The 288,358-nt window shown below is 40.7% G+C and overlaps 1 protein-coding gene and 2 long non-coding RNA genes across 7 annotated transcripts; 2 read left to right on the top strand and 1 right to left on the bottom strand.

Moving 5' to 3' along the window:
- The first annotated feature begins 103,251 nt into the window (after positions 1–103,251).
- On the top strand, positions 103,252–223,855 carry TLL1 (tolloid like 1). Its single transcript, XM_077144152.1, has 20 exons — positions 103,252–103,343; positions 107,157–107,237; positions 108,169–108,321; positions 108,818–108,935; positions 117,917–118,095; positions 123,330–123,435; positions 127,572–127,696; positions 151,411–151,526; positions 166,735–166,837; positions 168,445–168,561; positions 169,718–169,863; positions 178,313–178,508; positions 180,204–180,329; positions 182,379–182,539; positions 185,549–185,729; positions 197,204–197,329; positions 199,956–200,083; positions 213,527–213,740; positions 219,779–220,029; positions 221,080–223,855. The coding sequence occupies exons 2-20, from the start codon at positions 107,177–107,179 to the stop codon at positions 221,212–221,214; spliced, it is 2,742 nt and encodes a 913-aa protein (XP_077000267.1). The 5' UTR covers positions 103,252–103,343; positions 107,157–107,176; the 3' UTR covers positions 221,215–223,855.
- A 638-nt stretch (positions 223,856–224,493) lies between these two features.
- Positions 224,494–271,217, bottom strand: LOC143669998 (uncharacterized). 5 transcript variants are annotated; one of them, XR_013169200.1, is made up of 7 exons: positions 270,673–271,217; positions 260,123–260,242; positions 259,851–259,942; positions 256,732–256,835; positions 255,648–256,110; positions 229,722–229,872; positions 224,494–224,719 (listed from the first exon to the last, which is right to left on the bottom strand). It is a non-coding gene; the product is annotated as an uncharacterized LOC143669998 (long non-coding RNA). The 5 variants fall into 5 exon arrangements; XR_013169199.1 differs by lacking the exons at positions 224,494–224,719; positions 229,722–229,872 and adding an exon at positions 253,117–254,431; XR_013169201.1 differs by lacking the exons at positions 224,494–224,719; positions 229,722–229,872 and adding an exon at positions 253,117–254,431 and having other exon boundaries at positions 259,851–259,935.
- A 14,880-nt stretch (positions 271,218–286,097) lies between these two features.
- LOC143669718 (uncharacterized) lies at positions 286,098–288,356 on the top strand. The gene is made up of 3 exons (XR_013169015.1): positions 286,098–286,304; positions 286,615–286,715; positions 287,709–288,356. It is a non-coding gene; the product is annotated as an uncharacterized LOC143669718 (long non-coding RNA).
- The last annotated feature ends 2 nt before the right edge of the window (positions 288,357–288,358 follow it).

Genomic DNA, 288,358 nt, shown 5'->3' with positions numbered 1-288,358 from the left:
AACTTGTATTAACTTTCAGTTCACAGTTTACATTAGGTTTCACTATTTCTATTTTACATTTCTGTTTTTTTTTAAAATTTTTATTCTAGTTACATATATACAACTTAAAGTGTCCCATTTTAAGCACTTTCAAACACACAATTCAGTGGTGTAAATCACATTCACAATTCTGCACTACCATCACCACATCTACCACAAAACCTTTCCCTTGCTGCAAACAGAAGCTCTGGACCATGAAGCGTTATCTCCCCATTCCTATAACCGACCACTCCTGCCCACATGCAAATTGTAGTCTAGTTCTGGATTCATGAATTTGAGCATTCTAGCTATTTCATATGAGTTCTTATAGGATCTGTCCTTTTGTGTCTGGCTTATGTCGCTCAGCATGATGTCTTCAAGGTGCCACTACATCGTGGCATGTATCAGCGCATCGCCCATCCATGCTGAGTAAAATCCCTCTGTATGCATCTTCCTCCTTCTGTCCCCCAGTCGCCTTCGATGGACACTTAGGTTGCTTCACTATTGATAATTGTGAGTAATGCCGCTGTGAACATCAGAGGATGCACATCTTTTCAAGTTCCTGCTTTCCATTCTTAGGGGTACATCCCTAAAAGTGGGATTGACAGGGCATATGATAATTCTATATTTAAGAAGTAAGCTCTTCTTTCATTTATTTTGGCAATGTTTTATAGATATCCATGTACTCGTTCCTTCTGAGAAACTACCTAACTGTACTCCATAGTTCCACTTTACATTCCCCACAAGGAATGAGTGCTGCTGTATCTCCACATCCTCTCCAACACTTATTTTCTTTTTTAATAGTAGCCATTCTAGTGGGTGTGAAACAGTATCTCGTGGTTTTGATATGCATTTCACCAATGGTTAATGATGTTGAGCATCTTTTCCTGTGATTTTAGCCTTTTGTATATCGTCTTTGGAGAAATGTCTCCTCATATCTTTCATACATTATTAAAATTGGGTTGTCTTTTTTTTTTAATTGAATTGTAGGATTTATTCGTATATTCTGGATATTAAACCTTTATCAGATATACGGTTTCCAAATATTTTCTCCCATTTTCTAGGATGTCTTTTTACTTTCATGATGAAGTCCTCTGGTGCACAAAAGTTTTAATTTTGATGAGGTACCATTTACCTGCTTTTTCTTTTGTTGTTCATGCTTTGGGTGTACGATCTCAGAAACCACAGCTTAACCCAAGGTCCAGGAGATGGTTCCCTATGTTTTCTTCAGGAGTTTTTATAGTTTTGGTTCTTACGTTTAGGTCTAAGATCCATTCTGACTTAGTTTTTGTATTTGGTCTGAAGAAGGCATCTGTTTTTACTCTTCCGCATATGGGTGATCAGTTCTCCCAGCACCGTTTGTTGAAGAGACTGTTATTAAATATGTTTGAAATATGGGAAAAAATATACGATTGCTTTTCAAGGTAGGATCTAAATATAATGTATTCTGTACTTGTGTTTCCGAGTAAGTGAACTCTTAGCATCCCCTAGGTCTGAACAGGATGGATGGAATTGGGAGGTCATCAAGGAATCCACAGGGGTTTGTTTCTCTTTCCTTCCCCCTTCCAACCCCTCCTGGGACCTTCCCCCATGGCACCTCTTATCAGAACTCTGGCTGCTTCAAAAGGTGATCATTTCACATTAAACAGCAAATAATTCTTCTATGCTGGCCATGTGAGGCGCTCACTATGACCTGCCCAGGGACGCCTGTGAGCTACGGCCAGTCAGAGGGGCGGCACGAGTAGAGTTGGGGGACAGGAGCCGGGGGCATGAGATGAGTAGGGGGCAGGAGTCGGGGGGCACGAGATGAGTGGAGGGCAGGAGTCGGGGGGCATGAGTAGGGGGCAGGAGTCGGGGGGCATGAGATGAGTGGGGGCAGGAGTCGGGGGGCATGAGTAGGGGGCAGGAGTCGGGGGGCATGAGATGAGTGGGGGGCAGGAGTCGGGGCATGAGTAGGGGGCAGGAGTCGGGGGGCACGAGATGAGTGGAGGGCAGGAGTCGGGGGGCATGAGTAGGGGGCAGGAGTCGGGGGGCACGAGATGAGTGGAGGGCAGGAGTCGTGGGGCATGAGTAGGAGGCAGGAGTCGGGGGGCACAAGATGAGTGGAGGGCAGGAGTCGAGGGGCATGAGTAGGGGGCAGGAGTCGGGGGGCACGAGATGAGTGGAGGGCAGGAGTCGGGGGGCACGAGATGAGTGGGGGGCAGGAGTCGGGGCATGAGTAGGGGGCAGGAGTTGGGGGGCACGAGATGAGTGGAGGGCAGGAGTCGGGGGGCATGAGTAGGGGGCAGGAGTCGGGGGGCACGAGATGAGTGGAGGGCAGGAGTCAGGGGGCATGAGTAGGGGGCAGGAGTCAGGGGGCATGAGATGAGTGGAGGGCAGGAGTCGGGGGGCATGAGTAGGGGGCAGGAGTCGGGGGGCACGAGATGAGTGGAGGGCAGGAGTTGGGGACACGAGATGAGTGGGGGCAGGATCATTTGCTGCATTTTAAATGCAGATCATAAATACACGAATTAGCACACAAAGACACGCGAGGCGTCATCTCTGCTCAGCGTGTCCCACACCCCGTGGACCCGCGTCACTGAAAAGTCACAGTCGCTACAAGGAATCTTCCAGCACCTTGCGGGTGGAGGTCGCATATTCTCGCGCGTGCTTCGTGTGCTAATTTGTGTATTTATGGTCTGCATGTAAAATGCAGCAAATGATTCCATACCGTAATTTCATGGAATAACACAACACCTCATAACATTAATCAAAATATAATTGTTCAGTTTTACAAATCGAGTATGTAACTGTAAAAAATACTGTAAAACAAAAGTCAAAGATTGCGCCCTTTTTATTATCTGTAATGTTTAAGAAGGGGCACACGATCTTATATTTTCCTCTGAAACCTCATTTGTCATCGCACAGCTGAACGCTCTTCCTTTCTCAGTCCGGATGCGTCCAACTTCCTTGGTGCGGTGCCGCCTGGCTCTGTAACCACCTGAGTTCTTAGAGTTTGCGGGAGACGTTCTTAGGGAATTGGGTCTGGGCACCGCCACCCCGCAGACACGAATTCCTGAGGCACGTGGGAAGGGAGAGCGTGGCAGAGCCCTCGCGGCAAGGTTTGGTTTCCCCTCAGTTCCCGGGGGTGGGGGTGGGTGTCGGTCTGGACCGCACAGTCACGCCCCCGCCCCGACAGCCTGCGGCCTCCGAGGGGCCCCGCCCCCAGCCCCCCCCGCCCTGCCCCTCCTTGACCTGCTTTAGGATTATCTGATAAATTAGTTTATCATTGTTTTCCCCTTTTTCCGAAGTGTTGCCGATATTTGTATCACAATCAATATTATAAATTCAACACACGATAATTTACAAAATCAATATTTCTTTATGATTTTTACTTCATCATATTGTTAATAAAGGAGGTAATGACGTCCTGTCCCTTATATTTAACTTTAATACGCTTAAGACAACTTTAATACACTCAATACAATAAGCTCCATGTGCAAATATTAGCATTCCTTTGTTAGTACCGACATCAGCTTTCATCATATACATCAAATACTTTCAGTTCTAGTACTCTGATGTGGCGCTCGTGCTTACACATTGTTTTGCCTGTCATATTAACTGGAATATTAATAAAACAAAACAATGCTTAAAGCACATGCAAAACATCTCTCATAATTTATCGGACAAAGCTGCTAACTGTAATTCCGAAGGAAAACTTTAAAGGAAAAAATCATTTCCCTGATGCAAGTGACTAGGTTTAAGAGTAACTCATGGAGAAATATATTATGACAACCAGAGGGGAAAAACGGGTTTCCGTCTTTGATAGAAATCAAAACCCGCAGATAATTTACAGACTCCACCAAACAGTCTTCATTTCAGCCTATCACAATTGACATACACAAGGAGAAACAATGAATTTTGTAATAAAAGTGGTATTTACTTAGATGTACTTTATTTTGGGAGATAGCTTATGAAAATGACTGAGGTTCTGAGGTTAAAGCAATAAATGTCAATTTAGTTAGGGGCAAGTTCACTTTCAAGGCTAGGAGGGGCTGAGAAACCCAAGTCCTTCCACCCGGTACTGCGTGTCAACCCGCCCTGTTCTATTATTAAGAGCTTCGTATTTCATGGTAATTTTATATGCCCTTTGGGAGCACGTCTTGTGAACTGAGGCACTTAGATAATGGGTTATGAGACTAACATGGCCAAATAAGAGGCCTGCCTACCTATTGAATTAATTGCTCTAATAATTGTTTTCCTGTTTTACTAGTAATTAAAAGTGAATACCTTCAGGTTCTCTGCATGTGCTCTGATGATTTCAAAGGAGCAGGCTATAAACCTTGATTTTATTAAAAAAAAAATCAAAGGGCAACTTCCATTTCTCATAGCAATTATTATAGATCAAGAAAACTCTTACAGGTCCTCTAGAAACGTGTAAGCCTTTGTCATTCCTTTTTGAATTTATTAATGTGTTTCATTTTTAAAAGGGTGCTGTTCTTAGAATTTGTTCCGGCCAAAGGATTTATTGACTTTTTATGCGGATGTTGGACCCACAATCAATAAGTGGACTTTTTTAAACCTTACTTTAAGGTGCGAGGGAGAGAATTCCAGGGCAGCCCTCTGCAGCTTGTGTCCGGCCAGGCCGGCGACCCGGAGCGGTGAGCAGGGAGGCGCCGCCCACCGCGGCTGGGGCGCTGCGCGCAGAGGCGGATCCGGGAACCCTGGGTATAGGCGTCTTTTAGACACGTGTAAACTAAAGTAGAGGGCTAAAGACCCAGAAATGACAGCGCTTTCCCTCGGAAAAGAGCCGGAGAACACATGGCCATGCTCACCTGAAATAGCCGGTTGACTGGAGAGGAGGGCTGCTTTCCAAGCCTTGCTGAGCGCTGAGCTTATGCCCAGCAGACCCAGGCTATCGGAGAGCCCTGCGGTGCTGCGGCATGGGGTGTCCACGTTAGGACACGGGCAGCCAGGCCGGCAGGTGCTCTGCTCTCTTCACAGTTGTTTATGGTTTCGCTTGTTTGCTTTCTTGGTTGTCAGACAGAGTAAATCTGAAGGAAAGATTTCCCCAGGAGGTGAGGGAGAAGAAAAACACAAAGGAAATTGCCCCCTATGAGCTATGGCAACTTCAGCTCAGGTTTTTGAAGTTGGTTTTGCTAGCCTAGAGTGAACCATACTCACCTATTTTGGGGACCATTAGTTCATGTTGCTAAAAAGTTTTGAAGCTGAAAAACTTTATATACACTTTATACACACACAATTCAGATGTTTTGTATTGATTGGAGGTTGGTTTTACAGTGCAACCGATTGCTTTAGTCGGGGAAAAATGACCCAGAGTGACTTGTAATGCCTGAGATTAAGTCCAAGGTCATTAATTATTGCCACCTGAAAGCCTAGCCCAGAATTCAAAATAAATTTGCCTGCCCCTGGAACCAGGTAGATGGCAAAATGGAGAGTTTGGAAAGACTCACCAAAAAACTGGGGTTCAATGGCAGCTGAATAATTTGAATAGAGTCAAAGAAGTTATAAAATAACTTGGTGATTTTAGAATGCATTCATAAAAATGAAGTCACACAAGTTTTAAATATGCATCACCCAATGCTCAACAATTTATGGAAGAGGTTACTTAAAAATATTACCTTTTAAAATATTACCCATTTTAGTACATTGTGTTTTATTTAATAATTAGTAAAAGATGTTTGACAAATCTAGACTTTCAGAAATTTGCCTTGAGAAGATAAATTAATAAAGTTAGTAATGGGGTTTTACTACTATTTGGACATTGAGTTGTTCACAGGCAGGGATAGAAAGGAGAGATGGAACTCTGAAGTGAGTGTCCCATTATTAACACAGCGTTCTTTTCCAAGTCTCCTTTCACATTCCCTGTTTCCCGGGGAAGGAAAATTCCTGTTTTTTTTTATCAATCATTTAATAAAAAAAAGCTTTTCACAAGTTTTCTTTCTAAGCTTCTGGCTTGCCAGTCCATGCCCCTGTAGGGACAAGTTATTAGAAGGGGTGAGAACTTCACGGCCACTAGCCTTGACCTGTACTAGGCTCCACGCTAAGTGACTTAAGTACTTGATGAGTTCGCATTGCGCAATAACCATATGAGGGGAACGTTTCATTTTAAACTTGAAAAAAATTGAGCTAAGAAAGGTTAAGTGTTGAAAGACATCTTACAATAGAGCACACAGTGTTCAAACACATTTTCAGACCCTCAGCCGTTCTATAAATTATGTACAATTTTAGATGCAGTGGAATATTATGCAGCAATAAGAAGAAATGACGTCCTGAAGCACATGACAAGATGGATGAGCCTTGAGGACACAATGCTGAGTGAAATTAGCCAAACACAAATGGATAAATACTGTATGACCCCACTTTTATGACCAGCATAAAGCTATAATCAGAGGCTTATAATAGAGAATATAGGTGACTTAGAGATACATAGAAGCTAGCCGTTAGCTAATGAGATTGAACTCCAATGTAAGGGAATAGATAGGAGTGAAGGTGATTCTGTAGTGGGTCTAGAAGTAATATTACCAAACTGATGGTGAACATAATTGAAAGGGGTTGTGTAGACCCATGTGTCCCACTGATTAAGATTAGAAATATAAGTAAGTTCTTGCATGAAGTATTGCAGAGGTATGAATCTCATACAAAGAATCAGTAATAGAGGGGTAGAGGGGAAAGTGCTATTGCATACTATGGCTGTGTTTAACAGGAAAACATCAGCACCACCACAGCAACACCCGGGGTACAAAATGGGGGGAGGGACAAGAGTTAAGGGTAAGGGGAGCAGCTAGGAGGAAACTTCTAAAATGTCGAACTGTAACCCATACCAACTCTGAAATCTGTTCTATAACTACTTGTTACAATGGACTTTGAAATTTATTGCTTTTTTATATTGCACAATAAAAATGTTTGAAAAGTAGGTAGAATATTAGAATTAATTTTCCTTATTATTTTAGTAAACGTTTCCAGTGACAGAATGTTAGCATAGTACTTAAATTACTAAAATATACTCAATGATTTTTTTGGCAGTTAAAAACTTATTTTGCACCTGGTGTGTGCGGAGCGTTTTGTGGGATTCACGCACGGAGAATTCATGGCCTCTGTCCCTCTGAGACACATGATTGAAATGCAGAGCAGAGGAAGGAACACGCGTTGGGGTATAGCCTGGGGAGGCAGGAAGGGCGCAACAACGGGCGGGACTTCCCAACCCTTGAAGGACCTGTGGACTTGAGCTGTGGCTGGAGGCTCCTGCTGACCGTCGAGCACGAGGATGCCCCTCACCCAGTGCTGGTCAGCAGCTTGGCAGTAGGCCCCAGAGAGCCCAGCTGACAGGGCAAGTGGTGGGTCAGAGGTCAGGGAGCGCCAGCAACATGTCCACGGATGACCCACGGGTCCCAGCTGCTTTTCCCCACCTGCAGAGCAGAGCAGACCGAACACTCTTTGGCCAGCGTCCAGCCTGGGCAGACTCCTTCTGGAGCTCTGCCAATGCTTTCTCACAAGAAGCTGGACTGCTTCATGTTTTATTTTGTAGATTAAGCCATTCTCTTTGCATTGGAAATATATAGAATGTTTTGCAGTGTCAATTTTCAATCTTCATGAAGTAGAACAAGTGAAATGCGCATTTCGTTTTGTAGGGAAGATGCATAAGGAAACTTGGGAAACCTATCTAATGACCAAAATAGGAACATAGCACTAAGTTAGGTCGGTTAGGGTTAGAAAATGACCACCTGAGAGGCATCCAGAGGTCAGTAACTAAGGTAAGTTATTGGCCAATTTATCAGTGACTGCAGCAATGTCACCAAAAACTTTATTTCAACTGAATAGTTTTTGTGTTAGTAAATTTTAAAAATAAAACTGTTTGGATTTTACTTAATCCATGGCCAGGTATGCCTGTGTGTGTTTGTGTGTATGTTCTGAGTTTCCTTCCTGACAGTGAAACACTCATAATGTAAAGGTTTTCCCACAGAACACTGGGAAGATATCAGTTAATAATACTAATCCCTTCTATAGGTGCTCACACCTCCCAGGAAGTGCGTTACACCCATTCTCTTACTGGATGCTCATTTCACCTCTACTAAGGGTGTATTCCACTGCTGTTTCAAAATCAGGAAAGTGAAGTAATTTGCACAAGGCGAATCAGCTGCTGAAGGATGGAGCCGGGATTGAAACTGTTCTTCCTGAGCTCCTGACAGGTGTGTCCGAGGTTTCCCCAGCAGTGAGAGGTGGTGGGCTGCTCTGACACCACCCACGTGAGACTGAGGTAGGAGAAGCCACCCTCTGAGTCCTATATTCAGACACACCAGCAATGGTGTGTTTTCTCAGAACTCTAAGATGATAATAGTCAACAAAAGTTCGCTATGTACGAGGCACTATTCTAAGCATATTGCATATATTAACTAATTTCTTCTGATAACTCTGAGAAGTGTTATTACCCCTAAATTATCCCTGTTTCACGGATGAAGAAACTGAGGACACAGGACATTAATAAAAGTGAGTCCCAAATCACCAAACTGGTAAGTAGAGAGCTGGGACTGGAGTCAGGAGCTCTTCCCAAGCCCACGCTCTGTGCCTCGGTGGGCAAGTCTGGGCCAGAACGTACAATTGGTAGAGGAGCAGCAGTCACCTGGCTGGGTGTCTATTAGCAGACTTGGACCTACGTGTCCACCAGCTTGGAAATTCCCTTCCATTCCCCTCACTTCACTTTGGCAAACCTGATACCTGAATGCAGAATGCAATCATCTCCAGATGTCCTTAGGCAACCATATGTGGTTTCTGAACAAACAAGTCAGTGGCTCTTCTGGAAACATATAGCAGGTGACCCTTTAAGAAGGAAACACATCGACAGTGCTAACAGTAGATGCAACTTCTATGTCCAAACTTTCTGTTATTTGAGCTGGAAATGAGACTGAGTGGTATGTAGTCACAGAAGGAATAGATCGTGGCATAGGTGTGATGGAAGTACAAAAAGGGCAGGTGACCACAGATGGTGGGGGGGGGGACATAGAAATTGAATGAGATGGATATTTATCAAACACCAGTCAACAGAATATCACCTTTATGGGGCACTTTTATTATTTACTTCATTTTGTAATGCAAGTAACTTATTTTTTAACCTAAGCATCATTTTAAGATATATATATATATGATACTGCAAATGTGTTGACAATTTATTTTTATATATATAACTATTAACAACTTAAAAAAGTTTATCATTGTATCACCTAAAATTATCTTGTGTACTATCCCAGTGAGTGGTTAAGTGCTGTGCTTGGGCAGCGAACTAGAATTAGAAGGTGCTACGTGGGATTGGTCAGGGCTGAGCCAGAGCCGAAGGTGGAAAGAGGCTGAATAAAACCACACCAAGCCTGTAGAGAGTCCTGCCAGGATGAGGCGACAGGGGAGCTAAGGGGTCTGGAATAGTAAAAGTCATAAAGTAAAGGTGCCACCCAGTGAGGGCAGAGCAGAGACAGGGGTTAGTGCTGTAACCGCCAGGGAATACCAGAAACTCAGCTCAGTAACCCCTACTGGGGCCAGCACCCACTGCCGAAGGAAAACTGCCCCTTCCCTCCCACGCCCCCACCCGCAGGCAGTCTCTCTCTAAACAAACAAATAAAAAGCCCTCTTCATTAACACCTGTGCTATGAAGCAAATATTGTTCTTTGCTCACCTTTTCTCATTCTGTTTCTGACACTATATTTGTTACTTGGGAAAGCACTAAGGACAGATTTTGATGGAATGTATTGCTATTCAGTATCTTGCAGTGGTGATATATATAAAATCGTAATGTCATAGAAATATTATAGAATGTAAGATTTACAAAAAAAAAAAAAAGAAAGGAAGATGTGGAAGTTAGTTATGGTTGCTCAGAGAATCATCTCTTCATTTACAAGTATTTGACCCACCTGCGTGCAGGTGAATTGGGAGGAACTACAGCATGGATGGAAAGCAGGGTTTTTAAATCTTGAAGTAATAGGGGAACCACATGAAATGGCCACATCTGTCTGACACAGCGCTAAGAGAATTTCATATGAATCCATCTATATGCACACTATTTGGCTAATAGTTTAACAGTTTTTACTTTGAGAGAAGGGTGAGACTACGGGAGAGAATAAAAGGAAGACACCTTTTATTCCAAATATTTCTGAATTATTACTATTTTTACAAGGATGAGGAGAAAATATTCATATATGACCTAATATCAGTACAAAATTAAATCTAGCTTATTACAAAATGATTAAGTTAAATAGAGGTTTCTAATTGGTATTCTATTTCTGGTTTATTTCACCCAACATACTATGTTAATCATTATAACTCACTGGATTGCAACTTTATAATGACAGACTTCCAAAGCAAAACATAATCGGTGCCGTTGTAGAGCGAGTGGATGCACCTATGCGGACCTTTCTCCTTGGGACAAAGGAATGAAGCATATCCATTCCTGCAAAGTATATGTGATGTTTCAGAAAACTCTAGGTACAAACTCTTGCAAACTGACATTTAATAAAATAGTCTAAGCTGATGTTTGCAGGCATTTAGATTAAGGAGAGGCCCTTTAAACGCCTGGAGTGGGCTGCGGGGAACTCAGGGGTCCTCTGAAGGCATCTGCTTTTTCTGGGCTCTCCAAAGAGGACCCGTGCTGGGTTAGCCCTGCACTAGGCAGAGCAGCACTGTGTTAATTGGCAGTGCAGCACTGTGTTAATTAGGCAAGCTTTTGTTTTTTTAATGGGTGAAAGGATTTGAGAATGACTCAGCAAAAAGATTTCAAAATCAAATGTCTCTACCTGTTTATTGAACATATTCTTTTTTTTACTCTGCTTCAAGCTCCCTGCCTAGAAGGCTGAGTCCCATGGGCATCTGAGAAGGGCATCTGAGAAGGCCTCGGGTCTGCCAGGACAGTGAGTCCGTTCTGTCCTGCCAGTCCTGCCCTCCTACCTGTATTTAAGTTGGAAACACTTGGTCCTTCTCCAAGAGCAGCTTCTCACTTTTCTTTTTAGAAACATCATACAATCTGGTCAAATTTCCTAACCACAGACCGGCTCTTCCTTTCCAGGTGTGTGTGCATGTTTATTCCTTCAGTTCCTCTCAGCTTCATACTTCCTTCTAGCAGAAGCTGTGTGTTGAGGAGCATTTAAATGTCAAATAAAGAAGTTAAGGCAACAGGAATTTTTTTTTACCGGTCCCTGCTTCAGTGACAGTTAAAGATTAGTTGGAAAAGGCAAGGCGCAGAATTGCCAGTCTCTTGGAAGTTTGGGGGAGAGGTCAAGTCTCACCTATTCTGGAAACCACTTGCAGATGTGGGAAAATCTCTCAATTGCTCACAACAGGGGTTTTGCAGGGATTTCCTTTGCTCTTTTTTTTTTTTTCCCCCTCCCCAGTTTCCCACAGCCTGTGTTTGCTGGGTAGCCCAGCTTCCCCGCTGCCGGCTTTCAGCACCGCTGGAGCCCATGGACAGACCAGCTCCGGGCAGGGACACCAGATCTGCGGCAGAAAATGTGCTTCCTGAGTGTTCCTTCCAACTTCCCTTCCTGCGCCCACGTGAGCCCCAGCGCCAGCCCATCAGCAAGGTCTTAGCGTTTCCTGCTGCTGCAATCTGTAACTTGATTTTGGATTTTTTTCTTTAATTGCAGCTCTGAGGATCTTGGTTCCTGGCAGAACTTTGCTGGTTAGGAGACTTTTAACTCGTCTGCTTCCTCACCTGATTTAGGAGGCTCGGGCACTTTTCTCCCCGCCTGGGTTGCTCTAAGGTTAAACTGCAGCAAAGGAAAGAAACACACACTCGCTGTTTCTTGGGGGTAGGGTGGGGGTAAGAGATTTGCAGCTCAATTGTCACGATCCCCACGCCACCCCCGGACTGGCACGATCCAGGGACACGCACATCATCTATTCACTGGCGTTCGTGGACGCAGACCCGAGCACATTGGCTTTTAAAACAGAAATGGAGTTGTCAGCGCACTGGGTGTGTTTGTTTGCGTAAGGCCATCCAAGGCGGCCGGATCCGGACCCTGATTGTGTGAATAAGAAAGCAGGATGCTAGTGATTGGGTTAGATGCTGCGAAGGGCTTTTTTTTTTTTTTCAAGTTAGGAAGCGGGTAAAAGACAGCGGTGGGGGTGGGGGACACAGTGTCTCCCCAAGTCCGCACACTTCTGCTCTGCTTGCAGTTGGGCGCGCTGCTCGCTTCTGCAGGCGTTCGAAGGACTCGCGGCGCAGAAATGCCGGCCGCCCACCCGCGGGCACGGCCGCCCCTTTCGGTTCGGGGGCGCTGAGGTGCAGAGCAGATTCGCCCTCGGCGGGCGCGCGCCGGGCTACGGGGTCCCTGCAGGCCGAGCTGGAAGGCCGAGCGCCAGGCTGAGGGCGCCCCGAGCCCACCGCGCTTCAGCTGCCCCGCGCCCACCCGCGTCCACCCCTGCCGCCCCGGAGGCGCCTGCATGTCTCCGGACACCTGAACGCCGGTCCCGCTCCGCAGCCAGCCCGCACCGCGGCTCCCCGCGTCGAGGCCGGACGGGTCGGAGATGGGGCCGCAGCCGCTGTCCCCGAGGGTGCTCGTGTGGCTCCTGGCCGCGGGGGTCCTCCTGCCGTGGCAGCCGGGCGCCCGCGCTGGCCTCGAGTCCGACTCGCCTTGGGGCGGCGGCGCGGAGGACGCGGCGGAGACGCTGGAGTACCGGGACCCGTGCAAGGCCGGTAAGGGGCGCTCCAGGCTGCGGCGCGGCCGCAGGACCCCCAGCGGGAGGTGGGCACTCACCTGCTCCCCTCGCCGCGCCCTCCCCTTCCCCCCCGCGCCCCCCGCACCCGCAGCCCAAGGGGCGGCGGCGGCCCGAGCGGTGCAGCTGCGTGCAGTGGGTGCGACGCCAGCCGCGTCCTCAGCCGGCCAACGGCCTGGAGCTCGGGCCTCGCTCGGCCTCCCCGACCAGGCTGAGCAAGTGGAGAACAGCTGCCGCCGCTGCCCAAGTCCTGCCCGCGAAGGACTCCCCGCGCCTGCGGGAGGCACCTCGCGCCTGTTCTGTGCGGCTCCTCGGCAGCCGTTGGAGCCCGCTCACAGAGCGGGGTGCAGGGGCTGCCCCGGACCTTGGCCCCCTCCCCTGCCCCGAGCTCAGGTGCGGGTTCGAGACTGGAAGGGAGGCTGACGCCTGGGAACTTCTCGCGCTCCAGGGGGCTCGTGTTTTTGCATGTTTGATACATACTTATGGAGACCTGTGTGTACACGTGCGCGTGTGTGTGCGAGCAACAAGAGGCCAAGCTGCTGCCCACTCCCACTCGTGCTTGCTCTAAGAACAGCCCCGGGACTTGCAGCTGCGCCCACCTCGCCTCGGAAGCACCCGGGCCTCCCTGCCCCCCAGCGCCGGCTCCCCGCCCGGGACCCCACGCCCCTCCCCGCCCCGCGCCATCTCCGTGCCCTGCCCCCGCCCCGCATCCCGCGACCCTCTCTGCCCCGGCCCCGCACGGCACCCCGCAACCTTTTCTGACCCTCACCAGCACCGCACCCTCACCGCACCCTGCTCCCTCTCCGTGCCCCGCCCCCGTCCCCACCCCGCACCCCGCACCCCTCCCTGCAACGCCGCCGCAGGTCCCAGGTCTGAGCTACGCGTTCAGTGGCCGCGACCACGTGAGTCCAGCGCCCCGGGACGCTCCGCACCGCCCCAAGCGTGGTCAGGTCCTGGCGGCCCCTGGGTTGTGCCTCGGTGACCTCGGAGAGGTTGTTGCAGGTTGTGGCAAACTGACACTGTCCCGGCCCGAGAGGTGTGGCCTCAGCGACGCGCCCCGCGATGCTCCCCCTCTCCAGGCCCTGCGCGGCCGGCCGGGTGGCTTCCTCGGCGTCCCCAGCGTGTTCCTCTAGCCAGTGTGGACGCGGTGGCGCGGACGGAACTCAGGTCTGCCCTCCCCCGCCTCTATCCCTCTTTTCTCCCATCAAAAGTTTTTGGGTCTTCCGCTGTGGTTTCGAGGACAGACACTATTCTGCTGCGGTGTCTAGGCAACCAGAATTCGTTCTTCCTTTTACGTTTTCTCGGAAAACTTTCATGTTTTGGACAATGCACTTTTTGTTTGCGGTAACATAGAGGTGAAATTTTAGTGTCACATTTCTAAAGATTGTCTAGGAAAACATGCGTTTTCATGACTGGTTGTGTGAAAGGTTCATCAGAACAGCAGGGCAGCTGCAGGTATTAGTCCGATTTCAGGAAAAATAAATAGTTTTTTATACAAATTAAAAATGTCTGCCTTTTAGAAATCATTAGCTTTCACTCCGAGAGCATTGTACTATAATAAGCATCAAGAGAATAGTTAATACACTTGTAGAAGCTACGTTGCTTCAGACTTGCTTTGTTAGAAATTGTGTTGCTTCCTTGAAGAATGTTCTGTGAACATATTTTTTTCTATTTAAGAATGTTTTAAAATTTAAAATTGAAGTATTTGCAAAATGTGTATTGAAATATACCGCGAGTAATAATGATTATGTTCCTCAGCAAATAAGCATCTAGGGTAAGAAAAAAATAGCATTTACTTTTTTTGGATACTAGATTATTTTTAACATAGCTGTTGAAGTTAAAATAACAATTTCAAAAGGATGATTAACCTTTTTCTTCACTATCTTTTGGTAGAAGAGGAACATGTGCACACATGCATTTCTGTGTGTATGTGAGCGCATGTGACGAGAGAATTAAGAATGGCTCAAGTGGAACATGAGGAGTGTGCACAAAATATGAGATCGGTTTAAAATGATCTACTGCTCTCTTAATTTAGTGAAATGAAACAGGCTTAATTTGCCATCTTGGCTGAAGTTTGCCTTTCCTTTTGGCTCTGTGTAAAACAAATAAAAGAGTAATAACAGGGAAAAAATAAATAGTTCCCTGAAATCCCAAGTAAAAGGCAATAAAAGGTCACTGAAGTAAGAAAGCTGAAGAAGGGTCTGTGACAGGTAGCTGTGCAAAAGCAGGAGGGGGGACCTGAGCCACGTGGCCCCTTGCATCTGCCCTTTCAAAAGAGCTGAGTCAAGGGCATGGCCTATGAATGAGTCCTTCCTGAATGCCTCTGACAGGGTCTGAACGTTTCTTATATAATGTACGGGGTTGATATCGTAATAACTAACAGCTTTATGGTTTCAAAGCACTTTTGAGTGCATTATTTCAGCTGCTGCTCTTAATAGCCTGTTAATGTGGAATTGCTCTCCCCATAATACAGAGAGGGACAGAAGCTCAGCCCCAACCTGATTCCAAGCCTCGGGCTGGATGTTACTGTTGTGCTCTGTTCTTACCTGGCCTCGTAGAGACCTCCCCTGAAGTACAAATTGAATCAGCCCAGGTTTACCTGGGGCCCAGGTTAAAAGAGGTACAGTTATTTTCATATCAGATACAGTTACTTTCATACCCATAGTGAAATGATCAAGAAAATACTTTCATCTCTTCTAAAACCAGTTAGAACATAAAGTACTTGGGAGCCGAGGTCCTACCTGGTTTAACATTTACCACAAGGATGGGTTGCCACTATTAGGTATCTGTCTAGTTGTTTTCAACATCTTCTCAATATTTGTAAATCATTGTTACTGATATTCAGCCCCCAGGTACAAACTTCTGTGCTAAACAAGTTCAAATGCATATTATCCCAAGGACAAACATTCTCAATTTTAACTTGCTAAAACTGGTGCTATCTTTACTGTGTTTGTGAAATAGAATACAATTTGAATACTTATCAGATCTGACTTCAAACTTAGTGAAACTACAGGGCATAAAAGAGGCCTTGTGTTAATTTAGCCCAAGCCTCTGCCTTTTTGATTCAGAAAGATATTTTTGGTATAAGTGAAAATATGTAAGTTGGTGCAGTGCAGCTTCAGATGTATTTATATGGGCAATTCCATATAAATAGTTTATCTCTAGAAGTAAATATACACAAAGAGGCAGATAATTCCAAGGATGATCTGGGGGCCCTTCCGTAGTCAGAAGGGTCCCCAGGGCCGTGGGGAAGCTGAAGATGCAGGATCCCACTGCAGGACAGGCTGAGTGGTCCTGACTCGTTCTTGGACTGAATCCATGAGTGTTAATCTGAGTATTAATAGCTGTGAAAAGCCTGGGCAAATTCAGCATGCAAACTAATCTCCCAGCAGATGTGTCTAGAGATTGCCTGGAAAAGCAGAGACCTGATAAATGAACTGACTGTATGAGTCCGTTTTTATTTTCCTCCCTTCCTCTCTCTCCCTCTATTCTCTTCTTCCCTTCTCCTCCTTCTTTTTTGTTTTGTATTGTTTCATTTGTATTTAAGGGAAAAGCAGGGCAGCATAGGGAATGAAAAATAAATATCTAACAAAGGAGGTGGAGGAAATTAATATTTTGAATGATGGAGAGAGGTTCATAAGACTGATGAGGTAAAATGTTTGTCCGGAGGGTGGTTCTCTCCTAGTATGTGTCCCTCACGCTGAGTCTCCCGAGTAAATGACCCCTTGTCCTAGAAACAGCCAAGTATAACGACAGGTCAGCAACTCGCAAGGTTGCCTCTGCCTTTAAAGCCACAAATGCAAACTGGTTTCAACATAAATAGGGTTCTGGCATTCTAGAGGATTCTTCTCTGTTTCTCTTCACAATCACAGTTCTGGTGTCCTAGGGTGCTAGCTCTCGGGATAATTTTCCTAAGGCTCTAATCTCTAGGTACGATCCTGTCGTTGGTTCTGACTGCAGTGTTGTACCTCCATCTGCCACAGGCAGCCTCCGAGGTACAGTATTTCAGATTTCGATGGTCAACTCCATGTCTGCTTTCTTCTATCAGAATTTACATATCCAGCCATATAACTTTTTTTAAAATAAAATTGTACTGAGATAAATTTACATATGCTGCAATCATCCCAAGTGTACATTCGGTGCTTCACACTATCATCATATAGTTGTACATTCATTGCCACAATTGATTTTTGAACATTTTCATTACACCAAAATAAATAAAAATAAAAAGAACACCCCCAAAATCCCATACCCCTTATCCTCCCCAATGTTTGCTTATTTTTTATCTTGTCTTTATTACTCATCTGTGCATACACTGGATAAAGGCGTATCAGTCACAAGGTTTTCACAATCACATAGTCACACTGTAAAAGTTATGTAGTTATACAGTCTTCTTTAAGAACCAAGGCTACTGGAACACAGTTCAATGGTTTCAGGTATTTCCTTCTAGCTATTCTAATATACTAAGTACTGTATATATTCTTATACTTTATATATATATATAAAGAAGACTTTCTCAATCCCATGATGCTAGGTCCTGGCGAATCCCCAGGGTTTCTGTCCCATGCTGTCAGGGAGGTTCGCACCCCTGGGAGTCGTGTCCTACATAGGGGGAGGGCCGTGAGTTCACCTGCAGAGTTGGCTTGGAGGGAGAGGTCACATCTGAGCAACCACAGAGGTTCTCTGGGGGTGACTTGGCATAATTATAAGTAGACTTAATTTATCCTTTGCAGTAATAAGTTTCATAGGGGCAAGCCCCAAAATTGAAGGCACAGCCTATTGGATTGGCAGTCTCCAATGCTTGTAAGAATATCAGAAATTCCCCAGGTGGGGAAGTTTAAGATTTCCACATTTTCCCACAGTCCCTCAAAGGGACTTTGCTGATACTTTTTAGTTTTCTGCCCAAATTACTCTGATATGTATTGGGCATCACACAGACCTGTACAAATCAATAACATCTCACTTTCTATTCAGTTTCCATGTAGTTATGGTGTTTGAATAAACTGGCCATACAAGTTAAATTAGATAGTGTGCTGCAGAAAATATGAATTTTGCACCAATTTAAAGTTTTAAAACACAGGAAATATCATCCATTATTCTTTAGACTGATTTCCCTTAGTCCTACCAAGAACAGCTTCATTCATATCTCTCTTTGAAGTCTGATCACGTTTTCAGTGTTTTTAGCAGTTCCTGCATGGGGTAATACTGACTTTCATAGCTGCAGAGCTCTAACTCTGAGTCTCAGGTGTCACACAAATACCTGAAATTCCAGGTTATATACAAAGAGCTCAGCATCTCAGAATTCAGAAATCACACAATTCAACAATACAATTCCTGAATATATGTGATGCTGTAAGAGCTCACAATAAGCCTTCCCTTGATAACCCATGCTCTTGAATTCAATTCTCAGAGCTTGCACATTATATTAGTCCATGTTAGTGAGGTGTTATACTATTTGTCATTTCATTTCTGGCTTATCTCACTCAACATAATGTCCTCAGGTTTCATTCATCTAGCTGCATGCCTCACAACTTCATTCCTTCAGGTAGCCTCTCAATATTCCATTGTATGTACACACCATGGTTTATCCTTCCTTCCCTCATCGGGGATGTCCCCTTAGGCCACCTCCATCTGTTCTGAATCATGAACACTGCTGCCACAAACACCAGTGTACAAATGTTCATTCATGTTGTCTGCATTTATTCCTTCCAAGTTGGTTGGCACTCTTTCTAGGCTGCCAAGCCCTCATTTTACAAGAAATGCATTTCATAAGATACTTCTCCTAACCAGTCCTTTTTGTTTTAATGTTTATTTTTTAGGCCTTCTTGAAAATATTTTTTCAACTTCTACCTCTAATGCCAATGCAAAAGTGGACAAAACACAGTATTTACAAGAGTTGGACAAGGCTTTATATTCTGATGCATCCTGCGCAGCATTCACTAGCAGTAATTACTCAGCCCTTGTCTTGAGGGCCTACATGCAATTTTTTTTTCCTAACCCGCAAATGGCAGTTGTTATAATTAGATATAAATAGGATACATTAATTTTTTGAAGTATATTCCATCAGATTAAGTCAATTCTAAAACTCCTTTTGTCTGTTTGTTGTTTACATTTAGTCTCCCAATGTCTTCCCACTTTTTCTTTGAATAGGATAGTGTCCTTTGAAAATTCAAAATCTACCTGGAATTCCTTCTTTTAATTAGTATGTATGGTAATGCATGGCATCCTCTCAGCTCCCGCCCAGATAGGGCCCCACGAAAGCCAACCCGGGCTTAGCGAAACAACTAAAGAATGTGTAGGGGGCTAGTAAAGGGTTTTTGGAAAAGTTAGTGTGAGTTTCACAATGTTACCCTGTCCTCGTGCTGGCTTCCTACTCTACACAAGTCTGACATATGCCATGCATAGTTTCTCCTGGGGAAGCCATGCTGTCGTCCCCCAATGCATTTGCATGAATCCTAATTTTATAAATCTTAGCAACGTTCCCTGATATGAAAACGAGACTCGCTTGCCACTAGTTACCCCAATATTCTTTGCAAACTTTCTCCATCAGTCACGTTCATAATTCCTTGGGCCTCTCAATCAGTAAGGGTCTGAAATAAAGGTTTACTAGGAAGAGGTAACCCCTTAAATTCTTCTAGAGCTCAGGTAGAGAGTAACAGGTGCTGGCAATGCACCATTAGTTTTTCATTTTAGAATATTATCTATTGTTTCTAATAGCATCTTTGATTCATCTGCTTAAATATTTAAAACTAGGATCTTCCCTAAGGTTTTCTACCTATGCTGAGAAAAGATAGAGACAAATAACCCATGAAAATGAAGCATTGTGCATCCTGCTGGGACCCTCTGGTATCTGGAGAGGTGGGCAGGGGGAGGCTTTGCTGACCCTCCAGCCTGCGGAGCTCAGAGCTAGCCTGGGCTAACCCAGGGCTCAATCCCTGGCGAGATTCATGCAGAGGTGAGGGTTCCTCTGTAGGAGAGTTGTGAGGCCTCTTACAGTGTTTTGTCTTTCCAAGATCTGGAATCAATCATGGATGTATCCTCCTAAGTCAACCCCAGATGCAGCAGGATGATTTAGCAATATGGCTTCAGTGGTTGATTTTTATGTTTTTTATTTTAATCTTTTGTGGTCTTAAAGCCAAGGAACAAATTATATAGAATCTGTTCTTTCCCAGAAAGCCAGAGAGGAGACTCCCTTGTGCGTTTATTTAGCTCTTGCTGTTGTCAGCTTTGGAGATGGGACATTGACTGTTAGGTTTTGAGATGTGAAGGGCGTCTCCTCAGCTGCTTGCAGGCTCTGTGCACTGCTCCTGTCAAGATGATGTCAGGAGCTCATCCATATATTTGCATTAAGAAGTATTGCAAATTAGGTGCTAATGGAAATCCAGGAAGTAAATGAAGGAGGTGTTTGCTCTCCTCAGCTCTTCTCTTGCTATTTAAGTTCGTAGTTTAACCTAAAAAATAAAATCTTCTAACAATTATATATATATTTTAAAATTAATGAAATTTCCTTAAATGATAATAGTTCTAAAAGCTCAAAACTGTACATCATGTGGGTGAGAATTTGCCTCCAGAAATATTATTCTCCCCCAATCTGATTTTATAGATTATAATGCTACTCAAAGCATTCAATTCGATTATTTCCCAAATTTCACCAAGTTTTTTTTAATATGCTGCCTGATTTACCTATTGGCAGTGTGGTTACTGAGATGGAGACAAAGCGGCATGGTTTATTGTGGAATTTGATGTTTTCTGTGTTATGAAGTTTCTACGGATGCTTAATTAGGGTGATGAGGAGGGCCGAGAGGGAGGAGGGCGGGCGCTTCCTCCTCCCCAGCGTTTCCCTCCCACGGGAAGCCGTCTCTCGTGGCGGTGGACCGTGGGCGCGGCGGGTGGACCCTGGCCTGCTTTCGGACCTCAGCGTCTCCCGAGCCCCTTCTTCGGCGGTGGCGGGCCTGGGGTGCGGGCGGCGCTCTGCAGCCTCGGCCCACTGCGGCGCCCGCTGTTCACTGCCGGCAGCCGGGCTCACCTCTGCCCGGCAGTTGAGGGCTGGTGGTGTTTTGTATTTTGAGCTCAGATGGTGGTGCTTTAAGACAGTTACGTATGCCTCTTTGCATGGAAGTCAAAACCTTTAATACACCTCAAGGAGGAGCACCCAAAACTGGAAAACAGCCGATGGCAAACTTCCACGGTAACGCGTTCTTGTATCCATGCGCCTCATGTGTCCAGGGACAGTCTTCATGACGCATGCCACAATAACGTAGTCTATATCTTACATTAAAATATCGGAGTGTGCTCTCTTCACTGTAACCTGAGCAGGGAGCGTTATTATCACCACTTCGGACACAGGAGGAAGCAGACTCAGGAAGTTAGAGTACTGCTGCTCTTGGCACAGATGGAAGGTGAGACCTGGAGCCCAGGTTGCTGTTTTCTGCTTGCCTTCCTTTGTCACACTCTCTACCCCGGCTGTGCAGCCGATATGAGTGTAGTACAACTGGCAAATGAAATGATGGTGTTTGTGCCTTGGGAATCTACCCCTTGTGATTTTATTCGGTGACAATGCATTTGCCTTCAACATTTAAACACTTTATAAGCCATATAATGTGTTGTCAGATTAAAGCCACCACTTGCCAATTGCAGGCACTACTTTGTGTCAAGAAATTGTTCTCTGTGTGGAGAGTTATAAATGAAATGCCCCAGTGGTGTGGGAAGCAAATGGAAATGCGTGCGACTAATTGTCATAGGGTTAGAGGAACATTTGAGTGGCTAAGTCGTGCCAGGGAGACACTCCTGTCTTTGCCCCTTTCCATGTTCATTAAGGCAAGGTTTGAATTAGGTCTGAGAAGAATTCAATCATTTTCATCCATTCCTGGCACCAGTTCTGACATTTGGGGTGGTACTTGTTAAGTTGTTTCACTCTCTAGATTTTCTGAGTATTCACTGAATTTGCGATTACGAGCCCATAAAAAGTGTGAAGAACGTCCTTTCAAATGCAGGCGATTGAAGAAAGTGGTTTATAGTGTACATCATGTGTATAAATGAAGTGCAAATGTCTTTAAGAAAACAAATATGCTGTGTGATTTTACTTAAATTACTTCATCCTTTTCAATCCCAACTTGTCTGGAAGTGCTAAGATCAAATTGCTTAAAAACTTTTAGTCATAATAAGGGCCAAATAAAATTCTTGGAACTTCAGTCTGCTTTCCTAAAAATTGCAAGTCAGGGACATTTGAAATGTTTATTACAGGTAATATTTACTATATTACAAATTCTTTAATGGAAACATATTACTTTTAGCAAATTTCATGTTTTCTAAGGACAAAAGCTGCAGCTGGTACTTCTCCTATAAACGTGACTACAGACAAAATTTGTGAACAGTTTCCCTTCCCTGCCTCCTTCTTTTCCAAACCTAAGAACAAGGAGAGCGTTTTCTTTGTGTTTTGTGGGTTCCAGGAGAAGAAGCGCTTATCTGAACTGGGTGGAGTGTGGCCAGAGGCAGTTTCCAGGGCCAGGGCCACTGGATGTGCCATTTGGAATGGGTGAAGGTGCGAAGATGTGCTTGGGGGCCTGGACTGGTGAGCAGCTGGGAGAGCTCGTGACTGGAAATAAGGACAGGAACTGACTATAGGATATGCACCCAGGGTCCTAGGATAGAAGTATTTGTAAAAGGAATGGACCTGGAGCATATGTAATGGAACTTATGGGGGAACTGGGCTTCATACACAAAACTGCATGCGTCATAAGCAAGTATTTGATAATACATCTTATTTTTATGTTGAATGGTGTATTGGTTTGTTAAAGCCAGTGCCAGATTCAGAATTTGAATCCAGTACTGTAGACTCACAGGCTTACATGGTGGATGTTTTTTTCCCCCAGTATAGCTGTATTTTTGCAACTTGGCATTGACTTCAAAGTTACTTTTTAAGGTGTTAGGGAGGTGGAGCAGTGTATCTATGAAACACTCGGGCTTTGGGATAAGAGGAAGTTGGGAGCTGACCTGAACCCACCACATAATAGCCATGCGTGGCTTTGGGCAAGTTCTTTAGCCCCCTTAGTGTTCAGTTTCCTGATGTATATTATGATTCTCATGGGGTTATTACAGAATTTAAATGAATGTTAAATGTGCATTACTTTGTAGTATAGTAAACCCTTGATTTTTATTCATAATAGTATATATATAAAGGAAGTAATGGATTTGTTTTTTACTGGCAACTAAATTGAAGGAAAATGATCATTTAAGGGATGAAAACCATTTTTTCTTGCAATATATAAAACAGTACATCCATATCTAAAGCGCTCTCAACCTTGCAACTGAGAAGATAAGTTCTCCTTATATAATACTGTGTTTTGAAGGATATCAGAGGTAATCAATATCAATGTCATCTATGCGTTGGTCTCTTGGGTATTTGCTCATATTACTAACATACTCCAAAATATGATGGCAGTTGTCAATTCACATTGATTAATGTGTGATTCGAATATGGGCTATAATTCTTTCCATAATTTCTAGTTCAGATTTTAAGGCTACCTGGATTAACTTGAAGTGTTTACAAACTCAGAAACGCACGTTTAGATAGAGCTAAATATGAGCACATGGCTATAAGCTACGAATATTGATCAACTCATTAAACATGTATTGAACACCTACTAGGAACCAGGCAGGGATTTATTCTTGGAGTGACACAAGTAAGAAGTAAGATACAATGCCTTACCTGGTGGAGTCTTCACCGTTTTCAGGTAGATGCTAATTCATGCATGAACAGTAGTCTGTAAACTAACCGCATAATTAGATGCTAAAGTTATTCTAATTTAGGACTTGGAAATGGATACTGTCATGCATTGTGATCATCAGGGTGTGTCATTTCAAATTGTTCCTGGACTTTTCTTTACTCAAAACATATGAAAAAATAAAATCTTTGGGGACCGTAACAGCTTTTAAGTAAGTACTTTGCGGACTTTGTTACTTGGCAGTAGAAGGAATTGAAAGTAATAATAATTATTTATGCAGTTATTTGGAATTAGTCTGTTTTAGCAATCATGATTTCAATTTATTTTTCTCAAACCACTTGATTATAAAATGTCAACTTATTTTTCTTATTTTCTATATTGTCTGTTTAAACTTGTTTTTTCCACATGTAACCTTATCCTTAACATGTAAAGTTGCATGGTTCAAGATCAGAAACAAAAACAAAGGATACAATCAATGATATGAATAGTTATTCTTTTTTTTCACTCTCACAATTCTATTGTTTTGAGAAGAAACTCTGAGTTTTGCTTTCCTTAGATAATTATACTGGGTAATGGTGGAGTAAGTGGAAAGTGGACTGGACTTGTAGTTGAGAAATGTGAATCCCATACCAGCTCTGCCACTGTATTTGTGGGGAGCCCGAGGCCACCCCTTGCTGTCCCGTGACCTCAGTGTGTCCACGTTGTAAATCTCCAGGCTGTCCGGTGACTCTCCTGTCGAGGAGAGGGAAGGTGCCTGCACCTCGCCCTGGCACTCCTGGGAGCCCCCAGGTTTCTCAAGGCCCAGCTGAATCCCAGCAGCCCCGGGCTGCAGCTGCATCAGCCCCTGAGGCTCCAGGGCTATAACTTGCCCAAGTCAGCCTTCAACAGAATTCGTGCACAGTTTCTCATCCTTCTTTCTCCATCTCAGTTCATCAGTAAGAAGTCTGCCTGGAGAGTCCTAAGGTGTGTGGCATATGCTGCGTGGAACATGCTGCTGCTGCGATGCCGTCGGAATCGAACGTGGCTCCGGCGGGTTTGTTTCAAGGATCGATGACTTGTGTGTTGTGTCAGTGGATGGACAGAGGCCTTTCAGGTCTGAGGTCAGCGTTCGCAATGAGACTATTTCGCCAGTGCCCAGGGAATGGCAGGTCTGGGCCACCCGGCCTGCGTCTCTGCTTTGCTCTCTCAGCCTCAACCTCCAGTCCTCCACCTGGCACCCTGCGGTGACCTCAGCCCTCCTTGTTCTGCCCTGAGAGCTCCCTCTCTAAGGACACTGCTCGGTACTTACAGCTGAGGCTTCATCTCCAAGGCGGTAGCTGGTCACCGCCTCTCCTGCCCATCAGGCCTGCGTGTGCCCCTTGGAGCCTCCGGACAGGCCGCTGTGCCGGCTTTTTCCACTGCACGGCCGCTCACAGTCTCCACGGCACCACGGACCACGCCCTGTACTTCAAAACCGCCTCTTTCGTTAGGCGTTTTATTTGTGAATGACTTAAAGAATGTTTGATCCAAGTGGAATTATTCTGTTTCTTAATGTGGGAACACTCGCTGTCCATCTAGTCAGACCTGTGGCATTGCAGCATCGCTGTTAAGAGGCACAAAAAGAAAAAAAAGGGAGCGTACGCCACCAGGTAAAAGGTTGGCTGAAACGTGACAGCCTTACCATCGAGAGTGGGATGGGTGGGCACAAGTGGAGCGCGTGGCTGCCCAGGGGCACGGCTGGGCCCAGATCAGGGACAGCGGCCACCCAGCACCTCCTGCCCATGGGGAGCCAGTGTGGCCGGAGGGGGCGTCTCCACTCCCCAGGGATCCAGCCCTGCAGTGGAGAGCCCTCCACGAAACGCTCGCTCGAGCTACTGCTCCCCAGGCTGAGGGCGGGGGCCCCCGCGGCTGGCCACAGGGAGAGCACGGGCATGTCGGCCAGTCCCGGGAGATGTACCCGGGTACCTGGGCCTAGACGCCTGGCCATGGTGAGCAAATGAGACAAACAAAGAAAAAAACAGTTTTCAATAAACGTGCTTCATACCCCATGTTTAGTAAAAGCACACAAAACCGTGCACATGTGTTTATATATATTTCCATGTGAAAGATGGACAAGGAAAAAGAAAAATATGGAGATGTGCATGTCAGGCGCTTCATATATATTAAATGAGAGAATGGAATTAAAGTAGGGTATGGGAAATATGTAATTTTTTTCTTTCATATAATTTTAGATTATTTTACTTATAAGAACAAGAAAAAATACTTTGTAATTTTTCCAAGTCTTGTAATATTTAAGAGAGAAAGCAATTATGACATAGCTATATGGGAACATAAAATATTTTTGTAATATAAAAGAAAGGCATAGTATATTAATTTGAAGTGTGCATTTAGTAAAACTATAAAATGAGATATACCTGTGGATAAAGACTCGAATGAACTTCAGTGATTTTTTAGAGTCCTACAAGTATGCATATTTTCCCCTTTTTATATTGTTTGCAACACTAATGATAATTCTATTATGCAGCATATATAAAGTATAGATGTATGTGAACAAAATAAACATGAAAAAACACAAAAGTAAAGGTGTTAGAATGGTCAGATTTTGAATGCATTTTTTCAATTATCTGAAACTTTATGTATTATTAGACCATCTTTATATTAAAAAATAACTCAAAACAGGTAACAGGTTCCCATGGAATCCTGCAAATATGACCCATAATAGGGAGAAAAATCAACCAATCTTTGAAATGACACAGATGTAGAATTACTGGACAAGAACACTGAAATTGGTACATAACATTATTTAATATATTCAAGAAGCTAGAAGAATTATGGACCACGGTGTGTGGAAACATGAAGGACATAAAAACAACACAAACTGAACTTCTAGAGATGAAATTTCCAATGCCTGAGCTGAAAAGTACACCGGATGGAATTACCAGCAGATTACACATGCAGAAGTTAAGATCGATGAGCTGGAAAACATGATAGTAGAAAATATCAAAAAAAGGAACACAGAAAAAAAGACTTTTTAAAAAATGAGCAGAGCATCAGTGAACTGGAACCCAGGGCTCCAAACTGAAGTAATTCGGCTGGGAGAAGTCGGGGTGGGGGGGGGGGGAGTAGAAGGGAGAGAAAAATATTTGAGGAAATAAGGCCTGAAAAGTTTCTAAATTTGATGAAAATAATAAATGTATAGATCCCCAAATCTCAGCAATATATCTGAAGAAATCAAATTTCTAAAATCCAGTGATAAGGAGGAAATATTAAAGCCAGAGAAAAAGGCAATTACGAGGCATGGAGAGGAGGAGCAGATGTAGGAACAGAGATTCGAAGCCAGCAGGTCCCTCAGCGGGTGCAGTGGAGGGTAGAAGATGTGCAGAGACATCTTAAAAATACTGAAAAAAAATACTTAGCTTTCTTTACCCTGGGAAGCCATCATTAATAAACAGAAGTGAAATAAATAGGTTCCCATGGCCTACAAAAGCTGGAGGAATTCATCGCTCTGCCCTGAGGAAATGTTAAAGGCCTACCTCGCCAGTGACCAGTGACACGAGATGAGAACACGTGTCTACGCGCGGCCTCGGAACTGCTTACTGCTCTGTAAGCGGAATCCTCTCTTATTGTCAAATTTCTTTAAATGCTAATTCAATATTTAAAGCCAAAAAGAAGAATGTTTTTATGGTTTATAAACTACGTGGAAGCACAATGCACAAGCACAAAACTGAGGGGCGAAATGGCAGTGAACTGCTGCAAGCTTCCGATGACATGACGTGATTCCAGCTGAAGGAAGGTTCTGATGTGTTCAAGGTTGAAGTTTCTGGTATGTTGAAATTCTAAAGCAAACACTAAAATAATGCGATAAAGAGTTAGAGCTAAGAAACAATAGAGGAGACAACATGGAATTATAAAGACAAACTCAACCCAAAACAACACTTGCGTGAAGGGAAAATGAACCAAGTATGTTCTCTCACCACAACGGCATCACAAATCATGACACGGATACCTCTGGAAAATCCACAAATATCTGGAACCTAAATAATGCACTTCTAAAAATCCCTGGGCCAAATGAGAAATAAAAAACCAAACTAAAAAAATCGTTTGAGCTGAAGAAAAATGAAAACGAAATGTCCCCATGTGTGTGGGCTGCCGGGGCAGACACAGGGGAGCTGTAGCCTGAAGTCCTGTCCCATGAAAGAGGGAAGGCCTCAACTCCGCAACTTCAGCATCCGTGTTAAGAAACTAGAAATGGAAAAGAAACTTAAATCAAGAATATTTGGGAGAAATGAAATAATACACTCAGAGCATGAATTAAAGAACTTGAAAACGCAAAAACATTAGAAAATCCAGATTCTTTGAGAACATCAATAAATTTGATAAATCTCTATACAAATAAAAAAAGATAAAAGACACAAATTACCAATACTATGAATGAAAAGGATAAAGTTTCCACAGACACTTTAAGGTCAATAAATGGATATTATGAACCACTTTGTGCAATAGATTTGACAGCTTTGATCACATTTAGAAATTCCTTGAAAGACAGAAACTAACAAACCTCACTGAAGAAGCAGATGCTCCCCTACCTGTTGTGGAGACTGAAGTTTTAGTTAAAAACCTTCCCACGAAAATATTCAAGCCCAAGATGGCTTCACTGGTCATTTTTTAAAAGAAGAGATTATATCAAGTCTACAGAAATTCTTCCAGGAAATTGAAGATGAGAAGATACTTCCTTGTTTTATGTGGTCACCAATCCTCTTTGACACCAGAACCAGATACTAAGAAAAGTCGAATCCAAAGATGGATGAAAATGCTCATGTATCTCACCCAGCGCATTTTTTTCTGGACTGCAAGACTGGGTTAGCAGAGAAGTGTATAAAACCAGCCAAAGCATTGTACTCGCTTTCATCAGTGGTCACAAGGGCCAAGTGTCAGTAACTGGTAGGCATAAGGGCGTGGGATTTTATTTTTCAGAGAAATTGGGATGTTCTCATGCTGATGGTGGTGGTGAATGCACAGCTGTCCAATATACCAAGAGCCACCGGTTTTATGCTTGGTTGTATGCTGTATGTATAAAACTGGGTTTTTTAAAAAGCAATACTTTTTAAAAGCAATACTTTTAAAAAGCAATACTTTTTAAAAAGCATTTCTTTAAAAAGTATTATCTGCATTTCTTTCTATCTGTATGGGTTTTAAATTTTAAAAAAAATAACCAACTCTTGTTCCTTTCCCCTGCAAAATAACAAAGAACACTAGTTAATTCTGTATGGTATATGTCTATTGGTAAATGAGTTGAGGGCATATGCCTCGTGGCTTTTGAAAATTTAATTTTGTTTTTAATGCTACTCATGTCAGATATTAGTTAATTACAAACCATAAGGCAATATATCACAGACACAATTAAATTAGATTAAAATGTACAATTTCTGGAAATTAGATGATAATATACCCTGTAATGGTATCAACTAATATCATAAATAAACACTTCTTATCTTAAAAAAAACAGTGTAATTACTAAACACACATAACACACATAGTGTATGTATAATTATATTTAATTATGTATGTATTATATCATATGTAACATACATGTTGTATATATTTAATTTCTATAATATTTATAGGATTATGCTTTTTTCCTTGGATTTAAGCACCTTAATTTAAGACACCTACAATAGTATCTTAAATTAAATAGACCACTGAATAACCCAAATTGAAGGGCGTTTCATAAAATACTTGACAAGTATTCCTCAAGAAGTTTGACCAAACCAAGTTTTGGTAGGGCACCGGAATACCTTACAGTGCTGGTGGGGGTATAAAGTAGTACAACCACTCTGGAAAACTATTCAGCAGTTCCTTTAAAATCTGATCATAAACCCACCATGATATCCTGCCATTTCATTCTTGCGTGTTGCCCAAGAAAATGAAAGTATATGTCTGTTCTAGTTTGCTAACTGCCAGAATGCAATACGACAGAAATAGAATGGTTTTTAAAATTCCCTTTTAAAAAGGGGGAATTTAATGAGTTGCTAGTTTACAGTTCTAAGGCTGAGAAAATGTCCAAATTAAAACAAGTCTATAGAAATGTCCAATTACAGGCGTCCAGGGAAAGATACCTTGGTTCAAGAAGGCTGATGAAGTTCAGGGTTCCTCTCTCATCTGGAAGGGCATATGGTGAACACAGTCACAGTTTCTTTCTCATCTGGAAAGGTACATGGTGAACACGGTCAGGGTTCCTCTCTCATCTGGAAGGGCCCATGGCGAGCACAGTGTCATCTGCTAGCTTCTTCTCCTGGCTTCCTGTGTCATGATCTCCCTGGGAGGCATGTTCTTTCTTCATCTCCAAAGGTCGCTGGCTGGTGGACTCTGCTTCTCATGGCTATGTCATTCTCCTCTGCTCTCTCTGAATCTCTCTTTCTCCAAAATGTTTCCTCTTTTATAGGACTCCAGAAACTAATCAAGACCCACCTAAATGGGTGGAGACATGTCGTCACCTAATCCATCTTAACAACCACTCTTGACTAAATCACGTCTCCAGGGAGATGATCTAGTTACAGTTTCAAGCATACAATGCTGAATAAGGATTAGAAAAAAAGGCTGCCTTTACAAAACGGAATTAGGAGTAAAACTTGGCTTTTCTAGGGGACACACATCCTTTCAAAGCAGCACAACGTTCCTGTACAACTTTTAAATGAATGTTAAACACACCCCTAACCCGAACTTGAAACCACCCAAATGCCCATCAATAGGTGAATGGAAAACCAAATTGTGGGATAGATGTGCAGTTAGAATGCTACTCAAGAATAAAAAGAAGTGACAATTAGCACAAGGAATTCCATGGAGGAATCTAAGAATAGTTGTGCTGAGTGAACAGAGATGGAATTCTAAGGATCAGCAGGTGCCTGGGGGACAGCGCAGGGAGACCAGGGAGGGACTGCAGATGTGCATGCGGACATGGGTGCCTGGGGGGCAGCGCAGGGACACGAGGGAGGGACTGCAGATGTGCATGCGGACACGGGTGCCTGGGAGACAGTGCAGGGACACGAGGGAGGGACTGCAGATGTGCATGAGGATCAGCAGGTGCCTGGGGGACAGCGCAGGGACACGAGGGAGGGACTGCAGATGTGCATGCGGACATGGGTGCCTGGGGGGCAGCACAGGGACACGAGGGAGGGACTGCAGATGTGCATGAGGATCAGCAGGTGCCTGGGGGACAGCGCAGGGACACGAGGGAGGGACTGCAGATGTGCATGCGGACACGGGTGCCTGGGAGACAGTGCAGGGACACGAGGGAGGGACTGCAGATGTGCATGAGGATCAGCAGGTGCCTGGGGGACAGCGCAGGGACACGAGGGAGGGACTGCAGATGTGCATGCGGACATGGGTGCCTGGGGGGCAGCACAGGGACACGAGGGAGGGACTGCAGATGTGCATGAGGATCAGCAGGTGCCTGGGGGGACAGTGCAGGGACACGAGGGAGGGACTGCAGATGTGCATGCGGACATGGGTGCCTGGGGGGCAGCACAGGGACACGAGGGAGGGACTGCAGATGTGCATGCGGACACGGGTGCCTGGGAGACAGTGCAGGGACACGAGGGAGGGACTAGATGTGCATGAGGATCAGCAGGTGCCTGGGAGACAGTGCAGGGACATGAGGGAGGGACTGCAGATGTGCATGGGGACACGGTGCCTGGGGGGACAGCTCAGGGAGACGAGGGAAGGACTAGATGTGCATGAGGAAATTTTGCTGGTGACAAGAATGTTCCGCATCTTGAGTTTGGCAGCGGTTTTATGGACCTAGACAGAACTAATCCAATTGTACACTTTGAATAGGGTGGTTTATTGAATGTCGATCTGGCCTCTGTAATGCTTTTAAAATTATAATTCATGTGATGTTGGATTTTAAATGAATGAAAATGTAAATATTTCTGGTCTTCAGGTTAAGCATGTTCACATTTAACGTCCCTTCTGGCTTGCCTTGAAGGGCGCATCGCAGGAAGAATTTGCTGTGCTGCTCTCCCTGCGCTGCCTTCTCCTGCAGCTGTGACTTCCTGGGCTGCATTTAGGTTGCCGCCTTCTCCCCCTTTCTTTCCTCCCCACTGGCTGGCATATGCTGCATGGACTCCCTCCCTCCTGGGTTTTACACACACGCACCCCTACTTTTATAGAGGTGACATCGGGTAGGGGACACAGAGGCACAGAGAGGTTAAGCATTTGCCCGAAGCCTCAGAGCTGAGAATAGTGGGGCCAGAACCGAGCAAAGAGGACTTGACTCCGGGGTCTGAACCTTCCATGGCGTAATGCGCTGCTGCTCCGGTTGAGTACATTAAGAAATGCAGAATCTTTATAGAAATCCAGCACAAGAAATAGATGATACTTTTGTAGTGGCAGCCAGCTAATTTAGATGGAAAGCAAGGAATTGTTTAAATTTCAAGAAAGAAGAAAATTTTAATTGGTTTTAGATTAATTATTTCAGTTTCCTTAGGCTTATACATTAAAGAATAATTGTGACTAGTCAAATTATTATTTTTTATTGCGTTGTATTCATTGTTAGCAAATTGCCTTTTTGAATTAGGCCAATATCTCAGTATGGTAATTTTTTGGGAATGGTTGAATATGGAAATTGGCTCCTTTTTCACCTTCTCTATTTCGTCTGCTTTGATGTTGCTCATTGTCATATTCATGGAACTGTTCCACCAAGGAATAAAAATCATTTCCAAAAATTTCAGTTTCATAACTTTGAGTTTCCCTTAAACCTGTTTTATATTTTCTGTATCTTTGTAGTTAGAGAAATCAGTAAGCATTTGTTTCACTGAGTTTGCAACTGGATCATGCAAAACAAAATAAGCTCAAGAAATTCTGACAGCTTGCTTATTTTTCTCATAGCTATTTCAGTTTTTTTGACATGCATGTATCAGTGATCTCAAAAAGCGTAAACTTTTGAAGAGGCAATTTGACGACTGTTTCTCCTGTGAGCATTCTACTTGTGACCAAAGTTGCATGAACCAATATCTAAGATTATGCCGTAGGTTGACTTTTATTAAAAGGCCATAATGCCATAACTTTTTCCATTTTTGGACTCAAATCACAATCTTCTTTCCTTCTTAGGGCCATAATAGACATTTCTTTCAATATGGGAAGCATGAACTATTCTCACTGTGAGATGTTAAAGCAACTCTTATTTATTGCGTCCATATAGCCAAGTGGGTTATAAAAATGTGTATATTTTCTTTTACTAGGCAACTGTGGAATATGTGAGGAATTAGCCAGTGGCTTGCAAAGATTGCCTTGCCCTGAAAAGAAATTATAGTCTGGTCGGGAGTAATAGAATAAATGTACAAATTAAAAATGTGGCATAGGGCAGTGCAAGGCTAGTTCATTGGTAGAATTCTCACCTGCCTTGCAGGAGATCCGGATTCAATTCCGGGCCGATGCACTTCCGAAAAAAAAAAGCATAGCGTAAGGTGAGTTTCACATAAGACACTTTATAAACTTGTGCTAACTTAACCAGTATTACAATATTTAAGTATCTGTTCAGCCTTTCCAGCAAACAATGCTGTAGGGCTTGGAAAAGAAGAGATAACCCTTCACTAGTTCACCTTGCGAGTGTCTCACTAGGGAGGGTGAGTGGGCTTTGAGTAAATTGGAAAGATTAGATTATAGTGAATACCAGATATTTCCCTAGCATTGGGTATTTTCAAAGCACCTTGACATGTCTAAACTGGTTTTACAACAGCAAAGTGTTTTGCTGTCTTCTCAAGTCCCATCTCCAGCCTAGTGTCCAAAACTAGCACACGCAGCGTTGTTACCCTGTTTTAAAAGTGGCTGGTGGCTTAGAAGAGTTACATGGTTTGCTGCACTGGTAAGGCAGCTGTTCCTCATATCTGGCCCGCCAACTCTCATCCCTGAACCACCCCTTCCAGTAAAAGGTGGACAGCGAAAAGTTGTCCGTCTGCCTGAAACAAACGTAAAGGAGGTTGGCAATTGCCTGGGCACAGGGGATGAATGGAGTCCCGAGTGTCTGAGGATGGCTTTGGGGTGGGGGCCAGGGTGGACGCGGGATGGCCCAGAGTAGGCCGTCGCCACAGCCAAGCCAGGTGTGATGGGGCCCAGACAAGCTGTGAGGAGCATTCAGACCCCGGGTACGTTTTGAAGGCAGAGCCAACTGGACAAGAGAAAGGGTCAAGAGTGGTTCTAAAGTTAAAAACATGATCAACTGGGGTAAAATGATAGTTAATGAGGTGGGGAAACCTGACAAATGAGAAGGTTGGAAGTTGAGTTTAGACAGGCGGAGGTGAGATGCCAATTAGACATCTAAATGGTGAGGCCAAGTGCATGGTTGGGGCCCGAGTATGGAGTTCACGGGAAGAGTCTCGGCTGGAGAGAGGACCTTCGAGGACATCAGGATGCTTACGCCATCTCTGTGTGAGACTGGGTGAGGTGGCCAGGGCAATGGTTATGGATAAAGAAGAGAAGCGGTCCGGGAACTCAGCCCTGGAGAACGCCAGTGTTTTGGATTCCTGAGAGGAGGAGAAACCAGTTGGGAGCTATTTGATATTAAAGCAACTGCTTCAGAATAAGCTGAAATGAGGTAGCTGAGTGTGAGAAAAACTCTTAAAGCCTTGTTGGATCATAGGTTAAAAGCAGCCTAGAGAGGTTTTTCCTAGACCTGCTGCAGACCGACAGTGTGTGAGACGTGAGTTGTGCAAGAAAAGTTCATCATAAAATGCAATGGCGAGTAAACCTTTTTTAAAATTTGGATTAAACAGTATCAGTTTAGTTCCAACATGAACAGATTGATAACTACGTAAAAGGGAATCATCATTCTAATTTCTTAACATGAGGAAACAGACTAGAGAAGCTGAGTGAGCTGCTGCTCATGGTTTTATAGAGGTATCGGGCTTCTTGCTTGTTTCTGTTGTTGTTAATGTTTAATTCTTTTGCAATATTTTCTGTATTCCCTGCTGTCAAAGTTCTTGTTACATTTTTAGCGTGGTATGTTTTACAAGCAGGAACCAATTGCAGACTGAAATAATGGAGAGAAAATCAAATGATGTTAAGGAAAACAAAAATATTTAGAACACAGCGACGTGAGGTGAAGAATCCCGGCGCGATGAAAGGAGCACTGAACGGAGAATCCGAGAACCGGCTGTTTAATGTTCCGAAAGCCTTGGAATCGATTTCTCAGGATGTGCTGTGTTGCTGGAAGCACGGTTCTCCCCTGGGAAAGGACACAGAAGCGCGTTAGAAAGCTCTGGAAGGACGCTTGCACCCAGAGTCACTTCTGGGCGGCAGTGCGGGTTTGGAGGGACAAGAGAGGGGTTCTGCTTTCCTCTTCTGTCTTGTTCGGTTTGTTTATAATGAGCGTGTGTTACTTTCTTCGGTTTCATTAAAAAATAAAACTGGGAAAGATTCAATCAACAATGTCCATGCATTAGTAGGGTGATGCGGTTCACATCTACTGGATCTCTGAGTATTAATTTCTCTTTATGTAAAATTTGGAAGTTTGGTCAGAGCCCCTAAAGTCCATCCCAAGTTTGTGACCCTGGGTTGAGCTGCCGATTCTCTGTGGGCGCCTATCCTTTCTGCTCTTTGAGGGAGAATCTTTGGAGAACTGTATTCAAGACAGTCCGGACCCCAGAGCGCCCTGTACGCAGCGGTGCTGAAATCGCAGGGGCACGGGTCCTGGGTGTCTCACGCACTCCGGGTCTGCCCCTCCTTCGTGGCCTCCCACCTCTCATTCCAACATGATTGGGTTTGTCTGCCCTTCTGGCCTCCCACTCAGTTTCCGTTACCCATGGGAACAGCTCTCATGGATTTTAGGCTAACAGAAATAGCCAAAGAAATGTTAAAAATTTCACAGCAGTGAAGTTCAGATCAGAGGTGCAGAGTCACCTGGAGATGCACATGGAAGGGCTGGTCCTGCAGGGCAGGTGGGGAGTCCCTGCACAGGGGCTTCTTTGCCTGCAGCAGGAAAAGGTGCGTTTCGCCCTGGTTCTGGTCTGGGTTCTCCACCAGCTGTTGGAAGCTAAGGACTGAGATACCATCCTGTTATGGCACTCAACCAGGAGTTTTATCAATGATGGAATTACGACAAGGATGCATTCCAAACTCTTGAGAAATATGCGTGTGCTTATAGTTGTGTAAGCACATCGTGCTAAATTACTTTTAGAATGATATTCCCCACAGAGGAACTCATTTTACCATATAATGAAAACGAAACTTTTGGATTCAGTCCTTTTCCCTTTTTCCTTATTTAATTAAATATAAAACATTTTAATCATGCATTAGAGTTCACAAGCAAATATTTTTTTTAAATCTTCATCGTGCCAAATAAACTATATTAGTTTCACTTTTATTCCAGTTTCTGAAATAAGAGATTTCAGCCAGTTTTCAATCGATATTTTTCTTATTTGAATAAAAAGTCCAGAACATTGTTTTTTAATACTCCCCCTTAAGTATAGCATGAGTTTATTTAGTGAAAATAAGGTCATTTGTGTTAATTAATATAAGAATCTGTGTTTATAGAGTGTTTTGAAATGCTAGGAACTGTATTATGTGCTAGAGAGAGACGTAATTTATGTCCTCCTGTTGTTGACTATTGTCTATTTTTATTGTGTGAAAACAGCCTTTTCAGAGCTGAGTGACCTTGTCTGACACCCCACATTAGTTTTTCTCACAGACAGTACAGGCAGATTACTTTTGAACTATGGCTTGATTACGAAGAATTGCCTAAAATAAATGAAATGATACAGAATTCGTCTGCCTGAAAAAACTCAGAGCAAATCTGACCCTGCTCAGGTATGAAACACGATAATTCGTGTCCGAAAACAGAATCCCACACTGTGGGGCCTGCATTTTACCCTTGATTTGCAGTCATGTGAAATAACAGCCGTCTCATGGTAGCCACTGTAATTTAGTTTAGAATTATTTATAGCATATGATGGAGAGGTTCTAAAGCTATGAGAAGTCACTGTTAGTTCAAGTCTGAAATTCTCTCATTTGTCACCCTTTCTTAGTTGCATATAGCATGAGCAAGAACGGTTTTAAATCTCCTTGAAGGTGCATCGATTTACTTTACATTCATTAACTTTGTTTTTTTTTACCATTGAAGTATTTTATGCAAGAGCTTATTTACATTTATAACACTAGTCGGTGAGAAACGTGACTTTAAACAGCCCCTTCAGCCCTGTTCGCCTTCATCGCGGCACTGTTACTTACACTTGCACTAACCAGCCGCGTCCCTCTCTCGTTCCTCCATGTGGGAATTCACCCTTGTTAACGAGTCTGCACATGTAAGGCCGCGGCTCCCCCTTCTCTAGCTTCTGAATACTCCCGGGTTCCCTATCTCCTACATTTTGAGAATCCAAGTTTACACCATCTAAGGAGGTTCACGTTAGAGAAATCGTACCGTATCTGTCCATTTCAGTCAGCACTATGCCCTCAAGCTTCAGTCCTGCTGTTGTGTGCTTCAGGACCTCATGTCTTCTTCCCGCTGCACAAGTTTCCATCATAGGCATACACCACACAGGTTTATCCACAATTTATTTAACTGTTATGGGCACTTGGATTGTTTCCATCTTTTGGCGATTGTGAACAATGCTGCTATGAGCATCGGCGTGAAAATGTCTGTTTGCGTCACCGCTTTCAGCTCTTCTGGGTGTTTACCAGTATTGCCAAGTCATAGGGCGACTCAATACTTAGTTTTCTGAGAAACCGCCATCCTGTCCTCCGAGCAGCTGCACCATTATACATGCCCACCCGCAGTGCACAGGTGTCCCAGGTTCTCCTCATCCTCCAGCGTTTGTAGTTTCCTGTTAGTTTAATCGCAGCCATTCTTATAGGTGTGACATGGAATCTTACTCACAGGTGTGAGGTGGTATCTCATAGGTGTGAGATCAATCAGGAGGATCATGTGATTTTTGCCTTTGGAATTTGTGAATGGGTTATATTACATTGATTAATTTTCTTGTGTTGAACCACCCTCGCATGCTGGTGTGAGCCGACTTGGTCGTAGTTTTGATCTGCATTTCCCTTCATAGCTAACGAAAATGAGCATCTCTTCATGTGCTTTTGAGCCATCTGTATTTCCCCTTTGGAAAAATGTCTTTTCACGTGTTTTGCCCATTTTATAATTGGGTTGTTTGTTCTTTCACTCTTAAGTTGTATGATTTCTTTATATACACTGGATTTCAAACATTATCAGATATAGGGCTTCAAAATATTTTCTCCCATTGAGCTGGTTGCCTCTCCATCTTTATCACAAAGTCCTTTGAGGTACAGAAGCATTTCATTTTGAGGAGTCCCCATTTGTCTATTTTGTATTTCATTGGGGTGCTTTATGTGTAAGGTCTAAGAAGCTACCTCTTATTTCTAGGTCTTAAAGATGTTTCCCTATATTTCTATTCTAGGAGTTTTATGGTACTGGCTCTAATATTTAGGTCTCTGATACATTTTGAGTTAATTTTTGCATAGGGTGTGAGGTAGGGGGTCCTCTTTCATTACTTTGGCTATTGATATCCAGTTCTCCCAGCCCAATTTATTGAAAAGACTATTCTGTCCCACTTCAATGGTTTTGGGGGCCTTGTTGAAAATCAACTGGCCACAGATCTGGGGGTCTATTTCCAAACTCTCAACTCAATTCCATTGATCAATATGTCTCTCTTTTTGCCAATGCCACTCTGCTTTAACCACCATGGCTTTATAATAAGCTTTAAAGTCAGGAACTTTAAGCCCTCCAACTTTGTTCTTCTACTTTAGGATGTTTTTGGCTATTCAAGGGCCCTTTACTTTCCAAATCAATTTTTGGAAATCATTAATTTTTCCAAGTCTTCAAATAGGTGGTTGGAATTATGATTGGTCTTTGCGTAAAACTGACATATTAATGAAATTCAACCATCTCACCCATGAGCATGGAATGTCTTTCCACCTATTTAGATCTTTTATTTCTTTTAGCAATATTATGTAGATTTCTGTGTACAGGTCCATTACATCCCTGATTAAGTTCACTCCTAAATACTTTATTTCTTTAGTTGCTATTGTGAATAGAATTTTTATAATTAGCCTCCTCAGTTACTTGTGTATAGAAACATTACTAATTTTTGCACATTAATCTTGTATCTTGGCACTTCGCTGAATTTGTTTACTAGCTCAGGTAGCTTTGTTGTAGATTTCTCAGGTTTTTCCCAGCATCATGCCATCTGCAATCAATAAAAATTTTACTACTTCCCTTCCATTTTAATGCCTTTTATTTCTTTTTCCTGCCTGATTGCTCCAGATAGAACTTCTAAGACAATGTTGAATAATAGTGGTGACAGAGGGCATCCTTGTCTCATTCCCTGTGTCAGGATAAAGACTTCAATCTCTCACCACTGAGTATAATCCTGCTGTGTTTTTTATATATGTCTTTTGTCATATTGAGGAATTTTCTTCAATTCCTACATTTTGATGTGTCCTTATCAGAAAAATATGTTAAATTTTGTCAAATTCTTTTTCATGTCAATCAAGATGATCCTGTGATATTTTCCCTTTCAATTTCTTAATGTGTTATATTACATTGATTAAGTTTCTTGTGTTGAACCATCCTTGCATGCCTGGTATAGATCCCACTTGTTCGTAGTGTGTAATTTTTTTTTAAGTGCTGTTAGATTTAATTTGCTGTTAGATTTAATGCAAATATAGAGAATTTTTGCATCTATATTCATTAAGGATAGTCACCTGTAGTTTCCTTTCTTGTATTACCTTTATCCATGAAGAAGAATGTTAACTTCATAAAATGAGTTACGCAGTGTCCATTTTTCCTGGAATTTTTGGAAGAGTTTGAGCAGGATTGATGTTAATTCCTTTTGAAATGTTTGCCAACACTCCCCTGTTAGGCCATCTGGCCCTAGACTTTTCTTTGTAAGCAGCTTTTTGATGACTGATTGACTCTCTTTATCTGTGATTGGTTTGCTGAGGTCTTCTCTTTCTTCTCGAGTGAGTATAGTATTTTGTGTGTGTGGTAGTTTGCAATGATGTATGACCCCTAGAAAAGCCATGTTTTAATCAAAATCCCATTTTTTAAAGGCAGAATAATCCCTATTCAATACTGTATGTTTGAAACTGCAATTAGATCATCTCCCTGGACATGTGATTTAATCAAGAGTGGTTGTTAATCTAGATTAGGTGATGACATGTCTCCACCCATTTGGGTGGGTCTTGATAAGTTTCTGGAGTCCAATAAAAGAGGAAACAATTTGGAGAATGAAGGAGGTTCAGAGAGAGCAGAGAATGCTGCAGCATCACGAAGCAGAGAGTCCATGAGCCAGTGACCTTTGGAGATGAAGAAGGAACACGCCCCCCAGGGAGCTTCATGAAACCAGAAGTCAGGAGAAGAAGCTAGCAGATGACGCCATTTCCGCCACGTGCCCTTCCAGATGAGAGAGGAACCCTGACCATGTTCACCACGTGCCTTTCCAGATGAGAGAGAAACTCTGATTGTGTTTGCCATGTGCCTTCTCACTTGAGAGAGAAACTCTGAACTTGATCAGCCTTCTTGAACCAAGGTATCTTTCCTTGGATGGATGCCTTTGGTTGGACATTTTTATAGACTTGCTTTAATTGGGACATTTTCTCAGCCTTAGAACTGTAAACTAGTAACTCATTAAATTCCCCTTTTTAAAAGCCATTCTGTTTCTGGTATATTGCATTCTGGCAGCTAGCAAGCTAGAACAGTGTGTTTCTAAGAAATTTTCCATTTCATCCAGGTTGTCTAGATTTGGGTGTATAGTTGTTCATACTATTCTTTTATGATTTTTTTTATTTCTTCAGGATCCATGATAATGACCCCTGTCTCATTTCTGATTTTAATGATTTGTATCGTCTCTCATTTTTTCTTTGTCACCCTAGCTATGTGTCCATTCATTTTATTGATTTTCTCAAAGAACCAGCATTTGGTTGTATTGATTTTCTATATATTTTTTGTTCTCCAGTTCATTTAATTCTGTTTTAATCTTTGCTATTTCTCTTCTATTTGCTTTAGGGTTAACTTGCTGTTCTTTATCTAGTTCCTCCAGGTGAGCAGTTAAGTCTTTGATTTTTGTTCTTTCTTCTTTTTTTTTTAATACAGACATTTAGGGCAATACCTTTCTCCCTCAGCACTGCTTTTGCCACATTCATTAGTTAGGATATGTTGTATTATCATTTTCACTCATCGCTAGATATTTACAGATTTCTCATGCAATTTATTCTTTGACCCACTGATTGTTTAAGAGTGTGTTGCTTAACCTTCATATATTTGTGAAAGTTCTGGTTCTTTGGTGGTTATTGATTTCCAGCTTCATTCCATTGTGGTCAGAGAAAGTACTTTGAATAATTTCAATCTTTTTAAATTTATTAAGACCTGTATCTCAGCATATGATATATTTTGGAAAAAGTTCCATGAGCACTGCAGAAGAATTTACATCCTGGTGTTTTGGCATATATTGATCTGTGTATGTCTTTTAGGTTCTCTATTTCCTTACTGATCCTCTGTCTGGTTCCTCTGCCTATGGAGGAGAATAGTGTATTTAAGTCTCCCACTATTATTGCTGAAAAATCTATTGCTTCTTTCAGTTTTGCCAATGTTTGCCTCATGAACTTGGAGCTCCTTGATTGGGTGCAAACATTTATGATTGTTATTTCTTCTTGGTGAATTGTCCCTTTTATTACTATGTAGTCTCCTTCCTTGTTTCCTGTTTTAGTGTGTTAAGCTGCCAGAGTGAAATAAACCAGAAATGGAATGCCTTTGAAAAAGGGAATTTATGAAGTTGGGAGTTTACAGTTCTAAAGCCATGAGAATGTCCAAATTAAGGCATCAACAAGAGGTTACCTTCATTCAAGAGAGGCTGATGCTGTCTGGAACTCCTCTGTCAGCTGGAAGGCACCTGGCTGGCATCTGCTGGGGTCTTTGGCTTCTGGACATCTTTGTCAGTAGGGAGGGCATGTGGCCATGTCTGCTTTCTCTCCTCATTTCATAAGTCTTCTCTGGGGCGTTTTCCTTCTGCATCTCCAAAGATCTCTGGCTGTGTAGGCCCTTTTGGCACTGTGGGCTCTTTCCAAAATGATTCCCTCTTAAAGGGCTCCAGTAAGCAACCCACCTTGAATGGGTGGAGACACATCTCCATGGAAACCATCTAATCCAAAGTTACAACCCACACTTGAGTGGTCACATCTCTATGGAAGCAATAACAAAGATCCCACCCAGCAATATTGAATGAGGATTAAAGCAAATGGCTTTCTTTGGGTGCACAACAGTTTTAAACCGTACATCCTATGACACCTTTGCATTTAAAATCTATTTTGTCTGATATTAGTATAGCTATTCCTGCTTTCTGTTGGCTACATCTTGCATAGAACATCTTTTCCATCTTTTCACTTTCAATCTATTTTGTATCCTTGGGTCTAATATGAATCTCTTGGAAATAGCATATAGATGAATCATATTTTTAATCCATTCTGCTAATCTGTATTTCTAATTGGGGAGTTTAGTCCATTAACATTCAAAGATTTTACTGTAAAGGTAGTTCTTAAATCTACCATATTATCCTTTGGTTTTTATTCATCAGATCTATTTTTTTCCTGTCTCTCTTATTTATCCTTTCAGTTACCCTTACTAATACTATTCAATTCTGTGCCCTCTTCCAGATCTCTCTCTGCCGTCTTTTTTCTTCAGCCAATAGAATCCCCTTTAGTATTTCTTGTAGGCAGGTCTCTTGTTAACAAATCTTTTCATATTTTGTTTGTGAAAATTTTAATCTTTCCTTCACTTTTGAAGGATAGCTTTGCTGAATAAAGAATTCTTGGGTGGAATTTTTTCCCTTTCAGAGTCTTAAATCTACCATACCACTGCCCTCTTGCCCTGTGGTGCCTGTGGGGTGGTCTGAGCTCAGTCTTATGTGGTTGCCCTTCTGTGTGGTCAGTCACTTCTCTCCTGCTGCTTTTCGGGACTTTCTGATTCTCTTCAGCATTTGGCAGTCTGATCAGCATGTGTCTCGGAGTGGGTCTTTTTGGATTTATCCTATTTGGGGTTCATTGGGCTTCTTTGATTTGCGTATTTATGTCTTTTATAAGGCTTGGGAAGATTTCTGAATTATCTCCTAGCCTTTTATTATTCCCTCCACCTTCTGGAAGACCACTGATTGTTGTATTTGTTTGCTTCATGCTGTCCATCATTTCCCTGAAATCCATTTCAAACTCTTCTATCTTTTTCACCATTCTTTTTTGTATGTGTACATTTAGTTGTCCTGTCCTCTAGTTTACCTATCCTTTCTTCTGCCTCTTCAAATCTGCTGTTGTGTATCTCTAATATATTTTTAATTTGATCTACAGTATCTTTCATTTCAATAAGATATGCTATTTTTCTATTTACTTTTTAAATTCTTCTTTACGCTCTTTTAGATATCTTTATGACTTTAGCCAGCCCATTGAAGTTATTTAGGAGATTTGTATGAACATCTTTGATTAGTTGTTCCAATTTCTGTTTCTCCTCCTGCATGTCTGCATTTTAATTTGGTCATTTGACTGGGTCATATTTCTTGCATCATCGTGTAGTTTGTGATTTTCTGCTGTTGTCACAGCATTTGATTATCTTGATGAGGTTATTTTGCAAGTTGATTTCCCTCGCTCATCTATGATTTTTTAGTTGCCTGAATTTGCATTGAAGGTCTCCTTTTGCACTTGGATTGTCAGTAATTCCCCACAAAACCAAGGCTCAGACCTCACGAGTGGGATGCAACACTACCTGTTGAAAGCTAGGCACAGAGGCAGTTTGCCAGCCTGCATTTCCACATTTTCCCAGCAGAAGGTGCTTTTGACCCCTCCTCTTCCCCTCAGGCCCCCCTCTCCTGGACTGTGCCAGCTGACTGAGCAGGATGGAGACCTGGTGCAAACCCAGCCCAGCCGCAGGTCTCTGTGTCTGCTGAAAGCTGCCAGCCCCAGGGCTGGGGCATGGGCGGGGGCTCATTGGTGGAGAATCCAAGTGGGCACGATGGGTCTGGTGGCCCCCAGGCTCCAGTCTAGAGCAACCTTGGGCTGTGGGGCTGAATCAGGTTCCTCTGCCATAGCCCAGCAATATCTTGGGGTACAGTGTGGCTCGCTGCTTGGTCCCTGTCTCTCTGCCCACGCACACAGTGATGTGAGGAACCCTATCTCCACCCAAACCAGGCTCCCACAGCAGCCTGTCTCAGCAGTTGGTGGTGGGCACTGTGCCCCAGCAGCAACATATTGGTACAGCAAGTCTGCTGGCCTCCAGGCTCTGCATGGGAGCTCCTGGATGTGGAGCTAAGAGGGAAGATCTCAGGCTGGTGCAGAGAGGGAGTGTGGGAGCATGCTGCTCCTTCAGCTTCTGCTGCTCCTTCGGCTCCCGCTGCTCCATTGCTTCCCGCTGCTCCTTCGGCTCCCGCTGCTCCTTCACCTCCCTCTGCCCTTTGTCTCCCACTCTGGCTTGCGCTTTGCAGCCTACCCCAGGAGCAGTCACCAGTGGGTAAACTCACCCTATGTTCTCAATCGCGATTTCTCACTTTTTCATCCTGGTCCTCTGTATAAAGTAGGGCATCCCTCTTTGGTCACTCATACCCTGAAACTGCTGTAATGGTCATTTTCTGTCCTTCCTCTAAATGTCCCACAGTGCAAGGTGAGGTTAACCTATCCTATTTCACTATCCCATTAACTTCATTTGATAGTATTTTCTGTTTGCTTTTTATCTGTTACCATGTAGAAAGTGTTCATAGAATTTGTTTGTCCATTGCTTCCCCAGAGAACAACAGGTTCTCCTAAAAATGCTATTTTTATGCAGCATTGGGAAATTCTTGAACTTATGCATATTGTTTTTCCCAGGTGTTTTTAAATAAACATTGATTTTTTTCATTCTGTGAAATCCAATTTGAACTGCTATTTACATCCATAGAACACTCTGCCTTTAAATTTATCTGAAGATCTGATGCTCAAGCCAGTTCAAAGTTTCTTGAGAGAGAGATTTAATGCTCACCCATTCGCAAGACAGAGAGATATGCCAGGATGAGAAGCTTGGTTATTGACAATGTGTTTATCAAGGACTGTGAACGGACTGAAATTTTACCATACTAGCAAGCTAAAACTTAGCCTGCACCAGTTTCAGAGGTGCTGACAGAAGACATGAGACCCTTGGGTCAGAGTCAAAGTTTTTTGTTACTTGCAGCACAGCAAACAGGATGAACCTCATATTTCGAAGCAGTTCTCCTTGTACTCTGAGCCCCTTTGGGTGACATGGAGCAGCCCACATGGGGGATGTGCAGACAGAGTGTTTGCCTCACCACTGAGGACCCAACTTCAGGGAAGTCTTTTATAATGGGATGTAAGTAAACATGTCCATACTTTGCCCCAGAGAGAGATGTTATACTGGTCAGCAAACTAATCTGCCCTCTGTTCTATCTGTGAGGATGGTTCTCTGTACAAATGTCCTTGAAAGGACAGTCTAGAGCAGAGGACATTAGTACTTCTGGACACAAGATGTGCAGAAATCCCTAGAAAGTCTCCCCAGATCAATAACTTGTGGTTTAAACCATTCCCACAAGAATTTTTTTACCTAGTCTACTAATTTTGGTTTGCTTGAGTTTACTTTGTGATACATCTTTTTTATCATCTTTACCATAGCAATATTAATGATCAGGATTATGACTAAAACATAAACAGCTACAAGTACCCGAGGAGAAGAAGAACAGCTCATCAAGGTTATCTGTCTTTCATAAGAATTTACTACATTGCAAGTGGTATCAGTACTTTTGAAATTCTAGGAAAAGTGGTAAATAATAATAGCTGAACTGGAATTTCCTTTTAAAGAAGATGGTCTGAGAAGAAGAGGAAGAGGAGAAGGAGGAGAGAAGGGGGAAGGAGGAGGAGAAGCTGGGGAGGAGGAGGAGAAAAAGAAGAGGGAGAATTATAGGGGGAGGAGAGACGCAACAGCCCTTCAGGGAGCAGGGGCAAGATTAAGTCTCTTATGCAGTTGGTGTTAAATTTTGGGGTTAGGATTGGACCAGTGAGTGACTTTAGGGAGTATAGATTCCTCTTTCTTTGAAAGATCCTTAATTTCCTGCTGGGAGATGGCTTTCTTGGAGCAGATGTTGTGCTAGCTGCTCATAGGGTTGGATTTCTTGGTGTGGAGCATCATTTAACCATCCCTCCTCTAACTTTACCGACTAGAAACTGAGGCCCAGAGACTCTGGGAGACTTTCCTGAAGTAGGATGAAAAGTCCTTTACATGTTCCCTGTAGGGCATTTGTTTTCTCAAAAGATGCAGCATTGTTAAGGTCAAAATGAGAAAGAAGAAGGGGGAGAGAGAATGAGAGTGAGAGTAAGAGAAAGCGTGAGCCTGAGAGCAAGCTATCTAGAGAGCGAGCCAGAGAGAGAGAGAGAGAGAGAGAGAGAGAGAGAGAGACTGAGGTAGCTCAGCCTCCGCAGGAATTGTCCTCCCTGTGTGTATGGAAATCTCCACTGGCCACCGTTAATGTCATCTCAAGTAAGTACTGTACTTGGGAACTGGCCAGACTGGGAGAAAGTGCATTTCTGTTTGTAACTAGAGCCTAGCTCCAGTATGCAAAAGTATTAGTTGTCATTCGGAATCACTTTGAAAGCCTATCTGAAATGCAAATATAGGGTTGCCTTAAACACAATGAACAAATAATTAAGTCTCAGTGAAACTTTCAGGCACTGAGGGATGAGTCAGAGGAGGTGAGAGTGTCCTACCCACTTCCCTTTGCAGTCTGGGCATTGGCCTTGCAAAGCTGAGCCTGGAGACCAGTGTCAGGGGGATTTCCCAGCTGTCCTTCCAGGAGTCCGGCTCTCAGGACCTCCGAGGCCAGACAGGGGGTCTGACGCGCCGCTTGGCTCCTACTCACTCTAAACAGAACCACCCTGCTTTAGCTGCTTATACCACGGCTTCTGTTAAATAGAAAACAAGTTCAAAACGAAGGGACATAATATTTCCTATCTTAACATAAGTTTTATTATGGTAACGGATAATATGAAATTTCCCATTTTAACCCTTTTAAGTGTCTAATTCAAGTGGCATTAGTTGCATGTATGATGTGCTACCGTCACCACGCTCCGTTACCAGGACTTCTCACCACCTCGAGCGGGAGCTCGGCCCCCGTTAGGCATGGGCTGGGCGCTCGTAGGGCCGCGGCGCGCTCTCCCCTGCTCACCCCTGGTCTGCTGCCTCTGCGGGTTTGCGGAGGTGATAGGAGCAGCAAGCGAATGGGGGTGGACGGATACTGTAATTCTTTCAACCTTGATATGTCCTTGAACATTTTTAAATAAATTACTGGGTTGAAGCTCATCCACGTGGCTGAACGCTCTGGCTCGGTCAGTGGGGCGGTGAGCTCAGGGAGGGCGGGACTGGCCGCTGGAGCAGCCGGGAGACCGGGGCGGTCAGCCGCGGGACCTTCGCGCGGGTCCAGCATAAAGCGGCGCCAACGAGGGAAGAAGGTCTGCTACAGGGTTGCTTCTTTTGCTGTTTACTTTGCATGCCGGTAGCATCAAGGCGATTTCTGTACTTCGGGCAATTTGCTACATCAGCATTTGTGGTGAATGGACAGATTTTGCAGTGTTCCTAGAACAACGTTTCATTGTTTTCCATTCAAATATACATGAACACATCTGGTATTTCTTGATCAGTGAAGTTACAATAGTGAAGGTAACTTCTTTACAATAGGCCCATGAATTTTACATGGGCTTTCCTCCTTTCTTATCTGGAAAAAAAAATAGTGGCATTGCTTCTGGTGTTTAAATGACATAAATCACAATGAACTGCCCCAAAATGATTTTTCCTTGACTCTTGTACACTTCTGGAACATTTAGGGCTTAAGAATCTCTGGAGTACTCTCCTGAGTTGAATTCTGGTTGGAGTATTTCTAGCTGTGAGACCTTGGGAAAATTACTCAAATTCTCTGCGTGTAAATTACTCAGATTCCTTGGGTGTAAAATGAGGATAATAGTATCAAGAGCTCATAGTATTTAATAAATGCCAGTTATTTTAATTAGTGGTAATTCCTTAGAATTTATGGCTTAATGACATTATATTAGATTATATTCATATTTATAAAATTTATATTTATGTTTATATTTCTGTTTTACTTTGAATTTATAGTCGACATGGTATTGCACTTTTGAATATAAGATTTTACATCTTGACTCTTCTTGTAAATAAATCATGCATGTTCTAATTGTTACATGATACCCAACAAAAAGCATGAGTCGTCTACAAGTCACACTATTTGTCAAAAGTGGCCTTATTCATTCCTGTCTATTATCCTTTAAAACACTCTTTGTTTTCTCAGTTCTTAGCATTGATTATAGCTTTCCAATTTTCTCCCTGAAATTTTGACCAAGAGGTTGTAAAATTGTTGAATTGTACAATTCAAAATGTAAGAAATATAGAAGTCCAAAAAAAGTGAGAAACTAAAATTTTAACCATTAAGATATTAGTATACCTTTTTAAAATTGCCAGGTGGAGATGCTCCTTTTTCCCATTGAGTGGTTAAGATTACTGAGGCTAACTGTAGATTTAATGCCAAACTGATGGAAGCATCAGCTAGAAAATTATTGAATAGATATATGCCCTGTCTCTCCAGCACACACACACACATTTAAGATGATAGTATATTATCTGGTTGAAGAGAGGAAATATCAGGGCTGTGTTACTTCAATAGTTGTTTAATACTTTGTTCTTCTATTCAATGAAGTCCTTTTTTTTATAATCTGATATTTCATCATTTCTAAGTTTCAAGATGTGCTTATGGTACAGAATCACAGAATTTGGAGCTTTGGGAGGAAGATTTGAGATCATGCAGAATTATACTTTGTGGGTTTTACACTAGCCCTGGCTGCCCATGAAATTATTTGGCAGAGCTTCTAGAACATGCTGGTGTTTAGGTCCATCTCAAGCCCCTTAAATCAGGACCCTGGGAGCAGGCTGCCCATGATGTCAATTTAGGAGCCATCCCTATGGCTTTTCTACCACATTTACAGACTGAACAGAGAACCACATGTGATTTTCCTGAAGTCACAGAGTCACTTACCTTCAGAATTGAAACAGAATCTAGTTTTCCTTTTAAACCAGGATTTTTCCCGCACTGCTTCCCTTTGCTCCCTTCAGCCTGTGTTCTGTGCTATGAATTTGTGTGGATGTCAAAAACCCTGGCGGTGGACTAATCATGTGCAGTCGAGCCTTATTTTGGAGGATGGTCCTCAGAGGAATCACATATTTACATTTCCTGAGACAACGTGGAGTGAGTGAAGAAGACCTGCACCACCAGAGTGGAGACCTGAGCCACGTGGAGTGGAGACCTGAGCCACGTGGAGTGGAGACCTGAGCCATGAGGAGCAAAGACCTGAGCCACATGGAATGGAGACCTGAGCCACCGGAGTGAAGACCTGAACCACGTGGAACGAGGACCTGAGCTATGTGGAACGAAGACCTGAACCACGTGGAGTGAAGACCTGAGCCACATGGAGTGAAGACCTGAGCCACATGGAATGGAGACCTGAGCCACATGGAGTGGAGACCTGAGCCAAGTGGAGCAAGGACATGAGCCACGTGGAGTAAAGACCTGAGCCACATGGAGTGAAGACCTGTGCCACGTGGAGTGAAGACCTGAGCCATGTGGAGTGAAGACCTGAGCCACATGGAATGGAGACCTGAGCCACGTGGAGTGAAGACCTGAGCCATGTGGAGCAAGGACATGAGCCACGTGGAGTAAAGACCTGAGCCACATGGAGTGAAGACCTCTGCCACGTGGAGTGAAGACCTGAGCCACGTGGAGTGAAGACCTGAGCCACATGGAGTGAAGACCTGAGCCACATGGAATGGAGACCTGAGCCACGTGGAGTGAAAACCTGAGCCAAGTGGAGTGAAAACCTGAGCCAAGTGGAGTGAGTGAAGACCCTGGCATTGCCCCAGTACCACTGAATGGCCAGGCACATGGCTGTAAAGAGCCCTTGTGGCAAGGAGAAAGCACAGGGCAATTGTAGTTGGTGCCTTACTTTAATTTTTATGTACTATGTGTTAATTAAATTACATTCTACTGTGCTCAGTAATGATGGAATACAAGTATATTCGAGTAGTTTTAGCTTAGGGTTAATATTAGGCTTTGTAAAAAAAGTGATAGAATAAAATGAAGTAAACATATTCAATGAATAAAACCTTTCCTTCATTCAAACTACATTAACTACTTTATAATAATAATTCATATGATTGGCTCTTATTTATAGTCAACAATATAATTCATATACTGTATATATCTAATTAATTGACACTCCGTGTATTCCAGATTTTTTTTTAACATGGAGTTTATAACCACACTGTCAAAGCCACCTTCCAAATGAATGGGAAAATGCGCTATAACCCTTTTATGCCGCACCCTTTGGATAAATGCAGTGCATTTTGTGCTTTCCTCACCACTTCTTGCCTTGGTGGGTTATGATCTTGACACTGCGTGGCCGGACGTGGGTGTGCTCTTGGTGCCCTTGGGGGCCATGGTAGAGCGCTCACTCTGGGCTACTGCTGGGCTTCTTTACTTCCAGACTGACCATTGCTGAAGCCGTGCTGGGGCAGAGCCTGGGCTGCCCAAGCCCTTCAAGGTCAAGAAGGTGCCCCTGGGCTTGTCACGCTGGGAGATCAAATCCACCAAGTGACTTCCTGATTCCGTGGTTTAGGTCTCTGAAGTCAGCCACATAAATGGCTAATTCCAGTGTGCATTGTATGTCCTTAACATGTCCCAAATTATTGCCATTGACCTAAAATGGAACTTTATAAGTATTTTCAAGTAAAAAAAAGTTTATCTCAGATGAAAATCATAGTAAAAAAAGAGATGATGCACTCAGTTTTTCGTTTGTTTCCTTCAGATTACCCATCAGTATTTTAAATTTGATGAAAATATTACTCTAAACAAATTGGAGTTAATTTCAAAATTGGTGTTAATTGTAGTGTAGAGAGATTTTAAAAGGTCTAATTAATTTTTTCTTGGTCTTTTAAAGCTGAGCAGAACTTTATTTGTTAGGCATAAACATATAAGTAGGCAAAGGCAAAAATATTATATCTTTGAGAATAATTTTGATTTTGATTAGAGCATTGTTATCAAGCATCATTGTTTGGTGCAGCTTTATTTATTTTGAATGTTGTCACTTCTGGAATTCACAACAATGCAGGAATTCTTAAAGGTAACAATTCATTAAATCATGACAGAATATGTTTGGTGTGTGTACAAATGGAGAACAGAAATAATGGCAAAAATCATTAATTAATGATAAATTGCAGAGGACTGGGATTGAGTTTTTCCATCATGGAAAAATACTGATGTTATAATACCATGTATTATATTGGAATTTTCATTAAGAAGGAGAGATGACGAAGTGATGAGAGAATAAGAAATTTATAATACCATCAAGTTTTATCCTCATCAAATTCCAAGGATCTAATAGTTCTAAATGTTTATAAGTTATATGAAAATTTCATTTGAAGATCATGAGAAGATAAATCCTCTTGAACAACTGAACCTTAGAACTTTTGGGTACAATTATGATATTCAATTACAGAGAAGGGAAATGAAGTTCTGCAGTAAAGATTTATTTATTTTATCATATGATCCAAATGTAATTCAGGTAAACGAATTGGAACTATCTTACAAATTAAAACCTTACATATCTCCACTTTCCTAAATTGTATTCATCCTATAACACATTGAAATAGCAAGTATTGGAAAAAGCGTGAAACATAGAGTAAAAAACCCTACCCACAATTTAAACTCATGTTCTTTGGACACCTTCAGTGTCATTTACCGTCTCCCGTAGCAGTTCTTCTGAAGGTCAAATGAAATTGTATACATGAAAGTATTTCAATAATCTACCAGATACAACCCACAGAACGAAGAATTTTGAATAATTTGGGTATTTCATCCAGCGAGTCTAGAGAAGGGTGGCTTCTTTATATAACTTTAATATAAGAAAGCAAGGAACAAACTAATGCCTGCTCGGCTAAAATACATGAAATAAGTAAACCTCTGTGTGGAAAGCAGCTTTAGGCTCCACGGTATGCCCGTGATCGAGCTGCCTTTGTTACAGCTCCTTTCCCTCCTTCCCTCCAACTTCTCCTCTTTCTTTCCCTTTCTCCATCCTGCTTCTTCCTCCGCTACCTTCTCTCCAAGGTTGGGAGACTGTTGCAGTGTGTCTTCACACCTTAACTATTATACCCCATAGCCCCTCTGTCTCTATGTTTAGATCACTTAGACACACGGGTAGGTTTTGTGTCAAGCATTTGTGGCGTCTTCACCGCGATGCCTGTCCTAAGGTGCTGTGAAGCTCTCCAGAAGAAAAGCAGCAGCCTTGTGCCCCGTGAGAAAAAGCCAGCAGGCAGTGTTGACTCACGTGCCGCTGAGACTGTTCTGGGATTTAAACTCGTTAGCTACATCTTTCACTACCATTTCCAATGAAAGAATTAAACCACACCACCACATGTGGCGTTTAAAATTAAGTAACACAGAGGAGACAAAAGTAATTCATAAGAAGTAAACATAGCACGAGAAGAAATGCACAGAAACCTAAATTGCATAAAGGGGAGATAGCTCAGAGGTGAATTTCTAGGTTGGGAATAAGGAGAGGCTGTTGATTGAGAAAGAAAAAGAAAGTTTACTTGCTAGGACTGATGGGACTTGTCAGGGCTGATTTCAGAAAACCCACAGGGGCTCTGAAACCCGGAGAAACTGTGCACACCGCTTGACCTACGCCAAGGAAGCTGAAAAGGGAAGAGGCTGAGAGTGCACAGCTAGCAGGAGGCAAGGACTCATTTATCTTGGCCTTCATGGTTTAAACAGTGTAACGCTGAGAGAAGTATCTGTTTTGAAACTATTTAAACGTATTAGCATCAACTGCTTGTCTTGAATCTTTGTTATTGGTTGTTCGCTTTTGAAACCCATAGTTGACTGTCTTAGAAAATTCGATTTTACATGGCCATTGTTTACTGTTTCGTAATTACCCTAAGGCAGAAAATCGTGCTTGCTTTTTCTCCATTGTTCTCTCCTTTCGTTTCTGTACCCGACCTTTACTGCGTCATCATTGCCCGCTCTTCTGTTCTTCCTGTGTCTCTTTCTTTTCCCTTTCCTCCCTTGTTTTCTGTCCTCCCACCCCGGGTTCTGGGGCCGGTTTCCCTCTCTGGGGATGTTTGTGACTGTATAAAAAGTAGGTTCATATGTATCACTCAGCCCCTAAGCCGCAGGACACAGAGAAGTGCTCATTCTTCCCTCAAAATGGTGATGCTTTATAAATCATCAACCCCCAAATGTAACCATAACTTTTTTTCAGTCTGAGTCAAGAATCAGGAATTATTGACTTTTGGATTAGCAGGTTACCAACATTATCTGTCAATTTTCAAAGTTTGAGAGAAACTGAAGTCCAAGTCCTTGGATGTTAATGACTAGAAATGGGTATGGAGACTTATCCATGACGTAGTAATTGTTTCTGTGCTAGTTAGAGGCAGGTGGAAGAGTTAGCACTGAGGATGGTTCGCCGGGCTTGAGTGATGGGAGCGCACAGATTCTCACAGATTCTCAGAGCACGTGCCAACCAGCGGTTGCAAAAGAAGTAAAATATCAAATAGGTGGCGTCTGCATATATATTTATATGCATCGGTACCTGCATCTATTTTTAGTTGTGATTGATTAATTTTTTATTTCATGAATTCAACTTTAACTTCTCCTTCTTGTGGAGAAAAGTCCTGAGAGGACGATGGGGAAGACTTTGGGTTAAAAGCTTCATATTTAAAGATGCCATGTTTCTCTTCAATACATTTCAAACCCTAAGTGACGATGTTAAAACTCCCACAAGCCTGGGATTTGGATGTCGTGTGGCTGAAGCTCTAGTCTTTGGGGAGAGGAAGATGTCAGCAGCTAGGGCGTGGGGGGACAGGGATCAACCCTGCTGTAGCGAGCAGAAGACACAGCGATGAGCCCCTTGTCTGGAGTATTTTGGGGTTCCAGTCTGCATACTCTAGCAATGAGATCACCAAAGATTCACGGCCCTCTCCTGGTGCCCCGGGCAGGCACAGCTGGGATTAGTGCTGTCCATCGTCCTCGCTGGTATTTCAGCCACAGTGGACAACTGCCACCCGCAGGTGCCATTCCAAAGCGCTGAGCCAGATGCCAGCCACCAGGAGCCTCGGCCAGCTGGCCGTGCTGGCCTCTCTGCCGTGCCGTTAACTTTCCCGTACATGACCACGTATCCTGCAACTCAAAACTGCAATTGTGGACCCCAACCACTAAGTAATGGTAAAGTTTTCCTGCACTGGGTGCATGGGGCATTCTAGGTTATGCCGTTCTTTGTCTCCTTTTCTCAATTAACCAGAAATAAAAAAATAGTAGTTCTGACCATTAATTATTTATAATTGCTATTACAGTCTTGAAATGTGAGTTTGATGTTATGCTACCTATTTAAAAATTAGAGGAGAGCTTTGCATACTGGAGCTAACCTTTAGGAACTAAGAAAAATGCTTAAAACAAAGAAGTGTTTCAAATCTTGATTAGAGATCTATGCATACCATGAAGGAAGATGTGGCGTTTGGGAGATATATACTAAAATTTCGAGTGAAGGATTTTCACTTACTCTTTTTACTGATTTTTGTTTCCTTCAACTGTGTTTTGCAGGAATACTGAATTGGAGATTTTCATGTTTGATACTCAGGAAAGAACTCAAAACAAGTTTCTAATAGCTAAGTGTGCTTAATTCCCTTAAAACTGGGAGTTTTACCTAGAGTTTTTTTCTTCTTTTCTTTTTTCTTTTATTGCCTCTAGCTGTTGCATTAGTATCCTAGACCAAGTGACAACATCACTGGTTTTAATAAAATAGATTAGTAAAAAGTGTAAGAGGATTAAGCATTTCAAATTCTGGCTTCTGCAGGTATTATGAGAGGGCTGGTTTGAAGCCAGGCTACCCTACCTGCAAATTTACTGCCACCTGCGCTGACATTGTTCCCGAGAGCAGCTGTTCTCCACCGGATTCACCTTTGCCCCCATGGGAGACTGACGATGTCTGGAGGTGGTTTTGGTGGTGACCACAGTGGGGGAACTGCTGGGCGTCAGGGGATGGAGGCTGGGTGGTGAGCCCTGCAGTGCCCACTGTCACCAGTGAAGGACCACCCACCCGAATGTCAGTGTCCAGGTTAGAGGAGCACCCACCTGGAATGTTGGGGTGGAGGTTAGAGGAGGACCCACCCGAATGTTAGTGTCCAAGTTAGAAACCTGGCTTACGGGTTCACAAGCAGCTTGATTTCTCCATTATCTCTGTTCTCATTTTCCTGCTTTATTTCCCGCTGCTCTTTAGTGGGTCTCTGTGGCTTGGGGTTAAGTCGTGCGGCCACTCTGGGCTTCGCACTGGGTCTAAGCCTTAGGGTCATTTCTCGGCTGGGAGGAGCTGGTGGAAAGCTAGCTGGGAGGGCTGCGGGGAGCGGATGGCCCCGGGCACAGCGCTCCATCCCTCCTGTCTGCATCTCTGCACGTCAGCCCTGAAGGAGCCCCGAGATCTCTCCTCGCCCCTAGCGGCACATAGCTGGGCGGCCACTCGCTGAACTCAGTGTGCCGGGGCCCTGAGCGGTGGGGGACACGCCTTCCGCGGAGAGGGTCGCGTGGGTGGAAGGGCTGCTTCCCCTCTGCAGGACCGCGGCTCCACACCCAGGGGCGGTAGGCGAGGCCCGGGGAGGAGGCGTGGCGGAACTGGCCGCTGTGGAGACAGGGTGGAGGCAGAGGGCTGCCTCGAGGCAAAGCCCTCTTAGGACAGAAACGCTGAGGACTGAGGACAACGAGCCTGGCTGCACCGTGAAGGGTGAAGTCTCCTCATAATTCCTTTAAAACATCGAAACTTTCCGATGAATCCTAAAGATATAAAGAATAAATGTCTAGTTGCTTGGTCCTCCTCCTCGCCCCCGACGGCCCATTAGGGTAGGAGGTTATCTGGCCTCCACACTCCACTCGTCCCCAGCGTGCGCCCCCAGCACGCCCTGCGTCCGTGGCCGTCGGGTGCTCTCCAGGCCCCGCTGCCGCTGCCTCCCTTCACCTCTCTGTGTCCCAAATGCGAACAGCTCAGGTGAGAAATCCAGGTAAAGCAGAAGTCGCGCTCTCACCCCATCAAGTTCCCCTGAAGTAACCTGGAGAGTCAGTGACCCTTTGGGCCAGTGGGCTTGGGCCGTTAAAGCGGCTGGTGATGTGACGCGGGGGTTCGGGGAGCCCCGCGTCGTGCCCCGCCTGGCCCTCTAGGTCAGGAGGCCACGCAGGCAGGGCCCAGCCCCGGCGCAAGGTCCGCTGGGGTGCGTCGGGGGCGGCTCCGCGGGCTCCAGGGCGCAGCCCTCAGCGAGGCCGAGGTGGCCGGGCCGACGCGAGGACCTTCTCTGGCTGGGAAAGTCAGTGCCCTCCCTCGGATTACATCAGAGAGAAAGCGGAGGTACCCTGAGGAGGCGGCTTCCATGGTCTGAAGAGAAGTCGGTGGATTTTACATGTTCTCACTCATCACCTTTGACTTTTCTCAGGAGGAAAAGGGAGTTTAAGTAGAATAATTCCTTCCTTTGCTTTCCCTTGGAAAGACCCAGAAATAAAAGAAATTATGTAGTGGATGGCACAGCAGCTTGATGAGAATTCAGGATATCTGTTTTCTATTTCCAGCCAGGCAGCTGACTTTCCGTGAGAATTTATTTCTTGTGGTCTGAACTTCCCTTTCCAGAAATAAAGCTAATAAGGCGTGCTTGTTCACTAGTCAGGACTTAGGAAGTGGTGAAAAATATTTGGGAAGAAAAAGGTTCTATAACCTGAATAAGTATTTTCCACTTGATAAGTCAACTCTCCATAGGCATTCAGTGTTCTCATATTTGGCAACTTCCTTTCTTTTTCCCACCAGAAAGTAAAATTCGTGATTAACTGGTCAGTATGAATTTGTCTCAACCTCACTTAGCTTGCTAACTGTCCCGCAGAGGAGCCGACCTGTCTGCAGTGCATCAATGCAGCTCTGCTAATCTGGCCTCTGCATTCAGCCTATACTTTTTATTTGGGTTGAGCTAAAGGGAAATGCTCAGAAAGCAAGCCTGGTGCTTCCCCAGGCGTCACTGGGGCTCAGTGTCGTTAGCTGGGAGGGGTGCAAGGGGGTGCAGTAAGCGTTCCAGGCCAGCCTGCCTGCTTGGAAACGCCTCGGGTGTCCGCGGCCGCAGCCTGGGGACCACGACAGGGAACTGGCGGGTCAGCAGCCTCATGCACCAGAGAATACGTGTCCTGAGTCTGAAGGACTGCTCATTACGGAATGGGTGGTTGGCTCACACTCTTTCATTGTCATCTATCATCATTTTGTTTTCTAAGTGAATACTCCTTTAGCACAGCCTTTAAAGCTGAAGTTGATGAAGTTTTAGGGAGGCAGGTCATGCTCGTTGGTTTACATATCGTGCATGTTGCTTTCGTGCTTCAGTGGCAGAGTGATGTAGTTGCAAGAGACTTTTGGTTTACCGAGACCGAATAAAAGTACACGTCACCCGGCTGTGTACAGGAGAAGTGTGCCAACTCCTGCCTGCATGAAACACTTAAACCAAAACTAATTTCTGCAGTGAGATCATTTCTGTTGGGGTTGTGATTCACCTATACACATGAAATTCTTTTCTTTTGAAGAAGTAGTAACCCTTAGTACTTTCTTTTCATTTTATTTGCTTCAAAACACCTAAGAAGCTTTATTCTAAATGCAGACCTTGACATAATATGTAAAAGGAGAAAGTGCCTTGTGGTTTACCAGCACTCCAGAAAAGGCTCATGCTTATAATGGCATAGCGACTCTGAGGCGAATGTTAAATTGCATTCTACCATTTATATTAGGGGATGAATAAATAGCAACAACAGCAAATGTTTATAAAGTGCTCATTGTGTGTCAAGCACTGATCTAAGTACTTTTTTATTGCTCCCTCCAACAACCCTTTGAAATGGGACAATTATTAGTCCTGTTTTACAGATGTCTGGGCTTTAGTTGTAGATACAGTTGAAGAATGCAACCTCTAAGCAAAACAACTAATAAATATCAGTTATAACAATTTATTTCATGGGTTTGTTGATACAAATGAATGGTGGTGTCAGTTCTTATGTTTCCAAGCTTAATTTGACCCCAGTTTTATAGTTTTGTTTCTGTTGGGTTTATGCATTTCCCCCTTTAAAGTTAACGACGTCAGGGTGCCCGGACTGCAGGTTTCCATGGTGACCTTGTGTCCTGCACACGTGGCTCTCCTTTCTGAGGTTCTTTCCCTGCCGCGGGCAGGGGAGCTGGAGCTGCGGGCAGACCCGTCACCTGCGGCTGGCTGACTGACCAACAGACCCAGACACGGAGGGCGGAGGCCCCCGGGCCGCGAGGCGGGAGCAGGTGACTGACCCACAGTGGGGAGGCCACGCGAGGCTCCGGCAAGGCGGCTGCCAGCTGGGGTCTGGCCGCTGGTCGGGGTTTAGGCTGCATGAGAACCGCAGGAAGGGTGGACGCTGCCCGGCTAGGTGGGGAGAGTTGTTCCCACCCGACTCCTCCCAGGTGCTCTGAAACCTGCCCTGGGGGAATCCGAGGAGGACACTGAAAAGAGGTGGGAAAGAAGGCAAAGCAGCTCCAGAGGCATTCCGATTACTTCGGCAGCCCACACTCACCAGTCTCCCCCTTTTTTGGAACCTAGCGCTTTGGTTTCAGCTGTCTGACATATTATCCTATGCTTTTACTTTGGGGGGTGTAATTTCACTTGCTCCTCACACTGTAATCTCTTCCAGATTCTTGACTGTATACTAGGAGATTGTGGATTTCAAAACTTTTTTTAACACTGCTTTGAAATGAATGTTTTGATATTAAAAGTTTAGAATGTATTTGTAATCTACTGTTAGTAAAGAAATTAAGAATTCTTTGACAGAAAAAAAATATTTAATAGAACACTCAAAGTCAGTAGCGGCTCACCTGAGGAACAGAGAAGGCGGCGAAGGGAGACCCCTCCCCGCTGCGCCCAGGCGCCCCATTCATCACGTGGTGGACTGACACCCCATCCCTCAGCCCCAGCCCTCCGCAGCCTCATCCCTGGGGGCGGCCCGGGGTGTGATACATTTTAACCTTCTTGTCACAAAGGGCTTGTTCCATTTTAACCTTCTTGTCACAAGGGCAGAAGGGTCCATAAGGGAAGATGCCAGTAAGATTTCTTCTTGGTCCCAAACACCTGAAAGCTAATAATGGGAAATGAAGTAAATGTGTTAACATTAATATCTCTAAACCAAGCTCTGTGTTTCCTTTGTGACGGAAAGCTGCTGGGAGGAGTCAGCATTTGTTATTTTGTGAAGGTGAATATTGGATTCGTGAAAAGAATCTCTGTAAGCAAAAAAACAGATAATATTGAGTGCGTAGACATATTTCCAGGCACTTTATAAACATAAATAATATCTATTATTATGATAATAATCTAACTTTAAAATGTCTAACTTTAAAAAGAACAATATCCAAGAATTATTCCCACTCTATGGACGAAACAGAAAATGAGAGAGAAAAGAAGAGGTTTAAGCCACAGCACTAAGAAGAAGTAGGGTTGAGATTAAAATTAAGGCCTGTCTGAAGCTGGTACCCTTTGCAGGATAAGACACTTCTGTAAGCAGAGCATGTTAGAAATACTTCTGTGACTGAAGACCTTGTGAGAAATCATGTTCAGTGCTTAGTTAGCTTAGGAACACACCAGAGTAAATATTGCCTTCCTGGCACCCGCATCTCTTGCTCTAGCGGTGTACAAATGTAATGTACAACTAGCTCAATGCGCATCTTTAACTTTGTAGACATATTGGTATTGTGAGATAAAGCCCAGCCATAGGAGGCCAGCCAGAGCCAACGCCTGCCCCGGTGAGTTAAGTGGGGGGCCCTGCGCGCCCCGCCGTGCCGTCGAGTTCCTCCTGCCCTCCCGACGCGCCGCGCTTCTCACCAGCCACCGGGTTCCGAGTTCTGCAGTAGCCGCTCTCCTCGCGGCCTCCGCCGGCCAGCGCTGCGCTCCCAGACACTGCAGCTTCGTCTGGCCCACCTAAAGCTTTCCTGCGTCTTTGAAGCCCCTTTTAATAAGGCCCCTTCGTGTGTTCCTTTCCCTTCTAATCTATCTGGAGAAGAATCCGGACCTTTGAACTGATGGGGTTTATTATGGTGGCACGTTTGTGGATTTGATACTCATGGTGCCAGGTCAACTCATTCCAGTGCCTTCTCTGTCGCCTGCATTTGGTTTTTAGTTTGCAGAAACCCTGTGGTGTTGTTTTACACTTTTTTCCTTTAATGTTAGCAGCTGTTGATACTTCATGCTTAAAATGATCATTGATTTGCTGGGAGTTGCAAAATCATGATATTGTACCCTCTTTTCATATATTAACCTGGACAGTTTTATAAAAAAAATAAGTATTTCCCTACTTCTATTATTGCTTACCCAGAAGTAAAGTTTACTTTGGAAAAGCAGGATAAATGCTTGTTTTTTTTCTCCTATATTTATTAAGTTTTAACGATGATAAATTCATTCTTTGTCATACCTTGAAAGTGATCAATTAATATTTCTAAATATCATAATGAACTAATGAACTTATACATTTAAGGATTTCAAACCAGTGCAATAAAAAAATTAGGATTTCACCATGGTTCATTTATTATGTTTTTTTGTTATACCTCTTTAATAGTTTTCTTAGACATTGCCCTCTGTATTATCATGTACATAGCTGACTGGTCATAGCCTACTGATACAATTTTACTATGAACAAAGCATGGAAACGTTACTTCATCCGAGTTCTTTGCCTTCCCCACTTTGAAGTATCTTTGTTTTGAGTATCAGATGGTGCTTTACTTTTCACTTCTGTCATCAAAAACGATCTATAAAAGTCAGGCGGAGGATAGTCTATTGTAAGGACCTATATTTCTGGTTGTTTTAGTTTTGTTTTGCTTTTAACGTTCTTTCTTCCTTCCTTATACTCCAAGATTCGTTCTTTTATCCTTTCCTTTCTTTTTGAAGAACTTTCTTTATGCATTCTTTAAGGATAAGTCTCTCAGTGACAGGTTCATTTAGTTTTCCTTCATCTGAGAATGTCTTTATTTCCCTTTCATTCCTGACAGGTAACTATACAAGACATTAAATTTGCAGCTGACGGTTCTTTCCTTTTAACCCTTGAAAACTGTCGGACCACTTCTTCTGGGCTCCCTGATTTTGGGCGAATCTGCTGCTGTTTGAACTCATGTCCCCATAAGTAATACCCCATGGAAGTCATTGCTCTTTAGCTGCTTTCTACGTATTTTTCTTTTCTTTTTTTGGTTTTTATTTTTAGACATTTAATTATGATATATTTTGGCATATATCTGCTAATCTATTGAAACTTTAATCTTTACTGCACTTTGATTTATCCCATATTTGCCAGTGTGAATTTTTTCGAGTTGGCATTTTAAGTCCATTTGACCTGAGCCTAGTGGCTTTGGAAGGCTTCCTTCCTACCTGCTACGGCAAAACACTTCGGGCTCACCTTGTCTTTTTCTGCCCTATCCCTAGAACCTGCCCTTGAAGGAATTCCCTGACAGCAGTGACGCTCACAGCTGTGGTTTCCAGACCTGCTCCTAGAAGAACTAGGACATATCTTTATAGTTTTTTAAAAAATAAAATACCGGAGGAGTTTCTTAAGATAGTTCCAATTCAGATTTGGGGCCACTGGGTTTTTCTTTAATCTCTTTACATCAGTTTGGTTCCCAAGAGCACAGGGACATGAGAGTTGGAATATTCCATCATAATTCTATCCCACATTTGCACACAACATTCTCAGAAGAAAAGAGCTGTTGTCACCAATTCTGATTACTGGAAACAGTAAAACAAAATGTCTTTGTATATGTTATATTTATCGCCCTCTATTTTTTCATTGTCAGAGCGTACAGCCTTTATGATATCTGTTTTTCCCTTCAAACCTCATTTACTTTTAGTTTGCAAGCAGCTATTTAGTACGCCACACAAATTCTATTGTTGATGTCTCTAGTCTTTTTGATTGTCTGAAGTTGTTCTATTGTAGTTCTTGAGGAAGGGTTCTTAGAAACTGTATTTCTTGAGTTCTTACATGTTAATAGTTTGTATCCTTTATATTGAAGGTCCATTTTGCTGGTTATAAAGTCTGTGCTTCACGTCTTCATTTTTTTGAGGCTCTTAAATATTCTCCCAATTTTTTTTTAATCACACAAAGCATTGCTCTCAAAGTCTGATAATAATTGTATTTTCTTTCCCTCATGTGTCACATGCTTCTTTAATGTAAATGACCAAAGAATTTTTTTTCAAGTTCAAATTTTTATTTCATTAAGCACTGGTGTCGGCAGTTATGGGTTGATGGTTTTAGGTGCACATTGTGCTCTTTAAATATGTAGCTTCAAATCTCTTTATTTTAAGAAAATTGTAGTATTTAATATGCATTTTGTTCCCTTAAGGGATTTCCATTATCCAAATGTTGGATCCGCTTTCCCTATCTTCAATGGTTTTCATTGTCTCTTGAATCCTTTCACAGTTCTCTTTGTTTCCTTTTAGGTTTTTATTTTGAAATAATTTCAAAATTATAGGACAGTTACAAAAATAATACAAACCCCATAAAGGGAATTCCAACATCTCCTTACCTACCTGCAAGATACCCAGATCCACCAATTTTAAAATTTTGCCGTCTTTGCTATATAGCTATCTTTCCCTCTCTCTCTAATTTTATGAAATTTGAGAGCAATTTGCACACGTTATACTCCTTGAAAACCTAATAATTCCATGCACATTTTCTACAAACAAGGATATTCACTAGTTTAATCACTTTAAGTGCAGGTATCATATTCAAGAAATTTAACATTGATAGAAAGCTTACATTTTATATTCCCTTTTTTCTTGTGTTTCAGTAGTGATCCTTTGAGCATTTTCTCCTTCCTTCTTGGATCAAATCCAGTGTCATTCATTGCATTTAGTTACCATTACCTCCTTAGTTTCTCTTTCTTTCTTCTTCTCTTCTCTTCTCTTTTTTTTTTTTTTTTGCAAGGGCAGGCATCAGGAATTGAACTGGGGTCTCCGGCATGACAGGTGAGAATTCTACCTGCTAAGCCATTGTGGCCCACCCTCTTTCTTTCTTTTCTAACTGTGGAAACACATTCACTACATAAGTCAACCCGTCCCAGCCCCTCCCAAGCACGCTGTTCAGTGACATTAATCACATTCAGTGCTGCAGTTCCCTCCACATCCATCACCAGGGTTTCCCCTCCACCCCAAACAGGAACCCTACCCTTGTTTTGCCTTAGCTCCCCTTGCCCCTTCCCCCACCTCTGGTAGCACTACTGTCTGCCTCTCTGTGTTTCCCTATTCTGTGACAGTTTCTGATATTTACCATGGTGCTTCATTAAAGATCTAGATTCATCCTAAATCCATACAAGTTCCTTTGTTTGCTGACCACTTCCACAGCACACAAACGATGCCCCTAAGCCCTCTGCACCCCCACCTTGTAGTTCTTCTCTCAAATTATTTATTTATCCATTATGATGCTCAAACTATTGAGTTAAATTTGGCTTTTATGCATTTGGCTTTTAGATGCTTCAGGAAGTGAAAAATGGATTTACAAATCAAAAATACAATAGTGCTGGTATTTGTTTTTACCCAGTCATTATCTTTACTAGAGAGCTTTATGGCTCCACGTGGCTTCAGTCAATTGCTTATTGTGCTTTCCTTTCAACTTGCAGAACTCTCTTTGGCATTTCTTATAGGGCTGGTGGTGACGAACTCCCCCAGCCTTCCCTGTTGGGGAAGTACGTGGTCCGGGAACCGAACCCGGGTCTGCCGTGTGGCAGGAGAACATTCTACCACTGAGCCACCCTCGCCCCCCACCCCAGTCTTCATCCTTAAAATTAGGTTTTCTTCTATTTCTTAAATTTCCTCAAGCTCTTTCACCTCATTACCTAATTTTCTAATTCTGTCTCTGAGGTTGTTTTGAAGCAAAATGTTGCAATTTTGAACTGTTTTTATCCAAGTATTTCTAGCATGCTTTCCTGGTCTTCAAAGTTGTTATTTTGCTGTTTATTATCCTTATAATAACTTTATGTGGGATTTTTTTAGCTTTCCTGTACTTTAGAAGGAGGTATGGTTCAGAGGGCTTTCCGAGCTTCACAGAACACATACTTTTCAAAATAAAGTGACTTGCTTTTGAGATTTCCAGGCTGTTCTCCTCTTACCCTGCTCCTCTTTTCTCTGGGTTTGCTTTCCTTTTCTGGTCAATTCCGAGTTGACCGACATGCCTCCCCTGAGAGCGGGACGCAGCCTGGAAAGGAGGCAAGTCCTGCCTGAGGAGGTCTGAGAGCTCACGGCATCTCCACCGTCCCAGCCCTCAGGACAAACTGCTGCCATCCATTCCTGTTGGAGTAGACAAATCCCTCCCTGTTTTAGCTGATTTTCTCTGTTCGGCATGCTTCATTTCCCAGTGCATGTCTGGTGGTTACCTCAGGACTCTCCCATTCTCATTACTGTCAAACACTCTTTTATGTAACTCAACATCTTCCTGCCCAAACACACCACTTTGCAGTCTCCACCCCTCGGTTATTCACCGGCTTGCCTGTGAGTGTAGCGAAGGACACATTGCTACCCACGGCTCTGAAACGTTATCTGTGTGCTTTTGGTTTTCCCATCCAATTCCTTTCATATTTTTGGGGGGATTCAGGAAGATCCAAAAATTAGGTTGTTGCTGCTTCTATCTTCCCAGAATCCTCCAATTCATCCTTTAAATTTGTGTGTGTTTGTGTGCATGTGTGTGTGTGTGTGCATGTGTGTGTGTGTGTGTGTGCATGTGTGTGTTTTGGAATAATATGGGCAATGTTTGCCTTTTCAGTGGGGAATGCATATATGTACTTGGCATAGGAACTTGTTTGAGGCATTCTTATGTTCTGAAAGGTTTTGATTTTGATGTCTTCATTACTTGTAGCATTGCTTCTTTATCACTTCAGTAGACCTTTCACATCTGAAAGTAAGCTCTTCCCATCAATCCCTTCTCCTCTTGGCCCTATACTTGAAGGAGTATTTGATTCTTTATTCTTTCCGAGCTCAGGTTCCATTTGGCATCACTTGTCTAGTTACCCACCTGGAAGAGCATGGTCAGCTGTGCTAATTCTGCGGCTCTAGAACCATCCATGCTCCAAACCCTTAACTCTTGAGATGTTCTCGCTGTTTAGTTTCCTGTTCCTGTTCCCAGACTGTGGAGCTTTATTAGATAACATGTAGAACCTGCAAAGGGTATTGACTCAACTGTCATTGTATCTAATCTCGGTTGGCTTTGAGGGTTGCTCATAATCCCTTTTTACTGCTTTACTGCTGCCCTACTTCCGAGCTTATTTGGTACCTACTCCAGACTCTTCATTCACTCAGTCTCCAGGCCAGTTCAAATTTTACTGAGTTATCAGGCTCATGTGCTTTGAATATCCTCAGCTCTCTGCCTTCCACTTCAAAACAGATTTCTTTTTATCCATTGTTTCTTTGTTCTCAGCATCTCAGATGACCAGATGCTATCCTACTTTCTAAGCAAAATTTCTCCACCTTGTTCCCACCTCATTCTCCTGTCTTAAATGTCTGACTTATGTACCACCAAAGGGCCTGAAACGATAAGTTTACCTTTACCGTCTCTATCTGCTCATTCACTTTTTACATTTTTTTAATTTAAGATCTAGTTGGTTTCTACTCCCACAACCATATTCCAAGTATATACCCTCATTTTTTAAAGTAAATTTTTTATTTTTCTCAAAGTAATATGTAATTGCTTGAGAAATGTAAAGTGTTATTATAGCAAACAGCAGAAATCCACTGTCTCCATCCTCTATCTCCACCCCAGGTGCACTCCCTAGCCTCAGTAACCATCAATGTTGTTTTAGTTGTTTCTTTGGATTTTAATGGTCATATTTTAAAATAATTTGAAAATTATTTTCTCTCGTGATTCATCAATATGGACATTATCTGATGACTCTCAGCCAGCCCTCTGCTCTCATTCTCCAAAATTATATTGCAACTAAAAGAAATTCAGTATTCTGTTTTCTCCTTATTAATATGTGCATATTTTTCAAACTCTGAGCCAACTAGTAGTCTATAATTAATTTTTATACAAGATTGTGTTTTTCCTGGTATTAACAATACATTTTTCGTGTTTAATTTTTTTGAATGTCTAAGCTTTGACACATCCCTACAGTCCCATTAATCTCTGTTTAAATCCATTTTCCATAGTAAAGCCTATCAGATAATGCACCAACAACATTTTTCCCTTCTTTTCAAGAAACACCCCTGCTGGAGCCCTCCATTCCCTTGGTCTAGGGTATTTTCATTGCTCCCTCGATTTCTGTGTGTGACTGTCATCTTGAAACTTCCTCTTGCCCATTATCCTGCTGGAAGTTCTCCTTAGCACTCTCCCATATTGGCCCCTTTCACTGCTCCTACCTCTTCCTCTTCGATGGTAGATCTTTCATTTCGAATGAGCCTGGACCTCAAAGACAGAGTTGGTATTGAAACTGGGAGTCTTGCATAGGAGTTTGTTGGGTACTTTGGATATCTGATTAATAATTAAACTGGACTAAATAATACTATAGGTATAATTTTATTTAATTATTTTGGAAGTATTGTCCCACTGAATTTTTTCTGACTCTTTTCAACGAGCTTTCAGGATTTTGACTTTATATCCAGTGTTCTGAAATTTCATGAGCATGTGCCTTTGTGTAAGTCTTCGCCATTCTTGAGCCAAGCCCTAGGTGGGCGGTCTCTGTCTGGAGAGCCTGGCTCTTCAGTCTGGGTGACATTTTCTTCCACTATTTATTGCATTCTCCCTCTCTTTCTTCTCTCATTTTGTAGGTCTTTTTAATTGAATACTTGACTTTGGGAATGTCTAATTACTTTACCTTGGTTTTTCTATCTTCTGTAACTCTACCCTTTTTAAAGTACAATTTGCATACAATAAAACTCACCCCTTTTAAGTGTGCATTTCAGGTGCTGACACTTCACACAGTTATTCAATTACTAGCACAACCAACATGGCAAACACTCCACTCACCCCAAATCACCTTTGCTCTTTAGCAGTCAGTCCTCTCACCCCATCCTCAGCCCCTGACACCCACTGCGGTTCCCTTAGAATCTCTGTCCTTTTGTTCTTCTTTCTTGTAGGGTTTCTCCACTTGTCAGTAGTTTGTCCAATTATCATTGTACTAAGTATTTTAATATATTATGTTTTTAATCTTGTTCTATTCAGGAAAAAGGACTTGATTTTCACTGTCAACTATGCAGAATATCAGTTAATTCTCTTATTTTGGATCACACTCCTTATCCCTTTCTTTGCTTAGTGCCCCTAAGTCTTGCATTGGACTGGTCCAGAACCTCTAAACCTCATCTCTCTGAATAGCTCAACAGAGCTGCTTAAGTTAGGATCTGGAGAAACAACTGTTCTTTAAATTTATTTTCAAATGACACGTCTGTTTCTCCTTCCACGTTTGAGCCTCTGCTGTTCTTGGAGCTTCCAGTACTCGAGCCTCTCCAGGCTTCTGCAGGGCAAATTGGCTGGTTTCTCCTCATTTCCATAAAGGTTATCTTTCTACCACTCTGCTGTTTCACTCCCTCTTCCTGTGCCCACTTGGTATAGAGATGGTTCTTAGTTTCACTGAAGATGCTATCTAAGGTTTCTTGTTCTGTTATTGTTTAGGGGAAGTTTTGAGAGTAAGAGGGTATGGGAACGTCTCTGTGCCAGTTTTAAACTGTCATGTACCTCAGAAGAGCCATGTTGTTTAATCCTGATTCAGTACTGTAGGGTGGAAACCTTTGATTAGATTGTTTCCATGGAGACTGACCCTCTCAGTTGCTGCATGCATATCCATTTGATTAGATTACTCCGTGGAGATGTGACAAGCCTTATCATGGGTGTACTTTCTTGACTAGATGGAGATGTGACTCTCTCATTCAAAGTGGGTCTTGATAGTTTACTGGAATCCTTTAAAAGGGGAAACATTTTGGAGGAAGCTCAGACTCTTGGAGAGCAGTTACTTCACAGCTGACAAAGTCACAGATGCTTGGAGATGCTTGGAGTGCCAACAGAGAGAGCAGATGCTTGGAGATGACTGGAGTGCCAACAGAGAGAGCAAACACCTAGACAGGGACCTTTGGAGATGCAGAGTCCAGTAGACGTCCCCATGTGCCTTCCCATGAGATGCTCAGCAAGTCAGAACCCAAAGTTGTGTTCCGGAGGAGCCAAGTGAAGGCCCATGGATGCTTAGAGAGGAAACCACTGACATCAAGAAGCTGGAAGCAACGGAACTGGGAACAAGGACCAGCAGACGCCAGCCACGTGCCTTCCCAGATTGGCCTTGAGTTGCGGTGTCTTTGTCTGAATGCCTTAGTCTGGACATTTTTGTGGCCTTAGAACTGTAAACTTGTAACCTAATTAGATTCCTTTTTAAAGCCATTCCATTGCTGGTATATCACATTTAGCAATCCAAAACAGCCTCTATCCACACCTCTTGAAACAGCGCATGTACAACAGCCATTCCTTTCATGTCCCTGTGGACTTCTCTTGCATAAACTTCGGCAGTTTCAAGCATTTTACATTGTTAATGTTTCTCTTGCTAGAATTTCTTTTCCCTTGACTCTCGACTTTTCAGGAATCTTATTTTCTTGTGCTTCCTTTCTGCGTTTGTCTCTTTTATGGTGTTGCTTTTCATCCATATTACTTCTTAAACATGATGTAATTCAGGTTTTTATAATCAATCTTGTGTATTTCCATCAATGATGATTTCAGGGTTCAACTCCTTACCATAATGTCCCCATCATATCTAGCTTTAACCACACTATAATTCCGTGTATCCTTCTCCTTGCTAGCCATCTGTATTACGTGTTCAACTATTCACATACAGCTCACACAATAAAATCAAAGGCATTTTCCTATGCAATCAGATGTTTTACATTTTGGAATCTTTTACAACTATATGCATATTTAATTGGTAATTAAATCTAACCATTTGATTCTTTCTTCAAAAATGTATGTGATTGCATTCAATGCTTTCTTTGCTTGATTCCCATTTGAGTTCTTTTTTCTAAAAAGGATGTGTATCACATATTTATACACTACAAAGTCTCCTGAGTGTAAACACCACCAAACTGATATAAGGAAGCTGAAATGCCTAAGAAATTTACAAAATAGCTGAATATGTATATGTGTATATTTAAATACACACATATACATAAATGCAAGCATTGATGTATATACACACACACACACACCCACTGGGAATGGAAATGACCAAGGAGATTAGTAACTTTATGACTAATTTCTTGTATATAAGGGATAAATTTATTTCTTAATGTGTTTGATGAAATAAAATTTCTTATTAGTATTCACATGTTCAAAGCCGAAATTGTCCCAAGCAAAATACCATAAGATTTTTCTCTGCTGGGTATTTCTGTCTGTGCTATTGTTAGGAAAGAAACGATGTGAATATGTGACTTTTTACTTATCTGATGTCCTTTTTTTAAAGAGCAGAATGCACATGCCTTCCTTCATTACCTAGTTCCCCGACAGAGTCCAGTGTTCGCCAGGGCAGACCTGCTTACATGTTGTTAGCATTTGCTGTGATCAGGTTCTCTCTTTCTGGAGTCCCTGCCACGAAGCTGGAAATACTATACCTTTGCTCAATCCTGTCTCTTCAAATTGCTGATTTTATTTAATACATATGCAGAAAAATTTAAAAATTATATTGAATTTGTTATACCAGGGATTTTAGGATCACTCTACATCACTTAGATTTAACAAGCAAAGGAATATATCTTCTTATCTTCAGGCCTTTTAATTATTCCAGGTTATATGAAAACTAAAATAAATGCCTTCTTGGTACTTAAGTTTGAAAGATATAATTTGCTTGTTTGTGTCATTTTGTTCTATCTTTATTTTTGAACAAAAAACATTTACTAGCTGGGATTTCTTGTTAATGATACTGCAGAAAGAACTCACGTTCTTATTTTTCAGTCATAAAAGAAAGGCCTGTGGGGACAGGTGAGTCCTCTGAGGTCCTGAGGAGTGCACTGAGCTTGTTCCTATGATGAGTCAAAAATCCAGTTTTCGGGCCATGGTGGCTCAGCAGGCAAGAATGCTTGTCTGCCATGCCAGTGGACCCGGGTTGGGTTCCCAGTACCTGCCCACGTAAAAAAAAAAAAGAAAATCCAGTTTTCAGCAAGGAGAGCTCAGGTGAAGAAACAATGTTTTGAATTAAACACGTGCAAACCATCACAGAGGAGATTTGAGTTTATTGGGAGGGAAACAAAGGCCAAGGCTATTTAAGGAATAATGGGGCTAAGGTATATTTTAATAATTCATTGTTGCTGAGATTTAGCATTTTATCTCATTTAATATCATTCCTTAAAAACTGAGATTTCAACAGCCAAATGCCAACATAAAAATGTGTCAGTTTGAATTACAACCATTTTTAAAAAACAACTTAAATTTTAGTTAAAACTAGGAAATAATCGTCTAAAAACACCTCCATATGTGAGTAGTAAATACTCTAACCAATAGTTTATTAGGTTTTACCTTTTAGGTGACAAGGAATAATTATCGCATTCTCGCTCTTAAGTAATGCATCTAATAGTTGCTATTATGCTCTCCTTTCTTGACATTGTTACTTATTTTTCTTTAATTTTGGATTTTTTTTTAAACGTGGAAGCTCAAGTTAAAGATGAAGGGGAGAAGTTCGCAGTTTGAATTTTCGTGTTGTTTCCTGTGCATTTCTTCGGCCTCTGGGCCTCAGGTGCGTTAGGGTTTCCTGACCCGGCTTGCCTCCCTCGGGGGTCCCCCACCCTGCGGTCCGGCCCAGGGGCGCCTCCTCTGTCGGCTGCGAGAGCGGGTGTTTGATGTGTAATGTGTCCTGGTCACTTTCACAGATTTACTTTTAGAACTTTTGGCTCTTAACTCATTTAATTCTCACAGAACTGTATGTCGTATTAACCTCTTTACGGATGAGCAGATGGGAGCCCGGGAGAGATTAAATAGCTTCCCAAGATGACACGCAGCAGCGCCTTCATGGGGGGCCGGTGGTCCCCTTTCCACCCCACTTGCCGACCGTCCGCTGTGCGCGCCCGGGGCTGGCGGCCGAGGCGGCGTCCGGTCCTGGGTGGTCGCGGCTGCGCAGCGCTGCCCGTGCGTGGGGCTGCCCGTGCGTGGGGCTGCAGCGGCCCGACCCCCACCCCCCGACGCCGGCCGCCGCGCCTTCCTCGGACGCGCGGCTTTCTTCGCGCGTGTTTTGTCTTTCCACGTTGCCCTCTGGCAATGGCTCTGTCTGTCTGTCTGTCTCCAGCCACGGAGGTCTGTGTGTCTTTGTATCACGGACCCTCGGGGACCTCCCAGCTAGAACCGAAGCCTTGATCCGCGGGTCTAGACCGTCTAGACAAACAGCTTCTCTAGCCTCCGCTTCTTCGTGGTGCAGTGGGTGGGGACTGCGCCCCTCTCGGGTGGTCGCCGCGCGGAGGGCTTCCCGGAGGCGGGGGCACCCGGCGCGTGGGGGCTGCTCCTCGGCCTCCTGGCAGCCTGGTCCGGAAGAGATGTTCCAATGTCAGCATGTCACAGGACGGCTGCAAAGAGCAGAAAAATAGTTTCAATCCTCAAAGGTGACTCAAAGGGTGTTCAGGTTTCCTTCATTCCTCCTTAAACATGCAGCATTCCTCTAGTCGCCTCAAACCGAAATTAACACACGATCAACTACATTTTTCATTTATTGCCAACTCTTGCAAATTGAACAATCGCTTCTACGAATGGAAAGGCTTCTTTCCATTCTAATTATTTTACAATTTAAACACCTATTTTCAAAATAATTAATTTCAAGCTGTCATTCAAAGAAGCAAAATGTTTAATTTCTTAGATGTCATCTCCTTGGTAATAAAAATATGTTAGTTGTGTTCATTGAACATTCAGTTTCATTTATGCTTTCAGCAATCTCTTTAAGAGCTTTAGGAGTTTCGCATTTTAAAAGATCATGTTATTTTCTCTTGGTGGTGTTTTTAATTTTTTGTTTGTTTTTGCTACCACTAATATGATTTTTCTGAAGAATATATTAAATGCATGTATGAGGAAGCTTGCTTTAAAAGAAAACTGCTTATATTTTTAAAACCTGGGCCTTTAAAATACTCATGCTGGGAAGGTTTACTGTGGTTATTTGGAAATTGTTGCTCTATGGTCCTCCTAAAGCATCTGTCCTCTTTGGAAAAATTGAAGCAAAATACTTATTACTAACCTCACCTTTCAAAGCCATGGTAAGGCAAAGTCATTTTAAAAATGTATGCACTATATGAAGACAGTTGCTAGAGTAGATTGGAGTTCTTTTTATATCTGACATTTTTTTCCTGTGTATTTTATTGGGAATTGAACTTCTATAGTTAAAATTGTTTATGTTGGGTGCATGTATGCACTATAGATTGGCTTCTGCCCATGATAATATCACTGGGTTTAGCTATTCCACTTTCCTTTTGGAATTGTCTCCTTTATGTTTATACGTATATATTTTTAGTAGTTTTGAATAAATTCTGTTTCAGGCTCTCTGGACTCAGCTCTTTGAGACTAAGCTGTCTTTTGCTGTGCCTTCATAAGAAAAGATCACAATATCCCTTCCGAGGCACACTCTGCATTTGGAGATGCTCTAACTACTGGTAACCCCAAGAGTTGATTTTGGGTCATGTCTCATAGAGAAATGTTTTAAATGTACCACATTAAATTTATTCGGGCACATCAAATTGTGTCATTGTTTTGCTTAAACAGCTCTGAAAGATGTAAAGCTAAGCGTCAGCTCTTCGCCTGGTCTCCCAAGGCCCTGTCTGACTGCCCCGTGTCTACCTTACCGTGTATTGCGGGCATCTCTGCGGCTACAAAGGCTGGTGGCCCGGCCTCCTCTCAGCTCCTCTAGCTGGGGACCCTGTGCGGACCCCGGGGCTCTGCCCGTTCTCCTCTCCGCGTGCACTTCACCCACTCACCAAGTTTGCTCATTTAAGTCATTCAGGCATAAATCTGAGTACTGACTTCTCAAAAAACGCATTCTCCACCACCCCAAAGATGACCCCATTTTGTGTATCATACTTTTATTTTCTTGATTTTACATACATAGATTTTTGAATTATTATATTGCGTTGACATTTGTACTGCTTGTCTTCACCATAAATGTAGACTTTGAAGACCTGCAATTTATCTGTATAGGTTAATAAGAGCCCTTGTATTTAATACAGTGGTTAGCAAATAATAAATAATAAATGTACGAACACAGAAGAATGCATACTGAAGAATGTATTTCTTCACACAAGGGAAAGTCCCTAAGGTAAGAAGGGGCTCTGTGTTTCCGAGGGTGGGCAAGCGTAGCTGGGAGACAGTGAGTGGCAGGACAGTAGCATGAGGTGAAGCTATGGTCTTTTGCAGAGATTAAAATACCATATTACGAAAATAGGATGTTTTTGCAAATAAAGAGACATCGTCATAGGGTTTCATGCAGGGCACTGCTGCGGTCAGACTCGCCACCCCAGGCTGGACTGGGCGTGCCAGGGGCAAAGCGGCCTGAGCCAGGGGGTGGCCTTGGCAGCTCCCGGGACGGGCATGGCGATGTGCCCTCCCGGGCGGCAGGAGAAGTAGCAACGAAAGAATACAGAGTTAGGAGAAGATAATCCTGAGACATTTTCTACAGATGTGTAATTCTGGCGTCTGGTTTTCAAGTCTGGGATGGTGGGTCACAGGATTTTAGATGCTGAGTGAAGCTGTCTGAGCTGCCTGAATGGACATGTCACCTGGGTAAGTGGGTGTGCTCGTTCGCAGTTGGAGAGAGATTTTAACCAAAGAAGCGAATTTGGCAATTTTCTCTTTATAACCATAATTCAAATGTGCAGAACTGGATGTGGTTGCCTGGGAAGGAGTGAGTGAAGGCGGGAGCCCAGTGTGACGAAGCATTTTGCTGACAGAGCCGGTGGCGTACTGCGGAGGAAAAGTCAATAGTGTGGAGCACTCGGACTGGGAGGTGTTTCCAAACCTGAGAGTGCAGCGATGGGTTTAGTCTGAAGTGCCTCAGACACTGGGAGCAGCAACCTGAGATGCATATAATCTTGTCCAGAAAAGTTTTAGTGTTGTTCTGAGGCTAAAAGACAAGAGTTTGGTTAAAGAGGAGACAAAGAAATACAGGCAGCACATGAAAAACTGCTCTAATTGGTAAGCAGAGAATGGTAAAGTAGCTCTAGGGAGGTCTGAGGTCAAAGGAGGACTCTAAAATGGGAGCGGTGTTGGAGGAAGTTCCTGTGTTGACAGGAGCCATCCAGTAAAGGGATGGTGGGTGACTCAGCAGAGAGCAAAGATAATCGTCTGATAGAAATTTCAGTGTGATACACATGGCAACAACACTATAAAGGTAGGGGTAAAGGGACTCTTATTTTTTTTTTTACTTGAAGCAGTAATATAATTAATTCAAAGTAGATTGTTTAAAGTTCAGACTGTGTTTTGAAAGTAGTAGAACAACAACCAAAATAGATGAAGAAACATAGTAAAAAAGCCAGGAGAAAATTACAACGGAATTCTAACCAATATCCAAATTGTTCAAAAGAAGTGTAAGCAAAATGCGGTAGGCCAATTCTAAAGATGCCCCTTCGAGATTTCCAACCTCAGGTTAATCAAACACTAAACCAGGTACTGTAAAGAAGGAGTTTTGCGGATTTAATTAAAGTTGTAAAACGACTGAGCTTAACATAGTACGATTGTCCCAGATCGTTTAGTGGACTCGGTGTAGTCACACAAGTTTTCCAAAGCAGCAGAAAGCAGCCATAGAGACGCAGCTGAAGGGAGGTTGGAGAGGTGTGGACGGGACCCTCTGCTGGGGGTCAGCAGTGCAGGGCCTTGGGAGCTCTGAGTGGCCCCTGGCTGCAGCACCAAGGAGACAGGGCCCCGCCTCTGCGGGTGGGAGGAACAGAGGCTGCCAGTAATGCGAACGAGCTCGGCAGCTCCTCCTTCCCCGCTGCCTTCAGACCTTTTGGCAGCTCTGCCGACTCCTTGATTTTGGCTTGTGAGCAGAGTAAGTCGCTGAGCTGGATTTCTGACCCACAGGTCTGTGGCCACCTCCTGTGGCAGCGATAACAAACTGGTACAGGCCATGGTCCCTGGAAGAGGAGTGCTGCCGGACAGCGCCTGAAAGTGTGGAAGCGCAGATGGCGTGGGGGGCGGGGGCGCAGAGCCTGCGAGAGTCCTGAAGAGCGTGATGGAGGAAGGCGAGGTCAACTGGAAATGCCGCCTAGAAAGAGGGACCATGAGGTTCTTGTAAGGAGGAGCACGTTGCTGGGCATGAGAGGGGCAGGGCCCTGACCTGAAGGACCTGTGAGTCAGCCAGGTGATGTCCTGCAGGCAGGTGGAAGCGCGACTCCTAAATCCAACTTAGATATTTGGTTGATGAGATTATTGGGCAGAATGTTGAAGGTGTTAACCAGGTTTGCTCTTGCTACTTAGAGTAAAATGTGAGGGGAGAGAAACGAATCGAGGGAATGAACTGTTAAGCAAAAAAGAATCAGGACCCAATAATTGGGGGAATTCTTGGCCTACTGAGATTGCAAAAAATCTCTAAAATTAAGAGATTTATTATTAGGAAAGGGTGCTCTAGTGAGAAAGCCTAGGGTGTAACTCTACAACCATTTTCAGAAGAATCAGACATAAAAGGCTCCACATAAAAGGCTCTTTGAAGCAGTTAAGGGTGTGACTCACATATGCCTGCTGTAAACCAGAGGGCCGCGGAAAGTTAAAATTGTCAGCCATCTCAGCAAGGCAGAAATAGGGAAGAGATTACACAGGAAAGATCTGTGGGTGAGTCTCTTGTCTCATGGAATGAATCCCCATAAAATTCACCCAGGCTCACAGGTCCTGAGAATTTTATACCAGCAGAAATTCTGTCAGCTTGGACTGAAAGAGGCAGACAAAGTATGAAATGAGAGAAAGCTGTCTGTTCCCAGAAGATCTGCTGGCAGATAAATTCACTCAGGAAACCACTCAGCTGCAGCTCCAGGGCCCTGAGCTGAGAGCATGGAGCCAAGAGCCCTGAGGGCAAGCCAAGAGCTCCTGAGGGTTCATAAAATGCCATGAGGCCGATGCAGTTCTCTTGCCTGGAGTTGAAAGTGCTTTGGAGTCGGTGTCTTTACTTACCTACCATTTATCCCCCGCTGTGTTTGGGATATTTGTAATTGGTGTCCTATCCATGTCCACACTGTATACTGGGAGCAGACGACTGGTTTCTGTAGTCTCACAGGTCCGCAGATGGACAGGAATTGTGCCCAGAAGATGCACCTGGTGAATCACTTATCACACTTGGCATAGGTGATGAGCTCATGGATTCTGAGCAGATAAAGTTGAGATGATGCTGGAAAGGGTTGAGACTCAGGAACATTTGGAGAAGGGTGCATTTGGGAGGGATTTGAATCTTTGGGAGTAGAAAGCAGACTGGTAGAATTCTAAAGATATACCCCAAAGATTCCTGTTTTTTCATAATTCAAACACTAATCCAGGTACTGCTGGGAAGGGACTTCAACAGTGTAATTAATGATATAATAAAAAACCTTAAATTAGAGAGATTATCCTGGGTTATCTAGTTTGGCCCAGTGTAATCACATAAGCCCTTCAAAAAAGAAGAGAAGGCAAAAGAGATATCAGAGATATTTGAAGTGCCAGAAGGACTGTGCCAGCTATTGCTGGAGGAAAGGAGGTATGGAATCCAGGTGGCTTATAAAGGCCAGAAAAGCTTCTGCCCGACACCCACAAGGAAATGGGGACCTCAGCTCTATGGCTGCAAAGTGATCAATTCTGCCAATAATCTGAAAGAGCCTGGAAGTGGGTTCTTCCCCAAAGTCTTCAGGAAGGAATGCAGATCTGCTGACACACTGAGTTTGTCCTCTTGAGACTATAAATGGAGGAACCAGCTGGCCACATTGTGCCCAGACTCTTGACCTGTAGAAACTGAAGTAATGGTTATTATTTTACATCACCCTGTGGCAATTTGTTATAGCAGTGATTGAACATTAATATGATCAAGCAGAAAGGACAAACAGAAAAGTAATAATAAAATGACAGTTATAATTCCAACCATCTCAATAATTACATTAGATGTAAATGATATAATGACGCCATTGAAGGCATGGATTGTCAGATTGGCTGTGAAAGCAGCACCCAACTATACGCTGTCTACAAGAAATTCACTTGAACCTTAATGATGTAAGTAAGTTAAAAATAAAAGGATGGAAAAAAGATATGCCACACAAACATCAAAACAAAAATCAAAACAAAAGCTTGGGTATGTAAATTAATATTAGACAAGGCAGACTTCAGAAGAAGGAAAACTACCAAGGACAAAGAGAAAATTTTGTAAAAATAAAAGAATCAACTGACCAAGGCATAGTAATTGTAAATGCACATGCCCTTAACAACAAAGTTTCAAAATATGTGGAGCAAAATTGAAATAATTGAAAGGAAAAATACAAAAACCTACAGTTATATTTGTAGACTTCAACATTCTTTTCTCACTAATCGATGGGACAAATAGATCAGAAATTAACAAATATGTCTAGAAATCTTGAGCCACGCCATCCGTCAACTTGAACCAACTGGTCGTAACAGTGTTCTGTCCCAAAACCGCAGATAACACATACTTTTCCAGTGTACCTCGACCATTCACCAAGACAGCACATTGTGGGTCACAAAAATTATATTAAATTGACAATATTGAAATTATTCAAACTATATTCCTTGACTAAAATGGAATTAGACTAGAAATTTATAATGGAAAGCTATATGGTAAATACAGAAATATTTGAAATGAAATGATGGGCCACTAAATAATCCATAGGTCAAGAAGAAATATCAAAGGAAATTAGGAACTATTTTGAACCGAATGAAAATAAATACACAGTGTACCCAAATTTCTGTGATTCCTCTAAAGCAGTTCTTGGGGAAGAATTTATAACATTAAATTATTATATTAGAAAAGAAAAAAGAGTTCTTATATCAATAATTTAAGCTTCTATCTTGGGAATCTGGAAAAGAGAAGAGGAAACTAAACCTTAAAAAGTAAACAGAAGTAAGGAAATCATAAAAATAAGAGCCCTTAAATTGAAAAGAGAAAAACATTAGAGGAAAATCAATGAAACTAAAAGCTGACTGCTTGAAAAGAAAATAAAACTGATACATTTCTAGTAAAATTGACCGAGTGAAAACAGAGCACATGAATTACAGCCATCAGGAAGGAAAGAAGGATGTGATTACTAACCCAGAAACACCAAAACAGAAAACTACAAAAAGCTCCATGCATATAGTTGACAGCTTAGAGTGAGCAGGCCAATTCCTTGAAAACTCCAAACTACCGAACTTGCCCAGGAATACATGATAACCTGAATGGCCTAATCTAGCAGAAGAATGAAATTCCTGGTTAAAAACCTTCCAAGAAAGAAAACTCAATTTCCCCGCATGCTCCTGGAAATGTTATTTATGGAAGAATGTGGCTCCCCATGAAGAGTGCTCAGATTTCAGGTGGACCTGGCTCGGGCATGCGTGTGTCTCAGTGGCAGGATGCATGCAGTTCATGCACAATTCTGAGTTGGAGAAAAGTCTCAGGGAAACCAGGAGCAGAACGGAAACCCGAGAGCAGGGACTCATACTCCAAATTCCATCTTGACTGACCCGGATTACAGCGCACGTGCTGCTGACGGCGCCACTGGGTGACCATCATCCCGAACCGGTAGCTGTCCGGCGGCCCCGCCTTGTAGGCTGTCGGCGTAGGCGTAGGAGCCATGCTGGTAGGAAGCGGATGGCCGGACGTTCAAATGATACTCTATTCTCATTCTGCGAAACCAGTTTATTTGAGAGTGAATTATCAATTGTACGCTAATATGAATATTTTAAATAATGATTTGAATAATGAGGTTTTAGAGAGGGGAGATTGCTGGGCAAGGAATTAAATACCTGGGTTTCAGATATTGCTTATCAGTTTATGACCTGAAATGGCTCCCTTAAGAATTGCCTTGGCATCTCACAGATTTCTTATGAAGATTGGTGAGAACGGGTGGATTGATGCATTTGAAAACACAAAGATACAAAGAAATGAAGAATTAAAGTCCCAGGATATTATGTGCCTCCTAAACCCAAATGGGCTGCTCTTCTCATGATTCAAAGATTTAATTATCAGTGGAAGGCACATAAGTGTTGACAGTCTGCTTGTTAACTTGCCTAAATTCATATTATTAGGGAGAAATGTCGATGTTTTCAGAAGGTAGAAGTATCCAATTTAAAGGAACAATTGCCTGTTTTGTCTTCCAAATTATAGCAGACAAAGCATGTCCAACTAAAAAGCAAGAATGGGGTTGAAAAGAAAAATAAAATGTGATATGATATATAGATTTCATGACTGGTATTTTGTTTGAATTTTCAACTTCACTTAGTTATATCTGTGTAATTACAATGCTGATAAAATCAGTTATTGTCTTTTTTTGGCACATCACTCAAAGTAGACATAAGATGCCAAAAGATATGAAGTCATAATGAAGAGCCTGATAAATGTTCAAGGCAGCTGGTGTCTGGTCAGGGAATGGCACTAGAGCTCCCCTTGGCCTCACGAGGACCAGAATGTCGTGGAGAAAGTCTGCACGGCTTTTCCATTCACAGTAGACCAGGCTGGGCGTCACAGGGGATGGCGTTGTGGTGGCTGCCGAAGCGGGTCCCCATGGCGTGCGCCCTTTGTTACTGGGTGACATTGTCCAGTTCACACCCAGCCTGCGGCCTGGGGGGCGTGAGTCCTGCCGGGTGGCCAGCCCTGCCTCTCCCGCACCTGGCTGCTGGTGCCTCCTGCTCCATCTGGACACTGGTAACTGCCAACAGCGCAGCTCCAGGAACCAGCGCCTGCCTGCCCGCCCTCCACCGAGCAGCTATTTATACATCGCCTCCTGCTGCAGCGCCCGCTGCTTTTGTTGTGGTTGCTGGTCCTTTGCAGAGATCCTATCTGCAGTGGTATTTATCCTTCTTGAAATCTCCTGAGATACGTCATCCATTTCCTCTTTGTGTTGTGTTTTGTGCAAATCAAGACAGTGAAGTTCACTCAGTTCAGTCAAGGACATAATGCCAACGATACACTTCTCTGTATTTAACAGTAAGACACACTTGAGTTTCGTGAGATTTCCCTTCAAACTTTTTATAATTTATTGGGGTGTTTCTGAGGGGATGTGGGGCTGTCGTGTACAATTTAAATGAATTCCACTGAGGACTGTTGTCAGGCTCTGAGGCTAAAAAAGTTTCCTACAGCCAAATAATTCTATAATAAGGAGTTACAATATTTCCCTGCATTTTTACATTCCTTTAAATGATCTTTGCTGTCAAATACTAGTTCTCACCTAATTTATCTCTCTATTCTGAATTTTACTCTGGTATTGAAATTTGGAATTTGAATTTTATCTTATTGTTTTTATGTTTAAACTCAAAATTTATCTTTGAATGATGTTTGGGATCTTTATTAATTTAACTCCTCAAATAATGGCAGGTTTCTTTCTAACAGTCACTAATAAGATCTGTATGACAATGTTATGAAAGGGCAAAGAATATCACTTTATAACAACGGGATGTCAGGGGATTTGGGGAGAGGAAAATATTAAGAATGTCTTTGAGTAAGATTGGCTATCACGATTTCTGTATACTCAGAATCCCTACACCTTCGAAAGGAGTAGAAAGGATGAATGCATTTCAAGGCAACTGTGGGCCCCTCAGAGGAAGGCTTGTAAAACATCTGTGTAATAATGGTATATTCATGAAAATGTAAATGAAAAAAATTATGATCACCAGCTTAATGAAAGTTCTGAGAAAGTAAAATATACAAGGAAAGTATGAGGGGCAATATCACAAACGAAGGGAAGCGCTGCTGGATCTGAGACTATATTTTTTAAGATTCAATATTCCAGAAAAGGCAGTTAAATGAGCAAATATTTGTGTCATAGTTTCTTCTCATGATGGTGTAATCACTATTTTATTATATGTTATGTTTTCTTACTTTTTCAGGGTAAATAGACAAAGAAATTATATTCTTATAGTTTAGGGAAGGTTGAATTTTGATTCTTTAGTTTCAAGATTTAATAGTAAAGATTGAATGATTATAAATGAGCAAGAAAGTTAATCTGGGTGTAGGAAAAAGAAAACAAAATTATTGGAAGACTGGAAGAATAGCAATTATCTACAATTTATTGTCAAATATGAGGCAAAAGGGTGAAAGCGCAATAGATAAGCTACATCTGGTGAGAGATGGTGAACCTCCACAGCGATGGCTTCGAGGTTTGCAGAGTCACAGCAGCTGCCCTTGGTTTGGGCATGAAAATTGTAGTGAAAAGTGTGGTTGTGGAGAAATGGAAGAAGGAGGTAACAATCCAGCAGAACATTATAAAACTGTCGGGGATTCCTGACATCACATGAGTGAAATGACGTCTTTGCCAGAGTTGCAACGTCATTACCACTTGCTGATAAACTTCTGTGTGCCAGACACTGTGCTGAATCTCAAGGGTTTAAGCTAAAAATTAGGATTTTACCACCCAATGGGGAGACATAGCTTAGCATATACATTAAAATGAATTATGTGCTGTGAAAGAAACATATGAGAAAAGTCACCGTGGTTAAGCATTTATGCTCTGAACTCAGGCCGTCAGAGTTTGAATCTGTTCTGAGATCTGTTGGTTGACTTTCTCTAAGCCTCAGTTTCTTCATTGGTTTTAAAATCTGGGGATAATAACTGAACTTCTTAGAGGTTCTGTAACAAAACATGCACCAGGCTAACGAGTTAATTAGTTCCGGGGTGATTGTGGATACAATGTTATGGGAGCAAAGTTGTGATGTACAAGCAACAGGGCATCCAACAGTACAGAGCCTGTGTGTGTGTGCATGCAGAGCCTGTGTATGTGTGTGTGTACGCAGAGCCCGTGTGTGTGTGCATGCAGAGCCTGTGTGTGTGTGCACACAGAGCCTGTGTGTGTGTGTACGCAGAGCCTGTGTATGTGTGTGTGTGTGCATGCTGAGCCTGTGTGTGTGTGCACGCAGAGCCCGTGTGTGTGTGCATGCAGAGCCTGTGTGTGCGCATGCAGAGCCTGTGTGTGTGTGTGCATGCACATGCAGTGCTTGTGTGTGTGAGTGTGCTTCACACCCACAAACTTTAAAGTTGCCACACGCGTTTAGGCTGTGGCTCTGGTCTTGATGCTCTTTGGTTGTGGTCCTGAGTGAGTCCCTAAACCCCCTTGGTCACCCCATGCATGTAACTGTCATCCCTCCCTTACAGGGTCGTGGGTTGGGTATTAAATCAGGTGCGCTGAAAAGGGTCTGTCATATAACATATAAATACATCCATCTACCTAATTACTCTTGCATAATTTGGGGCATTTATATCTTTCATTTTTAATATGTGAAGCTGATATTAGTTGATGTTATCTGGATTTTAACTTCAGATCATTCAGATTTCTAACATTGTATTTTTACTCTGTCTATTGTGAGAATAATACAAATCTAAATATAAACATACTGAACTGGGCTAGGATAGACTAAGAAAAGGCTCAAGATGTTTCTTTATAGAGATGTTTGGATAATTCTGATGAGATTAATTCTACCTTTTAAAAACTTATGTAATAAACACGAACTATTTACCAGCACCCCCTGTTTACTACTAAAGCTATTTCAACCCTATAGAGTGGGCTCTGGACCTTAAAGTAAATGAGGCACTCAGTCGTCCAACATAATCCATCACAAAGCCCTGTGTTAAATTGGGCACTTTATTTCTTGGAATTTCTAGAGGACTTATTGATTGTTTCTTAGCTCAGGATTTTAATAGGCTTACTCAGCCGCTGTACCGACCACATCAGGTTGACATTGAGACCTGAAAAAGGGCAGGAGAGGCTCTTTAGGTGAGTAGGCTGAGAGCCTGGGGAGCGAGCCCCGTGATTAGGAGGAGGCAGGCAAGGTGACCCTGCAGCCTGCAGCAGCTAGTGTCCGCGTCACCTCCCATGCGCCACTGGGAACGACAGCCACCTACCCCCTCGGCACGGCGGGGGCACCACTTCACGGCGCTGCACCCCGGAGAGGGCTGGGGGCTCACTGTCCTGGGAGCATCACAGCTTCCAGAGCAGCTGCATGAAGAACAGGGATTTGCACTTGGTAGAAACGTGCACAGGTGAGTAAGGAGGGAGCCTAGAGGACGGCAAAGTGCTGGGACATGACTATGGCCGTGGAAACAGGAGGCTCCAAGGTTGGAATCAAGGGTCCAGCCAGACCCTGGCTTCAGGGCCCGTGAAACCATCCCAGGGGCAGGGAACAGGGCAGGTGCTGGTTCAGCCTTCAGAAAACAGGCCCCAGGGGACTGGAAGGGAAGCCTGGGGATCAACATGTATTTTTCCAACTCCCCAATCAATTCTAATTTTCACACTTTGAGAGATAGCGTCGGGGAAAGGGAGCTGTTCGCCCAACGTCCGAGCAGAAGGGAGGGGTCACCTGTGGTCCAGAAGATTAATCAGGTGTAGTGGCTTTCCAGAGGTCAAGATGAAAGGAACTGGTTTGTTTAGCCAGGGGGTGACTGGAATTGAGTGTGTGCAGCATTCTGACAGAAGCTTTACAACAGGCAGCAGACTAGGGGTGCGTGGAGGGCACAGACAATAGAGTTTGATGGTTCACACTAAATATGACAGGGACAGGGAAGAGACAGAGGAATGACAAGGCTAAATCAGGAGGCTGTCTTTAAAAACATTTTAAAGACAATGGATGGAATTTACATTGGGTTTATGCTTCATCTGGTTATAGTGAGGCTGGTTTCTTTCTAAGTTTTATTTGGGAGTCAGTATAGCCTAATGATAAAATGCCTGGGTTTGAATTCCAACCCTTACTAACTTAGAAAAGTTTCTTTCCTTCACCGAATCTCAGTTATCTTATCTGTGAAAGGAGTGTACCAGGCTCAGAGTTGCAATGGGAAATACGTGCATAGGCAGCACTTTCCGTCTCCTTTCTCTAAATTATAACCTATCAGAGGAGAGCAATCAAGTGCCTTAGGTGGTGTAGGTCTCAGAATGCCCTTTTTAGAACTAGACTTTTAATTTTTTATAAGTCTTCTTTTCTTCCACAATACGAAGCTTTTAAACGAGACGCATATTCTTAGAATTCTGTTTTGACTGTTTTTGAAGAAATGTCACCTTATATGTTATATAAGCATATAATAAACTTAAAAGACTCCTGTTCCTGTTATATAGTAAACAAATTGCTGCCTTTAGGCTAAAGAATCTCAAAGACCACTCTTTCTGTGCCCAGTTCCAAATCTGAATTCTTTCTCCAAATTTCTAATTACAGTACTCTCTATAGGAACATAAATTAAAGAAGTGACTGATAAAAAGTGACACTTTTTGATGAACTCATTAGGGAAAAAGGTTATGAGTTTCAAGTTCAGTCCTTACATTTTTGGCCTCTGTGTCAGAGAACCATTTTTTGCCAAAACAGGCTCAAGAAATACATGGATATTAAAATGAATAAGGAAGTATTTATTGGCTGTCATGCCAAGAAAATTTGTCACATTACTTATAAAATATTTTAAGCTAATTTAGTTACATTGGAGGCTTATAACTGGGAAATGATGAGTTTTATTTTGTCCAGTTTTCTTAAAGATAAATGTTCGAGTCGATGTTGTAGATCAAAGTACCATTTTTCAAACCCTCGAGTTCAGCATTATTATAGTAGTTCATCCTTAAATTAAAAATATGAGCTTCTCCCTCTGCGTGACTGTAAAAATAGTTACAAGGACCTACATAGAAAACTATAATATTTGGGGTCACAAAAATATTGAATACATTTTTGGAAAGCTACTTCTGTTACCGCCTGGGTGGTGAAAAGAAGGAAAACAAATGTGTATATGTTAAGCTTTGGAGAACCTGGAAGTATTTTGAGCTTGGCAAAATTAAATTTCACATTGAAATGCTTTGTGTTTAGCAAAACTCAAAACATGTTTTGAAAACTGCATTTTCCCTTAAGTTATACCCCTAGGTTCTTTAGTAACATTATTTTAGTTTCTGATTCCTATTGGGTATTTTTAAAAATTATTATTTTAGGGACGACCTCATACAGATGATTTGGGGTCTGCTTTTCTGAGCCTTTCATGGCTGTGTGGCGTTCTGAAGTCACGGATGATCACTACAGCATGGGTCCAGAAGTACCAACCACGCTGCTGAGATGGACTTGTTCATGTTACAAGACTGGAACACATTAACTGGCTCTTTGAAGAACCTTGTTTTGTATATTTTATTATCACTAGGGAACATTCTTATCTAAAGTTTATGAGACGTTGCTGTTCCCAGCTCGACTCTTACTCTGAGTAACGTCGAATGGATAATTTTACAAGACTCACCAGTTCTCACAGACTTTCCTTCTGCTTAACTCTCGGGGAATTCATTCACATCAATCACAAAAGCTAAGAAGGATTCCAAATAAACCTCGCTGCTTTCTAAGATGTAAACATTGAGCCTTTAATGGGTGTTGAAGGCCAGAGAAGACCATTTGTTTGAAATTAAAAATAAAATGCACAATTTCTTTGTGTCTACTTCTGCCTATTAATATTTATAAGAAATCAAGTAACTTTTATGTTTATTCTCTACTTTTGTGCATAATAGACATGCTCTATTCTTGGAATAGCGTATTTTTAAAATATTGGAAATATTAAGGACAGTTTCTTTCTATATTTGATTTCTAAACGTATGAAAGAGGAACATACACATCTGGAAAAGACCCAAATTGAACCCACTACAATGCCTAACTGGATTATTTCTAAATATGCTGTTCTTAAGTAGGTGAATCCTCCTGGACACTCAAAGGGTGTTAGAGAACATTACTTTCCGTCTTCAATCTTCGTTCTCTCCGGGTGCGTGAAGGCTGGGGCGGGGGGTGGGGGGGTGGGGTGGTAAGTTTAAATGTTTTCCTCCGTAGCAGGCCCAAGAATGTTAGCATTTAGAATGGACACTATTCTTTGACCCTGTAAACTGGACTCTAAACAGACTAACCCTTACTTTTAATCCTAATTTCCTGTCCTAGAGTGTGTTTCTTAAGGTGTAATTTGCATATTATTTAGATGATTATAATTATTCTGTTTTGAAGAAGAGATGCCGTGGATAACATCGGGTGTGCTCTGGTGACGTGGAAGCGCACTGGAACGTTGTCGGCTTGTTTCCCCCCCTGTGGCCCCGTGGTGGCACCGGGTCCCCTGGCGGGCCTGCCCTCCTGGCGCTGCCGCAGCACCTCCCTGCACGCTGGGCGCTGCCTGCCGTGCCCCTCTCAGGCCGGGCCATCTACGTGCTGGGGGGGATCTGTGAAGTGCCCAGGTTCCCCGCTCCCCCGTGTATGGCAGCCACACTCTGCGGGAGCAGGGCTATAGCTCCTCGTCTCGGCGCGGCGGAGAGCCCGGGAAGGCCCTGTCCTCAGGGTGACCGCTGCCCCTGCACTGCACCCACCCGCGGCGCATCGCTCTGGCCTGGCGTTCCCCTTCGCTGGTGCGCACGGGACCTGCAGACTCCCGGATGCTCGCGGCCCTGCTGCGCGGCCGAAGCCGTGGGGCTGGGCTCTCGCTGCGGCGCACAGCATTCCAGGCGGGGCCCGACATGGAGACCGGCGGTGGGGCTGAGCAGCGAGCATCCTTGGAATCGCTGCTTGGGAAGGACTAAGAGGGAAGCAGGGCCGGACAGAGGGAGGTCCCGGGTGGCAGTTTAGAGTCAGTGAAGGTCTCGGTCATCTGATGCTAGGATGACCCATCAGAGATACCCCCAGTTGGGCTAAGCTGGCGATGCCTTTATTCCGGCGTCTTGCCTGTCCCTGAGGTCGCTTCTTAGAGGAAGGCGCGCTGCAGCCCAGAGCGCTGGCCGGTGGGTGCTTTCCATCAAACGTCACCGCAGCCGGCTGGGAATAGGTTCCACTGTCTCCAGGACATATCTGCAAAGCCCGTCAAACCGTCCTCTGAAATGGACAGTGGAGAAGATTGCCCCGGCCACCCGAACCTCCGCCCCCCCGAACCTCCGCCCCTCCGCGTTCGCAGAGCCGGTACAGGCAGGGGACATGGCAGCCTGGCCTAGAAACAGCCCACTCCTAAGCGTACTATCATTCCAAGGCTCATTTATAAGCTCTTTTTGCCAGTTATTTAAGGAAAAATAACCCCATTTTTATAAAAATCACTAGTGATGAGAAAAGAAATAATGTTTGCCAGCTGGATTTAGGAGGTTAGTATAAACTTGATTCCAAAATGTGTCAATGAAAAAAGAAAAAAAAAAGTGACCTAATATTATTTAAAATCTATTTGCTAAAATCCAAAATAGAACTATAAGGGATTCCTTTGACCTGATCGAGTTTTGTTTTCTTTCCAAAACTCTTAGCTAAAAGCAGAGTCAGTGGTGAAATATTACTAGGCTTTCTGTTTGAAATACTTAAGAAAAGGATTCCTTCCAGCATAGCTTATATTCAATATTAAGGTTTTAGGAATTGTGTAAAGCAAAAAAAGACATTTCCGTACAGATACACACATGTGCCTGGACGTGCAAACAGTGGGATTGGAAATGAAGAACAGGACTTACTGCGTCCAGATGATTAATTGCCTTCATTATATCATTACTATCTCCATATGATACAATTGTTTTCTCCATAGAGTGCTTTGGAGCCAATGGACTTGCCCAACATATCTAGTGAATATGAGATCAAAATTTAAAGCACTTTCTTACATATAAGGAAGACTTTGGGAAATATAATTTAAAATGTTAATATATATGGGAGAAACATATATATTATGTTTTCTAGACAAAATTTTGTCTAGAAACAAATCCAACAGGGCATATATGAGATCTTTGTGGAAAAAGTTACAATTTTGTAGGAAAATACAAATAAAACCAAAATAAATTGAAATATTGTCATGGCCAGAAAGACTAAAAATCTTAAAAGTAACAATTATTCTTATATTATTAATGGAATCAATGCAATTCTAATAAAATAAAGATTTCCTATCTGCTTCTAAAATCTATCTAGAAAATTATACTACTAAGAGCAACTGGAAGATTTTGTAAAGATAAGTAGGGAAGAAGCCCTATTAGGCATAGAGATCATAAGGTGATTGTTACCAAAGCAGTAGGATATTAAAGACAGGCAAATATACCAATGAAACATAATAGAGGGGCTAAAATTAAGAATATGTATATGGAAACAATATACAGGGACAGAGACGGCATTCAGATGTTTGGAAAAAGGATAGCTATTCCTACGATGTGTGTAGGGTAGTTAGTTATCCATGTAGAAGAAGCAAACGCTACCCAATCTTGTCCCATATGACAAAAGCCACTATAAACCAAAACCTACATTGAGAGAAATTACTGCTATGAGAGAAAGTTAGAAAATCCAGAGTACATAAAAGGCACCCACAATCAACAAGCGTAAGATAAACCATCCCAGAAAATCCCGAAAGAATAGAAACAGAAAATTCACAAAAGAGGAAGCATTTCCAGAACACATGTATAGATATTCAATCTCACTAGTTATCAGACAAACATTTATAAAACTATTCATTCCCTTTATACATGTCTGCATAATAAATTAGTTGATTTTCTAAAGCTCTGCAAAAGTACCCAATCATTTTGAGGGTTATTATGAACTAATGGTTTTACACATATTTCATAATGTGTGTTAATCTGATGCAGCTGTTATCCTTTTGGTGCTCAATTTGTCCCAATTTTGGCCAGTGGGAGCTTTTTCAGTTATTCCTGAAAGGCTTAACACAATGTTTTAATCTTTGGTAGTTTCACTGCTTTCTGGTATTACAAAACATCCGAAGCTCATTTCATTCATTTCCTGTCTCAGAACTGGAATCAGTCGTTTTTATTCAAAGAACTCTGCTTCCCTTTACTGGGAAGATTTCAGGGTGCTAGTGGTGTTTGTTACCAATGCATTGCACATTTATTGGTTCTTGGCTAGAAAATATGTGAATAATTTGTAGCAAGGAGATCCATCATACATTTATACTGATAATTCCAGTACAAATTTGGAATTTTAAGTTTTTACTTAACTTCCTCAAGCTCATATCTCTATCCCATCTCAACAGCACTGAAAATCTTAGTTCTCCACGATGACAGCGTGTTACCTCATTATACTTTGTCTTGCAACACCCACACAACGTCAGGAGATTGCCACCCACCACCAGACAGTATGATTACAGAAAATAGTTTACTGCTGTTTTAAAATTCTTTTGCTTTTAAGGTATATTAAAATGGGGCTATATAGTGAAATCACTGTGCATTTTTTCAGATAACTTGGGGTGGTTCCTCTCTGTGTGGATAAGCCATCAAATCCACGCATTTGGTTATCATCCGCTTCCTTGCACTCACCTGCTCCTTGGGTTCCGCATAGGCTCCTCACAGTTCTGACTTTTGTCCTCATACTGGCCTGCTGTGCTCTCAGTGAGTAACTTTTAGCTATTTTTGGTTTTCTTCTGTTTTCAGGCCGTCGGACACACAGTTGCCAGTCAGTTCTGGGTTGAGTGTAGCCCCCCCTGTGTTGGATTGAGTGTGCCCCTTCAGTGGTGGGTTGAGTGTGCCCCCTCGATAGTGGATTGAGTGTGTCCCCTCTGTGGTGGGTTGAGTGTGCCCCCTTTGGTTTTGGGTTGAGTGTGCCCCCTCGATGGTGGATTGAGTGTGTCCCCTCAGTGGTGGGTTGAGTGTGCCCCCTCGATAGTGGATTGAGTGTGTCCCCTCTGTGGTGGGTTGAGTGTGCCCCCTTTGGTTTTGGGTTGCGTGTGCTCCCCTCGATGGTGGATTGAGTGTGTCCCCTCTGTGGTGCGTTGAGTGTGCCCCTTCAGTGGTGGGTTGAGTGTGCCCCCTCGATGGTGGATTGAGTGTGCCCCTTCAGTGGTGGGTTGAGTGTGCCCCCTCGATAGTGGATTGAGTGTGTCCCCTCTGTGGTGCGTTGAGTGTGCCCCCTTTGGTTTTGGGTTGAGTGTGCTCCCCTCGATGGTGGATTGAGTGTACCCCCTCTGTGGTGGGTTGAGTGTGCCCCAGTTGGCACATGTTATTGGTTTGGACCTGCATTCTCGTGGGTGTGGGCCCCTGTTGTGTAAACAGGGTCTCCTGAAGACGTGACTCCAACTAAAGTGTATCCAGCTGAATTGAGCTGGGCGTTAATCCAGGTAATTAGAATCCTTTATAGGCAAAATGAACCTCAGACACAGGGAAAGGAGGCCTGGGGGCGGCATCCAGAAGCTTAAAGTCAACAAAACCTGCAAACAGAGAGAAGATTCCTCCACATGCACTGCCAGGAGATGGAAAAGCCAAGGGGAGAAACCCCCACCCCCCCAGCTGCCCCAGATTTCACAGTTTCCCATGAGTCACAGTTCCCAGCTTTGAAGATTTTCCTTCTCGCTGGTCTGAGACACTGGACACTAAAATGAATTACATCATGATTCAGCACTCATCCTCATTGGTTAAATCCTGTCTTCTCTGTTATAACTCCTCCTTCCTCTTTGATCATTCTCCCACTCTTTAGGGGTATTTGAACTATGCTCAGTTTAACTTTTTCATGTTGGCAAGGGTGTCAATAATATTGGAAAGGGGGATGGAACTGGTTGATGTTCTGGAGAGGCTGGGCCCTCTGCATTTCAGGACTTATCTGGCCTAAGAACCATCTGGAGGTTGTAGGTTTCTGGAAAGTTATCTGAGTGCATGAAACTTTTGTAGAATCTCAGCTAAAGCCTACGGTGTTCTTTAGGGTTGGCGGGAATGGGTTTGCTTAATGTTTGGCAAATCATGGTAAATAATATCTAGCTGAAGCTTCATAAAACTAGCCTGCAGAATAGCCTGTCAACTCTGTGTGAATTCTCTCAGCCACTGATACCTTATTTTGTTACATTTAATTCCCCGTTCTTGTCAGGAAGGCACTGTCGATCACACGGGGTCAACAGTCATCTCCCACGTTGCCAGGGAGACTTCCACCCCGGATGTCTTGTTCCACGTAGCGGGGAGGGCAATGATTTCACTTGCAGAGTTGGGTTTAGAGAGAGGCCATATCCGAGCAACAAAAGAGGTTCTCTGAATGTACCTGTTAGGCATAACTATACGTTGGCTTAGCTTCTCCACTACAGAAATAAATTTCACAAGAGTAAGCCTCAAGATTGAGGGCATGGCCTATTGACGAGGGAATCCCTAATCTTTGAGACAGTATCAGGGGTTGCCCTGGTGGTAAAGTTTAGTAGTTCTGTATTTTTTCTCCTGTCTCTCAAGGGACTTCGCCAATCCTTTTTTTATAATCTGCCTAACATACTCTGCGATGAATCTGGGCATTAAATTAAGCGATACAGGATTAGAAGCCTTCATTCCCATTCTTGGCTCCATATGTTTCGGTTGTTTAAATGCTCTGTCCAGACAGGTTGAGCTAGATTATGTGCTGTAGGACATTTAGGTTTTGGACAAAATAACCCTCTCTTCTTTCATGTCATACATTAGGTGAAGTTGTAATATACAGCGATGTCCTCCTTACCCCTGTCTTCTTATTTACATTAGTCCCAACCCCACTGGTTTTATTCTTATGTCTAATTGAAGCTTGATCTCTTTTTCAGTTTTTTTTTTAACAGTTTTTATGTCACAATGCTGACTTTCAGACCTTTAGAACTCCAACTCTGAGTCTCAGATACAACACAGGTACCAAATTTCCAGGAAAATACCACATTATATATATAATATATATACATATATAGCACAGCATCTCAAAATCTAGAAATAACAATTATGGCTCCAGGTTAAATGTGTCTGCCATAGGAGTTTACAATCTAAGCCCCTATTTTCTTATAAGCATTTTCTAAGAGACCATGCAATATTTGTTCTTTTGTTTTTGGCTTATTTTGCACTACACAATGTCCCCTGGTTTCATTCACCTCTTAGCATGCCTCACAACTGTTCCTTTCTGTAGCTGCACAATATTCTGTCATATGCATACACCACAGTTTGTCATTCTACTTCTGAGTCAATGTATCCTTCAGCCACCTTCATCCATTGGGCATCATGCATAATGTCCTAAGTCTCACATTATCCTCAATTGTTCAATCATCAACACTCTCAATTTTAGTCAACGTTCATTGCTCCAAAGAGAAAAGAACTGACATACACCCTCACCAAACAGAAAACCCAAACCACCCCTTAACTCTTGTAATCCCACCCCAATCTTTTACCCCTGGTGTTGCCGTGCTACTGATGTCTTCCTGTTAAACACAGACCGTAGCACGCAAGGCAGTTTTCACTCTATACCCCTCTATTATTGACTCTTTGTACAAGAATCATACCTTTGAAGTAGCTCATGGAGGAACTTATTTATATTTGTAGTGTTCATCAGTGGAACATCTGACTCTATACAACCTCTTTCAATCTTGTTCACCTTCAATATGGCAATATTACTTACAGATCTACCAGAGAACTGCCTTCATTTCTATCTACTCCTTTACATTGAAGTTCAACCTCATTAGTTAACCATTCACCCACCTCTAAGTATCTCTAAGCCCTAAATTCTATATTATAAGTATTTGAGTTTATTTTTACCAAAATCATAAAAAGCAAAGTCATATAGTATCTATCCTTTTCTGTCTGGTTAACTTCACTCAGCATTATGTCCTTCACTCATCCATCTGGTCATGTGTTTCAGGATGTCATTTTGGCTTAATGCTGCATAATATTCTATCGTATGTATATACCACATTTTGTTGATCCACTTGTCTGTTGATGGGCATTTGGTTTGTTTCCATCTTTTAGCGATTATGAATAATGCTGCTATAGACATCAGTGTGCAAATGTCTGTGTCACTGCTTCAGCTCTTCTGGTATATACTTAGAAGTGGTATTGCTGGGTCATAGGGCAGCTCAGTATTTAGTTTCCTAAGTGTTCTAGTTTGCTAGCTGCCAGAATGCAACACACCAGAGACAGATTGGCTTTTAATAAAAGGCGATTTATTTTGTTAGTTCTTTAGAGGAAAGGCAGCTAACTTTCACCTGAGATTCTTCCTTACATGAGAAGGCATATGGTGATCTCTGCTGGCCTTCTCTCCAGGCCTCTGGGTTCCAAAACTTTCCCCGGGGTAATTCCTTTCTGTATCTGCAAAGGCCTGGGCTGAGCTGTGAGTGCTGAGATGAGGTATGCTGAGCTGCTTGGGCTGTGCTACGTTGCACTCTCTCATTTAAACACACCAGCCAATTAAGTCAAATGTCATTCATTGCAGCAGGCACGCCTCCTAGCCGACTGCAGATGTAATCAGCAACAGAGGAAGTTCATGTACCATTGGCTCATGTCCATAGCAACAGAACTAGGTGCCTTCACCTGGCCAAGTTGACAACTGAATCTAACTACCACACTAAGGAACCGCCAAACATATTCCATAGCGACTGTACCATTATACATTCCCACCAACAGTTCTTTTGTTGTTGAGTTGCATGGTTTCTTTATGTATACAGGATATCAAACTTTTATCCAATATGTGATTTCCAAATATTTTCTCCCATGGAGTTGGCTGCCTCTTCATCTTTTTGACAGTCTTTTGAGGTGCAGAAGCATTTGTTTTTGAGAAATTCCCATTTATCTATTTTTTTTTCTTTCATTGCTTCTGTTTTGGATTTAAATTTTAGGAAACTTCCTCTTATTGCTAGGTCTTGAAGATGTTTCCCTGTGTTTTCTTCTGGAGTTTTATGGTCCTGGCTCTTATATTTAGGTTTTTGATCCACTTTGAGTTAATTTTTGTATAGAGTGCAAATTAAGGGTCCTTTTCATTCTTTGGCTATTGATTTCCAGTTCTCCCATGCCCATTTATTGAAAAGATCGTTTTCTCCCAGTGCAGTGGATTTGGGGGCCTTGTCAAAAATCAGTTGACCGTAGATTTGAAGGCCCATTTCTGTACTCCTGATTCAACTCCGTTGGTCAATACTTATCTCTTTGTGCCAGTACCATGCCGTTTTGAGTGCTGCAACATTATAATAAGTTTTAAAATCAGAAAGTGTTATTCCTCCCACTTCATTCTTCTTTGTTTAGGATGCTCTTAGTTTTGCAGGGTCTCTGTCCAATCTAGATTAATTTGGTAACGAGCTTTTTCAAGTCTTCAAAGTAGATTGTTGGGAAGTTGGGAACTTGATTGGTACTGCATTGAATCCGTAGATCAATTTGGGTAGAATTGACATCTTCACTCCCTATTCAACCTCCCTATCCATGAATAAGGAATGTATTTCCACCTATTTTGATCTTTTTTTTTCTTTTAGCAATGTTACGTAGTTTTCTGTGTGTAGGTCCTTTACATCCCTGGTTAGGTTATTCCTAGACATTTGTTTTTTTTAGTTGCTATTTTGAATGGAAATTTTCCTTAATTGTCACCCCAGATAGATCATTGCTTGTGTATAGAAACATTACTGGTTGCTGTACCTTAATCTTTATCCTGCCACCTTGCTGAATTTATTAGCTCAAGTAACTTTATCATAGATTTCTCAGAATTTTCCAAACATGGTTACCTGTCATCTGCAAATAATGAAAAATTTACTTCTTCCTTTCTGATTTGGACGTCTTTTATTTCTTCTTCCTGCTTGACTGCTCTAGCTAGAACTTCTAGTACAGTGGTGACAGAGGGCATCCTTGTCTCTTTGCTCATCTTAGGGGAGAGGCTTTCTCTCTCTCACCACTTAGTACGATGCTGGCTATGGGTTGTCATAAGTTTCCTTTGATTCCTACCTTTTGAAGTGTGGTGATCAGAAAAGGATGCCAAATTTTGTCAAATGCATTTCAGCGTCGAGATGATCATGTGACTTTTTCCATTCAAAGTTGTATTGCATTGATTCATTTTCTTGTGTTGAACCACCCTTGCATTCATGGCATAAACCTCACTTGATAGTGATGTATACTTCTTTTAACGTATCACTGTATTTAATTTGCTAGCATTTTGTTGAGTATTTTTGCATCTACATTCATTAGGGAAATTGGCTTATGATTTTCTTTCTTATAGCATCTTTACCCTTTTTTGGGGGGGGTATTACAGTGATGTTAGCTTCATTAAATGAGTTGCGTAGTATTTCTTTTTCCTAAATTTTTTAGAAGCGTTTGAGCAGGATTAGTATTAGTTCTTTTTGGAATGTTTGATAAAATTCCCCTGTGAAGCTATCAGGCCCTGGGCTTTTCTTTGTAGAAAGAGTTTTAATGAATGATTGAATCTCTTTATTTGAGATTGGTTTGTTGAGATCTTCTATTCCTTCTCAAGTCCGTATAACTTATTTGTGTGTTTCTAGGAAAATTTCTATTTCACCTAAGTTGTGTAGTTTGTTGGTGTATGGTTGTTCACAGTATCCTCTTATGATTTTTTAAAAATTTTTTTCAGGGTCTCCTCTTATTTCTGATTTCATTTATTTGCATCATTTCTCTTTTTCAGCCTACCAAGGTGTCCATTACTTTTACTGATTTTTTTTCAAAGAACTAACTTTCATTTTTATTGATTCTTTTTCTTTTTTGTTCTCCAATTTAATCCTGTGTTAATCTTTGCTGTTTCTCTTCTTCTGTTTGCTTTGTGGATAGTTTGCTGCTCTTTCTCGCGTTCGTCCAGGTAGGTGGTTAAACCCTCAATTTTTTCTCTTTCTTCTTTTTTAATATAAGCATTTAAGGCAATACATTTCCCTCTCAACACAGCCTTTGCCACATCCCATAAATTCTGGTAAGCTGTATTCTCATTTTCATTCATCTCCAGATAGCTACCGATTTCTCTTGCGATTTCTTCTTTGACCCAGTGGTTGTTTAAGAGTATGTTATTTAATCTCCATGTATTTGTGGTTATTGAATTCCAGTTTCACCCCATTGTGATCCTAGAAAGTGCTTTGAATAATTTCAAAGTTTTTAAATTTATGAAGACCAGTTTTGTGCCCCAGCATATGATCTATCCTGTAGAATGTTCCACAAGCAATAGAGAAGAATGTATATCCTGGTGTTTGGGATGTCACAATTTATGTCTGCTAGGAATAATTCATTTATTATTAATTCAAATTGTTTAAATTCTCTCTTTCGTGGCTGATCTTCTGTCTGGTTTTCTATCTATAGAGGAGAGTGGTGTATTGAAGTCTCCTAGTATTATTGTTGAAACATCCATTGCTCCCTACAGTTTTGCCAATGTTTGCCTCATGTACTTTGGAGCTGCTTAATTGAAACATAAACATTTATGATTGTTATTTCTTTTTGGTGAATTGTCCCTTTTATTAATATATAATGTCCTTCTTTGTCTCTTATGACTTCTTTACATTTAAAGTCTGTTTTGTCTGATATTAGTATAATGACTCCTACTTTCTTTTGGTTATAGCTTGCATACTTTCACTTTCAACCTATTTGTATCCTTGGGTCTAAGATGAGTCTCTTGTTAGCAGCACATAGAAGCATCATATTTCTTAATCTGTTCTGTCAATTTGTGTCTTTTAATTGGTGGAGTTGGTTCATTAACATTCAAAGTTATTTCTGTGAAGGTTTTTCTTGCATCTACCATCCTATCCCTTGGTTTTCATTTGTCAGATCTTTGTATCGTTTTCCATCTTTCTCTTTTTATCCTTTAATTTACCCTTACTGGTGCTCTTTCATTCTCTGCTCTCCTCCAGACCTCTCTCTCTTATCCTTTATTTTCAGCTGACAGAATGTCCATTAGTGTTTCTTGTAAGGCTCTGCTCTTGTTGACAAATTCTTTCAGCCTTTGTCTGTGATAATTATGATCTCTCTTTCTCACTTTTGAAGGACAGTTTGGCTGGGTACAGAATTCTTGGCTGGAAAACATTGTGTTTTAGGATCTTAAATAAATCATACTGTTGCCTTCTCGCCTCCGTGATGCCTGGTGACAACATAGTATTTTTTTAACTCTATGTTTTTTGTATTCATGTAGTGAAGTAAGTTTCTGGAAGATCAATGCTTATAAATTATCTAAGTCAAGGAATATTTATTCCTTTTTTTTTTCTTAAACCTTACAAAATTATCTGACTTTATATTCATAGAACCTATTATGAATAGTTATTATTAAATTGGTAGAAATTTGGTTTTTTTTCTTTCTTGCTTAACTTGAAAGTGCAGTATAATTTTGAGCTAAGAAGTAATGGATGAGTTTAAAAGTTTACCGAGATTCACTCCATTTTACACATTTCATTTATTTTTAGGTACTATAAAATTTTCTATTTCAAAATTAGATTTTGTGGATTATACTGTATTTTAATTATTTTAAATTTTATGGTATATAGTTCATAATTACTAAAATAGCCTCCATGTACATTTATAAGTGAGTATATATACACATACGTACATGTACAAATAATCACACGCAATGTGTCTCCTAATGATGCAACCACTACCTTTAATTTTTTTTTCAATTTTTTCTTTATTTTTTTTATATGGGCCAGCACTGGGAACCGAACCCAGGTCTCTGGCATGGCAGGCGAGAACTCTGCCTGCTGAGCCACCGTTGCCATCCCACTACCTTTCATCTTTTAGATGTTAGTTTTATAAGCCTCCAGTGACATTGTTTAAATGAATTAATGCAAATGAACATTTCACAAAATTTTGCCAATCAGAATTAAATTTTGTGAAAGACTTAGTAAGGATGAAATGCAACCAGGGCATAAAAACAGAGTCTTCTGTGTTTTTGTCCCTTTCAGTGTGCGAGTAATGATGAACTTCATTTTCCTTTAATAAATATTTACTCTGTACATTGCTTCCATCTCTCAATAAAGTGCATCGTCCCAAGATCAGCAGGTAGCATCTACTCCATCGTTTCTGCGAGACATGCCTGCTGTGGTAACCCCAACCCTTTGTCAGAAATTGAAGCTTTTGGGCAGATAGCACGTCCGGTTTGACTCAGAGTCATGGGTGCTAAGATGTGACCTGACATCGGTGCTAACAGACTCTGCAGTAACAAGTAAAGAGTGGACACGATGCAGACTTGGCAATAAGAGAACGGCAAGTTTGTTAGAAAGTAAATTCCTGCAGCAGTTTGACAATGAACCAGGTTTATCATAAAGTTTTCTAAGGCTCAAATGGGATCATGTAGGTGGAAGTGTTTCATTGATAAGCAGCATCCATTTAATACTACTGTATGTTACTGACACTTTATTAAAAGTGAAACTTTAAAATGAAAATAAAATGACAAGACATTTCACATATGTTTTAAAGTTTAGCTTATTTCTGTGTGAAGAAAATTGTAGTTAACTATCCTCTTAGTTGTTTAAGATTCATAAGAGAATGAACAGAAGAAATAAAATTAATATATCAAGTGAAGTTTTCAAGATATCAATGAGCTTTTGAAAATTTCCTAGAGTTTATGTTGCTGGGTAAATGTTGTTTTGTGGCTTGTGTGGTGGGAGGTATTAATCAAAGGGGAAAAGTCTCCAGGCTTTGAGTTGTGTACCAAAGGAAATCTTTCACAAGAGAAGTAATAACCTAGAAGTTGGAATGTAACATTGTCCTCTTGTGACCTATTGTAAAAGTAGACTGCATAAAAATGGGAAAAAAGGGTCTTGGAGATCCTCCTGTTAATGTGAGGAAAAATACAGCTAGAATATAGAAAACAGCAAATTCGCATGACCAGTCGTCTTTCCAGGAGGAGAACAAGATTTCCTCCAGGAACTACTTGTAGAATTTACATAATAAAAAACAATTAAATAAAGAAATATCAAGGTTGGCTCCTACACAGCCCACAAATATTCACAGTTACAAGCTAAGGGATTAAAAACAAGTGCTTTCTCTGTTGTTGCAGGATGTGTGATACTGGTTGTGATGCTCTTTTAGTGGCTTATTATAAATTTATGATTTGAGCAGTATAAGAAAGGCAGTTTTTAAAACCTTAGGATCTACAATAATTCATTCACTTAAAGTTCACAAGAGAAAACACCAGGCTGTACATTCAAAATAGTTCAATATTTATTTTTATATTTCTTGACCAAAGTACTTCTCTGTCAGTGTTTTCTCCTTTGAGAAAAATAGTTCAAAATGAATTTTTGTGGTATGGATGATATTTTAAAAATGTGCTGAGAAATCCTATCCACAGGCATTGTGGGCTATAAATGCAGATTGATTTCATATTTGAATGGATCTTTTGTTATGGGAAAGTTTCTGTGTTTTCTGACCTGAACAATAACATGCATTTATTTGAAAATTTGCAATTTAATCATATCATAAAGTAACATTTGCATTGAAACAGAAAAAAATTAAGATGACACATTTTATGCTGAGTCCTACTGTTAAGTCTAGATTCCCCTTGAAATTTTCATTAATAGCATGGAAAATGACATTATCAAATATCTCCATACTGGGGAGGAAAACCCCTTGCTCTGGCACGGTGCATATATATGTTTGTTTTGCACTTCAGATTACATGTTTCATTTGATTTTGTATTGAGATTATTTATTTTAATTTCCTGATTCAGTAAATCATTGAAGAACACTTTATTTAGCTTGAGGAGCAACACTGTGCTCTAAATTTGGACAGTATTTAGACTTATTTTTTCATATTCAGTGATCCAAGCCCTGTCTAGCTCCCTTCACACACCGTCTGCCCCAGTGAGTCTGTACTTGGTAGATACAGACAGTTACTTTTAGGGTGTCCGGGCAGGGGTCATGCCACCTGGATGTGTCATTCCACCCAGTTAATGAGGGAAAGGTGGGTGAAACAATTTTCTTTAACTCATTGGTGGCGGTTCCCTAAAAGCACAGTTTTAAAACGATGTGCTAGATGATTTTGTAGAGTTTATGCTGCTGTCTTTGAGAAAGTGGAAATGCAGCTTTTTAAAAAGAACTGTGAAATAATTTAAAGAAAACATTTTGGGGGATGGTTTCCTATGAAAAAGCATATTGGACTGTAAAAACTTTCTTTTTTTATTATTAGAAACTTAAGAAAGACATATACTACATGAAACACCTTATCCTTAAGTGCTTTAAAGAGTATTTTCTGAGAGCCTGTGTAAAAAATACATTTTTATTTATTTTTCTATTTTATCAAGAGCTTTAAAAGTTTTAGGTAATTGCTTCCCAAACTTGAAACTTCTGTATTAACTTCATGCATATCATTATGGGGGGGAATTTTTATTCTGTGCACATGAAATACCCTAAAACGTTGCTTCCTTTTTTGAGAACTTTTGTCAGATGGTACCTGACCTTGGGAGTTTTCTTAGCGGTTGTCAATCATGTAAAAATAGCTGGCACTTGAGCCATCTCTTCGCCCTGGTCTGGTTCAGGGGCCGTCGTCTTTCCACTGTAAATAGAATTGCAATAAAGGTAGAGAAGGTTCTATTTGATGTGGATAAAGTGTTTTTGGCTAGTGTTGAATCTTTAGAGCTACCTCCTGAAATCCATAAATTACAAGATAACCAATCTGTTACTCAGTAACGTATTTTCTGAGCTTATCAGTGTGGTTTCTAGAAAAAAGGGTGCACATTTCCCATAACTGCATTTAATAATGTACGCTCCTGGATACAGAAAGGAGATAGAACCCACAATCCTCTCCAGATTGAAGGACTTTTAAATGGTCCTTGGAGTGGTCGGATATCCAGTACTTGGACTATTGAGGTAACATGATGAAGTATGTAGCAGACCTGAACAGTCTTTTGTTGTGTGTGGCTTATTTCCCAGTCCTTGGCATATTCTCACTGATATTTTAATGCCTCGAAACATTTATTGAGGAGCTACTTTATGTCAGATACTCTGGCATTGAGGATTTAAAGGTGAGAAAAATCAGGTTGATGAATCATACAGTTAAAAACGTAAGTGTGAAATCTTGTGCATTGTCATGTTGTTGGCAGAGTGCAGTCAGGGCATGGAGACAATTAAGATCACTGCCTGAGTAGGCCAGTGGGGAAGAGGCACTGGGAGGAACTGTAGGTAGTACCTGAGGCAGCTCAAAACTTTGATCACTAACAGGAACTCTTCGTATTGAACACAGGAAATGAGTGATAATTCGTACTTTAAAAACATTTTCTGTTTTTGTTTTTTTTGATGCAAAGTACATTAAGAATACTGGATAGGAAGAGAAACAAAAATTCTAAAGTGAACTTGAGAATCACAGATATTGCTTTGATCTTAACGTGTAGATAAACGTTAGATTATAAAGTAAATTCTAAACCCGTGTTGATATAAATTACCATGGCCCATCTTGTTATGTCAATACACACGTTAGATATTTTAGCACGCAGAAACAGGATTCTTAGGCTCAAGGGGAAGATGAATTAAAGAAACTTTCATGTGTACAACATGGAGAAATCACGTACTTTATGTGATAGGCTGAAAAGTCCAAGAAGAATAATTTTTTTCTGTTGATAATGTTAAGATTTAAAGTTGTCCGTGGCCTACATCACATCACAGAATATCACATCTGCACATTAGCGAATCGCCTTCTTCCCTCATTATTGTCTATTCTCCAAGAAATGTTTTAATCTGAAACAAGTCATGGTGTATTCATAACTGCCAAGCTGTTACAAAACTATTAGTTTAGAAAAACAATGGTAAATAACATGGCCTCATGTATCCTGAACTTTGTCCCCTTTTTAGTTTATTTGGGCTCATGTCTCTTATTCTCATGAGAAGTCATACTTTTGTTTCTGTGAAGTGAGACATCACCGAGGGAGGCACTGGGTCTGATATGATTCTTCAAGGCATAATCCATTCTGCGTGTGAGGAGTCGTTAAGGGAGTCAGACACAAAGCGCCAGCTACTGCGTAATCCCACTGGTATGAGATAGCTAGAACATGCGAATTCACCGAAATGGAACGCAGAGCCCAGGTGCCTGAGACCGGGCGGGGGAGGGGAGCCCAACGGGCACGGGGCTTTGCGGGGAGATGGCCAGGTGAGTGGTGGGCAGAGCTGGCGCGTGCTCGGCCCTGAGCGGCCCCCCAGTGCTGTGCTGCGCGCGGTTGGCTCGGAAAGTCCATGTGGCACAAATGCGCCCAGAGCTAAAGGGGAGAGGACCAGAGAGACAATGACAGTTAAATGTAAAGCGGGATCCTGGACCAAGTCGAATAATGAAGGAGAAAATGCCCGAAACAGCATTGTTAGTGTATTTGTAAACCTAGAAATGCAGACTGTAAGCGCTATAGCAACAGTTACCTAGGGGAAGGCGCCTTTGCTAGGTAGGCGCGTGGAAGCGCCGGGTGCCTGGGGCGCATGCAGTGGGCGCCTACTCCAAGGGCTGGGAAAGTGGACGGACATAGTCAGCGCTACAAAGTGTCACTTTGCTTCTGTGAACACTGAAAGTCTACGGAAGTAAAACGCTGTTTGCTATCTGCTCTCCCTATCCATTCCATTGGTGGTAGGTCAGCCGAGAGGAGTTCAGGGGAGAGTTTTAATAATAATAGACTCTTTCTGCATGTTGGCTGGTAAGCAATCTTGAACTAATTTTTACCTTCTTTCTTTCCAGATTTGCACCCACATCTCATCTCTTTTATCTCATGTCAGCTTTGAACAGGGTACTGAATGGGTAAATAATATTGTCTGAAAAAAATTTGCCCAAAGTGTAAAACACTATATAGCTTTTGGGACAGAAGGAGAAATTTGATAAATTAGCCAATTTATTAGCTAGCTTCTTTAAAGTGATAAATTTTATAAATATGAGATTTGAATAAGTAAAAGAATGATTTAGAAGGCATGAATTTTGTCACTTCTTTTTCTTTTCAGTTTTGAAGAAGAAAAAATATGAGCAAAATTTGAAAAACGTACTGGATAACCCAATCCATACAAAAAAGCAAGCATCCAATAATTTCCAAGGCGTTTACCAGCATTCTGCTGTCCCAAGATTTATTCTCTCTTCTAAGTTTGCTGTTTCTTATGGTTACTGTACTTTGGCGTTTGGTGGTGCTGTGGAATCTGTAGTCTAGTTTGAACACAAACCCGGAGGACATTTTATTTTAATGCTAGTTATACTTTGGATCTTGAACTTGCAAATGACCCTCCCTTTATTTCACCATGGTTTAGAGAGCTTTGCTTCATTAAAAAGTATAAAAGATAGACTCTGTACAAAAGATAGAGTTTCCAGTTTCAGGGTAATGGTTTTGAGGCTTCTGAAAGTAGAAGCTTTCTATTTGTCTTCTTTGTTATTAGAGATAGAAGACTTGGCGCACAGTAATTCCAAGTAAATGTTAACTTAAATATTACTTTTGATAGTTTCATGTACATTTTTGGAAACTCAGAGGCAAAGTCATCTTTGAAGAAAGTGTTTCATGCATGGATAAAAATGTTATGAATGAGTTGCAGTAAAGCACCAATTCTTTTATCTCCATTGCATCTTGCTTTGGAGGAGCGTGACGGCACACAGGCTGGTGCGCTCCTATTCTGCCAGCAAAGACCAGATCTGCAGGCATCGTGGGGGATGCAGGCATTCTCATCCGAGTTTCATTTCCTTGCAGATTAGCTCATGAATGCGAATTTCTTTTTATTTAGTGCCTCCTTTTTTATCTCCCCTCTCCCACCCCATAAATCAGTGGCCACCCCATTGAAGGAGATTACTGTTTCCCCTTCCTCAAAGATCACATTTAAAAAAAAAAGCAGGTCATGCCCTTTTACAGATGGCAAATCTTTATTCTCTGACAGGCTCAGTCAGTTCACTTACAGTTATTTCCTGAAATATCTGCCTTTCACTATATTATATAGACCTAATTTTCACATTTTAGTCCCATTTTTCTAATTAGCTTTTTGCACTTATTTAATCTCTTAAATATTTTCATTTAATTCCATTTTCTTTTTTAGCTGTGTTTTGGGGTGATATCGCCTTAGATGATGAAGACTTAAATATCTTTCAAATTGACAGAACAATTGACCTTACACAGAATCCCTTTGGACATACCACAGGTATGTTTGGTTGTGATTACATCCATGTTCATTTTGAAGTAAATACACGCTTGAAATGCTATAAACACTCTTTGGGTCATTTTAATGTTCTACTGATTGACCTTGATTTCCTGTACACATATGAGCAGATTTAAAAACTTAGGCCTTGTTCCTAGCTTCCATTTTATTAGTAAATTAACTACCAAACACATTATAGTGTTTATTGTATATCAGCCTCTAAAGTGCTCTGCAGACATTAATTCTTTGAAACCTCACAACAACCCATGATGGTAGGGACTCAGATTATTGAGATTTACAAATGAGGAAATCAGGGTTTAGAAGGTTATAAATTTGCTTACAGTCGTACAGCCGGGAATTGAGAGTAAGGGTCAACAGCTCAATTTTGAGAAAGGCCAAATTTGATGCTCTTGAGCTTATATTCAATTTCCTTTCATTTAGATACTGAGTTAAAGTGTAAATTATTCTTAGACTAATTATATGCAAACTCATTTAGAAAATGCATGCATCTGTCTATCTATCTATCTAAATTTCTATGCAGTTTTAATCAAAGTTGTTTTGAACAAGGTTCAATTATGACTAAATGAGAACTCTAATATTTAAAATATTCTTTGGGCTCTCATCTTAAGGTATCTTTAATTCACATTTTAATATTTTATATTATCTTGGTAAGATGTTTACTGTTTCATTTTTTGAAAAAATTGCAAGGTTACAACATGTTTTGGTACATGTAATTAAAAATATATATTTGCTCTCATGCCTGCTGCATCCACCACCCACCCGTCATTACTGTTTTAATTTTCTTCTTCTATACCCTTGAAAAGCAAATACATGTTTCCTTTATGATACCTAGAAGGCACATATATTACAGATTTAAGATGATTTTAGTGTGAATTAATATATCTGCCAATTTACCTTTTTCCTCAACTTTTTATCATGACAAAATTTCAAATATAGGAAAAGTTGATAGGGACCAAGGACGGTGGTATTCCCAACTCAGACACAATGGTTAGCAGTTTGCTGATTTGGCTCTATATTTGTGAGTGTGCATGCACACCTGCACACACAGGCCCATTTGTGAGTGTGCATGCCCACATGCACACATAGGCATATGTCTGTGAGTGCTTGTGCGCATACTGGCATGTATTTGTGAGTGTGCATGCACACAGGCACACGCAGGCATGTGTTTGTGAGTGTGCACAGACATGCACACACAGGCATGTGCATATATAATACAGAACGTAGTGAAATTAACTTTGCTCAATACAACACTTTCACATGAACTAGTTTAACGTGACATTTCTAAGAAAAAAGACATGTACTGGATAACCAAAATGCCATTATCATATCAAAGGATTATGTAAAATAAAAATGTATAATATTATAAAACATAAGCAATGTATTTAAAACGACAACACGTGCTATTTTAAAAATAGAATGCTTTGGCCTTTGTTATATATACTGGCAATAGTCTCTGAAACATACACCGATACAGGTTTGCAGTATAATCATATATTACTAGGCCATATGTTTATAGGCTTTTCCCAGCGGCTGTCTAATACTGAAGACTGCGTGGAGGCATTGTGTTATGGATAGAGCAATGATACAACTTAGAAAAGTCTTAGGCTTATCAAAAGCTGAATTTCCAGTTTGTTAAAATTTTTATCGGCTTCAAATTTTTTGGGTCATTTCTTTATTTCACCCACCCTATTATTTTATGGGTGTTCATTTTCTTTAATTTAAGTATTTTCATCCTTTTATTTCATTTGTCATTTATTTTATAGCTGTGCTTTAAAATAGTCACAGATGGAAGATAAACAGAATAAAAGATACTGTTCTGTAAATAAAAAACATTTTAAATATATATATAGATATTTAGATATACAGAATAAAAGATATTCTGTAAACATTCTAAATATATATATATATACACATATATAAATGCAGCTTGAATGTTCCATAGGGACATGTGCTCTTTGGTTGAATTTCAATGTAAAACTATATTATATACTTTTAATTGTTCTGTTGCTCCTTTACTAACCTGTTTCTGCTCATTTGACTCTATTTTGCATTTCATTATTTCAAAATGTATAGTGCTTTCCATAATATTTATTTTGTATAGATTCATTTTTCATTCAAGTGAAAAATAATCACTTACTTTATGAATCTTTCCTTTTTTCTGTTTCAGTGAGCAACCTAAGCAGAATTTTATTTCAGTTGCTATGAAAATTGCTAAAATTGCTTATATTATATTAAAATATTATTGCCTTTGATAGCCTTCACTTTTTTCAATTACAAAATTACTCTAATTTTTATTATTAATTTAATATTAACTAAGGCATTCTTTGTTCTCATAATTAGCTTCCACATAAACCCATCTGTATGCATTTTAGTTTATATACTAGCAAATATAGCTGCTATGTAATAGTCCCTACACACCTATTTTAATGATGCTTCTTGTAGCTGCTTGGGAATGAATGCATTTAAGTATTACCTCATCTTTCTAAAATGTTCAATGAAAGAATTTCACAAATTGTTCTCAAGGAGAACAGTAAAATGTGACCATGTAATGCAAATAATTAACAGATTATCAGCCAGGGAACAAGCACTCTGGCTTATTTGCCTTATAAGGATTAATTTGCTCTTCCCTTTAAGAGGCTTGTGTGGCCGTGGTTTTTATAGCTCTTTTTCTTATCAGCTTCAATCTAATTAATTGCTTCAGTATTGATTTCAAAGAGACGAGAAAAGAAGCTCCTGGGAGGAGAGCGTTCAATGCCTCCGTGGCTTCTGGGCGTCTCAGGTTCTCCTGTGCTGAGGTTGGCGCCCCGAGGCGCGGCCGCGCGTGGTCCCACGTTATCTTATGATTAACAATTCAAGGAGAAGAGGAAAAACAGGGAACAAAATCGGAAGCGGAATTTTATTAAACCCTGCGGATGAGAATCAGGAGACGTGCGTGTTAGCCGCATGCTCTGCTCTGAATCACGACAGGAACCCACCTGTTCTGGTCTTCAGTGGTAAAATTGTGAGGACACATAAACCCTTACTACTGTACTCTTTTCTTAGTTTGAGCTATAAAATTCTTTACGCCTCTTACCTTGTTTGTGATTTTTTTCTAATTATGTATTATAGGTTTTTATGAATTACAGAAATTAATTTTCAATATTTAGTGGGATATAATGTAAAATTTGATATGCTTTCAAAATATTTCAAGATTGATTGATACATTGGAACAAAACTTGTACTACATATTACTCTTCTAATTTTATTTTTTGGTTTTCATTTGCTAATTTGGGGTCTGAAATATTCAGTCTGCATTGGGGAAATAGCTGGAACGCAGTCAGCAGTCCAGAATATCTTGCTGTCATTCTATACAACACCATATGATATTAAGGTCACAGTGAAGAAAAATATTTCAAATTAGTAATCAATGACTCAGTTGTCACAATGTCCAAATAAAGTCATGTTAGATGCTCTCCGGGTCTCCCTGTAACCCAGGCTTTTTTTTTGAATGGGCATTGGGAACTGAACCGGGTCTCTGGCATGGCAAGCGAGAACTCTGCCTCTGAGCCACTGTGGCACCACCCCCAAGCTTTAAAACAAAAAAAAATATGTATTTTTATATATATGTATATATATATATTTTTAGTTACCCAAATTTGTTGTGGAATTTTTTACCCTCTCCAAAGACTCAGGTATATTCATAACTCCAACACTCTAAGATCACATAAAAAGCATAGTAACTTCCTAAGAGAAATAACCTACAGTTTATTTATAAGATATTTGAAGGAAATTAATTATTTTCTTTTGTTCTTTAAGGTGGATTTGGAGACCATGGTATGTCAAAGAAACGAGGGGTTCTCTACCAACTAATTGAGAGGATAAGAAGAATTGGCTCTGGTATATCATGTTTAAAGTTACAGATATTTGACTTGATGTACAGTAAATATTATGCTCATAGCCGCTCAGTTTATTAAAATCAGTACATGATGATAAAGAGTTTGTAAATGATGTACTCTCTGAAAAAGAGTCCTTTATTAATTTTAATTTTGTTAGCTCATATTTCATGTGTTTTAGAACTCAATCTGGGAAAATAGAAATGTATTTTACCTTATTTTAAGCTCCTCCTATTAAGATAAAGTGTTATTTCACTGTTGATTTCTAATTCAGGTTAATTTGATATCTCAATGAAGTATTTTCATCAACTATGGAGTTATATCAGTTTTTTAAAAATGAGAAACTAACATGGCTGTTAGTTTTGAAATAAATTCTGCCTAAAGTAAGTTGTCTAACTGGATCATTAGATTTAAAAATAGTTTAAACATTTTTGACTTGTCTTAGATGTCAGGTATAATATCAGTTTTATAATATTTCTCTGCATATCTGTACAATGCAATATTCATAATTTCAGGCTGGACTACAGAAGGCCAATCTTGAATTAAAGGATTAGAAATTTAGCAGGAGTAAAAAGATTTTTGATTATCATGTGACTTTATTAAATTATACCTGTTCTATCCACTTGTGCCTAATAAGAATACATAGAAAACTTTTGTTGTGCTCTGCCTGTGCTCTGACTTCTGTGGCTACTGTACAGAAGCGATTGAAATACACTCAGAGACCATCAAGAAGTAGTTTTTTGACATCAGGGACTTCGTTATTTTAATGCTTTTTCAAGTTTGTAATATGAGTGAAATCTGTGTTTAGTGTATTTTGAGTTTAGGCATAGCTATAAAAATATGTAAATAAGACATTTCAAATTTTGACCTTTAAGAAGTAAACGTTTCCTTGACCGAGGACTTCTCGTCACAGAATAGTTTAAATGTCGTTGCAGACTTGGAGCAAAATAACACAGTTAAGGGAAAAGTACCTCCAGAATTCTCAGGGCAGAATGAGAAAAATCGAACGCCCAGAGCCGCGACATCGAGGACGGAAAGAGTGTGGCCTGGAGGCGCAATTCCTTATGTCATCGGAGGCAACTTCACAGGTAAGACGCGCCCAGGTGTCTGCGCGCAGACGGTGGCTGCCGGGCCCGGCCAGGGCGCGTCTGTTCGGAGAACCAACGCAGAAAACGCGGTAGTATTAAAGCATGCTTGAAAAATTCTCTATGAACAAAGTCTGGGTTAACTTTGAAATGGAAAAATAGATTTAATCTTGTGCTCTACGAGTTTAAAGTATTGTTCTGGGTTTGACACTGTGTTTCAAACATGCGCATTAAACCTGGGAGCCGCCCCCTTCAGCCACTGGGGAGCATGCAGGACGCATGCAGGGCATGTCCATGGAGCTCTGTGCATGCGCACCTGTGGAGATAGCGGGCCTTAGGCTGCTGGGATAAGATGAGTGGCCAGTCTCAGCAGGGCTCCTCCCGCGCTGGAGCTGGCGTTCCCGGGCTGGCCATCGTGGCGGCCCTCTGCAGGGGCTGGGCAGCAGCGGCCCGCAGGAGCCCCTCCTCCTCGTGTGACTAAGTTCATGCACTTCTCCAGGCAGCCAGCGAGCCATGTTCAAGCAGGCCATGAGGCACTGGGAGAAGCACACGTGCGTGACGTTCATTGAAAGGAGCGATGAAGAGAGTTACATTGTATTCACGTACAGACCTTGTGGGTAAGTAGAACCAGGCAACGGCTCAAGTTCAGAAGGGGGAAAGCGATGAGCGTTTCCCAGTCCATAACTGCCACTCATTTCCTGATCTTTGCTTAGCATTTTGCCCATAAGAAGGTCTGAATTCTACTTAAGAAAAGACTTTCATGCCTCTTCCCAAGTCTATTCCTCCACGTCTCAGCTACCTTCTCGTGTGTTCTGACTGTGGCACCCGCCTCGTCTAATTTTACCAGGCTAGGAACCGCAGGGCAGTAGAGGGGTGACTGCTGTCCGCCCCCCGAGCTCCGTGGGGTGCATCCCTGGGCCCCATCCAGGCTCATCGCCGTCTCACCGACTCCCTCCGCCCTGTCCCCTGCGGCTCCACAGCCACTGCAGTGTTTCCTAAATCACCGGCTAGAGCAAGATACCGTTTTTAAACTGCTTTTAGTGTTTCCTCCACTGCTGTGTTTTCTAGATTTCCTTCCTAAAGAATGGCACAAAATTACTCCCCCCAAAAAAGTTTCTGTAAGTTGACAAAGCACGGTGTTGAATTTCCATAGGCGTTTTTACAGCAGATGCTAATGAGCATTTATAACCCCTAACCATTTGAAAAGGAATCCGAAATGCAGGGTTTTAAAACGTGTTTAAACATTACTCCCCCTCTCCCCAAGGGAAGAACAAATTATTTTCAGACATGCTGGCTTGAGAATAAATTCCAAATTCCTTGATACCGCATTTTAGGTATGTCACAAACTGGTCACAGCTTCCATTTTCAGTTCTTCTCCTGCCATGTCTCTCCACAAATCCCATAACCCGGCCACGACACAGCAGGAGCAGTTCTCTCAACAGTGCTCCTGATTTCACTGTGAAAGGCTCAAACTTACGCAAAGCCCACTGTATGTATCCGTCACATTCAGCAATGATCCATTTTTTAGTATACTCGCTTTTTTCCACATTTTTGTCTCCTTCCCTTCCTTTTTAAAAACTTTTCTTTGTTGTTGTAGTAGTTACTGTATTGTTTTAAAACAAGTATTTGCCATCAAATAATTTCAGTATCAAATATTTTATCATGTTTCTCTAAAAGGCAAGACCATTTTTATATAACCATGGAATCGTCATAGCAATTCAAAATTAAAAATATTACTTAATATCATCAAATGTCAAGTCCATATACATGTTCCCCAGTTACCTCAAAATGTCTTTTGACAGTGGATTTGCATAATCAGCATCCAAATAAGCTCCATCAGTGCCATTTGATTTTTATGTCTCTAAAGTTTCTTCTATCTTGCGACACTTCTTTTCTCACTCCTCCCTCCAAATACCTTTTTTCCTGAGCCCTTGATCTGGGAAAGGATCAATTCTAAAGGCTTCCCTGTATTTGGATTCATCTGTCTTCTTCCTTGCCATTCATTTCGTGTCTTCCTCACACTCCTGTCTTTTGAATACACTGGAATTCGTATCTAGAGATTTTATTAAATTTTATTTGAATGTTTTGCCAAGAAGACAGCATAGGGTGTACTGTTAGTTTTACACTGCCCGGTGTCGGGATGCCCCGGAGTTGAGCCACCCACTTGTCCTGACGCCAGCAGGGGCCAGCGGGGGGCCAGGCCGTGCATTAATGAAGTCCTCACCAGCCCCTCCTGACCGTCTTGGATGGCCCCTGCACATGGTGACTTTCCAGTCCCCTTCTCTCATCCCGTTTCCATTTATTCACTGAAATTTTTTGGTTAAAAGAACTTACTTTAATGAGCTAGAGCCATTTGAATATGCTGTTGTATAGTTCATATCGGGCAATCAAAATAAGCGCTTAATTTTTTATGTAAGGAAGTAGCTCTTACCCTCATGCCTAGTTTTTTTTTGGGAAATTACCTAGATCCTTGTTTATTTCACTAGGTAAATATTTCCCTGGAGCATATAAGTCACTTTTTAAGAAGCAATGTATTTTACTTTTAGGCCTATCTGAAAGAAAGGAAAATTATCTATTATTACCTTTCTAGATTTTTCAAAATTATTCCATATTTGTTTATTTATGACTATTCAAACAAAGCTTTATTCTAAATTACTCTTAATTTTGGTTGTATTAGTTCTGTTTACATATGAAATAGCTCTACCTTCTATTCTTTACATCTATTTAATATTTACCAGGTAAAAATGCAGTCTGTCCTTCCTTCCTTCTGGATATCTGATAGGATCGTTTCAATTCAGCTTATATATTTCTAAGTATATAACATAGTCAGATCAGTACATCTTTCCTCTTTCCCACCTCTTCAGTTTTGTAAAATAGAAATGGTCAAAGCACTGCTCACTTATTAGTTTACAGTTTGACTTTTCTTTGCCACAAGCCCATATTTATATTCCTTTTCTTGTATTTACTTGACTCTTTTCAAAGTTTCCTATTTCATTTGATTTTTTCTGCCCAGTTAAACCTCTTCATTCATTAGCATGCCTTCATGTTATTGCCTGTGATAATTTAGCTGCTTGGAACACATTTATCTTTCTCCATCATTTGAAATAATTCACAACTCTCATGCTGAGCCATGCTGAGCATCCCACAGCAATATTTTGCTTTACCGACTGCTCTAATAGTTCCATTGCCACAGTTGTTCAAAGGTCTGTCTTCATCGATCATGAGAGCTGGCACTTTATCTCTGTGTCCCTCGTGGCACCCAGCACCCTGCTTGAAATGTCGGTGACCAAGAACATATATGTGGGTACTTTAGCACATCATCTAGGTATACTATAATTAATCCAAAATAAAAGGATTATGCTTTTTAAAGGGTATTGGAGAACATGTAGTGCCACTATTTTAGAGATGTGCATCTGCAATTGTGACTTGTACAAATAACCTTTAACCTGTGTGGCCATCCTGAGTGTATTTATAATAAGTATGACTTTATATGAAAAGGCAGGAGTCTTTACTATATAACTTGCAATATCATAGTAGTAATGGCACACTCTGGTAATTTGTCTTGGTTCTCATCCTACTTTTAGAAGTTTGTCCTGCATTCATTTTTCAGTATTAGGAAGGATGATACTTTCTATAAAAATTAATCATTGACCTGCCAATCATTTTGTGACTTTAAAATTTAATATGAAAATTGCTGTTTTGTCCACAATTTTATGAAACTGCTTTTTCGTCTCCATGGGGGTTCTTGCTCTGCTTTGATAAGGCCGCTCTGCCATTTCAGAAACAGAATCCGTTTAAATCATTAGCGAGCTTCATGGGTGCTGGTATGCAGGACTCTGAGGTCCAACGAGAATGAGACGCCGTTGAGCTCTCGACTTCTGTATGGGGCTCTTTTATCTCGTAAGAGCTGGGACATAGTGTGCCGCATTCTACATTGTCTCGTGGAAATCGCCTTTGAGTTTAGAGAGACTTCAAGGTGTGGTGCTGTTGATATTGACAACATGTGTCAGTTTTATTTCTGGCTCTAATCTGATAGATACTATTTAATATCACTGTTGTCACTTTGATTTAGTGTACCTACTGAGTCAGGCAACCTGTGACTCTTTTAAAATTAAAAAAAATTGCTAAAATAGTCTTATTATTTATAGAAATGACTGCTGAATATTGAGCTGTCTTTATCATTAGAATATTGCTTTCCCACTTTATTCTGACACAGTCAACTTTTATTCGATAAATGTTTTGGGCACCTACTCCGTATTAGGTCTTTTGCTAGATGGGAAAATAAATCAAGCAAAGGTAGAGGTCGAAATACTTTGTCATTTAGCTCAAGCAAATTTCTGTTCCTCAATTATACCATAACTGTCCATTTATTATTTGTACATCTAAATTTACATTTACTTGTCTCTGAACACATTTCTGGGCATGTAATATTTCTGATCCATCTTTAATGGGGCAGATTTTTTTGGGGCAGACACTGGAAACCGAACCCGGTCTCCAGCATGGCAGCTCTGCCACTGAGCCACCATGGCCCACCCAGAACATATTCTTTAAAATCTCCTCCTCATAAAAGATTTGAACTAAGCTATACCTATTTCTCAATGAATAGCCCTTATAATTGGCAACATTTAAAAATTTTAGAGGATGGCTGATTTCTTTTACACTGTAACAATTGTCAACCAAATGAACAACTCAGAGTTAACTCATTGTACTATTTTGTAGATTTTTAAAATTGTATTCCAGTCTGGTTTATTTGGTTATTTAGATTGCAGTACTGGCCACTTATTCATCCTATGATTCCTGGATACTCATTTGTGTCACTGTACTAAGTTTTGGGAATATGAAGTTGAACATAAGGTGTTTACTCCCTGCAGGGCAGTTGCAGTCAGCCAGGAGGTTTGTTTACAAAACCCAGAGACCAGCTCAGGTGTCAGAGGTAGTGGTTTGTCCACGCACTCACTGGAGAGCCAGGCTGGGAGCATCGCATCGGGGCTGTACCGCCAGCATCGGCCCCTGCCTGTGTCGCACCTGTAGACACACCTGCACCTGCAGACACACCTGCATCTGTAGACACACCTGAGCCTGTAGACACACCTGTGCCTGAAGACACACCTGAACCTGTAGACACACCTGCGCCTGCAGACACACCTGCATCTGTAGACACACCTGCATCTGTAGACACACCTGAGCCTGTAGACACACCTGAGCCTGTAGACACACCTGCATCTTAGACAAACCTGTGCTTGTAGACACACCTGCACCAGCAGACACACCTGCGCCTGCAGACATACCTGCACCTGCAGACACACCTGCAGCTGTAGACACACCTCCAACTGTAGACACACCTGCATCTTAGACACACCTGTACTTATAGACACACCTGCCCCTGTAGACACCCCTGCATCTTAGACACACCTGTGCTTGTAGACACACCTGTGCCTGCAGAAACACCTGAGCCTGTAGACACACCTGCGCCTGCAGACACACCTGCATCTGTAGACACACCTGAGCCTGTAGACACACCTGTGCTTGTAGACACACCTGCACCTGCAGACACACCTGCACCTGTAGACACACCTGCTGCATCTGTAGACACACCTGTGCTTGTAGACACAGCTAGCAGAGCGGAGCCTATTCTTTCTGCAAATATGTACTCTCTCCAGTCTCTGCCAGGCTGCATTCTAGTAACTGAGATGCAGAAGTGAAAACACCAAATGCGTCTCTTTCCTACAAAGAGCTTTCATTCTAAGGTGAGGAGGCAGAAAGTAAAAAAAATAATAATAATACATAAATTTAAGTGAAATATGTAATTTAGTAATGGGCTATAACTTCGGAAATCAGAATTTCAAATATATGAGAGGGAGGGGGCATCTGTGCACAGAGCGGTGAGGAAAACAAGCAGGCGGCTCTCCTGGCGGGTGGCTGGACGGGACGAGCCCAGCAGGTCTGTCACTCAAGCGTGGCCAGAGGGAGGGCAGCGGCGGGGGCGGTGCGCCGGACCGCGTGCGCTGAGGTGCGGACATCAGGTCTTCATCCTGCAGGGGCCGCGTCGGGGCTCCAGCCTTCGGGCCCTGGGGTCTCGTGGGTTCTCTTCAGGACGCTCTCAGAAAGGACACAGCGGGCCCCCCACGACATGTCCAGACACGGCCACGCGCCAGGGCTGGGGGCAGTGGCCACCTCCAGGGACGGTGGGTGGATTAGACGGGGACAAAACGCTGCGGAGCCGCGCCCGGAGGAGCGCAGGTGCGGTCACTGCCTGGGACGCTTCTGGTCACCTGAGAGTTCTAGGGCGGGGGGGTCCCGGGATGGCCCCGAACCAGCGAGACGGGCCGCCGGGGCCGGGAGGTCAGCGATGCAGGCGGGAGAAGATGATTTGGGTGGATAAAGCAGAACCCGTGGGATTTGCTGCTGGGAGAGAAAGAAAGGTCCAGGAATGACTGCAGAGAAGAGTGGTCACAGACAAGGTCAGTGTAGGGGAGCAGCGGTCCTGCAGAGGAAAATTGGGGGCACAGCAGATAAAGACACCTTTTACTCATCCAGGTGCAGCAGTGAAGAAGGAGTGGGCGGGTGGGCATACTGCTGGTGGGGGAATATGCCTCACAGGCATAAAAATGGTATTTAAGGAACGGAGTAAGGTGAGATCACTAAGGGAATGGGTGTGGATGGATAGAAAATGACACTCCTTATGGTAATTAACCTACGTAATTGGAAGCAGGTGAAAAGGTAAGACAAAAATTCAAAAGCCCTTGATGAAAAAAAGAAGGTATCAAACCTGGGTGACATTAAAAACTAAGATAAAATCTAGGCATGTATACACCACATTTTTATGAATTGCAAATGTCACCCAGTCACTCCACACCCAACGTAATCCGTATGCTCAGTTATTTCCCACATGGATATATCTAGCTTTCTTTTGTCCCCAAGACTGTTAGATTAGTCAGGTTATCAAACGTGCTTTTCCTCTTTTTAAGAGTGTTGTAAAATAATAGGTCTATGAACGCGACAGTGTAAAATGGACCCTTCCATTGTACTGTGAAACCCTCATGTGTGGGGAACTGCTGTGGTGGAAGTACGCAAGGAAAGATGTTATTGATTAAAGGCCCTGACCGCGTTGTTTGATTGTTTCTTGGGTTCTGATTTCCAAAGTCCTTTCTTCTATGAATATAACTAGCAAGAATGACTCTGCTGATAATGTAGTTGCTAAATAATTATCAACATTTCAACTTTCCTGCCACTGCTTGAAGGTAGCAAGTTTTTCAGCTTACATCTATGCAATGTTTGCAAATTCTGTGTTTTTCTACATGCAATACTGTATTTAGTATTTGGTTTGTGACAAAAGAACTGTGTCCAAATTAAAACATAGTATTGTTTCCCGGTGCCTGACCACGCAAACAAAACAAAACAAAACAACAAACAACAACAACAAAAAACCCCGCTATTAAAAAAAAACTACATTGGGGCCAAACACACCACTCACTCAGTTTTGCCCCTTCCAGTTACTTCTCTCCTCTTTCTATTATTGATTTATTAAGCTTAACTGACTTTTAAAATAGATTCATAGATGATGAGTACTCATTGAATTCACCTGACTGGTAGTTTAGAAGTTAAAAGTCTACAGAATACCCAATTTGAGGAAAGGGAGTTGGGGGCAAAGATTTGTGTATTGGACAATCACAAAGATTGTCAAATCTACTTTTCCTAGAAATGGAAATAGTGAAGTTCATTTTATGCATTTGTATGGTTAATTTTGGCAACTTTCTCTTTTAATTTAATAAATTAGGAAAGGAGTTTGGTAGTGTGTTGTGCACCATGATTTCCAACCATTCACTAGGAATTATTTAGTGCCTTTAATTGCTGTTTAGTAGGGAGGTCTTGTAGAGAAGCTATTTTACTTAAAATTCTTAGTAATGACATTTTAGTTATAATTTTAGTTATATTTCTAGTTGTAGCTACTGCATGCAAAATTATACCATTTAAAACTTATATTTAGTGCACCAGCATTCTTGCTCCCAGCTGTGTGCATTCTCTCTCTCTCTCTCGTACACACACACGTACACCCACAGTGAATAAATGGAACTTCTGAGGAAATCTATCATTGTATATATATAAATATCAACATATAGAGTAAAATTTTCAGAAAGTTATTCCTGTATGTTTTATGTTCCATTCCAATCATCTGGTAATTCAGGAAATTCTTTGAGATGATAAAATAGAATAGATTCTTTGAGACTCAAATAATAGCCTGACCATTTGGTATAAATCTAAAAATTCTTTGAACTTAATTAATTCAAAGAATTTTACTTCACCAGTTAAACACTAACTTTATGTCATTCACTTTTTTTTTTTTTGGCATGGGCGGGCACTGGGAACTGAACCTGGGTCTCCGGCATGGCAGGCAAGAGCTCTGCCACTGAGCCTGTATGTCATTCACTTTTTAAAAGTATTTTTCCTCGGGTGGGCCATGGTGGCTCAGTGGCAGAGTTCTTGTCTGCCATGCCAGAGACCCGGGTTCAGTTCCCGATGCCTGCCCATGTATTAATATATATATATATATATAATTTTTTTCTCAATTGATTTTTTAAATTGTTCTACTTAAAAAAATTCCCATGAGTAGGGAAACTAATTCCTTTTTGATTAATCTGCATCTTTTATAAATAAAGTTTGTTTCTGTTTTTCTCAAAGGGGAAGAATATGTTCTCCTTGTTTTCTATTTAATACTGAAATGGTATTGGATTACTACCAGATTAACCTTCTGACAAAACCGTGACCTAAGTAATTTCCATTGCTTATGTATGAAATAATTGTGAATTCTTGAATTTACCTCTGTCTTTCATTATAACAGTGCATGAATCATCTTTATAATTATTTTTTATGATTTATCTTCTGAATATTTCTACAATAACTTAAGGCATAGTTTCTAATAAATGGATAACCATAAAGCACTTGAAGTGGCCATTTTGGAAATTTTGCTCAGCATTATTTACCAAGATCCCAGATATTAAGTATATGTTTCAGTTTGCTAAAGCTGACGAAATGTATCAGAAATAGGTTGGCTTTTACAATGGGGATTTACTAACTTGGAAGGTTACAGTTCTGAGGCCATGGGAAGTGTCCAAATTAGGGCATCCATAGGATTTTGCTTTCCCCCTGCAGCCCAGCCCCTGCGGCCCCCAGCTCCCTGGCTTTCCCTGCTCCCGGGTTTCGCAGCTTTGGCCTCTGGCTGCTCGTTGGTGGTCTGCTTTCTGAGCTGGGTCATGTCCTTCTGTCCTGGCTTCTCTGCCCCTGTTTTCTGTGTCTTCTCTCTCTGCTCTCCTCTTAAAGAAGGGACTCCAGTAAGAGCGCTGAGACTCAACTGAGAACCTGGTAGAACGGTCCCACCCACCCGTGGTCTGCACTCGCAAGAGTGGGTTAAAAGAAGGGGATGTTTTCAGGAGGGCGCACGACTTCACAGCAGCACAGGCAGACGTGCGAGTGTGAGCGCGTTCCGTCCCTGAGGGGCTGAGCTGCACTCTTACCACATCCTTGACAGAAGTTTCAGCAGGTGGAACTTCACCCAGCATCTCGGCTCCCAGCAGTGTCTCCGCTTTCTACTTTACTGCAGATGCTGCTCCTATGTAGGTCGGCGAGGAAATGGACCTCAGGCCATCTCTATTGGCAAGAACTGTGATAAATTTGGAATTGTAGTGCATGAGTTGGGCCACGTCATAGGCTTTTGGCACGAGCACACAAGACCAGATCGAGATAACCACGTAACCATCATAAGAGAAAACATCCAGCCAGGTGAGACTCTTCAGAAGGTGCTGGGCTTAAAGGCTGACTGTTGTCTTTGAGTAGCATTTATACTGTTTGGCGTTAAAATTTGTAAACCCATTTTTTGGTATGGTAGAATCAACATTTTGCTTGATTAAAAATTATCCATGCTAGATTTATACTTTTGCATTTTCCTGGAAATTGAAAGATTTTATGTGTCTCCTAGCCTTCCTTGTTTTCTTAAGACAGTTTTTATCTCTACATCCCTTTTCTGTTTCCTATACCTGGGTGTGTGCTATTGAACCACATATCAATATTATTAAAAGTTTCTTTTTTTATTTAAGCATTTTCCATACATAATTCTAGAATTATGTTGTAGCAATTAAAAAGACTACAAGATTTCCCATGAAGCATGCTGTACACTAAGGATAATTTCTGGAAAAATTTCCAGGGGAATAAGTTATTTTCCAGGATAATCTAAATAGCTTCTTTGAGATTTTCTCCTTAAACTTAAAGTTCTAAAGAAAAATTCTTAAGAATGTTTCCAATAATTAGCATATAATTTATAATTAAGAAACAACTTTCTCTGACAGTTGCATTGTGATAATAGCCTCACTTTAAATATTTTTACTTGTTTGTTTAACTCATAAAGGCTGATCCATTTTTAATTTCTTAGAAGGTAGTTTGAATTTTAAGCATGAACAAATTTACCTTATTTCCTTATTGATGCCAGTTCTAAGTTAGAAATATTGAATTCCTTAGAATGGCCTGCCATGAACGGGTGGCCTGTTTATTTGCTTATCCCATATTTTGTTTTAGTTATTTGTTGAGGCACCATTAAATGATGAAGAGCCTGTCATGAAAAATACAACCCCTGCTCTCAAAGCCTAGTCTTGGTATGTGTATACAGTCACCAATGGTAAGTGAGAGAGAAAAGTGACAATATTTCTAAATTAAGAATACTGCAGAGACCAAGCAAGGTGTGACTAAATGGGCCTTGTGAGCCAAGAGAGATGTCACAAAGGAGCAGAAATGCAGAAGTAAAGTAGGAATGTTCCAGCTGGCAAAAGAGTGGTGGAAACTTTAGGCAGAAGGAACATCATAATCCAAGCCACAATGATAGATTATTTTTATCTGTTCATTATGGCTGCATGTAAGTTACTAGTGGGAGAGAGGTGATGGTGACCAAGGAAAGTTAGATCATAGTGGGTCTTCTATATGAGGTCAGAAATGTTAGGTTCTGTCCTCCAGCTACTGGGGAATGATTGAAAAATTATATGCACAGCAAGGTCAGATTTAAATAAATAAAAAAAAGAACCGCCAGCTGTCAGGATCATTAACTGGGTGTGTTGGTGTGAAGGGGAAGGTAAACCCGAATTCAGGACAACCTACTTGCCACCTAAATCTGTAACTTATGGGAGGTAACCGTGTCCCCGCTTAGGATAATAGAGGTCAAGAAGAAAAAGGTATATTCTTGAAAATATCTTAAGAAAATCACTGGCATATGAGGGGAAATCTTCAGTATGTTATTTTTAAGCAACAGAATGAATGGTGGTTCCATCAAATGAAATTAAAATAAGTATAAGGCAGTTTTTTTTAATTACATGGGCAGGCACCGGGAACCAAACCCGGGTTTCGGGCATGGCAGGCAAGAACTCTGGCACTGAGCCACCACTGCACCGCCCAAGGCAGTTTATTTTTGAGTGGGAGAAAAGTAGTCTCATTTAGCATATGTCTGAACTTGAGGAGCATTTGGATAATTCACATGGGAATGTTTATTAGGCAAAGGAAAGGGGAATCTGATGGATTTGATAGTGAATTTGACTGTCCTGGGAAAAGTTGGAGGGAAAAGAAAATAGAAAGTGGGAAGTGAATTTGACTGTCCTGGGAAAAGTTGGAGGGAAAAGAAAATAGAAAGTGGGAAAGACCAATGTTTAAGCAACATTTGATAGAAGATCGTCTCCAAAGATCAGGAAGATATGATCTAAGAAGAAATTATCTCAAGAATGACAGAGTAGTCCGTGGGATTTTATGTGCAGGAGAAGTGAAGGAAATGCACACTCACCAAGGTAGACGACTCTAGTGGCTGAAATGGCTGGCAAGCTTCATCTTACACTTCATATCATTGGAAGTGAGATAAAGAGGAAAAGATATTTCTGAAAATTATTTCAACCATCAATGAGAAATGAGAAGCAGCTTGCTGTTAACCATGCATATTTAGTTTTCTATATTTGCCAAATATTTCACTATGTAGGGAAAAAAACTTATACAGAAAGTAACTTTCAAAAATGGTATTTACTCTTAAAAATAGGAGCCTGGTTCAACATTGATATGTGCCTAAAACAAGGCAAAATATATAAATAGTATAAAAATGTATAATACTTAAAGTACTAGGCAAATTACAGGTAGTGATGCTCTGGTTGACTAAACATTCAGACCAATAGAAACAGATGATTGGGTGAGATTTCTTGAGTAATTGGACAGTGCGGTGTTTGTAGCATGAAAGGGTTGTAGATTGATCATCAACAGATTAACGTCTCGCTCTAGCTTTGAAAGTTAAGATCAAGAGTTGTTTGAGGGCACATCTAATAAGGGCAGAATGAGTCTTCGCATTTATAAACAAAACCAGTGACCACAATAGCAAAATTCAAATTGATATCAGAATTGGATTATCTTAATCCATGTTTGAGCATGTCATCAACAGGTGTGCTCAGATTATTTTTTATTATTAGGGGCAGGTTCCCCTTATGCTCTGTATCTCCAACTCTCTTCCCTTCTGTAATGATATGTTTACTTTTATTTTATTTAGAAGAAAAAGCATGTACATTCATGCTCTTTTTAACTAGCACAAAACACTGTGTTGTTAAATGCTCAGGTGTATGCAATGAAATGCATTACTGAGGTTGCTTCACATTCCAAGTTTTAGTTTCCTGGGCTGCCCAAGCAAATACCATGTGATGGGCTTCTTTAGGCAATGAGGATTTATCAGCTTATGGTTTTGAAATTAAGAGAAAGCCCAAATGGAGGCATCATCAAGGCGTGCTGTCTTCCCAAGCTGACGTTCTGAGGCTGGCTGCTGGCGATCCTTTGCCCTGGGCTTCTCTGTCGCCTGTGGTGCACCTGGTGCCGCCCCTCGCCTCTCCTTTCTCTCTCAGCCTTGCTGCTCATGGCTTTTTCTCCATCTCTCTGAATTTCCTTCTGCTTAGAAAAGACTCCAGGAATGGGGTGAAGCGCTTCCTGTTTGTGTTGGGGCCACGTCTTAACTGAAGTCCGCTCCTCACAAGGGCCTTCAGCACACTACTGAAAACACTCGATAGCGTGCAAAGCAAGTACTGCAAGAAGGTTGAAGAGCATGTGTAGAATGGACTGAAGTTCGAGAGCATTGTACATACAGCTCCAAATCACCACACTCCACTTTCAGACATTTTTACAGACCCTTTGTTTGAGAACATGTCCCCTTATCCTTCTTTAGGTTGAAAGTTTCATCAGATGTGGATTAACATATCTAAAATCAGGTCCATAGCTTTTTTCCCCCTATAAAATTATTTTATTATTTCCAAATTGTCTGTCAGAGCAAATAAATGATAAACAGTTAACAATGATATTCCAGTAGTGTAGTAAATAAAAATCTTTATATTCATACATAAAAATCACCCTTAAATTATCATATTTAACAATGGGAGTGAGAGACACAGAGCCTGCACAAGTTCCGAGACCATGTCTTAATGTTTGTTTGCTCAGCAACCCCCTGAAATCACAGTGAGTTTTTGGGGCATGCTGGCTGAATAAAAAGAGGAATAAATAAATAAATGATTGAGGATAAAAACTTCTGCTTTTAATAAGTGCTCAATAGGCTTACCCAAGTCCATAGCTTTTTGAAAATCTCATCTGAGAATGGGATATGTTACAATGTTTGTACAATTCCTCCTGATGTTAAGAGTTTTAGCAATTGCTTCTGTGAGTAGTTGAGAATGCAGGATATTTACAGAGGCTGGTTGCGACGAATAATAGCTATACTGGAGCTTTGCCGAGCACATATTTTACCATATTGGCTGTTTACCTAATTAAATATCTTTTATTGCGTGAATTCACTCAATGATGGGCTAAGCCCTTTAGTCCTCGACTTGGGTTCTATATCTTCAGGCGGATTCCCTCATCGTTCATGCTCAAATATGTGCTCGGGCCTTCCTAACAGCGTGTAGGAAAGAGTGTGCTCTGTGTCGGTTCTCCATTTCCTTCTCGCCTTTTAGGAAGCCTTTCATTAATGTGATCATTTTACATTGATAAGCAATGTCAGAATAAAGTCCTAGTAGCTGAATGGTGTAATAAATAGTTCCATTTTGAACTTCAACGTTGACTGTAGAATTCTAAAGGCCCACCTCTGTGTTGTGTTGTCCCAAAGCTTCTGAAGTTATAGAAATGAGGTGACTTGTGCTGTCTTTGACAGCTTAGATTGGGAAGACTGAGTCACTGAAACCTGAACCCTGTGAGATGAAATTCTCTGCTTCTAAACCATACGCCTCCATATTTAAAGTGTGTTTTTTTCCCAAGTTTCAAGGAATAACATTAAAATGCAGATACAAACAGGCAGTTGAGAAATCTATTAAAAATGAAGATGTCCAGAAGCTGAAATAGAAGGTTTGAGAAAAAAACAACAATTACATTCTTTACCCTCAAAGTAGAACCTGTTTTTCATCAAATAAAAAAGAAAACCTTGTTTCGTTTTTGAATGAAAGTAGAGGACTTTCTGTGGCAGATTTTCTTAAGTTACAACGTCACATAGTTAAAGCCTTCAGAGTTGTGTGTACCTGCTAAAAGTTTTAAAGATACTTCCCAATATTTTATATAAAGCACCAAAAGCAAATGATAAGATACTTTGTGCTGGTCTTGGCACGTGTAGTCATACAAGGAAAGTGGGAACAGTAAAAATGTAACATTTAGAATCATTGTGTACAGTACTGGAAACACTCAATAATGTGTCAAGCAAATGTAGTGAGAAATTTAGAGTTTCCATAGAAAACAGATGCATGCTTTTGGTAGTCCATCTTTTTGAAGAAATTAACTTCTTAATGAAATTCGGCCCAATATTCGAGTGAAGGCAGTGGTCCTGGAGGCCGGCTTTTGCCCCTGCCAGGGTGTTATCACATAAAAATGCCAGCACAGCGGCCAGGCATTCAGCAGAGCAGGTGGAGGGCTCGGGGGCTCCTCTGTCCTCTCCTCAGGTATTAAAAGGCTTCTGAGTTGGTGTCTGTACCTGATTTTAGGTCAAGAGTACAACTTTCTGAAGATGGAGCCGGGAGAAGTGAACTCACTTGGAGAGAGATATGACTACGGCAGCATCATGCACTATGCCAGGAACACCTTCTCAAGGTTGGAGCCTCAGGTTATACCTTTTCACTTTTAATTCCTTTCCTCTGGGTGGCTCCTTCAAACACCCGTGTTTACACCAGGTCTAGAGCCACTAGGAACACTCCTGCTCCAGGGCAGAGTTAAGGAGAAAAGACTTGGCTCACATGTGGACTTAACACCAGGCATTTAAAGGGATTTTTAAAACATTTTTTTCATAGTTCCTAGCAAATGCATATATTCAAAATGATCATTTAAGTAGTATAAATTATTTTAACTATTTATATTCCAAAGTTATAAAAAGTTCTATTAAAACAATTATCTAACCAATTAACATACTTCATTAGCACAGTCTTTTTTTGATGGAGATAAGCATTCCTAAGTCAAATAACTTACTGGCTGTAAACTTGAAAAATTTTACTTTCTAGGCAACTTGTGTTTTCTACTGTGCATTTTTTTTTTATAGCTCAAGTTTCAAGATGCTGGATGAATTAGGCTAAATCAATTCTCAATGAACATATTAAGAAGATATTTCACTTAATACAGTTTAGAATTCTATTTTACTATTTGTTAAACTTAAAAATTATTTCATTAATGATAAATGCTATTTGTTAAGAGGATAATAAATTTGGGTCTTGATCTGCTTCATCCTTAAGATGATAACATCAAACAAATAGTTCCCAGGTAAGGAATTTGGGATCTTTAAGTCATTGAACTCATCTTTTTTCCCAAATTTTGTCCATTTTACACTCATGTGCCCACTTCAACTCATTCTTTTTGCCAGCTTTCTGTCAATGTCATAATTCATCAATTATCTGATTTCTAAAGGCAGTGTCAGGAAGAAGAGAAAACATTCTAATTAATTCCAGTTATTTAAAAATAATTTTTGGTAAAATGTAGAGAACAATGTGCAAATCAACTCTTAATACGTGGACACATCTTAAAATTATGCCTTTGTCTAAGACCAAATGTTATTATTTAAAAAAAATAACTGTTAACTGTATTTTAAAAGTTATTTTCTCTTAAAGTTATTATAAACAATATATTTCTTAATTCAAGTTTAGTATCTATGAAAACACTTAAAATTTCTGGAATTAGAATTTAAGTTTGATAGAGATACACCGAAAACTTGACCTGAAATTAATTATAAAGAGTGACAAAGTGTTATCTTTAGGTCCACGCTTGGAATTCAGATTTCCCCGGGAACACACGACAGACAGGGATGTGGGCAGTTCAGCCAAAGAGTCTCTATTATGCTGCTGAACTAAATCGTTCAAAACTAACCTGAAATTTGAACTTTGAAACCGAAATGGTGCCTGAGGGGATCGAAAAGAGATTTATTCTTTACATTTGCGACAGGCGCTGGGTCGATACCATGGCTGGCGATGCACAGCTCCCTTACTCTGCCTCTCCAGCACGTGGGGCCTCTTTCCCAGAACGACTCCGCCCCACTGCAGGCAGTTCCCTGTTCCATGGTGTGAGTCAGTCCCCTGGGCCTGGTGTCCTAATTTTATCTTTCATATCACCCAGTTCATTTTTCCTTGTATCCCTAAAGCACAAGTGACCATATCTTGGTGTTAGAAGTGGCCTGATTGATTCCACTCACAAGATGATGTTTATGAACTTGTACCCGTACCTAAAAGACTGCATTTAGGAGGTGAAACGCCTGGCAGAGCCCTTGGCCTCTCCTCCCAGGGCATTTGAAGTTTATAGTTTCTCCTATTCTGAACTCCCAGAGTCCATAAACCTTCCACCTACTTTCAGAAACTAGTTTGTCCCTTGTGGGAAGAATAGTGCTGGACCCTATGGGGCCATTTTTTGCATGGATATTTTGTAATGTGGACGTTTGAAAACTGGGGACTGCCCATTTTTTCATTGATGAGAGAGCTTTAAACATTTATCATGTTTCTTAAAAAGCACAGTTAATTTGCTAGGCCCCGGTTTGCTCTGCCCCCAGCTATGGACGGCAGCTCCCTGAGAGCCCGGGAGACCTGCCCAGCCCAAAGCCAGGGGGTGGGTGGCCAGGAATAGGAACTTTCTGGTCACTCGGAAAGCACAGAGGACGTGGTGACTGATGTCCTTTGGGCTGGAAGGGAGGGTATCACAGCAAACAGAATGAGCCAGATTTCTATTGTGTGGAGTGGATATGTCCACTATAAGATGTCCTTGACGTTTTAAAACTGAATTTCTTTTGAAAGCTTGGAAAAAATGAAGCTTTTCAAAGATTTGTTTTCAGAGGTAGAAATAGAGAATTTCTTCCTTGGTACTATAGTAATGCGTTACTGTGACACTTCATTATTTGGATTTCCCCACGAAAAGGATCTGTTGATTCTGCTGCAAAGTAGAGGGATGGCTTTCCTTCATGCTACCTTATGGCGAAACTTCGTCCATTTTCATGGCCCAGCTGCAATCGCATCTTATTAAGTATGTGCAAGCTCACACTTGGGGAGTGAATCCTGGGAGTAGCTTGTCCCCGCTTCCCACCTTTATTTCTGGCGGAATACACACAGAGTTCTGTAGACGCTGAGCTGTCATTCAAAGTGGCCCAGTCCCTCCATGCGAGGTACCCAGGTCAGAGCTAAAGGCCAGTTCCGGCTCCCTTATCTAGAAGTCCTGGAGGTCAGTTATAAGTGACTCGTAGGTCGTGACCTCTCGGTGCACCGTCTTCCAAGGGCCTGGACTGCTCCAGTTGGGCACTGGATTCTCTGGCAGCTGCTCAGACACGTCGGAGCCCTTCTGCCTGTAGCCACTGGGTGTCTTCTTCTCTCTGCTGAGAAGTCTTTCCTCTCGCCCGTGTCACTCTGCCCTTCATTTCCTTCTGTGTGGCCAAGATGTCCACCTCGACGTGAGATGTTCTTTGATCTCCCTGTGTCAAAGCTGCCCCTTCACCCCACATCAGTGTCCACCTTCTCACCATTATTTTTCTGCCCACAGCCCATCGCCCTCTGAGTCATCAGCCTTCTGGTCAGTTCTTTCTCTGCCGGCTAGCATTTGTGAATCAGAAGGGCAGGGGTTTCTGCTTATTTTATATTTTATTTACTGCTTTAAATCCAGACCTAGAACAGTGCTGAGTAAAATCCCCTCAGGAAGGATAGATAGAACTGAGAATGCTGTTCTTTATCCTGAAGTTTAAATACAGTGTATTCATTTGTAACTTTGAGGACAAGTATTCCATCTTCCATCTCAATTTAAGGGATTTTTAAAAAAGTATATTTCTCTATTTAAAAATACTGTTAAAATAAAACCTACTTTTGAGGCATTTTTTGAAAACCTACTTGCACCCCCACCCCATCGTATGCGTCACCAGCAATATTTTCTTAGTCCATTTATCTTTCAGGTTCAGTCTTTCCTTTAGGGCCATAAATGTTTGATGTGTGTGTATAAATTTACATATATTGCAAAATTGGGCTGCATCTAAAATTCAGGATTTTACATCATTCATTTGAAAAGTAATAATGAGTTTTCTTTCATAAACTTGGGATCAAACCTACTCAGTATCTGTAGCTTATCATTATTAGAGCATTGCTTGGGGTTTTTGTTTCTGTTTTTTTGTTTATTAATTTTACCATGTGTTTATTACACGTATAAAGCTATTCTGCTTTAAATCCTCTTGTGTAAATTTTGACACCCTTTGTTTTCCCTTGTGTTTTTACATGTGCCATATATGATACCTGAATTTCTAAGATATTTAGGTTTAATTAGCAGCTTAAATAAAAAAATTAACCATCGGTATATTTCATTTGACTTTACAACTTTAGTAACTTCAAATATATTTACTGTAGATTGTTCTTCAAAAGCAGATCTCTATGAGGAATAATTGTTTCACAACTTTGTAAAAACCAATGGGTTCTTAAGTCTTCCTGGGAGATCAAAGAAAAGACATTTTTAAAAATTTTTTAAAGATTTTAAAAAATCTTTTAGTTAATATTTCTAAGGAAAGTGTGGTTGGCATTATTGAGTTTATTCTAAACACACATTTAAGATGTGCATTGTTTTCTGCTTTGATGGAAGTGTTTTGAAAGCCTAACAGTGCTAAAAGCTCCACACTGATGTATTTCCCCTTTCGTTAACTGGAGTTTGAAACCATCACCTAGTATTTGTGAGGATGAGATGAGACTTAGCTTGGTGGCTTATATGTGGCGTGCTTCTGGTCTTCTCAGGGGCGTCTTCCTGGACACCATCCTCCCCTCCCGGGACGACAGCGGCATTCGTCCAGCGATTGGTCAGCGGACCCGCTTAAGCAAAGGAGACATTGCCCAGGCCAGGAAGCTGTACAGATGCCCAGGTATCGTACCGTGCGCGCACGCGCGCTCTTCCAGGAGGCTGTGCAGATGCCCAGGTATCGTACCGTGCGCGCACGCGCGCTCTTCCAGGAAGCTGTACAGATGCCCAGGTATCGTACCGTGCGCGCACGCGCGCTCTTCCAGGAAGCTGTGCAGATGCTCAGGTATCGTACCGTGCGCGCACGCGCGCTCTTCCAGGAAGCTGTACAGATGCCCAGGTATCGTACCGTGCGCGCACACGCGCTCTTCCAGGCGGATGAGCCACAGTTCACACCGCGGTCTCTGTCCTTGGGGCCAGTGGCATCCGGTTCAAAGTCACTAATGTAAAATGTGCTAAGAGAACCCTGGAATACCAATTGCTGTAAATAAAAAACCCCACATCACTAGAAATCAAATGTCAAGCACAGGGATGTTATGCTTTCTTTCTTTAGTTTAATTAACTTAAAAAAAGAGCAAAACAGCATAGTTGTGTGAAGATGATTATTAATTAGTTGTATGATTTCATAGTCAAAATGTTGAGTTTCCATGCCAACATAAAAATAGTATCCGTAATTAACTTCCGGAAATTTATCCTAGATGATCCTTTCTTGCATGTACCATCATGAATTGTATATAAATTGAAAATCCAATCAGTAGGAATTTATAAATAATCAGAAAAAGTGAGTTTTTCCAACTACATTCATGTTTAATGCTCCATTTTATTTTTCACTACTGAATAATGTTGTGGGGGAAAGAAAACAAAGGATTGACATAAGGTCTCAGTAAGAATGGTCCAATGGCTCCTGCATGGTTCAAGAGAAAATGGTTTCTGAGTTCCAAATAGGAAATGGCTGTGGAGTCTAGCTCCCTTCCCCAATCCCTATGTTCACACGGCTTTGAAATGTCCTACATCAGAGACACCTTAACTTTGCTTAAAGCAGCTTTTCCAAAATTATTTGTCTAAGGAAACCTTCATCAGCATTAACTTTGGGAAATATTGTTCTAGAGGTTTTTTTGACTGGTATCCTAATAATTTTTGCAGAAAATCAGAGACATGGTAAGTATATTAATCACTGAAATTTTATGTAGATAATTATGTTCAAAACTCATTTATATATGTTAAATTATCAGACAGCGCAGTAATAGGTTTACTCTGTTTCTGATGTGAGTCCAGGAAAGTTCCCTTTAGGGTACAGGAGAGCACTAGTTAATTCATTCCATTCACAAAATGTATACAGAATAAAATTTAGAGAGAATAATACACTTTATGGGATAATATCAGAAATATGGTGAAAGCAAGGAAAAAGGATTTAGTCACCTAATCACAGGAAATATCCAAGAAGTTCAACAACTCGGTCTCAGTCATAGCATCTAATTCATGGATTCAGCCTGGTAGATTCTGCTGGCATTTCGGCATAGAAAGGGACTTTCTCTTCTTTAAGGTCAAATGTGCTAAGGAAGAATGGTAAGAAATGATATTTTCTTCCAAATAAAATTGGAAGAAAGGCTTCTTTTTATTATGAAATGTAACTTATATACAAAAAAGCAATAAGCTTCCAACTGCATTTTAACAAGTAGTTATAGAACAGATTTTAAAGTTTGGTAGAGACTACAGTTCCATGATTTTTCATTTTTTCTTCTAGCTACTCCAAGACACTGGAGACAGAAATATCAATATGATTCAGCAGTCATACTCGTTTGATAAACCTGACCTTCTCTGTATAACTGTAGCATCACCTTTGACCTTTCGCCCACTCTTTAGGGGTGTTTGTGCTTTTCCTATTCTAACATTTTCACGTTGGAAGGGGCTGTCGATAATGTGGGACAGGAGGATGGAACTGGTTGATGTTCTTGAGAGTCTGGGCCCTCTGCATTTCAGGACATATCTGATCCGGGGAGTCATCTGCAGTTTGTAGGTTTTGGAGAGTTACCCGAGTATATGAAACTTTGTAGAATCTTATTTAATGCCCTAGGTATTCTTTAGGATTGGCAGGAATGGTTTTAGTTGGGGTTTGGGAAGTTATGATAGGTAGCATGTCTAACTGAAGCATGCATGAGTGACCTCCAGAGTAGCCTCTCAATTCTATTCGAACTCTCTCAGCCACTGGTACTTTATTAGTTACACTTCTTTCCCCCTTTTGGTCAGGGTGGCATTGTTGAGCCCATGGTGCCACGGCCAGGCTCATCCCTGGAATCATCTCCCATACCTCCAGGGAGACTTTCACCCCTGGATGTCATGTCCCACGTAGGGGAGAGGGCAATGATTTCACTTGCCAAGTTGGGCTTAGGGAGAGTGAGGCCACATCTGAGCAACAACAGAGGTCCTCTGGTGGTGACTCTTAGGCATGTCTACAGGTAGGCTGAGCTTCTCCACTACCTACATAAGCTTCACGAGAGCGTGCCTCAAGATCAAGGGCTTGGCCTATTGATTTGGGTGTCCCTAATGTTTGACACAGTATCAGGGGTTTCCCTGGTGGTAAAGATTAATAGTTCCATAATTTTTCTCCCATCCCTTAAGGGACTTTACCGGTACTTTTTGTTCATAAGCCTGATATTCTCTGGGGCACATTAGGCATTATATTAAGCTATAAAAGATTAAAGTCTCTCATTCTTATTCTGGGCTCCCTGTGTTTGAATTGTTTAAAGATCTATCCAGACAAGTTGAGTTAGACTATGTGCTACAGAAAACCTAGGTTCTGGACATAATAAGGTGTTCTTCCTTTGGTCTCAAAGAGTATGTGAAGTTCTAAAACACAGCCAGTGTCTTCCTTACCCCTGTATCCTGAATTACCTTAATCCTGACCTGATTGGCTTCATTTTATCTCTAAATACCAGGCAGCCCCACATAATCCAGAAATAATGGTTACTGCTCTGACTGAATGTGACTGCTAGAAGAGCTTACAATCTAGGCAGTTTTCTTATAAGTATTTTCTAAATGAGATCACCCAATATTTGCTCTTCTGACTTATTTGGCGTCATCAAATGTCCTACAGTTTCATTCACATCTTTGTATGCCTCCCAACTTTGTTCTTTTTTTGTAGCAGTGCCATGTTCAATAATATGCTTACCACCATTTGCCAATGTCTTTCTCAGTCAGTGCATCCTTCAGCCACCTCTATCTAAAGGGCCTCATGTATAATGTCCAAAGTCGACATTCCATCAACACTCTCAGTTTTTGGTAATTTCATTGTTCCCAAGAGAATGAAAGCCAGTAAACAAACACTTACCAAATAGGAGTGAGCCCACCCCGCTCTTGTTCCTTCCCCTTTATGTACCCCTGGTGTTGATGTGGTACTGTTGATGTTTTCCTGTTAAACATAGCCTATAGCATGCAATATCATTTCCCCCCTCTACTTAGAAATTATACATTCTTTGTACAAGATTCATACCTTTGTGGTAGTTCATGCAAAAATTTATATATATTTGTAGTGTTAATCAGTGGGACACATGAGTCTACACAAGCCCTTTCAATCTTCTTCACCTTCAATATGGTAATATTACTTATAGACCCACTAGAGAACAACCTTCACTTCTATCTATTCCCTTACATTGGAGTTCAACCTCAGTAGCTACTATTCACCCATCTCTAGCTTCTATGTATCTCTAAGTCCCCTATATTCTGTATTACAGACCTCCGATTTTACCTTTATCCTGGTCATAAAAGTGGAATCATACAGTATCTATCCTTTTGTGTCTGGCTATTTTCACTCAGCATTATGTCCTCAAGGCTCATCCATCTTGTCATGTGCTTCAGGATATCATTTTGTCTTACTGCTGCATAATATTCTATCATATGTATACACCACATTTTGTTAATCCACTTGTCTTTTGATAGGCATTTGTATTGTTTCCACTTTTTGATTATGAATAATGCTGCTATGAATATCGGTGTACAAATGTCTGTGTGTTTGCTTTCAGCTATTCTGGGAATATACCAAGCAGTGGTATTGCCAGGTCATAGGGCAACTTGATATTTAGTTTCCTAAGGAACCGCCAAACAGTCTTCCATAGTGGCTGCACCATTACACATTCCCAACAGCAGTGCATAAGTTTCCCAATTTCTCCACATCCTCTCTAACATTTGTAGTTTCTTGTTTGTTTAATAGCAGCCATTCTTATAGGTGTGAGGTGGTATCTCATTGTAGTCTTGATCTGCATTTCCCTTATAGCCAATGAAAATGAGCATCTCTTCATGTGCTTTTGAGCCATATGTATTTGCTTTTCAGACAAATGCCTATTCATATCTTTAGCCCATTTTATAATAGGGTTGTTTGTTCTTTTGTTGTTGAATTGCATGATTTCTTTCTGTATATAGGATATCAAAATTTTATCTGTGTGATTTCCAAATATTTTCTCCCATTGGGTTGACTGCATCTTCACCTTTTGGACAAAATGGCACAAATCCTTTTGAGGCACAAAAGCATTTGATTTTGAGGAGTTCCTATATATCTATTTTTTCCTTTTGTTGCTTGTGCTTTGAATATAAAGTTTAGGAAGCTACCTCCTATTACTTGGTCTTGAAGATGTTTCCCTGTATTTTCTTCTTGAAGCTTTATGGTATGGGTTCTTATGTTTAGGTGTTTGATCCAATTTGAGATAATTTTTGTAGAGGACATAAGATAAGGGTCCTCTTTCATTCTTCTGATATTGATACTCAGTTCTCCAATGCCCATCTATTGAAAAGACTATTTTCTCCCAGTGCAATTGATTTGGGGGCCTGTTGAATATCAATTTACTACAGATTTAATGTTCTATTTCTGCACTCTGAATTCTATTCCATTTGTCAATGCTTCTATCCTTGTGTCAGTACCATGCTGTTTTGACCACTGTGGCTTTATAGTAATTTTGAAAATCAGGGGGAGTTAATCCTCCCAATTCATTCTTTTTTAGGATGCTTTTAGCTATTCGGTATCTCTTTCCCTTCCAGATGAATTTGGTAACTTTGAAGCTTTTCCAAGTCTTCAAAATAGGTTGATGGAATTTTAATTGGTACCTTGTTGAATCTGTAGATCAATTTGTGTAGAATTGATATCTAAACTACATTTAACCTTCCTATCCATGAACAGGGAATGTCTTTCCACCCATTTAGATCTTTCATTTCTTTTAACAGTTTTATGTAGTTCTCTGTGTACAAGTTCTTTAGACTCATAGTTAAATTCATTCCTAGATACTAGATTCTTTTAGTTGCTATTTTGAATGGAATTTTTCTTTAATTAACTCCTTGGTTAAGTCGTTGCTTGTGTATAGAAACATTACTGATTTTTGCAGATTAATTTTATAATCTGCCACCTCAGTGAAATGCTTATTAGCTCAAGTGACTTTGTTGTAGATGTCTCAGGATTTTCCAAGTATAGTATCATGTCATCTGCAAATAATGAAAGTTTTACTTATTACTTTCCAATTTAGATGCCTTTTATTTCTCTTTCTTGCCTGATTGCTCTAGCTAGAACATCTGGCACAATGTTGAATAATAGTGGTGACAGAGGGCATCCTTTTCTAGTTTCTGATCTTAGGGGGAAAGCTTTCAGCCTCTCACCATTGAATATGATGCTGGCTATGGGTTTTCATATATGCCTTTTATCATGTTGGGGAAGTTACCTTTGATTCCTGCCTTTTGAAGTGTTTTTATCAGAAAAAGATGTTGAATTTTGTTGAATACTTTTTCAGCATCAATTGAGATGATCATATGGTTTTTCTCTTTTGATGTTTTAATGCGCTGGCACTACATTAACTGATTTTCTTGTGTTGAACCATCCTTGCATTCCTGGTATGAACCACACTTGGTGGTGGTGTATAATTCTTTTAATGTGCTGTTGGATTCAATTTGCTAATATTTTGTTGAGACTTTTTGCATCTATGTTCATTAGGGAGTTTGGTCTATTGTTTTCCTTTCTTGTAACCTCTTTACCTAGTTTTGGTATTAAAGTGATGTTAGCTCCATAAAATGAGTTAGGTAGATTTCCTTTTTCCTCAAATTTTTGGAAGAGTTTGAGCAGGATTGGCATTAGTTCTTTTTGGAATATTTAATATAATTCCCTTGTGAAGCCATCTGGCCCTGGGCTTTCCTTTCTGGGAAGATTTTTATGACTTTTTGGATATCTTTACTTGTGATTGTTTTGTGGAGATTTGTTTATTTTTAGTCAGCGTAGCTTGTTTTTGTGTTTCCAGAAATTCATCTATTTCATCTAAGTTGTCTAGTTTCTTTGCATATAATTGTTCATAGTATCCTCTTATGATTCTTTAAAATTTCTTCAGATTCTGTGGTAATGACCCCTCTCTCATTTCTGATTCTGTTTGTTTGCATTTTTCTTTTTTCCTTAGTCAGCCTTGCTTGTGGCCCATTGATTTTATTAATTTTCTCAAATAACCAACTTTTGGTCTTATTGATTCTTTCTATTGTGCTCCCATTCATTTAACTCTGCTTTAATCTGTTATTTCTCTTCTTCTGTTTGCTTTTGGTTAGTTTGCTATTCTTTCTCATGCCCCTCCAAGTAAGCAGTTAAGTCCTCAATTATTGCCCTTTCTTCTTTATTAATATAGACATTTATGGCAATAAATTTCCATCTCAGCACAGCCTTTGATGCACTGAAAGCTTCTGATATGTTGTATTCTCATTTTCATTCATCTCCAGACAGCTCCTAGCAATTTCTTCTTTGACTCACTCATTGTTTAAGAGTGTGTTATTTATTTACCATATATTTGTGAAAGTTCTTGTTCTTTGGTGGTTATTGAGATCCATCTTTTCCATTGTGATCAGAGAAAGTGCTTTGAAAAATTTCAGTGTTTTTCAATTTATAAAGACCTGTTCTTTGCCCCAGAATATGATCTATCCTGGAAAATGTTCCATGAGCACGAGAGAAAAATGTATGTCCTGGTGTTTTGAGGTGTAATGACCGGTGTATGTCTGTTAGGTCTAATTCACTTATCAAACTGTTTAAGTTCTCTATTTCTTTGTTGATCCTCTGTCTGGTTTGTCTATCTACAGAGGAGAGTGGTATATTGAAATCTTCTATGTTATTGTTGAAATGTCTGTTGTTTCTTTCAGTTTTGCCAATGTCTGTCTCATGTACTTTCAATCTCTTTAACTGGGGAGCATGAAGATTTATGTGTGTTATTTTTTCTTGGTTAATTGCTCCTTTTACTAGAATATAGAGACCTTCTTTGTATCTTATGATGTCTTTGCATTTAAAGTCTATTTTTCTGATATTAGTATAGTTACTTCTGCTTTCTTTTGGTTACAAGTTGCGTGAAACATCTTTTTCCATCTTTTCACTTTCAATCTATTTGTATCCTTGTGTTTAAGATGAGTCTCTTGTATGAAACATGTAGCTGGATTACTTTTCTTAATCCATTCTCTTAATGTGTATCTTTTTATTGGTAGGTTTAGTCCATTAACTTTTAAAGTTATTACTTTAAAGGCATTTCTTGAATCCACCATCTTATCCTTTGGATTTTATTTGTCAGGTCTATATGTACTTTTCCCTCCTTCTTTTTTTATCCTTTTGGCTACTGTTATTGACACTCTTTAATTCTGTGCCATCTTCCAAACCCCCCCCCCCCATTCCTGTCTTCTTTTCAGTGAGGAGAACTCCCTTTAATATTACTTGTAGAGCTGGTCTCTTATTGACATATTCTCTCAGCCTTTGTCTGTGAAAATTTAAACTCTCCCTCACTTTTGAAGGACAGTTTGGCCAGGTACAGAATTCTTGGCTGGAAGTCTGTCTTTCAGGATCCTAAATATATCATACCATTGCCTTCTTGCCTCCGTATTGCTGCTTGAGTAGTCTGGTGTGTTTTCCCTCGTATGTAGTAGATTGTTTTTCTCTTGCTGCTTTCAGGATTTTCTGCTTCTCTTTGACATTTGACAAATTGATTAATATGTCTTGGGGGAGGCTTATTTGGATTTATTATATTTGTAACTTATTGGACTTCTCTGACTTGCATATTTATGTCCTTTAAAGGGGTTGGGAAGTTTTCTCCCATTATATCCTCCACTTCTTTTCCTAGCCCTTTACTCTTCTCTTCTACTTCTGGGATGCCAGTGATTCTTATATTTTTGCACTTTGCTTTGTACAACATGTCCCTGATATCCAATTCAAAGTTTTCCATCTTTTTGTCATTTGCTCTTTTATGTGTTCAAAATCTGTTGTTCTGTCCTCTAGTTTGCTTATTCTTTCTTCTACCTCTTCAATTCTGCTTTGTGTGTCTCTCAAATATTTTTTATTTGGACTACAGCATCTTTAAGCTCTAGGATATCTGCTATTTTTCTATTTATTCTTTCAAATTCCTCTTTATGCTCTTCTAGTGTTTACTTGATCTCCTTTATGTCATTAGCCCTCCCACTGATTTTATTTAATAAAGTTAAATGAACCTCTTTGATTAGTTGTTCCAAAGTCTGTGCATTTGAGAGACAGCATGTGACAAAGAGAACAGATGATAGAAACTTCAGAATTTGCTGAATGAATTTGGCTTGTCAGAATTTTGGAAGGTGTCCAGAAAGAGATAGAGAAATAATTACCAGTGAAGTGGAGGGAATTCAGGTGAGATCCTTGTCCTCAAATGCATGTGAGAAAGTCATTTCAAATCCCAGGGCTCAGTTCACAGCATTGCTAATGCTGAAGATGAGCACTGAACTTCATCCTTTGAGTGTGCAAGATTGAAGTCATCTGTAACCATGGTGCGAAGTGTGAAGTGGGCTGGAACTCCGGATTAGAGTATGAGAAAAATGAGGCAGTAAGAAATGACAGCGTTTCTGAGGATTTTTGCTATTGTGGGAAGGAGGGAAATGGCTCAAACTCTGTGGAGCGCAGTGGGTCCTGAGAATGTTTTTATATGAGGATGGAGCCGTCCAGGGCAGACACTGGCTGCAGAAGACAGGAGCCAGAGTCCCTGAGTAGGGATTGGTGGGTCAGTAAGAAGGTTATTTTTTATTTTATTTGTTTATTTTTTTTTTATGCATGGGCAGGCACCGAGACTTGAACCTGGGTCTCTGGCATGGCAGGCAAGAAGTCTGCCACTGGGCCACCGTCACACTGCCCAGAAGGTTATTTTTATAAGGCTTGAGCAATTGTGTGATATCAGAAACTAGATATGAATCGTGAAAGTTAAATAAAGTTTGAGCAATTTAATCTCACTTTATGTAAACAAAGGTCCTTGGCTGCCTTGAAGATTGTGCCGGAGAATTTGTGTGTCATTGTCAGTACAGAAGTGTGCCTGCATTTCTGACATGCTCTAGAAAGCAAGTCCCTGCGGTACTGCTTATGACTTCATGCAGTAAGGGGCAGTGGAAGATGTAACAATGTATTTTTGGGGGGGATTTTTAACATTTTATATTGTATAATACAACATATATACAAAGCAAAGGAAGAATAAAGCAATCGTTTTCAAAGCACTCTTCAACAAGTGTTTATAGGACAGACCCCAGACTTTGTCATGGGCTATCATATGATCCTCTCCTATTTTTCCTTCCAGCTGATCCAGAATATAGGAGGCTGGAGGGCTTAAATATTTTTTTATCATTACAATCGGCTTCTTCCCTTTTTTAGTGAAAAATAACATATATACAAAAAAGCTGTACGTTTCAAAGCACAGCACCACACTTAGTTGTAGAACATATTTCAGCGTTTGACATGGGTTACAATTTCACAATTTTAGGTTTTAATTCCAGCTGCTCTAAAATACTGGAGACTAAAAGAGATATCAAGTTAATAATTCAGCATTCATACTCATAGGATTTGTTAAATCCTACCATCTCTGTATAGCTGCACCATCACCTTTCATCTTTCCATCCCTCTCTTTAGGGGTGTTTGAGTTATGCCAATTCTAAGTTTTTCATACTGGAAAGGTCTGTCGCTAATATAAGGTAGGAAGATGGAACTATCTGATGTTCTGGAGAGACTGGGCTAGGTTTCAGGACTTATCTGGACCAGGGACCCATCTGGAGGTTGTAGGTTTCTAGAAAGTTACTCTAGTGGCTGGAACCCTTGTGGAATCTAATATATTGCCTTAGGTGTTTTTTAGGATTGGCTGGAATGTTCCTGGTTGGGGGTTCGCAGGTTATGATAGGTAGCAAGGTCTACATGAAGCCTGCATAAGAGCAACCTCTAGGGTATCGTCTCGACTCTATCTGAACTCTTTCTGCCACAGATACTTTATTAATTATACTTAGTTTACTCCTTTTGGTCAGGATGTAATTGTTGATCCCACGGTGCCAGGTCTGAATTCATCCCTGGGAGTCCTCTCCCACATCGCCAGGGAGACTTTCACTCCTGGATGTCATGTCCCACATAGTGGGGAGGGCAATGATTTCACTTGCAGAACTGGGCTTAGAGAGACTGGGGCCACATCTGAGCAACAACAGAGGTCCTCCAGAAGTAACTCTTAGGTATGCCTATAGGTAGCCTAAGCTTCTCTGCTACCTACATAAGCTTCACAAGAGTAAGCCTCATGATCAATGACATGACCTATTGATTTGGGGGTCCCTAAAGTTTGACACAGTATCACGGGATTCCGTAATGGTAAGGTTTAATAGTTCGATATTCTTTCTCCCCTCCCTCAGGGGACTTTGCTAATACTTTTTGATTTGCTTAATATACTCTAGGATGAATCCAGGCATTACAAAAATCTATACAAGATCAAAGGACCTCTTTCTTATTCTGCGCTTCCTGTGTTTCAGTTGTTCAAATGAGCTATACAAATAGGTGGAATTAAATTGTGCACTACAGAAAACTTCAGTTCCAGACCAAATAAACCTTTCTTCCAATGGTCTCAAAGAGTATGTGTGGTTTTAAAATATAGACACTGTCTTCTTACTCCTATGTTCTGAATTACTTTAACCCCAACCTGTTCAGCTTTGTTCTTATCTTTAAATATCAGGTTGTATATATAAAACAGCCTCTCAAAATCCAGAAAGTTCACCACTCTGGACTTAACACATCTGCTCTAAAAGCTTACAGTCTAGGCCATTGTTTTCTTATAAGCATCTTCTGAAGGTCACCATTCTTGTTCTTTTGTTTCTGGCTTATTTTGTCTCACCAAATGTCCCGCGTGTTCATTCACATCGTTGCATGCCTCATGAATTTTTTCCTTTTGTTTTAGCAGCACGACCTTCTTTCATAAGTGCACCCCAACGTTCGCCATTCTACTTCTCCATCAGTGCATCCTTCCATCACCTGCATTCATTGGGCTGCATGTAGAGGGTCCAAAGTCCACAGTTCATCAACACTCTCAATTTTAGATAAGTTCATTGTTCCCAAGAGACAGAAAACCAATAAACACACCCTCACCAAATAGAAATTCTAAACCTCCTCTTAACTCTTGTCCTTCCCCCATTATTTACCTCTGCTGTTGCTGTGGTAGTGCTGATGGTCTCCTTATGAACATAGCTCATAGCATGCAATAGTAGTTTTCCCCTGTACCCTGGACTTAAACACTGTTTGTACAAGAACCATATCTTTGAAGTAATTCTTGCCAGAAATTATTCATATTTCTAATGTTACTCGGTGGAACATGTAGGTCTATACAATGCCTTTCAATCTTGTTCATCTTCAATGTGGTAATATTAATTCTAGACGCAATACTGAACCACCTTTACTCCTATCTATATCCTTACATTGCAGTTCAACATCATTAGCTAATGGTTCACTCAATTCTAGCTTCTATGTGTCTCTAAGTCCCCTATATTCTGTATTATAAGCCTCTGATTATACCTTTATGATGGTCATAAAAGTGGAATCATACAGCATCTGTCCTTTTGTGTCTGGCTTATTTCACTCAGCATATGTCCTCAAGGTTCATCCATCTTGTCATGTTCTTCAGGAAGTCATTTTGTCTTACTGCTGCATAATATTCCATTGTATGTATATACCACATTTGTTGATCCACTCATATGTTGATGGGCATTTTGTTTGTTTGCATTTTCTGGCGATTGTGAATAATGCTGCTATGAACATTGGTGTGCAAATGTCTATTTGTGTCATTGCTTTCAGCACTTCCAGGTATATACCAAGTAGTGCTGTTGCTGTGTTCTAGGGCAACTCGATATTTAGTTTCCAAAAGAACCAGCAAACAGTCTTCCACAGTGGTTGCACCATTATACATTCCCACCAGCAGTGCATAAGTGTCCCAATTTCTCCACATCTTCTCCAACATTTATAGTTTCCTGTTTGTTTAATAGCAGCCATTCTTATAGGTGTGAGGTGGCATCTCATTGTAGTCTTGATCTGCATTTCCCTTATAGCCAATGAAAATGAGCATCTCTTCATGTGCTTTTGAGACATCCTTATTTGCTCTTCAGAAAAATGCCTATTCATATCTTTAGCCCATTTTATAATAGGATTGTTTGTTCTTTTTTGTTGAAATTGTGTGATTTCTTTGTATACACAGGAATCAAACCTTTGACTGATTTGTGATTTCCAAATATTTTCTCTCATTGAGTTGGCTGCCTCTTCACCTTTTTGACAAAGTCTTTTGAGGTGCAAAAGCAGTTGATTTTGAGGAGTTCCTACTTATCTATTTTTTCTTTTGTTGCTTGTGCTTTGGGTGTAAAGTTTAGGAAGCTACCTCCTATTACTAGGTCTTGAAGATGTTTCCCTACATTTTCTTCTAGAAGCTTTATGGTGCTAGTTCTTATATTTAGGTGTTTGATCCACTTTGAGTTAATTTTTGTGTAGGGTGTAAGGTAAGGATCCTCTTTCATTCTTTTGGCTATTGATATCCAGTTCTTCCATGCCCGATTATTGAAACATCTATTTTGGCCCAGTTCAGAGGATTTTGGGGCCTTATCAAAAATCAGTTGAGCATAGATTTGGTGGTCTATTTCTGTACTCTTGATTGTATTCTGGTGGTCAATGTTTCTATCTTCATGCCAGTACCATGCTGTTTTGACCACTGTGGCTTTATAATAGGTTTTAAAGTCAGGGACTGTTAATCCTCCCACTTAATTCTTCTTTTTTAGGATGCTTTTCACTATTTGTGGTCTCTTTCCCTTCCAGATTAATTTGTTAGTTAGCTTTTCCAAATCTTTGAAGTAGTCTATTGGAATTTTGATTGGTACTGCATTGAATCGGTAGATCAATTTGAGGAGAATTGACATTTTAACTATATTTATCCTTTCTATCCATGAGCAGGGCATGTCTTTCCACTTATTTAGATCTCCTTTGATTTCTTTTAGCAATGTTACATAGTTTTCCATGAACAAGTCCTTTATGTCCCTTTATGTTCATTCCTAAGTACTTAATTCTTTTAATTGCTATTTTGAATGGAATTTTTCCTTAATTGACTCCTCAGCTAGGTTATTGCTTATCTTTAGAAATGTTACTGATTTTTGCACACTAATTTTATATCCTGCCACCTTGCTGAATTTGTTTATTATCTCAGTAACTTTGCTATAGATTTTTCAGGATCCTCCAAGTATAGTCTCATACCATCTGCATATAATGAGGGTTTTCCTTCTTCCTTTCCAATTTGAATGCCTTTTATTTCTTTCTCCTGCATGACTGCTGTAGCTAGAACTTCTAGCACAATGTTGAATAATAGTGGTGACAGTGAGCATCCTTGTCTTGCTCCTGATCTTAGGGGGAAAGCTTTCAGTCTCTCTCCATTGAGTACAATGCTGGCTATTGGTTTATCATATATTCCCTTTATCATATTGAGGTAGTTACCTTTGATTACTATCTTTAGGAGTGTTTTTATCAGAAAAAGATGCTGAATTTTGTCAAATGCTTTCTCAGCATCAATCGAGATGATCATGTCATTTTTCCCTTTTGATTTGTTAATGTACTGCATTACATTAATTGATTTTCTTGTGTCAAACTATCCTTGCATTCCTGGCATAAACCCCAATTGGTTAGTGTATAATTCTTATAATGCGCTGTTGGATTCAATCTGATAATATTTTACTGAGAATTTTTGCATCTATGTTCATTACAGAGATTGGCTTGTAATTTTCCTTTCTTATAGCATCTTTACCCGGTTTTGGTATTAAAATGATATTAGCTTCATAAAATGAGTTAGGTAGAATTCCTTTTTCCTCAATTTTTTGGAAAACTTTGAGCAGGATTGGTGTTACTTTTTTGGGGAATGTTTGATGAAATTCCCCAGTGAAACCATGTGGCCCTGGGCTTTTCTTTGTAGAAAGATTTTTGATGACTGCTTGAATCTCTTTACTAATGATTGGTTTGTTGAGATCTTCTATTTCTTCCTGAGTCAGTGTAACTTGTGTGTCTCCAGGAATTTGTCCATTTCATTGAAGTTTGTTGTCGTATAGTTGTTCATAGATTTATTTTATGATTTCTTTTATTTCTTTAGGGTCTGTGGTAATGCACCCTCCTCATTTCTGATTTTGTTTATTGCATCCTCTCTCTTTTTTTCTTTGTCATTCTTGCTAGTGCTCCATCAATTTAATTGATTTTCTCAAAGAACCAACTTTTGGTTTTATTTCTTCTTTCTACTGTTCTTTTGTTCTCCCATTCATTTATCTCTGCTTTAATCTTTGTTATTTCTTTTCTCCTATTTGCTTTGTGGTTAGTTTGTTGTTCTTTCTTGAGTTCATCTAGGTGTGCTGTTAAGTCCTTGATTTTTGCTATTTCTTGTTTTTTAATATAGGCCTTTAGGGCAATAAATTTCCCTCTCAGCACAGCTTTTGCCACATCCTATCAATTCTGATAAGTTGTATTCTCATTTTCATTCATCCCCAGATAGCTACTGGTTTCTCAAGTGATTTCTTCTTTGACCCACTGGTTGTTTAAGAGTGTGTTATTTAATCTCCATATATTTGTGAATTTTCTCGTTCTTTGATGGTTATTGAGACCCAGATTCATCCCGTTTTGATCAGAGAAAGTGCTTTGAATAATTTCAAAGTTTTAAAATTTATAAAGGCCTGTTTTGTGCCCCAGCATATGATGTATACTGGAGAATGTTCCATGAGCAATAGAGAAGAATGTATATTCTTGTTCTTTGGGGTGCAATGACCTATATATGTCAGATCTGATTCATTTATCAGCTATTTATCTTCTCTATTTCCTTATTCATCTTTTGTCTGGTTGTTCTATTTATAGAAGAGAGTGGTGTATTGATGTCTCCTACTATTTTTGCTGAAACATCTATTACTCCATTCAGTTTTGCCAATGTCTATCTCGTGTATTTTGGAGCTCCTTGATTGGGAGCATAAACATTTATGATTGATATATCTTCTTGGTGAATTGACCCTTTAATTAGAATAGTGTCCTTCTTTGTCTCTTATGATGCGCTTACATTTAAAGTCTATTTTGTCTGATATTTGTGTAACCACTCCTGCTTTCTTTTGGTTACAACTTGCATGGAAAATCTTTTTCTATCCTTTCATTTTCAATCTACTTGTATCCTTGTGTCTAATATTAGTTTCTTATAAACAACATATAGCTGGATTATATTTCTCAATCAATTCTGCCAGTCGTTATCTTTTGATTAGTAGGTTTAGTCCATTAACATTTAGTTATTGCTGAAAATGCATTTCTTGAATCCACTTTGTCTTTATTATTTTATTTGTCAGAGCTACATATTCTTTTCTCTCTTTTTCTTTGTATTCTTTAAATTGCCCTTAGTGGTACTGCTCAATTCTGTGCCCTCCTGTAAACCTCCCTCTCCTGTCTTTTTTTTTAGCCGACACAACTCCTTTTGGTATTTCTTGTAGGTCCAGTCTCTTGTTGACAAATTCTTTCAGGACTTCTTTGTCTGTGAAAACTTTAATCTCTCTCTCAATTTTGAAGGACACTTTGACCGGTACAGAATTCTTGGCTGGAAGTCTTTCTCTTTCAGAATCTTAAATACATCATACCTCTGCCTTCTTGCTTCCAGGGTGCTAGTTGAGTAGTCTAAATTCAGTCTTATTTGGTTTCCCTTGTATGTAGTAGAATGTTTATCTCTTGATGCTTTCAGGATTTTCTGCTTCTCTTCAGCAATTGGCATTCTGATTAGCATATGTCTTGGGAAAGGCCTATTTGGATTTCTCCTGTTTGGAATTCATTGGGCTTCTCTGACTTGTATATTTATATCCTTTATGAAGGTTTGGAAAGTTACCCCCCATTATATCCACAACTGTTCTTCTGTTTTAGTCTGCCAAAGCTTCCAGAATGCAACACACCAGAGATGGATTGGCTTTCAATAAAAGGGGATTTATTTATTAAAAGCATATAGTTCTTCAGAGGAAAGGCAGCTAGCTTTCAACTGAGGTTCTTTCTTGCGTGGGAAGGCGCAGGGCGATCTCTGCAGGCCTTCTCTCCAGGGCCCTGGGTTCCAACAACTTTCCTCAGGGTGACTTCTTTCTGCATCTCCACAGGCCTGGGCTGAGCTGCAAGTGCTGAGATGAGGTATGCTGAACTGCTTGGGTTGTGCTACATTGAGCTCTCTCATTTAAGCACCAGCCAGTTAAATCAAACATCATTCACTGCAGCAGGTACACCTCCTAGCTGACTGCAGATGTAAATCAGCAACAGATTAGGTTCATGTACCATTGACTCATGTCCACAGCAACAGAACTAGGCACCTTCACCTGGCCAAGTTGATTCCTAAACCTACTACCACATCTTCCTAGCCCTTTACTCCTCTCTTCTCCTTCTGGGACACAAATGATTCTTACATTTGCATGCTTTGTTTTGTCTATCATTTCTCTGAGTTCCCATTCAATATTCTCCATTTTTTTGGCCATTTGCTGAGTTTTGAGTCTGCAAAGTCAATTAGCCTGTTCTCTCTATCACTTATTCTTTCTTCTGTCTCCTCAAATCTGGTGTTCTGCCCCTAGTATATTCTTTATTTGGTCAACAGAGTCTTTAATCTCTATAATTTCTCCACTATGTATCTATTTATTCTTTCAAATTCTTCTTTGTGCTCTTCTACTGTCTTCTTGATCTCCTTTATGTCATTTGCTATCCCACTTATTTTATTGAGTAGAGTTGTATGCACATCTTTGATTAGTTGTTCCAGTGTCTGTGTCCCCTCTGGTGTTTTACTTTGGACATTAGGCAGGGCTGTATCTGTCTACATTGTGATATGTTAGTGATCTGCTGTCTTCATGGCATGGAAATATTGTGATTGATTTACTCTGGGAGTTGATTTCTTTCAGGAGTCTAAGGCCTTGTGTTTGCAGGATAGTTGTACAGCAGGGAGCAGGGCACAGGGTGGAGTCCTCAGTGCAGTGATTTGTTTCAGGGCAGATATGGGCGCAGGTTGGGGATGTTACACTGATGCTTGTGAATGTGGGTGCCCAGTCCCCAGGGAGGATGTAGCTGGGCCGGTACACTGGTCTGAGGGCTGTAACCCTGGTGTGTGCTGGTCTAAGGCCCGGGGCCCTCTGTGTGCTTGTGTAGAGCTGTGGCAGCAGGTCAATATTATGCCTTCATGGATTGGGGGCAGATGTGACCTGGCTGTGTAGGTCGGCACTTTCTCAGACCTGGGAAGTGAGGCTGAGGGCTGTGCGCATGTGGGGTTCGAGGACTGCGGTAACGTGCGGTTCCCAGAGCTGAGTGACGTGTTGGGGGCCTGTGCGCATGCGTGGGCCTGGGAGTGCGGTAAACGGCTGCGCTGAGCTCGGGGAGGGCGGGGTGAGGCTGTGGGACACTGTGGCGGGGGCGGGGGGGGGGTAGCCTAGGTATGGAGGTCGGTGCCCGCAGCTTTTATGTGCTGGCCTCAGCCTGCAGGGAACAGGGAGGGGGAGGCAGTGCTCGGGAGGGTGCAGGAGAGGTGGGCTGGGCTGCACTTGGGGTGGGGAGTGGGGCAGGGACGTGCACTGGGGGCTGGTGGGGTGGGGGCGCCGGGAGCGCGGGAAATGGGAGTGGGTGATGGGATTCAGGGGTGTAGGGTGTGGGGTGAGTCCCCGGTCGCTGGAGTGCACTGGTGAGGGTAGCGCCCCAGGAACGCGGCCTGGCTCATTTCTTAGTCCCGGGCTCCTGTCCGTGCCCTCCCGCGGGCTCCGCGCCTCCGACCCAGGCCCCGCTTTCTGCCCTCCAGTTCCTCGGCCTCTGCAGTCAGGGCTGCCACGTGTGGGGCAGAAACTCTCTCAGGGCAGTTGCACCTCCGAATCCTGCCCCTTCTCTAACTTTTCCGTGGACCAGGGCTGAGCTCAGGCTGCTCTAGTCGGTCGTCTTCCAGGAAGTTGTAAGGATGCATTTTTAAAAGAATACTTGTTAAGTTCTAGCTCCCAATGACTTTCTCCCAGTCTTGATCTTAAGGCCCACCCACCAGTTCACACCCTCTCCTTTTCTCTGTATCTTTCTCTCCTTCCTCACGCTGTGTGTGTCTGTCAGTCTGTCTTTCTCCCTCTCTCAAGTTGTTACCTTATGAACCATACAAATGATTACATGTTTAAGTTTCTTCATTTCCTTCCAGTGCAAAACGCCAACAGTCTTTCTGAATAAGGATGACAGGGGTATAAATAAATACACCCACTAAATGAAGTAAAAATATACTTGCCAAAGTTACCCTCATGCAATAGGTTTAACAGCATCTCCAAATATGCCAGTGGGGTAGTATTAACACTTCCTAACTGGGGCAGTGTGGTGTGGCGCAGTGGCAGAGTTCTCGCCTGCCATGCCAGAGACCTGGGTTCGATTCCTAGTGCCTGCCCTGGCAAAAAACAAAAACAAAAAAACTGCATAACTAAATATAAAAGTCTGCATAGGATGACTGAAAATCTCCTAGAAGGAGTTTAAGAGCGTGTAAAGTGAAATCTGGTGGTGTCTTGGTATTAAGATGGCCTGTTTCATTGGAGTTTGTATTACTGTTTTCTTTTGTTAGAAATTGCTCATTAGTAGAGCCAGAAGGATATATCTAGCTACTTTTTCCCTCCAATTTTAGTTCCTTCTCAGTTTATGCTCAAAGTTCTATTAGAGCTTCAATGCATAAATCTGTTCCATACAGTTTAATCTTGAAAGGAATAGTGACCTGATCCACACCTAGAGAGATCCAAGCTCGTGGCTGTTATGATCTATGATTAGTAAAGCCCCGAGTCCAATATGGTTAGTAACAAGCAGCACACAAACGCTGCGGCTCCTATTTAAAGAGAAATATAGAAAATGTGTTCTTACCTATCCAAAGATGAACAACATTAAAATGTATACAGTTTAAATTCCCTTCACATAAAATTACCTGTTAGTTTTAAAGGACTTCATGCTGATAAGTAATGTGTGATCCATTTATTTATCAAAATCGCAATTATTTACTGAACAGTCAATGTGCACTTATCATTAAAAAGCCCCATACATATACAAAGTTGTGTTTATATGAGGATAAGTTTCTTTCACTTCAGATGTTTACATTTCCATTTATGGGTCTTATTTTTAGAAGCAGGCAAGAAAAGTCAACTTAGGCATTTCAACGTAAAAGAAGAGAACATTTTCCAAGGCCTGGCACTGGAGTATGTAGGCCCCCCCATCCGTTACCAGACCACATGGCTTTAGAAGGGAAGGTAGACACGGCCGCCCGGCCGCTCGGTAGGATCAGTTTGTGGCCACAGCTGCCAAAAAACCAACCCGGTGTCATTCTGGTCATTTCTAGGCTTTCTCAGCAGTGAGACGTCTAAGAGGATGTGCCTTTCCTTTCATCCCTGGACTCCTGTAGGTCAGACCTGAGACGTCTAAGAGGACACGGGGTAACGTGCTGTCATTTCACCCCTGGACTCCTGTAGGTCAGACCTGAGACGTCTAAGAGGACACGGGGTAACGTGCTGTCATTTCACCCCTGGGTTCCTGTAGGGCAGACCTGAGATGTCTAAGAGGACACAGGGTAACGTGCATTTCACCCCTGGACTCCTGTAGGTCAGACCTGAGACGTCTAAGAGGACACGGGGTAACGTGCTGTCATGTCACCCCTGGACTCCTGTAGGTCAGACCTGAGACGTCTAAGAGGACACGGGGTAACGTGCTGTCATTTCACCCCTGGACTCCTGTAGGTCAGACCTGAGACGTCTAAGAGGACACGGGGTAACGTGCTGTCATGTCACCCCTGGGGTCCTGTGTACAGACAGGGAAGAAATGTCACTGAGGTTAGCGAATGGTCCGTTTACAGATTCCCTTCTTACCTTTATCTTCTTCTTGTCTACAATTAGCAGTTTGCTTAGAAGGAGTTCTCTGGAATATGAGTTGTTTTATATCCTCTTCCCTTCATGTCGTATTAATTTGTTCTCTGATTCTCTCACTTTAGGTCTTCTTTTTCTTGTCAATTCTCACTTTCTACATATTTTCTTGTCGACTGTGTTCTGATACTGGATTGCTATACTTTCCTATTTCTAAACTGCTTCATTTATCTCTTCTGTTATAGTCATTTATCTTTGTATTTTTTCTTAATTTTGTTGTTCATTAATCCCATGAATTTTCCTCTTACAACTGCTTCGTACTTAGTCCAACTATCGACCCTAATATTGTCCTAGTAGTCTTCCTTAATTTGATATGTCAAGTCACATAACAGAAGTAAAAGTGAAAGAGAAATATAAATTTGGTATCTAAAAGTAGAGGGGCTTCTGAGGGTCAGAATCTCCTTGTTATATGAAAAAGTATGTGCTTATTCACACATGGCCACGCATACCACATGCCTTCACAAACTTGAAAGTTTTCCTAATTTTGGCTTATGTACGATACACATGTAGACTGTAAATATCTGTGTATGGATATTTGTGTGAAGCTTTCAGAGATGGGAGGTGGGTTTCAATTTGCATTGGGTTTGATTAATAGAAACTTTAAATTGTTTTAAATGCTCGCTCTATTTAATTTATTTTTTACATTGATATACGGTTCTTGGTTTCTAAGTATTAATCTCTTTGTTTCTGGCATAAATCTGTAAGTTTGCATAAAAAATCCTTTTAATATTTAGTTTTATGTATGAAATTGTTAGCTAAAATATATTGTCTACCTGCCCAAAAAAGCATTCAGCCTTTTATTTTATTTTTTTCATTTGCTCGTGGATTATTTTCTCATCTGCTCGGCAGACATTCCCCATGCAGTGATGTTGTCACAAGCCATCCTGTAACCAAGTGAGGCTGGGGATGGGTTTTCTCCATTCCCCTCCGGCCGGTCCCAGCCCTGGGCCACTCTGTGATGTTCTCGACCTTTGACATGGGGTGAGGGTTACAGGCATGTTGATGGGGAAAGTATCAGTAGATGAAAGTTGAGCCAGTTGTAAATTTAACTGTGCTATGAAAAGGACCAAAACTTGTAATTATTCCTCACCAACACACAATCTAATTAATCACACTCAGTTTCCATCCTAGAAGAAGAGAGATAATCGTGGATTATCTAATTCAAAAGTGAGAGCATATCATAACATTTTAAGTACTGAATTATGTTTTTTCTACAGTAACTTTGATAATAACAGCGATGAAAATAGTTGGCCTCTTTATAGCTCTTTGTATGTTATGCTCCCAACCTCCCATATATGACCAAGGAAGTGGTTGTAATTCAAAGACACTTTCTCACCCTTAGGGCCACAAATTCTCCCACCTGTGGAATAAGTAGTTAAGGATTAAAAAGAAGATTCAGAGAGTCAGTAAAATAGCTTAGATAAAATTGTCTCACGGCGATGGTATCATCGGAACCCTATAAAACAACCTTCCTCTGTGTGTGGTAACGAGATCGCTGTTGTGCCTGGGGCGGGAGCTGACACACTTGTTTCTGTGGCACAGTTACCATGTGCAATGCCAGAACCGAGCTCCTGCCTCCTCATCCCACATGCCCTGCTGAGTCATATTTAAGTCGGTGATAGTGGTGCCACGTTTTCCTCGCTAGTTTCTCTTTAGGTCTTTGCATAATAAAGTCTGCTTTTCGTATCTGAGCACAAATAAACAAACAGGAATACTGCTAAGACATCTCTTGTGGTGAAGACAAGGTAGCCAGGGGCTAGCACATTTATTAAGGGAAATTCACAAATGATCATCACAGCTTAACCATAGGTATATGCCCTTATTGCATTAATAAGCAAAAAGCTGTATTATAGTTATTCAACTTTTAAATTATATGCTGTATCTGTCTTACGCCTTGCTTAGAGTCTTTTATCTTTTAAATCAGGACAGTATTATTTGTCTGTGTTCGTGGGTTAAATATGTTTGTTTAAATTCCACTTTAAGAAATCTACTGCAAGCATTATGTCTGCCTTGTGGAGCTTTTCATCATTACGGTGTTTATTTTCAAACTGCTGTGACTTAGTTTATTTTCACTAAAACGTGCTCAGCTCCCAAATGATTTCTTAGCATCTAAACCGAATCCTGTTTGGGAGCACATTGTTTGCTTTAGTGAAATCTTAACACATTTTCAATTTTCCCAGGCTTCTTGTAATATTGCATTTATCCAGTGCTCTAGATGATTCATAGAACAGGGCTGGGCTATATGTTTTGACCTTGAGCATTTTTGTCTGGTTCTAAAGTAGCTTGTGTCCGCCTCTTCATCAGAATAAACATTTCTCACACCTGCCTTAAATGTATTCTGTGCGCTATCATTATATTTGTGCTCCAAAGAACGATTTATGTTGAACAGGAGTGCCTTTACAGTTCTATTTTATATTTACAAGGTTATGCTACTTTTCATTTGACTCCAGATATGCAGAGCTGTTTGTAAGTTATTGAGAATTCGATGAGAAACTCTGCTGCTAGCTCTGTCTCCGCAGGATGGTGATGTGTGAGTTTTGGTTGTAATCTCCTTCAGAGAGCGCTGCCTTTGAGTTGTGGAGTGGAGATTAGTGAGGTGACTGGCTGCAACGAAGGGTCATCCTTGATTAAGGATGCAGAGAGCAGTTTAGTGCCATCTGGCCCCCGTGCCGTGTCCTGCGAGCCGTGTCCTCCGAGCCGTGGCAGAGGTTCTGCTCCAGCCTTGGCGGTGGCACAGCCTGGGCCTGTGTGGGGCTCGCCCTGGAAGTGAAGTCGTGTAGATTCTAAGCCTGTGCAGCTGATAATTTGCAATTTCAAAAACTGATAATTGTCTTCAAAAAGTTAGGCTTAGTAAGAAGAAAATATAATAATTTATTTTCCAGCAATTTCTACTTATGACCAACAGAAAAGAAATGGATATATGCACGTCTGTATCTTGTTAAAAAATAAGAATCGTCTGTGATATTTATCTTTGAGTTTACTTGTTTTGCTTATTTTGAAAAAACTTTTCAGTGTGTATGATACCTTTTTACTTCCTTAATTAACCTATTATTAACATTTCTTTTTAAACATTTATATAGCACCAGTTATTAAATCCTGTGCACCGCACACTCACTGTTAGTGACTGAATCCCCTGGCCCTGCAGCCACGTTGGCCAGGCCAGGGGGCGGGTGGGGGAAGGGGGCCCAAGGGGGTGGGGGGTGCGGACCTGGGTGGGGCGTGGGGACCCGGGTGGGGTGGGGGGTGCGGACCTGGGTGGGGCGTGGGGACCCGGGTGGGGTGGGGGGTGCCTGACCCTCACGTCGGCTCTCGGCTGCTGGAGGGCGGAGGGATGCTCCGTGAGGAACAGCCTGGTGAATACGACATCCCGCATCTCATAATCCCGACCGTGGGTAGCTCTAGGGTTGGCGTTAAGCACTGAAATTTTGGTGAAGAACAGGAGAAAAACTGACGGAGAAAAGAAAGGCCTTTTACAAAATGCAAATATATGTGCGTGCCCAAACCAAAACAACGCAGACTTTCTTACGACACCCACGACCTCCGTAAAAACTGAAGCCTGCGCTCCCTTTCTTTCGGGAATCTGTGGGTAGACGGTCCTTCTAACGTTAAAGATGTCTTCCGTTCTCCTTTCAGCCTGCGGAGAAACCCTGCAGGAGTCCAACGGCAGCCTGTCCTCGCCCGGGTTCCCCAACGGCTACCCCTCGTACACCCACTGCGTGTGGCGGGTGTCGGTGACCCCTGGAGAGAAGGTGCGGTACCGCGCTCGCCTGTGCCTCGGCGCCCCCGCGGCCCTGCGCTCCTGCAGCCCCGCGCCCCTGCAGCCCCGCGCCCCTGCAGCCCCGCACCCCTGCAGCCCCGCCCCCCCTGCAGCCCCATGCCCCTGCAGCCCCATGCCCCTGCAGCCCCGCGCCCACGCCCCCGTGCCCCGTGTCCCCCCGCATGCCCTGCTCCCTTCCTGTGTGCGTCTGCGAAGGCGAGACTGAGAAGCGCAGAATTTATAATGACAATGACTCAGACTCCGGGAGTTATTAGAATGGCATTATTTTTAAAGTAAAAGAAAGTGATATAAAGGGACTGAAGTAATACGAAGTATGATCTCAGACCCAATGCAAGTAAGCTAAAATGCACCACTTCAGAGATAATTAGACAAATCCTCATGCATTTTAAAATTAAGGACTATACATTTAAATATCTGTTTCAAATAAGAATAAATTATAGAAAAATATCAATTATTTGTAACTGTAAATAACAGAACTACTACATGTCAATCATATAGGATGCAGCCAAAACAGTACTAAAAAGGAAATTCACAGCCTCAAGTGCTCACATTGAGAAATAAGTGTGGTGCAGAACTAATGTGCTAAACATGCATAGACAGAAGTTAGAGAAATAATGTTACATCAGTGGAAAGACGTATGAAGAGTAAAATAAATTAAATATGAAATTATTGACATGAAAATAACATATAGTACAAAGTGTGGACAAAGGTGGTTCTTTAAATTGTCCTTAAAATCAAGAAAACAGATGAAATGACATAGTAAGAAAAATAAATTATGATAGAGAACCTACAGTGGAATAAGATGTTTATTATAACCTAAGATGACTAAGGTGCCAACGTGATAATAAAAGGGTATTTCAAACAACATTATACCAATATAAGTAAAAAGTTGAATGAAATTCCGGTAAGACTTTTACTCACTAAATTCTTCTACAAAAGAAATAAAAGGCTCAAGTACTACTAAAGCCATTAAAGGGAGTGGATTTTTTTCAATTGAATTACTATTCAAAATTGTTTCAACAACCTCAGGCTGAGATGTCTCCATATGGAGGCTCCTATCATCCAAGCAGGAAATAGTTACTGCGTGTTGTCCTATGGGTCTTCTCACAGAAAATAGGGCTTTTCTCCTGTTAGGTGACAAACCTGTGAGACTAATGACAAGGGGAATGTAAGAGGAGAAACCACATCTGCACATGGATAGGACACAAATATCCCCAAGTGGCTGAACCAAATGCAGACTCACACACGCTGAACACCACAGCAGGGACAGTTTTTATTTCATTAATGCAAGAGTACTTTTATTGGAAAAACAAAATAACTCACCACACTAACAAGTTAGACGAGTATATCTCAATTACATCAAGAAAAGACCATCTATTCATTATCCAGCACCAGCAATGAATGAACCTCATAAAATAGGGATTGAAGGATGCTTCCTTAATTGGAGAAAGAGAAGCAGAAAAAAATTATAGCAAATACTACTTGTTTTAGTTTCTTTGTTGTGAAAGCAAATACTGTGCAATGGGATGGCTTCCCCCGTGGAGATTTAGTGGCTCGGTTTTGGGACTGGGAGAAGTCCCTGGAGGCACATCAAGGGTACATGAACTGAAAATAAGAACATGCAAAATAATAGTTTATTAGAATTATTTACATACATTTAAATATTTGTTATAAAAATACAAAAACCCTGGGGGGGCCAAGATGGCGGCTTAGTAAGGTGTGCGCGTTTTAGTTCGTCCTCCAGAGCAACTACTAAATAGCCAGAAACAATACAGAACAGCTCCCAGAGCCACGACAGAGACCGGACACACAGCGTACCCCAGTCTGGACCATCTGGACTGGCTGCGAGTCTCTGGAACAGTGAGTTCCCCGAGCCATGGGCATTTCCCCAAGAGGCGGCAGCCGGCAGCTGGCACCCCTCCCTCACAGGTGGCTTCCTGGACCGGCTGCGAGTCTCTGGAACAGCAAGTTCCCCAAGCCACCGCGGCTGGCGACTGGTGCCCCTCCCCCACAGGTGGCTTCCCGGAGGGAAAGGAAAGAGTCTCCAACAGTAGCAGGGACTGAGTCCAACCAAACGCCAATAGTGGCATTAATGAACAAATTCTGACTACTAAAAATAGGCCCCCAGCTCAGGCGAAACTGATCAAGGCGGAAGGCGCCTATTGGACTAACTGAAAAAGAGGAAAGGGGGAGAAACAGAGCCTTATGCAACTGTTTCTATGGAGGCTTGGTCGCCTCTGGGTTCAGTGCCGGGATTACACAGGTTGCAACTGCCCCAAACGCAGAAACAGGCTGCTTTCAGGGCTCTCTACCACCTGAACCTTCCCTGCGGGAGGGGTGAAATGCAACTCAGGTGGAATCCCTCTCTCAAGGAATTCAGATCCCAGGATTTCGCAATTTGAAGCCATTAAAACCAGCCTTCAACCTTTCCTCTGTCTCCACCACGCATCGAGCAGGGAGAGCCTTCCAAAGTTAAAGGAGCCACAACATCTTTTGCTGGTGGGACTCGCAGACAGACAAGCACCACATACTGGGCAGGATAAGAAAAACAGAGCCCAGAGACTTCACAGGAAAGTCTTTCAACCTGCTGGGTCCCACACTCAGGGAAAACTGACGCAGGTGATTCCTTCCCCCTGAAAGGAGACCAGCTTAGTCCGGGAAAACCTGGCTGGAGTCTGTAATACCTATGTAGACCCTCCTAAGGGTGGGGAGGGAAAAGGCACCTTACAAACAGGACAAGAAACAAGAAAACAAGAACTGAAAAATTACCCTCTGTTAAACAAAACTTAAGCTAGAGGCCCAGAAAAAGCTGAACTGAAGGTCAAAGAACTGATAAACAACAAATTCATCTAGCAAGAAAACCCTAGGTCAGATAAGGGAAAGCAATCTCCAGAATAAACTAATTAAGGTAATTAAATGTCCAGATGCCAGCAAAAAATAACAAATCACACCAGGAAAATTGAAGATATGGCCCAGTCAAAGGAACAAACCAATAGTTCAAATGAGATACAGAACCTGAGACAACTAATTCTGAATATATGAACAGAAATGGAAAACCTCTTCAAAAACCAAATCAATAAATTGAGGGAGGACATGAAGAAGGCAAGGAATGAACAAAAAGAAGAAACAGAAAGTCTGAAAAAACAAATCACAGAACTTATGGGAATGAAAGATACAGTAGAAAAGATGAAAAAAACAATGGAAACCTACAATGGTAGATTTCAAGAGACAGAGGTTAGGATTAGTGAACTGGAGGATGGAACATCTGAAATCCAAAAAGAAACAGAAACTATAGGGAAAAGAATGGGAAAATTTGAGCAGGGGCTCAGGGAATTGAATGATAATATGAAGCGCACAAATATACATATTGTGGGTGTCCCAGAAGGAGAAGAGAAGGGAAAAGGAGGAGAAAAACTAATGGAAGAAATTATCACTGAAAATTTCCCAACTCTTATGAAAGACCTAAAATTACATATCCAAGAAGTGCAGCGCACCCCAAAGAGAATAGACCCAAATAGGCATTCTCCAAGACACTTACTAGTTAGAATGTCAGAGGTCAAAGAGAAAGAGAGGATCATCTTGAAAGCAGCAAGAGAAAAGCAATCCATCACATACAAGGGAAACCCAATAAGACTATGTGTAGATTTCTCAGCAGAAACCATGGAAGCAAGAAGACAGTGGGATGATATATTTAAATTACTAAAAGAGAAAAACTGCCAAACAAGAATTCTATATCCAGCAAAATTGTCCTTCAAAAATGAGGGAGAAATTAAAACATTTTCAGACAAAAAGTCACTGAGAGAATTTGTGACCAAGAGACCAGCCCTGCAAGAAATACTAAGGAGAGCACTAGAGACAGATACGAAAAGACAGAAGAGAGAGGTGTGGAGAAGAGTATAGAAAGAAGGAAAATTAGATATGATATATGAAATACAAAAGGCAAAATGGTAGAGGAAAGTATTACCCAAACAGTAATAACACTAAATGTTAATGGACTGAATTCCCCAATCAAAAGACATAGACTGGCAGAATGGATTAAAAAACAGGATCCTTCTATATGCTGTCTACAGGAAACACATCTTAGACCCAAAGATAAACATAGGTTGAAAGTGAAAGGTTGGGAAAAGATATTTCATGCAAATAACAACCAGAAAAGAGCAGGAGTAGCTATACTAATATCCCACAAATTAGACTTCAAATGTAAAACAGTTAAAAGAGACAAAGAAGGATACTATCTACTAATAAAAGGAACAATCCAACAAGAAGACATAACAATCATAAATATTTATGCACCGAACCAGAATGCCCCAAAATACATGAGGAATACACTGCAATCACTGAAAGGGAAATAGACACATATACCATAATAGTTGGAGACTTCAATTCACCACTCTCATCAATGGGCAGAACATCTAGACAGAGGATCAATAAAGAAATAGAGAATCTGAATATTACTATAAATGAGCTAGACGTAACAGACATTTATAGGACATTACACCCCACAACAGCAGGATACACCATTTTCTCAAGTGCTCATGGATCATTCTCAAAGATAGACCCATATGCTGGGTCACAAAGCAAGTCTCAACAAATTTAAAAGATTGAAATCATACACAACACTTTCTCCGACCATAAAGGAATGAAGTTGGAAATCAATAATAGGCAGAGTGCCAGAAAATTCACAAATACGTGGAGACTCAACAACACACTCTTAAACAACCAGTGGGTCAAGGAAGAAACTACAAGAGAAATTAGTAAATATCTCGAGGCGAATGAAAATGAAAACACAACATATCAAAACCTATGGGATGCAGCAAAGGCAGTGCTAAGAGGGAAACTTATTGCCCTAAGTGCCTATATCAAAAAAGAAGAAAGGGCAAAAATTCGGGAATTAACTGTCCACTTGGAAGACCTGGAAAAAAAACAGCAAACTAACCCCAAAGCAAGCAAAATGAAAGAAATAACAAAGATTAGAGCAGAAATAAATGAAATTGAGAACATGAAAACAATAGAGAAAATCAATAAGGCCAGAAGTTGGTTCTATGAGAAAATCAACAGATTGATGGGTCCTTAGCAAGATTGACAAAAAGAAGAAGAGAGAGGATGCAAATAAATAAGATCAGAAGTGGAAGAGGAGACATAATCACTGACCTCACAGAAATAAAGGAGGTAATACCAGGATACTATGAACAACTTTATGCTAATAAATACAACAATGTAGATGAAATGGACAACTTCCTAGAAAGGCATGAACAACCAACTTTGACTCAAGAAGAAATAGATGACCTCGACAAACCAATCACAAGTAAAAATTGAATCAGTCATTCAAAAGCTTCCCAAAAAGAAAAGTCCAGGACCAGAGGGTTTCACATATGAAGTCTACCAAACATTCCAGAAAGAATTAGTACCAACCCTGCTCAAACTCTTCAAAAAAATTGAAGTGGAGGGAAAGTTACCTAATTCATTCTATGAAGCCAACATCACCCTCATGCCAAAATCAGGCAAAGATATTACAAAAAAGGAAAACTACAGACCAATCTCTCTAATGAATATAGATGCAAAAATCCTCAACAAAATTCTAGCAAATCGAATCCAGCAACACATTAAAAGAATTATACATCATGACCAAGTAGGATTCATCCCAGGTATGCAAGGATGGTTCAACATAAGAAAATCAATTAATGTAATACACCATATCAACAAATCAAAGCAAAAAATCACATGCTCATCTCAATTGATGCAGAGAAGGCATTTGACAAGATTCAACATCCTTTCCTGTTGAAAACACGTCAAAGGATAGGAATACAAGGGAACTTCCTTAAAATGATAGAGGGAATATATGAAAAATCCACAGCTAATATCATCCTCAATGGGGAAAAATTGAAAACTTTCCCCCTAAGATCAGAAACAACACAAGGATGTCCACTATCACCACTGTTATTCAACATCGTATTGGAAGTTCTAGCCAGAGCAATTAGACAAGAAAAAGAAATAGAAGGCATCAAAATTGGAAAGGAAGAAGTAAAACTATTACTGTTTGCAGACGATATGATACTATACATCGAAAACCTGGAAAAATCCACAGCAAAACTACTAGAGCTAATAAACGAGTACAACGAAGTAGCAGGTTACAAGAGCAACATTAAAAAATCTGTAGTGTTTCTATACACTAGCAATGAACAAGCTGAGGGGGAAATCATAAATGACTTCCATTTACAATTGGAACTAAAAGAATAAAATACTTAGGAATAAAAAGAGACAAAAGACCTATACAAATAAAACTACAAGAAACTGTTAAAGGAAATCACAGAAGACCTAAATAGATGGAAGGGCATACCGTGTTCATGGATTGGAAGACTAAATATAGTTAAGATGTCAATTCTACCTAAATTGATTTACAGATTCAACGCAATACCAATCAAAATCCCAACAACTTATTTTTCAGAATTAGAAAAACCAGTAAGCAAATTTATCTGGAAGGGCAGGGTGCCCCGAATTGCTAAAAGTATCTTGAGGAAAAAAAACGAAGCTGGAGGTCTCATGCTGCCGGACTTTAAGGCATATTATGAAGCCACAGTGGTCAAAACAGCATGGTACTGGCATAAAATTAGATATATTAACCAATGGAATCGAATAGAGTGCTCAGATATAGACCCTCTCATCTATGGACATTTGATCTTTGATAAGGCAGTCAAGTCAATTCACCTGGAACCGAGCAGTCTCTTCAATAAATGGTGCCTAAGAACTGGATATCCATATGCAAAAGAATGAAAGAGGACCCGTATCTCACACCCTATACAAAAGTTAACTCAAAATGAATCAAAGATCTAAACATTAGGTCTAAGACCATAAAACAGTTAGAGGAAAATGTAGGGAGATATCTTAAGAATCTTACAATTGGAGGCGGTTTTATGGACTTTACACCTAAAGCAAGAGCACTGAAGAAATAAATAAATAAATGGGAGCTCCTCAAAATTAAACACTTTTGTGCATCAAAGAACTTCATCAAGACAGTAAAAAGACAGCCTACACAATGGGAGACAATATTTGGAAATGACATATCAGATAAAGGTCTAGTATCCAGAATTTATAAAGAGATTGTTCAACTCAACAACAAAAAGACAGCCAATCCAATTACAAAATGGGAAAAAGACTTGAACAGACACTTCTCAGAAGAGGAAATACAAATGGCCAAAAGGCACATAAAGAGATGCTCAATGTCCCTGGCCATTAGAGAAATGCAAATCAAATCACAATGAGATATCATCTCACACCCACCAGAATGGCCATTGTCAACAAAACAGAAAATGACAAGTGCTGGACAGGATGTGGAGAAAGAGGCACACTTATCCACTGTTGGTGGGAATGTCAAATGGTGCAACCACTGTGAAAGGCAGTTTGGCGGTTCCTCAAAAAGCTGAATATAGAATTGCCATATGACCCAGCAATACCATTGCTAGGTATCTACTCAGAGGACTTAAGGGCAAAGATATAAATGGACATTTGCACACCAATGTTTATAGCAGCATTATTTACAATTGCAAAGAGATGGAAACAGCCAAAATGTCCATCAACAGACGAGTGGCTAAACAAACTGGTATATACATACGATGGAATATTATGCAGCTCTAAGACAGAATAAACTTATGAAGTATGTAATAACATGGATGGACCTAGAGAACATTATGCTGAGTGAGACTATCCAAAAACTAAAGGACAAATATTGTATGGTCTCACTGATATGAACCGACATTAGTGAATAAACTTGGAATATGTCATTGGTAACAGAGACCATCAGGAGATAGAAATAGGGTAAGATAGTGGGTAATTGGAGCTGAAGGGATACAGACTGTGCAACAGGACTGGATACAAAGACTCAGAGATGGACAGCACAATACTACCTAACTGTAATGTAGTTATGTTAGAACATTGAGTGAAGCTGCATGTGGGAGTGATGGAGGGAGGAGGGCTGGGGACCTAAATGTGATCAGAAGGAAGGATAGATGTTGAGGATCGAGATGGTGTAATCTAGGAATGCCTAGAGTGTATAATAATAGTGAAATGTACAATGTACAAATTTTAAGAATGTTTTTGCATAAGGAAGAACAAAGGATTGTCATTATTGTAGGGTGCTGAAAATAGATGATATCTAATACTTTAAAATGTCACATTATGTGTGAGACTAAAGCAGAAAATGTTTATTTGTTACAAAATTTAGATTTTGACTAGAGCATTTCCTAATATAACTCATGCAGATAGTTTGAATGTCATAAGTACTTGGAATCTCAAGTAGCACATGAGTTTTTGTTGGTTTGTCCAGAGTGATCCCCCGATGAATCCCAGAGTGATTTGATCAGTGACTGGAAAAGTATTTGCAAGCCCCCTTCGGGGAATGGTGAGAGTGGGGAGAAATTCAACCCCCCCAAGTTGAATTCTTGATATTCTCACAAGCAATGTGGACAACCAAAGCTATAGGCTGAGCCCCCAGGCCTGGGGTTTGTTCACATGAAACTTACACAAAAAATAGGTCAAGTCTACTTAAAATTTCGGCCTAAGAGTCACCCCCAAAAGAGCCTCTTTTGTTGCTCAGATGTGGCCTCTCTCTCCAGCCAATATGATGAGCAGTCTCACCACCCTCCCCCTCTCTGCGTGGGACATGACTCCCAGGGGTGTGAACCTTCCTGGCAACGTGGGACAAAGATCCTGAAATGATCTGAGACTCAGCCTCAAAGGACTGAGAGAACCTTCTCAACCAAAAGGGGGAAGAGTAAAATGAGGCAAAGTGTCAATGGCTGAGAGATTCCAAACAGAGTCGAGAGGTTATCCTGGAGGTTATTCTTACGCATTAAGTAGATATCACCTTGTTGTTCAAGATGTAGTGGAGAGGCTGGAGGGAATTGCCTGAAAATGTAGAGCTGTTTTCCAGTAGCCATGTTTCCTGATGATGATTGAACAATGATAAAGCTTTCACAATGAGACTCTGTGAATGTGAAAACCTTATGTCTGATGCTCCTTTTAGCTACTATATCAACAGAAGAGTAGAACATATGGAATAAAAATAAATAACAAGGGGAACAGATGTTGAAATAAATTCAGTTTGAAATATTGGTAGGTGAAGGCGAGGGGTAAGGGGTATGGTACGTATAGTTTTTTTTTTTCCTCTCTATTATCGTTTTATTTCTTTTTCTGTTGTCTTTTTATTTCCTTTTCTAAATCGATGCAAATATACTAGGAAATGATGAATATGCAACTATGTGATGATATTAAGAATTACTGATTGTATATGTAGAATGGAATGATTTCTAAATGTTTTGTTAGTTAATTTTTTTAATTAATAAAAAAAATACAAAAACCCAAGTAAAAATCAAATTGAAAAAAATCACATCACCCGTACATGAGATTATGATTTTAATGTGCAAAGCCATTATAAATCAATAAGGAAAAGTTTAATGCTACAGTAGACTGTGGACACAGAAAATTTACTGAAGTGCCAGTGCAGGTAGTTATTCAACCAATATATCGAATTATGCTTGCTCTCACTCCTTATCAAAGGTGTTTTATTTGAAGCAGCAATGAGCTGTCGCATTTCATCTGTCCATTCGGCAGAGGTGAGAGACGGTGATGATACCAGGTGACTGTGAATGTGGATGGTTCTTCGAAGTAGAAATTGAAATGACCTTCCTGAATGACGCTTGGTAACCTGTGTCACATTTTATAAATCTGCCTGAACTTTTACTGGGAAATTTATCCTACTATAATTATCTAAGATATGTACAAAGATAGATTTATTTATAATAAGGAAAAATTGGAAATTTTGAAAGCCAAAAAAAATGACTTCAGATAATACTTAATATTTTCTGAAATTTTAAAAGTAGGCTAAAGATCAAAAGCAGGAAAAGATCTAATATGTAAATTACATTTATAAGAGAAATTATGGATGAATATATACCAAAACAATTGTTTATTTCTACATGGTGGGATGCAAATAGGTTTTTCCTCTTCATTCCTTTCTCTCTTTTCTACAATAAGCATATTTTAGTTTCTGTAGGAAATCATATTCTTTTGAAAATTAAGGTTGTCTATTGAAATGCATTCTTGCCTAGGATTCAGCTGTCCAGACTCCTAATGTCTGAGGCAGCTCTTGGTTTTGCATGGTTCATGCTGGAGACAGCCTATGATGTGCAACTGAGCGTGTGGCTGAGCTGAGCTGGCCGAAGCACATAATATTGATTACTTAGTCCCTTAGAATTGATTGGCCTTTGAATAAGGGCAAGTTGCTTGTCTCTTGAAAAGAGTGAATATTTTCTCTTTTACTGTAAAACCCACTCAAAAGCTATTCTTTGACCACTTTATTTTTTGGAAAATTTCCTTTTTAGCCACTCATCTATGGTTTACACATATGGGGTCAATTCATAATATTGCATTTATATTCCCAGGACACGGCTTCAATTTATGAATTATTCCATAGGTAAATAACTTCCATTAAATTAATATGTCTTCCAGTGTGTGAAAGAAATCCTTGCTTGTCTTATAACAAGGAAAAACCCAATAATAGGCCAAACTTTGAAAAATAACTGAAGAAGGCAAGGTACAATTTCTCATGAATTCACAGAAGCAGGAGTCCCCAGGTCTTCTTGGGAAATGCCGGCGTGACTGAAGAGATAGTGGCATTTGATACTGATGTTGACAGATGTGAAGAGTTCCAAGGGAATGGGTAACTCAGGTAGAATAACTGGGCTAAGGGAATGGAAGCTGAAGGTCGGGTGCTTTGTCAGGGCATAACAGCAGGAATTTTAGGGTGAGTAGGGTGTGTGTAGAGTAGTAAAAGACAAGGCAACAAAGAAAGGTTACAGCACCAACACCTTTGGGTGCCCAGCCACAGTGGTTATCCCGAGTGAGTGTGAGGTCACAAGGCCAGGGTGGGATTCAGGCTTCATTGAGGTTAAAGAGGTCAGAGGTCAAAGACGAGTGAAACTGAAAACCAAAAGCACATTTGTGAAGCTTTTGCAGTGTATGCAGAAAGGAAGTATGGGAAGCACTGGCAGAGAAAAAGGAAGGCAGGACCACTTTTGGGAAGTTTTTCCAAGTGTGTCTCTCTCTGCTGCTCGTCAGCTGGGCGAAGGGCTGGAATGGAATGAAGGAAAGGGAGTGAGAAGAATTTCCATTGTAAGCCTGATCGATTGGTTGGGTTGCTAAACCAAAATATCTATATCCAGCTATTTTCATGTAGGTTTGAGGCAGAAAATGACTTTCAGTAGCATAGTCCAATTTCTCTTTTGCACCTGTCGTGTACTTCGGCCCGACGGAGTTGGGGAGCTGCCTGAAGTCACACAACTAGACGGTCTAAGGCAGGTCTTAAACCAAGACCCCAGGGCTTCCTGTCCATCTTCTTTTGATTTAATTCAACCTCCTGTGAAACTTCAAAGGAAGCTTCTCAACATTTAAGCTTGATCATGACTTTATTTTATATGTTCTCGGGTTCTGAGTTGTAAGGAATGCCCAAATATGTACCTAAAAAATAATAACTCATGAGAGCCTTGATGCTTCAGAGTTGACTGTTTCCCTATGCATTGTCTGATTAAGTCCTGGTGATTTCTTTTTGGTGATATAGGCCTGATATGATGACCTCCATTTTACAAGAAAATTCCTTCAACCTCGGAAAGGCTAACTAAGGTGGCAAACTGAGAAGCCAGACTCTGCACTCAGCTCTTCTGGTCCCCGGTCCAGGACCGTTTCTTGTAGGATAAGATGAGGTTGTTCCTCTTTCAACATCAAGCCAAATCGGAGCTGAATAAACCCTTAGAAATCAACAAATGCACACTCCAGCCAATTTTGCCTTAAAGGACAGAGAACAAGTACCCTTGCTGTGCCGGCCGTGAGCCTTTGTCTCACCTGCTCAGCGCTTCTGTGAGCAGCACTGAGTGAATGGTGCACCTGTGCCCCGGGGAAACTCTCACAAAAGCAGGCTTTGGCCACAGCTGCGGGCCGTGGTCTGCTCACATCTTTATTAACCTCGTTTTTCAGAATAAAACTATGGTCACTCTAGAGGGTTTATTAGGCTTGTCCAACATCTGGCTGGTAGCCCAGAAAGCTGTTTTCTCTTGATGGTTTCGATTGTGTGATTTCTCTCTAAAGAAGCATTTACTAACATCAGTTTGGTTGGCGTGGTCTGCAGCTTTCCGTCCCCCACACTGTAAGGTATAACTGTTACTCTAATTGACCTTCCCGGCACGCTGCAGCATTTGTTTAGTCGTCAGTAACGTCCTAATTGTGCTGACGGAAGTTCATCGATTGTAACATTGTCTGGAGACCCGCAGCCCGAGTTCCTTGAGCTGTCAATCCACTTTTCTTCCAGATATTTTACTCTGCAGCAAAGAAAACAAAGTCTTTAATAAGCAAACGCAAAGCAATTTCTCCACTTTTCTGAATAGTGGTTAAGGCTCCTAACAGACTTCAGGACACGGTAGAACTGTCCCTTACGCCCACCTCCATTCCATGACTCAAGTGCGTTATGATACATTTCAAGTAAATGTATATACATTTGACATCAGAAATAAAAGATTTATAAACCAAATGTTTTCCCAGTGCTTTCAATTTGTAATTCAAGTATGGATTTTGTTAGCAACCTTAGTCATAAGGCCAGAGTTTTATTTTTATAGACCTAAGATTTGATTTTTGGAAACCTATCTTTATTACATTTTCTGCTTCCAAAGGATTCTGTGTTTTATATTAAAGTCAGGCCAGTTTTGTTCCTCCACGGTGTTCAGGAACGTTTAAAGTAGAAGATTGAAAACCAGATAGGAAACGTCTCTGCCTCGAGTTATCACCCTTACAACTGTGTGTGTGCCTGAGTGTGCACCAGTGTGTGCTGTGAGACTTTAAATGTTAACTACATGTTAACTATCCAAACGTTGTTTTCAATTTTGATGGTATACGTGCTTCCAACTTAGCTGATTTTCCCGTATTTAAGAGGAAGTTGAAGCTGTGGGCACACCCTTTTAAAACTCCCCGTTAAGTCCAAGGGGGAAGCCAGAAAACGAGCCGTGGGATCTGTTGTTTGCACCTCTGTCTGACTCTGCGGCTTGTGAAGAGATTTGTCCCGTGCAGGCGGAATCCTGCTGTCTGCGCGGGAGAATGTCAATACGGAATGGGGAGCCATCGGGCAGCGGCAGTGGCCTCCACTTGCAGCAGACTTGCAGTGAACACGAAGTTGAGGAGACAGCCAGGAAGTGCATCCTGGCTGGACCCTCAGGATAACCTAGTGTTGCGCTGGTGTTCAGAGATGGAGAAGAAAAGTGCGGGGGGCATCATAAAATAATGTGGACATTAAAGAACTCTGATAATCACATGTTGAGGGTTATTGAAGAAGAGGGGAAATGATTACTGGTTTCTCCGTGTATGTTTTGGAAATTTGCACAAACATCTGTGGAGAATATTGGGAATGATAGAATTAGGCAAAGGAAAGTCAAACAAGGAAAACTACCAACAAGGAAAACAGATAAATGTGAAATTCCATAGAAAAAAATCAGCCCACAACCTAATGTTTTACATGTTTTAAAAAGTATGTCTCTTATTTTTTCATCCTTAGTGGATTTCGGCTCTCTGTAATCAAGAAAATACTACTTAAGAAGCTGAAAATATGTTGAAATAGGTTGATCTTAATGGTGAAATGTTGATTCCATTATTAAAGTGTTGATAGCTTTCATTGTTTTGATAAATTCTTAATTTCTATCTCTGTAATCAAAAGAAGGTAATCTGTGTGGACAATTAAAACACAACTTCAGGGAGAATTTTACCCATGGCTGTTGTAGTACCTAGACACGGGATGGCACGTGAAGTGCTTATAGTTTTACTGTGTCTTCGCTGAGGGAAGGGATAAACTAGTTAAGGGTGGATTTGCCATAATTGTGTTTAATTTTGGTTAAATATTGTGCTCAAGAAAGGGGGGGAAGAGGTATTTTCAAGCACAGAATGGGTGCATTGCTTTTCTGATATGCGAATTCAGGATTGATTACTTATATATTTTTATCATTTTCTTCTTTTGTCATTCATTAAGAGAATTCTGTTAATTCAGCTTTTTGTATTGTCACGAAAGAATTATTTGATTATTGCTGTAAACTATCGTCATATAGTGCTTCAAATATTCATAATCTGTTGCTTTTGGTAGAAGTTCGTTTTACCTTCTCGATAAAGAACATTTCAGGTGGGCCTTAAGGGTTTTAGATTTCTCAATCGGAATAGAGTTAGAATGAACTTTTGAATATAAAAAATAATTTCCCCAAATAATTTTACTACATCAGGTAAGTGCATGTTCATTTGGCTCTATTTTGTTGTAATCAAGTAATAGAGGCTAATTACTTGCAAAGTACAGTTCATTTATAAAAACAGTAAGAATGCTTTTTTTCCTAAAATTGTGCAGTGTGTATTACCTTTTTTTCTTTTCTTTTTTTCGCATGGGCAGGCACCGGGAATTGAACCCGGGTCTCCAGCTTGGCAGGCGAGAACTCTGCCACTGAGCCACTGTTGCACCACCCTGGATTTTCTTTTAAAAAGCAACATTATTGCAAAACAATACACAGAATAAATGATCATGGGCAAGGTCTTTTATCCTTAAGGGTCTTTGAATACATACTTTTGGATCTAGAGAAGCATAGTGACATCTGACTTTGATTATCGTTACATGGATACATTTAAATTCTAGGGCTGCCTTTAAATCACTTCAACATGTCCAATCATATTATGGCCATAGACTATGGCACATGGCAGTTATTTTTAACATAGTCATAGATGCCTGGTCTTCTTTGAAATAAATTATTAAGAAAAGACATTCATGGGAAAAATCAGAATTTTTCATGAATTAAGTCACATTTATCTTAGTGATATAAACTATCTGAAGAAAGACCTCTGTTTCATAATTGTTTACAGTAACTTTACAGAAGCTCAGGTTAATTTCTAAAACATTTAGTTTGTTCAATTAAACATTGTTTGAGAATGAAAAAATGTCGCTTTGAGATGTTTGTTATTAGGAAAAACTATCAGGGTGTTCCTAATAGAGGAGGAGAAAGAAGCACTGTGAACCCCTTTTCACTGCAATGCTGAGTTCCTTCCCTCCAGAATCAGACTGCCATGAGCCGTTAGACGTGTTTTCTCACCAGCTTGTTGTTTCGCTCTGTTTTCAGATTGTTTTGAACTTCACTACGATGGACCTGTACAAGAGCAGTCTGTGCTGGTACGACTATGTGGAAGTGAGGGACGGCTACTGCAGGAAGTCTCCGCTCATCGGTACGAGGCTCTTTTCCTCCTTATGTGACGATTGATCCTTTCAAGAGGCATCTTAGAGTTAAAAATGTGTGGGGCCAGCGTTGTCTTTATAGTTAATTTCCTTTTTTTAACTGCAGTAAAAATGCTTAACGGTGCTAGACAGACAGAAGGATCTATTTGAATTAAGTTTCTGAGATCGTGACTTTTAACTTATATTAACAGTAGATTTGCTCAGCTGTGTCGTACTGTACAGATCTCCTTTTTCTCAACCTGTAACACCTGCTGAATGGACACTGCTGTAGCAAACGTGACCGCCTGCTTGGTAAGTCCAAGCAGGCCACAGACATGTTAATAAGAGGGAACACAAAATAACTGAACTCGTTTGTGTAAATCAGGTTGAGGAGGAGATCGTCTTGAACATTTCATTCCTTAGCCTGTGATGAGATTTGTGATATATGTGCACATTCCAGAGAAAACATGTCAGAAAACGCCTGCGGAAGGTTGACATCTAAAGCGCAGCTCTTGGAGAATGTTCTGCGGAGAGCACGCTTGGCGTGTGCCTGGGTGGGTGGGGGCCCGGCGGGTGGAAACACGGTCGTTGAAGGCCCAGTGGTCAGCGGCCGCTGTCCCTGGCTTCCGTGTGTACAGTCCACTCTGCCTGTTCTGCTGAGACCCGGCAGTGTGGCCCCGAGAACAGCAGGCGGGAAACACAGGGGAGGTGCGAGAAATACAGGAACTCAGGCTCCACCAAGACCCCGCACTGCACGTGCGGCAGCTGCTAGCTCTGCAAGCCCGGCTTACGCTGTGATTTAAGGAGACGCTGCTTCACCAAGGCTGTTAGCGCCGATCTGGTTTGCGCAAGTGGACTCCCATTTTTCAGGTGCTAAAACTAAGTATGACGTCATTGCCACAGGCAAACAAAAATGAATGGAAATGTACTATTACTTGTCGAAATTCGTATGCAATTTGTCTGGTGTGAATGCTTAGGGCCTGGGGGCAGACAGAAGTGGGCAACGACTATCTGGATGGAAAGGTGGGGAAAGGAAGGGACAGCACGTGCTATCATATGCATTTACTGCTATACTTGCTTCTGGAGACAGAGTTAGAACAAACTAGAATTCGTACTTGAGCCCTCGACGCTGTTTGTTATTCTGCACCACAGACCATCAACTCCGGGAAGAGCCAGAATGCAGGCGGCTTGTAAGGTGCTTGGGGTAGCTGGAGGGCTCCTTCCACATTGGGCTGAAGGGGCTGACAGTTCCAACCCTTTCCTCAGGATGATTCCGCCTCCGTCTGCCCCATGGAATACTGCGTCTCATCTTGAAGTATCATTTGCTCTTTTAAAATGTGTTTTTTGACCTGTTTCTTAATTCTACAGATGATAATGACGTTATTTTCACTCATTTAGTCTGTGAATGGCATGTTCAGATACCTTATAAACAGATATAAAGAGAACGTTTTAATGTATCTGCCTTTATGAAATAACCATTAAAGCATAAACATGGCTTTTGTCACTAAAGACAGGAGACGAACCAAACTAGGTTTCCGTATGTGTCAGCTCCTGTGTGATGTGATTAGAATGTAGAGTTCTATTTAGGAGTCTCTCTTTACTCTTTTATTTCTTTTAGGCAGATTCTGTGGGGACAAATTGCCTGATATTCTTACCTCTACCGACAGCAGAATGTGGGTTGAGTTTCGGAGCAGCAGTAATTGGGTAGGAAAAGGTTTTGCAGCTGTCTATGAAGGCAAGTGGCATTGATTTTAAATATTACTTCATCTTAGATCTGTTCACAGAAATGTCCTTTCACCCAATTTCATGAGACTGTTCTTGCAACTGTATCTTATGATTGTGAAGTTTTCTGAAGCTGTGTTATAGTATTCATATGAATAATTTTTATAATAGCCTCAGTATATTTAAATTGCAAGACCATCTATTTCTGGTATTAGTGATGTAGTCACTTGTAAATGGGCTTAAAGACACATAGGGAAAAAAATCCCAAATGGCACAAGAATTCTTAAGGTTTTTTTTTGTTGTTGTTATAATATCAAAACCTTAGGAGGAAATAATCACTTTCCATTGCATTGATTTTGTGTCTGCTTGTAGCCTGCACTGCTCAAACAGTCCATCTGTCACAGGAAACTGCACAGAAAGTAACTGTACACATTTCTGGAACGTGCTCTGTGTAAATAAGAGAGTCAGCGTTCAAGAAGAGCTTATTACGCGCTTTGTCCCACACGTCTCTAGTACAAAGAAGCCCTGACGTTGTGCTTCCTGGCCTCGGAAAAGCTCCTTTCCGCCACGCTCTGAGTGGAGCAGACCCTCCTGCTCCTTCTTCTGCAGGTTGAGAAGTTTAGGGCATTTAGAACGACCTGACTTCTGCTGCTCGTAAAACGTTCCAGTAAACGGAAGTGCTTTGTTTTAAAGATGAGCCATAAAGCGGTGGAGGGAAGTGTCTGGCTGAAGCCCCTGAGCACATGCTGGTGGCTCAGTGCCGGGGTCTGGGGATTCTGTGGGGGCGCAGGGGCCTGGCCTGCTGCTGCCTCACCTGGAGGGACAGAGAAAAAGAAGCAGCCGGAGGAATTAATCACACAGCAGGCTCATAAAATAAATTTACAAGATCTCGAAAGCTTTTGGAAAGTTAAAAAAAAGGGGGGGGTGGCTTTTTGTAAAGATAAATAATGGTGGTTTAAACTCATATGTTCCTTTTCTAGCTATTAGTTGATATTTTTAGTTGTCACTAGGTTCTTTACCATCTAAATATGTGCCACAGAACAACCAGCCGACTGAATTTTAGAAAATGATCTTTGTATTAACTACCTGAACTGAAATAAAATATCACCTTAAAAGGAAACAGAGGAAATGGCATGTGAAGATTTATGCTTCTTTGTTGCCTTCCCCAGCAATCTGCGGAGGTGAGATACATAAAAACGAAGGACAGATTCAGTCTCCCAATTACCCCGAGCACTACAGGCCGATGCAGGAATGCGTGTGGAGCATCACTGTGCCGGGCAGCTACCACGTGGGCTTGACCTTCCAGGCTTTTGAGGTAAAGTCCCTCAGGCACCGTCCCGGGAGTATCCCCAATAAATGCAGAGGCCTTTAAAGGAATCCCCCTTAAATAAGCAAGGAGTGGAGAATCAGCCTTTTAATCAGCGAAGAAGCACAGGCTTGCCTATAAAATGAAACATCAAGACAGAGCTCCTTTTCTCTGTCCGCCGTATTGCAGACATTTTCAGGAAGATGAAAGTGAGTTTACATTATCTGTGCTGTTTGAATTGGAATGTTTGAAGTACTGACAATGGTTTCTTCTCACAAATGCACAGGCTTGTTTCACAAGACTGCCTGAAGGTTTCTTTACATGATAGAACTTTTATTTCTCTTCAAAACAAAGAGGTTGAAAGGTAGACAGTCTTCTTGTGGTTGTTGTTATAGGGAAAATCCTTTTTTTAAAAAAAAGTCATTATGCAGAAAACTGTTTATATCAAAAATGAGCATTTAAGAGCTCTTTGGAGCTTCTAATAGCATCAAAAATATCTGCCAGATGGGGGATGCAGACCAGAGCAGCCTTATTAGGGGGATAAGGCTGAGTCAGCCAGGACCAGGCAGCGTCTGGGTCCAGGGTTAGAAACGGGCCATCTTGGGGGTCAGACAGTGGTCAGAGACTGAGCAGGGACATGTGTGTGGCTCCTAGAGTAGGTGTCATCCGAGGGCTGCGTCTGGAAGCCAAGAGCACAAAGAGGAGTGGCAGGGACAAAGAGGTGGCCGTGGGTCGACGGGTGGGAGGCCCAGATGCCGCTATGGGGGCCTCTGCCTCCCCGTGATCTGAGGCCGGTGCGCTGTCCAGCTGCTCAGGGCAGGAGAGGCCGTCCAGGGGCAGTGGGACTCGCCCCCGAGTGCAGCAATGGCAGCTGCATGTGTCTGCACCGCAGGCCACCGCGGGAAGTGGGTGTCACTCATACCCACCAAGGACCTCTGCGGCCTCGCGAAGGTCTGTCCAGTGTGTGTCCTTGCCACCTCACAGGCACCTCATTGAATTCCCCAGACATATTTCCTCTTACCACGATGGAGTAGATTTTCTCCTCTGAGCACGATGTTGTATTCGAGACTGCTGAACATTTTGCATTTTGACACACCTTGGTTGTCCTGTTGTTTGGTTCACATGTGAATTTTGTTAGTTTAATGGGTCAGTGAGATTGCAAACATTGTTCCAGTAGACCAGTTTACTGGAAAATTACTGGATTTAAACCGAAATCAGAGAAGGATTTCACCGAATATTTAGACCAAAATGAGTGGTTCGTTGAAAAGAAGTACTCAATTGTCATATTAACTATGGTTTGTGTGTTGTGAGAATTAACATTTTAATGGTTTTTCAACATATAATTCAGTGTCTTGTGGAATTCTCCTGTTTAGAAGTGCTGTCAGAGAATCCATTCATTCTGTATATCTAAGTCAGCTTGAAATCGCTATTGGCTTTGCAGTTTTATTTTTTCAATGTATTAGCAGTGATATTCTTCAAAAATAGGATGGCATGAGGGCGAGTAGGAAATATTCACATCTCAGGCCTGAGTGGTTACTTTACAAATATTTTTTGACTGTGTGCAATGAATAAATGGTTGCTACAATTTGAGATGGGGGAAGTCACGTGATAATTTGACAGTGAATTTTTCATATATCTACTTTTCTGTCCTTTTATTAATGTAAATCTGGAAAAATCCCTAGTCCCATATTACTTCATGGCATTTTACTTCCTGATGTGTCTGCCGCCTTCATTTATGATCTGGGCATTTTGAGTAGGTAGTGGCCCCTCAACTTAAAATGGCCCAAACCGAACTCCTGGTCCCTTGTCCTCCCCGCTGCACCCCTTCCTTTGCAGCTGCCCTTATTTCAGTCCTTGCTGCCACCACTGACACAGGGAATATGTCTCGTTCCACTCTTTCTCATGAGCCCCACAGCCAGCCGGTCAGCATGCCCGGCCTGGCCCCTGCCAAGGCCCTCGGTCTCTCTGGGCCAGCCCCTCTGCAATTTCTCTTCCTCAAGACACCCGCGTCACTTCCACGTCATGGCACTGGCCACCGATTTCCTCGACTGCTGCACCTTTGCTCAGATTCCTCATGTCTCTGCTTACCCATCGCCTCTTTATAGAGTTCTTGCCTGATGACTCAATTCAAAATGTTTTCCTGCCTTAGTCTCTGAACCATCTCTGTGTTATGTTTTAGTTCACTGCACTTACAGCACCTAGAATTTGTCATGTTATGTGGGTCTGTTTGTTTACATGTCTATTGACCATTTCCCTCTAAAATTTAATCACCAAAGAGGAAGGAACCTACCTTGTTGATCACTGTGTCTCCAGCATATCTGAGTGAACAGTTGGTGATGGAAGGGGTGAATGAATGGACGGATCACCCATGAGCGAGCGTCTGGGTGGTGGGGTCTGGATGGGTGGGAATGGAGAGACTCATCCTTTATCAGAGGCGCATACCTTTCCACGCACAGGGCAGCACACCTGGACAGGTGAGGAGCATCTAGGGAAGGAAGACGTGGCAGGCTATGCTGTGTGGCTGAATTTAGACTAGAGATATTGGGTTCTAAGAATCTCAGAAGGGGCCTGGATTTAGAGCTGTCCTATATACCCTCTAAATCTTCTAGATAAGGAAATTAAGCTAAATTAGCTAATTTACCTAATATCATGCAGGAAAGTGCCAGACCAGCATTGGAATCCAGGGACACTGTGTGTGTGTGTGTGTGTGTGTGTGTGTGTGTGTTGTCAATTTTACTTGGTCTAGTAATTAGGCGGCTTATTTAATTTAATCGCTTAGTTATCTGTTTATATCAATATATTTTTGTTTACATAATATGTTTTCACTATGCAGCTTGGACATTTTATATTGAAAATGTATAATTAAAAAAGCATTTTCACTGTTTTGTGGTTTATCTTCCACAGTTCATGTTGACTGATGTACTTTGCTCTTTTCAAAAGTCATTTCTATTTTTGTAACATTTTATTCTCTGTACCACTATATCCCCCCTCAGATAAAAGGGGTCTTATGATAAACTTGGTCCAATATTCTGTTGAAATCTACTGCAATAACTTACTAGCTGTCCATCATTTATCTCATTCCATGCATTTAAGTCATGGTTTTGCCTCACCCAGTGCTACTGGGATTTTAATGTAAACACAGAAAGAGTATTAGGGTAAAAGTCTTTATTAATAAGTTTCCAGGCACTTGTGAGCAGGAGGGGTATTTATCTGGGGAGTAACCAAGTCTTCTCTGCCGCTCTGCGGTCCTGCCATTTGGGAAGCTTTCTCTTTTTTAACAGTGACTTGCATTACTCATTAAGACAAATAGACTGAAGAGAGTTTGAGTGTGAATGTACATCTTGCCTGAAGTCATTTTGCAGCGCTTTTCCTCTATTTCAGCAGCAGTGCTATTTGTAAAGAAGCTTTTAGTGCTACTATTTGAGAACTTTCAGTGTACAGAAGACTAAATGTTTATAGTAACAACATCACAGAAATATTAGTAAAGCAGAAAAGAAGTGAAATAAACATGGAGCTTCCCTGTGTTTACATTGAAATCCCCATGTGCATTATATAAGTGGGATTACATTTGCCAACATTTCTACACGTTCCGATTTGGCTCCTTACGAGAAGCAGAGATGCTGTGGTTTTCCCCTGCTCCCCAAGCCGCAACGCTGCAGCCGATGCCCAGAGGTCTGCATTCTGCTGCTTGGAGGGTTGCCTGATGGAAAGGAATCCTTCAGTTCTCTTCAGTTTTAGCACCAGTTTAACACAAGTAGGCCCATCTTTGTGAATGAACTAAGACTAGATAGGGAGAAATTAATTTAACATCTCTGTCATGCTCTATTTGGGGGCATTTGGCTGAGAACATACACTGGTTACTGACTATTAATTTAAGCAGCTCTTCGTGAGTTGCAGCGTGGGCTGTAACTGGGCTCTGCAATGGCAGCACTCGCTGGTTTCAGCACACTTGCCAGGCCTCAGACTCGGCAGCTGGCGCCGTGGTTGGGTGGACCCCATGCCCGGTCCTGGCAGCAGGAGCACCCGAGGCTCCAGAGCCTCCGCCTTTCCCTCCTGGACTCTTGGTCAGGCGTGGGACTTGTCCAGGGGCCACCAACCTGCGCCCAGGGGACAGTCTCTGCTCTCCTACTGGCCGCCATCTGCCCACTGCCCGCTGCTTCCTGGCTCTCGTAGGTTTGCAGTACTCACTTATTAAGGATGTGAGTGACGGGAAAATTACTATGTCGTAAAGGCAAAGAAATGCAGGCACAGTGTTTAATGCAGGATTCCCCAGAAAGGAAGCCTAACCGAGATCCATGACTTTTGTCATTTTCAGATGGTTGTGTACAATTACTATCTTTCTCCAGTTTTGGGATCTAACTATCTATGTGTCAATATTAATTAAATATCAAATAATACTAATAATAAATAATACAGAATGTGATAATCAGAACATAATTTAAAATAACATTCTACATATTAAACTTTTCCACCTTTTTATTCAAAATTACCTTTTTTGCTGGTATCATTTCCTGATTTTACTAAATCTTTCTCATTATTAAAATTAATTTTAATTTTAATGATAATTTCTACTGCTTTTTAAATTATGCTCTTCTGTCACACCCTCCCCAGAACAAAATATGGCTTTAGTATAGTTCCAAGTGCATGTAATTTTAAATTATATGACATATAAAACTGCTTTGTTTATATAACTGGTTGCATTCATTATATTTTGAATGTACATTTTAACAGTGTTGGGAGAGCATTTATTGAAACTATTATCTAGAAATTTTGGAGTTTATAGAGCTGTGGCAAATAACTAGGTATTGAAGTACATGTTTTTGCAAATTTATTTGGAAAATTAAGGCAAAGCATGTGCCTGATCCCTCACCCAGTGTCCCGGCACTTGGCACACTGTCCACACAGCTCTATGCCAGTCTGCAGTTTCAGATGGGATGCCGACCCCTTCATGGTAAGTTTAGTTGATGCTAGTTCTTGTTAACGAGAAATTAGCATAATCTGTTCCATTGTTCCTCTCTACTTGCCACTTAGTGATGTAAAGTAATGTCAGCCCCTCCAGTTAACTTGTTCTTCCTTCCTGGTACACTTGGATCTACTTCCAAAATCCTTTTAATACCGATTTCCTGAGAAGTATTCAGAGCTTATCGCTTTCATTTTATTTCCGATATATGTATAAAGTCTTTGTTTACATCAGGATGAACTGCCATGGTTGGATGTGGTTTGCACTCTCATTACCGTGAAGTCTGCAGTGAATCAGCTTCATCATCAAAACATATTTATTATCCGTGTAATTGTGCATGACACAGTGCTCGGCTCCATCTCAAGGAACTGTCCATGCTTTAATTCAAGAATTAACTGAAAAGAAAACTGTTTCTTTTTGGAAATCATTGATTTTGGTGTTCATTTTATCACAGAGCTTAAGGTTACTGGCATAATATCGACGGATTTCATCCACTTTTTCGTTTCAACCATATTTATTTCTATCCACTCCATGTATTAATTGATGAAATAATTTGACATAGCAGAAGAAATTGTTACACAGATGACATAAATTAAAAAAAAAAACAGCTAAAGCTTTGTGCTCACGTTCAATCCTCCTACGCAGACGTAACGGAAGTATAATTGTAACTAACCGATTATGGAAAACTCTGTGTGCAGACACTGCCGTAGGATCAGCGCAGTTAATCTGGGAGGATGTGCAAACAGCGAGCGTTCGAGCCATTGATAAGCTGTCAAGGGCTGTTGCTGGGAAGGGACAATGTGTTTCTGCATATCGTGAGTTCATATACATGAGACATTTATTTTCTAAGCACCTCAACAGCTGCTGTATTTACTAAGTGAGAATCCCAGGCATACTACCATTATGCTCCTCTAATACCAGAAACATAGCATTTATAGGTAAATAATAAGTAGTTTGTAAATGCATACTGGTGAAATTCATCCTAAAATTGGTCCTCTTTACACACTTTACCCATGAAATATTTACACTTTGTGCATGTGTAAAATATTTAGACACCAGATTATTACCTGGTAACCAGTGACTATACTATAATTTTAAATAATTTATTATACATCTGTTAAGAGAATGATGAGATTGATGTACTGAGAAATAGCCATTATCCTAGTTCTTTTTAAGACTAAGGAAATGTACAAATGTTTTGTTTTGTTTCCATTCGTTTCTGTCTTGTTTTCTCCCTTTTTAGCACTGTAATTTTCAAAAGCAGCTATCTACTCAAATTAAACAAAAGAATTAAATTAAATGTCTTGATTTTTGTTGTAGCACAACTTCTAATATGAAGCAAAGTACTTTTTTTTGCAAATTATCCTTCTACTACAAGAAACTACTTTCTTCGCATGTTGATGTCCTGTCTTCATCAATCTTACTCTTTTTCCTCACTTCCAGTGTGATTTGTGGATGGAACAGACCATTCTCTCTGCTCTAAGCAAGTGAGGAGTGGTTGGGTTGCTGAGTCCTCTGGTTATTTTCCTGCAGTTTTGTCACTCATTCAGTGCTGCTTATTCTTTTATCAAGCTCCGTACCTTGTGAGGTTTTGCTGTGGTTTTCCATGGCCCCTGACTGAGGAGCAGATTTGTCCATCTGGAAATGTTCTCACTTCTGTGGAGAACTCTGTTTTGAAAGGCTGCATATTAAACAGTGAACAAGAAAACAGACACAGTAACTAGTCCTACTGTACTAGTCATCCCAGGTGATGAGCTGGGTTACCAGAGCCACTGCTGGACGTCCCTCACAATCTGTTTCAACAGCCTTAGTCTTTAAAAATGCTTGTTAAAATGAGATCTTCATTACATTAAATATTTCCCCTTAATTCTATAATTCCACTCTCCAGAAGGATACATTTTTTTTTAAATATGAATTTATGAATCCTATTCAACAAGCCCCAACTTACAGTATTCTTTAAAACTGCAGCCTCCATCGCCCACTCTCCACTTCTCATACTTCCTTATCTTGGTTCTTTTGGAAGTTATTACTTCATACTGTTTGACCCTTCAATTGTGTATTTTGTTTATTCTACTTTTGGCCTACCCACCAGTACAGCGTGAGCCCAAGAAGACATGGCTCTGCTTATTTCGTTTAAGGCTGCACCCGAAGCACAGGTGCCTAGCACAGAGTCGATAGAGAATATTTGCAGAGGAAATGAATGAATCCTGTTTTGTAATTGGGGAAAGGAAAGAAGCAAATGTACAGTTTAGTTCTAATGAAATCTGTGCTTCAGTCTTTTCTTTATTCTGCTTTCCCTCATGCTACCGATTTGAGGGTCATGACTGTTAATATGTTGAGTCAGGAAACAAAGTTCTTCAGCTAGCAATACCACAGTTTCAGGTACTCAGCTTGCAGTTCCACAAGACGGATTCCCTGACATTAGTTCTGTAGCAGGACAATTCCATAAACTATTAAATTGTATGTTGAAAGATAGTTGGCAAGATGTGATACTTTTCGTGGTTTTAGAATTATAAATATCTGTGCTCCTTAGCTTCATGTATCTAGTAAGCAGTTGACCCTATTAAGACTTCAGGATTAGCGCTATTTTCTGTGAAAAAAAGAGGAAAAGAATTTACTTGAAAATTTGCCTCGTAACTTTCAAAACAATTTATGGTTAAATTTTTGATCTGGTGTTTTTAGTGGAAGTTCAGGGCTAAAATGTAAGTCTGTGAATATATAGTTTTCCATAAAGTTTCATAGGCCAATAATTTGACCTAGTATTTACATTTAGTTGTTAAGGAAAGCAGTTGAGTTTGGCTGGGTTGTAGGAGATGAAAGAAGTGAGTTGAGGTGAAAGCGCTTTTCCAAACAAAGCTAAGTTATCTTGAGAAAGGGAAAGCCAGTGCTTATTCTACAATGTAGAAATCTTTCTACATACAGCTATGCTGATTATGGATAAATAACTCCATAGTCTAGGAAGAAATGTAATCCCATATTATCACATTTTCCTTTCAATAAGAAATATATAACCTGAAATAGTGCTGTAACTATTGATAGATTTTGCGTCCAACTTCTCTTTGAATAAAGTAATGGTTTTATTGATGAACTCTGAGCAAGTTTCATAACTATTTCAGAGCAAAATATACATTGCTTATTGCATATGGCTCAGATTTTTTCTGATAAAATCTGAGTATTTTCTCAGTTCTATTTACCTAAGAATCACTATGGACACTTCAATTTTTCTTATAAAAGGCAGTTAACTTCTATCAAATTCCTGATTCACATGGATGCACTGTGCCATAGATTTTCTCCTTTTCTCTGTCTACCAGAAGACACATCCTTTGCCATGTGCTGTATGGCCCTCATTTTTATGCACTCATGAGAAATACTCTTATTTGATGTAAGCACCTTGTTATATCCCCACACTGGAACTATAGCACTGAGAATACATAATCTTTCTGTGGAAACCTTTTGTCTTGGAATGAGACACGTGCTCACATATTTGTGCCGTTGCAGATCGAAAGACATGACACCTGTGCATATGACCATCTAGAGATTCGAGACGGGGCCAGCGAGGACAGCCCTTTGATTGGCCGTTTCTGTGGCCACGATAAGCCTGAAGACATCAGGTCCACCTCCAATGCCCTGTGGATGAAGTTTGTTTCTGATGGAACTGTCAACAAGCCAGGGTTCGCGGCTAAGTTTTTCAAAGGTACATTTGGAAGAATTTGTAAGTGTGAGTGTTTCTTTGTCAGAGATTAAATGTGCCTTTTAGGATTGAGATAAGAGAAAGCCAGGGTAAATTTGTATTGGAAGCTGGAGTCCTCCCTGGTTATGTGAGCATTTAAATAGGTAATTAGTCCAATCCTGGAATTTGGAACATGGTAGCTTAGGATGGAAACGACATTAAGGTGTCATGTGTTTTTAGTGAAATAGTCAAAATAGCAAAATCCAGAAAAGGATTTAAAGACAGAGAAAGTATTTACAATGCACATATGAAACAAAAGATTCATAACCAAAAGCAGTTCACTGAGGTGTAGCCTGCCAGTTGTTTCCAAGTTGCAGGTTTCTAAATGGACCTTTCAGCACAGGAAGTTAGCAGAGTATTCTCAGCAGAGATGTCGAAAAAGTCTTTTGGCAAGGTGTTATTACTGATTAGAAGCTTTAATTTTGAATCATGTTAACTAAATTTTAATTCATTTTCATGCCCTATATTTGATCTGCATTGCTGAGGTAAAAAGAAAGTCATTTTAGTACAAACAATAGCAAATATAAAAATATAAAAATAGCATTCAGGACATTTTTTAGCACTTATGTTGTGTTTCAATGTAGAAAAAATTCTGTGGGAAGGGAAAGCCAAATTTTCTCTATAGTGATTTGTTATTGGGAAATGATATATTCCATTGTGCTACATCAAAATTTAGAATCATAAATGTTTATACATTTTCTATTATTTAAAGAACAAAAGCATAATGGCTTTACCCCGAGAGTTACTTAGTATTTGCCTTGTAAATTGAAAAGCAGAGCACCTTGACATTTTTACTATATGCATGAAAAGTATTTGTCAAATGGTCATTTACAAGTTTTACCTCTTAAGTGTGTGCCAGACTTCACAATAGATGAACATGCTATTAAGACTCTTTCATGTGACAATTCTGTATTTGTTTATGGAAACTTCCAAGTGTTTTGTAGATGTTTTTGTCCAGATGGTACTGCTTACCATTTGACTTATTAAATTATTCCTGAAGGGTGAGATTACGGAATCCACTGTCATATATATTAAAAGAAATCTATATTTTTCACAAAGTATTCCTTACACATTTTTCCTATATGGCTAAAGATAGCTTACAAGGAAAGTGATGGCATTGATTTTAGATCCAGACATACCTATAAGACTGAAATTAAAAGAGGTCCTGTCGATTTCGGAGTTTTCCTTCTTTTTAGTTTCTTGTAGTCACCACTATCTATTTATCAATAATAGCATTTCTTTAAAAGCCTTTTTTAGGAAAAACCTAGCAAACCATACTCTAAAATCAGCAGGTAAACCCTGTTTTTTTCTGGAAGCTTTTGCTTCCTTCTGCAGAATCCTCCCCGATATCGCCGCCCCTACTTGGCCGTGAATTGGGGAAGCGGGCTGGGGGCGCGCGGGGTGTCGGTGGCGCGCGGGGTGTCCAGGGCGCGCGGGGTGTCCGGGGCGCGCGAGGTGTCCGGTGCGCGCGGCGCAGCGCGTCACCTCGATGGCGCAGGCGGGTCCTGCAGATCCCCGGGCGCCGCCGCGCCGCCTCTCCTTTGCCAAGGACACCGGTGGCCCCGCCTCCCTGGGAGTCCTACAGTTAACCTGTCCCAAAGAGCCGCGACTTGGTACGTAACCAAGGTGCTGCGGCGCCCGTAACCGTGCGTCTTACAGAGGAGGACGAGTGCGCGCGGCCGGACGCCGGAGGCTGCGAGCAGCGGTGCCGCAACACGCTGGGCAGCTACCTGTGCGCCTGCGAGCCGGGCCACCAGCTGGGCCCCGACGGGCGGAGCTGCGAAGGTGGGTAGCGGTGCTGGGCCCTCCCCTTCGGCGGGCCCCTTTCCCCTCCGCAGGCCCCTTCCCCTCCCTGGGCCCTCCTCCCCTCTTCGCCTCTCCTCCCCCAGGGCCCCCCAATGATGCCCTTCCTGCTGATGGGGAAAGACCACCTCACACTGATGGACACTGGGAGACCCCCAGATCCTTGGGTACAGAATCAGCGCTGCCTCCTTTTGTTCCCTGTACACATACACACGTGCACACACATGCACACGCAGACACACACACGCACACACGTGCACACACGCGCTCATACACATGCTCACAACCACACACAAATGCACATGCACACAGACGCACGCACGTGTAAATGCATCTGTGTCTATTCGTCTCTAGCTTTCTCTGGCCTATATCCATCCACCCATCATCTGCTTTTATCTTTCTGTAACACAGTTTATGAGAACATCTCCTGAATTTGAAAAAACTTTTTTCTCCAAAATTGAGCACAGTCCCACATAAAGCAGGAGCTATGTATTTTATTTAAAATAATGGATTAAACACAGTCATTTTGCCATGAATATCTATATTTCTTCTTTCCATTCGACACCAGAGTATCTCGTACAATGTTGTGTTACCATGTCCATGTCCTTTGACAGCTTTAATTTAGAGCTGGCTTCTTTCAGCTCCCTGGTTTCTCCACCCTGTTACCAGCCATATCCCTCAAATTAAAAACAAACAGATTAGCTGACTTTCCTGCCTCCAGTATATTTCTACCTTATCCCTCTCTTAAAAGGTTTGGCAAATTCATTGTCATGGAATTTGTTCCACCTTAACATTAATTTTGCTTATGTATTTATAAGTTCACTTTTGGTGTCTCCCACCAAAATATAAGAGTCCTGAAGTGAAATACCTTGTTCTCTGCTGTGTGTGTAATGGAGTACATAATATAGGGCAAAAGTGACAGTTATTTGCTTAATGAGTAAATCCTCAATGCCTGCAGACTTATTTTAAAAATCAGAGATGTTCTGATACTATTTAAAAGTTTGAATTCTTCTGATTGAATTCACAAGTTTCCATCCTACCTATTAAACTTTATCTTCTCCCTAAACTGGGATAAAATAGACACAGTGATGAAGAAAGTGTAGTAATCTTTAAAGGTGCCCAGTATACAAGACAAGTGTGGGGTAAAAAGACCATTGTTTCTGTGTGGTCCCCAGAAGGAAGTATTGGGCCTCACAATAATCCACGTAGAGTGGGTGGAGACACGTCTCTATCCAATCAAGCCTAATATCCACATTGGTTGAGTCACATCTCCATGGAGATAACCCAATCAGGCCTCCAACCTATAGCACTGAGTAGGCATTAAAAGAAACGGTGGCTCCCACAAGATTGTTTAGGATTACATCGTGGCCTTTCCAGGGTACATAACTCCTTCCAAACCAGCCCGCTTAGTCTAGTTTCACTAAAGGGTAAGGAACTGTGAAAGACAACACGGGGAAGGCAGCTTCCCAGATTTTCAGATCCCAAGGGCGGCTGCACCTACGTGCTGAGCTTCATTCCAGGGCGGCCTTCTCCCCAGGTGCGGGGCGGCCTTCTCCCCAGGTGCGGGGAGACCTCCCCAGGTGCGGGGCGGCCTTCTCCCCAGGTGCGGGGCGGCCTTCTCCCCGGGTGCGGGGAGACCTCCCCAGGTGCGGGGCGGCCTTCTCCCCAGGTGCGGGGAGACCTCCCCAGGTGCTGGGAGACCTCTCCAGGTGCGGGGAGACCTCCCCAGGTGCGGGGAGACCTCCCCAGGTGCGGGGCGGCCTTCTCCCCAGGTGCGGGGAGACCTCTCCAGGTGCGGGGAGACCTCACCAGGTGCGGGCCGGCCTTCTCCCCAGGTGCGGGGAGACCTCCCCAGGTGCGGGGCGGCCTTCTCCCCAGGTGCGGGGAGACCTCTCCAGGTGCTGGGAGACCTCACCAGGTGTGGGGCAGCCTTCTCCCCAGGTGCGGGGAGACCTTCTCTCCAGATGCGGGGAGACCTCTCCAGGTGCGGGGCGGCCTTCTCACCGCGCCGCCTTTTCCTCTCGCCCCCAGCGGCTTGCGGCGGGCTCCTCTCCACGCCCAACGGCACCATCGTGACTCCGGGCTGGCCCAGGGCTTACCCTCCCAACAGAGACTGCGTGTGGCAGGTGGTTGCCCCCTCCCAGTACAGAATTTCCATAACGTTTGAGTATTTTGAATTGGAAGGCAACGAAGTAAGTGAAAACTGTAATTTTTCCTATCATGTTTTGGGAATTCTTGAAGAAAATTCACAAAAAATAAGGACTGTAGGGATGTATTTCAGCCTTGTAACAGTGTAGATGTTGAAGCCTTGCCGCTCATGTCTGCAACTGTTTACAGTTCTTGTTGGAATCGGATGATATTTCATACTGTTTCTAGAAAATTGAAAATTGCCCAGAAGGCGTTTTCTCACTGAATTTAATACAGACAATTTTCTTGATTTATGAAAGAACTAAGAAATATTTAGGGTCAGCTTCATTTCACATAGAATTTCTTGAAAAAATAAACCGAATCTACTGCTTGAGTCATAACAAAAACATCCATTTGGGGCAATTTGGCATATTTTACTTGTAGAAAGAGCTATATTTTCATTATATTAGTAGTTTTTTATTATAAATGTGTTTATGTTTCATAAATAATAATGTGTTCACCTCAATAAGGTGCATTTAATTGAATCTATCTTTCCTTAATGAAATATGACTTACCACAGGAAAAGTCAGGGATCATGACCAATGTTAAACAAGCGAAATCATTTATTTGAAAATGCCTGTGCTAGGCACGCACCCAAATTCAGACGGAACAGCAGACCTCAAAATGGGTACATTTAGGAATGTGTCCATTCTATGGCAGGTCCACATTGGTTTAATTCCAGAGAAAAGGTTAAAAACAATTATTTTGTGCTAGCTTCCTCCTTTTTTTCTAATTCCTTTTTCATCTTTTCTCCTCAAAACTTATTTTTCCTGTGTTTATTTTAACATGAACACGCTCAGAATTTCTGAATAGGATTAAATTACTCAAGAAATCATTTTTTTGTTAATATAAATCTGTTGAGCAATTGCAAAGAAGTGAGAGAACAGAATCCGATCCATCAGTGTCCTGGGGTAACAGGTGTCCGTGTATTTGTAGACTCTCTGCCATCATTTCCCCCGTGCATGTGTCTTTCCTTCTTATGTTTTATCTCCTTCATTTCCTTCTTCTTCAACAACTTTCGTTTCTTTTTCTTATAATTCCTCCTGCCGTACCCAAAACTCTCTATACCTGGAGCACTTTTCTTAGTCTTTTATTAGTGACTTTGAGGTGAAAAGAAGGTGCTGACTTCTGAGTTTCTTTAAAGTAAAATAAAGACTGACATATTGCAAACTTACATATATCAGAGAATAGTAGAATCTTAGAATTCACTGGGCTCTTTGAGATTGTCCTTATGTCATATGCAAGTTTTATGATTGAAACCAATATATTCTATATTTTTGCGTATGTCATACACATGAAACAACATTTTTTTAAGTAATTCTCTCTAATTTGGGGGAGATACAGAATTGAATAAAATAAGTATAGAACTTTTAGAAAAGCTTTCTGGTTAGCCAGACATTTTGAAAATGACCACTTCCCTACCAATTCTGGAATTTGAAATGAAATTAGTACCCAAGAATGACTTCTGCTCGTACAGTTTTCTCAGGTATGACATTTTCATGTATTGATTAGTAAATGTTACATTAGAAGTCTAGAATTTGGTGTTCAGGAAACAAGAGGCTCGATGGTTGTAAATGAAAGTTGTGTTCAGCAAGCGGTCTTCTCGTGCTGGTGGTTCTCATTCATAGAAGGGCCCTTCGCAATCTCTATCACATATCTCAGAAAGCTTTCATTTATAGTGGTTTTACTGTGTGCAAGGCTGCCACAGAATTCTGTACATTTTCATAGTTTGATAACTTAGCTGTCTAAAATAAAAAAAGCCTGAGAAAATCTTGACCATTAGAACACTGGGTTAAGTTCAAAATTTCATTGTTTTATTCATTATATTGTTAGTCTTGGAATGACTCACTCTAAACCAAAGCTGCAGATGTAATAAAGTAGATAGAAAAGTTATTTCATTTTTCCTAGCAAAATTTTGCTCATTTACCACCTAATTAATATTAAAAACCCCAGTAATTTGAAGTGACATATTGCAAAGTATAGCTCATGCCCCAGGGTTCAATTCGCTGCATTGTTAAACTTCGCTAATTACACATTTAGGCAATAATGTCAGTCATGCGCGATATGTTCTTAGAATGTGCTCCCTGGGAACTTAGGAGAAGTGTATTACAGAAACATCTGTTAGTAGCCATAAAACTGCATGAGTATATTTGGCATTCACTGAGCTGCTTCCATTTTGGTGGTATTAGTACATTACGTATACATCGGGATGAGTTTTTGCCATTTTAGTCCAAACTCCTGCCTCCATTCTAGTTGATACAGTTTTCTATTTGCTATCATTGCAGCAGATCTGCAGAGTTGTGCTGTAGTGCCTAGCAAGTCAAAGAAATCAAGAAATATTAATGTTTCTAATAAGTTTGAAAGTTAGTGGATCCTTTGTATTATCTACCAAGCATCTCCTAATTTCCAATGGGGCCATCCTGATTAGACCATGTTTCTCTTGGAGACAGTGCTAGAGTAAACTAAACTCCAGGCTCTGTGTCCCTACACTTCCACCTGAGATGAGTATAATTTTGGACAAGTTTTAGAAGCATTTCTGAGACTCAGTTTTCCCCTCTCTGCAACGGAAAGGATTATTTCTGTTGCTTTCAGTTGTTTTATAGATAAAGGTACCAATTTCATGTAATTGTTGTAGGCATTAAATAAAACCATATATGACAAGTACTTTCACAGTTCCTATGAAAATCTAAACTCAAGATAAGGCAGCCACTTCTGCTCTTTTTGTAACCAGCCACCTCAACGATACCCATCTCCATTCTACTTGTTCTTTGGTATTAACATCTACAAACAAGAATACATTTCTTGGAGAGGCTTAGAGTAAATTCACCCCTAATCTGTTTTCCATGCCTTCTGCCTTGTGTTTCATATATTTTCTTGATTTTTATTTACCTGTCAACTCTAGTTTGACTGCTATGGAAGTAAAAAGGGGAAACCATGATCAGTATTTCAACAAAACAGATGTCAGTCACCTGGTATTCTCCCACCTGGTGACGTCATTGACTCCTCCTTTTCAGGTTTGCAAGTATGATTACGTGCAGATCTGGGGCGGCCTTTCCTCGGAGTCCAAGCTGCTGGGCAGGTTCTGCGGCGCCGAAGTGCCGGACGCCGTCACGTCCCAGGCCAACAGCATGCGGGTTGAGTTCAGGTCCGACAACACCGTCTCCAAGAAGGGTTTCAAAGCTCATTTCTTCTCGGGTACGAACCCACTGTGTGTGTGTTACAGATCTCCAGGGAGGTGCGGCTCAAACTGCATTTTGTCTGTTCTCCACGGTTTTCTACAAATGCAACTTGGAAATCCATAGCATGCATCAACATTTACCCTAGGGTTAGCAATTCTTTACTTGAAATTAGCATATTAAATAGAGGTTGCAATGAAAAGCAACTCCCAAACATGGATTTTGTATAAAATCTAATCAAATATAATAGAGACAGGTACAAATAACACAAGAAATAATTGCAATAATATTTTCCATTCAGCGACTTCACTTTTTGCAGGTAAGTGGTGATAATAAAGATTTTTCCAAATAATTTATCTTTGCGTTTGGAGCATATGGCCTCATTTTCGCAACATCGTTTTCATTCTTATTGCTATTCCATAAAATATCTCTTCACGCTTTTTGTTGTTTTAATTTCATTATTACTTGACTGATAATGAAACCAAATTGCTTTGCCTCATCACTGTGGAAGTGGTTGTAGTAAGATACCCAGAAATAAGGAAGTTATCATTTTATTGCAGATAATATATAGTATATAATCGATATAAAGTTTGATACATCTGTGTTTAGAATTTAATGTTTCATTCAACTAACTCGAGTTGAATTCTGTCCTTGAAAAGGTGAAATTTGATGAAAGTTTCTAAAATTTTAAGAAAATATATAGAAACAGCATTATTTTCTCAACTTCATAGCTGCTGCTTTATTAATAAAAAAACTCCAAAATTTCAAACATATATAAAGTTATAATAAACCTTAGTGTAGCAATATATTCTGCCTTTCAAACTGGCAAGCAATTTAAAGCAACTGAATTCCAATTATGCTTTTATATTAGGTAATTTGGATTGAGTTCATTTCAAGTCCATTTATTCGAGTCCCCATAGGTTTAAAATTAATGAGCTTTCCAGTGTCCAGTGTTCATTTGGGGTTTTCAGTGTAATTGAGCTGCAGCTTCATAAGCTCCATCAAGGCCCAAGTCTCAAAGTATTTCAAAGCACAGGGCACCTTCGCTGACTTTTTCCTGTTCCCTCCCTTCCCTGAATTTCAGGCACCCATTTATGATTTACCTTATTTAAATTAGCATTTTAATATCCTATTTTAACAAAAGGAAGACTCTCAGATCTCACTGCTTTGGAAATATCATGTGTTTTACATATTTTAGGTGATGCACTGGGGAGAGAGATAAGACTACTTAGAGCCATCTGAGTATTGATTTTAAAAATTGAAATTATGAAGTGAATAAATTTTACTATACTATTAAAATGCCCAAAATCCTTTCTACTTTAGACGTAAATTTTATTTAATAATTCTAAAAAAGTGTTACATGCTATATACAATACCTGCTAAGTATGACTACGTTTAAAGCTACCCAGAAAATTTAAGTGAAAATCACTTTCTGATTTTTTTGGTGAGTCAACCTTTTTTGCATGAGAAATGCAGTTGGTCTTCTGTCTGTCTTTAGAGCTGTACTATTGAAATATGAGCCCTGCTTCTTTGATTCTTTTACTGCAGATGTTAAATCAGGGGCAGGCAGGGGTTGCCCTCATGCAGATGAAAGCATAAGTCTTTATCTCCATGTCTCTGTTTGTCTGTGCACATTGCTGTGTCCGTGAGACCGTCACAGCTATTTTCATGGTGATCATTCTTGAAAGTTGGCTTTTTCCTGCTCAGAATATCATCTTACTGAATGCTGCCAGCCATGTTATTGTCATCAAATTGCGTTTTATAATCAAATTTTAAGCACTGTATATTTAGTATACATTGAGTATGTATACATATTCAATGAACATTCATATTCATTAACTAAGCTTATTACCAGCCTACTTAACTTCATATGGTTTATTTTGAGTGAGCGCTCATTCCAGATAATTTTAAAACATACTCTAGTAGCAACTACAATATGTACATAGTTCTTTGAAAGGTAATTTTAAACATTATCCCCTAACAACAGTGGAATATAATTTAACAAAATACAAATGACATTATTGCATAAGGCTCTGTGGTTTAATAGGCAGCAAATTAAAGGAAAATAACAGAGAAAAGCTTTAAATATTAAAGCATGTTTTCTATTAGAAAAACTTATTCTTTCCTTCCTTAAAATCAGCTAATTGTGTTCATTAAAATGAGAACAAAATGTCTTGAAATTCCTAGAAAAGAAAGAATGAAATTTCAGTAACAGGAATTGAAGAGGTCAGACTTTATCATGAGAAGCTGAGGGTAACCAGAAAATGCAGCTTCTCACTATTACTGAGTGTACTGCACTTGAAAGAATGCAGTGGAAATCTCAAAAGTTCATTCATTAAATATAGTTTGGTATTCATGGACACAAGTAATCTTAGAAAGCAGTCTCTTTTTGTTTGTTTTCCATATTCATCAATGTTGTTTTAAAGAACTGTAATTGAGAATTCTTCCATCTCTAAGAGCCTAGACAAGGTTGCTTGATGGAGTGTAGGTGACTTAAGGTGAGAACCTGAGCAAGTCCAGTGGGAGGGGCAGCACAGACTTTCCCGCTGTCTCCAGTGGTTCCTGTTCTCCTTGTAGGAATAACTCGCTGTGGGGCTGCATTGTCTGCTTTAATCACCCCGAGGGCCTGAGACGCTAATTGTTCTATTATTTCACAGAAGGAGAAGCTGAGAGGTTAAGCGAACAGCTTAGTTCACAAAGCATTAACCCCTTGTTTGACTTGCTCTTAATCATGCCCTTTTGCAAATGGCATAGATTTTGTTTTACATTCCGGGTCCCTAAGACCTGAAGAACGACAGATTTTTCTTCTCACTTCCTTATTAGATTACTGTTTTGTAAAGTCCAAGATAGTTATCATTGAGCATAAATTTTCAGTGTTCACTTTATGATGTTTTGAAATGTCTTGGCACTTTGTCAGGTTCATTATTGAAAATACTGTGGTTCTGGATAAATAATTTGATCTATTTCACAATGAATTTTAATTTCCTGAAAGTTTTTTTTTTAATTTAATAGTGGGGAAAATGTTTGCTCAGGGAAAGGAAAGGTAAAACTTTATATTTGTGATAAATAACCATGTGGTACTGTGAAGAGATGGCAGCAAATAAGGATGTAGGTAACTAAATGTCCTTATGATGTTCTTACAAAATCATAATTTATAAAAAATCACTCATCTAAATATATAGTTTCTATTTATATCATAAATATTATCTTAGAGCTCTAGCATTGCTTTAAGTGTATAATATACAATCGTGGGATAAAAGTAAAATAATTTCTGATACTATATTATCACTAATAAACTGCTTTTATTGAATATTGTGCCTATAATATGAAAATGCTAGAAATTTCAAAAAGCTTATTGATCAAATTGTCAATTATTAAATTAATCAGGAGGTGGGGCAAGATGGCAGCATAGTGAGGTGTGGAATTTAGTTCAGTCTCCAAAGCAGCTAGCAAATAGCCAGAAACAGGACAGAACAACTGCTGGGGCCACGTAGGTGACCAGACACACGGCGTCCAGCAGTCTGAACCAGGTGGGACAGCAGAGACCCCACACAGAACTGTAAGTCTCCCAAGCGTGAAGGCCAGTGCCTTCCCCCACGGGCCTGGCAGGCTGGTTCCCAGGGAAAGGAGACAGATGTTACCAAAGCAAGGGCTGAGCTCAACCAAGTTTCAATTGCAGAATTAATTCACAAATTCTGACTACTGAAAACAGGTCCCCAGCACAGATAAACCTGCAATAAGAACTAAAGTAAATAAGAGGTTTGGCCTAGGGAGAGAAGAGGTGGGGCTAATGGAAAAAAATAAAACAAAACAAAACCGAGAGGCTTTTTGAGTTGGACCCCACAAAATACTGGAAAAGAGCTGGAGCCCGGGAAAAGGGGGTGTGTAGAGCCTGTAGATACATAGAGCAATGTGCCAACTTAAGCTCTTGATAAGAAGACCCAAGGAGATGGGATCTGGCTCTTAAAAGCCTTTTTTTTTGGCAGTTTTCTTTTACTTCATTAATAGCTCATTAGCTAGAACTGCAAGGGCTCTCAGGCGCCAGTACTGCTCTAGGTCAGGGTGGAACTAATGCTTGTCTGAGAGACAAATAACTAGACAGGTGACAGTGGTCAATCCCTAAAGGGAGTATCTCCCCTAAGAAAAGGGAGGGGGCAGGGCCCAGTTCACGTGGAATCCCTCCTTCAGGATATTCAGTGCTCCCTTACTTCTGTCACATCCACACCCCTGGCAGGGAGGGTCTGCTGAGATTAAAGGCGCTGTGTGGCTGGAAGCTGGTGGGAAGCTGTGGGCAGAGGGAGAATATAATCTATACAGGATTAAAGGATCTCTTTCTTATTCTGGGCTCCCTGTGTTTCAGTAATTCAAATGAGCTATACAGATAGATTGAATTAGATTATGCGCTACAGAAAATTTCAGTTTCAGATCAAATAAACCTTTCTTCCATTGGTCTCGAAGAGTATGTGTGGTTCTAAAATATAGACACTGTCTTCCTTACCCCTATGTTCTGAATTACTTTAACCCCAAACTGTTCAGCTTCATTCAAACTCTGAAATATGTTCTACAACTAATTGTGGTGCTGTGCTTTGAAATTTATTGGTTTTTTATGTTTGCTATTTTTCACAAAAAATAAAGCAAAAAAGTCAATTATGGTGATAAAAAGTGTCTAAGCCCTTTAGCCTCCTATATGCCAGATCAACTAGAAAGAAAACTCTGAGAGGATTGTTTGGTAGCCCATGACAAACTCTGGGGTCTGTCCTGTAACCACTTGTTGAAGAGTGCTTTGAAAACTATTACTTTTTACTTCCTTTGCTTTGTATATATGTTATACTATGCAATTAAAAAGTTAAAAAAAGAAGAATGAAAGAGGATCTATATCTCATACCCTGCACAAAAAAAAAATTCAAAATGCATAAAAAACTTAGACATTAGAGCTAAAATCATAAAACTTTTAGAAGAAAATACAGGAAAGTATCTTATTAAACTTTTACAAGGAGGTGATCTCTTAGACCTTATACTCAAAGCATGAGCACTGAAGAAAGAAATAGATAAATGGGAGCTCCTCAAAATTAAACAATTTTGTGCATCAAAGAATTTGTCAAGAAAGTAAAAAGGGCAGCCTACACAATGGGAGACCATATTTGGAAACCACATACCTGATAAGGGTGTAGTATCCAGAATATATAAAGAGATTCTTTAACTCAACAACAGAAAAACCAAGAACTCAATTAAAAAAATTGGCAAAAGACACGAACAGACTCTTCTGAGAAGATGAAATACAAATGGTTAAAAGGCACATGAAAGATGCTCAACTTCACAGGCTATTAGAGAAATGCAAATCAAACCACAATGAGATATCACCTGACACCCACTAGAATGGCCATTATATAAAAAAGCAAACAAACAGAAAACAGCAAGTGCTAGAGAGAATGTGAAGAAAGAGGCACACTTATCCACTGTTGGTGGGAATGTAAAATGGTGCAACCACTCTGGAAGGCAGTTTGGCTGTTCCTCAGGAAGCTAAGTGTAGAATTGCCATATGATCCAGCAATACCATTGCTAGGTATATATTCAGAGGACGTGAGGGCAAGGACACAAGTGGACATTTTCACACTGATGTTTTCAGCAGCATTATTTGTGATTGCCAAGAGATGGAAAGCAGCCCAAATGCCAATCAACAGGTGAGTGGCTAAACACGTTGTGGTATATGCATAGGATGGAGTATTGCTCAGCTGTAAGACGGAATAAAGTCGTGAAGCATGTAACAACATGGATGGAACTTGAGGACATTATGCTGAGTGAGATTAGCCAGAACAAAAAGACACATGTTATTGGGAGATAGAAATAGGGTAGAGATTGGGCATTTGGTGCTGAAGGAATACAGGTGGTACAACAGGCCTGACTGTAAAAATTCAGAAATGGGTAGCACATTACTACCTGCTTGTAGCACGATTGTGTTAGTCCCTGAATGAAGCTGGAAGGGAGTGTGGTTGAGGGAGGAGGGCTGCGGGCACGTATGACACCAGAAGGAAAGACTGACGGTAAAGACTGAGATGACATAATTTAGAGATGCTTAGAGTGGACAGTGGTGGGGATTAAATGTCCAAACATAAAAACGTTTTTGCATAAGGGAGAACAAATGAATGTCAGTGTTGTAAGGTGTTGAAGATAGATGGTATACAGGAAGAAGTACAGTCAATGCGAGCTAGGGTCTGTAGTCACCGTAACTTTGGAATATGTTTGCGCTGAATGGAACAAAGGTATTATGCCAAAACTAAATGTCGGCAGGCAGGTGGACATAGCGAGGGACTTAGAGTCTTTGTTGAAGAAAAGGAAATGTCGTCATATAGATTATGGCTGTGAAGTCATGTCTATTTACTTAGGTTGATTGTATGACATATGAATAAAACTGTTTAAAAATGAACAGAGAGAAACAAGTGTTGGAGAAAATGTGGAGAAAGAGATGCGTCACTGTGGGTGGGGACGCTGAGAGGTGCAGCCCCCGAGAGGGCAGTGTGGTGGTCCCACAGGAGGCGAGGGGTGGCCTTGCCATATGACCCTGAAACCCTGTTACTCAATATTTACCTGGAGGAATTGAGTGTGGGACACGGATGGACATTTGCACACTGGTGTTTATGGCAGCAGTGTTGGTGATTCGCAATGGATCGAGATGGCCTAAGGATACAATTGAGGAATGGAAGGGGAGCTGTGGTGCATACATACAGCAGACTACTGAGTGACCACAAGAAGGAATGGAGTTGTGAGGCATGCAGCTAAGTGAATGAACCTTAAGAGATGTTTGTTGAATGAAATATCAGGAACAAAATGAAAAATATTATCATGCCCCACTCATATGGACTAACTATAGTATAAAACTCAGTGAACTGAGGCCAAGAGCATGGGTTATCAGGTTGGGGCCTATTGTAAAGGGTCCTAGATTGTAAGCTCTTTCAGCAGTCACATGTATTCAGGAGTTGTAACTGTCATTTCTGAATTCTGAGATACTCAGCTGTTTGTATATAACCTGGTCATTTCCAGAAATTTCCAGTATTTGTGTGACCCTGAGACTCACAGTTCGAACTCTGAAGCTATAAAAGTCAGCATTAGCCCATTCAGAAACTCTTTAAAAGCTGAAAAAGTGATCAGACTTCATCTGGAGATGTGAATGGAGCCGATCTGGATAGGACTAAGGTAAATCAGAATACAGGATAAAAGATGATACGGCCCATTCTTTCAAACTTCAACCTCTGTGTGAGATCAAAGGGAAAGATGTTTATTTGGTGCAAAATTTATATTTTGGGTAGCACATTACCTCATTAAACTTGTATGGTCAGTTTAGTTGAACACCGTAAGTAAATGGAATCTTGAACAGGGCATGAGATTTTGTTGGTTTTTCCAGGTTAATGTTATGCCCCGGTATATCTCAGAGTAATTTGGGCAGTGAATAAAGAAGTATTTGTAAAGTCCCCTTGGGGGACTGGGGAGAAAGGAGGAAATATTAAACTTCCCCATCTGTGGAATTCCTGATATTCTCATAAGCAGTGGGAACAACCAATTCAATAGGCTGAGCCCTCCATCTTGGGGTTTGCCCCTATGAAACTTATCCCCACAAATGATAGGCTAAGCCTACTTATAATTACATCTGAGGGTCATCCCCCGAGAACCTCTTTGGTTACTCAGATGTAGCCTCTCTCTCTCTAAGCCAACTCAGCAGGTGAACTCACTGCCCTCTCCTGTAGGTGGGACATGACTCCCAGGGGTGTAAATCTCCCTGGCAACATGGGAAAGGAATCCTGAGATGAGTAGGAAAATTGATATCAAGAGATTGAGAAAGACTTCTTGACCAAAAGGGGGAAGAGAGAAATGAGACAAAATAAAGTTTCAGTGGCTGAGAGGTTTCAGAGTTGAGAGGTTATCCTGGAGGTTATTCTTACATATTATATAGATATCCCTTTTTAGTTTATGGTGTATTGGAGTAGCTGGAGGGAAGTATCTGAAACTGTTGAGTTGTGTTCCAGTAGCCTTGATTCTTAAAGATGACTGGATAACTTTTACAGTGTGACCATGTGATTGTGAAAACCTTGTGTCTGATTCTCCTTTTATCCAGAGTATGGACAGATGAATAAAACAAACAGATAAAAATAAATTAAAAATATGGGGAGATAAAGGGTAAAAATTGGTTAGACTGAAATGTTAGTGGTCAGTGAGAGCGAGGATAAGGAATATGAGATGTATGAGTTCTTTTATTTTGCATTTCATTTTCTGGAGTGATTCAAATGTTCTAAAATGATTATGGTGAAAAATGCAAAAGTTTGTGATGATTTTGTGAGCCATTGATTGTATAATATGTTTGGACTGTACAGGCATGGAGATTTTTCAATAAAAATATTTAAAAATTATTATGCAGGCATTCTGAGAAATACTCTAAGCTCTGCTTCTTCCTCCTTTTGTCCCACATTTCTTGGATATTCCTTGTTCAAAATATCTGTAGAGCACATGTCCTAATAGGAGAAGAAGAAGTGAAGACATGAATCAGTCATGTGTGGTAATAGCTTTTTCTCCCTGGTGTGATGGTCTCTCATACGTAAAAAGTCCATCTTACCTCATGTTGCTATTTCCCATCAACATAGACAACCCCTGAGTGTTTTCCTTCTAATTGCAACAGTTTATTGACTTCTATTTCAAACAGGTATCTTTAAAACAACCACAAGATATCCAGTACTTCTTAGAAAACTTGAAATATTAAGTTAAATATATAGTATTTTTTTCTCTACTTGATGGAAAACATGGATAATTTAAAGTATTCTCATGACTTACTGAAGTGCTCTATTTTCATTTTCCTACTTGAAACAGAAGGAACATGTTTACGTGCTATTTTTCTGCTTTTAGTTACTGTTCTGGTTAGTCCAGTATGAATTCTAGGTAGAATTTAGATTGGCTCATAATTACATTGTAGCAGCCATTTGCTCTTAATTTTTGTGTGGCCTTTTTAAAATTAAGCAATGTTGTATGTGAGAATGAAAGCAGGAGACACTGATCAACTGCAAATGTAAATAATAGATAGATGCTTTAACCATGATGACTGTATAAATTCTTCCTCTTGTATAACCATCACAATAGATATATGAATAATTTGCTACAGAAAGGCTACCATTAAAATTGGTATTTATTTCAACTTCATTCTCTTTAGATTCCATTACTGCAGGCCATGCTGTGCTCTGTCAGATCTTAGAAAAACATTACATGTGGAAATATAGTCAACTGGCCATATTTCTACTAAAATGAAGTTTAGATGTTAGAAATATTTCATGCGTGGGAAATGTGTTCTTTATAAAACGGCTCTAGGCTTTACAGCATGTCAGTATTAAGTTGTGCTCATGCTCGTGTTTTACCAATTCTGTACCCTTTGTCATGTGGCAGAGATGAGAGGATGCTGCAGTCAACCCCTGTCCCAGGTAGTTGCCGATGTGAGCTCATTCCCTCCAAACTGCTTTACTTTGAGTGTTCAGTTTCCAAACCCCTCTCAGAATGGTCAGTAATACAACTGAAATTCAATCTATCAGATGCTATTTTTTTTGTAGGGTTTATGGCAGGGTCAAATTTCTTCTTTCTCCACGTGTGTGTCCCATTATTGCAGTACCATTTGTAGAGCTTTTGGTGTTTGTTTTGGAAAGTGCATGAGCTGGGCATTGAACTGCCCTTGCACCCTGATATTATTTTAAGTCTACCAAACAATAGATAAACATTTTCATAGGAAATACTTGTTTACCTCTGATGATAGAATTTTTTTAGATTAGCTCTTCCATTTAACAAAGATAAGATGTGTCTCTATAACCCTTCATGAGGAAGCATTTTTCTGAAACTTCTTGAATACAGAGCCTCTGGGAATTTTCATGAAAGGTGATAAACTTAACTCGCTCACTCCTGAACTGTCTGGACTTGGAAATGCAGGTAGCTGATATGGTAGCCTTGAGAAGCAAGGTCCACATCCATCCTTCTGCACTGGACTTTCATGACTCAGAGGCTACCCTCTCGCTGTTGGTGCAGTTAAAAAGGAAACCGGGCTTCCAAGTTATTATAAATTGTCCTACAAATTAATTCTGCAAGGCTAATTCTCTCCTAACTGTCCTGATCTATTGTATATATTTGCACTTGATGCCTTTTTTAGAGCATTCTTGTCTTTATTGACTTTTTGTGCCTACTCTCCATAGAGTAATAGAAGTGTCAGATACAGGTAGAGCCTTCATTAACCACACATATACTGAATCTGTTAGATTCTTAAGGCTTTGGGATTGTCTGTATGCATTTGAAATGTTCTGATATTGCCAATGCATTAAACAGGTGTGCACTGTGTCATGTACTCAATCTCCAAAAGTGGAACAGTAGATTCATCCTTAACAATTACTATTTGATTCTTTGATGAATCTTTGATGATTCTTCTTAAAGCCATAGCCATGGAGTGATGTTGAGCTGATAAAAAATAGCATGCTTTGTGTGCCGTGCAATTGCAATAGTCTTTAGTAGAAAGATGAGTAGACAGTATAGCTTCTGGATTCAGCCTGAAGCGTGGTGTGATTTAAATGTGCCCTTTTCGTTGTCGGCATGTGGGAGTGATGGAAGCCTGTGGTGTGCCATCATACGTGTGCAGGGGCAGACGGCCAGGTGCCCTGCTAGTGGACAAATGAGCCACGGAGTGACGCCTGAGCGACGCGGCTGCCAGCTCGTGCCCATCACTGGACTGTTCACATGAAAGTCTACTTTGACTTTTTTCCTGTAATTAATTTCTTAAGGCTCGTATTTCTTATCCTAACTTCAACTTTACTTCTAGTGCACTTTTAAAGGCCTTTAGGGTATTATTAATAAACTGTCCTGCCAGAGTAATTTTGTATAAAATACTAATATCATTAAAAATAAAAATATATGCATTTAGTTTCTTCTTTAAAATAGCCCAACGGTCAATTCCTTTTCTCATGCAGGAGCGCCGTGGTGTGTGCAGATTCATTCACGCTAAGCACAATGGTAGAGCTAATTGTTCTGTTAAATCCACTGAGTGATTTCTTTAAGCTGATTACTCTCAAATCTTGGAAGCATGTTTAACATTTATCTATACACCATGGCTGAAATAGTAAAGTATTTCCCTCTACTTAAACATCAGTTCTTGCCTTTATTCAAAGTATTCCCAGTTTTACTAATTAAAATAAATTGACAGTAAGTGTTTAGGATTAGTTGCTATTCCAGCACAGATGTGAAGAGTTCAACATGTGTCCCCCCTAACAGAAAGGGCCTTGGAAACACAATCCATGCTGTAGGGCGCAAAGTAAAGCAGTGATTGGGTAAAACTAAGATTCAAGAGTTTTTCTGTTTTCTGTTGGAAATGGAAGGCTGTGACTTAGTTTTACCCTTTGCTTGTTTTAAGCATAACTAAATGAATCTGCTTTGATACCCTCTGTTTTCAAAGCTGCTTGCTTGACTGTGGGGTCATTTTCTTCCTAGACAAAGACGAATGCTCGAGGGACAACGGCGGGTGCCAGCACGAGTGCGTCAACACCATGGGGAGCTACGTGTGTCAGTGTCGCAGTGGGTTCGTGCTCCATGAAAACAAGCATGAGTGCAAGGAAGGTAAGGAAGAGAAGCGTTTCTCTTTGGCAACATCTAGAATTTCATGCAGTTGAGGTGAAGCAGTAGTTCTAGGTAGAGTTAATCTTCCCAGTATGGAGTAACATTGTTAGAGTACTCACATGTTGAAAACAGATTCTGTTGAATGTTCAAATACTCAAGCATGCTATTGGAAACATTCTATTCCCTACAGACTCTGCACCTCACAGGTGGTATTAGAGTAACTGTGTAACAGACAGCAGTTAAAATGCTATTAGGCTGCCAGAAAAGCCCCGCCTCATCCCAGGCTTTGCAAAGCAGCCCTTGCAACAGTGTCTATATTTAAACCTAAACTTCTGCTGAGTGTTTTGCATTTGTGAGATTTCCCTCACAAAAATATCTCATCTATGTGTTACATGAGCAATGTCCCTTTAAATACCAGGAGTATCAAATTCAAATACCAACTAGAAGACAGACATTTGGAAATGGTATATTACTGTGCCATTTATAGTTCTAAGTCACAGTTTTGGCCAAAAGCAGCATAGAAATAGCATAACAGTGGCATGGTAGTAGGCTAATAGTTTCTGTCCCCAAGGCATTACAAAATTCCAAGATTGTTTAAGAAGCAATTATCTTAATCACCTCAGCCACTCTGAATTAGATAAAAACAAGATATAGTTATTCAGTTCTCATTTCTTCCTTTGAGGGCCTGCTTCTGAAATTTCTACTTAACTTGGGTTTATGCCTGTTTTGAAAGGAGAATGACGGAGGCAGATTCCTAATTTGGTCATCAGCACATAGAGAGTGGAGGCACCTGACTAGGGGAGCAGCTGGGAGACAGACTTTGTGCACAGGATGCCCTGAATTTGCTCGTGTTCCATTTGGTTTGTGGCCCAAATATGGTCACATGCCTCAATTTTTTTTTTTCATTGAGCTAATGGCATTTCAAAGTATCATATGTCTGCAGGAATTTTTTTCTCTATAAATATACAATTAAATCAAGAAAATGAGGAATAGGCCCAGTTAATTTGGAAGCATGGAAAGTAATTCAGAAGAAAACAAATCAGCTTTTATGGGATTGCACACTTAGCAATAATATAATTCAAGTCTCCTAAGTCTCTGCTCATTTTAGTAGCTAATGTTTCCAAGAATTATTTTAAATAATAATTTAAAATATTATTTTAAAGGAACTTCCTTTTAGGTAGAATAATATCCAGGTGTCCCTTTATAAAGTTCATTTATTTTATTTGCAGCAGAGCGGTTTTTTGTTTTTTTTTTTTAATTTATAGTGTAGAAGTTTAGCAGTGGCCTCTTGGCTTTGTCTCATAGGCTCTTTGCCAGATCCTGCAGACTCAACATTTCATATATCAAGGCAAGGGCAGGGACGACGGAGTTCAGAAAACCCTCCATCAATAGACAACATGGCCATTTAAGGCTGTTGTCTTGCTACATGAGCCTATTTTGTTTGATAGAAGCTGGAGTTCTCTCTCTTGTATTCCTGTGCTGCAAATCCACATCTCCCTATGGAAGCCAGACTCAGTGAGATAAAGGTCTAGTGTGGAAGTGTGAGCAGCAACAACACATGGCGCCAACTGGGCACATTTCTTTATTGTGCAGCCCTGCACTGCAGCAGGTGCTTTTATCCATATAGTAAAATTTCCAGACAGATATCTTGGAAATTTTCAGATAATTTACTCTATTATAGAACAGGTTAAACAATCTCAATCTAAACCAGTAATTGTAGGGTACTATTTCATGCTAAATAAATTTATAGAATGAACATATTTTGACAGTAATAGATAATTTTAAATTTGATATGAAAAAATGTAGATTTGTCCCCTTTACAGTGAGACTATCTTAATTATGAAAAACCGGAAAGAAATTTCAGATTAGTTGAATGAGATATTTTTTGAAGTTAGTTGAGAAGCTCTCCCCATGACTATTAAAACCCTTTTCTCTCTTAGTGCTTCACTTTTGCTTTGATGAAATTAAGGTTAATTTATGTTAGCAGCTCAAATTGTGGTTTAGTAATTGAAGTGAATACTTTATCTTATGATGACTGAGGGACAGAGAAAAGGTAAATGCATGATTCATAAAATGGCTTAATGATCTTAACTGTAAATAAGATGTTTTTGTTTTTGTTGTTGTTGTTGACGTGGGCAGGCTCTGGTAATAGAACCCAGGTCTCTGGCATGGCAGGCGAGAATTCTGCCACTGCGCCACCATTGCACCACCGTGAAGGAGGTTTTTTTTTTACTAGAAAAAATGAATTGAAAATGACACAGTCTACTGATTTTTGTTTGTGGCCTTATGTGAAGTATTTTGCACATACTGGTGTTGATTTCCTTGAGTGGCAATGTAGGTTGCTTTGTTAAAGTCTGAGTTCACAGATACAGCAGTTTGAAGTAGGAAGTTCTTTACTTTTTTTTTTAGGACTTTATCTGATCCACAGTAAACACTTCATTTGAGCAAGAAAACAAATATTGCCTGATTGTACTCGGCAGCATGTTTGCCAAAGTACGCTAAAGTAAACTGAAGTGGGGACTGCTGGCATAGGGGAAACCTTTCAGCAGGGTGGTGGGTGGATAGCCTGCTTGCTGGCTGGCCTTGGCTAGATGTCCACTGACTGATATTGTTGTTTCTGGCACAGCCGAGTGTGAGCAGAAGATCCACAGTCCAAGTGGGGTCATCACCAGTCCCAACTGGCCAGACAAGTACCCAAGCAGGAAGGAATGTATGTGGGAAATCAGCACGACCCCCGGCCACCGAGTCAGATTAGTAAGTGAGCACAGCTTTCCTCTTCCCTGTGAGCCAACACCGCGTCTGTCATGCGAGCCCATGGAAGCACCGTGAACGTTTATGCAGTTGAGCTGAATTAGGAGGTGGCAGGAGAAGGTTTACTTTCTCATGCTGTCCTCCTTCCTAAATGAGCCCTTGATTTCCTACATCAAGGTGGTAGCGATAGCACTGATGCATTCCTCTGCTCTACTTTTCTTATCCTGCCTGATTTAAAATGCATTACCAAATTCACTGCAAAACAGTGGGCTCCACTTCCTAAAATGATGTTGGTGACGGTGCTTCCAAACATAGAAAATCAATGAAGGACCATAAAAAATCAGAAATTCAACAGGAAAGCAAAAGAATGATCATTCAATTAAACAGAACTGTTCTCTCAGTTCTGCATGCCTCATATGCAGAGCATATGTATTTCTTATAATAAAATTAATTTTGTCTTGTGTTTGTAGAATTTTATTTTTTCATAACCTAGTTTCCCCTCTTACAGGTTTGCTGTTGTCCTCAGGCCTTGGGCTACTGCCACATATTACTCTACATGACTGATTTCAGTATGAGCTTTGAGTCTTGCCTGGTCACAAATTTCATCATTGGCTATATTTACTTGAAGAGTATAGTTTAAAGAAATAAAGCTAAAACAATATATAAATTTTAACTCTGACTTTCCTGTAGAAAAACTACTTTTTTCTGTAAATAGGTTGTATCTAAATATACAGGACTGATAAATAATATACTTTATCTCTCCATAGGTTTTAAATTTTCATTCTGATATCTGCCACCAGATGAGTATTTGTTTTTGTTTCATTTGGTAAAGATCCAGATTTCAAATGTGAATGACTCAGAAGAACAGAGGTTTAACAGACAACACTTTCTCATCGTACTTCTAATTTAAGCTTCAGGATTACAATGAAATGTTAGCAGAAATATGAAATAATAATTATTTGTGGAAAAAGAATCAATCTTTGCTTATGTCCAAAGTTTTGTCAGGTCTTTTATTATGTTGTGTCTTTTCTCCTTTGAATTATTTCGGCACCCTACCAATAGATTTCTTCTGAATAGTCACCATTCTTTTCAAGGCTTTCAGGCTCAGATTCAGGGTCTTTCATCAAAAACAACATTTTTTCCTGGAAGGATATTCTTTTCTTGATTTCTGACTGATCTGTTGGCCTTCCATTGCCGTTAGATGGCTACTTCTTTCCTTAAGATATTTGACTTACTTTATTATAGAATATTCCAAATCTTACTTTGCAAATTACAAAATAACTTGAACAAATATCTACATATAGATATCTATTTATTTTTCTTCACACTCTCCAAAAAGTTTTGTCTCAAATTCTAGGTTTGATAGCAAAATCTAAAATCAGATTGAGTATGAAAATTTCATAAGGTGAAATATGAAATGCCAATTATACATCTATACACAAGCATATGTAAGATATACTTATTGTGTATGATGTTTTAATCATTGATTTAGATGACTACTTCTTAGGTAGATATAATGATCTCAGACTTTTTCTCAAAATTGAAAAAGTTTGATTCCTTACCGTGACCAACAGAAACAACAACCAACCTCTCAGTCCTTCCCATCTCAGTAACTAGAAACTCCATTTTCCCAGTTCCTGAGGCCAGAAAACCTGGAGTCGTTATTTCCACCTCTCCCTTCACATCCATGTTCTATCTGTCAGTAAGTCCTATTGGCTGTACCTTAAAAGATATATCCTAAACAGGAGCACATTTATCTCTACCTCTGCTGGTACCTTGACAAGAAAATGCTGGGACAAGATTTTCTGAATCAGATGTCGGGGGATTGCAACTAGGACGGCTCAGGACAGAGTCTTGCAGGACCATGTCAGAAGACAAAGAAATGTCTCAAGAAGGAGACTACCAGCCCAAGACAGCTCATTGGATCATTCCAGGCATATGATTGAGTTTTAAAAATTCCCTTTTGGGGCCCTTCTTTTCAGCAAATTCTCTCTGGTCAGTAAAGAGACCTTATTCGATTATGGCATTATAAAATAAAAACAGAGATGTTCATTAAGAAAATCACATTTCTTTTATGGGTCCTTCCAATCTTCCTTCATACTTATGATACATCAGGGAGTGACTTTGCAAACAGAGACAGCCATTCATTTGAGTAACTCTCTTAAAGAACCCTGGATGCTGATATCACAGCACTATAGGAACTTGATTGCTTTCCGGTCCTGTCCATGGTCCTGAATGAAACAGACCATCCCTGTTTGAAGCTGATGGGCTGAGTTAAGAGTCTTTATTCTTTTCAGCAATAACTTTACTGAGGAAGTTGAGAAACTGCATTTTCTAGAGACATTTCTTTGCGTAGAACCAAGTTTCTGTCTGGTATCATATTGCTGCTGGCTGAAGATTTTTCTTTCATATGTCGTATAATACAGGTCTGTTGGTAATTTCTCTAAGCAGTCATTGTCTGAAACCATTATTCCACCTTCATTTTTAAAAAGGTTTTTTATTGTTAAAGTGGAATTACCCACACCAAACTCTGAAATCTGTTCCCCAAGTAATTGTTGTGATGTGCTTTGAAATTTATTGCTTTTTTCTTTTGCATGTTATTTTGCACAAAAAGAAAAGAAATAATTCTTCTAGTCTTCTAGGTGTTTTGGAGCACCTGGAAGGAAAAATCACCTTCACTTTCGGAAGGTATTTCCATTGGATATAGAATTCTATCATGACAGTTTTGTTTTTCTTTCTGCGCTTTATCTATTTCACTCCATTGTCTCTTGACTTCCATAGTTTTGGATGTGAAGTATGTTGTAAATCTATTCTCATTTTTGTGTAAGTAATGTTTCTTTTTCTCCAGATGCCTTCAAAATTTCCATTTTATCTTTTATTTTTATCAGTTTGAATATAAAGCACGTGTATGTATTTGTGTGTAAGTGTGTGTGGGGTGTTTAATTTTGTGGAATTTATCCTGCTCAAAATTCTCTGTAGATTTTAGATCTGTGTTACATCTGTCATTAATTTTTGAAAATTTTCAACCATTTTATGTCTCTTCAAATAAATTCTCTGCCTCATTGTCTCTCTTCTTTTTCTGTGATCTGGGAATTGGATTATTACACATGCTTGATTGTTTGGAAAGGCACTATAGCTCTTGTATACATGGTTTTTTTCCCCTTCTTTACTCATTTTGCATTTCAGTTTTCAGTTTAAGTAATTTCCGTGGACCTTTCTTCACATTCAGTGATTTTTTCTGGGGCTGTCCTAAGTCTACCAATGATCTTGTCAGAGGTGTTCTTTATCTCTATAAAATATTTCTTATTTCTGTCATTTCCATTTGATTTTATTATAGCATCCATCATTCTGCTGAAATTACCCATCTGTTCTTGCATGCTGCCTGCATTTTCATTAGAGTCTTTAACATATTATCATAGTTTGTGTTCATTTTGTTTGATAGCTACAACATCAGGGTCATGTCTACATCTGTTCTGTTGATTGTGTTTTCCCATTGCTTCTCCTTGCTTTTTTGCATAGCATATATTTTTTTTATTAACTGCCAGATATTGAATGTAGAGACTTGATATCTAGAAATGGGCACACATCTCATCTAGCTAGACTTTAATATGTGTGTGTGTGTAGGGAGAGTTGAAAGTACCTAGTCAGGAATTAAACTGAGTTTGGATTTTCTCCTTCAATTCACCTCTGCATTCAAATTTCTTTGGTAGAATTTCAGAGGTATTTTTTTCAATCCTTCTCCTTCCCTGTTCACCTCCATGAAATATTGCATGTCTCGACTCTCTTTCATCCTCCAGTGTTAAAATGTAGTTGCTTGTTACTTGGTATTTGCTGGTCTGGTAATGAGGGAAGGGTATTCTCTGTTGAGTTAGTATGGTCTCCACATTAGACTGTCCCTGTATGTTTGGGTCTTGGGGTTGAGGCTTTCTGATGATCTTACCTCTTCATTCTCATAGGTCTTCTGGAGAAGGTTTCCTTTCCCTCTTCTTACCTCTTTCCCAGGAGTAGAAGGATTTTTTTTTACTTGTGCTTTTCCCCTGGCCACAGCGGATTGTCATCTTTTCCTTGGAGGTGACTTGGTTTGCTGCCTCTTGGTTTAGGGATTTGATCTACAGAAAGAAAGAGTCTCAGCAGGTCTTCAGATTTTTCACTTATTTCTAGCAACTACTTCCTACACCCATCATCTCTTCTTCCTCTGACCTGCCCATGCAAGACAGTGTTGTGCCCTACCTCCATTTGGAAGAGAAGCTAGACACTCAGTGGATTTTAGATTATTCGATTGATTTGCCACTTCAGTTCTTTGATGGCTTTGGAAAAAATAAGAATTTTTATTGTGTATGGATTTTTAGCATGGGACCAACTTTTCTTCTAGCATTTTATATCTAGTCCCAAGAGAAAGTAGAATTTCTGATATACACCAAGTTTAAAAGTGGCACCATTTTATTCATGCTCACTTATAATCTTTTCAGCTTAGTGAACATCTTTTCTAACTCAACAGTGGTCTATTTCTTCATAAATTATAGGTTTTATATTCCACACCAATATTCTATCTGAGAATCAGGACATAAAACAACCTGTTCAGCAGTTCTATAGGAACTTTCTTTTTCCTGAAAAGATCATTTCCAGGAGCAAAACCCAATAAATATTTGATTTTGTGGTCTCTGTGGAATTTACTTCTGTTCTAAGCCAGGCTTTTTCAAACATTAGCATGTTTCAGGATTACCTGGAAGTCTTATAAAACACAAGCTGTTGACACCCACAGTTTCTGTTTCAAAGCATAATATTGATTTCCACCTTCCTACTTCTTAAACAAATTCATGAAAAACCTGAAACTCAGTATCACTCTTAAGTCAGGGTCAGTATAAAGTATATCATGACAGGTTAGTTCTTCTTTTAAAGTTTAATATTTAACATTACTGTGTGTGTGTTTACCATGATTTCTCCCCGTTAGTAATAAAACTATTAACTAATATTAACAACTTTAAAGTGAAATCACTATCTACAGCAAATAGCAGACATTGGACATTTGGTCATCAACTGTGCACACCAGTTGAAATAATCCAATCACATACCTATAAATTTTGGCATTTTAATTCAGAAAATTTCATCAAGAACCTACATTACTGAAAATACAATCATTTTGGCTTATTTCTTTAAGATCCTTACTTTTTGTTACAGAGCTTCCACCCAGCCATGTGGAAAATTCTTAAATCTTTTAATCCCCTTAGGCTAATTGCCACTGAGACATACTTCGTTACAAACTAGCGTCTTGTTTCAGCCAGGGCAGAAAGGACAGGGCCAAGGCGGTATTTGGTGCTTCTGTAGACACCATGGAGCTTTCTCTACTCATAGATGCTGCTTCTTTTTCTTGAGGCTGGCTGGGAGAAGGAGGAAGCCTTTCTAAATATCTCATGCATCCACACAGAAGTAAATAAGAGGGAATGGACACTCAAGACAATTTCACGAGAATATTACAAAATCTAATTTGTGCATTTTTAAGGTTCTCCTATTCTTTCTAATCTGAGTGTTCTTTTAATTTGATATTGATTTATGTGGAAGGACAAGGAAGTAGTGGTTTATGGGCAAGCTAGGCTTTTTATTACTGTAGCTGAGATAACTATTTTCTGGTCATTTTGGTTTATTTGCAATATTATCTACAATCCTATGGCTATTTAAATGAGCTAGCAATTATGGAGTGTTCTAGTTTGCTAGCTGACTGAATGCAATGTACCAGAAATGGAATAGCTTTAAAAGGGGGGAATTTAGTAAGTTGTTACTTTATAGCTCTAAAGCTGAGAAAATGTTCCAATTAAAGCAAATCTATAAAAATGTCTACATTAAGGCACCAGCAAGTGGTTATCTTTGTTCAAGAAAGGTCGATGAAGTTCAGGGTTAGAGTCTCTCAGCTGGAAAGGTACATAGTGAACATGGTGACATCTTCTAGCCTCCTCTCCTGGCCTTGAGCTTCATGAGGCTCCCCCAGGGGCATCTTCTTTATCTCCAAAGGTTGCTGGCTGGTGAGCTCTGTAGTTCTCATGTCTCTGCTGCTTTTGTCATTCTCAAACTTTCTCCAAAATGCTTCCTTTTTGGGTGCACGGGTGGTTCCATGCTTAGAATGCCTTCCCTCCATGCAGGAGACCCAGGTTTGTTTCCTGGGCCATGCACTACCCCACCCCCACCCCCAAATGTTTCCTCTTTTAAAGGATTCCAATAAAGTAATCAAGACCCACCTGCAGTGTTTGAAGCCACATCTCCCTCTACTCAAAGGTTAACACCCACAAGCGGGCGTGTTACAACTCCATGGCCATAATCTAATCGAGTTTCTACCCACCAGTGATGAATGAGGGTTAAAGGGCATGGCTTTTCTGGGGGCATCATGGCTTTTCTGGGGTCACCACAGATTCAAGCTGGCATATGAGTAAGAGGAATTGTGACAAAATCAAAGTTCTTTGTGAGATATGAGCATTTTTGTGCATGGCATTTACTTATGTTAAGTATATTCAGTTCACAGGTGATTGCCCATAGCTGATGCATATTATCATGTGACAATAAATGGAATGAATTATCAGTAGTGGTTTGTTATAGATTCAGAGAAACTTAGGACTAATAGCATTGTAATGCAATCACTTTCTTTTATGCACTATTCCAGTTATCTATTGCTACGTAATAAACTAACCCAAAACTTCATTGTTACAATGAATTTAATAGACTTTTATTATATACCATGTTTAGCTCTAGGGATCAGGATTTGAAAAGTGCTTTGCTGGCAGTTCTGATGCACGTGGCATGGGTAGGTGTCAGTCAGTCATATTCTCCTGGCAGGTGACCTGGAGTGGCGTGACAGAGGCTCGGTGACATTTCCATCTCCCGGTGGAGGTAAAGCTGGACTCAGCTGGGCTCATCAGCCTGAGGTCTCCATGAGCCACACAGTGGGACAGCCTATTGTCTGCTCCTGGACAGAGTTTCCCAGCAGGTCCTGGGGAGGGTCTGAGATGCCTCTGAACCTTGTGTTTGCCACATTCTGTTGGTAAAGCACCTGGACGAGGAGAGGAAAGCGAGGTTCCACTCCTCGGTGGAGAGGTCGCAGGGAATGTGTGGCCAGCTCCTGTTTCTCACGTGAGTTAAATGTGTGAAACTGCACATATTAAGGGATGGAGTGAGAACACACTTGAGCTAAGGCGCGTTACCTCCTGAGAGGACTCGCTCAGTAGAGTCCGGGATGTAGCTAAGTACTATTAGGTCAACACATACCAACTCAGATTCAAAGGAAAATCTTATGGGTGATTTTGGATGGTACAGTAAATAGTGTTCAGTCATATAAAACACTTTGAAAATAATAATGACCGAAATTAAGTGTATGCTACTGTTTTAGTTTCCCAGATGCTGAAACAAACATTTTGCAATGGATTGGCTTAATCAATGGGAATTTAGTGGCCCACAGTTTGGAGGCTAAGAGAAATCCAAAACTGAAGTGTCAGAAAGGCAATGCTTTCTTCCTGAATGCAGTGGCATTCTAGGATGAGCTGCTGGCAACCCTCGGCTTTTCTGTCACATGGCACTGCCCAGGGAGCCTCTCCTGGTTCCCTTCCCATCTGACTTTCACGCTGCCTATGAAGGACCTCAATGGACTGTGTAAAGAGCAGCGGGATTCATGGAGCCACGCCCTGCTAAGTGAAGTCACGGCATGGAGAGGTCATGATGCTCAACTCCCATCAGACCAAACCCGAGAACATGTCTAACTGAGGCACGGAATCTACACAGCTGCACAATGCATATACGACTTTTAGTCCCTAATCAGTGAGTTTACTCTCATAATACAGCTGTGCAATATAAATACAAAGGTTGAGTAGGGTTTGAGTTGAGTATATCGGTTCTTGAAGATAATGTTGTATTCTTGCCCGTTCCTCTTCTGATATATTCTCTGATCATCATAAAATCCTGGAACGCTTCATATGAATTCAATAAGCTGAGGAGTTCGGATCCAGAGATCCTGGGAGTATCTTTAAAAATTATAAAAATAAACAGCATCTCATATGCAATTCTGCAAATGGTTTTTCATTTCTTAAAAATTCTCCCCAAATAGTAAAATACAGCTTGACTGGGCTCATCTTGTCCTGCCCAAAACTGCATAGTACCTAGTTACTTAAAAGTGGCATCGTGTATGTTATGTCAATTTGATGTAATAAATGACAATTCTAGAAAAGAAGCAGTCCTGGGGACTTTATGACTCAACACGGTCACTAAGTGAGATACCTTCAAAACCAGGTTCTAGCTCAATATTTATGTTCATTTTCATTGTGCTGCTCTCCCTCAGAGAGGACAGACAGCCACAGTGGAAGTGGGGGTGCATGTATAATAATTTAAATGGGAAACAGTAGTATCAGAAAGCAAAGTGAAAATAGTTACATAAAACAAATACATAAGTAAGAAAACTGGAGGGATGAAGAATTAAGATCTTGAACTCGAAAGCGCTGAGTCTAGATTCTAGTGCTTCCACCTTTTAGTCATGTTATTTGGGAGTATTAACCTTTTAATACATTCATTTCTTCATCTGGAAATTTGAATCACGGATCATGAATTTGTGCATGCGTATTAAAAGAGCCTATATATGAAGTGTGGGGCATCGCGACTTATCAAATGCAAGTAACATGGATGCTGTTTAGTGTGCAAATAATAATAATGAAAAATATGTAACATTTTATTGGATGATTCAACAATGATCAATGGGAGTTTTTACATAGCCTTGTGAATTTGAAGTTCAATCCTAAGAATTAAAAATGGAGCTAATACGGTGGGCCCCAGGGGCTCAGTGGCAGAGTGCTCACCTGCCATGTCGGAAACCTGGGCTCGATTCCTGGTGCCAGCCCAGGCAAAGAAAAAAAAATGGAGCTAATGGGGTGCATGGGTGGTTCAGTGGTAGAATGTGGGAGACCTGGGTTCGATTCCCAGACCATGCCCCTAAAAAAAAAAGGTACAAATGGAGCTAATGATCAACTGGAGAATAAGCAGATGCTCTCTTCGGGGCGAGGTAGTGAGTGCCGCTGGGTCTCCCTGTAACTGTGACTTACTGAGGCAGCTGCGGATGGTTCACCGAGGAGCGGATGAGGCTCCAAGAGAAGCGGAATCACAAAAGCAAACTTCAGGTCATGCCACAGGCTGTCATCTGTGATCCCTGAGTTAGGAAGGTTGGGGAAAAGACTCTGAAAGCACGGATTGAGAAGAGTTTCTGCTCATTTACCATGACAATCGTGCATTGAGAGGCCGCAAATATTCTGCCCTTACTTGTGGTAACGGTGTGCTCACGGCAGACCCTGCAATGAGTTCTACCTCCCGTGGAAAAGGCCAGCGGCAGATGTGACGCGGTTAAGGAGCGTGAGGGGGGAAGGCTGTCTGGGTGGGCGCGGGTGGGAGAAGAGCTGGACACCGATGCCGGGCCGAGCCGAGGAGTGCGAGGGGCAGCTGGAAAAGCCAAGGACCCAGATTTCCCCCCGGCAACCCCCGGGAAGACAGCTTGATGAGCCAGTTTAGACATCTGACCACCAGAGCCCTAGGACGATAAACTGTGTTGTTTTAACTAAGTGGGAAGACAATTTTGATAACAATAGGAAATTAATTCACTTCATGGATTTTGCTAGGTGTGTATGTGTGCACACATAAATTTGTATATATATATGTATATATATACATATATAATAACAGTTTTAAAGTACAAAGAACCCTGGTTAAAAGTTGTTTAAAACAAACAGAACAAAATGTCTTCTTAATAGAGAAGGGTTGAAGTTCTGAATCTCGCCTGTCTGAGTTTGGACCTCATCTGATCATTACATTTTTGTGCCTTTTTTATTGCTCTTGAATTGACATTCATTACAAGGAAAAGAACAGAAAAGCATCAGGTTCCTGGCGTAGGAGTATAGCAACAAGCTAATACAATCATGCCATGTTTATTTGATGTATCAGACCTTAAAATTTTGCAAAGCCACATCATGTTGCAATCTACAGCTTCATAAATGGGATATTTTGAAAAGAAGAATACGTGTGCATGTCACGTGATCCTTTATCACAAATCCACAGGAGCAGGTGTGAGCATGGTCGTAGACGGCGACGGTGTGTTTCCGCTCCGTCTTCCCTGGCGGCCTCCAATCCTTCAGTATCTTGTGGGAAATGAAATGACAGTTCTTACAGGGAAGAGGTCCGGGAGAGACAGCTGGGAGCGGGGCCCAAGGCTTACCCACGGATGCTCGAACTGCATCAGTCCCTTTAATTTTCTTAGTATAGATGTCCGCTGCGGCTAAATCTATTTCCGCGCTTAACGGTTCCGTTTTATTCTCTTGTGCTTTGTGAATATATGAGGTTATTCTGCATGGCCCCTACCCTTTAGCCAATACCCACATTTTCAATAAAAGCAGCTTTTTTTTACCCAAGGAAGGACTGCTCTGGAGTCCTGGCTCATGTTCAGCCAGGTGGGTTTGGCCTGCTTGATGGTTCCAGAGTTACGGCTCCTACTTGCGCAGTGTACGAGGCTCAGCCTCCGTCCTCGAGAAGTGGGCTCCTTCATCTTGTACTTTGCCCTGTGGTAAATGCATGAGGATTTCCGACGAGACGCCCAGGACAGGCACTCTTTCTTGGTGTTTCTACACCTACTTTAGTGACCCTACCATCATAGAAATGTAAGCATGGTATGGATAAGGTTTAAATTATATAATACTGTCATGTCCAAAGTCTTAATCCAAATGTCTAAGACCGAAAAGGAGGGCAGTGTTTCCACACACATGCAGCTCCCGGACGGCTCCCTGCGCTCAGCTTCGCCAGCTGTCTGCTGCTCACTGTGAACCTGGATGACGTGTCAGAAATCTTAGTGTCCTCGAGGGACATTTCCACGGCATCTGGAAATTTTCACGTTCTGTATCGTTTCGCTGTAGAGCTTCAGGGCCCAGCAGGAGACAGGTAAGACGCTATTCTACCTTCCAGTGGGCTCCTGCGTCCGTCTGCGTGGCCCAGAGGCGCGTGGCGCTCTGCGGCGGTACCGCTGGGAGGGTGTGTCTGACACCAAGGGACAGCCCAGGCGATCTCGGCGCGAGAGCAGAGGACACTTTACTCCGTGGGTGGTGGAGCTGGGGGTACGCTGGCTCCTGGGAGAGGGCCACCCAATCACTGCGCTAACCTAGCGACGGCTTCCTACTCCGGGAGGAAAGCTCGGCAATCTACGCACGAAGAGAGGCGCGCGCTCGCGTGAGCATGCGTCCCCACGGCACTTTTGTCTGACTCGACTCTCACGGGTTCAGTGAGATCCCAGGAGCAGCTTGACTGAGAAGGGGGCCAGGTGCCGGCTCCCGGCCCGCAGCGCCTCTCTTCGCGTGGGGTCGCCTGTTGAAGCCGTGATCTGCCGCAGACGCCCTGGTTTCCGTGGAGAGGGAGATGCCCCTCCATCTCACGCGCCCAGTTTTCAGTGGACCAGTCAGCGGAGAGAGCGAGTGTGGCCTTTAAATCCGCATCCAGTGTCCACCGTTCGCTGATAGGGCACAGTTTAGAGCGTAGCTGCTCCTCCTTCCTTCCTGCTCACTCCGAACGCGCGTCTCCCCCCTCCTCACATTTGTACACGAACGCGTACAATCACATTCAGAATGGACAGTTACTCCAAAATGCAGTGGCTTTCAGTTATTTCCTGAGACGGTGTTTATCTTTTTCTTGAAATCACATTGTTCAGAAGCTTGATTTCGTTTGTAAAGAACTTAAAGACGTCTGGGTGTAGTTCAACCAACTCGCTCCTGCAGGCGTGTCCCTATAGGGTGACAAGCTTGTGCTACCGTGTTTCCGTGCACACGAGGGTGGCCGAGCCGACGCCTCCCTGCCGTGTTGGGCGCACACTGGTTTTGGTCGGACACTCCAACCTGCTCACAGACACGGGGCAGGGGCGGGCGCCGGCGCGCGTCCAGGCCGCCGTCCGGTACGGTTTCTGCACCGCAGGCACGGCTTCTGCTTTCCTCTCTGCCACCAGATGACAGAAATTAATAAATGACAAAGCCCTCAGCGATCCCCGGCTTTGCATGTTGTGCTTCAGGACAAATAACCCTGCGAACCTGTCGTCGCACCTGCTCTCCTGTGGCTGCTTTCTGCTCCGGGGTTCTCGGGGAAGGGAGCCACGTGTGACAAACCACTTCAACGCCCGGTCTAGGGTAACTTTTCTATTTGTGCATTTTGTCTAGGGCACGCTGGAAAGAGATAGGAGAGAGGCCAGCCCTCTTCCTTTTCGTTAGCCTCTTTCAGTAACTCTCATTCCTTTCTCCTCCTCCCTAATGAATATAAATTGCTCCCTTCATTCATTCCCTCACGCCTCCAAAGTCGGGAGTGATGGCAGGGGGTGGCGCAGGGCTGGAGAAATAAGGACATGCAGCGCTGAAGGAGAACCATTCTCATTTGTTTATTTTTCCGGATTACACATGAAGGTCTTCAATGAAACTGAGAATTATGATCACAAAATTGCATTAAATAAAACATGGTGTTGTAAAAAGGTAATGTACAAATGTTTTATGCTACAGGAATCTTAGCAAAATTAGTGAAGTTTGCAGAATATTTTATTTTACTTCAGGTTTTTAAAAAATAAATGTTTAGATTGGTTCTATAAGTTGAAGTAGAGGAGATGATTTGTTTTTTAAATTCATGGTTTTTCTGGAAAAAAGGAAAAGGAGGAACTTATAATGGCAAATGTCCAGGAGTTTCTGGAATGATTTATGATTTGAGCAATGATATTTTTGGTCCACCCTAATTCAATCCTACTATGTGCTCTTTAGTGTTATATATTCAATTAATTTTATATGCCAAGACCCAATCATAAAATTCTGTGCTAGATAAATTAGACTCCAAATAGTAAAGCGTGCTATCTATCTGAAAAGTAAATTTTAAAATGTCTATTCTAAAGTCATATTGGCATTCTAATAGTGTGGTGTATAAGATATAAATAAATATATAATGAAAATCCCCTTTGTTTTATTATGCTGGAATGATTAATTGCATTCACTTTTTGTAAAAATATAATAATTATTTTATGTGATTTTCTGCTTAGTATAAGCATCCAGGCTGCAATGGTGTTTCCGTAGTTATGTTAGAGTTGAAATACAGTGCTGTTAAAGTCATCAACAACAAAAGGACTCAGCCCCCTAATGTGATTGTCTCTAATCTTCTGATGGATCTTCTAAAATAAAATAGCACTTTGCTGTTTCAACCTGTCTAAACTGTGGAGCTGATTTAGTTGCAATACTAGGATTTCAGGTGAAATTTTCACCTAGTTTTCCTTATGTTTTTTCCCCCAAAGTTCACACATTCTGTTGGTTCCACAGCTCTTTCAGTGATCTGCTATATGCCTGTTTTCTTAAATTGATATCAATTTCTGCCCAAGGGGAAATGGCTCATTTTGATTGATTTTTTTCTTTCTTTTTTTCTTTTTAATAGTCCTTTACTGAGTTTGAGATTGAGCAACATCAAGAATGTGCTTATGATCACTTGGAAGTATTTGATGGAGAAACAGAAAAATCACCAATTCTCGGACGACTCTGTGGCAGCGTGTTGCCGGACCCTCTTGTGGCCACTGGAAATAAAATGTTTGTTCGGTTCATTTCTGATGCATCTGTTCAAAGGAAAGGCTTTCAAGCCACGCATTCCACAGGTCAGCAAATAAGGGTCATGCTTCTTTCTCTAACGCTCCGCTTTCTCTTTCAGTGGACGGGTGCGTCTGGTCCAGTCAGAAACATAAACGCACCTGGAAGCATGCGGGTGAAATCTCCGTAAGTGGGCGTGAAACCTGCACACCGCGCAGCAGCTTTTAAAGTATCTTTGCTGTTGTTGACCATTTAAAAAGAGACCCAAAAGGTTTTGTCAGATTCATGATCAATGAAGGATCATCGAGTGCGACCTTCCCTAGTAAAGTGATAATGTAGTTCCTATTCACTGAAACAATTTGATTTATAGGTATCACACGACAGCAGTCTATAACTTTGCATTTAAAATGTTTTATCGAGTAACCTTCCTGATTACCTAGGTTTTGTATTAACGTATTTTGTAAATTTGTCTCTGTTTTACAAAGACTCATTTTCCTTTCTTTGATATGAGACCTATCCTTCCCCTAGCCCTAAATTAAGATAAGAATGTGGTCAGCTGGTCTGGGTTTTTTAGTAAAGACATTTTCATTTAGAAAAATATAGGCAATTTTAAGCAAGAGTATATCTAATTGTTTATAAAATAGAGCAATGTTAGTAGTATACCCCATAAAATGTCTAGAGAATGTCCCTTTTTTTCTCAAACAATTAAAAAAAAACCGGTTCCTAGGAGCTACTTGCTGGTCGTTTAGCTTATGGCGCCACCTAGCGGCCATGCCGATGCACAGACGATTGAGAGGCTTGAGGGAGAAACGAGGGTGTAAAATCCGGTATAGTAATGTGCACATTCTCCCATAAGGCAGTTTTAGTGCAGTATTTTTATCATGGTTCCCTGACGTTCGTGTTTGTTTTATTTTTGTTTCTTTTGCTTTCGAAATCAGAATTTTAAAAGTTTCATCATCCAATACTATCCTCCACTCTGTTTTATTATTATTATTATGTATTAGATCACAGTGTGTTTGTGATGAAGTGGATATTGCTGTGATCCATATGAGTAAAGGCAGGACTCTATCGATAATGAAAATTGAGTATTTCTGCCAATTAAATTAAACATTATACTTTTGTGGAAAAAGCATTCACAGACCATAGAAACTCCATATTTGAAGACATTCTTTTCATACATTTGATGCTTACGCTTTAAATATTTTCCTGATTTCTTGTAACATGTTGAAAGAGTAGAAAAATGAAATCCTGGTACTCCATCAGTATGTTTTTCTAAAAGCTCAGAGTTCATGGAATATATTTTAATATCCTGGCTATCACAGAGTCCGAGAATGCAGCGTGAAAATATACTGTAAAAATTTTTGACATAGCTGATACAACATTTTAAAAATACCTACGTATAAATTCCTCTTTTTTTTACTTTTATAAAACCTTACTTCTTTGGGGGTTTCCTTTTACCCCTTGGGAATGGAAGGATTAAGATTACATTTCGCTGATGTGACTCTTGGCAGGGTTGTGCCGTGACTGAGCTGGGGGCTCTGGAGCAGTTAATTTCTCTGAATGTCACTTTCCCCACAACCATAGCCTCAGAGTCACTCACTGCTATGAAATTCCATGCCTTTCCAGTTCTCACAACTTCTGCCTATGCGTCCTATTCGTAGTATTTAGTATGTTCCTGTTAAGAGTCATTTCCATTATCTATTCACATTTATTATATCAGAGATCATGTGTTGCAACCCTAAGGTTCGCCAAAGAAGTCAGTGAGGTAGGTATTACTATCTTCACTTGCAGATGAAGAAATTGATATCTGAAGGACCAAGTAATTTGCAAAGTTTTCTAAAATAGTAACAAAGTCTGGATTTTATCCTAATTCTGTTTGTCTCCAAAGGTCACACACTTTCCATTACAGTGCATTTTCTTCTAATGTAAACATTTTGGCTTAGGAAGAAAACTGATACAAAACTTTGTCATTATTATTTGAAGAAATCGGTAATAGTTGAACACTTCCTTATATAAATATTAGGCAAATCTTATGCTCAAAATGTATAACTGACTTGGCTCCTTTTATTCTCATCCACCATAGAAGTACCCAGTTAAGTAAACTCAGTCACACTTTATTGGGCTAGTGTGGCTTGGATAGTCTTCAGTCCTTTTCCTTTGAGAAATCAGCAATCCAAGGCTACAAAGTTAAATGATAATGAATGAAGCACAAAAAAGTGACAATTGGAATTAAAGCCTTGTCTTTTAAATTCCTTCTTAATTGCTCTTGTCAAAATTTTTGACATGGCCTGTTTGTTTTGCTTTATTTTGTCTTTCCTTCACATGTAAATTTTGGCTCATTCTTAACGGGCCATCTTGGAATTTTCCGTGGATAGCTCTTATCTTCTGGTAGCGTTAAATGCTGAAATATTCTTATTTAATTCCTTATATTTATTTCTATTCATATCTTTCCCTTTAACAGGTTTACTTATTCCTCAGTCCTTCATCAGCTACTTATCTGACACCTGTCTTGGGTAGACATTGTAAGATAAAGCCATCAGTGGGAAAATACAGAATTTGTTAGCTTTATCGGAAAGTAAAAGGAATTCTTCCCTTCTGACAGCCTAGATAGGCTAAGTTAAACTTCTGATATTCCATTCTAACCTCTCAATTTCAGCTGCTGTGCAGACAGCCAACGCAAGGATGTGACATCTACCCACCTTTCCTCCCTGCGCAAAACCTGGATCCATCATTTCGTGCTTTGTTGAATATACCTGCTAGTATTGATGGGCACTGAGGGGCCCCTTTAATTTGCTAAAGTAAATTCATATGTATGCATACAATTTTAATAGTATCCGTAAGAAAATCTTCTTGAAATCTGGTGATTAGAAATATTGCTCCAGTGTAGCTTTAATATTACTTTTTCACAAGTAGTGTTCTCCATGGGGAGTGAACGTTTTTTGGAAAGAGTCCTTTTTTCCACTTTCTACTGGTCCAAATTCTATGTTCAAATTTATTTTAATCAGGTAACAAATGGTATTACTCTGCCTTTGCATAAACTAATTGAAGGAAACAAATGTTTCAAGGGAAAAATCCCTGTTTTGTCCAGGAGGGAGAGTATGGCTGTAATACAGAAAGAGAGGAGAAGCAGGAAGAGAAAACACTTGTTGAAAACATGGCATTTTCCCTGGAAGGGCTTCTTTCTTGTGACATGAAACATCAGACTGCTTATCAGTGTCATTTAGAAATCAGACGGTACAATATTAGACTCCTTAATAAAAGCTAATCATTTTGATCTGACTCAATTATATTTGAATGCTTCCTACAGGCATTTATAGCTTAAATTATAGCACCTCTGTGGGAATTTAATACTTTGCCAGACAATAAACAAACATGTCTTCCCAAATTAATAAGAAGGCCACCCAGGCTTTCCTTCCCTTTGTAAACTTTGCTATTCAGCTTTCATTTTCCACTTCCCAGAATCTGTAGATGATGCAATCATAGCTCATAGAGTCAAACAACTGATTTAAAAATTGCATTGCTGACCTGCTAAACTACTGCTTTTATAAATCTCAGACTCAATAAATTAACAGGGATATTTACAGTCTTTTAAAGGGGATGGTGTTAAATGATATATTGACCGTATTTAAAGAATACCCACAGGGCTTCTCAAAAACACTGGTAAGCAGTTGCCCTCATGTTGCCTACTGTTTCCTGCCCAGGGAATTTCTCTGAGGACATATTCTATCCACACCTCTTGTGCATGTGGTGCTTCAGTGTTCATCCTTGCAAAGTGCATCCTGTGGACTGAATTCCCTAGGTTTGGTTTGGTTTTTTTTTTATGGTTGAAAGATTAATTCCAGGTGTTATTAGTTTGACCAGTTATCCTTAGGAATGTACTTGGAATTAATAAGCAAACCAGTGGTGGAACTTTTGAGAAGATTTCTAGTCATCCTCAAATATAGTTGAAGTCATTTTTTAATAGATGCCATTTTTTGGAAGTTTTTAATAAAATCTATTAATGACACCTCACTGTGGTTTTCATATGTACAAAGCTTTGGGAAATTGCTTTTCCCATTTTGTTTAAATACTTCATTTCCTCCTTTATGTCGGTTCCAGTCTTGGGCTGGCCAAAATTGCTTCTTTTGTATCTTGGCTTTTGCTTTGCTACCTTCTTTCTGCCGGGCAGGCGCCCAGCAGGTGCCCCTTTCCCCCACGCCCCTTCCCTTCAGCTGCTCTGGGCATGGGATAGAAAGTGGGGAACACACTGACAATTTTTACAAAGGTGTAAATAGATTCAGTCAATTATTTCCGACTTTGTGACTAAGCAGAATTTTTCTTTAACCTGGAAATGAGATTGCACTGGTTTATATATTGAGTTTAGAAATATTTTTCTGAAATATTTCTCTGGCCTTCAAAAATATATTTTTTTCTTTCTGATAGCAGACTAATAGTATTTTAAGTTGTTTTCATTTTTTCTGGCTTTTAATTACATACCTGAGTGAATCTCTAGAAGTATAGATTACAGCAGTTAGCGCTTCTCCCTGGAAAATAGCAATAGCGATAGCTCACATTTCTACGGCTTTTACCATGTGCCAGGCGCCTTCTTAGCATTCCACATATATTAATTAGCTCACCCGCTCCTCGCAGACGTGGGCGTGACGTGGATTGCGCAGCTCGCTGTGTTAGAAGTGAAGCTAGAGCGGTGGAGACGACAGGAGAGGCAGGGAGCCAGGCAAGTCCATGTCGCGCCCTGTTCACGTCAGTAATCTCGGCAGTTGCTTGGGTTAATGACATGGAGATGCCTCAGCATCTCACAGACATTGGGTGTCTGCATGGACCATGTCCCACAGCCTTACTGGGCAGGCGTTCGCGGCCTGGGACCCGGAGCTGGGCGCTCTCCGCGGTGTCCGTCACACGCGCATCTGGACACGCAGGGGTTCTGCCAGGGCCTCGATGTGTGGTGAGCCCAGGTGCTCTCGGGACCACCTGAATGACCTCCATACCTGGGAGCTACCTCCGTAGTTAAAATCACCAAAGCCGATATGCGTGAACCACGTGCCACTGTACTGAGAACTCCAGGTGAGACCGCTAGCTGCCGGTGCATCCTGAGTTTCCAGGGACAGCAGGAGAGTCGCGGCCGTGTTTACTGCCCGGGGCTGGATTGTCCAGGGCTCGGCATCTGCGCTTTGTCCTCTCCCAACCCTCCGTGGTCTTCCCAGGACTTTCCTGTGTTAGCACGGAAACTCCTGCTTCCCAGGCGTCCCCTCGTTCTTGGGAAACTGGGATGGACGCTAGGCCTGCTCTCTCCTTCAGGCACCTTTCACCGCCTGAGGGGCCTCCTCCCTGTTTTCCTTCTCTCCACGGGCCCACGCGCACGCATGGCGCACCTCCTCGGCCCAGGCCGTCTCTGATCCCCTAAGGGCTCCGCGCTCTCAGGGCTGTTTAGTCCGCTGGTTCTTTAGATCGCACGATGTAAATCTTCATACTATGCATTAATTTAGTGTTTTGAAGAAAGGTAATAAGTGGTGGAGTATATGTTTGTTAACATTTCTCTGGCTAAGAAGCTGTAAATTGTCTTTTTTATTATAACAGACAGATAAACTACAACCGAATGGGTTCTGGAATTGCAAAGGTAGCTCTAGTTACCGAGGAGTCTGCTTCCCACTGCAGTTAGGCAGCGGCGGCTGAGGGCTCCGTGGGAAAGTAACAGGATGGGAGAACTCTCCCTGAGGACGTCTGCACAACAACCCATTCGCACAGAGGAGTTTTATATATTTTATTGAATTCCCAGTAATTTCTTATCCCTTTGGGTTCTGAGTTCTTAAATTATAAGAATTAAAGTGGCGTGAAGCCTTCACTTTATCTTCATGGAAATATTACGGCTAGCATCATGACAAAAGGCGGCCGGGACAGGCAGTGTTGCAGGCGGAGCTCAGCAGCGCGCCCGTGGGCGGCAGGTGCCTGGCGGGCGGGCGTCTGCAGGCGCCCCAAGGAGCTGGGCACCGGGCTGGGCCCCGAGGCTGGCAGGGGCCAGGCGGGGCGGCGCCGTGGGACCGGGCAGCTACGGGGCGGGGGCCTGAGGCTGGGCGCGGCGGGCGGCTGAGCCACTCGTTCTGTCCCGCAGAGTGCGGGGGCCGCCTGAGGGCCGTGCCCGGGCCCCGGGACCTGTTCTCGCACGCCCAGTTCGGGGCCAGCCCCTACCCGGGCCGGGCCGACTGCTGGTGGCGGCTGGTGGCGGCGCCCGGCTGGCGGCTGCAGCTGACCTTCCCGGCCTTCGAGGTGGAGGAGGAGGCCGACTGCGGCTACGACTACGTCCAGCTGCTGGATGGTCTCGACGCCGCGGCCCCGGCGCTGGGTCGCTTCTGCGGCTCAGGGGTGAGTCGGGCCCCACGTGGGGGCCCCGCCGCCCCCGGCTCCTCGGCCAGGGGTTCAGCCCCCGGGGCACAGGCCTGGGCAGGGCCGGCCCCCCCGCCGTGCCCCCCTCGTCCTCCTCCCCCCACGTCCTCCCCCGTCCTCCTCCTCGTCCCCCCCCACGCCCTACCCCCCGCCCTACCTCCGCCCCGCGCCCCGCTTATCCCTCCCGCCACGACCCCCCGCCCTCACCCCCCCTCCCCGCCGCTCGGCCTCTCCGTGGGCTCCGCGGTGTCCCGTGGCGCGTGCACAGAGCGCTGCCAGGGTGGCTCGGGACTTGGCATGTTCTAACTTCCGTGGTGACCCTTAACTGTGCGATCCATGCTTAACTGTTTAATGACGGAAACGCACGGCCTCGAGGGCGGTGGCACCTCCCTACATCAAAGCGTGGAGGGAAGCTGGCACGCGCGCGCTCACACCGACACTCCGACAAACGTGCGTGGCCGCAGAGCCTGGTCGCAGGTGGTGTGGCCGCCGAGGGACCCTCGGCTGTACATCTGCGCGTGCCGCACAGACAGCCGGATAAAGTCAGAAGAAAGGACCTCAGTCCCGTGTTTTAATGTCTACATTCAGAGTTAATCCAGAGTAAATAATATGTCGGAGCTCTTGACCGGAGAGCAACTCGAATGAGACATCATGCGCTTGCATAGTTAGAACATGCCATGCCTCGGCGGCACTTCTGAAACGAATTTCATAATGTCCTACCCTCTCCGGCCTGGATTTACTTCTTTGTAAATCGAGGGAACTGAGCTTGGCCACCTGGGGGGACCTGAGGGCCGGAGGGAGGCGCGGCCTGGGGAGGGGCGGGGCGCCGGGCAGCCGCGCTTGACCAGAGATGAGCCCGGGAGGGGCGGCGAGTGGCTTGGCCAAACGCAGGTTTTTCCATCTGTGGAACAAAGAAGCAAATTGTATGTATTCTGCAAGGCTGTTGGGAGGGTTGATAAAGATAATATTGTACCAAGCTGAGAAAAAGTAACTTGTTTTACTGTTTATTTCCTTGTTTTTCTTCTTCAGCCACCAGAGGAGATCTCTTCAATCGGGGATGCAGTTTTAATTCATTTTCATACTGATGACACAATCAACAAGAAAGGATTTCATATAAGATACAAAAGCATAAAGTCTCCAGATACGACGCATACCAAAAAATAACACCAAAACCTCCATCAGAACCTGTAGAAATGCACATAGTGGAGAGAAGATGTATTTTTTTAAAACTGAAACTCTTAGGACAAATGTTTTATATGGTGAGTTTGGACAAAATCAAAGGCCGGACAGGTGTGGTGCAGGAGCGGTGTCTGGCAGCCTCCATCAGCAGCAGGAGGGAAGCGCGGTTGGGGAGCGGGCAGGTGTGCGCCGCGGACTCCACCCGCTCTTGTGCCCGCCTCACACCCCACCTCGCGTCAGACAACGCGCGCCGGGGGCCTGGACCCCGCAGAATATTCATTTTGACAAGTTTTCAAGATTTGGTGGAAATAAAATGATCTTGCAGGTCACAAGCTGGAAACCCTCTGCCCGTTTCTTAGTATAATTGCTTTTTTGTGTAGGACACAGCGTGAACGAGATCTGTACCGGGAGATGTCAAATACGCGTTTCTAAGGGTGGTTTGTACTTCAAATGGGTGTGGACACTGGAACCACGCAGCTTCACTATTTTCACTTGCAGCCCAGCTTAGCCTCTTTGGAACACAGATGAACCTGAAACCACTTCATTTACTGGCATTTTGATAAGTTTGAACTGTCAATAGTGTCAGTTATTGCAGCTAAACTCTAGACGTCGAGTTAATAACAGAACATACCCAGCTGATCGATGAACAGCTCCCTCTGTGGAAGTGCTGCCTTCGCACCCCAAATCCAAGAAGCCTTGTGATGTCTTAGGAGCAGGTGGACCCTCCCAGAAGGTGTGAGTGTGACTTCCGGACGACTCCTTCATGGGCTCACACGCCAGTCCTCACGCTGCCGTTGTCTTCCCTTCAACTGTTCTTGGACCTGGAGTTGTAGTTGTCATTGCTGATGTTGTCATAGTTAATGCTGTATTTAAGAACAATGAAATGAGGTGAAAGCAGGTCTTTCGTGATTGAAAGAACTCTTTCTTTTCCTACTGGGAATTGGCTCACACAGTGCAATGTTGGGGGACAGGGTTAGTTTCTGAAAGACTTCCTATGGTGCTATTCCACAAACACTTTTTTCTTGAAACGAAGCTTTGACCTCTGAGCCAACAAGCCATGCACTGTGACTGTGTCTGGCTGGTGGCGTTTGGAGAATGAAGACTTGTTGAGTCTATCCAGAGGGAATCACACGGTGGCAGCACCTGTGCTGTGGAACAGCTCCTTCCCACCTTAGAACGCCCGCCCTGCCTGCCCGTGATCAGGCACACGGGCCTGCAGTCCTTCAGGAAGGCTGACCCTATCAGGGAAAGCTGACTGACAGGCCAGTGGGGAAAATCCACGCCCATGCCTAAAGAATATGGGGTCCTGCTGTTGTTGTAGAAAATGTACTTTAGAACCAATTTTCAGCTTTAAAGCCATGTGTATTTTTAATATTAAAGTATGTATGTGTAAGACTGTCTGAATGAGTGACGCTATAACATGTGAAAGTTGTATGTGGTTGAAAAGTTACAATTCACGTGCCAAGTCCTACCAGATTCCTGTGTGAGGAAGCCCCTTCATTAGAAGGCTTCGTGGACAAATAATGGGAACTTCCAGTTCTTACCAAACATTAAATAAAAGGCTCTTTCATTTAGAGAAACTATTTTGATATTCTTAAATGTTAATGTTGATTACTAAACGAAGTTGCGTTGTTTCTTTTATCTGTCCATGAACATTCCACGTTTAATAAAATTGGGTATTTTTTCCTCATTTTTACAAAATTAAAACATAAACAGATGTGGTTTATTTGCTTTTCACCTGACAGTCTTTCCTTGCATATGAATTATAAAATGCAGATACATTTTTTTAAACCAACTCTTTGATTCCATTGAATGTTGCTTTGGAAATGTGTAACTTTTGCCTGCAGTATGGATGGACTTCTTAGCAGAGCTGATTTATTTCAGGACCTCCTTCCATATGCTTTTCAAAATACACTGGGGCTGGGGAAGGGAGGAGAAGCAGGCATTAGTGAGCAGCTTGGTGGTGGCAGGACCCGGCCAGCCTCATGCTCTGGCTCTTTTTCAGCCCCGCCAGCCTTCAGGGCCGCAGTGGGGCCTGCTTTGTCCTTCAAGAGCTGAAGGTCAATGGGCTGCGCCTCCAGGCCCGGTGTCCAGTCCACGCTGGGTCCTGGCTCATCGGAGGGAAAAGCTGCGCTTGCTCCACAAAAGGTGGTAGAATCCATCGTGATATATATAAATAGGCTTTTACTGATGAAACTTTTACCCCTGAATTAAAGTTTAGTGATAAATCACAGAAACACATTCAGGATAAATATATTTCTTCTTTCTGAAATTGCATGAGAATTAGAACATCAATTCTAGATGTCTTTGAGAACCACAATTAGTACTAGAAATTTTAAAAAAAACAACAAAAACTTCTCTTTGGTTTGGTGTTAGTTGCCAGGGACCTTTTGTTTTAATAACATGTTAAGTTATTTTTATCTGGCGCAGTGAGGGAAAGGTACTCTGCCCTATTTTAGAAAATATTCTGGATATTCCAACTGACATCTTATTAAGCCACAATGAGCTGTGCTCAACCCCAACTGAGAAATTAGCCTTGTCATCAATTTTTATTTTATTGTATACTGGACATCAATTTACTACTTAATATTAGATTTTAATAGTGACTCTATATTTGCCTTAAACATGTTGTTAAATGAAAATACAGACAGCTTCATTGTTGTTTTGTTAATAATTGCTAGTTATTATCCCAGGCATTTTATTAAATTACTTTTATAAATTATTTTTAAACCTTTCATCAGTATACCAGTTGTGCTTTATATTTGCAAAAGTTCTATCTCCTGTGCAATATCCTCACTGACTCTATTCAGAAGAAAGAAAAACTGCTTCCCCCTAACATAATTTTATTAAATTATTTGAAAAGTCAATTTCTGAAATAAAAGGTTATCATAACTTACTTTAACTGCATAAAACAAAATTTTTAAAGACATGTCTAAGAAATAGCAGCTATATTACCATAGCCCAAAAATATCCCATGACTATTTTAGGTTGATGGCTATTATTGAGGACGAATTTTAGTATGTCACGGAGTCGGCCTCAAATTCTGATCATTTACAAAATGATCATTTAAAAAATTACCTAAGTCTCACTTTGTATGGTTTGTACTATGACTGTATTTTTGTCCTCCATATAGAAAATAATCTAAAACAATCTAAGGACTTATTTTTTGGTATATAAAACATATTTTTTTATAAAAGAAACATTACATCCCCATTTAGATTTAGTAGAAGTAAACACTTGCATAACAGTAAAAATAACCTTTACTTAAAATCAATTGTCAAAATCCTGGCATTGGAATTTTTAATCAACTATAATGAACATAAGCCTTTTTCTTTTCTTTTTTGTTTTAACCTTGATGCCACTTGTTAAATCCAGCAGTGGTCGTGGTGGTGGGGCGATTGGAAAAATAATTTCTTCCAAAAGGAGATTTATAATTTGATGAATTACAGTAATGCCTTCTATTTTCCAAGAATCAACATGCAGTCCAAACCTGTCAAAAAGAGAAACAAATGTTGGATGTGAATAAATTGAAACTTTAATTCTTTTATGCATCTTATATGGTTACTACTGAATAGTTACTTTTTGGGCTTTAGTTCTACAGCTGCAAAACTTAGAAACTTTGTCATTAGCTTAGGAAACCATTGATGGAAAGGCTGGGTTTGATGCATTGTGAAGTATTATTATTATGTTTTCCAAACTTTCTCCTGACATCCGTTTTTTAAATGATCAGGCTTCACCTCGCAGCTTCCCCCACCGCAGCCTTTCAACTGAACCCAGCCTTCACCTGAGGCTTCACCAGAGGCTTCACCTGAGGCTCGTCCCAGCCACGGACACAATGCAGGGGGAGCCAGAGCAGTAGGGACTCCCTCTCATCTGAGATTTGAAATAAACACCCACAAAGCGTGGGTGCTTTGTGGAGCCTCTCACTTTAGTCCTGTAGGTAAGAATATATTTGACACAAAGCCGGTGAAGAAAGAACACTACGAATCCAGCAGTGTGGTGTGTGAGTGAGCGATGAATTGTGTTATTTCCACATGGATGTCAGCTGCTGGCTTGCACTGGTGGAGCCCTTTCCATGGCCTCCCTGCCTAGGTTGTCTCTGTAGCTGGAGATCTAGAGTGCACTTAATAGCATCTTGGATCTGAATTAAAAATAGCAGCTAAGTTTAAATATGTGCTGTAGGTTTCAGTGTATCATGCAGATGGTATTTTTAAAAGCAGATCCAATGGTGCAGCTTCTATTGAATAAAATAATAAATTATAATATTTTAAGTATGGTTAATATTATAGTTCATAATATAAAATCATAATATTTTACTACACAAGTCTAAGATGTGAAAAATTTTATATCTCTCAAAAGCTTTTTGAAAAGTAACTATAGAATCCAGCTAAGAAAAATGAATTTTCATCTCAAAGTAAAAGTGTATCTGTAGTCCCTCATGACATTTTAAAATTGGAATCAATGACTCATAGAAACGGTAGCTGGTTGATAAAAAAGTGGTAATGGGTTGAGGTGCAGGTGGTGAGAGGGTTATTTCAAGGGGTTATATTAAATGTTACTTTAGTAAGAAAACTCCCCAGAAAGGACAAATAAAGTGAAAAGATTATAGAGACCGAGGCATAAATATACAAACCAATACTAAAGGAATATTTAGTGGACAATCCTTAGATGGCTTTGGTTTAAAACTAAAGCCAATTGCACGAATATTTTTCAAGGTCCTGAATAAATTTGTTTCAGTGCTTTTAATGCACCTTTGTTAGTTGTGTGTCAATTTTCTGGGACTAAAGCGTTCCTCATAACAAGCAGTTATTTTCAAACCAAAAGGCAAAGGATGATCATTTATTTTGTTAATTTATTCCATTTATTTCTTCATTCAATAAATATTTGCTTAGTGAATACTCATAATGCCATATGAATTTAGTGAGAAGTTTAAAAATAAATCGCAATCTCTACTTTCATGGAACTTAAATTCTGGTTGGAGATATAGATATTAATTAGAAACAATCCAAAAAGTGGACATTTCAATTATAAACATGCATGCTTCTTTTGTCACAATTTTGGTGGTATTATTTCAGATAGCATAATCTGTATTTTGAGACAGGCCTTTACATAAGCATCCTTTCCCTATCCTTGGTTGTTTATTTTCCACCATCATCTTCTTTGTACTTGTGTGCTTTTAAAATTCAATTGTCATATAAAATTAACTTTTCTTTAATCACTTCTAATTTCAATGTATAAATATGAACTCTCTGTCCTTAAGATGGGTTGTAGGGATAAAATAACATATCCGAACTGTGGTATTTATTCATTACTTTATTGAGCAAATAGGACAAATATAATTTGCAAAAAGCACTGTCCTAATGCCGACATTCAGTAAGTGATTGCTAAAGTATAGTTCCTATGATGAGATACTTGGAGATGTTTGGTGCTATCATTTGCAGTTAATGTCGGCCTACCTGGTGAAAGGGAAACTGCATTTGTAGTGTGATTTGCAGGGCAAGCAGATACCCGGCTGCTTTATGAACTTGATTCTTCTCCAGCCAAGAAGCAACGTTGAAATGTTGATGGGGCCTCTCAAAGGATGTACATAGACAAAACTCTGGAGGCAAATACCTGCAAACCAGGCCACATACTATGGCCTCTGATTATGCGTCACATAATCTGATGCACAATAAAAAATTGCAGAATATTCAAATATGAGACAGCCAAGATAACAAGTGACTAAATTAGACTTCAAGAACTTTGGGAACCAGAATTAAACAAAAAGAAATCTACACCCAGACAAACAGTACTGAAATTGTGTGACAAAGTTTCAGAGAAATGTCTTCAAAGAAACTAAAGAGGAAGATTGCTTAGAAAGAACCACTTTTAGAAACACAGCAGATGTCACAGCATTAAAACCAAAAATTTTAGTGAAATAGTCTTTAAGGTATTAAGGGGAATAATTGTCAAACTAGAAATTCATGCACTATTAAACTATCATTTCCAAATGGAGACTAAATAGAGCCAATTGCAGATCAGTAAACACTGGGACAGTTTATAGCTAATAGGTATTAATTTAAAAACTAAATGAAACCAGAAAAGAGTGCCAGCCATGCAAGATGGCGTATTAAGCAAATAATTGTTAATTGCATGCCATCTTAAATGTACTAACACCATAAAAATAATATTGATGACTAATTTGGAGGGCAGGCGAAGTAAAACACAATAGTGCTAAGTATTTGAGGGCAGGGGTGACTCGAGTTGAAGTGTCCTTGAAGTGTGTCTCAGAGAGAGTAACTATGTCAAACGCGCATTGGAAGAGTAACTGTATTTAATACACATTGTAAAAGTATGACATAGAGGTAGGACATGTAACGCCTAAGCTAGGAGAATGGGAGAGGTGATTTAAAACAAGTAAATCTTCAGGATAGCACTGGAAGAGGAGAAAAACATGGTAAAATAAGGAAAACGGAAAGCACAAAAGATGAAGATAATAATAGCAGTTACTTGTAATGTTTAAAATTTAAATCCTCTATCTGTCAAGGATTGTTCCAAATCCCTGACGTATTAAGTAATATAGTGTTCACAAAACCATAGGAGTCTCCATTTTATAAGGAGACAAACTAAATACGTTGGTAATCAGAATAAATATAAGAACACTAGAATTAACAATTTAATTAAAGATATATTCAGATTGGATTAAAAACTCATCTATAAACTTTTTACAAGGGGATGTTTATAAAGCATAGTGAAAGATTTTACATACTAAAAATGTAAGAGACATACCTGGTAAATTATGAACTGAAGATAGATGGGGTTTTGTAGATTAAACAAATTTAAGATAGTTTGGGGTGAAATGGGTAACTACATAATGATAAAAATAATTCATCAGGAAGTTTTAAACATAAATTTGGATGAATGTAAAAACAATTATATATGTTTGAAATTATTAAAATCACTTATAAATGTAACCCATAAGACAATTTTCTCATCTCAGTAAGACAGACAGTAAATTAGGTATTGGAAATATATGTAACTGAAAAACATGAAGGTCAGATTATAAGAAGGAACTCAACTATTCAATAAGATATGAACAACTGTATAGGATTGAAGCTGGCAAATGGTTACTTGTGGGCAAAATCTAGTCTACTGCCGACTTTTGTACAGCCCACCAGCTAAGCATGATGTGCAAAAAACACTATTAGCCTTTTGGTGAGAATCTCTTTGGGAAAAGACTGTATAAAGGATATGTGCAGGCAATTTGTAGAAGAAATATGAATAGCCACAGACACATGAAACTTATTTGACATTGTTATTTATAAAATTTCAGTAAATGGGATTTATTCCATAAAATTCCAATAAATGGAATTTATCCCGATAAAAATGGGATAGTACTTTTATGCATTGAATTAGTGAAAATGAAAACATCCTAGACTGTTGAGAGCTGGTAAGTATATACCCACCAGGAGCTCACACACTGCTGGGAGGAGAGTGGATGAGGGCAAACACTGAGATGACTACTTGGTCACATCTAGCACTCAGACGTTTTCATCTATTGACCAGAATTTCCACAGTTTGCCACAGGAAACACGTGCACTCCCCAGTGGTTCTGGCGAAGCCACCTGAACTGGGGGGTGGTGGTGGAGAAGCTTGCAGGCTGCGGGTGCGAGCGGAACCCACAGAGCCGGGGGCACAGGCTGCTGCTCCACCGCGGCCCCCGCAGTGTTCTGCTGACCACCCAGCGGGCCCTCTGCTGACCGCTGACCACCCAGCGGGCCCTCTGCTGACCGCCCAGCAGGCCCTCTGCTGACCGCCCAGCGGGCCCTCTGCTGACCGCCCAGCGGGCCCTCTGCTGACCGCCCAGCGGGTCCTCTGCTGACCGCCCAGCGGGCCCTCTGCTGACCGCCCAGCGGGTCCTCTGCTGACCGCTGACCACCCAGCGGGTCCTCTGTTGACCGCCCAGCGGCTCCTCTGCTGACCGCCCAGCGGGTCCTCTGCTGACCGCCCAGCGGATCCTCTGCTGAAGGGGCAGGTGCAGAGGGCCCACCTCTGTTTGCCACAGCGGGTGGGGAGTGGGATGCTGTGTGCGCATCCTGGGAACCCAGGCCAGGCACAGAGACCCTGAGCAGGGGGCTGCTCTATTACTTAATCAGCCAAAGGCTATAGGCTTTATTACTTCATGGTGAAAAGGATGCAGAGGAGCAGGGAATCCCACCTGGCCTGCTCGCCCCGGGAGGTCCACCACTTGGGTCAAGGCTGGTGGATGGCAGCTCTTTGCTCTGCTCTGTGTCAGTTACGGCCAGCTCCAGGCCGTTTACTTGCAGGCCTGAAAGCCTCTCGTCATGGGGCGGTAGAGGGGCCCCTGTGCAGCCTGAGTGCTGAGCTTCGATGCGCCCCACAGGGAGGGGGCTCTGCCGGCATCCAAGGCTTGTGCCTGGACAAGCAGCTGGAGCTGCCTAAGGTTTAGGGCCCCCCAGCTGCCTGCAGCCTCCTGGGAAATGCAAACATACCAAAGACCTGCACGCAAGCAAGAGGTAGAGGAAACGCAGGCAACACCTGAACCAAGACCAGCAGCAGGAGGAAAGGAAGGGGCTTGTTGGGGAGTGGGAAGAGGCCCCGGAGTGTGTCCATGACTTCCTCAGAATGCAATGAACAATTTATCTGGAAATGAGTGAAAAAAATTGGACTTAGCATTTACAAGATACGGAAGTATGAGCATATATGACATATAGCAATGTGTACTTTGAAAAGGATTCAATAAATCCAAAATTATAAGCATTAAAGTTTTGAATACTTTTTAAAAAAGAGATTTACGTATATTACACATTATGCAAAAATGAAATTCCCAGTTAGAAATGGCAATCTTTTCCTCCTTTGATCTCTTCTAATCTCTTCCACATTTCCATCCATTTCCTCCTTTCCAACATAACTAAACTTATTATTTAAGAAACATAACTTCAAAGGGTTTTTAAAAGAGATCTTATAATTGATAAATGGGTATGTAGATTTGTAATTCAGATTCAGCATTTACAGTACACAAATAGGTCTTTGAGATGGAATCTGGAATACAAAACAAATTACCAAGACCACATAGTGACTATAATAACGATGAATATTTCTTAAGGGAAGATGATAAGTAAATTATGCTTTAAATTGAAAAAGTAATCATAAATACATATTTACCCCTTTGCTTTATATATTGAAATTTGGGTGGCAAAAAATTAAAAAAAAACTCTCCCTTTGAAAAAAGAGGCACCAAATATTCTATTAAATAAATCATTTTATATAGATTGATTAAATTGAGTTGACTTCCATTTATATTTACAACAGTGTCTTGCAGCAAACTAATATTCTCCATCAAGAATAATCAGAAAAATAGAATAACATTTTTAAAAAGGAGATAGATATGTTTTAAAGGTGTTTGAGGGTGCGAGAGAGCCAGAACTCTAGGGGTCCACTGCCAGAGAGAAAGGAATGGTACAGAGAAGCCAGCACTATGCGCCGCTTTCCATCCAGGTGTTTACCTGAATCATGATGCAAAGTGAAAGAGATGAATCTGAGCGGCGGACAGCTGCTAATCTTTGCTCAAGTGTACTTGAGAGAAAAACCTGAGGAAATAATTTAATAAAAAATTTAACTACAAGTCACTATGTACACCTATGCATTTCCCTGCCAGAAGAACAAACAAACAAACAAACAAAAAATGAACAAATATTCAACAATGGTGCTGCAATAATGGGACACTTACATGGAAAAAAGAATGAAATGTGACCCCACAAAATGGCATACAAATAAACAAACAAAAGAACACACTATTTGTAAGAATCTATAGGGAGATTGAAATTTAAAAAAGCAATAATATTTGAGAAAATCACAAAATATATATTCTAAAGTAACTGTCATATATTAGAAGGAAAAAGAAAAAATAATCAATGTAGTGTTAAGAGAGAACATAAACACTTCCAGGTAAAATGGCAGATTATTGAGCCCAAGAGCTCAGTACATCCAACTGAGCAACCTCCAAACAGGCAGGAACTGTCTGAAATGACAGAGGAAGAAGATCAGTGTACAGACCCAGCAGGAGGCTGGTGGACTACAGGGAAAGACTGTCCAGCACCCAGGAAGAGAAGGAGGAAGAGAAGGCTGGTGGACTAGGGAAAAGGACTGTCCAGCACCTAGGGAGAAGGAGGTGGACTATGGTAAAGGACTGTCCAGCACCCAGGGAGAAGGAGGTGGACTAAGGTAAAGGACTGTCCAGCACCCAGGGAGAAGGAGGTGGACTAAGGTAAAGAACTGTCCAGCACCCAGGGAGAAGGAGGTGGACTAAGGTAAAGAACTGTCCAGCACCCAGGGAGAAGGAGGTGGACTAAGGTAAAGGACTGTCCAGCACCCAGGGAGAAGGAGGTGGACTAAGGTAAAGGACTGTCCAGCACCCAGGGAGAGGAGGAGGAGGCTGGTGGCCTATGTTAAAGGACTGTACAGTATCCAGTGAGGAAGGAGAAATGGAAAATTGACAAATATATAGATATCACCCAACATACTCAAACAACTAATGGGTTAAAGAAGAAATCAGAAGCAAAATTAGGAAATATCTTGAGGCAAATGAAAATGAAAATACACCATATCCAATCTTATGGGATTCAGCAAATTTGGTGCTAAGAAAGAAAATTTATAGATCTAAATGCTTACATTAAAGAAGAAAAAGTACTTCAAATCATAGAAGAAGTCTCAAAACCAAAAGAACTTAAAAAAAAGAAAATTAAAATAACCATAAGAAAGGAAATAGCAATGGTTAGAGAGGAGATAAATGAGAGAAAAAAATGGAGAAAATCAAGATAATCAAAAGCTGGTTCCTTGCCAAGATCAACAAAATTAACAAAAGTTCAGACAGACTGACAAGAGGAAAAAGAGGATACAAATAAAGAAGATCGGAAATGAAAAGGGTGTAGTACTACTGACCCCGCTGAAATGAAAAAGGACTATTGGTGGATGTTGTGAACAACCGTATGCACATAAATTAGATAACATAGCTGAAGTGGACAAATTCTCAAGCCCAGATCCAGATGGCTTCACAGGGGAATTCTACCAAACATTTCAAGAAGGCTTAACTCCAATCTTGCTGTAGCATTTCCAAAAACTTGAAGAGGAGAGCACTCCTTAACTCATTATATGAGGCCAACATCAGCCTCATACCAAAGCCAGATAAAGATACCACAAAGAAAGAACATTGGAAACCAATATCTTATGAATAGAGATGCAAAAATCCTGAACAAAATACTAGCAGACCAAATCCAACAACATATAAAAGAATTATATACCATGATCAAATGGAGTTTATCCCTGGCATGTAAGGTTGGCTTAACATGAAATCATTTAATGTAATACGCCACATTAACAGAATGAGGGACAAGACCATAATCATCTCAATGAAAAAAAAATGTATTTGACAAAATACAGCATTCTTTCTTGTTAAAAGCCCTTAGAACAGTAGTAAAGGAAAGAAACTTCCCCAACATGATAAAGGGAATATATGAAAAGCCCACAGCTAACATTCTACTTTGATGGTGAAGACTGAAACCTTTCCCTCTAAAATCAAGAACAAGACGAGGATACCCTCTGCCACCACCAATATTCAACATTGTACTGGAAGTTCTTGAAAGAACAATTAGGCAAGAAAAAGAAATAAAATGCTTCTAAATTGGAAAGGAAGAAATAAAACTTTTCCTAATTTCAGATGATATGATCTTATATACAGAAAGTCTGGAAAAATCCACAATTGCACTCCTGGAGCTAATGAATGAATTCAGCATCATTACAGGATAAAAGATCAACTCACAAAAATCATTAGTGTTTCTGTACACAAGCAAAGTACCAACAGAAGAAAAAACCAAGATAAATATTCCACACACAATAGCAACTTAAAGAATCAAATACCTAGGACTAAATCTAATCAAGTTTGTGAAAGACTTGTTCCCAGAAAACTATGAAACAAATGAAATTAAAGAAGACATGAATAACATGGAAAGATATTCTGTGTTCACAGATTGGAAAGACTAAATATCATTAAGATGTCAATACTACCTGTGCTGGTTTGAAAGGATTTATGTACCTTAGAAAAATCATATTTTAATTCTAATCAAACGTGTGGAAGCAACCTTTTCTTTTAAACACTATTCAGTACTGTATGTTGGAAACTTGATTAGGTTACCTCCATGGAGAAGTGACTCACTTGGATTAGATGGACATGTGACTCTACCCATTCCAGGTGGGTCTTGATTAGTTTACTGGAATCCTTTAAAAGAGGAAACATTATGGAAAATGTTGGCAGAGCAGTGAGAGAGCCATGAAATCATGAGAGCCCATGCTGCCAGAGACCTTTGGAGATGAAGGAATATGTCCCTGGGGAAATTCATGAAACAAGAAGCCTGGAGAGAAAGTTAGCAGAAATTGCATATTCACCATGTGCCTTTCCAGTTGAGAGAGAAACCCTGAATGTCATTGACCTTCTTGAACCAAGGTATTTTTCCCTTAATGCCTTAGATTGGACATGTCTTTGGCTTTAATTTGGATATTTTTATAGCCTTAGCACTGTAATCTAGGAACTTAGTAAATTCCCCCTTTTACAAACCGTTGCATTTCTGGTATAATGCATTCTGGCAGCCAACTAACTAGAACATGGGCCAAAGCAATTTATGGATTCAATGCAATCCCAATAAAAATTTCAGCAACTTTCCTTGCAGAAATGGAAGTGCCAGTCATCAAATTCGTATTGAAGGGAAAAGGGGCCTGAATAGTCAAAGCCGTCTTGAAAAAGTAGAAAGATGATGGAGGACCCACACTTCTGATCTAATTACAAAGCCACAGTTATCAAATCAATGTGGCGCTGGGACGAGAACAGATATATAGACCAATGGGATAGAACTGAGATCTCAGATATCAATCCTCACGTTTATGGAAAAACTGATTTTTCTATTTATTTATTTCTTTATTTTGCATGGGCAGGCACTGGAAATCGAACCCAGGTCTCCGGCATGTTAGGCAAGAACTCTGCCACTGAGCCACCATCGCACTGTCCCCCCCCCAAAAAAAAAACCACTGATTTTTGATGAAGTGGCAAAGGCAACTCAATTTGGAAATAATATTATCCTCAAAAAATGGTGCTTGGAAAATTGGATCTCCATTCACAAGAAAAAAAAAGAGCACCCCTACTTCACACCCTATGCAAAAATCCACTGAAAATGGATCAAAGACCTAAATATAAGGGCTAGAACCATCACAATCCTAGAAGAAAATGTAAGGAAGGGTCTTTAGGACATTGTGTTAGACGATGCTTTTTAGGCATCGCACCCAAAGCACAAGTAATAAAAGGAAAACAGTAAATGGGACCTCGTAAAATTAAAAACTTCTGTTCTTCAGAGGGCATTATTATGAAAGTAAAAAGACAACTTTCTCAATGGGAGTAAATATTTGGAAGCAACATATATAACAAAGGAACATATATGATTACTATAATAAATAATATAATTTTTAATTCACATATGAATCATTTAACTTAACAACAATAACAACAAAAAGATAGAATCCTCTTAACTTTCTTTGCTTAGAAACAACCCAACTAAAAAAAAATGGGCAAAAGACTTGAGCAAGTATCTCTCCAAAGAAGATATACCAATAGCCAGAAAATGCATGAAAAGATGTTCGGTGTCATGGTTAGGGACAGGTGTCAACTTGGCCAAGTTGTGGTACCTGTTCATCTGATTGGGCAAGTGCTGGCCTGTCTGTTGCAATGAGGACATTTCATAGGATTAGGTCATGATCATGTCAGCTACATCCACAGCTGATTCCATTTGTAATCAGCCAAAGGGGAGTGTCTTCTGCAATTAGTGATGCTAAATCCAATCATGGGAAGCCTTTTAAGGAGGACCCAGAGGAGACAGGTTGCATTCCTGCTTTGGCTGGTGAGCCTCTCCTGTGGAGTTCATCCAGGCCATCCATTGGAGTCGTCGGCTTCGCAGCCTGCCCTGTGGATTTTGGACTCTGCGTTCCTACGGTCACGTGAGACACTTCCATAAATTTTATATTTGCAAGGGTTCCCTGTTGATTCTGTTTCTCTAGAGAACCCTAACTAATACATTCGGTATCATTAGCCATCAGGGAAATGCAAATCAAAACCACAATGAGATACCATTTTACACCCATTAGAATGGTTGCTTAAAAAAAAGAAACTGTAAATAGCAGGTGCTGGCAAGGATTCAGAGAAATACAAACACTCAATCATTGCTGGTGGCAATGTAAAATGGTACAGTCGCTCTGGAAATATTTTTAGTGGTTCCTCAGAAAGCTAAGTACAGAACTTCCATATGACCCAGCAATCTTAGTATGAGTTATATACCAAAAATCATGGAAAGAAGGGACACAAACAGATATTTGCACCAATGTTCGTAGCTGCATTATTGACAATTGCCAAAAGACGAAACAACCCAAGTATCCCTCAACTGATGAATGGAAAAGGTGTGGTATGTGCGTACAACGCAGTAATATTCATCACAAAGATGAGTAGGAGCTGACACATGTAGCGGCGTGGATGAACTTGACGACATCATGTTAGGTGAAATAAGCCAGACACAAAAGGACACACTGTGTGATTTCACTGGTTTAAAACCACTAGAATAAGCAAATTCAGAGTCAGAATCTACTAGTTTACCAGGGATTGTATTAGGACAGGGAATGGGAAATTAAAGCTTAAAATGAACAACATTCTTATTAGCAATAATGTAAATGTCTTGGTAATGGATAGTGGTGATGGTAGTACGACATTGTGATTGCAATTAGCAGTTCTAAAATATATATCTGAATATGATTAAGAGGGGAAACATTACACTGTGTACATGGTAACAGAACATTAAAAAAAAACTATGGGAGTGTACTATACAAACAGTGAACTGTAAATTAAACCATGGACCTTAGTTAATAGTAAAATAATAAAAAATATATGCTATTATCAATTGTAAAACATGTTCCACATCAATGCAAGATATTGTTTTGGTATGGTATATGGGGATCCTGCATTTTAAACACGGTTGTTCTGTAAACCCAAAACTTCTGTAATAAAGGGAAATGTACATAATATATGCAATTACATATGATATATAAATGAAATATCCAATATTATAAAATAATAAAAGAAAAAGGTAAATATCGGTGGAAAATAATTGGCAATAAATACAGATGTAAACTCTGTTTCAGTAGGATCAGTTAAGAGTTTTCATATGCCAAAACCTCAAATGGGAATCCAGAAGCAAAATTGCCCTTGAGTTATTGTATTTTATCTCGTTACTAAGGATTGCCCTAATTTGAGGAAACACCAGTATTAAACTTCTTTTGTCCATTCATTCTCCCCCCTACATGGTTTTCTGCCATATTTATTTTTAATGAGATCAAGATTATGCTCAATAAAATATGTTCTAAGTATTAGGGATCATAAAAGCATGATTTTAATGAAAAATGAAGGTAATATACATTTTATGCTATGGTTTCCTTCAAATAGGAACGACTCTATGGTTTGAATCTATAGATTTTGTTACTAGATAACGTGCTTTTGAAGCTGCACGGCAGAGATGTTGGTGATATACTGACAGTGATGCCTCTGTGTGCCACTGAATCACTCATCATACTGATTGCTATTTATACATATGCTGATTTTTTCTCTTGCAAGATTTTGAAATACAGGGAAGTAGGAATTAGATTTCATTTGCTAATCTTTTTTTCTGCAGCTACACAGAACTACAAAACAGAAGGTCTCTGATATATACTGGCTTGATTGAATTGAATTGAAAAGACTGTATTGAATTGAGTTGAACTATCTGATGTATTAAGACATTATTCAGAAAATGAGCATTTATGACTTTAACATCTGGGATATTTCTGAGTAACACAAAATGAAATTAATATGGCATAAATTATCCAGAAATGGACTCTCCATGTGTAATAATGAACATAGAAAATGCTCCTTTTATCTTTGTAAACATGTACCATCTATATATTTCAAAATTGTGAATCACTTTTTACTATAAAATTATTTTTCTTTCTCTCATTTTTTCCCATTTTTTCTCTGATCTTTTTATTGTGTATGTGTCAAATAAAGGGCAAATCTGGATTCAGACCCTAAGCTCATTTAATAGGAACTCTAATGCATCAGATTTTCAGGGTTAACAATGAATATTCATGTTTCCATCTTTCAGCAAATATTTTAACTGCCTTTTAATTTTTATTTCAGTAACATTTATACAACTTGAAATTTCTCCCTTTAACCAAATTCAGACATACAATTTAATGGTGTTAATTCCATTCGCAATGTTGCGGAGCTACCACGATCATCCCTCATCCCGAAGGATTTCCACACCAGTTAAGCCTTGACTCCTCGCTCCCTAGCCCTTCCCCTGCTCTGCTAACCTGTGCTCTCATCTCTGGTTCTATGATTTTGCTTACTGTAATTGTTACATATGCGATATCGTACAACATTTGTCCTTTTGTGTCTGCGATATTTCAGTCAACATGAGATGTTCAAGGTTCATTCATGTCACACCAGAAACTCATTCATTTTCCTGGCTGCATAATATATGCACCACATTCTACTTACCCATTCATCTGTTGAATGGGTACTTGGGCTACTTCCTTCTTTTGGCAATTGGGAATAATGCCACATGAACACCGTTGTGCAAATATCTCCACTTACTGCTTTCAATTCTTTTGAGTATGTGCCCAGAAGTCGGAAGGCTGGGCAATTTGGTGACTCTATACTTCATTTCATGAGGGGCACCAAACCATTTCCACAGTGGCACACCATTTTCCATTCCCACGAGGACTACTCCTTGCTTCCCCATACCCTCTCCAACACTGGTTATTCCTGTTTTCTTAAGAGTAGCTGTTCTAGTGTAAAGTGATATTTCATTGTGGTTTTGATTTGCACTTCCTTGATGGCTAATGATGTTAATCATCTTTTCGTGCACTTTTTGGCCATTTATTTATCTTCTTTAGAGAAATGCCTATTCACATTTTTAGCTCTTCTATGATTTGGTTGTTTTATCTTTTATTTTTGAATTGCGGGCTGTGCTGGTTTGAAACTACACAAGAAAAGCCATGTTCTTTTAATTCAATCTCATAGGAGTAGACCTATTTTTGGATGGGATCTTCAATTAAGTTATTTCCATGGAGATGTGACACTGCCCATTCAAGGTCGGTCTTAACTTTCTTACTGGAATCTTTTTGAGGAGAGGCATTTTGGACTGCAGCTTAGAGGCAGAAAATGACCCGGAAGATGCTAATCTAAGATATGAAATTCAGTGTTTTCCCTGAAGAAGCTAAGAGAGTGCTCACAGACACTTAGACAGAGTAATGCCCAGAGATGCTAAGAGAAAACTTGCAGGACACAGAGAGAAAGCCACAGGAATCAGAAACTGGAAGCAAAGAACCAGGAGCAAGGACCAGCAGACACCGACCATGCAATGACAGAGGTGTTCCGGATGCCAGTGGACTTTCTTCACGATGCAGGTATCACCTTCTTGATGCCTCAAATCAGGCATTTTCATGGCTTTAGAACTGTAAACTTGAGACCTAATAAATATGCTTTGCAAAAGCCAATCCATTTTTTGGTATATTGCATTCTGGTAGATTTAGCAAACTGGCACAAGGGTTTTCTATATAGATTCTGGAAATTAACCCCCTATTACGTATGTAGTTTTCAAATATTTTCATCCATTCTGTACGTCATATTTTTATTTATTGATGAAGTCCTTCAATGAGCAGAAGTTTTTAATTTTGATGCGGTCTCATTCATATATTTTATATTTTGCTGCTCATGCTTTTAGTGTAAGGTCTAAGAAACCATTGTCTAACAATGCTTCCTGAAGTTTTTATAGTCCTGGTTCTTACATTTAGGTCTTTGATCCATTTTGCACATGGACATCGACTTTTCCCAAGGCCATTTGTTGGACTGTAATCCAGTGTTCCTGGTCTTAGGTAATGATTGTATAACTGCATTGCCAAAAAAAGAGAGGCAGTTGCCAGCGTTTTTATGGATCTATTTCTAGATGTTTTGTTTGTTCCACATACATATATATATATATATATATGTCAATACTGCACTGTCTTTATTTAACCTACCTCTATTTTAAGCCTGAAAATTGTGACTATTGCATTACTAGTGGTCAATAAGAGGGAGGGGTAGGGGTTAAGTGGTATGGGATGTTTGGTGTTTTCTTTTTAATTTTAACTTCATTTTCTGGAGTAATGCAAATGTTCAAAAAATGATCATAGTGATGAATACACAACCAGGTGATGGTATGGAAAATCACTGATAGCATGCCTTGGATAGGTTTTATGGTATGTCCTGATATCTCAATAAAATACATAAAGACTTTTGTTTTTTGCTTTTAAAAGGGGGGAATTTATTAAGTTGCAGTTTTACCATTCTAAGGCTGTGAAAATGTCCAAATTAAAGCAAGGCCATAGAAATGTTCAATCTAAGGCATCCAGAGAAAGATACCTTGGTTCAAGAAGGCTGATGACGTTCAGGGTTTCTCTCTCAAGTGGAAAGGCACATGGCAGAAAGGTGACCTCTGCTCGCTTTCTCTCCAGGCTTCTTGTTCCATGAAGCTCTCCTGGGGGTGTTTTCCCTCTTCATCTCTGAAGGTCTCTGGCTGTGTGGGCTCTTGTAGTTCTCATGGCTATTGTGGCTCTGATATTTTCCAAAATGTTTCCTCTTTTAAAGGATTCCAGTGAACTAATCAAGATGGTATGTCAAGATGATTCAATAAAAAGTACATAAAGACTTTAAAAAGTCAAATCTGAGATTCCTCATAAAATTAAATGCAAAACAATCTTAAAAACTCAATTTGCTATAGATATGAGGGGTTATTTCTGAGCCTTTGATTAATTCCTTTTGCCAGTATAATGCTGTTTGACCAATGTAGCGTTGTAATATGTTTTTGAAGTCAGAAAGTGTGAGACCTATAAACTGGTTCCTCTTTTTCAAGATGTTTTAACAATTTGGGGACCTTCAGCCATTCAAATAAATTTGTTGATTGACTTTTCTGTTTCCACAAAGAAGGCTTTTGTGGTTTAGGTTGGTTTTTCACTACGTCTATACATTGTTTGGGGTAGAATTTGCACCTTGAAAATATTCAGTGTTCCAATTCATGAGCATGAAATGTCCTTTCATTTATTTGGCTCTTCTTTGATTTCTTTTAAGGAAGTTTTATGTATAAGTCATTTACATTCTTGGCTATATTTATTCTTAAATATTTGATTCTTTTAGTTGCAATATTAAATGATTTTTGTCTTGTTTTCCTCCTCAGATTGTTCATTACTAGTGTTTGGAAACACTATTGATTTTTGTAATTTGATCTTTAAATACACTTTGCTGAATTTGTTTATTAGCCCAAGTTGCTTTGTTATAGATTTTTCAATATAATATCATGTCATCTGCAGAGAGTGAGAGTTCTACTTCCCCCTTTCCAGTTGGTTGTCTTTCATTTTTTTTCTTGAATAGAAGAGCAAATTAATTTTTGACTCAATAGGGAAAGAATATTCCTCTCAACAAAAGTTGCTGGAGAAACTGGATAGCCTTATACAAAAGAATGAAGAGGGGCCATACCCCACACTATATTAAAAAAATAACTCAAAATGTATCAAAAACCTAAATACAAGAACTAAAGCTATAGAAATCCCAGAAGGTTTAGGATTTTGGACTTTACACAAGTATAAGCACCAAAGAAAAGCACATAAATGGTTCTTCATCATGAATGAAAACACCAGATAATGTTAGCACGAAAGTGAAATGGCCACCTTCAGAATGGGGGAAATACTTGGACGCCATATATTTAATATTAATTAATACACATTTATTTATATGAAGAACATATACAACTCAATAACAAACAGACAAACCACCCACCTGAAAAATTGGTGAAGGACTAGAGTAGACATTTTTCTGAAGAAGATACAAAAATGATCAGTAATCACATAAAAAGATGCTAAACCTCATTGCCAAGGAAACAAAGATGAAAACCACAGTAAGATACCATTTCATACCACCAGGATGGCTACTATTTAAAAAATGTATAATAACAAGTATCGGAGAGGAAACGCACCTTTGTACTTTGTGTTGGGGATGTGAAATGGTGCAGCACTGTGGAAGATGATTTGGTGTTTCCTCAAAAATTTAAGTGTGGATCCAGCAATTACAATTCCAGCTATTTACCCCAAATAAATGAAAGCAGGGATTCGGACAGATATTTGTGCATGAATGTACATAGCATCGTTATTTATGATTACTAACAGGTAGAAGCAATCCAAGTGTCAATGAAGGAATACTGAATAAGCAAAATGTGGTATATACATCCAAAGGAACATTATCCATCCACAAGAGGAGTTAGGTTCTGGTACATGCTACAAGATGGGTGGACCTTGAAAACATCATGATGAGTGAAATAGGCCAAAAACAGAAAGAAAAATACTGTATGATCTCCCTTATGTGAGAAATTAGATGTAGATTTTACAGTCAGAAATCAGAATAGAGGTTTCTAAGGGCAGGAGTAAGGTAAGGATGGGCACTTAGTGCTCATTTGATCGTTTCTGTATGGGGTGATGGAAAAATTTCTGTAAAGGACGATGGCAATTCAGGCTTGTGAATGTATTACTAACGCTGAACTGGACACTTGAAACTGGTCAAAATGGGAAATGTTACGGCATATATTTGAGGCTATATACGTTACCAGAAAAAAAAAAAACAACAGAATTGTACTATAGAAAGAATGAACTCTTGTGTAAACCATGGACTATAGTTAATAGTAAAATTATTATAATAGCTTTGTATCAACTCTAACAAAAGAACCACATTAATGCAAAGCATTAATAATAGGAAAACTTTTCTGTGTGTATATGGGTGGTGGATATTTGGGAACTCTAAACTTTCTGCATGGTTTTTCTCTAACATGCACCTGATGAAATAAAATAAAATCTAAAAAAGAAAAATCTAAAATCAACTTCTGTATACTCTACATTGGGATGCTATGTTAGTTTGCAAGCTGCTGGAATGCAATATACCAGAACTGGAATGGCTTTTAAAAATGGGATTTTAATAAGTTACAAGTTTACAGTTCTAAGGAAGTGAAAGTGTCTAAATTAAGGCACCAACAAGAGGTTACCTTCATTCAAAAAAGGCCAATGGGTCAGGAACACCTCTGTCAGCTGGGATGTCACCTGGCTGGCATCTGCTGGTCCCTTGCTCCTGGGCTCCATTGCTTTCAGCCTCTGTTCCTGTGGGGGCTCCTCACTTTGCTTCCCTGGGGTTGGGTTTCATCTCTTGGCTTCCATTGGCTCTCTCCAGGTTCTGGCTAGCTTCACATCTCATGGTGACATCTGCTGGGCTCCAAACCTCTCTAAACATCTGTGCCTCTGTTCTCCAAGAATCTGTGTCAGCTCTGCTCTGATGTGCCTGTCAGCTCCCTCTCAGTTGGCTCTGAGGTTTCTCCAAAATGTTCCCCTTTTAAAACTCTAGTAAACTGATCAAGACCCATCTGGAATGGGTGGAGTCACATCTCCACTAATCAAATGCCACACCCACAATTGTGTGTGTCACGTCTCTGTGGAAATAATTTAACCATGTTTCCATCCTACCATATTGAATCAGGATTAAAATAAATGGCTGCCCCCACAAGATTGGATCAGGATTAAAATATGGCTTTTCTGGGGTACATAATACTTTCAAGCCGGTACATTCCACCATCTGGACCCCAGAAAGAAATTTTTTTTTCATTTGCAAAATACATTCACTCCATCATAATAGCACAAAGACTTAAAAAATTTCAGTAAAAATACAAATACAATATGAAGTTAAAATAGTACAGAATCTGAACAAAGTCAGCTACAGGCATGGTCTAAACTAAGACAAAAATTCTCCTGTGGCTGTGGACCTGTGAAACTCAGAACAAGCTATCTGCCTCCAATACACAAAGGAGAAAAAGTCCTAGGATACAGGCTTCCATTTCCCTATTAGGATACAGGCTTCCATTTCCATAGGGAGAACAGAAGTAACACAAGAGTCGCTGGACCCAAACAGCTCCTTAAACCTGCAGGGCAGACTCCATTAGATTTCAAAGTCTGAGAGTGATTTATCCTCAGAGCTTTAGGAAGCAGCAGCCTCGCCCTTTCCAAGGCCTACACAATGGCCTTGTTCTCTCTCAAAATGCTGGGGTGAGTTGCAACACTGGGGCTCATTGGGGGGACCACCTTTTCTCAGCTCCACCTTCTGCATACATTGGGGCCACACCTGGGCTCCCTGCCATATTTGGGGCACGTGCATCGCCCTTCCAGGCTCCCCCAACCCCTGGTTCACACACTCCACCCTCTCCAAGACCTGGGGCATCTCAACCCTACCTAAGCAATGCAGTGCAGGGCTGCCCTCTGCCTCCGGGGCAGACTCACCCCCTCCATGCTTGTGAGTGGGTCCACTCTCCCAGCCCGAGGCTCCTGGCTCCAGACCTTAACTTCCATGGTTCTGCCTCTGAAGACATTTTTCCTTCAATTGGTTCCTTTTGTCCCTTTGAGTCCGGACTGGCAGTGGTTCCATTTATACGCATTCCAGAACACTCTTGTTGAGTTTCTATGTCTTTCAACGTCCATCAGCCCATACGATGGTCCGTAAATCCTTTCTGGATGATACCATCTCCAATTCCGGCTCTTCCTGCAATGGCTGACTTCTTCCGTGCTTTTTAAATCTGCACATGGGACCCTATTCACTGGGGTTTCACTTTCTGGAAGCCCAGAATTTTCCAGACCATCAGTGTCTGTTTTCTTTGTACCCAAGATTTCAGTTCTCATTATCTCTTTCCTCTCACATTTTACTATAAGCTGCATGGAGAAGCCAGACCACTTTTTTCCACATTTGGCTTGAAAATTTCTTCTGCTAAATATCTCGAATTGTTTCTTCCACCCACGAAGAACACCTTCCTTCCGGTTTGTAATGACACGTCCAGTTTTGTCTGCGGCCTTATTAGAATGATCTTTAGAGCCCACATTTCTACCAACAGTCCCCTCGAATCACTCTTTGACCTTCTCTATCAAGCTCCTCTCAACTCTTTCAGAATCTTCCCCCATCCGTTTAAAAAGCTGTTCCAACATGTTTGGTGTTTGCAAACCACAGCAGCACCCCCGTCTCAGTACCAAAGTCTGTGTTAGCTTGCAAATTGCCAGAATGCAATATACCAGAACTGGAATGGCTTTTAAAAATGGGTATTTAATAAGTTTCAAGTTTACAGTTCCAAGCCTATAAAAATGTCCGAACTAAGGCATCCAGGGAGAATATCTTAATTCAAGGAAAGCTAATGGGTCAGGAACCCCTCTGTGAGCTGGGAAGGCACATGGCTGGCATCTGCTCGTCCCTTGCTCCTGGGCTCCATTGCTTTCAGACTCTGTTCCTGTGGGGGTCCTTCTCTTTGCTTCTCCACAGCTGGCTTTCATCTCTTGGCTTCCACTGGCTCTCTCCAGACTCTGGCTTTCTGAACATCTCATGGTGATATCTGCTGGGCTCCAAACATCTGTGTCTCTGTTCTCCAAGTGTCAGCATCTGTGTCAGCTCTGCTCTGATGTGCCTGTCAGCTCTCTCACTCTCTGTTGGCTCTTGAGGTTTCTGAGGTTTCTCCAAAATGTTTCCCCTTTCAAAATTCTAGTAAACTGATAAAGATCCACCTGGAATGGGTGGAGTAACATCTCCATCTAATCAAATGCCGCACCCACAATTGAGTGTATCACATCTCCGTGGAGATAATTTAACCATGTTTCCATCCTACCATATTGAATCAAGATTAAAAGAAATGGCTGCCCTCACAAGACTGGATCAGTCTTAAAATGACTTTTCTGAGGTACATGATATTTTCAAACCAGCACAGATGCCAAGAAATGTGAACCAGAATGAGGTCACTCTCCCTATGGGCACAGGGATCTCCCCAAGCTATGTTGCTAAATGGGGGAAGCGTAAAGTGGAACAAGTACATTTTCACTAGGAGCTGGGCAAGGAGAGAGAGTAGGGCACAGAAGGGGCAGGTCCCCTATCTGAGGGCGTTTGCATCATACAGCAAAGGAGGATGAGTACATTTAAAAAGGGGGAGTTTGTCAACTTCTAATTAGTGGGTGAAATAGGATTCATTGAATAAAGAATGCAAGTAAATTTCAAGGTTTTTTTCCCTATGTAATATATTTTTCCCAAAACGAGCTATTCTCTGTTCTATTGAAGGTCCTGGTAAGTGGACCTCGGAGGAAGAGGTCATCTGGGACGATAGAGCCTCCATTTCTATTCCAGCTTCCCTTCAGCCACCCTGCTGCTATTATGCTACAGATGAAAACTACATCTCCTCATCTGCATTTCTAGAAGGAATCCTCAGATTTTTGCACTCAAAATGAGGTGAACTAAATGGAAACTAGAAGTGGCAAACCATGAGAAGAAAAGATTGTTAGCAATAAAAAAAGCAATCAATTCTTCTTTTGAGAGCAGACACATTTGTGTCATTTATACTTCATGTGAAGCTTATCTTATGAATTAATAGACAAGAGAAAAGTATAGTCTCATATCCTGAATACATCAGAGAAAGACAAATGTTCTTGTAGGATAAAAATTCTGAGCTTATATTAATTGCTACAAACATTTTTCTGATTTTTTTCATAGGCAGCATTTATACATACAGAAGTATGCTGAAAATTAACAAAAAATCAGTCAATCTAAATACTTGCATTATTTAAACCTCCTGGATAATCCAAGTTGTGTTAAATTCACCAAATGAATTGTGTGGATTTTTATAAGAATCACTCTTACCCTCCTTTCCAATCTATCCTACACTGTATTTTTTCTCTTTTAAAAATTAGAACTACATAGTTTGGGAAAATAAACATTTCTGGGGTTTTATAATAGAAAACATTGTAAATATGTGCTCAAAATTGAAGCTAAATTTAATAATCAAACAACTAATAATTTTATCTTTAAAATTACCAAATCAAGGGTAAATTGTAGTGCTATCAGGGTACTACTGGAAGTTTTTTTTTTTTTTTTTTTTTAACCAGGAAAACGGTTTAATGACGGATATGCAAATAATAGGAATTTTAATGATTTTTAAAACATATGCTCAAATTAAACGCATGTTTTTGGGCAACTGATACAAGCCTGTTGATCTGCTTTTCGCTGTTAGTTTGTGATTTTCACTTCTGTAATATCACCTTGAAATTTTAAAACAAAAAGAATACTGAGTTGAAAGTGATTTGATTTCTTTTTAATAACTAATATTTTCTTTTCATCGCCAGTCGGGCATTAATTGTATTTGACTTGTAGGTTGCCTGATGAAGGCATCCTTTCTTGTAGATGATAGGCAAAAGGAAAATAAAATCAAAAGATGTGAAGGTGTTGCTGACACCTGTCTCCTGAGTATAGATACTTAGTTGTGTAAAAAAGCGTAGTGGTAGTTTTGTTTAAATTTTCCATTCTATTTGCTGCTTAGGGTTCACAAGAGAAAGAGTTTTCCGTAGTAAATACACGCTGTCAACATCTAGAATAGGTCTGAAGGCCACATCCAGTGTTTCTTAGTGTTTCCCCCTTTTCATGCAACCTTCCTTGTGATCTTTCTGACCCACATAGAAACCAGAGAAACACAGAATTTGTTATTACTTAATTTGCAGCTAATTGCTGTTTCTTCTTAGATCATTTTACTCCATTTGTCTTTTATATTGAAAAAAAGAAACAGTGAATAATAAGCAGTGCAATTATTATGGCAAAAAAAGCAACTTAATCTTGAGAAATATCAGAGCTGTGGCCAGAACAGCTGTGGGAGTTCGGAAGACAGAGAGGGGAGACAAGAAACGTGATCCATTTCGGCAGTGGCTTCATTTGTTAGCAGGCTCTTTCTGGGTAACTTCCAGCATTTCTGCAATCTTTTAATCATAGTTTAAAGATAATACCTCGAAAAGATGACTCAGGGAAAATATATGTTTAAAACAAATATCAAACTTACTTTTTCAAATAATTTCAAAATATTTAAACATTTTACTATGCTTTTTAAAATTTTCTTTGACAAGTCCCATATTGTTTCCAATTATTAGAACCTTTAAAGGGGAGGATATTATCACCAGCATTTAATTCAAAAGGGGTAAAAAGGCTTTAACTTTATTTAATCTCCAATTTCTTTTTTTTAGTTATAAGATAGTTTTACTCTTAAATGCTGGGTGACACCCACTATTTAGCTAGAGTTTTAAAAGCTATCATTCTCTTTTCATGTCTCTTTTTCTGAGCTATGCCAATTCAATTAAGTGAAGTGATTTAGAAAGACTCTTTTTGAAACGATGTCACTGGTGCATAAGGGAAAGGATAAGGGAAGCAGGTAGCACAAATGGCACGCTCCTCACATCTTACTTTTCCACTCCCCTGTCCCAGACTCACCTGTTCTTTCTCTACAGTAAAGTTAGCGTCTTATCACTTTCCTCCATATTCTTCTATTTTTCTCAGCAATCTATTTTATTTATTTCACTTTATTTAATGTATCCTTATAAGTAGCTTATTTTTTCTCTGAATTAGATATATACAAAAATCTATATCTAGAAGACAGAGAAAAATAGTTGACTTCAGTTATGTACTTTTTTAATGCTTTCAAATTCTCTAGATAGAGACATAATGTCAGGCTATTACGGTTGGAAAATATGTACATTATGTTATTTAAGCTAAACAATTACTGCACTGAAATTAGTCCATATGCATATAATTAAATAAAATGTATGAATGTTATATATGTGTATATATGGATGTGTACATAAATATTTCCCTAGGAAAGTGGGGTGTGGGTGCATGCACAGTAGAAACTATCTGGAAGTTTGGAGGTGGGGAGGAGGAAAAGGAGGGCTTTTGAGGCACCAGACTCATCATACATTGGTTCTGTGAAGGCAGAGAAAAGAAGAGTGGTTGAAACTAAGAGAGCTGTCATGAGTCATGGAAATTTTGGAAGATGTGTGGGCAAATACGGAGAACAATACTGATTTATAATCTATTAAGGGAATATACAAAATTTTAGTATAAGAGCTTCAGGGTAAATTCTGCGTTGAAATATATTTATATAGGAATGGTGCAGTCGGAGAAAGGATTTGGGTACAAGAGTTGTATTAAGAAAGTGTTGCAGGAAAACCTGTGAGAGAGAGTGGGGTAAGTGACCAGGAAGGGGACAAGGCCACGTGATAGCTGTCCATTTAAGGAAGCTGTGGAATGCAAATCCACCTCAGTGGGTCTCCCCTGAGTCCACAGGGTTGGGCACCCACACCAGCCTACTGGACACCACCCTGGGGGCCGGTGTGGAGGACGCTGACTCCTGGGCACCTCTGGCTCTGTGGCCTGGAGTAAAGTGGGTTCCCAGCCCCAGGACAGTTCCCGGGGACAGCGGCAGGCCTGGGCCATGGAGCAAGGGCACAGAAGCAGGAGGGTGGGTCAGCAGAAGAGGTGCCCGAGGCCCACGGGGGCTCGGACGTCACGGTATTCTAGGTCTTTGTGTACCAGGGAAATCCTGAGCTAAGCTCTTTAAATGTGCACTGAGGATATAGACGGTAATTAGTGCAAATGAGAATTTCTTGAGGTCCTCCTCTTTGTGTTGTATTGTAGGAGGAAGCTGACAATGTATTGACAAAAGCTGGCATTCTAAAAGTATGTGAGTGTAAGACATATTTGAAATATAAGAAAAGATTTTGTAAGACATTAGAGCATTACTGACCGCAATAATATGAAGTAAAATTGTGCCATTCATTTTGTTTTATTATAATTTATTTTTAGATTTGCTAACTGATCATGTTTCACCATTCTGACTTCTCTTGGTGTATGTGTTTGTGTATATGTGAGCACGCGTATCTGTATCTGTGTATGATTTGAAAATAAATTGCAGGCATCATGCCACTGCATGCCTGAATATTTGAGCATGTATCACCTTGGAACAAGGATGCTCTCCTATGGTGACCATAAAACAATTATTTCGCTTAGAAAATTCAACATTGACACAATGTTCTTATTTAATATTTTCAAAGTTCAAAATTCTGCAAATCTTCTTATTACAATAGTTGATTCTCCCCAGAAAAATACAGGCATACTTCATTTTACTGCACTTTGATTGTGCTTCGCAGACATTGCACTTTTACAAACTGCAGGTTTGTGGCAACCCCATGTTGTACACATCTGTCTGCACCATTTTTCCACAGCATGTGCTTGCCTCATTGTCCATGCCACATTTTGCCAATTCTTCCAATATTTCAACTTTTTTATTATTATTGTGTCTGCTATGGTGATCTGTGATGTATGGTCTGTGAAGTTACTACTGTAATTGTTTTGGGATGTCATTAAATGTGTCCATATAGGACAGCGAACTTAATCAATGCTGGGTACGTTGATTGTCCCATCCACTGGCCACATCTCTTTCCCTCTCTTCAGGCCTCTGTATTCTCTGAGACAAAACAATACTGAAGTTAGGCCAATTACATTAATTGAACCTCTAAATGTCAAGAGTAGCAGTGCTCTCACTTTAAATTAAAAGCTAGAAATTATTCAGCTTAGTGAGCGAGGCACATTGAAAGCTGAAATAAGCCAAAAAGCTAGTCCTCTTGTGCCAAACAGCCAAACTGAAAATGCAGAGGAAAGCTCTTAAGGGAAATTAAAAGTGCTAGTCCACTGAACCCACAAATGATGAAAAAGTCAAACAGCTTATTGCTGGAGAAAGTTTTAGTGGTCTGGATAGAAGATCAAACCAGCTGCAACATTCCCTTAAGCCAAACCCTAGTCCAGAGCAGGGGACTAACTCTTCAATTCTCTGAAGGCTGAGAGAGGTGAGAAGACTGCAGTAGAAAGGTCTGAAGGTTGGCTCATGAGGTTTAAGGATAGATGCTGTCTCCATGACATCCAGGTGCAGGGTGGTTTAAGGATAGACGCTGTCTCCATAGCATCCAGGTGCAGGGTGAAGCAAGTGCTGATGTAGAAGTTATCCAGAAGAAAGCTGCAGCAAGTTATCCAGATCTAGCCAGGATGACTGATGAAGGTGGCTACACTAAACCGGATTTTCAGTGTAGACGAAACAGCCTTCTATTGGAAGAAGATGCCTCCTAGGACTTTCATAGCTAGAGAGGAGAAGTTAAAATTAGGCTTCAAAGCTTCAAAGACAGGTTGACTCTCATGTTAGAAGGTACTGCAGGTGTGAATTTAAGATGAAGCTAATGCTCATTTACCATTCTGAAAATCCTAGCACTCTTCAGAATTATGATTAATCTTCTGTGCTTGTGTTCTATAATTGGAACAAGAAAACCTGGGTGACAGCACATCTGTTTATAGCATGGTTTACTGAATATTTTAAGCCCACTGTTGAAACTTACTGCTTTCAAAAGATTACTGTTCATTGACAATGTACCTGGGAAATCAAGAGTGCTGGTAGTCATGTGCAATGAGATTAATGTTGTTTGTATGCCTGCTAATGCAACATACATTCTGCAGCCCATGGATCAAGAGTTACATTCAATTTATAAGTCTTATCATTTGAGAAATGCATTTGTAAGGCTATAGATAGTGATTCCTTTGATGGATCTGAGCAAGGTCAATTTGAAAACTTCTGGAAAGGATTCACCATTCTAGATGCTATCAGGAACTTTAGTAATTCATGGAAGGAGGTCAAAATATAACATTGGTAGGAGTTTGGGGGAAGTTGATTCCAACCCTTTGAACTTCAAAACTTCAGTGGAGGAAGTGACTGTAGATGTGGTGGGAACAGCAAGAGAATTAGAATTAGAAATGGAGATGATTGCTGTGATCACACAACAAAACATGAACGGATGAGGAACTGCTTCTTATACTGGAGGAAAGAACGTAGTTCAATACAATGGAGTCTACTCCTGGTGAAGATGCTGTGAACACTGTGGAAAGGACAGCCAAGGATGGGAGCATTGCACACAAACTTAGTTGATAAAGCAATGGCAGGGTTTGAGAGGTATGACTCCAATTTTGAAATGAACTCTACTGTGTCAAAATGCTACCAAACAGCATCACATGCTACAGAGAACTATTTAATGAAAGGAAGAGCCAATCAATATGACAAACTTCATTGCTGTCTCACTTTGAGAAGTTGCCACGGCCACCCCATGGTCATCACACTGATGAGTCATCAACCATCAGTGCAGAGGCAGGACCCTCCCCCAGTAAAGGATTGTAACTAGCTGAAGGCACCGATGATGGTTGGCATTTCAACTACCGATAAACAAGTTAACCTTGTTTCTTGACTATTTTCTTTCTAAAATTAATTTCTAAGTGCATAAGAATTTAAAAAATATTATTTCCTTAAACACAGGCATTGGTTTACTGAGAAGCACACCAAAATCCTCCATCATACGATTTTTATTCATTTCTTAAGTTTTTCCCATGTACCAGGTACTATTTTCTGAACTTTACACATATTATTTTCTTTCATCAGAACAATACCATAAGATAACTGCTATTATACTCTCCACTTTCACAAATGGCAAAATTGTGGCACATTTATTTTAAAAAGTACCAACCACTTTATTCATTCTTAGTCTTCCATAATCTTTACAGAACGTGATTTAGCTATTTTTCCTGGAGGTCTTCCTTTAATATGTACTATCCTTTCTCTGGGGATTTAGTGTGCTGAAAAGCCAAAGCGGCACTGAATTGAGGGTGAGCAACTGATCAAACATTTATTGTAAAAGCATGTTATTAACTGATCGAACATTTATTTTAAAAGCTTGTGCACATGAAAATTTCTAAAATTAGGGGGGTTTATTTTAAAGGTTTGTGTATGGAAATGATGAAGTAGGTGAAGCCCAGTTGTAAGTGATCAGGTTATTCTCTCATCACAGACCAACAGAAGTGAGCATCACTTGGCTTAGGGGAATGGCAGTCGTATGTTCTTTCACGGCGCTCCAATAAAGTGCCCTTAATTTCTCAATATTGGATATGGTTATTAGAATACGTTTATAGTAAACCCATTTTAAGACATGCTTTGAAATGTCCTACCTTGCTTCTTGTCATTTGGGGTAATCTAGTCTGCTACCCAATGCCTATTACTGTGGATGATTAAGAGTTGACGTAAACAAACTTGAGGTGGATATATTCGTGTGCAGAGCGTATAAATGATTGTATTGTTGTGATAACGTTATGATGTTCTTGGGAATTCCTCAGGTCTCAGTCTCTGACCATTTTCTTTTCACTTGGAATTCTTTCCCTAGCCAATCCCATCCTTATCTAGAAGCTGGTGACTTCGAGATTTATATAGCCAATCCGGACCGCTCCTTCGTGTTCCAGACCCGGACATCCAACCACCAGCTAGCTTCTCGGAAAGCACGTAAAACTCAATATGTATAAACCAAAATCAGAATCTTCTCCCCAAAGCATGGTTCTCTTTTCGTGTACTGAGGCTTTACTAGTGACATCATCACTCCTGCACTTGTGTAAGCCTGAAGCATAAACGTTATGTGTGAAATCCTCCTTCTCTTTTCTATTCCATTTTCAGTTTGGTAACACGTCCTGTCGATATTGCCATGTAAACCTCTTTCGACTCTGTTTTGCTGTTCTCCATCTCTATTTTTTAAGTGCAGTTTTATTGAGATATATTGTACATTCACATACCATAAAATCACCAAATTGTGCAATCAGTGGTTCACGGTATCATCATATAGCTGTGCATTCATCACCACAATCGACTTTTGAATGTATTCATTATTCCAAAAAAATAAAAATAATAAAAGCCAAAACAAAGTGAAAAAGAGCATCCCATACCCCCCACCCCAGACCCCCTATGATTTATTCATTTATTTATTCATATTTATTTTCATCTTACTCATCTGTCCATACACCGGATAAAGGGTGTGTCTGTCACAAGGTTTTCACAGTCACATGGCCGCATGCAATAGCTGTATAGTTATGCAGTCGTCTTCAAGAATCAAGGCCACTGGCACACAGCTCACCAGTTTCAGGTGCTTCCCTCCAGCCACCCTGCCACACCATAGACTAAACGGGGATTTCTACAGCTCTACTTCCCTTGCTACTTCCCTAGAGCATGCTACTGTCGTGCCTTCCTGCACTACTGCCACAGCTCACTCTGTGCCAGTGCTGTAAGCCCTGTACATCTAAGAACCTACCTAGCCCTTGTCTTTTGGGCTGCTTCGATATCGCCCTGACTGCACGCAGGTGGGCGTGCTTATTTCACACTCACAGGACGTGTAACAGCTGGAAGGTGGACGGGCAGACCGGACCCCCTAGTCTAATGCCCTCACAAGGACACTATAGAATCTAGGGAAACAAACGTCGAAGTGGCCCTGAGTTCTATGAATATGGATTGTTTATTTGTTAATCCCTTGTCTCCAGGGTGTTCAATTCAGCCTTAGAAAAGAGAAAGCAAATCCTTTTCATGTTGGAATTCCTCAGTCATGCTCTGAGCGGGATGGAGGAGTTAACCTTGAAATCTGAGCTCACAGGTGTTCCTTCTGCAGGGCACTAAGACAGCACACGTCAACCCCCGTTGCTGTAGAACTGACACGTCCCTAACACCAGGAAGAGTGCAGGGTTGCTCAGGAGTGAGGCGCGGGTGTGATCTCGGGCTGTGTGTGTCCTGCAGCCGGCCTCGGGCAAGCCCTGCCTCCCAGCCGGTCTGCGGGTGATCGGCCGGCGAGTGCTGAGGTGCAGCTCTCCCACCCGCGCTGGCCACCGAAGTCTCCACATGGATTGCAGGTGGCAGGACACTGACGTGGAGGCTGAGGAGACTGTTACCTCCTGCAGTTCAGGATGCAGATTTCGTGGACTGCTTTAACCAAAAGTAACACTGTTTTCCTGTGTTCTACATTAGGCTACAATGGATCATTTACAAAAAAATCTCTGTAGAGGGTTGAGACTAAGTCCAGAGTTATAGAGCTTTGAAATCCATCAGTTTTCCTGGAGGAGACATCTTGTTTACTCTCCAGAGTAAGGGTTTTTGAAAACAAAATCAACATTTTAATTTTCTCTCGTAATTCCATGTCTTCTGCCAAGTATTGACCCTCCAAACTTCGGTAAGTCCCTGATATTCTCCACCTTTGCATCTCCCACTTGGTGTGTCTTTTTGTTGATTTGTTTGTTGTAAATACAGTTTTATTGAGATATATTTTATATTCACATATCCTGCAAACATCCAAATTGTGCAATTAGTGTTTCACAGCGTCATCATAGAGCTGTGCATTCATCACAATTGATTTTGAAACATTTTCATTTGTACAAAAAAAGAATAAAACTAAAAATAAAAGTAAAAACAAACACCCAAAATATTCCATTACCTACTCCCCCATTATTCATTTTTTTTGTCTTTTTTTTTTTTACTTATTCATCTGTCTATACACTGGATAAAGGGAGTGTCAGTCACAAGGTTTTCACAATCATATGGTCCCACCTTAAAAGCTCTACAGTTATTCAATCATCTTCAAGAATCAAAGCTATTGGATTACAGTGCAACAGTTTCAGGTATTTCCATCTAACTATCCTAATACACCAAAAACTGAAAAGGAATATCTATATATGACATAAGAATAATCTCTTGCCTGCGTGAAATCTCCCAGCCCCTGAGACTTTATTTTGTCTCATTTCTCTCTTCCACCTTTTGGTCAAGAATATTTTTTCAATCCCATGATGCCAGGTTCTGGCTCATCCCGGGAATTCTGTCCCATGTTGCCAGGGAGGTTTATATCCCTGGGAGTCACGTCCCACGTAGGGGGAGGGTAGTGAGTTCACCCGCCAAGGTGGCTTAGAGAGAGGGTCTAGAGGGTTGTCTTTTAACAACTGTTTAGAAGGTTGGATATTGCCTTCTCCTCAGCCCCACGGCTTACTGAAGTAGCAGCAGCTCTCAAAAGCTTTCCTTGCTGTCATTGTGACAATTCATAGTAGCTGCTTTCCATTGAGTTGGCCCTTGGTGTCTCCATTTTCCAGCAGCTTTTAGGTCACCAGGGCACTCTCTTGTTTGCTGTCCCTTTACTACTCACAGGACATGACCACAAATTGGCACCTTCCCTAGGGGCACTCACACACCTTGTGTAAAGAGAAGATCCACTCTGTGTCTGCAGAGCTTAGCTGTTTACACTAAGTGCTGAAACCACTGAGGCCCCAGCCCACTGGCCGTGAGCTCAGAGTGGTGGAAGTTCACGGGAGTGTGTGCAAAGTCACAGCGGGGCGGGCAGGAGTGAGATGAAGACATCAGTTCATAATGTATGGTTGTAGGTATAAGGATAGAGGAGACTTGAGTGTTTCCTGACAGCATTGCCTGCCCCACGCAAATGTGGTGGCTTCATAAAATAATTCTCAACAATGTTCAAAATTTGGAAAGAGGTGACTCGAGTTTTATACTTACCTAATTCTTAGTCTGGTTGAGTTTGGGAATGCCATCATTTTACAGAGAGATTAAAAACATCTATCAAAGCGGGGCTGCGTTCAGATAGAGAAGTGTCAGCTCCAGGGGTCTGTCTCGGAAATCAGCGCGTCTGTCACGGGCGGGGATGTCTTGGAGGAAGCTCTCTGGATGGCGGACGGCAGCAGAGCCCATTGGGCCAACTGTGATCGTGATGGGGCAGCGGCTGCTCAGCCCGTCCCTCTTCTCACGGCGAATATAACAAGCTACCTAGGGCCAAGACCGTGCGACCACAGAAGACAAGAGATGTCATACACTCTGCAAGTGGAGTCACTTAGAGTCCAAAATCCTGCCACCGTTTGTCGGGCCGGGTGGAGTGTGAGCTGTGTAATGAGCGTCGCCTGTCACAATGCCACCCCACCAGAACATCCTCACGAGGACAGGAGACCGAGTAGAAATTACATTGCTGAAACAGAAGGAAGGCGTGAGAAAACTACACTAAAAGCAGTGGGAAAAAATTAAAGCAGAAAGATTATAATGGGACGCAGACAAAATAATTTCACATTTAGAATCATTGTCTCTGAAATATATAAGCACATAAAAGAGAAAACATTAAATAATACAGCATGGGGACATTTCCCTGAAAGGAAGGAATGTCTGAATCTGCAAATAAAGGGCACATGCTCAGAGTTTTATCTCAGGAAAGCTACTGAATTCCTAAGAATGAAAATGTAATTATTCAAGCATTTAAAGTGAAAGAAAAAACAGGAAATTTGAAAGAAGCATAATCAATCTGGCTGCAGGCACCTTCCCCTCCTTCCCACCGCCTTCTATATGAGAAGAGAGCAGAGCTGAGCTCGCCTGGTGCGTCCACCTAAGTTCCCTCTGCGAGCAGGAAGGAGGCTGCGTTCACTGCGAATCCACGGCGAATCCACGGCGAATCCACGGCGAATCCACGGCAGCTACGGCAGTGCTGGCATATGGCATGTGCCCAGAAAACACGTGCTGAACTAATGAGTGAATATAAACATGCATTCCCGAGGAAAAGGTGAGTGCGTAAGGAATATTTTAACCAAACTCAACTTACATATGAGGCGCATATTGAAATCTGAAGCGAGTCAGGAGCTGCATCCTTTATTCAATATTCTTGCCAAGGTTCTAGTGAGGTCATAGATGGACCTAAACAAGAAACTTTGGAAGGGAGAAGGTATGATATCGCATCCTTTCTGCAAACATTCATTATTCTAAAACAACCAGCAAAATGCCGATGAGAAAAGAAGGAAAATTCACCTGGGCTGTTGGAATAGAGAACCAAAAGCGAAGACTTTGGATGACTGATTAGAAAAGTTTCCAAGTGCAAGGGCTTCAGAAGGGAGAGAAAGGGGGATTTTAAGAAGGGTTTTGGGGGTACAAATCAGCATAGTTTAATGTTTGCAGATGTTGTTGGCGTGTGTCTTTGAATACTGTCCTTAACCGCTCGGTGCCCCCATATATTTATGCGTGTGTGTGCATGTGTCAAGTTAGAATGTGAGGTTCGTGAGAACAGGATTTTTATCTTTCCACTGCTGTATTCCAAGCACCTAAAACAATGGCAGTGCCTACTTAGTGGTAGAAAAGTTGGTGTTAAAAGTAAAATCTTGTAATTGGAGCTGAAGGGATACAGACTGTGCAACAGGACTAGATATAAAAACTCAAAAATGGACAGCACAATAATACCTAATTGTAAAGTAATTATGTTAAAACACTGAATGAAGCTGCATCCGAGCTATAGGGTTTTGTTTTGTTTTGTTTTGTTTTTACTACTATTACTTTTATTTTTTTCTCTATATTAACATTCTATATCTTTTTCGGTTGTGTTGCTAGTTCTTCTAAACCAATGCAAATGTACTAAGAAACAATGATCATGCATCTATGTGATGATGTTAAGAATTATTGATTGCATATGTAGAATGGTATGATTTCTAAATGTTGGGTTAATTTCTTTTTTTCCGTTAATTAACAAAAAAAAAAAAGTAAAATCTTTCCCATTATAAGAAATAACCATCCCAAAACTAGAAATAATATCTAAATCTTTCAAGAAATAATCTTTTTTGGTCAATTTTATTTATTATACTCCTCAAATTAAAGTACTATTTGCTTTATTCAATGCTCCTTTTCCTTATTATTTCTATCTTTCACTTCTCAGAGTTTGTAAGAAAATTCTTTTTCTGCAAAGGTGCATGTATCAGGAACATTTTTTCAGTAGTGTATTTCTTCTCAGAATTACATAATTATACAGGTTTAAGGGACTTTGTAGATGATTCAAATCAATCATTTCATTTTGAAGAAGGAAAGAATCAATCCACGTATTTAAGTGATTTGTTCAAGGCCACACAGCTCCCAATTTAAAATTATTTCCACTCATCTCTATTCATGTTTGGCTTGATTGCCCTTTTTAAATGTTAAGGTTTTGTAACACAAAATATATTCAGTCTTTCATAATATGAAATATAATATATTTCAATCATTTCAAAATAGTTTCAAGTGAGTCCAACTCTACTTGTGAAATCTCTTTCAATGTTAAAGCTCAAAGGGACGTCAGTTCTGTAAATATCAAATTCTCGTTTTGTTCTCTGTTTAGGCCTACATGTCATGATTATATATCTGCTGAACAAAAGCCTTCCTGGGAAGTTTGCAGAACACTGCCAAATTTCAGAACCTGGTATTAAGGTGGTGTCTCTCTCAAAGAAAATACAACCCTTAATGTGTGCATACCTAAAAAAAGAGCATCCAAATGTATGGGGCAAAACCTCAGAGCTACAAGGAGATACAGACAAAACCATTATTGTACTTGGATGCTTCCATAAACCTTCATACAATCACTCCACTGAAATCTGCCACTATTCTGTACTCACACTTCCTTCCCTACTCACTTAAGATCCATAGTGAATAGGAAAGAAGGGAAAATACGTGCTCTGCTAACAAAATTCTATTATTAATATTGTGGTAAGAACAATTTTTTAACTTTGGACCACTTTCCAAAATGTAAGCTTCTTAGCCCATTCCATATGCAAAAAGAAACTGCTGACCAAGCCCCTGATGGGAAAATATCACTTTGCAAATGTAAGGCAATGGCATTGTTTTGATCTTGGAAGGGTTTAAAATAATCTGGTGCTACTTTTCTCCCCATTGGGTGGTAAGTTAATAAGATCTCTCATGTGAACAAGAAGAGTCCAACCCAATGTGATGATTGCTGTTGTTACTATAATTATTATTTATGAAATTAAACCAAAAGATTTCAACATATTTCTTTCATTTTGAAAAGAGTACGAATTTCTTACAGATTAAGAAGTAACCACGTTTAAACATCATATTTATCCATTTTTTTTTGCTAGTTGGGAGAAAATAATTTTAGTCTTGCGGATTCAAATTCACACTAATTCAGACTTTGTGTCAGTGTGATTGGGTACTTTACACGTTGTTTCAGATCCCTGTTTTACATCTACTATGTAACAAAGGTTGGAAACTTTAACGTGCCGCTCGGGTATTTTTCCTGAGTGTTCCTCCCCATAAGCATCTGTTCATTTATAATTCTACTGAGAAAAAAATGTTATTGTCAAACTTCAAAAATTGAATAAAGTAAGTTTCTTGGCTAAAGCAAAATCAAAATGACTACAATAAACCTTAGGTGTATAAATGAAATGCTTCATCACCAAAACATAGCTATTTCAATTAATAAGACACCATAAGTAAATCTAGGCGTTTTAATTGGAAGAAAATATATTGAGCAGTTAATTTTAAAAAAAGCCTACAATATTGAAGCACTCTGTATTCATCTCAGTTCCTGAATGACTCTATGACATTGACAATTTTTAATATTTAAAGAATAAAAATATTGCCACTCTACCATGGAGTTTGGTGATTGGGCACAAATGTTTTAGGGTCAGATGATCTGCAATTTAATCCACACCCATTTTTTAGGTTTCAGTTGTGTTATTTATAAAATGGGACTAATGAGAGCAAGTAGAGTTTTCCTTCAAAATTTTGGAAGAATAAAATGTGAATTCATGTGAATAATGTCCAGGGTTTGGGACAAATCAAGCTTGCTTGTAACTACGAATATTACTAGAATTAACAGCCACAACCTCTTGTTGTGTTAATTTCTGCCTTATTTATTTATGTATATAAACCGATTTTACCGCCTTTAAAGAATAAAATCAATCTCACCTGTAGAGTGGCTGGTGCCTCAACATTGTCACTTAGCTGAGGTATTTGCATGCTCTTCCTCAACCATTAAGAACATCTTGCCACCCTAAAAGCTGGATGAGTGGGACATTTACTGTTTCCTAGATACATTTCAAACACGAATTTTTGCTACTATCACTTTTTTTAAGAAACATTGAAATTAAGACTCTTTCTATAGTCATATTGGAGACAGGCATTACTTTATTTGGAGGGTTTCTTTTTAATAGCACACGCACCCGTGTGTGTTTCCTTACCCGATCAGGCTGAGCCGGTCCTCACACGTGTTGTCTTCGGGAGTGCTTGCTCTAATATAAGACATGCACGCTGTAAGAAGTTACTCGAGGACACAGCATGTCAAACAACAGAGCATTGTTCTGTAGAGAGAATACATTGTCTAGCTGGCTTCATAGAAGCAATGCTAGAGTAACAAAAAGTGTCAGGTTGCGTGCTCTACTCGTTAAGTTAGTAGCCTTGTCTGAATTTCTGCACAGAAATGTCAGTTGTAAATTTTATGAGAAATTAGCTATCATTCCTGTCACACATATCTATAGGGAAACTGAGGATCTGTGAGGTCCGCTAAAACCTACTGCAGAGAACTGACGGAAATTAAAGACATAAACATGAAGTACGAGGAGTCTGTGAAATGGGGTGAAAATACTAGAAATATAAGGTAAATCATGACGAGAAAATGGCATGGTTGTGTACAACCAAAGAGGAAGAAATGCCAGGTGATGTTGGCTGCTGCCAGGTGGACAATAAATGAGCAAAGAGAAAGGAGAACTCTTTTGGGGTGTGGATGGTCATGGGGTTTGAGCAAGAGTTTATGTCATAAATGGGAACTGAGTCAGTAGAAAATAGGAGAAAGGACCTTCCAGAGGAGGAAACATGATCCAGAGTGCTGAGGTTAGATGCTAGGCTATTATTCAAGAGAAGGTAATGAAAAAGGACGTTAAGGAAAACAGGGGATGTGTGTAGGCTGGAGGGCTTCGGTGAGACCGCAGGACAGCAGGGAGGCCAAGCTGGGGCAGCATTTCAACTGCTCGGGAATATTAAATTGGCACAGAACTAGACATAAGTTTTAAATAAGTACATATTAAAATTAATTTTGTACGACTCAGTATTCAAAGTTCTAAGTTATGTTGGAGTTGCTCCTTTAAAAACAAATTGCCATATATATACATATCTGCATGTACAAACACATATCATACATGCATATGTTGCTACTGTATTAATGGGTGGGGAAACAGAATACGTTAAAGTGGATTTTTAAAATGTTAATCTTCCCATCTGTTAAGTAGCTCATAAATATTTGTGAGTAGTTATTACAAATCCAATTCAGAATGTTATTGCATGTGTTTTTGAGATGAGTTTGGTATATAGTCATTTCTTAGTTTTTAGAGACTTTTTGTTTTTATTTTTATTTTTTGGCTTCTACAACTTGTTTTCCATTGGAGAAGTTGTAGAGTTATATAAAAATTATGCTGAAAACATAGATCTCCCAAACACTCCCAGGATTTTCCCTACTAATAACATTTTAAATTTGTGTGGTATTTCTGTAAAAATTGAAGAAAAGAATTAATAAAATTGTACTGTTAGCTAGAGTTCATAGTTTACATTAGGCTTTCACTGTTTGTGTGGCACAGCCCTATGCTTTTATACATTTTCTTTCTAGTGGCATACACGCACCTTGCAGCTTCCTGTCTTAACCACCTTTAGATGTACAATTCAGAGCTGTAAAGACGACGATCGTGCTGCACAGCCGTCTCCACTGTCCCTCACCAGGGTCTCCCACCGACTCAAATCCTGTACCAACTAAGCCTCAGCTGCTCAGCCTTTCCCTCAGCCCCGGGTCACCTGCATTCTAGATTCTGACTCTGTGAATGTTATTCTAATTTTTTCATATCAACAGGGTCCCACAGTAGCCGTCCTCTCATGTCTGGCTTCTATCAGAAATGACATCTTCTGGGCTCATCTGTGTTTTAGCATGTATGGCAATTCCATTCTCTTCAAAGCTGAGCAATATTCCATTGCGCGTTGGACCACGTTTACGCAGTCGTGTGTGGACGGACACTTGGCTCACTGCCCTCTCTTGGCAATGGGGAGAAATGCTGCTGTGAGCATCCGTGCATACAAATCCGTCCAGCGTTCCCTAGGACACACCCAGAGGTGCTGTTGCCGGGATATGCAGTGACGCTGGGCCTGGTGGAGGGACACCCACCTCTCCTCCACAGAGCCTGCCCCTTCTCGCCTTCGCCCAAACAATGAAGTAGTCCTCACAATACTTGTTACTTTCCATTTAAAAAATTAGTAGCCATTGAAGGGGTGTGAAATGGCATCTCAGGGCTTCAATTTGCATTGCCTTAATGGCTAATGATGATGAGCAATTATTATGTATGTTTTCACCATTTGTATATCTCCTTTGGAGTAATGTTTATTCAAGTCATTTGCCTGATCAGGTTATTTCTTTTTGTTGTTGAACTGTAGGATTTCTTTGTATATTCTGGTTATGAAACCGTTATCAGATAATTGATTGCCAAATATTTTTCCCCTTTCCTCCAGGTTGTAATTTTACTTGCATGATGAAGCCCTTTGAAACACAAGGTTGTTAATTTCGATGAAGTGCCATTTATCTCTCTCTCTCTCTTTTTTTTTTAATTTTGCACTTTATGCTTTCGTTGTAAAGTCTGAGAAACCATGACCTACCACAAGGCCCTGAACATAACTCCCTGTGTTTCCTTCCAGGAGTTCTGTAGTGTTGGTTCTTACATTTATATTTTTAATCAATTTTGACTTAATTTTTGTTGCCATGTGGTAGATAAGAATCTACCTTCATTCTTTTGCATAAGGATATCCACGTTTACCAACAATTTTTGTTGAAGCCTAATCTTTCCCCATTGAGCAGACATGGTTTCCTTGTGAAAAATCATTTGTGCATATAGTTTATTTCCAAATTTTGAATTTGATTCCAGTGGCCTAGATGTCTTTCCTTGTGCCAGTACTGACTGTTTTGATTACTGTAGCTTTGCAATATCTCACAATCAAGACCTACATATCTTCCAACTTGGCTCTTTTTAAAAGATGGTTTTGACTATTCTGGACCTCTTACCCTTCCATATAAATTTGATGACCAGCTTTTCCTTTTCTGAAGATGAAGGCTTTTGTAACTTTGGGATTGCAGTGAATTTATAAATTTCTATGGGTAGAATTGACATCTTAACAGCATGCAGTTTTTCAACCCACCAACACAGAATGTCCTTCCATTTATTTAGATCGTCTTTGATTTCTTCTAAAAAGTTTTGTGGATTTATGCATATAAATTCCTTAACATCTGTATTAGCTATGGTTCTCTAGAGAAACAGAATCAACAGGAAAGATTCCTAAATATAAAATTTATAAAAGTGTCTCATGTAACCATGGGAACATAGAGTTCAAAATCCGCAGGGCAGGCTCTGAAGGCGACAATTCTGATGGAGGGTCTGGACGAACTCCACAGGAGAGGCTCACCAGCCGAAGCGGAAAGAGAGCTTGTCTCTTCTGAATCTTCCTTAAAAGGCTTCCAGTGATTAGACTGAGCATCAGTAATTGCAGGAGACACTCCCCTTGGCTGATTACAAATGGAATCAGCTGTGGATATAGCCGACATGATCGTGATTCAATTCTATGAAATGTCCTCATTGCAACAGACAGGCCAGTATTTGCCCAACCGGACAGACAGGTACCACCACCTGGCCAACCTAACCATGACAACATTCTTGGTTAAATTTATTCCAAAGTATCTGATAGTATTAATTACTATTATGAATGAAAGTTTTTTATCTTCTTGTTTAATTGAACTCTATATCAGAATATAAAGATTTTCTTTTCCCCTCACAACAGTTTTTGAGCTAAAGTCTATTTCACTTTATATTAGTATAGCTATACCAGATCTCTTTTGGTTACTATTTTCATGGTAGATTTTTCCTATGCTTTCATTCTCAACCTACTCGTGTCTTTGAATTTAAGGTGAATTTCTTGCAAACAACACGAAATTCTGTTTTTTTAATTTATTCTATCAATCTCTACCTTTATACTGGAAATTTAATCCATTTACATTTAAAATATCTATAGATAATGCATTTTTCTTTATCGTCTTACACTTTTTTGCCCTGTAATTTTTCAGTTAATGGCTAGTTTCATATTTATTGTTTTCTTTTTTTTGTATTGTAGCACTTTGAGTCTTATTCTTTCTCTGTATATTTTTCACATGTTTTCTTTGTGGTTATCATGGGGCTTGAATTAATAATCCTAAATCTATAGCAATTTGGTTTCATTTAATATTAACTTCACTTCAATAACTTACATATACATTGCTCCTATACCCCTCTTACACCTCTTACACAAATTTTTGTTACAAATTATATTTTTACATATTTTATGCCTCAAACCATAGGTTTATTATTACTTTTAGATCATTTACATTTTAGAACCTGTAAAAATTAAAAGTGGGTTGCATACCAAAAAATATAACACAATAGTACTGGAATTTATAACTCCTCATGTGGTTACATGTCCTGGAGGCTTTTCCTCCTTATTCTGCTTTGATGCTGCCTAGTGACACTTCCTTCCAGACTGCAGGGCTCCCTTTGATACTTCTCGTGGGGCGGGTCTGGTGGTAGCAGGCTGCCTCTGCTCCTGCTTACCTGAGAACGCTTTCTCTCTTCCTCATGTTTGAAAGACAATCTCACCAGATACAAAATTCATTGTTGGCAATATTTCTCTTTCAGAACCTTAAATATTTCATCCTACTGCCTTTGGCCTCCATGGTTTCTGATTATAAATTGGCACTTAATTTTATCAGAACCCCACTAGTACATAAAACATTGCTTTTCTCTTGCAGATTTCAGTACTCTCTTCTTGTTCTTGGTTTAACAGTTTGGCCACTCTGTGTCTGGACATGGTTCTCTTTTGAGTTGATCTTGGTTGTGTTCTTTAGGATTCTTGAATTTGCACATTCAAGTTTTTCATTAATTTCGGGAAAGTTTTTTCCATTATTGTTTTTTAATATTCTTTCTGTCCCTTTCTTTTTCCCCTTCTTGGGTTCACATAGTATGTATATTGGTAGCTTGATGATATGCCATGAGTTTCTTAGGCTATGCTTCCTTTTATAACGTTTTTTTTGTTTGTTTGCTTCTCCTCAGCGTGAATCCTCTCAAACCTCTTGCTTTTGATATCATGGATTCTGCTTCCAGCTCCACTCTGCTGATAAAACTCTCCAGGTAATATTTCATTTCCATTATTGTGGTGTTAGAAAATTTCTGCTTGGTTCCTTTTTAAAATTTCTATCTCTTTGGGTGTCTCATATTGTTCATCCATTATTTTCCTGATAGCCTGTCATTCTTTTCTGCATTTTCCTTTATCTTCTTAGCATACTGAGAATTTTTTAAAAGTCTTTTTCAGGTGTGTCTAAAACCTGGTCTTCTTCATTGATGTTTTCTGGATTTTTATCTTGTTCCTTTGGATGGACATCATTTCCTGTTTCTTTGTTTGTCTTGTAATCTTTTGTTGTACACTGTGTATCTTAATATTTTAAAGGGTTAACTCTGGGTTTACATATTGAGCTGTCCATTTATTAAGTTTGTATCTAGCTACTTTGATGTAAGATATTTCCTTGAGTGCCAGTAGCTAACAAAAACCCACCAGTTCAAAAACACCATTCACAGTCTTCCTAAAGTGGCTCTGAGTTGGCTGGTGCTTTCCCTCAAAGTGTAGTCACCTGTTTAGGATCAGCCTGGGTCAATGTGAAGTGCAGGTTCCTCTCTGTCCTTTCTGAGCCTACATTGTGTCCTTTGCTCACGTCCTTAAGAACTCTTTCACTTACAGGAATTTAATGAGCCCCTCTTCTCTCTATGAAATACACTTTTTCCCTCTCCTGGGTGTTCTATTATGTAACACAAGGCAGGTGATCATTTGACCTAACCCACTTTGCCTTAAGTGTTTCTCACTTTGGTTCTGTCTGCGCGACAAGTTCTGGGAGGGAAAGCCTGAGACACATTTCCTGCTTCAGTCTTTCAGGCTGCTGCCCACTAGGCTGGCACTGGCACACGGGCACCTCAGTACACGCACATGTTACCCAGCTCCCTCCAGAATGGGACCAGGGGTCCACACTGGGTCTGCCCCCAGATGTTCCAGGAAGTCGAGGGAGTGGAAAACAAGGGCAACTGGAGCTTCTCTTGCAGTTTGTAAAGTGATCTTTTTTAGATTTGGCACTTGTGTAATTACTGCAATCCTTTAACTGTTTTCCAGAGTTTTGAGGGAGATGACTTTGCCTGTTTTTGCTAGTTTTTCAAAGATCCCCATCTTGGCAGTCAGTAGCCCCAGAGACCTGGTCTTAATCCAGAATGAGCCATCCTCTAACGTGCAGTTGTGCACACTGGCAGATTTCAGTAGAATATAATTTTATATGCTTCAAATACTAACTAAGTCAAACTTCATTTTATCAGTAAAAAGATAAGTATGATGGTCAAATTACCAGTAAAAAACCCTACCATTTATTAACAGAAGGGCTTTCATAAGAAATAATGAGTATTTCAGATGACACAGAATTGTGCAACACATCTACTCTATTTCATTTTCTGGCAGAGCTAGTTAGATTAAAAATCATCGTTTTTTTTTCCTACTAGTGACAGTTTGTAAGATACAAAGAAGGGGTGTAGTTTAAAGCCACATCTCAGTGGAATTTCTCCCGAATAGAATAAGCTCTGTACGAAGAAAGATGCAAGAGAATAATATGACAGTCTCTCAAGTATTCTACAGAATTTATTTTATTCTTTCAGTTCTTCATTCTTGAGGGAAGAAAAAACTCACCCAGTCTTCTTTTGAAACAATTCTATTTGTTGTAGTTTGATTTAAATCCTCTGGGTACATGACACATGTTCTCTTCTTGTTTCAGAGAAAATAAGCTTAAAAAATTTCACGATATTTTTGATGACCTACGACTCTTAAAAAGTGCTTTTGAAGAGTTATTAGAACATGTTCAAGATCTAGTATTGACCCCTAATTGATCAGACCACCTTTTGATGCACAATTTCCAACAACTATAAAACTAGGCTCCTTAGAAAGGATTCAGGAGAGGTCACTGTATGATACTTTTCCTCTGGTGCTTTTTGATTCAGTATGCATACTGAATTTCTTTTTTGGTGCATACGTGTCTAAAAGTAAGGATTCAAGTATTTGACAATGATGCTGTGTGGTTCACTGAATATTTTAGACTCATTTGACTTTGGAGAATAGTCATAATAAAGACCAAAAAGACTAGCAAATGGAAAGGACTTTTTTTGTTAAGCATCCCTGCCCTTTTAGCTAAAGATGTCTTGTTAATTATAAGCGGAAGAGCCAGAAGAGGCACAAATAATGTAAAGCTCCGAGTTAGGTAACAGGATGGATAGGGAAGAGGCTGTGGCAAATAGTGAAACAGCCAGCTTTGCTGCCTTGGCCTCATGACTTTTTGTTAATACAGCAGAGCCACATACAAACTGGTGAACAAGAAAACAAAACATGTCCTTGGTAAGGATTGGCAATTACAGGCACAAGGAATAGATACAATGAAATGCAGTCTCTGCTGAGAACACATTCCACAGAGAGCTTATTGCTGGAAGTTAGATTTGAGGGCTACGTCTCCCCCAAGAGATAGTGACTCATAAATAGGGTGCCAGAGACCCTGGGCTCATGAAGTGGTGGATTAGAAACTCCCTGTCATGGGGAAAGGGTGCTGATATCTCAGGTTTCAAATACGGTTGTATGAGCAGATTCCTGAGAGTGTTGCCTGATTTCCTTTTAATTGCCTAAGACATGGCTTGGCACATATTAGACACTCATTAAATATTTTCTAATAAGTGACTCTATTAGTGAATGGCCAATTTAAACATTTGTGGGGTTTTTAAAATTGAAAAGATTATGAATATGTGCTCAGAATTGAAGCTAAATTTAATAATCAAGCAGCCACTAATTTCATTACAGTGGTATCTTTAAAATTATCAGTGGGGGTTAAATTGTGCTACTCTCGTGGTCCTACTGGGGATGTCTACCACGAAAGCGGCTCCGTGGGCAAAAATGGATCGTCAGTCCCAGCCTCTCCGCATGCAGATGAAAGAAGTAAGGTCAGTGCAGGCCTACTTTCACTTGTTCTCACAACTAGTCTTTGCAATTTTGGCTCCAAACACCAGATCATTAATAGATCATATACTATATTTTATTACTTCCTTAAATCGGAATAAAAATGGGTTTAAATTTTTTAATGATTTTTTAAACATAAAAAGTTAATCCTGAGAAATTTCTAAGTGAAATATATCTTACCAATCTTCAAAACAAGGTCACATATATTTTATATTCCTTTTTCTCATTGCCCAGCTTTGTGAAAAGAGCTGCAAGAAAATTTCAAAGAGATTTGGAGCAATGAAAAGATGTCAAAATCCTTTTTAATTTAAAGAATTTTTTTTCTTTTTCCAGGAGAAATCCTCATAGATGGGAGTTCTACTATAATTATTTAACGATTGGCTGGTAGATTTTCTGAGAACATATTAAAGGTCACATAGAACAATTTCTAAGAATTCTAAAATGCCACATGTGCTTTGAACAACCAAAATTGAAGCACATAATTTTTATACGTAGGGAAAATAAGTGTATTTTTTTCCAATGTTATTTGTTGATGTGATTTCCCAGGCTTAAATGAAAAGAAATGGAGAAAAACATAACCAAGTTCTCCAAGTAGACTCTCAGTAGTACAGCAGTCAGACCTGTGTTCTTCCGAGCTCATGGCGCATTATTCGATTAAACTCAGAAGCAAGTATATTGAGTGACCATTCCCTGAAGGAAACTCTTAATATTGGTGTTGTGGTCCTTTGAACATTTTATAAAATAATTATTAACATGTAGCAAAAGACTATGCAAACAATGTGGGAATGAGGAGATTATTGCACGAAATGTTTTAGACTGATCCCATCTGATCGTATTAGATGAAATGAAGTGTACCCAAGTTCTTTAAAGTTGAATGAGATAAAAAAATGTTACATTCATCATGTGTTAGAATTGTTGGTTACCAAAGGCAAATTTCAGACTATTTCCCCTTCCTGCTTCTTGCTGCGCCATCACAACTCCTGAGCTCTCAAGATGTGTAGACTGTCGGGGAACGTGCTGAGATACAAATCGGAGTCACAGCTGCCCACAGGTCTTCTTGATATGCTAACGATCATTTAGCAACAGAAGGATTCTTCCCACCTGTGCATGTCTAAAGTTATAACACCTGTTATACACAAAGCTAGTTTCAAGGCCTGACATTTTTTGAAATGGAGAGCATGGAATCACATTTGCTTGAGACTGTACCCTGGTTACTTCCTTATCCATAGTAAAACCCCCAGGGAAAAACAAAATAAACCAAAAACATTGTTTGCTGTACAATATTTGGTTTCAGAACCACTTTGAGCCAGGATGAGCTGTTTGTTGGGTCCTTGTTCTATGTTTCTCTGAATAATGCAGGAAGAGAACTAAATGGCCCTTTATCGATGAAGCATGCACTTCTACTTAACCCCACAACTGCCAAGTTACTCCGTGAAGAGGCTGCAGTGGGGAGATGAATTGGCAACTTGACTGTCCTTTCTGATAGAACTTTTCTTTAAGAGTAATCCCTCAATTCAGTTAAAAATATTTTTCTAAAACTCCTTTTAATGCACATTTATGGAGATATATATTCTCATATAGCATAATCAACTATGTAATCACTGGCTCACAGTATTGTATATGGCTGTGCATTCATTATCACAATCAGTTCTGGACGTTTTCATTACTTCAAAAAATAAAAATAAAATTAAAAATAAAAAAAAAACACCCAAAATATCCATACCCTTTATCCCCCCTCTTATTTATTTTTTGTCTTTATTTTCTTATTCATCTGTCCATACAGTGGGTAAAAGGAGGGTCAGTCACAAGGCTTTCACAATCGCATGGCCATGTCTTAAACGCGCTATAGTTATTCAATCATCTTGAAGAATCAAAGCTGCTGGAACACAGCTCAGCAGTTTCAGATACTTCCCTTCACCTCCCAGTACAGCATAAACTAAAAATGGATACCTATACAATGTGTAAGAATAACTTCCATGATAACCTTGCGACTCTATTTGAAACCTCTCAGCTACTGAAACTTTATTTTGTTTCATTTCTCTCTTCTCCTTTTTGGTCAAGAAGGCTTTCTCATTGCATGATGACAGGTCCTGGCAAATCCTGAGGGCCATGTTCCACATAGGGCAGAGGGTAGTGAGCTCACCTGCCGAGTTGGCTTAGAGAGAGAGGCCACATCTGAGCGACACAAGAGGTTCTCTGGGGATGATTCTTAGGCAAACTCCTCAGAAGGTTTAGCTTCTCCTCTGCAGGAATAAGTTCCAAAGGGGTGAAAGCCAAGATCTGGTGTCTGGCTCAGTCCCTGATGCTTCTGAGCGTATCAGGTCTTCCCCAGGTGGGGAGGTTTAATATTTCCACCTTTTTCCAAGTCCCTCAAGGTGAGTTTGCAAATACTTTTGAATCTTCTGCCCAGATTCTTCTGGGATGTATCAGGACATCACACCAACCTGTACAAACCAACAAGATCTCAATCTTTATTTGAGGTTCCAAGTAATTACGTTGTTGAAATAAGCAGACCATAGCAGATTAAATTGGCTAGTGTGCTACTGAAAACATAAATTTTGCACCAAATAAACCTATCTTCCTTTGGTCTCACACAGAAGTTGAAGTTTTAAAAAGCAATCATTATCATCATTTACCCTATATTCTGATTTACCTTAGTCCTAACGAGATCAGCTTCATTCATATCTTTGCTTGAAGTCTGATGTCTTTTACTATGTTTTTAATAGCTGCTGTGTGGGGTAGAAGGAATGAAGTCGTGAGGCATGCAGCTAGGTGAATGATCCTTGACAACAGTATGTTGAGTAAAACACACCAGAAACAAATGTTATAATGCCTTCCTAACATGGACTAACTACAATGTGAAAACTCTGGGAAATGATGTTAGAACATGAGTTACCAGGTGGAGGCTTATTGCAAAGGCCTTAGGTTGTAAGCGATTGCAGTAGTCACATCTATTCCTGAGTGGGAACTGTTATTTCTAAATTCTGAGGCACTGAGCTCTTTATATATAACCTGGTCCTTCCCTGGAACTTCTGGTATTTGAGAGACACCTGAGACTCAGAGTTCTGCAGCTCTACCCGTCAGCTTCTCCTGATGCTCCTAATGTGAGGCAGTAGGTGACAAGGTTGTATAATTTAGCAGATGCAATTCAGCAATACTTTATATATATATGTCTTTGCTTAACTAGCGATCTTGAATTTTTTTTTTTTTTTTTTTTTTTTTTAAGAGAGAGGGAGGAAGGGAAGGAAAGACAGAGAGAAGGAAGGAAGGAAGGAAGAAAGGGAAACATCTTTAAACATTTTCTTGTTTTATTGTATTTTGTTTGTTTGTTTGTTTTTTACATGGGCTGGGGCCGGGAATCGAACCGAGGTCCTCCGGCATGGCAGGCAAGCACTTTGCCCGCTGAGCCACCGCGGCCCGCCCTAATCTTGAATTTTTTTAAACATGCACCTACCTTTGTCAGGGTAGGAAAGTTTACTCTAGTAGAGCTAGTCTTTACTTAAGTCCTTTCGTGGTGTTCCGTCTGGCCTCTGTCACCCGATGACGCCTGAGTGGACAGACTCCGTGACCCGGCTGCGTGTGCTGCGACGCCTGCCGCGGGGTGCTCCAGTCCAGGACGGTGGCGTCGTCTGCGTGATTTTTCCTCAGTGTATTTGTGTTTTCATCTTCATGTCAGGAAACTTCTGGCACCAGGCAATGGGCCAAGCGTTAATCAACGCAGAGATGGTGGATTCTAGTCCCGAGTTAATGTCCTGAAACAAGAACAGTCGGGACGGAGACCCCTTACGGAATTAAATGACGATGTCACTCCTCAGGCTGCTGGATACCTGGTTTGTTTAGGACTGCTAAACTGCATTCTTTTGACACGTGGCCTTAAAACACGGCTCGCGGTCACGGCTGTGCACTCCAGCTGCAGCCTGAAGCATGGTTTTCGGCGAAGGTGGTTCAGAGCGTGGAGCTGTGCTCCCCGCAGCGTGTGCGGTGCACGCACGTCCCGCAGTGCCTCGGTGTGTGCGCGGCCTGCTGGGTGCCCAGAGGCCCGCACGGCGCTCAGCCACGCGGCTCCGGGGCCGGGGTTCTGCGGGCGCCTGCCGGGGGCTCCGCCCAGCAGCGTCTCCCTCCGATCCTTGCCTTTTAAGTCACCCTCCCACCCAAGGACCAGAAGTGCTGGTTGGAGGAGCTCCCTGGAGGAGCACTCCGGCTTGCTGCTCTGCAGAAAGACTTTCCTTGAGGGGCAACGTGAGGGGCGGCAGAGCCGGGGCCTCTTCGCCTGCTCAGCAGCACGGCAGGGGCCCTTCTGTCTCCTGCTCACGAGCAGGGCCCCCGGGGCAGGGACAACAGGGACCTCCCACCAGGGACCCAAGAGCAGGGCTCCTTGGAAGCCCCCGAGCAGGACCCCCGCAGCAGGCTCCCCCAGCAGGGTCCCCAGAAACCCCCGGAGCTGGATCCCCGCAGCAGCCCCCCCCCCGGCAGGGTCCCCCAGAGGAAGCCCCCGGAGCTGGACCCCCGCAGCAGGGCAGCCGACACTTAGCCAGGCGAGGATCCTCACTGCCAGGGCGCCCCCCCACCGGCTCGAGGTGAGCTTCTACACCTCGTCATAATGGTTCATTTAGTCTTTGGCCAATCACAGACGAGGTGAGCGGACTCTGCTGCCCTTGTAGGAGGGACGGGTCCGGCCCCTTCACCCCGAGGGTTGTGACACCCCGAGGAGCCCCTACCACGTCCCCGCAGGCCGGGGTGGGGGTGCGGCCAGGTCAGGGTGACACCTGAGCTCCCTTCTGAGGCTCCTTCCTTTCTTCTGCTTGGCATCTCCTATTAGGAGGTCATTCAGGCGACTCTATCTAGTCTTCGGACGCTATTCCTCTCGCCCCACAGCAGGGCGCACAAAACCAGGGCAAAAACCAAAGATGGAAAACGTAAGGCAGAAGCCAAATGCTGGGCCTGCAGTGGGCGGAGTTCCCTGGCCTGCTGGGCGGTCCCCCAAGGGGTGAGGGTCCCGCGCTGCTGCCCCCGACCTGCCATCGCCGTCCTGCCCCCGAGCTGGAGTGTCCCCGTGTGTCCCTCCGCGGGCTCCGCCCTTAGGCCGCGCTCTGTGCTGTTCAGACCTCATCCGGTGTTGGGCCTCAGCTCACCAACTGTGCGCTTTCACTGAGAAAAACTCATTGGCCTTTTTAAAAAAGGTGTTCCTCTTGTATGACCTGTAAAATTAGTGTTAGGTCAAGGGAATTGTATTAAAACTGGGTTTTAGCACATTTGTTCAAGGGAACTATTCAGGACTATTGATAGAGATTCACTTTTAGAAATGAAGATAACGGTTTTTCATCTTGGTCCCTACGTTATAAAAACTCAGAGTTAGGAAAAAAGGGAATAATAAACTTTGAATGAAGAATGCAGGAGAGGCTCAGCCCTCCTTTCCATGTGTTTCCTGTGGTCTAGTGCACGCGCCCTGCACACTCAGACACATTGGGAAGTGAAGCGCAGCTCGTTTTAACTGGTTGCATGGTGCTATTTTCCGTGTGAGGCTTAGGCGTCTCCAGAACAAAGATACTGATCTAATGAGCTGCGTGTGCATGGGGCGTGCTGGCCGGCTGGAGCGTGCGCATCAGAGGACACGCACGGTGAAGTGAAAAGCTGCTGCTGTCCGCACAGGCTGCATCAGTTCAAACAGGGTTCTGAAGTCAGCAGGTGGGTCGTGAGAGCCGAAGGGTGCCGTTGCTTCTAGCTTTAGACTCCACATAAAAGTAGAACCCCCTGACCTTGTACAAGTTCTTGCAACAGAACCGAACAGGTAAATTTTTGTTCTCTATGGCTGGGCAACTCTGGGTAAGTTAACAGGCAATTAGTATCACAACGAACATTTCCTGGAAACCAGAAAACCAAGTAAGCAATGATGAGCTGACCTTGCCGCTGTGCTCAAGAGCAAACTGCCTCAGGCTGTTTACAACACGAGAGTGCTCTCTCCCTTCCCGGGTTTGGCTCCTGAGTCTGTCTTGGGAATGAGCTATTAAACACAGATTTAATACTCAGCCACGCGGTGTCAGTGTGTGGGCTGCAGACAAAGATGCTGACACAACTTTACTCTGCCATGCCAAGGTTTTTCTGTGAGGCCAGCTCCCATGAGGAGAGATACACAAGTTCAAGGAAGATGACAGGGAAGCAAGAAACTTTCATGTTTTAACATTTCAGAATCAAATCCAGTTTTAAAATATTACATGCTGACTTAAGAGCAAATACCATTTTTTTCTTGCACTGCATGAGATAGCTTTGGGAGCATGGGTTTTTATCCATGTGCTTGAAAAGGAACCTTCCATAATGAATTTTACAAATAGTTGCAGAATACGTTAAGCACAGGTTGCAGTAAGAAGACATCTTTCAGCTAAGAGGGGATGAGATTTAAATCCTTTCAAATGTCTCGGTATAAGCTCCTCTCACATTTCTTCTATGGCCTTCTCACATGCAGACACTGCTTAATTCCCATGGATTTTACTTAAGTTCTTGAAAGCTTCAATTCACTGAAAGACCCACTATTCCATAGTTGTCTAAATAGTGCTGATGTTTTTCTTCCTTGCAGTATCCATGAAGATGTTTTCTAATTATTTTACCCCTGCATAATCTGAAACCTGGGTATTACATGCGTGTTAGCAGTTCAGTAAAACAGGTGGGGGATTTGCATGTACCTTGTGTTCACGAGTGACAGGTGAAGGGATTCGCAGTGATGTTGAAATTGTCCCTTATTTTGACACGTGACATTTCGGTGAAAATGCTCATCTTTAGCTTTAGCCTCTTAAAAAACAGCAGTCTTGCTAAATAGTAAAGAACACACAAGTATGCAATCTTTCTATAATTTTTTTATTAATTAAAAAAATTAACTAACACAACATTTAGAAATCATTCCATTGTACATATACAATCAATAATTCTTAATATCATCACATAGATGCATAGTCATCATTTCTTAGTACATTTGCATCGATTTAGAAGAAGAAATAGAAAGACAACAGAAAAAGAAATAAAACGATAATAGAGAGAAAAAAATTTTTTTAAATTAAAAAAATAATAAAAAACTATACCTCAGATGCAGCTTCATTCAGTGTTTTAACATAATTACATTACAATTAGGTAGTATTGTGCTGTCCATTTCTGAGTTTTTGTATCCAATCTTGTTGCACAGTTTCTATAATTTTTTAAAAATATACTCTGATTCTTTCTTTCTTCAAAATATGCCTATTTTGAATACAAGAAATGAGAACTGAGAGTGTTAGGAAGGAGGAAAATCAGAAGAGTGGCATGTATGAGAATTGAAATGCTCTAAGAAGAAGGAATTCATTTACTGTGCCACGTGCTGCAAAGAGGTGAAATCAAAAGGAATACAGCTGACTGCTGGGTGGGTCGTGTGGAGGCCTCTGGAAAGCTGCTAAGAGCAGATCCAGTGGATTGGACCGGGGGAGCAGAAACCTGCTGGGCTCGCTGAGATAGGAGGACCTTGAACACATGCATGGAAGTCAGTCTTTGATAGGACGAGGGTTAATGGATAATCTACTCTTTAATAAGCAGGAAATGGAAATAAATGGGTATAAATGCCAAAAAGTTCATAGATTTGGTAAGATGAAGCAATCTATTTTGAGTGATTTTATTTCCCTAGATAAACAAGAGACAAAGGTCTGTGTAAAAGAAAGACAAAAGAGTATCTGTGAGAGTTTGAAGAGAGAAGAAACTATTTAAATAATCACCCTGAAGAACAGAACAGTGAATTGACTAGGAAAATGTCATAGGGGTCCTGGGCATTGCCAAGACCGGTAGAGATGCCTGGGGAAGGAACCAGAAAGTCCTGGTTAATGGACGAGAGACGCTGTGGAGTCGCGGTGTTGCCGCGGCAATGCAGTGGATCGGGAGCCCGAGACAGCAAGGTAGAGAACAGGAGATGTGCGGGAGTCAGCGATGAGAAGACATGGGCACGGAGGCTGAGTGGGCTCTGAGCTGATCTCTACATGGGCAGGAAGCTCAGCAGGAAAGAAGGTTGGAGTGCCGTTGGGGGCAATGCTGTGATCTAATACTACGGGGGAGGGCACATGGCAGGGAGGTAGGTAGTTTATCAAAGAGGGGAGTGGGTGGTATTGCCTGGGGAGCTGGGCTCCAAGGATCAGGCTTTTTGAGGTTCAAGAAGAGCGACTTCTTTCGGAAGACATTGAATTGCTGTGGTTAAGAACATGACCTCATAACCAAACTAACTTCTGCCACTTGGGAGAGTTCTGACCTTGCACAAATTACTTAGATTCTTAGATTCTTAGCATCCTGATTGGTAGATTGGTAATGACATTGTCTATCTTATAAGGTTGTTTTAAGGGCTTAGTGATTAAACTGATATAATGTCTAACACATGGTGATGTTCGATAAGCTTTGATATCTCACACATTCAGCCTGAGTAAGGAAAAAACTGCAGGAAGAGCTCTGACCTCAGTCTCAGGTCGGGCAAGGACATGAAGAGAAGGTTCAACGAGTGCCTGAGGATTGGACTGTTCTGTGGATAATGAGCCCAGAGCCCCAGTGGGCTCAGTGTGAGTGCTGCTGGGTCACCTCCACCTGGACAGTAGGCGTCTCTGGGGTAGCAATGGCATGGGAGACTTCAGTCCGTGCCTTTGCTAATGTGTGATGGGATTTATTTCTAATTTCCTTTTCAGACAGTCTAATCATGACCTAGTTATAATCCCTTTTTCCATTTGACTTCCCACACCTTGTTAGAGATGCGGAGGGATGAGTCAGGACATAACATGAGCAGTTCAAATATTCATTGGCCTGAAAATTTTAACTGTATGAGTCAATGGGGAAAACAGCAATGGGAGAATTTATTTCTACCAAATTACTGTGCATTTGCTTTCATACACCTGCAAAAATTAAGTAAAATAAACAAAACATGATTAATTTAGAAACTATGAGTATACATATAAATATGAGCCTAATTTCCCTAAACAAATCTAACCACCCAAGCATTAAACAAGATGACTGTTTAATAACCCTGCATGATGTAGTAATGTGGAGAATCTGACATAAACGTGTATACCACTGTGGGTTTTCTGTTCACTTTTAAGGCTTCAGCTATTTGTCAATTTGTCTTATAATTTGTACACTCTGCAAAATCATGTACATCAATGCTTCTTCCAGTAAGAGGCTATAATAAAAAGTAAAACTCCTTGCACTTTGAAAGGAATCAGTGAAGCAGTCAGAATGCACAATAACTGATAGAAAAAGCACTGAGAGGGTACTTACTGACATAAATGCATATAATCATGGACTAGTGAAAGAGGTAGAAGATTTGCAATTGGAGAATTGTAATACAGGCACGTGCCTTTCCAGTCCCCAGATTTCATAGGCTATGGAGTTTTACCCTGGGGATCTTGTTAGTGCCTTTATTAAAAATTTAGTAGTTGTCTAAATTGCATGCTTGTTTTTAAGTCTTGCTCGTAAAGATACACACCCTGCACATTTGGCAGGGAGGTGAACTGAAACAAGGGGAACCAAAACTACATGTGATTTGAAAATCAAAACGCAATAGAGAAAGCATGTGGGATTCATTACAGAGGTTTGTACAAATTAGGATCTCCACTGAGTTTTAGAACTTTTCTAGGTCAGAGGAAATGAAGCATCACAACAGGAGTAGGGCTCCCCTTGAGTGAATTTTGCCATCTATTCACCTGCTGATCTAATAAGTTATATTTCACCATAAGCAATTTTTAAAGATTTATGCATGCGTATTTTAAACAGGATTGTGTTGTTGGTACAAAAACAGGAGTATTGACTTAATTTCATCAAGAAAATATTACTAATAAAATCACTAAACTTAATCTGGTTATTAAATTCTCAATCTCTTCTGTTATATTTTTCTTTTAAATGTCACTTGCCTTCATTTTTTTTCTTTGTTTTTCACCTTATTCCTTGCAATGATATTTTTACTATGTAACAAACAACTATGAACATGAAGGATGCCAGTCACGTCCAAACCGCAGAGCAAAAGTTGCTCTGATAGACTGGGCTTGTGAATGATTTAATGAGAGTTTTAAAAACACCCAAAAGAAGTTGAACTTTTTGTAATCAAATAATTGTATCCAAAATAATAGGAAGGAAATACTGAGATAAGTGAAGAAAATTTACATGTATAATGTTGACCATATTGAAGCTATTTTGGCCCATGTAATTTATTAGATCCACTATTAGGAATGGAAAAAAAAACATTAAACAATTTGCCAGGAGATAAAATCCTACACTTCGACAGAATTCAGCTAAAATCCTAAGTGGAAACCATGGAAAACATACCTTAATTCCTGCGTAAACACTGGTAGAAGTGAACCTGAAGAGATGAACCACAGAGGATTCCGAGAAAAAAACAAATTAGCACTGGTAAAATAAATTTGAGAAAATGCTGGTAAAATTGCAATAGCATCACAGGCAAACTTTTTGGTCTTCCTTAATCCTCATTTTAAATGTGCAGGGGAATCAGACATTAACATGCTATAAGTACTTATAACATTTAAAACAAAGCTTTATTATAAGATATTTCCAAAATGCTAATAGGAAGGGGAAACCACCAATATACAAAAGATCTACGCATTTTTCATGTCTGCTCAGAAGAAAGCAAGGGGGAAAAATTAGACTTCTGACACACCTGAGGACCAAAGACTCCCCAAAGATCTAATGGATGTTCTCTGACTTAGAAATAGTTCAGTTTTAGGAGAACAAATGAACCCAGGAGCGGTTTTGCCCACTGCAGTAATGAGTAGATGCCGGAGGTTCTTAGTGAGACCTAAAGGAGCTCCAACTGTCAAGCTCCCATTAACGGGTAAAACCAAACAATCGGGCCTCCTTTCCCAGCGGGAAGTCCACACCCGGAGAGGCTATGGGTCTGAATTAAAGTTGGACAGAAAGGGACAGCAGACACAGGAAGCAGGAAGTCCAGATAAAAGTAAGAGCAGGGTACAGGGTTCGGGCTCAGAAATCACAGAAAACAGGTCTTCATATTTTTTAACACTATTTCAGTACAATGGAAGGAGATTTGTGAAGTAAGAAAAGCTACTTAAAACAAACATCGCTCTAAAGTTCAGGAAAAAGATTTACATAAAAATGGGCAATAGAAAATTAAAAAATATCAAGGCCAAACCCAATTAAAGTTAACACAATAGAAAAATACCAAGAGAATTAACTCTTACAGAATTACAAGCTTGTAAAAAAAAAATACCCTAAACAGTTTAGAATGAGCTAAAGCATGCTTAAATATTATTTAAGATGCGATATAGCAACATAAATTACAAGTGCAAAAACACAGAAGTGATAAAATAGAACTCAAGGAAGAATTAGAATGAAAGGAAATTATTTAAAAAATTAAGACTACACTAGAGAAACTAAAGAACACATAAATAAACATGCAATATCTTAAGAGGAACAGACAGTAAAGAAAAAAGGGATTTAAAAAAATTAAAATGAAATAAAATGATAAAAGGGATTCAAGAGAAAGTGAAAAATATTGAAGATAGAAAAGAAGATCCAAAATGTAGAGAATGACAGTTTCTGAATATGAAAACTAAAATAATGCAAATGGTCATTTGAAAAAAAAATTTGTCTGGAAATTAATAAAAAAAATAAAAGGTTTGAACAACATATCAAATGAGCTCTTGGAAAGATCAATACCAAAGCAATGTCACCAACTTCCTTGACTTTAAGCAACAAAGACAAAAATAATTCTTTGTAATCCTTTGGGAATCTAGGCAAAAGAATATGTACCTCAAAATAAAATAAAATTAAATTATTCATGAGATTTGTAAATAACAATGCTTTCTGACAGAGAAAAAGTGGAGTAAAATATTCAGGATTCTCAAAGAAAGAAAATGAGGGCCAAGCTTTATCTTCGGCAAAAATGATCTCCAACTAGAAAAGGTAGAAAGGGCAGTAACTGAGCAGACAAAAATTCAGCAACTCTTGTTACCATGGGATTTTCTCAAGGAATCTATTAGAGAAAGAACCTCAGATAACCACATTAATTGGAGAATCAACAAATAATAGCCAGTGGTTAGCATTATAATATAGCTACTTGTAGAATTAAGAATGAAGGTAGGACTTAAGGAAGAAACTACAAGATATGCCGGCCATATGCCTGACAATGACAATATAGAATGAACATTAAAAGATTGGGATGGCACATGTAAAGCTATTTAATGGTTTTCATTAATCAAAATGCTCTCAGTGTGTTGTGACTGTGTGATTATGAAAGACTTTTGACTGACATTACCTTTACCCGTGGACAGACAAGTGGGTGAGAAATTAAGGCAAAAATAAATAAACAATGGGGAATGGGGAGTATGGGATGTTTGGGTGTTCATTTTAACTTTTATTTTTATTTTCTTTTTTTATTGTTTTTGGGGTAATGAAAATGTTCAAAAATCAATGGTAATGGTGAATGCGCAACTATATGCTGATGCTGTGAACCAATGATTGTATACTTTGGATGATAATATGGTATAGGGATATACCTCAATAAAATTGCATTAAAATGTCAGGATTATAATAGTTATTCTGAGACTATTTGAAATGTATTGTGATATAGGCAAATGAGTGCATATGTGACATTTTAAGTAATTTCCTAGGCCCTCAGTAACTAGGATTTTGGATATTTAAAAAGGAGGTAAAGATGTAATGAGAAGGTAATTATATGATGGGATAATGTTCAGCTGCGGGAGAAGATGAAGCTGTGATGCATGCCACGACGTGGATGAACCCTGAGGACATTATGTAGAGCAAAATAAACCAGAAATGGAAGGACATGTACTTTACTGCCTCGCGGATATGACCCAGCGACCATGAGCCAACTCTGAGTGCGAAGTCTGCGAGCTCAGGTTTCCAAGATGCAGAACCAGGGCAGAGAGGCGGCGAGTGAAACCTACGAGTGTGGGATGATGTCAGCGTTTGAATGGCCAGCACAGGGCAGAGTGGTGGCTCAGGGCGCTGTGAGTGTGGCTGACGGAGCACAGTGCAGAGTGATGGCTCGGTGAGCTGTGAGTGTGGCTGACAGAGCTGAGCGCAGATTGGTGGCTCAGGGCGCTATGAGTGTGGCTGATGGAGCACAGGGCAGAGTGATGGCTCATTGCGCTGTGAGTGTGGCTGACAGAGCCGAGCGCAGAGTGGTGGCTCAGGGCGCTGTGAGTGTGGCTGATGGAGCCGAGTGCAGAGTGGTGGCTCAGGGCGCTGTGAGTGTGGCTGATGGAGCCGAGCGCAGAGTGGTGGCTCAGGGCACTGTGAGTGTGACTGACGGAGCCGAGCGCAGATTGGTGGCTCGGGGCGCTGTGAGTGTGGCTGATGGAGCACAGGGCAGAGTGATGGCTCATTGCGCTGTGAGTGTGGCTGACAGAGCCGAGCGCAGAGTGGTGGCTCAGGGCACTGTGAGTGTGACTGACGGAGCTGAGCGCCCAGTGGTGGCTCGGGGCGCTGTGAGTGTGGCTGACGGAGCCGAGCGCAGAGTGGTGGCTCAGGGCACTGTGAGTGTGACTGATGGAGCCAAGCGCCCAGTGGTGGCTCGGGGCGCTGTGAGTGTGGCTGACGGAGCTGAGCGTGGCGTGGCGGGGTCCTGAATGCCATCAGAAGGAAAAACTGGACGGTGAGAACGGGGACGGCATAACTTAGTGAACCTGGAGTTAGACAACGAGCACGGGTACTTGTACAGATATAAGAAAGTTCTTCCATGAACCCGAGCAAACATATGCCACTACGACAAGGTGCTAATAAAAGGCAGTATAGGGGAAAATACAATTAATGCAAACCGAGGTTTACACAGGTTAACAGTAACATTGGAATATTCTTCCATTAATTGTAACATAGGCACTATACCAAAACTAAGTGCCAACAATAGGGGATAGAAGGGATTTGGGATTTTTTCCGGAAGAAATGAGAATGTTCTCACATTGACTGTGGTTGTGAATGCGTCACTGTGTGATTATACCAGGAGTCGTTGCTGGTACACTGAGGATGGACGGTGTGGTGTGTGGGTAAAGCTGCTTAAAATAAATAATCAACCAATCAAATTCTTCATAAGCTAAATGATCAACACGCTAGTTTATCACATAGAAGCAATCAAAGGATAATGAAAAACAATTCTCAATAAATCTACCCTTGAGATTTTTTTCCATATAAAATAAGAAGTAATACTCAAAAGGAAAAAAATTCCTTTTGGCAAAAATAAATTATTAACTATACAGAAAATGATTTTTATCAAAACGTCAGCACCCTAAATTTGAACTGAAAATAAAAGTGTTAATTCATGAGTTATTTTCACTCTCTGTCCACTGAAAAAAGCTTAGAATTAATGACCCACCTGAGTAATAATGAGCATCCATAGCATAAAATTGTGGTTTTAAATTAATATTTCATATTACCTATGAAATAAAAAAACAGCAATTTTTGGAGAAATCATGATTTCTGACCCCAGGCTAAAGGAAGTTGAACAGCACGAACCTGGAACTTCTTGGTATACCAGATAAGAAGGGAGCTATCTATCAAAGACAACTAAAATAATCTCAAAAGACTGAAATCCTTTTGAAGAGGCATCCACCAGCCAAAAATGAGACAATTTGAAATGCATCAGTGAGAAAAGTTACAATGAATTGAAATAACACAAATATGTTTAAATCCATGAGTTTTCTAAGGTATTAAAAAGCATCAGTAAACGTCCTCCTTCTGAGAGGACGGGGAACAAAGTCATTATTTTGAAAACTGGTCATATAAAAGAAACAAGCATTATCTTTCTTTTTCTGTATTAACTAATAAGAAGTGACTCCTTATAAAATTATTCCAACTAATATATGTAAGCAATACGATAGATTAGTATGTCATCATTATCAAATTATTGGGTGACACATTGAACATCAGTGAGTGAAGTGTAGAAAATGCCTACTTGCTGCTGAAAGAACCCATCATTGGGTCCTCGCCCCAGGGCTGGACCACATGTCCAGCAAAGCCTCCGCATTCAATACTGTCTTTCATGAAATAGAGAGGGCGGAGGGAATGTTGAATTGTGCCCTGAGTATGCAGCTGCCAAAGCGTAAGTGAAAGAAAGGCACGGAGGGCAAACCTCTAAACGGACAGAGAGTTAGAGCATACCGTATTAAATAAAATGAGCAAGATAGAGCTTAGAGAGGCTCGTTTGGATGATAAAATCATACAGCCACGTAGTGGTTGCTATGAAAGTCAGGGACTGACCTTTCGAAAGGGAGGGAGGGCACAGGACGAGCTTTCTGGGGTTACTGGAAAGGTCCATTTGTCCACCTGGGTGTTGACTGCTTCAGTGTTCACCCTGTGTTAATTCCCTAAAATGTAAGTATTGTTGGATTTACAAAAATAGACTCAGTATTTTAGAGAAGCTTTAGGTTTACAGAAAAGTTGAGCAGAATGTTCAGTTATTTCTCATATACCCCTCCATGCTCAGTTTTCCGAACAGTTAACATTTCAACTTAGGTGGTACATTTGTTACAGTTTATGAACCAATATTGATGCATTATTATTAACTAAAGTCCATAGTTTACATTAGGGCTCACTCTTTCTGTTTTATGTCTGTGGATTTTGACAAATACATAATGCCATGTATCCAAAATTACAGTATCTTATAAAATAGTTTCGCTCCTTAAAAAAATCCCCACATTTTGCTTATTCGTCTCTCCCTTCTTTCCCCAAAACTCTTGGCAACCACTAATCTTTTTACTGTCTCCCTAGTTTTTTTTTTTCTTTTTCTGAATGTCATATAGATAAAACATACAGAATATAGCCCTTACTGGCTGACTTCCTTCACTTTGCAATATGCATTTATGTTTCCTCCATGATTTTTTTTGTGGCTTGGTAGCTCTTTTATTTTTTTCTTTAAATCACTGAGAAATTTCCCATTGGATGTACCATTTGTGTATACATTCACCTATTGAAGGGCATCTTGATTGCTTCCAGGTTTTGGCAATTATGAATAAAGCTGCTATAAACATTCATGTGTGAGTTTTCCTATGAAGATAGGTTTTCAACTTATTTGGGTCAACACTGGATCAAATGGTAAGATTACATTTAACTTTGTAAGAAATGGTCAAACTGTCTTCCAAAGTAGCTGCACCATTTTGCATTTCCATTAACAAGGAAAGCAAGTTTCTTTTGTTGCACCTTCTTGCTGGCATTTGGCATTGTCGTGTTTTGGGTTTTAGCCATTCAAATAGGTGTGTAGGCATCTTGTTTAATTTGTAATTCCCTAAAGACGCATTATTTTGAGCATCTTTTTATGTACTTATTTACCTTCTGTGGATCTTCTTTGGTAAAGTGTGTGTTTATATCAGTGGTCTATTTTTAAATTTGTTTTTTTGTTTTTTTGAGTTTTAAATGTTCTTCGTATCTTTTGGATACCAATTCTTTATTTGCTTTTCAAATATTTTTTCTCAGTCTGTCACTTGTCTTTTTATTCTTTTAATGATATTTTCCATTTTAAAACAAAAGTCATCTTGAGTTTATTAATATGTTTTGCATCCAAAAGAACATAAATGTCTATTCAAATAGAGACTATTACGTCAAAATATTGCTCAAAATATGGCTATCTTAGTTTATATGTTAATTCTCTTTTTCTACTTAAGCTGTGCAGAAATGAAGAAGGGGGGTTGAATTAAGAAAAAACTGGAAGAATAAAAAGAGTCAGATAAAGTAACTACTAAATATGTACATATCTATTAGCTAATCTGCATAATTCTAAAGTTGGAAATGTATGCCTCTGTTAATTTAATAGATGCAATTAAATAGTCACTATTTTCTTTATCTACTGTATTAATTCTTCCACTTGCATTTCTGTTCTCTCTGATTGTAGAATGGCATATTCTTATTCTCACAAGATTCTTTTGTGACTGAACACCAAGTCAGCACCACCATAATGTTAATTCCATATGCTGGGCATGTGCTATGCATCGCACAGCATCCTGAGACTCCCTGTTCACAGCACAGATCTGCAACAACAGTGCATAGTGGCTTTATTATTTCCATTGTGTAAACGAAAAACTAAAATAAAATCAAACTGTTAATTAAATCAATGTCATTCAGGAGGGTTAAACCAGTTCTGGCTCATTCCAGGGTCAGAGGCCGAAGCAGCCCTGGATGAGAAAAAGGAGTTATATAGTGTACTAGAGGATGAAGCACTCAGTTTCACCCTCCAATAATTTTCTGATATAAAAGCCAAAGAGATTACCTTAATTTTTAAAGTTTGTGCTTCAATTCGCTCTCCAATCTCAAATAACCACATTTTATTGGCTTTAAAACAGACACACCAGCATTTTTCTGCTTCACTGTTATGATTTGCAATTTATAATAAATGGCTGGAAACTAAGCTTACATAAACTTATTTCTATGTAGGAGAAAAATGGCCAAGCTGTTCAGAGCCCCAGGCTCTTACATTCACACCCCACCTCCGGGATTGGTTAGTTGCGTGACCTTGAGCATTTTGTTTGACTCTTCTGCTTGCCCTCAGGAAAACGGGGATGATGTAAATGAATCTCCCAGGGTTTTGAGAGGATTCAATTAAATTGTGTGAGCAAAGCTGTTAGAAAACTACATAGTTCATAGTAAAAACTCGATAAATGTAAGCTAGTTTTCAGATGTGAAAATATTTTATGTATTTTAATATTATATAAACTGTTTTAATGGCAGAAAATCTATTAATATTAGTTAAACCAAACATCATTCCTTAATAATCCAGGTATATGAATCATTATCTGAATGCATTATGGATAAGTTTTAAAGAGCAAATCCTTGTATTTGTAGTAAGTACATGGATTCAGTGAACTAAATTGTACCTATGAAAGAGTCATATGTGATTCCCACTGAACTTTTGCCCTATCACCCCATGTTAATCTTCTCTGGCATCTTTCACCTCGTTAGTTAGCCCTAGATATTTTTTTTAGGTGTGGATTTTCTTCTCTCGTGACATTATAATCATTGCATAAAAAGCCCTTTGGTCTTTTCCAAGTTTTAAATCTTTTAAAATTAGAAGAAATGCCAAGTTTTTAAAACAAATCTCCAGTTCCACAGCTTTGCACTCTCCATGGCCTCTGCTGACCCCCGACGTCTGTCCAACCTTGCTGGACATGTTCTCCTAACAGAAGAGCTGGTATCAGCAAAGCTGCTTTCAGACGAGCACACTTCCTGTGTGTCCATCCCTGTGATCCTCGTGGGTGACACACCTGGACAGGTGTCTGACTTAGGATTCAAAATGAAACACGGAGCTGTTCTTATATCCAGGTAAAAATACAGTAGGCAGTTTCCACTAAAATTTTAAGATACATTTTTACAGTAAAAAAATATAGCCTTCTTCATATAAATTCACTTACAAAGGCTTTAGTTAAAACATTTTAAAAAAGATAATCATTGTGTTTCTTATTTTAGAAAGGGGAGTGTCAATTTTTTCTTTGTATTTATCGTCAAATACTGTTAATTAGCTAATTTTGCCTGTAAAGTTGCTAGGCATTATTCAGTAGAAATAAATTAGAAAAAAAAAAAGACTCAGCCCAAGATATTCATTAACTTGTTGTTGAATTCTGTGAATTTTCAGTTAATCAGATAGGATACAGACAAAATAGAAGATTGAACCCACGCCATGGGGTACAGGCACTCTGCTGCTGCTGTGCGTGTGGAGAGCTCCATTTTAATGAGGTGAGCAGAGGTCGCAGTAGAATTTCATAGGGAAAATCTGCATTTTTTCACCAAAATGCTTTGTTAAGTTTATTTTTTTCTCTTGCCTTTGACTCCATTTCTTTTTAAAATGTCTCAAAATTTGCCTATGAGATCACATGAAAATGTAAATTCATTTAATGTCATCCTTCTATCGAGTCATGAAAATTTACTTCACTTGAGTTTTAACATTTTGAATATTTTTATCTCAATATTTTTTGACCATTATGGCAAATTTGCATAGTTTTAAGAACATCCTTTTATATTTTACATGCTAAATTTATGTTGGCCAAAGGAGTGGTTGCCAGCACACTCCATTTGAACTTGTGTGTGTGCACGTGAGTGTGCGTGTGTGTGTGCATGTGTGCATGTGTGCGTGCATGTGTGTGAATGCTCAGTCTTCCCAACTCTGAAATTTTCCTGGTGATTTCTAGCTCTTGCCCTCGAGAGTAATCTGTCCAGCTGTTTCCTGCCTGTTAGTTTGCCTGTTTCTCTAGCAAATTGTCCCAGATGTCTACACACTATCCTTCATGGCATACATTATTTGGTAAAAGAAAAAGTTAGATTTACCCATTTCACTGAGACAATAATACTTCCTTCCAGGCCCTATTGGTAGCACAGCGTTTTTCTGTCGCAGCATCCTGTTCTTGCATCCTCAGGTCCATGATTACACTTTATCTCATATTTTCCTTGAAATTCTTCTATTTTTGTGCCTTATTTTCCCCTTAAAACACATCACCATTGTGGAATCATCACTTAATGGAAACCATGGCAAAGGTCTCTGAAATAATGATTATTAACATTTTTGAGAACATTCTTTCTGCCAATTATTTATTAAAAATCAAAGTAAATGTATTAGATCATATTTATAGAGGCTTTCTATAAATCATATTTTATGAGAAATACTTATTTTGCCCATGTGTTCTGCAGGCACTACAGTTATTCTTATTGTTATTCATCATTATCTTTTAACAGATGGGGAAACTACGACAGAAAAGTTAATAATCAGTAACGTGCCAACAATTGGCAAAAACAAATTTGAGCCGAGGCATTCCACTCGGGACCTTCTCTCGTAACCCATCTTCTGTGCTGCTTCTCAGTGACACGTGGCTCCTGCTGAAGGCCCTGCCTGGGCTGAACGGCAGTTCCCAATTCCCTGGCCACGCGTGTGCTTCCCACCTTCAGCCCCCCATGCTGTGGTTTCTCTGATGCTCATCCGTCTGCAGCTGGATGGAGCTTTTCGGTGGTACTGGTCAAGATCACCTTACAAATGGTGTCGGACTTGGAATCTAACAATTGTTCTATTCCGTTCTTAGACTTCAGCGTTGGAAGACACATTTAATCTCTAGGATGGCAAACTTTTTGACAGGCAAGAATTATCCATGATCATAATTAAATAAGCAGTGTTATTAAGAAAATACATAAAATGTTTCCTTCTACTGAGGAATTTGAAATTTTTCCCATACTTAGACTTAGTTCTCACTTGGAATTTGGTTTATGGCTGTCTCCATTACCAAGGAAACTTGTCTGTACATATTTTAAGGTCGATAAAGTCAAACATGGAGATTTAGGTGTGTTTAGAGGGAAGGACTCAGAATTATGGCCCTGAACTTTCTTTCTATTAC

Source organism: Tamandua tetradactyla, chromosome 26 (genome assembly GCF_023851605.1).
Source record: "Tamandua tetradactyla isolate mTamTet1 chromosome 26, mTamTet1.pri, whole genome shotgun sequence".
NCBI lineage: Eukaryota > Metazoa > Chordata > Mammalia > Pilosa > Myrmecophagidae > Tamandua > Tamandua tetradactyla.
This window is presented reverse-complemented; position numbering and strand designations above follow the sequence as displayed.

What these genes read in the sequence shown, in the direction of transcription:
- TLL1 (XM_077144152.1), top strand. Translation starts at nt 107,177, where the DNA reads ATGTCAAAGAAACGAGGGGTTCTCTACCAACTAATTGAGAGGATAAGA. An exon ending in TTCACGTACAGACCTTGTGG is followed by an intron (nt 108,936 to 117,916) that starts GTAAGTAGAACC and finishes ACTTTACTGCAG; the next exon opens with ATGCTGCTCCTATGTAGGTC. An exon ending in CGGTGACCCCTGGAGAGAAG is followed by an intron (nt 151,527 to 166,734) that starts GTGCGGTACCGC and finishes CTCTGTTTTCAG; the next exon opens with ATTGTTTTGAACTTCACTAC.